The sequence below is a fragment of the Camelus dromedarius genome, chromosome 3 (assembly GCF_036321535.1).
Source record: "Camelus dromedarius isolate mCamDro1 chromosome 3, mCamDro1.pat, whole genome shotgun sequence".
In the NCBI taxonomy this organism is placed as follows: Eukaryota; Metazoa; Chordata; class Mammalia; order Artiodactyla; family Camelidae; genus Camelus; species Camelus dromedarius.
In genome coordinates this window covers 103,788,918-104,057,282 of record NC_087438.1, presented here as the reverse complement: position 1 = coordinate 104,057,282, position 268,365 = coordinate 103,788,918, and the positions used below count along the sequence as shown (strand labels likewise).

General features: G+C 40.2%; 3 protein-coding genes and 1 long non-coding RNA gene across 7 annotated transcripts; all 4 read left to right on the top strand.

Moving 5' to 3' along the window:
• The first annotated feature begins 8,146 nt into the window (after window positions 1-8,146).
• Window positions 8,147-10,110, top strand: LOC105097755 (secretoglobin family 3A member 2). The gene is made up of 3 exons (XM_010990336.3): window positions 8,147-8,306; window positions 9,389-9,588; window positions 9,987-10,110. The coding sequence occupies exons 1-3, from the start codon at window positions 8,252-8,254 to the stop codon at window positions 10,008-10,010; spliced, it is 279 nt and encodes a 92-aa protein (XP_010988638.1). The 5' UTR covers window positions 8,147-8,251; the 3' UTR covers window positions 10,011-10,110.
• Window positions 10,111-48,448: 38,338 nt separating this feature from the next.
• Window positions 48,449-54,790, top strand: SPINK1 (serine peptidase inhibitor Kazal type 1). Its single transcript, XM_010990337.3, has 4 exons — window positions 48,449-48,576; window positions 50,146-50,177; window positions 51,681-51,787; window positions 54,745-54,790. Exons 1-4 carry the CDS (start codon window positions 48,522-48,524, stop codon window positions 54,788-54,790), a joined length of 240 nt encoding a protein of 79 aa, XP_010988639.1. The 5' UTR covers window positions 48,449-48,521.
• A 30,552-nt stretch (window positions 54,791-85,342) lies between these two features.
• Window positions 85,343-243,499, top strand: JAKMIP2 (janus kinase and microtubule interacting protein 2). 4 transcript variants are annotated; one of them, XM_031449295.2, is made up of 22 exons: window positions 85,343-85,632; window positions 175,988-176,252; window positions 187,541-188,038; window positions 191,688-191,897; window positions 193,751-193,849; window positions 194,946-195,092; window positions 195,775-195,915; window positions 197,748-197,804; window positions 198,702-198,821; window positions 199,752-199,880; window positions 202,296-202,379; window positions 203,058-203,120; window positions 205,759-205,857; window positions 207,063-207,161; window positions 208,866-208,919; window positions 209,777-209,842; window positions 212,637-212,705; window positions 215,107-215,184; window positions 217,078-217,281; window positions 221,839-221,904; window positions 225,642-225,712; window positions 243,389-243,499. In XM_031449295.2, the coding sequence occupies exons 2-21, from the start codon at window positions 176,124-176,126 to the stop codon at window positions 225,690-225,692; spliced, it is 2,463 nt and encodes an 820-aa protein (XP_031305155.1). In that variant the 5' UTR covers window positions 85,343-85,632; window positions 175,988-176,123; the 3' UTR covers window positions 225,693-225,712; window positions 243,389-243,499. The 4 variants fall into 4 exon arrangements, with proteins under 4 accessions (XP_031305155.1, XP_010988640.1, XP_010988642.1 ...); XM_010990338.3 differs by lacking the exon at window positions 243,389-243,499 and adding an exon at window positions 236,131-236,663; XM_010990340.3 differs by lacking the exons at window positions 203,058-203,120; window positions 243,389-243,499 and adding an exon at window positions 236,131-236,663.
• A 3,551-nt stretch (window positions 243,500-247,050) lies between these two features.
• LOC116152322 (uncharacterized) lies at window positions 247,051-261,321 on the top strand. Its single transcript, XR_010380393.1, has 3 exons — window positions 247,051-247,341; window positions 259,209-259,484; window positions 260,870-261,321. It is a non-coding gene; the product is annotated as an uncharacterized LOC116152322 (long non-coding RNA).
• The last annotated feature ends 7,044 nt before the right edge of the window (window positions 261,322-268,365 follow it).

Here is a 268,365-nt window from a genome sequence, read left to right as displayed (position 1 = left end):
ATAGTTGTTTATATTTTTCTCTTATGGTTTTTTGTATTTCTGTGGTGTTGGTTGTAATTTCTCCATTTTCCTTTCTTATTTTGTTTATTTGTGTCCTCTCTCTTTTCTTCTTGGTGAGCCTGGCCAGAGGTTTGTTGATTTTGTTTACTCTTTCAAAAAAACATCTCTTGGTTTGATTGATTTTTCTATTGTATTTTCAATCTCTGTTTATTTCCTCCCTGACCCTTATAATTTCTTTCCTTCTGCTTACTTTAGGTTTTGTTTGTTCTTTTTTTTCTAATTTTTTTTAGGTGGTAGCTTAAGTTGTTTATTTGAGATTGTTCTTGTTTTCTGAGGAAGGCCTGTATCGCTATGGACTTCCCTCTTAGGACTGCTTTTGCTACATCCCATAGATTTTGTGTGGTTGTTTTTTTCACTGCCATTTGCCTCGGGTATTTTTTCATTTCTTTTTTGATTTTTATCATTGACCCATTGCTTTTTCAGTAGCATATTGTTTAGTCTCCATGCAGTCGTTTGTTCTCTTTTTTTTCCCCATGATTGATTTCTAGTTTCATGCCATTGTGTTCAGAAAAGATGCCTGAAATAATTTCTATCCTCTTAAATTTGCTGAAGCTTCTTTTGTGTCCAAGTATGTGGTCTATCCTAGACAATGTTCCATACACACTTGAAAAGAATGTATATTCTGTTTTGGGAGGGATGTAATGTCTTACAAATACCAAACAAGTCCAACTGTTCTATTGTGTCATTTAGTATTTCTGTTGCCTTATTGATTTTCTGTCCAGCAGATCTGTCCAATGATATTAGTCGGGTGTTAAAGTCCAACTCCAACTATTATTGTGTGCTCATCAATTTCTCTCTTTAAGTCTGTTGGTATTTGTTTTATTTAGGTGCTCCTACATTGGGGGCATTTGTATAAATGAGTGTAATATTCCTTTTTTTGCTCCTTTTACCATATATAATGTTCTCCTTTATCTTTCTTTATGGCCTTTATTTTAAAGTCTGTTTTGTCTGATATGAGTATTGCTACCCCCACTTTCTTGTCATTTCCATTTGCATAAAATATCTTATTCCATCCTCTCACTTTCAATCTGTGTGTGTGTCCTTCACACTAAAATGGGTCTCTTGTACGCAGCATATTGTAGGTTCTTGTTTTATTATCCAATCTGCCACTCTATGTCTTTTGATTGGAGCACTTAGTCCATTGACATTTAGGGTAATTATTGATAGATGTGTGCCTATTACCATTTTAAACTTTGTTTTCCAGTTGATTTGGTATTTCTTACTTCTTTCTTTTTGTTTCTTTTTGTTTTTCTTTTTGTGTTTTGATAATTTTCCTTTGTACTGGGTTGGTTTCTTTTTGGTTTTTGTGACTCTACTGCCTGCTTTTGATCTGTAGTTACACTGTGTTTCAAGTATGTTAACCCATTACTATATCTGTTTGCTTTAGACTGGTAGTCATATAGGCTCACACACCTCCAAAGAAGAAAGAAAATAAAATTTACATTTACTTGCTCCCCTCTCACACATTTTATGATTTTGTTGTCCTCTTTCACATCTTCATGGTTATTCTCTTGCAGCTTACTGTAGTTATTGCCTTTCCAATTATGGTGTTCTCTTTTTGATAGCTTCCTTCTTTTCTACTTAGAGAATAACTTTCAATATTTATTTTAGGATAGGTTTAGTATTGCCAAATTCTTTTTGTTTTCACTTGTCTGTGAAATTCTTCATCTCTCTCCCTATTTCAAAGGATAGTCTTACTGGGTGGAGTATCCTAGACTCTACCTTGCCATCCCTTCTGGCCAGCAGTGTTTGCATAGAGAAATCAGCTGAAAGCCTTATCGGGGTTCCCTTGTAACTCACTCTTTGTCTTTCCCTTGTTGCCCTTAGAATGTTTTCTTTATCTTTAAATTTGGCCATCTTAATTATAATATGTCTTGGCGTGGGTCTCTTTTGTTTTGTTTGTTTGTTTGGGATCCTCTGTGCTTCCTGTACTTGGATATCTATTTCCTTCTTTAGGTTTGGGAAACCTTCAGTCATGACTTCTTCAAATACCTTATCAACCCCCTTTTGCTTCTCCTTCTGGGAACTTTATTATGCATAGATTGGCACACTTTATATTATCCCATAGGTTTCTTATATTGCCTTCATTGGTTTTGATTCATTTTTATGTCTGCTGTTCTGACTGGGTGATTTCTACTATCCTCTTTTCTAAATCATTTATTCATTCTTCTACATGATTAGTTTTTGACTGCCTTTAGCTCAGCCTTTATCATAGCAATTATGTTTTCTGATTTTAATTGGCTCCTCTTTATAGTTTCTATTTCCTTATTTCATTTTTTGGTATTCTGCATTTCTGTTCATAATCTCTCTTATTTCCTTCAGTGCTCTTATCATCTCCTTTTTGATGTCAGGATCCAGTAGACTGTCAAGGTCTACTTCATTGTTCGTTCTTTCAATGGACTTCTCTTGTTTTTTTTTTTTTTTTAATTGGGCATGGTTCCTCTGCTTCTTCATTTTACTTATATTTTTGGCTCTGTGAATTTAGGCATAATAGTTATCTACCATGGTCACAAGGGCTGTTTTTTTTAAAGTGGGAGCATTCCTTCTTGATTGTGCACGTCTAATAATTTTGTCACGAGGGCTGTTTTCAGTATATATGGTTGCCACGTATTTCTTCCATGTGTGCTGGCTGTTATTCCCTTGATTAGGGGTGTGGCCTGTGTTGTGGTGACCAGAGCCTGCCCTGGTTGTTGAGAGGGGCCTCTTCTTTGGTCTGTGGATGTCATAGCCCTGACAGGGGCCGGGTTTGCTCCCCTCTGCCTTTGGAGTGCGGCTTCCAGTCCTATTTCTGAGCTGTAGAATGCGGCAGACAGAACTGGAGTGCTTTCACTAGAAGAGGAATCGCTGAGTGCTCTTCTGCAGGAGATGTCCACCATAAGTGTCCTCTGAGATGTCTGCCACTTGTTATGCGGCTTACAAAGTACACTTTGTTGACACTGCCCTTGTTCCTGCCCCAGCTGTGGGAATATAGGCAACATGCTCTGGTGTCCCCCAGGTTCTGTACTTGCAGAGCAACCAGTGCACATCCATTGACATCAAGCACTAGGACTTGCCATAATGCACATGCAGCCACACTCTTGGATTCACCACACACCAACGTCAGCCCAGTCCTCAGTCCAGTGTCCTTGTATGGTACACAGGGCCATTGTTAATGCCAGACCTGCCTGCACCTTGCACCAGAACTCTGCTTGTTTGTCTCAGAGGCACAGGTCCACAGAGGCACGAGCAGAGCAAATCTGTCACAGCTGCCTGGGGCTAGAATCAAATATCAGTCCTGTCTACAAAGTTGAAGGACCCCATGGGTATGGGTTTAGTTTTCAGCCCCACCTCCACCTGGGAGCCTCGTACCAGCAATTGTGCCCCTCTAGAGCAAGCTGAGAAAATGGCTGTTTCTGAACCTGGCCTCTCTTCTCACAAGAATTCACACCAACAATGGTGCTGAGCAACACCTCCTGGGCTAGTGGAGCTGGCTGCAATGGCTGAGCTGCATTGAACCCCTCCTTGCACGCACACCAGCATTGACGCTTCCTATGGAGGGGCTCAGGCTTATTTGCCCTCTGTCCCAGCCTCAGCCTGCATTTACACTACAGCTGTCTGAGGCTGCCTCTGTGCAGTCAGCCCTAGTCCTCTTGCCATGCTTATCTGTGGAAGCCTGGGCTCCAACAGCCAGTCCTGGCTGCTCCTGCCGGCTTGCATCTCAAGCTAGGGATTGCAGGGACTCTCTGTGCTGGTCTCTCCCAGTTCTGTCTGCCAAGTCGGTGCTGCTTTCTCTTCCGAGTCTCAGAAGCTCCCCTTCTGTCCCTGCCGAACTCCCTGCTTGAGAGCGGGCTTCCCAGAGCAAGGGTGCTGTTCCTCCTTTGCCCTTTCACCCTGGGGGACAGGTCTCTCACTGATTTTCTTTCTTTTTTTCTTCCTACAGTTTTCTGAGGATTTCCAATGTCAAAGATGTTCTGATAAAAGTTCAGTGTGTTTTCTGTGTGAATGTTCTGTACATAGGTGTAGGTTTTGCTGAATTCATGGAAGAAGGTGAGCTGGGCATCCTACTATACCACCATCTTGGCCGAGCCCCTGAATTAATTTATTTCACAAATGTTTACTAAAAATGCATATCAATTAAGTGTTTAAAGGTCAAGAAAAAAAATCAGAAAAGAAAGGACACAAATTTATTATCTAAATGACCTTGGTAATTAATTTGTTGTTTCCAGCTTCATACTCCTTATTTATAAAATGGGATAAAGGCTCTTATCATCAGGCGTTTGAAGAGCATGAAGTGGAAACCATATGCAAAGTGTATGCCTGGCACCGGTTGGTAGTTCCTAATAATATTATCAAGTATGTAGGACTCTCTGTTAGCATCCAAACGAACAAGACAGACCCCCTTGAGATGTATGCAAATTAGTCCAGGAAAAGAAGACACTAATACAAATAATTATGCTGCAAAGAAAGACAGTGTCAGTAGCATAACAAAGGCACAAGGGAAGAAGGCTAGATGGCTGTTTTAAAGTATGTTTCATTACTCAGGCCAGCAGACCAGGAGATGAGTGTCGTTGTAAAGACAGTCTGTTATACTCCCAGATCCCAAGAACAGGGCACGTCACACCCCAGGGCAGTAGAGCCACATGGAAGCACCAGGTTTGTCAGGAGGGTGGGGTAGGGGTGTGGGCAGGAGACTTTACTGTGGTTTCCATGGGACGGGATGGGAAGACCGGGTAAACAGGACTAGAATAGTCTGGTTTGAATAATTCTACTGGGCTCGGTTGTAGGGACTGTCCCGAGGTGTCTGGTACCGGGCCCTGGGGGTGATTGAGGCAGATGGACAGTGGCCTAGTGTAAGGGCTCCCTAAAGGAGGTGCTTGGCAGTGTGGGGATGGTTGGTTTGCATACGGCAGGTGCACTCCCAGGTGAGCATTTGCCATCTCTAGGATTAGCGAGCCCTGAGAGGGGAAGTCCCTCCAGGGTCAGCAAGGCCGCAAAATGTCAATACTTAAATTCAGGTGGCAGGAGGTGTGGAAGTAGCCACGTCTGAGTCTCTTTTCAAGCCTGACTGTTGCCCCATCCTCTTGTTCTCTACCATCAAAGCACCCGACTTGCTTCTTCATAGCTCTTACCACTGCTTGTTTTCTTGGTTTACCTGTTTCTTGTCTGCTTATCCCATTACACTGTCAGCCCCACAGAAGCAAGAAATTTGCTTGTCTGGTTTACTGCTCTAGTCTTCGTTCCTGACAGTGCCTGGCACACAGTAGAGGCTCAATAAATATTTGTGGAACAAAAAGAATGAAAGCAGTAATGCTTGATGGTTATGTGTGGTCTGTGTCTGTGCATGTGGACACATGACTGTTCACATATGTGTAAGCATGTGGACATTTGTGTGTGTAAATGAGACAGAGAGAGAGAGAGTCTGTGTGTGTGTGTGTTTTGTGTGGATGAGGTTCTAGCTGTTTACTACTAGGCTTTGGTCAAGACTGCATGTGTGGCCGGCTACTATGTGGGCCCACCAGAACTCTCTTAGCACGGGGGTCTGAGGGGCTTCCTGGGAAAAAACTCACCTCTGGGACCAGCAGACAAGCTGGAACCGGTACCACACTCTCTGGGGTTGAAAGGGAGAGGCGTGTGTCTGTGTGTGTCCCTCTGTTTCTCTTGGATCTTGGTCCAGCCCCTCGTGGACTCACAACGTGGCACTTGTGAGAGAGAGCCTGCGTTTCAAAACTGAAAGATCTGCTTTTACCAACAGCGCTACTATATCTTAGGATGCTTTACTTTAGTATATTTTCGTAGGTGTTAGAGTCCAGGCCAGCCAGAAACTCAAAAACCATACCAGATGATCAAATGGGAAGAATTTAACTTGAAGGATCATTTACAAGGTGCTAGAAGTTCAGTGACAGCAACCAGGGGACAGGTGCGTCCAGCCTGAGATGGGAAATGCAAGCAGCTGCTACTTTTTCTTGGCTGGGAGGACAGGGAGAGCAGGTGGGGCGCGGGAGCAGGGGGGAAATTAATTTTTCAATGTGCTTTTCAAATGAATTTTTGTGGCAATTTAATTTATAATCAGGAGTTGAAACTGAATTAGCCGTTTAACAAATATTTATTGAGCAGTAGGAGCCAAACAAAGGTGGGGCTGCCTGGCTGGTGTGGGACCACAGACGAAGGGCTGTTCTGGAAGGAGCTGGAACCGTGGAGGAGCGGCAGTCACTGCCCGAGGTGTCTCCTGAAGCAGGCGGAGGGAGACTCCCCTGATGTTTCCTTCTCTCTCCTCTCCCATCTGATGGTTTACCAGGGCCTCCCACGAGTGGATCCTAACCAGATCGCAGTTGGCAAGGAGGTCTGGAAACCACAGTTTGGGAAAGTCAGCTTCCTCTAGTGCAGAGCAGAGCGGGGGTCGTGCATGGAGAGGATCGGAAAGGATCGGAGAGCAAAGTGGGAACGACGAGCAGAGAGAGGGCAGTGCTGGTTTGGCCCCTTAAAAAGGTCACGGCACAGAAATGAAGGATGGTGTCGGCTCACCACCACCCAACCTTGGCCCCTGAGAGTTTTGGCACATCAGCGTCCTTGGAGGTGATCATTCTCCAGAAAAATCGAAGCCCCACATCTAGCAGAGAAAGCAGTAGAAGTGGCAGGATGGTCTGCGTGTGGGGGTGATACGTGAGCTCCTTCATGCCGTTTATAAAGCAGCAGAAAAATCAAGGAATGGCAGTTACAACTCGGTGATGTATAGAAATTAACAGTAGGTGACACTTAGCATGTATTAATCTTGGTTTGGTACAGTTTCATCCTCCATCTACAGAATTACATTAAATCCTCTTAACAATAGCACACCATCCAGGGTGGCCCCAGCTCCTGGCCTGGCACCTCGATGGATCTTCCTCAGAATGTTCCGAGCACGTCTTCAGAGGTTGGGGTGCTCGGCCGGCAGTGCCATTTGGTCAGGGAGCTCGGAGCTGGGACTGGGACCCACCTGGACCCTGATCCCTATTTCTCCCCTTCAACGTTCCTTCCTACTTTTTTTAAATTGTAGTATAGTTGATTTACAATGTTGTGTTAGTTTCTGGTGTACAGCACATTGATTCAGTTCCACACATATATATTTGCTCTTTTTCACATTTTTTGTCATGATAGTTTATTACAAGATATTAAATGTAGTTGCCTGTGCCATAGAGTAGGAACTTGTTGTTTATCTATTTTATATATAGTAATGTGTGTCTGCTAATCCCAACCTCCTAATTTACCCCTCCCTCCACCTTTTCACATTGGTGACCATGAATTTTTTTTTTATATATGTGAAGTCTGTTTCTGTTGTTGTTTTTTTTTTAATTGAAGCACAGTCAGTTTACAATGTTGTGCCAATTTCTGGTGTACGGCATAATGTTTCTGTCATATCTATGTATGTATTCATACATGTATTCATTTCATATTTCATTTTCATATTGTAGATTACTACAAGATATTGAATATAGTTCCTTGTGCTAAGAACCTTGTTGTTTACTGTTTCTGTTTTGTAAAAAGTTCATTTGTATCACTTTTAATTCCACATGTAAGTGATATATATGTCTTTTTCTGACTTACTGCACTTAGTATGACAATCCCTAGACCCACTGATGTTACTGCAAATGCCATTCTTTCTTTCTTTTTTCTGGCTGAGTAGATTTCCATTATATATATGTACTACATCTTCTTTATCCAATCATCAGTCGATAAGCATTTAGTTTGCTTCTATGTGTTGGCTATTGTAAACAGTGCTGCCATGAACACTGGGGCGCACGTAAGTTTCATTCTTTGTTGCAGCAGATACCCCAAGTAACTGTAGAACTTGGGCTTACAAAAAGGGCCATCCTAGGGCCTTCCAGGAGAAGGTCTCAGCCCTCTTTGCTTCCCACCGTCATCTCTGGGGAAGAGCTTGTACCAAAGTTCCTTGAGAGTGCTGTAAGTTAGGGCTTTGTTTCTCATGGGAACATGAGGGAAAGCAGAAAAAAACTCCAATTTGTTTAGTGAGGAAACGTGACCTTCACGCTCTTGTTCCCTGAGGCAAATCAAGTTGTTGTGATTGAAACTCAGGCCCTCGATGGGCGTATAAATACGTGTGTGTGCAAGAGCAGCTGCCACACTTGGTGCAGCAAGTGGAACCACTGGCTCGGTGGGTTCACTAGGTTTTCCAGTTTAATTTTAAACTGCAGGTAAATAGCCCAGGTAACGTACCATGAAGCTGGTCACTGTGTTCCTGCTGGTGGCCATCAGCATTTGCAGTTACTCTGGTAAGTAGCCGGGAACATACGGTATTTCTCGACTTTTCTGTTAACCGGAACACAACTAGGAAGCCTAGGCTCCCAGTGGAACATGGTGGAGGGAGTTTAGAACCACAGAATGGTAAGGTTAGAAGGGATTTCAGCTGCCCCCACTCCCAGCTCCAAGCTCTAACGCAGTACAAGTCTCCCTGGTGGCTCCTACACAAGAAGTTACCCAGCTCCCGCTGAGCGTCAGCAAACCCTTCATTAGTGAACACTGGTCACCGTTAATTGTTCTTAATTTTGAGTCTGGATCTGACTTTGTACCTTCTTTCCTTTATGCGTCTGTAACTGTATGGAGTCATTCTTGCTCTCATCCCTAGTCAGGTTGCCAAGGTTACCTGGCCTTGAGACATGGCCACATGTCTCACACAATCAGTGGGTATTGACTGAATGGCTATAACCTGTTGGGCGCTGGATAGAAACTGGCTGATTCAGACCTGAATCAGACGTGAATATTGTTCTCAAGGTTCTTACAGTCTGGCAGGGGGGCTAAGACCTGTCTGCAAGTGGAGGTTCATTATATTCTCTCCCCTTTGGCTTCAAACTTGTGGGCCGTGAAGACAGCCACGTGCAAAGTGCATCCCCGGCTGGTCAGTCTCCAGTATCTACCTGGTGCTTCCCACATGCCAGGGTCTGATCTAGGCATGTAGTACAGTGGTGAATAAAACATTAATTCCTTATTCTCATGGGTCTACATTCCAGTGGCAGGATGAAGCAAAATACAGAAATAACCAAAGATTTGATATTTCAGGTAGTGGTGGGAGAAAAGGGAGACAGAGGGTGACAGGTGATGCTCTTGTAGGTACATCCCTGAGAAGGTAACGTTGGAGGAGAGACCGAATGATGGGAGGAAGAAAGATGTGTAGCTATCTGGGGAAGCAACGTTCTAGGCGGATCGAATGGCACGTGCAAAGGTCCCGAAGCAGAAGTTTTCCTGGAAGATCGAGATGAGTGGGGCTGGGATGGAGCCACTGATGGACAGCGTGGACCAGCTGAGGTCACCAGAGCTGGAACTGCCTGTTTTACGCGGGGCCTCTTTTGCTCTGCAGCCAGCGCCCTCGTCCTCGGCGTTTTGTCACCTGTCAGCAGTGTCTCACTTGTACCTGTGGACAAAATTCTCCCCCTCTTGGGCCCATTAAAGCTACTTCTGAAAACTCTGGGCATTTCTGTTGAGCATCTTCTGGAAGGGCTGCGGAAATGCGTGAATGAGCTGGGACCGGAGGCTGCGGATTCCGTGAAGAAACTGCTGGTAACTATGACCTGTGAGGCTAACCTGTCAAAGGGCAGGACCTAGTCACCCTGAACGCCCACCCTCTCCCCCGACTCCCACTCAACCCTGTCCTCATCTGTAAACCTGTATTTCCCCTTTGCTGACTCTCCTCACACAAAATTTCCATGTCCTGGAATCTCAAGGAAAGCTCAGTGTCCACACTTGTAGAAGGGATTTTGGAAGGAGAGAGACCTGTGTTCTAGTTGTGAAATGTGGGCCACTTCCCAGCTCTGTGGGTCTGGATGGGACTGAACCACTCAGAGCTTCCCTTTCCTTGTCAGTGACATGGTGGTGAAATAGGATAGTGACTGTTTCTGGAAAGGTGCTAATAACAGGTAAACTGGTCTTGTTTTTACCACTGTCCTTTTGATTTTCAGGAGGCCCTCTCGTATCTGGTGTGACAGCGGAACAGAGCAGGAGCGGAGGTGGGAGGGGATGGCGCTCTCCTTCCTTCTTCAAATGCAGTGACCCTCGTAGAGAATGAATAAAGCAATGAAGTGATTTCAGTTTGTCCTGTTTTCATTTGGGGGGCTCTGTTCAGAAGGGGATAACCAGATAATCTTTTCCTTGGGTCATAAACTCCAGAGAGCCTGTTCTGATAAAGAGAACTCGCATTTTCAGTAAGACGTATCATTCTTTCCCTCCCCTTGTCTCTAACTCGAACGTCTCCATTTTCATCAACTGTTCTTTATCTGACATTGTTTCCAGACGCTTCACGTGACTATTCCCTACTTCAGAAGACACTTAAAAATTTGTTATTGATGTGTATTTGATGTACTATATTGTATGTTTCAGGCATACAATATACTGATTCACAATTTTAAAGATTATACTCCATTTATACTTATTATAAAATGTTAGCTATATTCCCTGTGTTGTACAGTGTATACTTGTAGCTTATTTATTTCATATATAAGTTTGTACCTCTTACATCCCCACTCCTATTGTGCCCCTCCCCCTCCCTTAAAGTGTCATTTAAGCTGGGACTGGAGGTTGTGAAGAACCCATCTTGGCCAATGAATATTCTGGGTTGAGGTTCCTGAATATGCAAATATCCTGAGGACAAGGAGAATTTGATTTCTCCAAAGAACTGAAAGCGCATCCCTGTGGCTGAAACCCATGGACAGGCACAGAGGGATGTGAGATGAGGTAGGATGGGTAGGCAAAGGTGGAATCATGCACTGGGTGTCATGGGAACAGGCACTGGTTTTATCCTAAGAGCCAGGAGAGTCCAGTATCCCCATCTCCATGAATGGCACCACCACACATCCTCTTATATTAGTCAGACACCTGGGAGTCATTCTGAAACCTCCATTTCCCTGACAAGTCATATCCACCTCATCACCTCATCCTATCAAGCTCATCTCCTGATATTTTCTTGAATCCTCCCCTCAGGGCTCCATCTGCACCAACACTCCCTCATCCAAGTCTCTCCAATCAGTTGCAAGAGCTATTTAACAAGCTTCTTATTTCTACCCTGGACCCCTCAGTTTTGTCCTCACAGCAGCCAAGCGATCATTTTCATTCTAATGCTTACAGAGGTCATATTGAATCTTCTCAAACTGTTCCAAAAGAGTCAAGAGGAGGGAATAGTCCCAAACTCATTCTATGACGCCACCATCACTGTGATATTAAAACCAGAAAAAGGCACTGCAAAAAAAAAAAAAAAGGATAGGCCAATATCATTGATGAACATAGATGCAAAAATCCTCAACAAAATATCAGCAAGCAGAATCCAACAACACATACAAAAGATTATAACCATGATCAAGTTAGGTTCATCCCAGGGACACAAAGATGGTTTGACATATACAAATCGATCAATGTGATACATCACATCAACAAAAGAAAGGACAAATACCATACAATCATCTCCATAGATGCAGAAAAAGCATTTGATAAAATTTAACACCAATTTATGAGAAAAACTCTTACCAATATGGGTATAGAGGGAATATATCTCAACATAATAAAAGCTATTTATGACAAACTCACAGCCAGCATAATACTCAACAGTGAAAAAGTGTAAGCCTTCCCACTAAAATCTGGAACAAGACAAGGATGCCTACTCTCCCCAATTCTATTAACATAGCCTTGGAAGTCCTAGCCACAGCAATCAGGCAACAAAAAGAAATAAAAGGGATCCAAATTGGAAGAGAACAGTTGAAATTGTCACTATATGGGGATGATCTAATACTACGTATAGAAAACCCTAAAAGCGCCACACAAAAACTACTAGAGCTGATAAAAGAATTCAGCAAGGTAGCAGGATACAAGATTAACATACAAAAATCAGTTGCATTTCTTTACACTAACATAAATTAGCAGGAAAAGAAAGTAAAGAAACAATCTCTTTCAAAATTGCATCCAAAGCAATAAAATACTTAGGAATAAATCTGACCAAGGAGGTGAAAGACTCACACATAGAGAACTAAGAAACACTGATTAAGGAAATTAAAGATGACTTAAAGAAATGGAAAGAGATCCCATGTTCTCAGATTGGAAGAATCAGTATGGTTGATATCGCCATACTGCCCAAGGCCATCCACACATTTAATGCAATGTCACAGTGAGATGACAGAGTGAAGGGATCCTAAAAGAAAAATCCTATGAAGTTGCAAGAGATTCTTGATTTCCAAAAACAGGTGTCCCTGCTGCTGCAGAGAGGGATCTGTCTTATTGGAGGGTGGGAAAAGAGGTAACAGCGTAGGGAGAGGAAACATGCATAGTAAAGCCACTAGGAAATCTTCAAAATCTCTCTAGGTCAATGGAGATCTCAGACTGGTATTTCTTGGAAGTGCACCAAATCCTGTACTGACTTGGTACCAGCTTTTTTGTTGTTGTTTGTTTTGTTTTACTCTATCACCAATATGCAAGAGTGATTTCAAGTTGTACAATAAACAGATGAAGATACAGACAGAAGGTCTGGTAGGGCGGGTCTCTCTCACACACCTCCAAAATCTGCCTGCTGGTTTTGGAGGGTCCCCTGGGGAGGTGGGGGGTGGCTATGGCTTACTCCGGGGACATGAAGGATAGTGGCAGACATTCCGAAAGTGTTCATCTATATGAGCTTTCCTGGAGGCTGACATCTTGCTTGGGTCATTGGCACCAAGTCCTGGCCCCACCCAACAGCCTGTAGGCTAAGTGCTGGGAAGCCTCAGGCCAAACAACATAGTGAGTGGGAACACAATCCCACCCATCAGCAGATTTCCTGAGCCCACAGCCACCTCCAGACACCCCTAGGCACAACCCTACCCACCAGAGGCCAGGACCCAGCTCCACCCAGCAGTGGGCAGGCATGACCCATCCTGCTAAGAAACCTGCACACCAGATACCAGAAGTAAGAAAATAAGAATCCCACAGCGTGTGGAAGGAATCTGCAAATGCAGGCCAGACTGTACCCTAGGACCAGCTGGACCCTGGCCTTCGGGTGACAAGAGGGGACTGCACTGCTGGGACACACAGGACATCTCATACAGAGGGCCACTTCTCCAACGTTAAGAAATGCAACTAACCTACATAAAAATACAAAGGCAACAGAGGAGAAAAATCTGCCCCCGCTGCCTGGGGCAGAATCAAATCTTGGTCCTACCTACGGAGTTGCAGGACCCCTGGGTATGGATTCAGATTTCAGCCTCACCTCCCCTGGGGGGCAGGGGTGTGCTGTGCACTAGCCATTGTGCCCCTTCAGAGCAAGGCCAGAAGATGACTGTATCTGAACCCTGCCTCTCTTGTCGCAGAACAATGGTGCCAAGAAAAACCCTCTGGGCTAATGGAGATGGATGCTATGCCCTGGCTGCAGCTGAGTTGTGCCCCTCCTCCCATGCACACCAGCAATGGTGCTCTCTATGGAGGGACCCAGGCTGATTTGCCTTCTCTTCTAGCCTCAGCCTGCATCACACTCCAGCCATCCGAGGTTGCATCTGGGCAGTCAGCCCCAGTCCTCTCCCTAGGCTCATCTGTGGAAGCCAGAGCTTCAGCAGCCAGTCCTGACCTGTCATTCTTCATGCATTTGCTTACTTTCTGGTGCTACAAGATGGTCCAAATCATCTTCAGTACTCTTCGCCCCTGCCCTGGAATGAACCTTTCCTCCAGGGAGTGACCCTCAGTTCTTTTTTAGAAAAAGAGTAATATTGTGGAATCATCCAGCCACTAGGTTACTCATTTCAATCAGGGTGTCCTGCTCCAAGGCCCTCCCAGTGGACAGAGCTAGAGAATCTATGTACACGCATGTACATAAATGTAGATGCCCTCGTCTCTCTGCAAGGGCTCTGACCTTCTGACTATTAAGCGGCCCCTCGGTGGATACTGTTCTTACTCTCCCTGGGCCTTGACTCCCAGTGCCAGGCCAAACACCATGGATGCCCTCACCTCTCTCAGTGAAATCAGTTCTCCACTGAAAAAAGTTGTTCTGTTCTTATCCTGTGTTCGTGCCTCAGTTTACGCGCTTCGACCACTTTTATTGTTGATGAAACAGAACAGTTGCCTAGGGTCAGAGAAGTGTTAACCAGGCCCTATTTATTTCACTTAATTCCCCTAGGAAATCAATTCACCTCTCTGATTCTCAGTTTATTCACTTATAAAGGAGAATCACATATTAACCACACATGGTTGTGTGAATTAACTGAGAGTGAATGTTCAGGTCATTGTTTTACACACAGGTATTACAAAAATGGAAATAATATTTGTTATCATTCCAACGAATCTAGAAAAAAAAATCAGAACTCACTCCTTGATTTCCAGAAGAGGGAAATGAGAAATAAGACACAGAACTAATTTCAACACTCTTCCTTTATAAGTCAGCATGAGCAAAAAGTGTTCCGGTCTTAGAAATCATTTCAAACTCCATAGGCTATGAAAATACAGCTGTAAAAATCTACCAGAATTATATAAATATGGTAGAAAAACCAAAGAAGAAAAAAATCTGATTTCATTACTCATTATTACTCATAGTCAACATATTTAGATCTGAATTTAATACTTTGAAGCCATTTGCAACCTGGACCTATCAGTTATTTAAGGCTGTGTAACAAATTACTCTGAAACTTAGTGGCTTGAAACAACCACAGTTTATCATTCTCATAAGTCCTTGAAATGACTGCATTCTTCTGCTTTCTGTTTACTAGGGCAGTGGATATACAGAAAATCGGCATTTGTCATTGGCTTTGGTCAGAAGCCCAGCGCAGGCTGTCTGCAAGAGACCTTTGTTGTCCATGAGTTCAATAAAGTATATTCCAAGATATGAAAGTCAAAACTGTAGATGTCCTAGTGATTAGCCTCAAAAGATACAAAGCATTTTTCACACTGCATTCTATTGTTCCAGTCAAGCCATAAGACCACTCCAGATCTGAAGGGAGAGGAAACCCACTCTACTTCTTAGTGGAAGGAACTGCGAAGAATATTTAATCCTCAACAAACCCATGTTAAAAGGGGTATCCAGGTTTTTGAAAGATCATATGAGAGACAATTAATGATTATGGGAACATGAGCCTAGAAATAAGATGAATTAAGAAGACTTTGAGATATTGTTCAAATACTTGGGGACCTATAACAACGAAGGAAGAATAGACTTGGATATAAAAAAGAATTTGAGAGTTCTTTTGAAATGTGATTAGTAATGACAAGAATGTAAAGTTTAGTGATTCAGTACTGAAACCCACAAATAAAGGTTAGCTAATGTCACATTTACTGTAGAAAATTTCTTATAATAAATAAGAGGATGGATTATATCACCTTTCACCTTTATTACCCTTTCCAATTCTGTGATCAGAGACTCCAACATCTTCCTTAACCTAAAGCTTAATTCAAGAAGAAAGTGCTCAAGATTGCAATAAACCACTTTAAAATTAGTTAAGCTTTCTTACCACTATTTCTAGGACTCTATCACACTCCCTGCTTTAGAAGCCCCATAACTGTGTGTTTTATTTCTTCTAGGGAGGAATAAGTCCAAACCAAGGGAAACCATGAGGGTTTGTGAGATTTAATGTTGAACACAAATCAATTTTCAGAATGGTTCACGAGTGCCCCCTTGTGGCCAATTCAAAGATTGTGCTACAGTTTGTCTACGAAACAAAACAAGGCAAAACAACAGGCAACAGATTAGTGAATACCTTTTTTATGTAAGGGCCTGTGCTAGAGGAAAATAATGAATTGCAAAGTTAAAGGCGGGAGAGGAAGTCGGGGATTATTTTTTCTGTTTTTTTTTGTTCTACTTCTCAAATGATAAACCAGCTAAAAGAAACACTATCTCAAATGTAACAGAAGGTTTGGAAACTATTATTCTGGATTTGGGAATATGGATAGGTGTGTGTGTATCTAGCGGAGAAGTGCAGAGTGATGGCAGAGAAGTCACTCTAACTAATGTCCCTGGAAGCCCTGAAAGCCTCTAATTCTCAGAGATTTTTACAGCATCCCTATTTAACAGTGTAGGGCCATACCTTCAGGATTTTTCTGTCATGCCAGAACGTAGATAAATAAACAGGCACTTCAGTGAACACAAACTGCATTAATATTCAATCCTCCCTCATTCCTTATTCCATAGGCGCCAAATCCAGGATTTACAAGATAAGGCCATCAAAAATAGTAGAAAGCATTTAGAAAAGCTAGAGCTGTTTTCCAATTCCACATATAAGCTTCAAAGTCACTGCTCTATTCTAACAAGCAAAAAGCTGGACAGACTAAAAAATCAACAACACTTCTTGGATCCATAGGCAAAATGCTGCCCCAGGACCAGAGAGACAGTCAGGCCGTTACAGGGAGTCATGCCGACCAGCACAGACTCATGGGTGGAAACCACCTGGAAAACCAAAGCTGGGGCAGAAAAACCTGAACTGTAATCGACGAATTGCTGGAAGCTCGGGGTAGACAAGTCTGAGAGTTAAACGCTCCAGAGGGACTCAGTCATGGAGGTGGAAGGGGAGGCAATACTGTGAGGTTTAGCTCTAGGAGCTCAACAAGATTCCCGGAATGAATGTCAGAGAAAAATCCCTGACACTTGGCAGAGGAAGAAGGAAAAGGAATCAATTTGAAATACACCAGACCACTCTGTTCTTAACAAGGCTTGCCCTCAGAGAAGGTTAGTTAACCTGAGCCTAACCAGCTGGAGTAGCATCAGAGCCTAACTGATCTGGGGAAGAGAAATACTCAACTCCAGGACACTCTAGCCATCCTGTCCCTCCTAAATGGGGAGAAAAAAAACTGAGAAACACTTGTGAGGTTCACAGTCCGGAGGCATAAGCTCACTAGTCTGAGACCTAATCAAAGGACTACAGTACATTTCCTCACTCAGCACCTCATCACCACGGTACTAACGGACAATTTACAGCAGTTCCCTTTACCCAGTACATCATATCCAGCTATTAAAAAAATTACAATGCACACCAAAAAACAAAAAACACAATTTGAAAAGACAGAGAAAGTATCAGAACCAGACATGACAGGGATGTTGGAATTATCAGACCAGGAATTTAAAACAACTATGATTAATATGCTCAGGGAGCTAACGAATAAAGTAGCATACAAGAACAGATGGACAATGGAAGCAGAGAGATGAAAATCCTAAGAAAGAACCAAAAACAAATTCTTGGGGCCAAAAAAACACTGTCAAAGTAAAAAGAATGCCTTTGATGGGCTTATTAGTAGACCAGACATGACTGAGGAAAGAATCTTTGCGCTACTGGATATAGCAATACAATCCTTGAAAACCAAAAAATAAAGACTGAAAAAACAAAAAAGCAAACACAGAGCATCCAAGGACTCTAGGACAACTACAAAAGGTGTAATACACATGCAAAGGGAATACCTGAAGGAGAAGAAAGAGAAAGGAACAAAAGAAATATTTGAAACAATAAGGACACAATGTCCCCAAATCATCATCAGACACCAAACCACAGATCCAGAAAGCTCAGAGAACACCAAGCAGAATGAATGCCAAAAAATGACACGTAGGCATATTTTCAAATTACAGAAAATTGAAGACAAAGAAAAAATTCTGAAAGAAACCAGAAGAAAAAAAAAATCTTACTTAGAGAAGAACAAAGATAAAAATTATATCAGGCCTCTCCTCAAAAACCACACAAGCAAGAAAGGTGGACTGAAACATTTAAAGTGTTGAGGGAAAAAAAATCTACCAACCTAGAATTCTGTACCCTGTGAAATTATCCTTCATGAGTGACTTTTATCCTTCATAAAGACTTTCTTAGACAAACAAAAACAGAGAGAATTTGTGGCCAGTAGACATGCCTTGCAAGAAATGTTTTTTATTGTGCTCTACACTGGAATTTGACACAACATTGTAAAATGATTATAAATCAATAAAAAATGTTTAAAAAATGTTTTTTGAAAGTCCTTTAGAGAGAAAAACAATAACATAGGTCAGAAACTTGGATCTCCATAAAGTAAGGCAGAATATCAAAGAAGGAATAGGTGAAGGTAAAATAGAAACTTTTATTATTTTTATTCTTAATTATCTAACAAATAGAGGTTTGTTAAAAATAATAATGGCAACACTGTATTCAATTATGTATGCTTATATCCATATATACTATATATTTATTTATGTATGCTTGTATATATATATATTTATGCTTATCTGTAAGTGAAATGAATGTCAGCAGTCATACAAGAGATAGGAGGGCTTAGAATTATTTTGTCATTAAAAGGTATTCACACTACACATGAAAAGGTACAATGTTATTTAAAAGTGGACTTAGATTAGTCATAAATCTATACTGCAAACTCTAGGGCAATCATTAAAAAAGTAACGAAAAGAAGTATAATTCATATGCCAATAAATGAGAGAAAATGTAATCATATAAAATGCTCAATTAAAACTCCAAAAGGCAGAAAATGATTGGAAGACCAAATAGAAACAAAAAGAAAATAGAAATGAACTTGGTAGATATTAATCCAATTACATTAATAATCACTTGAATATCAATGGCCTAAACGCACCAATTAAAGGATATGGATTGTCACAGTAGATCAAAAAACATGACCTAATCATATGTTGCTCACAAAAAACCCTCTTTAAATACAAAGACAGTTATAGATTAAAAGTAAATGGGTGGGGGAAAATGTCCCATGCTAACATTAATCAAAAGAAAGCAGGAGTCGCTATATTAATTTAATCAAAATAGACTTCAAAGTTAGAAAAATGATCAGAAATAAAAAAGGGTATTACATAATGATAAAGGGGTCAATTCTCCTAGAAGACAGAACAATTCTTAATATGCATGCATCTAACCACAGAGTGTCAAACTATGTAAAGCAAAAACTGACAGAAGTGCGAGGAGAAATGGATGAATCCACTATCGTAGCTGGAGACTTCAACATTCCTCTCTCAGAAATGGACAGATCCAGCAGGCAGAAAATCAGTAAGGACATAACTGAATTTAACAACACCATCAATCATCTGGATATAATTGACATCTATAGACCAATTCATCCAACAACAGCAGAATATATATTTTTCTCAAGCTCACATGGCACATTCAACAAGACCACATTCTGGGCCATAAAGAAACACATTTACAAATTTAAAGGAATAAACATCATACAATGTCTGTTCTCAGACCACGATGGAGTTAAACTGGAATTCAATAATAGATAACTGGAAAATCCCAAAATATACTTCTAAATAAAGCATGGGTCAAGGAAGAAATCATCAAATCTAGAACTATTTTGATCTAAATGAAAATAAGAACACAACTTATCAAAAATGTGTGTGATGTAGCAAAATAGTGCTTAGAAAGAGATGTAGAGCATTGAATGCACATATTAAAAAGACGAAAGTTTTAAAATCAATAACCCGAGTTTCTGCCTTAGGGAACTAGATAAAAAGAGCAAACTAAATGGAAAGTAAGCAAAAGAAAAGAAATAACAATTAGAACAGAAATCAATGAAATTGAAAAAAGGAAGTCAATAGAGAAAAATCAATAAAACCAAGAGCTGTTTCTTTGAAAAGATCAATAAAATTGATAAGCCTCTATACAGGCTAACTAAGGGGAAAAAAAAGAGCAAAGACACAAATTACAAACATGAGAAATAAATGTGGGGGCAGCACACAATATAGAACAATACAGGAATACTATGAATAACTCTATACCCACAAATTTGATCACTTAAATGAAATAAATCACTTGTTTGAAAGCCACAATCTGCCAAAACTCACACAAGGAGAAACAGATGATCTGAATAGGCCTATATATACTAAAGAAACTGAAGCAATAATTAGTAACTTTCCGAAACAAAAAACATCAGGCCCACTATGTTTTCCTGGTGAATTATACCAAACATTTTAGGAAAAAATGATAACAATTCTCCACAATCTCTTTCAGAGGATAGAAACAGAGGGGATACTTTCTAACTCATTCTATGAGGCCAATATTACCCTAATACCAAAGTTAGACAAAAATATTAAGGCAAAGAATACTACAGACCAATAGTTCTTATCATCATACATGTGAAAATCTTCAATAAAAGGTTAGCAAATCAAATCCAAAAAAAAAAAAAGTGTAAAAAGAACTATACAGCATGATCAAGCAGGATTTAACTCAGGTATCCAAAGCTGATTCATCATTTGAAAATCCATTATTGTAATTCACTGCATGATGGCAATTTCTCAAAAAATTAAAAATAGAACTACCATATGATCCAGCAATTCCACTTCTTGTTATTTATCCAAAAGAATCAAAATCAGGGTCTTAGCTATATTAGCTCTGCCATGCTTACTGCAGCACTATTCACAATGGCCAAGATGTGGAAACAATCTAAATATTTATCAACAGATGAGTGGATTTTTTAAAATGTGGTATTTAACTACAATGGAATATTACTCAGCCCTAAAAAGGGAAGGAACTACTGCAATATGTGATAATGCATATGAACCTTGAGGACATTATGCTAAGTGAAATAAACCAGTCACAGAAGGACAAATACTGTATGATTCCACTCACATGAGCTATCTAAAATAATCATACTCTTAGAAGCAAAGAATAGGAGGTGGTTGCAGGGGCTGGAAAAAGGGGGAAATGGGGAACTGCTAATCAGTGGATATAAAATTTCAGTTATGCAAGTGAGTAAGTTCTAGAGATATGCTGAACAACATTGTGCCTATAGATAACAGTACTGTACTGAACACTTAAAAACCTGTTAGGAGAGTAGATCTCATGTTAAGTGTTCTTACTACAGTAAGAAAAAATTTTTTAATTTTTTAAATAAAAAAAAAAGTGTGATCCCTTAGATGTGTAATCATGGTCATTTGTGATGATGTAATGCAAAAAGCTTTGTACAATATAGATTATTCCAACCTGTTGCTAATAGGAATATGCCAGAATCATATTCATAATTTATAGTCATATGTTTATATTCAATATTTAAATTCAGATTTATGTTCAACTTTTTCCTTCAATGGTATCCTTTCCTCTCTCTTCTAATTTTAACACTCATCCTTCAATCTTCCCACAAAGTTACCCATCCCATCTTTGGGGAGGTATCCAGTTCTGACTTTCTGCACCCAGGGTAGGTCCCTAGATGTTCCTACGATGACAATGAGTGAGCCATTCCAACCGCACCAAGACCAGTGGGAAGCTCTCTGGGCTTCAGTGTTTTTACCTACCCAAGTGTCCCATGAGGATGATCTTTCCAAATACTAACATTACATCCTTATAATGTCAAACTATTTTAAACCATAATAATTCATATATTTGTATTATATTTTCTCATTGTCAAATTACCTTCATTAAGCTAAACTTACTTAAGCTATAAGAATTTATATTAATTTCATAGCTAAGGATCAGTGAAGTCAAGGTCATTTTACAACTCGGTCTGAAAATTAGGACTCAAAACTAACCCCTTGAAATCCAATGACTTCGTTGCCATCTGTGATGAAGCAGTCAGCCCTTCCAGTTCCATAAGACATATTCTGATGACATCTTTCAGAATGCTATTGTTGCATGTTTCTGACGCCAAAGTAAAGGACAACAGAGAGGTTAAAGATGCCCTCTACCAAGTCCTCCATGAAGTAACAGGTGAAAGGCGTCACCTATTAATCACTTCAACCAGTACGACCCATGGAATGAAATGCAGCAGAGTTATGAGCTGTGGAGGGAGATCATCATCCCACAGACCGAAAGCTGATCTCCAGCCATTTTGTCGTTGGCTTCATTCTGCCTCTGATCATAACCACCTGCTGCTCATCCTTGTAGCCTTGAAACTAAGCCAAAGCCAGCTGGCCAGGTCCAGCCCACCCTTCTGGGTCCTTGCAGCCATAGTGAGTCTTCCTCTGCTGGTTGCCCTTGCAAGTGTCCCTGTCTGGACTTTGCCTCCTCTCAAGAGAACAGAGGGGACCTGTACCGGGTGGCCTTACTCAGAAGCCCTCTCACCTGGTCACCTGGTCTATGGCTTTTATCAACAGCTGCTTCACCCCAGGTCTCTATGTCTTCAGTGGGCATGATTTCAGGACCATTTGTTTCACCCCCTGCCAGCTGCCTGAGAACAAGTACTCTGTGAAGAGCCAGGCAGGCCTGAATCCCAGCTCCCAGACAACAAATACTTCGTGACATGACCCAGTTTCCCAGTCCAGCTGTTCACAACTCATTCCATCTTCTTAAATAGGTCTACAGAAATCCAAAATCAAACAGAATTTTACAGAATAAATCACACCTTGTAAATGGGCTCCAGTCCTGGACTGTGTTTCAGAACTAGAACTTGAGGTGCCTGGGAGGCAGGAGCAAGAAACTGGACTCATTTATAAAAGGAAGACACATTGAACATGTCGAGAATAATGCACATGGATAAATAATAATCCCAAGGTTAGAGCCTATGCCAGGATTGATAAAGTCTTAAAGGATAAAGATTTGCAATACATGATTTCAGAGACTAAGGAGAAGAGTTCCGAGTGCAAATTAAGTAGACTAACTAGCAGATCATGACAGCTGTTTCCAGTTTATTCCCAATTCAGAGTTAACTTATTGCTAATAAAAACCAGGAAAGACTATCAGGAGCCCTTGACCAGATAAAGGACATTTTTCAGAGGGCAACAGGAGATCTGCTACAGGTAACACCCCTAACAACACTAAAAGAGGGTGGCGCTTGGAATGATGTTGCTACAAAAGAGAAAAGCAAAATTATGTTCATAGGTTTTTTCCACAGACAATCGCTTTTAAGGAAATCAGTGATAACCAGTTGCATAGGCAATCTTGGACACAATTTAGACACTTAAGTTACAATCTAGATAAATGCTTTGAGTGTTTGTAATTCAAAGTTGCAGAGACAGAACGAAATCCTGAAGAACTAGAACTTGGAAATGGAGCACAGCCAGCTGTCTGTGCTGGGATGGGACTCTGCATAAGTGGCCCCCCGGGGTGGGAAGATGAGGAACACTGGTAATGTCTGGGGAAGTCTTCATGGAGAGTGGGCACTGAGGCTGGGCCTAGAGGAATGGGCCCAACCTAGGAATTACAAGTGGGTGAGGGCAGGTGGTATGGCAGGAAGAAGCCAAGGAAGGGAGAGAAAATTCCAGCAACGCTATCTCAATAAGCTTCCATGGAAACATCACCAGAAACTCAGGTCCTAGTGGGGTCCTACATTCTGTCCAATTTGTGCCAGAAACACCTGAACAACTAAAATAATGGTATTTGGTAACCAGAACACTGGCAGGGCTGGTACTAGGGTGAAACTAGTAAGATACTCACCTCAGGTGCAAAATTTAAGGGAACACCAAAAAACTCAGCTTCAAGATAAACAATACCTTGATGCAATAATTACTTACAAATCATATTAATTCAGAAAAGTCCATGATAAAAAAAATATAAAATTTTAAATAAAGACAGGGTCTAACTCTGCACTTGATGATTTGACCTCACTCCCCTTACCCTGATTCCAGTTTTAAACAATATTCTAGTGTTTCATCATCAAAGAAAGAGGAAACTAAGCTCATTAAACTCTGCGCAGTAAACAGGAACAAAGACTAATGCATTTTTTTAAATACTGTTTCAACAAAGTTTGAAAAATAAAAATATTAAAAGAGATAACCAGCATTGAAAGGTCATGTGTCTGTCAATGAGTTTTAGGAAACAGTTTTAATGGTGATAAATAAATGCTTAATAATAAATGCAAAAGAATCATCAGTTAAAATGAGTGCTATGAACCATGACACTGTGCATTGTGGCAAGCATTATGCCAGAGGACCGGGGGTGGGAGTCCTTGCCTCTAGTAACTCACTGCCTGGTAAGTCAATGTTCAACTTCTCAGATGCAGAGGGATAGTGACAGTGGTGGTGCCAAAGGGCTAAGAACCCAGGAAGGGAGGACTAACTCCATCTGGGGACAAGAAAGACTTCATAGACAAGGCAGATCTAAGTAAGATACGAAAAGTTCAACAGGACTTTCTTCGTTAAAAAAAAAAAAAGTGGGGAAGGGCGTGAACATTGGCATGGAAGTCAGCTTCATGAGAGACTTGAGATTATTAGAAACACTGAAAATTCTAAAATTGTAGGAGTTCAAGGTTTTGGTGGAAAATGATAAAAGAGGAAGAAAGCTAGTCAAGGGCTGTATTTTATTTTTGCAAAATTATCATGTATTCATGGTTTGAATAATATAAAAACGTTTATTTATCCTTTGAGCACTTCCTTATGTAAATAAGAGCAAATACAAATACATTATTTGATTCCCTCTCTTTCATACCCAAACAATGGCATGCATCTCTTTTTCCCTCCACTTAGCAATATACCCTGGAGCTTTTCCCTGTTGATACACAGAGAGTTTCTTGACTGCCCTTTCTTCAGTTGTGTATTTTTCCATTTGGGTAATTCCAGTTGTGTAATTTAACTATTAAGGGCCAGATTCTGGATATTGAATATCTTAATTAGAAGTTCCCACGATTTTCTTAGAGGCAGTAAAGAGCCATGAAAAGTTTTTAGATTTAAGTGGTACAATGAGAACCATGTTTTTGGAAAATGTACCTAACAACACTGTGGCCTGCAGTGGGGTGGGGTAGAATGGTGGCGGTGGTTAGAGACAGCATAAGACAGACAACACGATTAGAAAAACGCTCATAATTTCTAGCTTCATACTCCTTTGAGTCAGGAATTGGATGATTTAAGTGCTGTGCATCCATGAGGCTGCATGATGCTGTGGAAAGAACTTGGGAGGCAGGGCAACTGGCTTTGAATCCCTGCTCTGCTTGACAGTAGCTGAGTGACACTTGGCCAAGCGTTCTTTCTGGGCAGAGGATTCAAAGGAGGGGTGTTTAATTGATGATTTCCAGTCTCCTTCCAGCTCTGACACTCTAAGTATCTACAGTGGTATCTTGACTCCCCTGACCCAACACTCCTTCCTCTGAGCTTTTCCTTTGGGATCAAGAAGATGGGAGGCCTCTCAAAGGAGTGAGTCGTGCCAAGGCAGAGAACCAGGAGCCACAGGTGCCTTGTGGCAGGTAACTGCTGGTGGCAACTGCTAACTTCTAAGTTCCTATCAGTTTTTGTTCCTGCAACTTTCTCCAAGATCAGCTGCCCTGCACAAATTTTCCCCATTGAGACCCATTATTTCATAAACTCTGGACAAAACACTTGGCAGCAAGGCTGACATGCCTATAACACTTCTAGAATAATTACTCCTAGTTGGATAAGAGCAGCTAGGCTATTCCCTAAATTCCCGCAGCTGCTCAAAATTCACCAACTCCTTGAGTTTCCTTGTGGCAATACACATAAAACATAAAATTTACCATTTTAACCGTTTTTAAGTACACGGTTCAGTGGCATTAAGTCCCCACACACTGCTGTGTAACCATCATCACCATCCATCTCCAGAACTTTTTCATTTTCCCAAATTAACAATTTGTACCCAGACAAGTTATTACTCCCCAACTCCTCCTCCTCCCCAGCCCCTGGCAACCACCGTTCTTTCTATGTCTTATGAATTCGACTACGCTAGGTTCACACAGATGGAATCATACAGCATCTGTCCTTTTGTGACTGGTTTAGTTCACTTACACAGTGCCATCAAGGATCATCATGTTTCAGCATATGTCAGAATGTCCTTCCTTGCTAAGGCTGAATGATATTCTGATGAACGTATATACTAGCTTTTGCTGATTCATTTATTTTTCAATGGACTTTAGGTTGTTTTCCCCTTTTTTGCTATTGTGAATGCTGCTATGATTCACAAGACAAATATTATATTGGGTGTACAAATATCTGTGAGTCCCTGCCTCCAACTCTTTTGGGCATATACCCATAAGAGGGATTGCTATATCATCTAGCAATTCTATTTTTAATTTTTTTGAGGAGCCTTCATATAGTTTTCCAAAGAGTCTGCACCATTTTACATTCCCATTAGCAACAAGCAAGGATACTAATTTTTCCACATCCTGCCAACATTTGTTATTTCCCATTTTTTTCCACATATTCTCTGGATCACTCTTAAACCTACTACATCAGAAGCTCTGGCCTGCAGGCCAACAATGTGCAGGTTAGTAAGCCCTCCACGTGACTCTGATGTATGCTAAAGTTTGAGAACCTTTGATGTAGAAGAAAGAACACTTGTCTTAGGATCAAATAGACCACAATTCTAGACAACTTGTATTAATAATGCTGTCTTTGTGCTGGATACTTCATTTTAGTTGCTCTTTATTCTTTAAAATTGGGAAATTAGAGTCTCAGTGTTGGTGAGACTTAAATGAGTCATGTATTTGAGGACATTTTGTATGTAAAAGTCTTTCAGGAAATGTAGAGACTCATGATTCTGCTGGATAGACTGAGCCTCAGGATGGCTGACAGACTGATGGAAGGCAGCTGCCTCCCCCACAGCTCCTGTTTACTAGATGCCCATGAGTTTCACCACAAGATCTCAAATCACTGACTCTAGAGGATTTATCCAGGGACCAAGCACCTAGCTCCAGAACAGACAAGCTACAGGCTGGCATGAGAGCTATGAACTATGGCATGACCTGGGGCGTGTGGGTACACACACACACACACACACACACCATGAGCTAGGTCAGAATTTGCATTTTAGAAACATGAAAGTTAATACACGAAGAAGAAGTAGTGGGCTGTAGAAGCTGAAAATTAAAGACTGCTCTGAGTCAAGAGGGATCATGGCAAGGGGAAACTCAAAAGAAGCAGAAACTTTAAGGAAAATAAAGGAGAGAGAGAAGTTGCTATCAAAAGAGGAAGAGTAGAGCAGAGAGAAAGCAGAGAGAAAGCAGAGTCACCTTAAAAGAACACAACCTTGTGACCCACAAGAGGGGAAAGAGGAGTTGATCCTGAAAGAAAGCACTCTCAGCCTCTGATGGCGTTCTAACGCCCATCTGGATACCTTCTAATGAATGACCTTTTCCCTTGAGTCGGCCCACGTTCCTTTAAAGCCAACATCCTCAACTCAACCCAGTTTCATTATTACTACCACATAAGATCCAGCCTCGCAAGGAGGTGGGCGAGTGGGTCACTGCCTTCAGTTACATGATGGGTTATCATAAAGATAAGGTAGCAGGCTTGTCCTGTATGTCTCCAGAAGCCTGAGTCAGAACAAATAGAAGTTACATGATCCATGAGGGCTTAAAAAGGATGTCTTTTCTAACAACAAAATTGCCTCTTTATACTGCTTTTCTCTAACCAAATGTATCATGAGCATGTTTTATGGTTTAAAGTCAAAACCCATCTTAAAAAATGTTTTTAAATGTTGGATCTTTCCTGTGAACTTTAGAAAAAAGTATTTCCTTTGGTAAACATTGTATTAGCAGTCAGTGTTTGTTAAAAGTCCCAGTGTAAAGTCCAGCAAATGACTTACGGGATTTTAAGACTTTAAATTGGCCCCGGTCCCTAACCTGAACTGAGTGGACACTGTACTGTTTGACCAAGGGACTTCCCCGGGTGCTCAGATTCCAACCTAAGGAACATGCTGTTCTTTAGCGATTTCCTCCTTCATCTGTGTCTAGTATAAAAAAGAACAACCTGCTCACATGCTTAAGGTATATCCTACTTTCCAGAGACACACACAAATGTTTCATCTGCACCAGTTTCTTTGATGGAGCACGTAGGTGCAGAAGATGGTTTCTAGTGTGTTTAAGAATGTGATTGTGGATTTACTAGGATCTGTGTTTAACTGTCACTGCTCACAGTACAGCCTCAGTGTGACAAGCAGGATTCTAAACCTACACAACCTCAAGTTTTCTCATCTGTTAAATGGGGATAGTAACAGCCCCTAACGTGTTTTGTAGCATCAGATGAGTTTTATGGTGTACAGCACAGTTCTTGGTAGACAATGAGTGCTTTTCATTATTTATTTTGTATTATTTATTATAGATTTTATTGCTATTGTTGCTTTTATTAATAATTATTTTTGGCTTTGCCATTCTTATTGACTGAAGAAAAGTTACTTTTGCCTTCTAGATTAAAGAGTTACCAGTAATGCAAGCTCCTTTTTCAATCCTTCTGCCTGGTAATAACATACCCACAGAGCTAGACATTTTCCAAAACTCACTATATGTGATGATTTAACTTTGATAAAATCTAAATCAAGAACTTTACTAGCTTCAGAGACCACCAGTGCCAGAGAACCATTCCCCCTTAACTCTGATAAAACCCAAATTTAGGGGAGAAGCCAAATGAGTGGAGGTTGAACATATAGCCAACAAAAAAGCTCCAAAACCTTTCAAAATTTACATTTTTAGGTACATCCTTTCTCTGCATGTTTCCATCAGCTCGAAGGGGAAAATACTCTATTGGAAAAACCCTTAAGACCTTAATCCAATGTCTCATCCATACTCCTGTAAAATTATTTTTGTCCTGTGGCCACCCATCCCATCCCAAGTACCTCAGGCAGTCCATTACATGTTTGGACAGTACTGACTATTGCCAAGTAATTTTAAATACTTGCCTAATAATCTATCTTCTTTTACTCATTGTTCCTACTTCTACTTTCTGGTGACACAAAGGAAAATGGTTTTCCATTTTACTCAATAACCCTTCAGCTATATCTTCTATCCTCTCATATCATTCTTGCATGTTTTAAATTATTACTTATTTATTCAATTCACGTAGAAAAATATATTTACCTTCTACCCTGTTAGAAGCTGTCCTTGGCACTAGGAGAGTGTAACAGGAGGGAAAATGATGCAGTCCTCAACCTCTTGAAGCTCACATTACCGTAAGCCTTTTCTCCAGGTCAAAATTTCTCATAATTGTTTTATTTTCAACTCAATACCAAAAACAAAACAAAACAAAACAAAACTCCCAAACAATCCAATTTAAAAATGGGCAAAGGATCTGAATAGACAGATCCAAAAAAGATATCCAAAGAGCCAACATGTGCATTAAAAGGGGCTCAACATTAATAATCATCAGGGAAATGCAAACAAAATCACAGTGAGATATGACCTCATACCTATTAGAATGGCTCTGATCACAAAGACAAAAGATAACAAGGTTGGCGAGGATGTGGAAATAAGGGAAGTCTTGTGAACTGCTCGTGGGAATGTAAACTGGTGCAGACACTATGGAAAACGGTATGAAGCTTTCTGAAAAATCTAAACATAGAACCACCATATGATCCAGCAATATCACTTCTGGTATATATCCAAAGGAGATGAGGATAGAATCTTGAAGAGATATTTATACCCCCATATTTATTGCCATATCATTTACAATTGTCAAGACATGGAAACAACCTAAGTGTCCATCAATAATCAATGAATGGATAAAATATATATATATTTTTTTATACACACACACACACACACACACACACACACATATAGGAATAAATATTATTAAGCCATGAGAAAGAAGTAAATTCTGTCATTTGTGACAACATGGATAGACCTTGAGGGCATTATGCTAAGTGAAATAAGCCAGAGAAACACAGTAAGACAAATATTGCACAGTATCATTCATTTGTAGAATCTAAGAAAAAAAAATCAAACTCATAGAAACAGAGTGGAGAAGTGTGATGCCAGGGTTGGAGGGTGGGGGAAATATGGAGAGGTTGGTAAAATGTGCAAACCTTCAGCTATAAGATGAATATAAAGTCTGAGGATCTAATGTAAAAGATGGTGACTATAGTTGATAACACTGTAACTATAATCAAAATCTGCCTAGAGAGTAGAACTTAAATGTTTTCACGAAGGAAAGAAAGAAAGCAAGAAAGAGAAAGAAAGAAAGAAAGGAAGAGAAAGAAAGAAAGAAAGAAAGATGTGAAGTGAGAGATGTGTTAATTAACTAGATAGAAGGAATCCTTTTGTAGGGGAACAGAATTTGCCACCCCAAAATATATCTCTTTGTAATATTATAAGCTGGTTATTTTCTAAGAAGCAGGAGACATGGGGAAAACTGAAAGCCAAGTGGGAATTATCTTTTGTAAGAAACATTTACATTTGTAAGACGAATCTCCAATTCTAAAGGTATCTCTCTCACTGAGTCTGCAAGAGGAGGATGGCCAAACCTCTAGGAACTCTTATTAATGGAGAAGTCAGTGACTTAAATCTGTGTAACAACCTTACCCTTGTTCACTGTGCTTTTCCTGGTAGCCTCCCTCTTGTCTTTAGCTGAGGACAGTATTGACGGTGAGGGCTTTGGCCATTTTGTCAAGTTATTCAGTTTTCCTGGGTCTCTCCCATGTATACGTGTTATTGAACTTTGATTTTCTCTTGTTAATCTGTCTCCTATCAATTTAATACTTGACCAGCCAGTAAAATCTATAGAGACAGAGGGAAATTTCTTCCTCCCCAACACTTTCACAATGTATACACATATCAGATCACCACAATGTATATTTTAATTATCTTATAATTTTATATGTCAATTATACTTCAATAAAGCTGAAAAAAATAGTTTTTTCCACCAATTACTTATTTAGCACAATTTCATTCCTCTGTCCTCCTTATAGGACTCCTTTCTGAATGAGCTCTAATGTATCTGTTTCTCTTCAGGTTGGCATATAGACTGGTCTATTTATGGTCTGGTCAATGTAAACAAGTGAACATGAGCGGGTCCACTTCCTCTCAGTCAGTTCCTCCTCTGACTCTTAAGTTCTCTGAGGGCTAATCACCAAAGCATGAACCCCTGAGAGTCTATCCTATCCAGATTCAATTAGTGACCACATCTTTTTTGGGGTTTCCTTTTGAGATAGTTCTATTGCTTTCTATTCCTATGACATTGGCTCTAGTTCAGATGCCAATAGCCCTTGTTACATTATTTCTCATCTGTGTATGGTCCCTCCTAATTCTAATCCTGTCAAACTACCACCAAAACATTATTCCTAAAACATAACTTTCATCAGGTATCTCTTAGGGGAAAAAAAGAACAAAGAGTGTCACTCATCACCCCCTAACACAAAGGGTTAGGTCACAACCCACTGCTGTCACCGACTAACAGTGCACTCTGAGGGAATTCAGAATGGAAAAAAAAGCATTCTACGCTTTGGATACAAGGGCTTCTAGATAGTTAAGATTCATATCTAAAGAGGAGTTTCAATGACCCCAGATTCTTGTATCTTCCTATACACAGAAAAGCACTAAAATCATTAACTTGAGATATCTGTTCTTTGTGATTGTAAGTAATATTTTAAAGCTTGACTATACATATTTCCCAGCCAATTAATCTCTATATATACTATATTCCTACCCTTGGAGCAGTTCCTCAGAGCTGTGTGAAAGGCTATCTCCCAGGCTATAGTTCAGTAGGTTCTCTGGATAAAACTGAAACTCACAGCTCTCCCATGGTGCAGTTTTATTTGTTGACAGTTTTGGCAACCATCAGGGGACCCAGAGCAGTCTTCTCTCCTTTGCCCGAACACTACGAGAATCTGGAGAGTTTGTGACTGCAAGAGCCCCTTGTACCTTTCTGCCTCCTTGGTGAATTCAGACAAATTTGGGTTAGTCTCTCCTGATCTTGGATCTCCTGTCTTGGCTGACAATTCTGAGTTTTATTTGGTGGTGAATAAAAAAATATATCTGACTTTCCAGGTGTCAGATATTGAGAAATTTCAGATATTTTCAAAATTCTGACTCTAAGGAAACAGGAGTCCTTCTAGGAGGAGGTTACATTTCTCTTCCTGTGCCTTTGAGATTTAAGTATTTTACCAGGGCTCTTAGGAACTCATCTCACTCTTATCTAGACCATCTCCAATTCCTGAGGCTGAGGGGAAAAGAGGGGGAAAAGATCTTTTTAACCTCAAGCAAGTAAACTTGGCTTATTCCAACAGTTATTTATAAACTAGTGACTTTTATATTTTAATATTGATTCATGACTAAAACTTTAAATGAAGCTATGAGATCTGTGGTTGTGTCTGTCTCTATGTCTGTGTGCATGTTAGAGATATGATATGTCTCAAACTCCAGATAGTATTTCCAAAATTAATTTTTAAATGAGCTCTATTTAATTGGCTTAAAGGAAATTAAGTAAGCACTTACATAAATTCTCAGAAATATAAAAGAAGCTAGAATGAATTTCAGGTTCACACCATCTGGGAAGTATTTCAATATTAAACCAATGTTCAGTACTAAAGCTAATTTAAGTTGTTGGTTTAGTATAGGCATGCCTTAAGAGTTACCAAAATTTCCCCTACACCATACACAAAAATCAACTCAAAATGGATCAAAGACTTAAACATAAGACAAGATATAATAAACCTCCTAGAGGAAAATATAGGCAAAACATTATCTGACATACATCTCAAAAATCTTCTCCTAGAAGAAATAAAAGCAAGAATAAACAAATGGGACCTAATGAAACTTACAAGCTTCTGCACAGCAAAGGGAACCATAAGTAAAACAAAAAGACAACCTACGGAATGGGAAGAAATTTTTGCAAATGAAACCGACAAAGGCTTGATCTCCAGAATATATAAGCAGCTCATACGACTCAATAAGAAGAAAATAAACAACCCAATCCAAAAATGGGCAGAAGACCTAAACAAGCAATTCTCCAAGGGAAGACATACAAATGATCAATAGACACATGAAAAAATGCTCAATATTACTAATTATCAGAGAAATGCAAATCAAAACTACAATGAGGTATCACCTCACACCAGTCAGAATGGACATCATTAAAAAGTTCACAAATGACAAATGCTGGAGAGGCTGTGGAGAAAGGGGAACACTCCTACACTGCTGGTGGGAATGCAGTTTGGTACAGCCACTGTGGAAAACAGTATGGAGATTCCTCAAAAGACTAGGAATAGACTTACCGTATGACCCAGGAATCCCGCTCCAAGGCTTATATCCAGAAGGAACCCTACTTCAGGATGACACCTGCACCCTAATGTTCATAGCAGCATTATTTACAATAGCCAAGACATGGAAACAGCCTAAATGTCCATCAACAGGTGACTGGATAAAGAAGTCTTGGTATATTTACACAATGGAATACTACTCAGCCATAAAAACCAACAACATAATGCCATTTGCAGCAACATGGATGCTCATGGAGAATGTCATTCTAAGTGAAGTAAGCCAGAAAGAGAAAGAAAAATACCATATGAGATCGCTCATATGTGGAATCTGAAAAACAAAAACAAAAACAAACAAACAAAAACAAAGCGTAAATACAGGACAGAAATAGACTCACAGACAGAGAATACAGACTTGTGGTTACCGGGGGGTGGAGGGTGGGAAGGGATAGCCTGGGATTTCAAAACTGTAGAATAGATAAACAAGATTACACTGTATAGCACAGGGAAATATACACAAAATGTTATGATAACTCACAGAGAAAAAAAGTGACAATAAGTGTGTATATGTCCATGAATGACTGAAAAATTGTGCTGAACACTGGAATTTGACACATTGTAAAATGATTATAAATCAATAAAAAATGTTAAAAAAAAGTGACAATGAATATATGTATGTTCATGTATAACTGAAAAATTGTGCTCTACACTGGAATTTGACACAACATTGTAAAATGATTATAAATCAACAAAAAATGTTAAATAAATAGATAAATAAATAAACAAAAAAGTTACCAAAATTAAGTAAAATTAAAAGTTAAATAAGATCATGCTATCTCTTATAAAATATGTCAGAAAGAAAAGTAACTTGGGATGAGAGTTGACTTTGTCTAATGTCTCATGAAGTTTTTATGGGTAATCTAAATATAATTTTGGGAATAAGTGATTTCAATAGATACAAATGGGGTAAGAGTTTTTCAGGTGAACTAGTAAGAATAATTATGTTTTACAGTATGTCTACTTAAAGGTAATTTCTCCAGATTTTTGGCGACCTGAAAATTTAGAATTTTACTAAATTAAGTTAAATGATGAAAGTCTATTGAATATCTAGATCATTCCCAAATAAAGTAAGATACTGAAGTATTACTGAACACAGACTTCCTCTCATAGAGAAACTAAAGATATTTAGTTAGGACTATTAATAAAAATGTTTGGTACCACACAGACATTTTTGCTATAAGAAAGCACATGTTTTTAGAAATTATAAACAGCATTTTTAAGTTTGTCATTCTACAGAATGCTAATGTAGAAGACAGTTCATAATTGCTTACTTCTTAGTTTTTTTTAGAAATTAAGGTTTTTAAAGGTTAAGGATTCTAACTAAACATGAAATTAATAGGAAATAATACGGAAAACACTATGCAAACAAAAGGAGGAGTAAGGAATGGAAATGCATTTTGTTAAGGGAAAATAAGGTGATTTTGTTCTAAAAAGAGGTTAAAAAGAGAAAAAAAGAGAAAAGGATGGAATCTGAAGGTGAAGAGGGAAGTTACGGAAGTTTTGGGGAAAAGAAATCCTGTGAAAGGAATTTTATTTGTGATCAGACCTGGCTAGGACTGGAATAAATTTTAATATTAAAAGTAGAGTGGTATAAAATTAGAATTAGGTTTTCTCTCTGTTAAGAGAACGAAGTTTTCTTGGACTACTGATCTGCTTTTGATAACAGAATGTAAGGTTTCTTTATCGTTTAAGTAATCTTTTATAATTTTCTGTATTTGCCTTTGAAATCTTTTATTGTCACTAGGCTAAATGAATAAATATTATTTCACAGTAACATATGATCCTATTTGACCAAGTGTTTTAAAACCTTTTGATATTTTTGATAAACTTCTTTAAATTAAATTCTAAATGAAGATCTTTTGACCTCCAGCTAACTTTGAGATGCTTCAGAAGCCACTGAAGCATCCCAGAGAGATGTTAAACTAATTAGTCTTATTTAGTATATTAAATTACATGGGACACATTGTCAAATGCACGGTAATAAACCTTCTTAGGTTTTATTTTATGAGTAAATATCATTAATATAAAGGTTCTAGAAACTATACGGAATTTCTAATAATTGTATGTGTCCTGGTATAATGTTATCAGTCATAATTCTACCTAATATTTTAATATTGTATGTCATAATATTGTATGTCATAACCAAATTCCTTTGACAATTGCATAGTAATCAGCTCTTTAACCATGACTTTTTAAGTCTTTTGTCATTTATAGACAGTTACTATTTTACTCTGATGATTCTGCAAAAATGCTTCATCTTGAAGAACCATAGAAAGGACTTTCTGATAAATACTGGTTTCTGATAACTTTCAGATCATACTTCTGAACTTGGTGATAAATTAAAGAATTCTAATGGAAAACCTGGTGGCTTCATAAAACTGTTAACAGAAGGTCAAGATCAACAAGAATTAGTTACATAGGGCTGAATGATAATTTTTATGACTTTTTTCCTGAAATATTACTGGCTTTAATCTTTGTTCCAGATACAAGGAAACCTTTCCCCTTAAGCTAATTATGGCTTAAAGCAATTTGGTAAATTACACCTCTGTAAGCAGAATTGAAACTGTCTTTTCTCTCTACCTGATACCTCAACAATTTAGAAACTGTTAATTATTTTCACGGCAATACAGTTATTTGCATAAGTTTAGCAAGAATCTGTTTTCCTTATAACAGGACATAACTGGAAATATTGGTCATATTACCATGGCTTTGACTGTAATGTCTTATTTGAGAATGTGCATAGAATCAGATAAGACCAGACAGCTTTAAATAACTAAAGTGGATTTTATGGAGCCATAAAGCCTGTTGGAAAAACAGCCTGGCACATTGCTTACTGGGTTCCCAGAAACCTTACTAGGTAAATAAGAAAGGTTACTTTCCGGAAGGTGCAGGAACCTCAAAAGATTTTGAGAACCTTGAGAAGAGAGGAACTCACCCAAATCTGTAGAAGCTGCAGGTGAAATCTGATAAGTCCTTGGCATGGCTCTCCAGGACTTGAGAGATCTTTTAAAAGTTCAATCTGAGATTCCTTATGAAAAGTTCTAGCAATTAAAAAGAGCCTATATGATCAATTACACTTATGTAAATAATCAGACCAAGTTTATTAAAAGACAGAATTATTTTGCAAACAAATTAGTCTTATATATAATCCTTTAATTTTCTTGTAAGGTTAGTGATTATGTCTCATCTTTCTTTTTGGGGGGGTGGGATTAGGTTTGTTTGTTTATTTGTTTTAATGGAGGTACTGGGGATTGAACCCAGGACCTCGCACATACTAGGCAGGCACTCTACCACTGAGCTATACCCTCCCCCACCAAACAAATCAGTCTTAATTTGGCTATATTTGGTAGAAATGAGGGTAATTTTAAAGAGAAGAAAATTATGTTTCAGTGGATATTAAATTCTAGTTTTAATTGTCTTTGAGAGTTTATCTGCCTATGGCTTACTTCCTAGGTAGTTTCTTATTCCTATGTTGTATTATTGTAAAGTTTAATTGAATTATTGAAAGGACATTCTGAGCTTATTTCTGAAGATTATCACATTAATCAATCTTTGGATGAAGACCAGATGCCCCACAACCTGCAACCAGGAGATTATGTGCACTGGAAAAGGCATCATTTAAAGGAATGTCTTCCACCCAGATAAAAGGACCCCTTATCAGGTACTCTTAACTAACTCACGAACAGCAAAACTGAAGGGAATTGACTCATGGATTCAAATTTTTCACTTAAAAAGGCCCCTGCACTGGACTGGTTTATAGAGAGGACTGATGACCTCAAACTCACATTGAAGCAACATCCATACCAGGATGAGAAGATAACATCAAAAATAGACAGCTATCCCAAGGTGTTGGACCTGAACTGTACGACCATTTAGACTGCTTTCTTGACTTTTTGGAGAAAGATAGAGAGAAAGAGAGAGAGAAAGGAGACAGCATGCCGTAGAGCTATCGGAGCCAAACTGAAATTACCCCCAATGGCAAAACCTAGAACGATTTGATGAACAAAATAAATAGCATATAGTATTGGATTATAACCAAAATATAACATAAATATCCTTGAGACTTTGTACTTATTTATATCAGTATTTAGACTGTTGGGGCTCAGGGCAGGTCATCCCAAAATATGCCATAATGGCAAATTGATTGTTTTGAATTACAGTTACTTAAGAAATGGCCATTCAAGAAGAACACTTTGACCCTCCTCTGTCTCCCTGAAAGCAGGAAATAATCTCCCATGTGAAAGGTGCATTTCCAGCATCTGGAAGTAGAAGGACACCCTTATCACCAGAGATAGGGAATTTGGGCCGAGAAGCCTATGTAAATAAACCTCGTTACTTATTTACCACCCCAAGCCCAAGCTCTGTTTAGATTCTTCACTAATTGGGTACCCAAGACCTAAGTTTCTTTGTCTTGTCAATTCTTCACAAATTTATTGTTTCTTTGCCTAAAAAGTATAAAAGCTGCCTACTTTGGCCATCTCTTAGGTTCCATTTCTATGAGACCTCCATGTACATAAATTTTGTTTCTTTTTCTCTTGTGTCAATTTTATTATTGGTCCAGGCATAAGAACTCAAAAGGGACAGAGGGGGAGATTTCTCCCTCCCTGACAGTACTGATTTAAACTAATTATAGGATACACGAATGAAAAAATATGAGAGAAGAAACAAATATTCCTTATAGAGGAATTCAATATAATTTATATAGATTATTCCCCTTCAAAAAAGATCAAACTTCTCTTCTCCCTGTTGTGGGCTGCACTTAATGACTTTGTTCCAAATAATAGACTATGAAAAGGGGGTAAAAGATAACTTTGTAGTTGAGGAAATTGGCAGGCACTGCCTGAACCAGGTGACCATGTTCAACATCACGAGCAGTAAGTCATGTTAGTAGCATGTACCCACAATATGCAGTATGTGGTGAGAAGGGTATCTCTGTGATGCTTTCCCTAAAATCCACAGCTCCAGTCTGACCATGAGAAACATACAAACGAACCCAAACCGAGGGACATTCTAAAAAATACCTGGCTAGTCCTCCACAAAGCATGGGCAGGAATAAACCAGGTATACTAACAAGGAATAACTGAGGAATTGTCTCAGACCAGAGGAGATCAAGGAAACATGAGTAGTAAATGTAATGGAGTATCCTGGACAAGACCCTGGGACAGGAAAAGGACATCAGCAGAAGAAAGTCGTGAAATCTGAATAAAGTCTATAAAGTTCAGTTAATAGAAACAATCCAGTGCTGTTTCTTAGTTTTGACAAATGTATCAAGATAATGTAACAGGGAAAGCCAGATGAGGGGTACACACGGACTTTGTACTGTCGTTTCAACATTTCCTTATGTCTACAACTATCCTAAAATAAAAAGTTTGCTTAAAGAAATAGCAGGATGTATTGGGAACAGTGAGGAGACTCTTTCAATGAGTTGATCATGGTCTGAATTAGGGATGTCTCCACAGAGAGACACAGGGTCAGAAGAGAACAGAGTCAAGATTTGGAAACTTGGTTCAACATGGCTTGGTAACTGTGTTAGGGGACAAAGGAAACTGGTAGGACAGAGAGGGGAAAGAAATTACATTTTTTTTGTTTATTTTGTTTTTGTTTTTTTGTTTGGTTTGGCTTTTTGTTTGTTTTTTGTTTTTAACTGAAGTACAGTCAGTTACAATGTGTCAATTTCTAGTGTAGAGCACACAGTCCCAGTCATGCATACACATACATATATTCAGTTTCATATTCTTTTTCAAAAAGGTTACTACAAGATACTGAATATAGTTCCCTGTGCTATACAGAAGAAATTTTTTTTAAATCTGTTTTTATATATAGTGGCTAAAATTTGCAAATCTCAAACTCCCAAATTAATCCCTTCCTACCCCTTTTCCCCAGAAATTACACTGTTGATGAGTGGATAAACCAAGTTATAATCTAGGTCCCATACTTCTTTAGAACCATTAGTTGCACAGCATGCAGCAAACAGGAGAGCCCATATAAAAGGAGACCCGGGAATAACCCAGGCATGAAGCAGAGTGATAGAACAGAAACAGAAAGAAGGATGTGGCTAATTGGTGGTTGATTAGATCAAGGGCCACGGGAGATAGGAATCAAGGGTTTGAAGCCTAGGATTTGAAATAATGATGATGGTGCTCTCAGGAGAACAGAAATAGGGAAAAGGCAGGTTGACAGGAAAGATGATCAGGTGTGTTTGGTAAAGTGTTTGAAATGATGTCAGGGCATCAATGGAAAAGTTCCATGGTAGAATGAAGCCAGGTAAAGTCTAGAGACATAAACCATGTACGCAGAGATGTGGAAAAGACTAAGTAAAGGTTATTTGAATTAGCAAGAATGAATTCATTAATAAAATGTGAGAGGTTAGTTTGAGAGTAGTAGGACCAGAAGCCAGAATCTACTCCAACTGTTTTCATTTCCTTCACATTCTCTCCTTCTTCCTGTGCTTGTTCCATACCTACCCTACGTTTCCTTATTTGAAAAGTGGTTAGTTATTTATTGATCTTGTGTCCCTAGATACATGTATCTACCATTAGCTATAGCTTTTTCCTTTGGTTTCCATGTATCACAAGAACATTCTCTTCTCTTCCGGTAAGCATTTACATTTTTCAACTGGAATGTTTCCTCCTCTCTTACCTGAGCATTTAGTTAATTACTGCTGGAGAGGAATCAATTCCAGGCTGGGAGAAGAGCAATGCTGCAGAAAAGTGAGACTCGGGGCTCTATCAACGAGGAAACGTGGATGGGAGGTGGTCACAACCACTCTGGGCCCAACAGAGGCGGTCTCCAACACTGATGGCTTGCCTCTTTTTAAAAAAAGTTAGTGCAAGAGCAGTTCAGAAGTTTCCTATAAGTTGGAGATAGATTTTACCAATCATAGAAAAGAGAAAGGGTGAGAAGTTGGCCCCAAGTTTGAGGTGAGCTAGCGTGGAGGCAGCAGTAGTAACAGTAACCATTTACTCAGCCTTTAGCATCATGATCTGAGCTATGAGCTTCACATGCATTAACCTCTTTATTCTTCACAACTCCATGTAGGTATAGGTCCACAGTCCCAAATTCATAATTCCAAACCAAACAGAGTTATGAAAATCAAAAGTTTATTTTTTTTTGCTTTACTTTGTAACTTATGTGACAGTAAAATCTGTCAAGAGATGATTTCAGGCTATTTATTTTCTTTATGTGTTTTGCTGCAGGATTACTAGTGGGCTTGACTCGAGGGTGCTGCTCCAGACACCACTGAGCTTTCTGTAATGAACAGTAAGTGCATCATAATGACTCTCCTAAAATTAAATAAAAATTCTGAACTCCAAAACTCATCTGGCAGCCAGGGGTTTTGGAGAAAAAATTGTGAAAACTGAGGGTGATAGATGTGAAGTTTAGCTCAAAGCCACACAGGCAGAGATTTGAAATGAGGTCTGTCATTCTCCAAAGACCAGAATCTCAATCTTTACGTAACATTCTGGAAATGCGATTATCTTAAGAGCTGGCACCAGAATTTATCTTAGCAGAAAAACTGTCTTCATCGGGAAAAGAATTTGCTGGGTGTGTATCTTAAGGATCTAGGTGTCATTTGGTCCTGTTTTAACCAAGGAAGGAAGTTGGTAGTTTTGTTCTTGAGTAGAGGGGGTAGAAAAGAGAAGGAGCAACCAAACACTTGTGGATTAGGCTTCTGTTTGGGAGAAAATGGCCAAGAAAGACACCCGAGTAAGGCTGGTTCTAAAGGCCTATGTGTTGTTTTGCAGCATTTTGTCGTCTGGTGTGTGATGTGATTCCCTCTACCCTTCCTTTGCAAACTTATGCAAGTTGACTAAGCCCACAAGGCTTAGCGTGAATGGATTAGCCCCGTTTTATCAGGTGCTTCTAGACTGAACAGTGTGCTTGTCTCTGGAGACAGGGGGAAGAAAAGAAGTCATGACCTCCAGGAGTTTAGTCTAGCAGGAGAGAGAAGAAAAATGAAAAATTAGAATTTGCAGTGTAATGTTCTATAATAGATGTGTGCATAAGTGCAGGGTTTGCAGAGAAAAGCGAGCAACTCTTTCCGCCTAGCAGAGCACCATTAATCTAGCTATGTATCCACAGTGGCAGCCAAAGCAGGAAGACTATTCACACGACACTGAAAGGTGCTTCTTTAATAACTGTTATTTAGAAATATCCTGCTAGGATTCCCAGTGCTGGAAGAAATTTCCTCTTGAGTTCAGAGGGCCTTTTGATCTAAGAAGTCCTTTATCCAAAAATATGATTGTCTGGAAAGTTGCTAAGAGAGTAAATCTCAAAAGTTCTTACTACAAAGAAAAAAAAATGTGCAAACTTATATGGTGACACATGGTAACCAGACTTACTGTGGTGATCATTTTGCAATGTATAAAAATGTGAAATCATTGTGTTGTACACCTGGAACTAATATAATGTTGTATGTTACTTACACTGCAGTAGAAAAAAGATTATCTCAATTGTTATTCTTCCTTTACTACCTACCCAACGCTAAATACTTATCACTTGCCTTTCATGTGTTGAATACTGGAAGGCTCTATTAGAGGGTTTGTGACATTGTTTTCTTGCTATTCTGGTAAATGATTTAAGGAACTAATCTTTTGAATCTGCAGAAAAGAGTGTTCAGAATGGGCCTGATAGTTGTATTCAGAAATTCATATTTAAGTACATTATTTCCAATCTTAAAATCTTTTTGACCCCGTGTCCACTTTCAGGAACAGCCCTATCTCCTACTCTATTTAATGCAAAACTTCTTGAGATGTCATTCTCTTTGTCTCCATTTTTCTCACATTCTGCTCACTTTTTAACTTACTTTAAATGGAATTTACATATCCCTTCTACCAGCACCTAACACATAATGAATTTACAGAAGTATTTGGTGAATGAAAGATTATACCAGTTATAAAATTTCAATGTGCTAAGGAAGTGGTGAGATTTTCCCCAGATGAACTGATAGTCTGAGTGTCAGCCAAAGGACAGCCTTTTTTTTTTTTTTTTTGAAAAAAGAAACTTAGAATCCTATGAGGGGGGTAAAGATTCAGGTAAATTTTGTGTGGCAAAGTAAACAGAAGTATAACTTTGAGTTGGAAGGTAACCAACAAGACTTTAGACATCACTGTGTCTAGCTTAGTGCATAGAGTGAGAGGGAGGTAGCAGTCCCACAGGCCACTGCAGTGGTTAAACCACCCTGGAGTAGCGTTCCTGGTAACCCCCTTTAAAAAGCACACAGACAAAATGGAACCATCTGGAGGAAGAAAAATGTGAAGCAATACCAAATGAGTAGTTGATGGACTGGGTTATCTCACGGAAGAGAGTATTTAAAGTGGACTATAGTCAGTATTAACAAATATTTGAAGGCGGATTATGGGGATAATAAAGCAGAACTGATCTGAGGTCAAGCAGGAAGATAAGTGGAGGGAAATTCCAGAAGAACAGGTTTCAGCCCCACAGAAGAAACTGCAGATCCCTATCTGTCACCTGAAGTGTTTAAGCATTGGCTAGATTCCCATGGGTAGAGAGACGAGATTTAAACGTCAGCGTGAGAGATGGAACAGGTGTTCCTTACCCTTCCCAATCCATGAGGAAGATGGTTATTCTCAGGAACAATTACAAACCCTTAAAACACATATTGAGATAATCAGCTGACATTTACTTTGCCTTAAAACTTTGTTAAAAAAAAAAGTATTCATGCTCCTTAACTATGAGACTTTGATGATGATGATGTTAAAAAACCAGTTGACTGGAACACTGAGAAGTACGTAAGATCAGTCCCTCACTGATGCCTAAGCACCAAGGTTTTATCTCCACGGCCTTCAACATTCTTTGACTATTAAAAAAAAAGCCCAAGAAAGAGAAGAATATTTCAACTCCAGTTAGATGCTCAGTGGTATCAGTTAAAGACCTATTTCAATGAGACCAAAGTAGCGTGAGAGATGGGTCAGGGTGGATTTCCCTCAGCTATAGGATGGGTCTTTACAAAGTCATGAAACATTACCCAAGAACAAAAACAAGACATAACAGAGGGGAAGACTGCCATCAACTGTGCATATAGAAAACAAAGGTATGCATCTGTGAGGGGCAAGCAGGTGTTCGTTACATAGGGAGAAAAACACATTACATAAAAAATTCAGTCTGGTATCTAAGCAAGGATAGACAGAAGAGAAGAGGATACAAAAACTTACCCACAATGGTTTCTGGCCAATGGTTTCTGATAAGAGTGACACTGCATTGTGATGGGGGAAATGGTAGTTTCAATAACTGAAAATGGGCTGCTGTCCACAACAAACACATGAAAATAGATCGAATCTTGATGCCTAGTTACATCATCCACAAAAATTAATTACCATGGATTGTAGAGCTTCTAGAATTGTATAGAATATCTTCATAATCTTGGGGCTGGTGAAATGTTCTTAAACAGAAAACCAAAAAAAAAAAAAAAATCCAAAACAAAACCCCACTAACAATAAAGGAAAAGATGATTAAATTAGATTCTGGTAAAATAAAGGACCTTTGTTCATCACAAGATATCACTGAGAGGCTGAAAATATTATACACTCAGTAGGAGAAAATACTTGTATATCTAAAGGAAACTGAAGCTAGTAGAGTAAAGAGACCTTGCAAATCATACAGGTTGTTGGTGGCAATATTAAATTAGGAAACTAGGAACCGAGGCCTCTTGAAGTTTAAGCTAGTGCTCTAACCATGACACTAAGCTCAAATGCACAAGTAACTACTTCAAAGCGAGAAGTGGTGGGACATCAAGAAGTGTATTAGGAAGAACGAACGAGATTTTAAGCCAGATATCAGATATACATTATACACACATATATATCTACACATATACATATACACACAGATACATAGATATACATGTGAATATATATAGACATATATATGGCAGTATTTGATCTCTATGACCAGAAAAACTGAAATTTCTGTGCCTCGGTTTTCTACTTGTAAAATGGAAATAATAATGCTGTTGGGTTTTTTAACAATGGAAATAAGAAATACCACAGTGCCTGGCATAAAAGTTTTGAAAATTTTCAGCCACGGTAGTTATAATTATACTGATGATGATGATTTAATTTTTAAAATTATTAAGTGATGGCTTTACGAATGGCTGTGAAAGATAAAAAGAGGACAGAGAATCATTACTGGTTGAATCAAGCATCCCAGATATTTTAGCCAAGCTTTAGAGAATGGGTACAATTAAAATCATCAGAGCCTGTATGGAGAATAAGCAGTAAAAGGAAAAGAAGGGATCATTTAAGAAAAGTCATAAAGGCTGGGTAAAGAAGATGTGGTATATTTATACAATGGAATACTATTCAGCCATAAAAACCAACAACATAACACCATTTGCAGCAACATGGATGTTCCTATAGAATGTCATTCTAAGTGAAGTAAGCCAGAAAGAGAAAGAAAAATACCGTATGAGATTGCTCATATGTGGAATCAAAAAAAAAAAAAAGAACATAAATACAAACCAGAAACAGACTCATAGATATAGAATACAAACTTGTAGTTGCCAAAGGGGTGGGGGGTGGAAAGAGACAGACTGAGATTTCAAAATGTAGAATAGATAAACAAGATTATACTGTATAGCACAGGGAAATATATACAAGATCTTGTGGTACCTCACAGTGAAAAAACAGTGACAATGAATATATGTATGCTTATGTATAACTGAAAAATTGTGCTCTACACTGGAATTTGATACAACATTGTAAAATGACTATAACGCAATAAAAAAAATGTTAAAAAAAAAAAGAGTCATAAAGGTCCCTGAATAATAAAAAATAAGATTAAAGAGTTAAGATGCAGCTAAGTCAAAGAAGTCTTCAAATGTCAGGCTAAATATACTAGACTGTATCTCCAGTTTCTGTCGTTTTTCTTATTAGTCAAATCTTGGGCATAAGGTGTGAAAATCAACAGATGCCCAACCAATACTGCCATTCCAGCAAGTATTATCAGCACCCATTAGAATAGTTGTCTTACAGTCTGTTACCGCTCTTTATTCAGGTGAATAATTAGTCCTTGAAACAAAGGGGAATAGGTCATAATAAATTTGCTTGAGTTCTTGATGGATGATATGCATAGAGATATGTACACAGAGAGGTAGAAAGAAGGAAGGAGAGATTTACACAAGACTAGGCCATGTAAATACATTAAGTATGACTAATAGTTTAGCTCAGTAGCAGAGTTGTTCCAGCCAATACCCAACCATCCCCCAGGGCAAGCAGTATTTATTCTGTCAAGACACTGATGACATGAAACCTAAATGTATTATCCATTATTCCCATGCATGGCAGGAATAGTTATATTATTACCAGCTAGCAATTATTATTCTGGGGGAAATGGAAGATAATATTTTTGTACAATATTTATTTACTTTTATAGGTTTATGATCACTCCAAACAAATATATTCGGATATGCATTTTCATAGCTGAGGAAAATGCTTTACCCAGAGCCACATCACAGTTGAAATGGCAGATCTGTCCCTGGAGCCAGGTTTGTCTCTCCACGTTCTCTTCAATTTGTTGCCTCTGAAGAGCCATTTCCCATCACAATTTTAGGACCAGTTTCTAACTAGAATTTTATCCACATTTTATAACAATTAAAAAAAAACATGATTGCATGGGATCCACAGGATCTCACCACACACAGTGAAATGTTTTTCAAACTGCAAGTCAGGATTGAGGAACCATGAGAGAGGACAGAATAAAAAGTACCAAGAATCATCACATATAATAAGGTTAAGTTTTACGTCTTAACAATCTTATTCGTCTACACATATGTACACATACACTAGGCCATAACACAAAATTTATTTTTTACTTTGGGTCCACAGTCAAAAAGTTTAACAAGCACTGTTTTAGAAGGAGCCCAGACTTCGGCATCAGATGGATCTAAACCCGAATGTTTTACTGCTGCTATTATTATCTAAAGATTTCCTGCCACAAGATCCCAGTCAATTCCCTCTCCTCAGACTACTTGCGAAACCAAAGAAAAAATTTTTTTTCAAATATTAACCTCCCCGCTCCTTTACAGTGGCTACCAGAACCTTCCTATTAGCAACAAAACTACCACTTAAATTATGATTTGAGATGAAAAGGGAAAAAACTCCATATGGGCAGAAATCATATCAATTTCCCTAGCACTGAAGCCAGAGCTTTTCAATAGTAGGGACTCAATGAATATTTGGATTATAGCAATGGTTGAATAAATAAAAGACTGAAGGAACCAATGAATGACCACAGTAGGCACTGGAGACACAGAGATGAACAAGGTGTAAATCTGGGTCTTCAAGAAAACCAGTGTACACGTGTATTACTCAAGTCATGTTTTCAGTAAATACTGACTTAGATCCTACTATTTTCCAGACACTTTACTAGCCACTACAAACAACACACCCATGTTTGTTCCCTAAAGGTAAAGATGCATTCCATAATAATCATACAAACAGCTATGGGATGAAATTTAAATGCAATGCAGGGTATCATGAAATAACACAAAGGCAAGGCCTCATCTAGATGCAGAAGAGGATGAGGGACGGTTCCGAAAAGCAGCTCCCAGAGAAAATCCGATGTAGCCTGAGTCTTCGGGATTAAAACCTGGATGCTTTTTTTCCCCCCATGAAGAAGGAACAGAGCAATGACCAACTGCAGCCCCACAGGTGAAGCAAGGAGGAAACTGGTGGGGGGTAAAGCTAGAGAGGTAGAAAGGAGCCAAATCATGAGGAGCCCAGACCCCTCCTGAGGGCTGTGGGCCTTGGGAAACTGGAGAGTGCTGTGACCACATTTACACTCTAGAAAGATCACTGGACCGTCCTAAGGAGAGTAGTTTGAGAAAGAAATACTAGCAGATGTTGTTGGGAGAGTACTTAAAGGAAATTTTAGAAAACCAAGGTGGAAATGATGGCATCATCTTAGACATGACAGTGTACGGTGACAAGAAGTATCCGGAACTGAGGTCACTTTGGACCCAGATTCAAGAAGAGAACTTGGGAAGGAAAATTAAGAAGGAAATTAGTTAAGAAGGAAAGATGGTGCATGGTAACGGCTGAGGGGGTATCAGGGAGAAGACTCAGGTTTCGGCTTGACCAACCAGTTGGAAGGAAGAGAAGCAACGGGGAGACTGAAGAGAAAAATATTTGTGGTGATTGATTAAAACAGTTACATGGAACAGAGTCAGTCTGAAGTGCCTGGAGGATGTCCAGACTGTCAAGAAGGTGCTTAATATCTGGTCTGAAGATCAGAGGAGAGAGCTAGGAAAAAGATACATGTATTTTGGAAATAAATAAATGTGTGCATAAATATGTATCATCTGATATCTTTTATAATTATTTGATTACTTTTTCATGGCCTGTCTCCCCCAACCAAAATGCAATGGAAACTCCACAAGGGCAGGAGCTGTCATTTTTATTCACTATTACATCCCAAGAGGTGAGGACAGTTCTTGGCACACGGTAAGACCTGGGAGGGTCTAGGATTTTACCCTCTTTGGAAGCTGACAGGTCAGCCTGCCACAGTTAAAGGGATGCCAGCAGAAGACACAGCCTCCTGAGTCAGAGGAATGAGATGCAACCATTCAATAGCATGCCAGAGTGTCAGCATTCGCTCTGGTTCTCGAGAACCGGTCTCCACAGGGGCACTGAGGAAGGCTCAGGGTACCTGCGCAGGAAGGCCAGTGTGTCATAAGGGAAGGAGGCCAAGCTTTTAAAAATTCCCTATCTTTTTAAAAGGGCACTAGGCCCGCCTGAACTTTGCCCTGGTGAGAGATTATCTTACTATAGCCAACGGTAAACAAACCTCCCCTTTACTTCAGGCTTTCTAAGGCTGTTTATTGTACAAAGGCTCTTGAGAAGATTGATTGAAACACAGGCAGTCAGTGTCTTTACCCACAAGACGGGCAGAAACACGACAGAGAGTGAAGAATTGCCTCCCCAAGCAACACATGGCGAACCCAATGTGTATTTTGAATGAAAGATTAACACTCTGAGGGAGGCCCTAGTATTATTTCTGTTCTTAGATAAACAAATTGAGGCACAGCTGAAGTGAACTTCTTGTAAAAGAACCTGGAACTATTAGTTGTCTCTAGTGAGCCCACGCCAGCCCCCGAGCACACATACTCTTTAGGGAACTGAGTCCTCCCTGTCTCTAACCTGTCCCTCTGTTAGCCACTTTGGGCTTTGTGAATGGGTGATAGAAAAAGAGAGAAATGAGACAGAGAATAAAAAAGGGGAGCTTAAGAATGGAGAAGGTTTTTTAGATATCCACACCTGTTCATACATCCAGAACTACAGAGTACAAGGAACTCTGAGTTCACCTTACAGATGAGAAAACCAGGCCTCGAGGGAAACAAAGGGGGCCTTTCAGTGGTCACAGAGGAAGTTAGCCGGAGAACCAACTAACTAACCAAGAGTGATCTCTTCCTGACAGTCCTTACCTGGCACATCTCTGGCCCGGCTATTCCTCTTACCTTTCTGACACAGGTGACATGCCCCAAACCTGGGGGCAGGCTAGGCTATAGAGTCAATCAATAACCAAGGGGATCTGGGCCACAGGGCAGCAGGTGGAGCCTGGCATCCTATCCAGCCTATATGACCCCTCCAGTCTCAGGGTTCTGGAGACAAGTGGCAAGTTTAGTGCAGTTTTCGACTGAGCTCTGGACATAGAACTTCTGCCATGAAGATAGCAAGCATCTTTCTTCTCAGTGCCTTGGCCCTGTTGAGTTCATCTGGTAGGTGTCTTGGCATATTTTTCTAATTTGTGTGAGACCTTTTTGACCTGTTACTTTACTGAGCACATTACCTTCTAGATTTAGAGTCTAATCTTGGTCAGCTCTTTTGATCCTAATAAGATGAAATAAGACCAGTGGATGAAAATTTTACATAGAAAGAGGGATTGTAACATCACACAAGGAAAACAATGTTACTAGTGAGAAGTGCCCAGAGGTGAAATGGTTTTCCCCAGGCAATAAGCCTGACCCTTTGTCAGAGATACGGCAGAAAAAAGAAGGGATTATTTCAATCTCAAGTACCTTTTTAACTCTGTAAATGGTTAAGGCCAGTTTACAAATTTTAAGTTCTCATGGAGCCACATAAATAGATAACAATGGTTTACTAAAGGCAGAGTTTGATTCAAAATTTTGACCTACAGATTATTTCCAGAAAAATATTCTTGAATAGATGGTGTGTGTATATCCCCCAAATGGCTTGACAACGTTGACAAAATGAACCCACAGGATAGAGATCAGCTTCCTTTTTGCCACTGGAAATGATGAACACTTTTAACTTCTTATCAGATCCAGCAAACACACCTGCTGACAGGCAAATCGGCACTTTAAGAAGACAAGCAATATTGTTTGTTGTATTCGCTAAATATTTATGGGAGCAATAGTCCCTTTTCCCCATCTCATGTGTATTTATTAATACAGATGGACACCTGTAGTGACCACCTGCTCATCCATTTTCAGAGTCAACTAGATTCTGAAATTCTGTGGGGACCTTCTTCTCCAAGCCCATAGGTGTCTCATTATTTTTCAAGACATTTAGCTAGGAAGAACTACCTCCTTACCCAGATCACCTCAGAGATTGTTAATATCAAAACCAAATCTCACCAGCATTTCTTCCTTTGGATACTATCAGATTAGTTCCCCTTCCCTGAAATGAGCTCACCCACAATCACCATTCTCTACATGATGTCAGCAAGACCTGCTATTTTCTGGGGAATGAAGTGTGGCAACTTTAAGCATCTAGTATAAATTCAAGAAATGTGAATTGTACTAATAGTGTAATGCAATGGAGGGAAAGAGCTCCATTTTGTAACATTTCTTACGAAAGAAGACATGTGTAATTGCTAAAAGTTAGTTTTGCATCAGAACACCTGGTTAATGCTAGTGGTAACTGTTTCACAGCTAGTTATACAAACTCTCCATAGTTTCATCTATAAACTGAGATCAAGATACTTTTAACTTTCCACATTACTAACTGTGAGATTAACAGTCTGGTAACTGGTCATTACTAGTGGGCATTCAGAAGACATTTGCTCGGCGCCTGATACATTTCAAGCAGTAAGTACATAATTTCTATTTTCAAGCAAATGGAAATTGAGATACTTTGGTCACAATCAAATTTTTGCATAATTTTTTGAGGTTTCAGCATGCAGGGAGTAGACATCAATGAGATGTCCTTGAAGAAAAGGCAAAATAAGAAGGGGTGGGTAGTGGCCAGCAGAGAATTCACAGATTTAAATGGAAGCAGAAAATTCTGAATGACCCAACCTCACCTGTCTGATTTACGTTTTCTAGGTAACACTAATGCTAACTTCCTGGGAAGAGAGGTAAATACAATTTTGTAATTTCTTATCTCTGGGGCTAGGACTGTTTGTTCCAACCAAAGCACAGTCTGTCACTTTTTACTTTAGCCTGAACTTAATACGAGGAGTATAAATGCTGGCAAGGCTTAACCTATAAATGTGGGTAATAACTGTAGTTCCCCCACAGGCGTTTACGCTGAAGGACAAATTCACCAATACCTAAACAGTTTCTATGCAGTCAAATAATGCTTGTTGTAAAGGGGTTTTTATATATACGAGGGCACTCTGGTAGGGCAAGGATGTTCAGTGGAAGCCTTCTTAATATCACTCCACGTTGCCCTTCCTCCTTACAGCCAGTTTGACTACATTGGCATAAATTTCTCCCCATCAACAAGATGGAGCACTAATTTATAATGAGCAAAAATAGTAATAAACTCGGTTCTTTCTCTAGAAGTATATTCTGTATCTAACTTTTCCATTTTTCTTGAAATTACCATTTATACTGTAAATTTCAGTAACGTTGGAGACCAAAGGAAGAAGTGTCCCTCTCTCATTACATTTATATCTAGTGGGAAGGCAGATGACAAACCAAAAGTACGAGTAAAATAAATTATTATATTTGTGACGTGTTCTAAAGACGTTCTGGTACCATTAGAAACCTAGCTTAGTTAGATCAGGGAAGGTGCCCTAAGTCAGTGAGCTTTATTTTCAGCCATGAAGGATAAGTGGGTGTTACCAATATATCACCAGCGGGGAGAAGCAGTAGCATGAGGCGGTTAGGAGCTAAAGCTCAGGACCTAGACTGCCTGGGCTTGAGTCCCGGATCCAGGAATCATCAGGTGTGTGGCCCTGGAGGATTCAGTCTTTCTGTGTCTCACTGTCTTCACCAGAAGAAGAGTACAGTACAACGCTCCCAGAACAGTTGTACAGTTTAAATATAACACAAAAAAGCACTTAGGACAGTGTCTGGCCTCTAACAGTCTGTCGATAATTACTAATTCTTACCGATGGTAGAGGAAACAGGCTGTGCAAAGACTGCAAGGGTGGAAGGAAGCACCTTGCGTCTTTAAGTGATCTGGAGAAGACCAGGGAGGTGGGACTACCGTGAGCTGGGAGGAACATGCCCGCCAGCGTGGCTGACCAGACGGACGGGAGCCAGCCCCTGCAGTAATTGTCAACTTGAACATAACCCACTCGCCTCATTCACACCTCACAACACTGTGGGCCAGATGGGTGGGGGAAAAGACAGCATCATTGCCATTCTGCAGATGAAGTGACTGTGGTTCAGACACGCCAACAGATTTATCAATGTCACACAACTTGTAAATAGCAGAGGCATTACTTTAAACCAGGGTTTCTGACTCCAAATCTCGGATTCTTCCTCTTGGAACACTCAGTATCACTCTCCCAATTATCATCATGCTTCCATCTTTAAATAGATCGACTCCAGGAAGGTTTTAGAGATTTTGCTATAAAGTCAAAGAAGGAAGAATGATAGAAAATGATTCTGTTTCATTCCATTTTTAGGCTAAATGTAGCAATGAAGTGAGTGGATGTTCCAAGATTTATAACCCTGTCTGTGGGACTGATGGAGTTACTTATTCTAATGAATGCATGTTATGTATTGAAAATACGTGAGTATACACTTTAATTTCTTTTAAAATATATATTTTAAGCTAGATGTATTCCAATATTTACATATATTATTCCTCTAAGCCCCAGTGAATATACCAATAACATTAATCTTACCATGAGAGAAACAAAATATCTAGTTTTCTTCAAAACAATTCTTGATCTCTTTTTCTCCTTATTACATATCTGTTATGATCATATATAGAGGTGTGAGAGTGTGTGTGTGTACCTGGATAGAAAATAGTATTTACTATGTCAATCATTGTGTGAAGCACTTAATTTTCACAATGACTCTATGAGGTAAATAATTCCAGGCTTATTATACACAGGAAGAAATTGAAACACAGTTTAAATAACTTGCTCAAGATCACCCAGCAATGAATGGCAGATTAGGGACAGAATCCTTGCTCTTTTTCCACTACCAGACTAAGCATTTCTGAGATCCAGGAGAAAATCTAACAAGTGGTGTCTCCCAGCTTGCGTACACTCAAGGCTGCCACCGTGTGGCCGATGGTGGTATAAGCAACTTTTGAAAGAACTAATTCTGCCTGCTGGGATTTGGAGAAGTCTGGAGGCTTTCTCTAGGCCATAAAGGAGAGAGACGCATTCCAGTAGGAAGGAAAAACTGAACAAAAGTGAGAAAGGAATTAATGGTATGGTATGGTATCAAAGATGCTAAGGAAAGGACAATGGAACAGAGGACGGAAAGCGTTTGAATGGTTCTCACGATTTTTAAAAAATCATTTCTATGATAAAAACCTAAGTAAGCTTTCATAGCAGACAGTAGGTAGTCTGGATTTTTTTTTTTAACCCATACACCCAAAATACCTTTAAACTTCAAACATTTTCCTTGGTGACAGCAATGACTGTGTTTCCTAAAGCCCTCAAGTATGCAAACCCAAATTATCTGGATTAGGGACCAGAAACGTACTTTTACAACACGTTAGTGTATGGATGTGAGAGCCAGCCTCAGTGGAGTTTCTGACCTAACAGTAGGTGGGCAGGTGATGGAAACCAGACTCAGGTACTCAGAGACATAGATTCGCTACAGATTTTCTATCTTAGCCAGCTACTGAACACTTACGTGCCAAGCATTCTGCTATCTCCTCTGCTTTCTTTGTGGCTATAACTAAGAAAATAGTACAAATAAGGTAGCTTCTTGGAACTTATGACAAATGCCATCAAATGAGATGTGAGCAACATGACACAGCAGTGAAGGAGACACACAGATTGCTTGCTACTGAAAGGGTTAAGAAAGGATTCATGAAAAGGATGTCATTTAAACAGGGGTCTGCATTTTGATAGTATCACAAAAACATCCCAGGTTAAATAAAGGCGTAGAATGGTCAAAACCAATAAGAGATTCCACAAGTGACCCAGAGAACTCTAAGTTATCCTGGAAATGACTTGGTATTAAGACTTTGATTTAGGCTCAAATAACTACATACATTTCCACTACTCCACTGCTTAAATTTCCTACACCATGAACCCTCTTTCTGTCTGCTTTAAATCATTTCAGAAAATCCTCAGTACTTAACAAGAATTGTGGAAAGATGTCCCCAGGGAGAGAAATCTAATATCCTAAACTTTAAGGCCCCCCAAACATTAGGTGTTTTGCTTTTTAAAAATTGTCCACATTAAAGACTTGTAAAAGGAACCTGAAACCACTTGTTAATTTTCTCATGGCCTATGTTGTTGACATTAAAGTCAAACATTTCCATCTAAGGGGAGGAGAAAGCAACAGAACAGCCTTGAGACTTGGGCAACTTCCAAGTGCCAAGATCAAAAGGCCCAATACATAGAGTGAAACATTGGAAAATATGAGCACAGAGCTGGGACGCCCTGTTTCCTTATCCTTTAAAACCTACCAGCCCTACCAGCTCCTTCTGTTCTTTCAAACATATGTAAATATGTGAGCAACATTTGAATAACAGAAAATGTAACTTCTCTTCCTATATTTCCCTGATAAGAGAACAGGCCTAGTGAGAAAATGTGGCTTTTTCAAATGCAACATATTGTCAAATGTATCATCTTGCGTTTCTCTCTACTGCCTATTAAAAGCTCCAAATAATATAGTAAACTAGAGCCAGGCTCTGCCGCTAGCTGTTGGGTTCTGAGACGGGACAAACAAGGGCCTGCATCACCTTGATCCTTATGTACTTGACAGATATATTCAGCGAGGGCTTTTTTCTTAATTCTTCTGTGTCTTCTTAGGGGATCTATACTGACAAATTCTTTTCTGTAGACGAGCATTTTCCCGTAGAAATTTCTGCAGTGATGGAAATGCCGTCCAACATAGAGGCCTCTCGCCATGACACTAGCACTTAAATGTGGCTACTACAACTAAAAAGCTGGATTTTTAATATTAATTAAGTTTAACTAATTTAAAGTTAAATAGCTATATGTGGATACTGCCAGCTAGCATAAACAGCACGGATGCAGAAAATAGGTCAACCTGTGGGCTCTGTTTAGTTGTTAACTATAGCAGGTATCATATGGGGTAGGGATAAGATATCCTTTTGCAACATCTCACAGATGTGAATATCCACAGTTCTAAGGCAAAAGATAAATCAATTAGAGGGTCCTGAAGTACCCTGGGCACCGGCTAAGATGGAAATCTGGTGGCTAGGATGACGACGCCAGAAGCAAAAGAAGCAACCATAAATTAAAGATGAATTTCAGAGGGTTATTACAATGCCCCACTAGATCTGGAAACTCTGCAAGGAGAGCATTTTCCCCTTCTGTTGTATTCCTAGTGTATGTAATGGTTCTCTATCAGTTATTTGATGAGCTAATGAATAAGTGAATAAGTAAATGAATAAGAGAAATCGAAATGGGAATAAACCTCAAACTTCTCTATTTTACATAAAGCTGATCTTTTATCCTTGTCTTTCTCCCATAGTCACATTTTTGTCAGCAAAGTTTAAGCTGATTTTTTTTTTTCCATTCTCTTCTACAGGAAGCGCCAGGATCCTGTCCTCATTAAAAAATCTGGGCCTTGCTGAGAACCAAGGTTCTGAAATCCCGTCAGAATACTATGACGTGTGGCTGGTGTGACTGTTGAATAAATACTTCCTGTTGCATCTAAATACTTACTGTTGCTCCCATATGCTTTTACGATTTTACCTCAAAGGCATGTTTGATTGTACTGAGGACAGAGAATGGAGGCAAACTCAGAATAAACCAAGTTTTCCAAAACACAGCAATCCGATAGTTTTGGACAGGGTTTCCTTCACAATGTTTTTCCCTTCCCCATCTTCCTGACATTCTGAGGACTCTGTTGCAGGGAATGTGATTGCAGATATTAAGTGACAGCACACAACTGATCATGAATACATGATATCCCATGAGGACTGGACTGGCATTTTAAGAAATAGCTGGGAAACTCTCAGTCCAGGAACATGCTGCCCAACACCTTTCACCAACTGAAATAATCCCTTTAGGTTTCCTTGGGATTTAATTGAGCATCTGTTGTGCCTGGCACTGGTCTAGGTACAGAGACATATGATTTCTAAATGTTACCTGTCTGGTAGAATAGAGTTTAGTCTTAAGGTTTTCCATGTATCTCAGAACGTAGATTTCAGGTTAGACACAATTTTCTCAAAGAGGCTCTGAATCATTGAGGAAACGAAAAAAGCTACATTTTCTCAACAATGCTGTGGAGGAGCCTCTGCATTCAGTCTTCATTTTCCCCCAGCAGAGGCCACTCCCCAGTAGTTACCGAGATGAGTAGCAATGGTATAGAGCTGCCCGCTCTCCCTGGTAGCCTGAGGATTGCATCTAGGGCTTGACCTGGAGATCTGCCTCTTTGAGCCTGACAGGTTTGTGCTGAGATGACCAGAGGAACAAAGACCTGCTTCTGAACTAACTTTTACCACCAAACCAACCCCAGATGATCTGCCATGAAAGGAAGGGACTATAGACCAGAGGAACTGACTATGAGGCCTTTGTGCAGTTCACTTTGCTTTACATATGAGCCACAGTAACTCTGAAAGGTTATCCTTATCTTGTGAGTAAACTTGGAAAAGTTAAGTAACCCAACTAATAACACCAGCAAATAAGGTGGTAAAGTTAGGCTTTTAATTCTGGGCTGCCTCCAAACCTAATGCTTTTTAGTCTAAACCACATTCATTTAGGGAGGACTTTTCCTTTCCAATTTCTTCCATAAGAATATTAAGCACCATCCTCATACTGAATGGTCTATGTGTTTACAGGCAGGGACAGCAAATAAGGTAGAAATAAGGAAGGGCCTCGTAAGGGAAAGAAAGTATCTATAATCACTAATAAAGAGAAGGAAAAGCAGCCTGAATTCCTAAGTTCTTACAAAAAAGTAGCCCTCAAGTAGCCCAGAACGGAGAAGTGGACAGAGGAGGAAATGACCCTGAGATGTGTCAGGCTTCCTGATAAATAGTGGAGAATACATCACCGACTGAACCAGAAGTAACCCATAAAATCTGTCCCACACTTGCAAAACACAGTTGCTTGACACTCTATGGTTTAAGTTAATTTCTTGTGATAGTCAGAATATGTCTTGAGGTTTAAATCTGACCACTAGAGGATGCTGTGGTCTGCCAAGTGATTCAGCCAAACCCACACCTGGCAGCTCACCAGATAAGTTAGGGATGCAAGATGGCTTCCAGCATCTTGTTTGTGACGCCAGAGGACATTTCAAGGGCATCTCTAAGCTTAAGGAACTTTGCCACAGTAAACAGATTTAAACACTGAATGCTAGAAATTGTCTTGTCTAATCAGACCATTTTACAGTTCTGGAGAAAAAAGTTTTGGAGGTTATATGTAGAGGCAACACATAAACCCAGACTGCCTTTTAATGGTTCTGCTGACCTGTTAAAAGATAAACTTAGGCAACCCACATTTCTGTCTGGCCGTATTTTGGGGGCCCCCAACCTGACTGATGCCAAGCCAAATTCTCAGGACACAAAACAAACAAGAAGGCAATAGCTGTCCCGAGGAGAGAAAGGATGGACAACCAATGGTACCAGAAAGCAAATTCACGAGTCACAATTCAAAGATCTGAAACTGAGCAGGACTCTGTGAGACCTGTCCCAGTACAAATCCTTTCCCTGTCCCCTGTTTCTTGTTTGCAGGAAAAAGGCTTCAGCCTCCTGGACCATCCTGAGTTCCAAAGGGAAGATTCAAACAGTTGCAATGAGGGAAGTAAGGGAATGAAGAAACAATGGAGGAGGAATCAAGAATCTATAGTGCAGTGATTAAAGCGGGGTCCTGGCTCCTCCTCAGGGAATATACATAATATCTTTGAGATCTTCTGCAGGAACTAAGGCCCCAACCCCTGGTGGAGGATGGCAACTTCAGGCTGAGCACAAGGTTCCTGGAGCACCGGCCTGTTACCTCACCACCAACCAGTCAGAAGAAAGTCACACACCCTGCTGCCTTCACCCCAAATTTTGCCCATAAAACATTTTCCCTGAAAACCGTCAGGGACTCCGGGGTTTTTGAGCAGGAGCCATTCATTCTCACGTGGCCCTGCAAACTTTCTCTGCTCCAATCTCAACGTTTCAGTTTGTTTGGCCTCACTGTGTGTCGGGCACACGAACTTGTGTTGTGAAACAGAATTCTTACAAATGTTTTTTCCTGTCAATCTGAATTTGGAAAGGAAGGGACAAAATGAAATTTTACCTTCCTCTCTACCAGGCATCACAGATAGGGACTGAGACGGACGAGCTGACTTTGGTAAAGATTCTTACCCTTCGTCGACTTCTGCCAGGATTTCTTGGATCCTGTGTGCTGGCTTCAGAGAGAGTGGGGTGTCCCAGCTGGTCTCATCCTGGTCACCAGGAACTTTAAAGAAGGAAAAATAATTTTCCATCCACCCTTCATGGTGAGTGGCTGAGACGCGCTTTTCTCCAGAGATCATCTAGGTTAAAAATCCTCCACTGTGGCCAAGGTTATTCACCATTATCTTTGGTAAGGTTACTGCTTGTTCTCCCTTCAAACAATATTTTTATTCGCCCAAGGCCTCCCTCACGCTGCACCGAGAACAGCGGAAGTCGGCCCCAGTCTGACCTAGGACCCGGTCGGACCCCAGAACAGGTCTGGTTTCTAGGTCGGACCCAGTCTGACCCCGGAAGCGGCCTGACCCCGGAACCGGTCTAGTTTCTAAGTCGGACCCAGTCTGACCGCAGACCCAGTCTGACACCGGAACTGGTCTGCTACTGGACCCAGTCTGACCCCGGAACCGGTGTGACTCCTGGACCCGGTCTGGTTTCTAAGTCGGACCCAGTCTGACCGCGGACCCAGTCTGACCCTGGACCTGGTCTGGTTTCTGAGTCGGACCCAGTCTGACCCCGGAACCAGCCTGACCCTGGGGTCTGGTTCCTAAGTCGGACCCTGTCTGACTGCGGACCGGTCTGACCCCGGACCCGGTCTCACCCCGGACCCGGTCTGACCCTGGGCCCGGTCTGGTTTCTAAGTCGGACCCAGTCTGAATGCGGACCTGGTCTGACATCGGAACCGGTCTGCCACTGGACCCGGTCTGACCCTGGACCCGGTCTGGTTTCTAAGTCGGACCCAGTCCACCACCGGAAACAGACCAGTTTCTATGTCCCACGCAGCCCAGCTCCAGCTTGTTCCAGTTTCAGAACCTAGGCGGGAGAAAGAAATGCTCAGTCTGAGAAGTCTTAACACAGAAGCTGTGGATGGAGGATGGAGGGAACTTACCCACCAGCTCCAGGCGCGGCGAGAAAGCAACTCTCTGGGCTCTGCAGGTACCTTCCCTGCTGCTGCTCGTTGCTCCTGGGGGCCCCGGGGGTCTCTGGGTTCCCTCTCCTGTCACCAGACCTGTGAAAAGATACACTGAGGCATATTAAAAATTTTAAGAGTTTATTTGAGCAAAAATCTATTCGAATCAGACAGCATCCAAACCAGCAGATAGGAAGGAGCTCCGGAGGATCTGTGCAGAGTGCCCTTTACAGCCAGAAAGCAGGGAGACAATGTGCACTAGACAAAAAGCAGGATATTTATTGCAGGGTCACTTTCCTTTAGGGGATGGCTGATACGTCAGGCTGGTTATTTAACTAATGCTGATTAGGCGATTTCTGATCGATTAGTTTAAGATTCCATTTCTGGGAGACATGAAACTAAAATTAAGTCTTGGTTTGGTGACACAAAACTTAGCATAAACGACTCCATTTTGGGCCTGTTGTCTTATTTTTAACATGTCCATCAAAAAGCGTGTAGATTACTGCCTTTTTCTGGTGGGTACATTTTTTAAAAGATACTTATAAACTGGAATGTGTTTAGAGAAGAGAGACTACCACAATAGATAAGAATTTGAAAGTTTTTGTCCTATGATAGATGGCTGAAAGAAGTTTTCCTTTCCTTTGGTCTGAGGAAAGGAAACCCTAAGAAATCTGGGGAGTCTTTTCAAACAATTTAAGGGACAGAATGTTAACATCGTGAAAGGAGGAACTTTGTTCTTTTTTCACCGCTGTATTACAGGCGGGAAGACAGTATCTAACATCTAAGAGGTGCTCAATTAATATTCTTTTTGTTACATAAACGAATGAGAAGAAGAATTAACATGTTCTTATTGTCCCCAAAGGGTAGAATTTAGACTAAATGGGTGTGGGATTAAAAGGAGATGGATTTGAGCTCAATAGGAAAGCGTATAGTATAGTTACTAAAACGAGGGGCTCTGATACAGAGTGTCTGAGCTGGAATCTGATTTTTCCCACTACCTAACCATGTGTTCCAAGTGAAGTCAGAGAATTTCTCAGTGTCAGTTCCTAATATGGGTTAATAATAACAGTTCCTTCTTAGGGCAGTCAGCACAATGCCTGCCATACTGTAAGTGCTCTAATACACATTCACTATTATTGTTGTTGCTGTTACTTATCTCAGAACCCTTCGAGCTCACTAAAAAGGTTTCCTGCTGCTTTTTCCTGATGGGAGGAGCTTTGCTGCTTTAGGTAACAATTCATGGCATTGTTGAATTGTCAGGGATTTAATGGAAAAGATTCCTCAACTGGATACAAGGTTGGACTAAAATCTCTCTGCTTTTAACTGTAAAAAAAAAAAAATCCAGAATTATAAACCACACCCTCAAAAGAGGAACTCAAGAGTAGTGGCTGAGAATGAGTTTTGTGGATTAAGAAGGGTTTTGTGGGCCCCAGTAGAGAATAGGGTAGTTAACCCAGCTCTCACTGTTAGTTCCTCATCGCTGGGTGAAAGTAAGGTCTGCAACACTCTAAAAATAAGAAACGCAGGATAGTTTCTTTTATTGGTTTCAGAGTATTTGAAATATAAAGTTATTGGAGAAAAGAATATACCCAAAATTTTTTTGTCACATTGGAGAAGCAACCTTGTTTGAAATTAAACATTTTTTAAAAATAAAGTATTTTTATAGTTGATGCGGTTTTTTATAGTTTAGGAGCCTCCTGAGAAATAGGACCATGAGGAACATTGAACTTTTATTTCCATTTCTCTGACCCAATTTATCCCCCGTTAACCTTTGCTTATTTCAACTAAGCAAAAATAAAATGTATCTGCATAATAAAGGAAGAAATTACATAAAAGGTGCCAAGCTCTTACCTTTCAAAGCCTTAGCACTGTCAACAATTTCCTTTGTTTTCTTTCATTATTTAAGCAGTACCTAACCGTTAGCTAAAAATAGGAAATACGTAGATAATAAAATGATGTTCATGAAAAAGGAATAATATACACTTTTGCTTTTTAACAAGTCAATATTCATTGGAAAACCAACAGACAAAAATAAAAAAGGCTGGTTGACGATCAGGTCAAAAGACACTTGGTTTGGTGGAGTGTTGTTTGTGGCCATGTGTTTTTTTTTAGATGGTGATAGGTGACTATTCTACTTTTGCATGTGGAGTCATGAATAAGGCATGTAAAATAAAATTAATACTATTTGAGGGAGGGGGTTATTCTCTGTTGAAGGAAGAAAAAATGGCAGATTAGGAGTCACCAGTGAAACTGTTGTGTTGGAAACAGAAAAGTAAACACAAAGAGAAAACTACTGAGAAAAGGAGAAAAATGCATACCTGCAGAAGTTAGAGGGGCAAAAAGCAGAAGGAACCATGTGTGCTATAAAAGTAAAAACAAATAATCAAAGAAAAACAAATGAAAAACATAGAGCCATAGACACCTGAATAGAAGAAAAATGAGAAGCAGAGAGAAAGAGTGCAAATTTAGAAAGTTTTATAGTGAATATGATTCCGGAAGTCCACAGTCACAGTACATTATTATATTTTAAACTGGGCATGCTAAATTTCAGGGTGTTTTTAAGTTATTTTATTTACTGAAATATATGTACTTTTTTTAAAAAAACCTTACAGCTATATTTTAGAAATAAGATTTTGGAGTTCTAGAGAACTTTAAAATATTCAAAATTACAACTTAATATAAATTAACTTTCAAGCCTTAAAGATTTAAATTAGCACCAGGTAAGTTACTGAACAATAATAGGGGTTAACCTGTACTGGGTCACTAATTGTATGTGCTAGACCCCACGTCAAATGCTTCCCTTGTGATGTTCCGCACAAGGACCCCGGAGATCCTCATTTTAGGAATGGGAAAACAGATCCTCACTTACTCAGGGTGAGCACTAGTCAAACTACAGAGCTCCTTGGCTCATCTCCCACGTTAACGTGTCTGTCCATCTCTCACTCATAACTGCTCCTCTCTCTGCCTCCTGTAACAGCGTTCAGTAGCCTCTCCTTTAAAAATAATGACTCCAGGTTTCCTGCAACTACCTCGCTCTCTGGTCCTTCTCTGACTGAGCTGTCACTACTGTTTAACCTCCCCACAGCTCACATACACACATTCGTTATTCCCACGCACTCTGTCTAATTTTTTCTTGGCTTGTCAGAATGAAAGTATGACCCCTGAGAACTCTTTCTTAGCACAACTCTTCTTAAGTGCCCCTCTTTTTACTCCTTTTTTGTGCTTGCTATTTTCTCAAACATCTTTCTGAGATCTCTGCCACTGCAGAAGCGCTGGTTTCCCCAAAGTTTTCTAACTTTTCCTCTTTTCTTGGTTTTCTAGGCATCCTCAATACTCTCAGATATTGGAGCCCCGTCAGTAAATCTGTTTAACAGCTAAACACTACATCCCCTTCCCCAACCCATACTCTCCAGAAAAATCAGTCGTGTCTAGTAGAGCTAAAAAGTGAAGACCAACAAAGTTTTCCGTAGAACATGGACAATAGAATAATTCCTAAAACACACTGTCCAGTCCAACCCTCTTCTCTGCTTCCTCAAATATTGCCCCAAGCCCAGCACTACTCCTGATGTGACTTAGTGTAACTCATGGGCTGCTCTCCCTGTCCAAGGTTATTCAGCCTGTCTGCCCTCCAGCATATGCTCCTACTCTATGCACTGCACAATGCCAGCCCTTCCTGAACCAGTAAATGCTTTTTTTTTTTTTTTTTAACAGTAAATGCTTTTAAACCACAAAGTAGTTAAGGTAGTATTCTGATGAAAAAGCTGTAATGGCGATACCTTTTCTACTATAGAAAGTCCTAACTTCGCCTGGTGGTTTTAAGCCCTGAGGAATATGAAACCTCACATGTTCCTGCCTTCGCTAGGAATTCTTCCCGCCATACTGTCTTTCTGCATTCCTTATTTATCTGTCACTTTTACCTATTTAATAAACGTCACACAGACACACAAGTGCTATCACTTAAGGTAGTGCTTGTCAAACAGACTCCATAAGAATCCCCTGGAGATCTTCTTTACGCTTTCAGTGGCCATGCTTCAATCGCCACATATTTTAGGTCAGTTGATTTGGGGTGGAGCCCACTGATTTGTCATTGCTCTTAATGGTTAAGTCTCCCATGAATTTTTCCTGCCTTTCTAAACTGATATCCTTCAAATTCCCACAATAATTTGTTGGTTCCTCCCTTATTGTAACCACTGTCAACCTTGAAACACAAGAAAGTGTGTTAGTGTTTGTTTTTTAGTTTCCTAAGGGGAGTAACTGAGTCCTAAGTATCTCTGTATTCTGTATTATACAATCGCAGCACATTCTCAGTCTACAGACTCAAGTTAATTTCATATCAAAAATCTGGTCTTGGGTAACATTTTTAAAGAATTGGGATTCCTTTCATATTATGTGAAAATTCCTGTTTGAAAATTGATGTGTGGGGAAGGAAAACTTTTCCTCTTCCCAGTTAGATTCAGTGTCTGGGGGCCTGCAAATTAAATGGGCAAATAACAGATTAACAGGATAAAAACGGCTTATTCCTACGCATATGAAAGCTAACGAAGTAACTAGCTTACTAAATGGTTAAACTTAGAGGCGTATATACCTAACTCAGTAGGGGAAAAGGAGGGAGAAGAAAAGGCTTCTGTGGGAAGACAAATAGAGTCAAATGGGTTCTTAGGAAAGCAGAAGATGGAAAAGTTTCTGACGATGTTTGTGCAGGTGTGGTTGGTCTTTCTATCTAGTTCAGGGCCTTATTTCCATCCACAGTCGGTTTACTCTTATTCTTACTTCTCCCTGGAGACTTGTCCCAAAGAGGGAAATAACGGCAGCCTAATTTCCCAGAAGTTGCTTGTGTCTCTGGATGAGCTGTTCCTTCTGCTCAGTAGATAAAATTCTGCACATATTAGGTAGGGAGAAAGGGCCACTGCCCAGGGAAAAAGATAGCAAGACCTTCACAGGAAGTAAGGTCGAGAGACTGGGAGTTGCTGCCTGTCACCTTCCCCACCTCCTGCTTTCAGTGTAGATGGTAATGAGAACAAGGCTTCATAGCCGGGAGAGGAAAGAACATGTAAGGCACTGAGAAACCCACCTAAGCATCAAGGCAAGTTACTTTTAAGGAAAAGATGATCACTGTTCTCAGAGATATCATCTCCATGCTAGAGTTCTCACTCATTTCACACCCACACTACCAACAGCCTTCCAAACTCTGCCCCAGGGTAACTTATCCCCTTCCTTCTCTCATGCCCACCTTGTGTGTTCCTGCCTTTCCCTATCAGTCTTTACCACGTTTAACTAGAGTTCTGTTGGAATAGAGGGACCGTGTCATCCCTACAGATGTGTCTATAAGGACAAAAATGGGTATTTTGCACACCTGACTAGGAAGGAGAGGTTTATTAATAGATGATTTTGGAAAGCAAGATAGAGTTTTCCTTTTAGACATTCAAAAAGTCAAAGCCAAAGCTTACTTACCTGATATAAAGTACTTCCAATCAAACGTAATTGAAAGAGACTGGTAGCAGTGATGGTAAGTTCTGAAAGAGAGAAGAGGGCTAACTTGGCTTATTCTAAGGAATCTGCGTGAAATACTCCATTTGAGTGTCACTGGAGCAGAAAGAGACTGAGGCTGGGACACAGAGCAAAGTCCCCTAACACCCCAACAGCCCCTGTTTCTCCCGATAACATTGGCTAGAAGTCAGTTTCAGGTGGTAGGCAAGGAACTAAGAGAAAAATTCACCCCTGTCGCAGGACCCTTTTAGCAGTGAGAGGTCTGTGCTTTGGTTCCAGGAGAGGAAATTGTGAAATTCCCTAGAAGGGATGGAAGGAAAAAGCAGGAGCAGGTACCTCTGCTCTCTCCACTCTGACCTGTGTGCCCGCAACAGTCCTGTATTGTCCGACCTGAGGTTCCTCAAGGAACTCAGAATACCCAGGTGGGAAGACCTGGAGGTATTTATAATCCCTAGTGGGGCCCCGACACCTGCCAGTAAGGTTGCTGTGTAATTATCCATGCATCCTTTCAGAATGAAAGTTGCTGCAGGAGTCACTTGTTTAAAAGGAAAACAGTGGGTCAGGCATCAGGTAGAAACGTCTGACTCTGTCCTCCTCAACTTCTGATTTCCACCCTTCGGTAGTCACCAAATCCCCACCTATCTAATTCCCCTAAAAACACAAAACGTAGAGAGGGGTATATATTTCTGTTCCTTCCCCGTGACGTATCCATGTTACAGAAACCACTGAAGCATGTGCCGAGATAATCATTTGAAAGTAGCTTTGAGTGAGCAAGGTTCGGGAGGGTCGGTTACTCCCCCTGAACTGGGAGGGAGCACTTTCAGTGTGAGGGCAGGAGAAACACAGCTGTAAGGGACATACAGGGCAAGACTGGCCAAAATGCGTCAAGGAAGGAACAGAGCAAAACCAAATCAAGCCTAAGAATAGGGTTTCCTGGGGCTCGGATCCTGCCCATATCATATGCACATCAAAACGATTTTTAGGGTTCCTTTCCTTTCATCCCAGCTAAGCTCTCCAGTTTACCAAGTCCCGTATCGACATAGCCCATCAGCTGACCCAGCTTCTAAATCTGATTTTTACCTGTTTATCCTACTGTTCTCTCAACACTTTGGCTGGATGTATCTTGCCCCAGGCAGGTTCGGTGTAGGACACATCCATCAGTCTCCAGAGATCAACTTAATTTAAATGGGCACATCTTCCTTGCTGCAAACAACAGGGGTTTTTATTGATGTTTCAGGAAAACTGGGATGGAGTCATTCTCCTAAGATAGAGCATTGCATTTACTTACTCAAAGCCACTGGGAAAGAATGATTGATGAGCCAAGGTTTGCATTTCACCAGTGTAACCCAAGGAGTCTGTATTCAGTGTTGCTGTGTCCCTTGGTATGTAGTCAGTGGAAAATATATTTGATTGGAGCAGAAGAGAGCTGTTAAAGTGACCTCCTTTATTTTAGTATTTAAGTTAGGTTACAAATAAATCAGATCTTCTATATAAAAACTCGCATTTTCAAAGTCATTAAGTAAGTACAAAATTACTAATGTTCAGCTCTTAAACCAAGAATGATCTTTGTACTGAAGCACATGACAATTTTTAAAATCAGATAAACTGATTTGCTGGCCTGTGAGACTATTATAAATGCAAATGGGAGATTCCAACTAAAAGATTTCTCTGTAAAGATTTGTGTGACATTCTATGGATGATTATCTGGATCCTGCAGTAAACATGCCCTCACGTTGAACTCCCTCTTGTCCTGTCTGCTTAGCTTGACTTTCGGATTTGTTTTGCTCTGACTTTCCTTTTCACCAGGGATTTCTTTCCCAAATGCTTCATTGCACAGAGCCTCCCCCTGTTACAGAGAATATATTTCTAATGCTTTTTCCTGCAACACATTTGAGACATTTCCTTGTATCACAAACTGGCAGAAAGTCAAATCAGTGCCAGTGCGGCGAGATTTGTGAGGGAGGAGGATGGAAAAGGCAGAGTTCGGCTGTTTTTAAACTCCCTTATGTAAGCAGGCTCTACGCGGTGTTGGAACTCTATTTCCTTGAAGAATAATTGTGTATATCATAAAATTGGTCAACCGTGAAAATTATTACTAGACCAGAGACAGGGCCAAGATGATTCCCCAGATGTTCAGAAGCTCAAGGAGCACTCCTGTCATGTGAGAGCCACGGGGCAGAACCTCAGGAGCCAAAGGGAGGAGACAGAAGATTCCACTTCATTCTACTTAGTTTAGAGCTTCTGTTTCACTCGTTTGCTCTAAACTAAGTCATTTGTTGGCTGGCTTCATTATCTTGGGAGAGTCAACTGAGAGTCAAATAACTGAAGGAGAAGGAACATTTCATTGATATTTAGGACCCTCCTCAATCTAGAGCCTTGAGGGGCAAAGAAAAGTGATTTCCTGATCATGCCTAGTTATGTCAAAAATCTTGGCAAATTTAAGCAAGATAGTCCCATAAGAAGCCTTCAGGCATCTCCTTATTTAAGACTGGTTCAGTCTCCTGGAAGAGAGGGGGTAGCAGATGCCTATAAAGGAACCTGCTGTTTAAAAGTTTAGTGATTTCAGTGTTGCTAGTGTACAACCAGGAAGACTGGTAGAGATTTGGGGGGGGGGAAGCAACTCAACTTGGGGCACAGAGTCAAATCCAAACATTCCACTGGTAATTGAGAAGGAAATAAGGTTTACACAGTATCTCTAAGTTTGAGAAAACAGAGATTATTAGGGGCCAGAGAAAAGGAGAGAAAGGGTAGGAGGTACCTTCTCATGTCGTGATAGAAATGAAATGAATTATAAATGTCTGGGTTCAGAGACATTGTGAAATAACAGTTTTCTAAGAAAGGTAGACTAGAGGGAAATGTACCTTAAATATGTTTCCAGTGCTGGCTCAGAGATTGTCCTTAATGCAGGAAGCCTGTTCAAGGCAGCTCTTTCGAAGGGGAGATTTGATTTACTTAAGAGGACTGCCTGGAGGCAGAGGCCCAGAACACTGATGTAAACCACCTGCTGGGAGAGTCATTAACTCTGTGCATAAATGCAGAGGATGCTTCAAGCAGTTGAGCTGTGAAGACGAAGGAGAAAAAGATAGCCAGTAATTATAACTGACTATAAGGCTTGGCTTGAATTTTAGGTGAATATTGTTTGTTTCATTTTGCATCTCAGTGGCCTGACACATAGGAGGCCCTCCCTAAAGTAATGAAGAAATAACCATAAGATTTGCTCCTTGAAGGAACACTAGAGAAGGATCCAAAGAGAGGCACCGAAGTGAGTGTCCCATTGGACCCAAGTCCCACCATCAGCCTTGGTTTCTCAGACAGGCTCTGGGCCCCAGAGACAACACGTAGGCAGCACTGAGAGCTGCACAGAGGCTTCATGACGTGCCTCCTTCCCTTGTCCTTCTAGGCCTCCTCCTACCAGGTCCCTACCACCAAGAAAGGGTCTGAAATGAAACCCAGCCTCCTGCTCTACCTCTCTCTGACTACGTTCAGGGTAGGACAAACTGGGGAGAATGGGAACATGCACTGGAGGCACACAGGCTACTGTGCTCCTTCTCATTCTACTTGCGTTGATCTGTTGCCCATGGGAGGCTGTGACCTACAGCACCTGTCCAGTAGTTGGGGCGCTTAGGACAGACACTAGAGCAGGGACTCTACAGAGCTCACATGCTTCTGGGTGCAAGAAAATGAAGACCTCGTTTCTGAATTATTTTTTTTCTGGGTCACAAAGACCCTTCTTAGACAATTCTTGGGGCATAAGAAAAGGCTGCTTGAAACCATCATTCACTAGCATCCTCTCATGTCTGCCTGTGGTCCTCTGCCTTGCAACCAAAGTACAGGAAACTCTGGGAGAGAGAATGGTTCTTCCTCTGTCCCTTTCTGGTTCACAGTGTGCAGTGACTTGAGCCTGAGTGGAGTCATCTGGGAGAATGCAGAATAGGTTAGATATACAGCACGAATCTTCATTTCTCCTCATTTCAGCTAATTTCTTCCTGATGCAGGAAAACGGATGTGGAGCGTGAGGAGGGCCGAGTCCCAGGTCTTGGTTGACATGTCCCGCCAAGTGTGCATCCTTAGCTTTATGTAGGAAAGGATTCAAGTGCGAGCCATGGTTGAGTAAAGGTAGATTTATTTAGAGAGATACAAACTGCATAGAGTGTAAGGCAAGAGAAAGGCAAGGAAAGATGTGTAGGGATTGGGTGCTCGGGTTAAAGTAAAAGTAGGTACACACTCCACTGTCAGAGTGCGGGCCGTCTCCAAAGAGGAGGGAGTGAAAAGGGCCACTAGGCATGGTGGTGTCAGTTTTTATGGGCTCAGTAGCTTCACACACCTACAGGTGGGACCATTCCAACTGCCCTGGGGAAGGGGCTAGGATTCCCAGGAATTGGGCCACTGCCCATTCTTTAGCCTTTTGCGGTTAGCCTTGGGGCTGTCATGGCACCTGTGGGCATGTTACTTGATCACGCTGTTACAATGAGCATATAATGAAGCTCAAGGTCTGCTAGAAGTCAAACCTCTTAATCCTCAAGGCCAACTAGTAGTTGAATCTTCCACCATTTTGGTGAATCTTCCACCATTTTGGTGTTAAATTGCTGTCATTCCTTGAGTGGCTGTGCCCTGCCCTCTTCCCTCCTGTCTTATTCCCATTGCTCTGACTTGTAAAACATCTCCAAGGTTTTCATTGGAGAGACTTTGCATTCATGCTAAGAAGTTAGAACTAGCCCATCTAGGAGGAAGGGATAGAACTGGATACACTCTGAGTGTCCGTGTGGAACTTGGGAGGCTCTGACTTGCCAGTGCCACCCACAGCAGAGATGATGCCTAAAGGAAAATTCGGCAGGTGATGACAACCACAGTGATGGTGTATGACGCTCAGAGTCTGACAGGCTAATGTGCTTCCTTAAATTTAGCAATGGAAAACCTGGACGTAGATAGCTTCAAGAGTCTTCGTCACAGACTGGGTCTCTCATGCTAAGGACTGGCTTGTGAAGACCCTCCTGGACAGCTCTGATGGGCTTGGAGGAGGTTGCAAGAAGCAAGCCCTTCCCTGACATCTCATGGACTCTGCGTTTCTCTGCTGTTAAGCATGGGTGTAAAATAGACAAGAATCTCAAGGACTAAGGATATTACTCGAGGCACAGAATCTTGTTTTTTCTTTCTCCTCTAGATGTCAAGCGTTAAAACAATGGGGAAGAAACCTGAGAATTTAGGAAGCACAATAGAAGACTCAGTATGAAGCTTTATTCCTCCAATTCTGCATCACTGAATTTGCTCCCAAACTGTAGTTGTAAAAGTCCACCCTCAATTCTGTGATATTAAACAGAGAGCAAACCACACAGCTCACTGATCTACAATTTGATATTGTTCCAGAAAGCATGTTTAAAAAAATAAGAAAATAAACAAAGCCCTGAAGGTCAAATTTAGAGAGATCTGGTTATGCTATTGGGAGGAGAGACCCTGATGATGCAATGGAAGGATCTTACATCTCATGAAGGCTGGGGGAGAGAGGTTGATTATCTTTAAATGTTCTTCCCTGGAGAAGGAACTCATAATAATCGATTCTCAACTAAGGTCCCAGCACTAGTGAAAAACTTACTTAGAATTTGTAACCACAAGAGTAAAGCATACTAAGGGGGAGGGGATAGCTCAGTGACAGAGTGCATGCTTAGCATGCATGAGGTCCTAGGTGCAATCCCTAGTACCTCTATTGAAAAAAAAAGAATAAAACATATAGCTTACTTCCTATGAAGTAGAAGTGCTCCCTTTAAGAAAATGACACTAGGAAATGTGAGCATTCGTGGGTCAGAGTTGTGCCTACCTAAGAAGCAACATAAAGTTTCCTCTCCAAGGCTCTAACACTCAAGTATGTCATGAAGCCATCTCCTAGAAAGCTCTGAAGGGCTAAGAGACAAGGAAACATTGTCTCTCAGCTTCAATTCTACCCTTTAATACTTTGATTTACTGTATTAGGCTGGGACTGTGCAAACCCCGTTGCACAGCTTGGCCAATCAGCCAACGCTGCCAATAATGGGTACCAGAGGGAGCCTAGAAGACTGCAGGAGGGAGAAGAGACTGGTTCTTTCCTATTTGCATCCTGTGTGATTGAGGTTCCTGTGGGCATCACCGCAGCAGCCCTGGGAGGATGAGGAAGGGTGGGGGAGAAAGAGAGAGAGAGAAAGAGAGAGAGAGAGAGAGAGAGAGGGGGAGAGAGAGAGAGAGAGAGAGAGAGAGAGAGAGAAGGAGAAAGAGAAAGAGAAAGAGAAAGAGAAAGGAAGGAAGGAAGGAGAAAGAAAGGAAGGAAGGAAGAAGGAAAGGAAAGGAAAGGAAGGAAGAAAAGAAGGGGAGGAAAAAGAAAACTTACTGAGAAAAATTCAGACATCATGTTCTTTACCCTAAATTCTTTCCTAAAAACAAGGACAGTTTCTTTCACATCAAGAATTCAATGATCAAAATTAGGAAATTAACACTGATATAATCCTAACCTATACACCTTATTCAGACATTACCAATTATCCTGTTAATGTTCTTTATAGCAAGTTGTTTTGTTTTGGTTCCCCAGGATCCAATCCAAGATTCCAAAGCATTTAATACTCATGCCTCTAGTCTTCTTTAATCTAGATTTTCTCAGTCCTACTTTGCCTTTTGTTACCTTGACAAATGTTTAAGAGCTCAAGCCAGATAGTTTGTAGACCATCTCTCAGTTTGGGTTTATTTGCTCTTTCTCATGGATTAGAACTGATAGACAGTGCATTTGGCAGAGATTCCTCAGAAGGTGTGCTGTGCTCTTTTCAGTACATCATATAAGCAGACACCTGAGTTCTGTTTGTCCTACCCTTGAGGCTGTTAACTTTAATCACTTGCTTAAAGAAATGCCAACCAACTTTCTCCACTGCGAAGTTACTATTTTTCCCTTTGTAATTAACAGGGACCTTAATGGGGAGATAGTTTGAGACTCTGTGAATGTCCTCTTCCTCCTGAAACTTTAACTCATTACTTTTAGTATCCATTGATGATTCATGCCTAAAAATATTGTTACGATGTTTGCTAAAGGACGATTTGCCAAATGATGGAGTATTCCTTTTACAGTTGTTCATTGGCATTCTCCTGCAAAAGAGAACTTTCCCTTCTCCCCTATTAATTCCATTTTATTTATTTATTTGTGACATTATGGACTCATGGGAGTCTAGTTTTCTTCTATATATTGTCTTCCATAACTGCCATTATTCATTCTGATGCTCACACTTCCTCAGATTTTGCTAGTGGGAGTCCTTTCGAGCTGGCTCCTTTGAATTTGAAATGTCCCCATCATTCTTTGAGTACTTCTTTACTTTTCGGCATGGCAAGATGTCCCGGGCTCATCCTGTACTTTGCTTCCCCAGCCCTGGAATCAGTGATTTCTCCAAGGAGCTCTTGTTTCTTTTCTTTTAATGAAGTATGGGGTTTTGAGTTCATGATCTGGATACTGGTGTGGCACTGCTGCTAGGCCCTCTCAGCAGACAGAGCTGTCAGACAGGTATAAGAATTTGCTCTCTCTCCTCCATCTCACCACCAGTTTGCATTCACACAAGTAATGTGCAAGAGATCTATTTTTACATAACCTCATCAACAGAAGCTGTTTTCAACATAATCTGATTTTATAAGACAGTTTCCTATGGTTTGTTCTAGTCATAAAGGCCAGATTCACATGGTTCTGGGAAGGGGCAGTTGTTCCCTGTGCCACTGAAAAGTGTATGCTGTATCCCAGCCTGGGGACACAGGGTGATTGGATGTCTCCAAAGGGCACCCATCAGTGTGACCGTCTATGGCTGAAGTTCTGCCTGCAGCTCTCAGTAGAAGGCAGGCTAGATACTTCTCAGTCATCCCTGTCCACCTGCTCCCTTGTGTGTGGGGGACACAGTAAGCATGATCACAAATTACAGGAAATGCACAAAACCCTGACTCAAAGGCTAGTCCCTGATATTAGACTTGGACTATTTAGATTCCTGCTAATTCTGGAGTCTTCAGGGGTATCTCAGTGGAAAAAAAAAATCCTCTCTTTTGACTTTAAAGGCTACATATAAAAACTGGCTACAAAGACAATTAAGAGCAAAATGGAATATTGGGGAGACAGGTACAAGTCATAAAGCAAAGCATTCCATTTCTGCTCTTGGGCCTGCCCTCGATGCTAAGATTCTTGGCCATAGTGGAAAGTGACTGAGAGCAGAAATAGGATAAAAGTGTTAACATGAAGCTCTATTCTACCTGATTTTGCCATAGCAAATTTGTTCACCAAAGTATACATGTGAAAACCAACCTTGGGATATTTAACAGCATAAGATATAAGATGTACCCATTACTGCCCCACAGCTTAAATGAGGTCCTGGCAGAAGGAATGACTGGAAAGATCCTGGTCTTGAAGGCTAGACTTGACAAGTTCTGGGCATGGTCCTGGGAGGTGAGAGATTCAATGTTCTATCGATGAATTTTTAATCAAGCCAAGACTGGAGGAAGAGTTAAGTGAGATGTGTTCTAAAGGCTTTTCATTGGAAAGGAAAGTACAATTCTTGTACTTTTTGCAACTGTAGCTCCCATGCACAGCTACAAAGACTGAGAGTTTTGCAGGGACAGTCATGGACTCATTCTCCTATTGAGGGGCCGAGGTGGAGGGGAGATGTCCATACTAAATGAACACTAGGAGTGTTGGTGACGCATCACTCAAATACTTGTTAAAGAAAATGGAAAGAAACAGCATCAGGGTTCCCCTTCAAGTTTCAATCTCTCAGACTAGGTTCTGAACAAAGAAATTACTATCATGTACTTGGAATTGTTAGTCTCAGTTATGTTTATTTTCTCATCCTCTGTTTTATACACGAATCTCTGACCTGAAAATCGGGTACCGAATGGAGGAAAGTAAGAGAATTGAGGACATTGCTTCACAATTTTGTGATATGTTAGCTAAAGCTTAGATGAAAGAAATGTGGAAAGCCCAGGAGATGTGAGTAGCCAAAGTATGAAGCTGCTTTTCCTTTGTCTCAGACCATCTGCTTCTAAAATTCTATTTACAGAGCCTTACCCAGGTTGATTTGAGAAACTGAGGCTCAAAAACTAAATTTAATATCTACTACAGGCTTTGGTTCAAGAGACGGAAAAGATAGTCATTACAACCTATAAAAGACCAGGACTTTGACTTAGTCTAACTAGATCACAGAAGCCACAATAAGGCATCAAATGTTGTTTCTAGGCTTGGTATCTCTTACTGAGGTCTGGGACCTCCTTTAGGAAGGTATGTGAAATAAGCCTACTCTTGTTCTATAATATTTCCATACAGATCTGTATATAAAGTCAGATAGGACATTTTCCAGAAAATTCTGGAAAAATAGGACATGACATGATTCACAGCACTTTGCCCTTCCTCTTTGACATCCCCATGCTATTGTATATTAGAGCCAAAATAGAAGTGGTTGGAAAAATTGAGGAAATCTTAGGCACTCCATCACCTCTGATACACTGTGGATTTTTTAATCCCACTAATTATGTATTAAAACAGATAGTCATTAGTCATTCCACTGTATCAAAAAAAAAGAATACAAGATCTAGTCTCAATTATGAAGGGCAAACAAATCTTAAGAGTTACAGAGGAATTTGCATGAAGCACAGTATGCCCCATCTCCTTTTGCTCTTGTGTTTAAAAATCGTTCCCAGTTCCAGTGGCAGATTACAGCTTGCTGGGAACCTAGGGGACATAGTCATGAAGCAGTGTGGCCTCCTGCCTGGATCTCCAGTTATTCAGTGACCAAAGATAAAATAAAGAAGGCTTGGAGATCGAGCTGTTTGGAGGTTTAGAAAGAATGGACATTTTTCTCACTCACTGTTGACTTGCTCCTGATGCAGTGACTTTTAAAGTCTCACTTAGGACAACAGAGTCACCTGAAAGGGGAGGCTAAATTCACTACTCGTGGCGTTCTTCCATCTCAGGGCTCTCAGGGGATGAGAGGCTGACCTAATACAGTACTGTCTGGGATTCTACCACTAATACTCCGCTCTCATGTTGAAGGCAAAACGCCCCAAACTCTGGAGAAGGTCCTGGCCCAATTTCCCACATTACAACATTAAGTCTAAATTTGCCTGGTGTTGGGATGATGTAATGACCCTAATTCATTGACTCTCTGCATTGCCCAGAAGCACAGCTGTAACTCTATAGGGAACTGTGGCTACATGGTGTTAGGCTTTCTAAGAAGAGCTTTCATTTGAAGGGGACACTAAAGAAGTAGGGTCCACAGAGTTTACAGAGTGAGCAGAAGGAGAGGCATGAAGTCCTTTCTCTGGGCTGAATGTCTCATCCTGGCACTGGGCTATTAAGGCTTCCACCAGACACTAGATAAATCAAGGGAAACTCATGAAACAGAATTTCCTCTCTTCTCGTGCTTTCAAGAAATTCTCTTTCATAAAGACAAGCAGTGAGAGTCTCAGTGAATTTGGGCACGAGCAAATTGTGCAAATTAAAGTGTCTGTATTTTCTGTCCTGTACTCCGGTGTGGAGACAGCGAAGCATGAAGTCAGACATCTGACAGTGATGTAGCATGGCGCTGCACTGCGTTTCTGTAGCTCACTCTCTGTTTACTTGACTGAAAAGGAGATACAGGAGACTGGAGAACGAACCTAAAAATAACTATTGTTGTGTAACCAAAATATCCTGACCCCTAATTTGTCTGGGTGAACGAACGAGCCCCAACCTACTCACACTGGAAGGTCACATTCCTGCCAAATACTCCCTGTGCCCTCCACATCCTCTGCTTCAGTAGTTCTCTGAAAGCCCCCAAGGGGATTAGTATGTGAGTTCAAGAATCAGCACGGCAGCCTCCAGTCTTTGCTTCCCAGGACCAGGCTTTCCTCAGAGCCAGCAGACACGCAGACCCCGCTGCTTCCGAATGCCCCGCGCACATGGTCTCCTGTGCTTCTACACTCTGCACAAGCCCCGGTCTCCTCCACTCACAGGAGCTGACCAGTTCACCCTGCCCGCGGATGCCCTCCCTCCTTGTCAGGCAGGCGTGCTTGGCAAAGTGAGGAAAAGTCACTCTCAGCTGCATCTTTTGAGGAAGGAGAAAGCTCTTTCCCTTTACATAAAGCTTTTTGAGTGAGATGAGAATAATTCTCTGCCTTCTTTCGAAAGAGTTGTCCAAGCAGGACTGCTTGGGCCCCCGTGTGTGATGGTGTTGGGTAGCAGGGCTCTTTCAGTGTCCACACAGAGCACCGTGCATCTGACGCCCACCAGTGTGATGGGTCAAGATGATCCAAGCATCAGCGCCAGTCTGCTGAAAACATTGTTTTCATCCATTCTCCTTTTTTTCCCTCTATTTTCTGTTATTTATCTCTGCCATAAATTTTGTGGCAGAGATAAATACATATATTTATATATATATACATAATACATATATTTTGACATATAGTCAGTTTACAATGCTGTGTCAGTTTCTGGTGTACAGCATAATCCTTCAGTCATACATGAACATACGTATATTCATTTTCATATTCTTTTTCACCATAAGTTACTACAAGATATTGAATATAGTTCCCTGTGCTATACAGTACAAACTTATTGTTTATCTATTTTATGTATAGCAGTTAGTATCTGCAAAATCTCGAACTCCCAGTTTATTCCTTCCCATCCCCTTTCTCTGCCATAAATATTGTTGTAAAATGGGAGGATATTGTGAGAGATGAAGATATTGCATGTGTCGACTGAAATAAATGCACAGCCTAAAAGTTGAGAGTTATGTTTTATTTGGCGGACATTTCTGAGGACTCGAGCCCCTTCGAGCCCAGGATGACAGACAGCCTCTCAGATCTCTCTGAGGGACTGACTGCTCCAAAGAGGTAGGGGAGGAGCTAGGATATATAGGAGTTTTACAACAAAGACCAGGAAGTTGGAACATTAAAAGATTACTTGTTAAATAAAGAAAACCAGGCATCTCAAGTCAGAATTTAGTGCTTTTCTATGTGTGGGAGGAAACAAACATTTGAGCTGATTGAATTTATTCCTTTGACCAGCACCTAGCTATCTAGGGCCAGTATCCTGTCCTTTCTTATTCTGAGTCCCCTCAGGGTGCACCATTGAGAGTGGCTGCAGAGGCCGGGCTGCAGGTTTGTCTTCACTAGAGGGTGGCAGCAGCCACTGATGACTTGATGGTTTCAGCATTCTTTATTTACTGATATGGTTTGCAGTATTTTTCATTCACACATGAAATGAGATCCCTCAGATTTTGGGCATGTTGTGATTCACTGGATGAAGTTTAAAAATTATCTGACAAGACCAAGAACATTTAGGAGAAAGGACACGAAACTCCATTTCTCCAGACCCTTGTGCCCTTATCATCCTGTGTAAGGTCTCTCCCAGGAACAAGAGAAGAGATTAATATTCATTCTATCTGTTGATTCAGGTGGTAAAAGGCCTGGCTGTTATGATCTACAAAAGATCAACCACTAGCTTAGTTTATTCATGGTCATAAAGATCAACCCTGTGCATAAAATGTGCATCTCAAAACTTGAAGCTCCAGCTGACTGCATAAGAAAAACCACTTTGTCCTTTCATTTGTATATTTTCTATAAATATCTAGCTTCTCCAATGCTCTTTAGGCCAGTTTTAACATGTCACAGGACCTCCAGTTAAATAAATAAATAATAAATAACCAACACCATTGATGTGTGCACTTTGCATTTGCCTAAGGGTCCTGATTCTACCATTTTGAAAATTAAACTTCCATGAGAGTTGAGTTTACAGATTTACTTGAGAGATGGGTTGGAGTTTCGTTAAGAATTGAGAAATTTATTAGAAGGAGAACTAGATGCTGGGAAAAGAGAAGGAATTTGGACTTAGGTTTAAAAAAAGAGGTTTAATAGAGTTAAAATGTCTTGTAGTAACTTATGGTGAAAAAGAATATGAGACGAATATATGTATGTTCCTCCATGACTGAAGTATTGTTCTGTACACCAGAAATTGATACAACATTGTAAACTGACTATACTTCAATAAAAATATATTTTTAAAAATAGAATTAAAAAGAGGAAAACTGCTTTCTTGAAATTTCATTCCCTTCTCTGGGTTTGGTCCAGCCTTCCTTCCATCATCCCTGTTCAGAATCAAACCCTCTTGGTCCACAGCAGTGGTCTCCAGCTTGCAGGAAAGACCTTTCAGCTTGTAGCAGGAGCTAGAGCCAGAGACACATTAAGCTGGAGTGCCCCGGGGAGAGACAGTGGGCAAACGCAAGAGATCTCCAGGATTTCCTGGCAGAATCTTGTTGTTCTTGGTGGGGAGAGAAAAACCCCATGAAACTCAAATTTCTTCATTGTGCATTTTTTTTTTCTAGCATGGAAGTGTTGGCAAGCTCCAGGCTCCCAATTTCACACTTCAGATCAAATATAAGAAAAAAATCAAATAGTAATAAAATGTAAATGCAGGAATTAATATTTAAAGAAAGTTGTCTTATAAATATGTGAGACAGACCATGAAATCTATAAGTTCTACTTTTAGACAAAGCTTTTCTCTCTTCATTCCCTCTGCACCTGGCCTGCCAGAGGAAAATAAGGACTCAGCCATTTAAAGGATCTAAGAAATAATATGGGGATCTTGAGGTAGGAGGTATTAGGGAAATTGTTCAAAAATTGAGGGGCTGAAAGGAAAAAGTTGGGGCTTTAAAAGCTGTAATAAGAAGGGTTCAGCTCTGGGGGAGGAGATGACAGGACAGCTGGAACTCATAGAGATCCTTCCACCTGCCAAGCATGTGCTAAGGTTTTTACAAACATAATTCATTTAGACCTCCATTTAGTAAGCAAGGGCAATTTTCACCCTGGCTTCATAGATGAGGCACTGGAACTAAGAGAAGACATGGTTTCAAGGTCTCATCGTTAGAAAGAGGCCGAATCAAGACTGTAAGCCAGGAAGAAGTCAAACTGGTTATGGAAGAGAATGTGGTTTAGGGTGCTCTGAGCAGAGGAAGGCCACTTCCTGCTGGCAGTCCCCTTCTCAAGGCTTGGGGATTTTCTGAGTCAAAACCATGGGGTCCTTCCAGGCCTCGTCTATCCCTTCCAGCCAAGTTGCTTCCACTGTAGTTGTGTAAGCTTAGTGATGATTTGCCCAATGAACCGACTGGTCATTAGCACCTAATTCTCAAGAGCGCTAGGCTTGGGGAGGGAGGAGGGACCCCTGAAAGTTGGGCACTTGGATCTCCTTCAAGTTTCCCCACACTCTTTCAGAGTCAGAGCCCTGAGGCCTTTCATCCCCACAGAAAATAAAACCCAAGCCTCTTCCATTTCTTCAAAATGGAAGAGTTAATTGCTTCTTAGGAGTGATCTTTGATATTTACCTCTTTTTCAGCCCCAGCTGCCAGTCCATCAGCAAGTCCTCACAATGCCCTCTCTAAAATGTATTCATTTGATGTAGTCGAATTTTCTCCGTATCCACTGCCCCCACCCTTATCTAACCCCCATCATCTCTAGCCTAGGTGACCACAGCATCCTAACTACATCCACTTTTGCCCACCACAAATTCATTCCCCACAATACTTTATTCTTTTTTTTTTTATTGAATTACAGTCAATTTACAATGTTGTGTCAATTTCTGGTGTGCAGCATAGTGATTCATATATATCTATATGAATTCCCTTTCATATTCTTTTTCATTGTAGGCCATTACAAGGTATTGAATGTAGTTCCCTGTGCTATACAGTAAGACTTTATTGTTTATCTATTTTATATATAGTAGTTAGTATCTGGAAATCCCAAACTCCCAGTTTATCCCTCTCCACTGTCTTTTCCCCACTGGCAACCGTAAGTTTGTTTTCTATGTATGTGAGTCTGTCTCTGTTTTGTAAATAAGTTCTTTTGTGTTGTTTTTTTAGATTCCACACATGAGCGATCTCATATGGCATTTTTCTTTCTCTTTCTGGCTTACTTCACTTAGTATGACAATCTCCAGGTCCATCCATGTTGCTGCAAATGGCATTATTTTACTCTTTTTTTGGCTGAGCAGTATTTTATTGCATACATATACATACCATAACTTCTTTATCCAGTCTTCTGTCGATGGACATTTAGGTTGTTTCGATGTCTTGGCTATTGTAAATAGTGCTGTTATGAACACTGGGGTGCAGGTGTCATTTTGAATTAATTTCCTCTGGATGTATGTCCAGGAGTGCATTTCCCATGATGTCTTAAACCAAGTTTAAACTCTTTGGTGATGCTTCATTGCATTTAAGAAAAACTCCAATTGCTTGATATTGGGCTGCAAGGTGCTGCATAATTGATTCCTGCCCACCTTCTCAACTTCCCCTCATGCTACTTTACCCCATGGTCACCATATCCAGCTGTTCTGACCTTCAGAAAAATCCCTCCTCCTTGGTTTTTCCTCTCCTCAGAACTCATCCTTCCATCAGAAACTCTCTTTCCTTTGCTCTTACAGGACTGGCCTGATCCATACTTCATCTCTCATACTTTCAGTGTCACCCCACAGTGAGTCATTCCCTCTCTCCCCACCTCCTGTCCTCACCTTCCTCTCAGTCGCTCATGGCTTCTTGGCACTTGTGAAGATGTGCTATTGTTTTAGCAGTTTGTTTTCTTGTTTTTTGGCCTCCCCACCCACTAGACTCTAAGCTCCACCAGGACCAGAACTAAGTCTTTTTGTTCACTGCAGGATATGTGTGCTTACTGGACCGCCTGGCTCACATCCTCTACTCTGAGTGCTGTAAGTCATAAAACACTGTGAGTTCCTAAGCTCTGTAAAAATCATGACAATTATAGTGCCTCCCACAGTGAAAACCATATGAAAATTAAAACTTGCACATATACCAAAATTAAACCAGCTTATTTATAGTTTTTCTGATTACAAAATTTTGGAAAAGTTCATGCAAACAGAGCTTTTCCCATTTCTTTAGTGTCCTTGATTTGCTGGTCACCTAAGCCCACGTGCTGTCTGCCTTTGGGTAATATACAATTGCCCAGGACCTGAAAGGAAAAACTGTTTCTTGTTTCAATATCAGAGCAAAGGTGGTCTTATCACGTAAATCTGACTTAATAAATCTGTAATGGAGCAGTGGTCACTGTTCACATTACACCTTTTTCCACCATTAAGAACAACAATTAATCTTTTGGCTTCTCTTCATGCTTTCTCATCCCACACAGCCTATCAGCTCCTTAGCTACTGACAAACTCTAATCCGGCAAATAAATTAACAGAGGGAAAACAGGGAGGAAAGAACTTGGTCGATTATGTGTTAGGAGGAAGAGGAGACAGATTCTTTCAAAAAACACACGCGTGGCACACAGTGTGCACAGGTGCCGCACTGGGTGTGAGCATCGAACAAAAACTGAGTAGCGTGCCACGTTCGTCCACACCTCTGGACCAGCATACATTTCCTTCCCTTTGTCTGAAAACACCCGCCCCCACCCTTCTCCGCAGTTCCTCCAGTAGTAGCTTCCTGGGCTCTCAAACTCAATTATACTCCCCCCTTACGTGCTTTCAGAGCTGCCCGTAGTTCTCCGTCGTAGCCTCAGTGTCTTTCATTTAAGTAATTATGTGGCCCCTCTTTCCTTTGAGATTATAAACTCTGTGAAGAGAATTGACATGTTAGCTTATTCACAGCTACCTCTCTGGTACCTAGTACAGCACACAGGAGCAGCTAGCAATAAGTATCTGTTATATTAATGCATCAGTAAATGAATGGATGAACAGTATCCCTGACCTCACAGCGCGTACAGTCAAGTAGGAGAAAAAGACAAAAAAGTATTTACCATTCAACAACTTGAGTGTAGTAAAAAAAGATGTGACAAGGGACAACGGTACACTCAGTTCTAATGCGAATTTGATGTTAATCTGGTATCAGTGAAGAGTACCTGAAGGAGATGTGGATGAAAAACACTGCCTGCCATATCAGTAAACAAAGGATTGTGTGGCCATCCAGTCACCAGCTACCTCTGACAGTGAGCAGAGGGAACTCAGGATGGAGACAAGTAGGCAGCCTGGCCTCTGCACCCACCCCCAATGGTGCACCTGAGGGAACTCAGGACGGGAAGAACAGGACACTGGCCCTAGATGGCTAAGGTGCTACCAGAGGAATGATTTCAGTGAGCCCAGGCTTTTGCACCTTCCCACACATAGAGAAGCACTTAATCCGTTAACTTGTAGTATCTGGTTTTCTTTAATTAACAGTAGTCTTTTTGATGTTTTGATTACCTGGTCTTTGTTGCAAAAACTCATATATATCCTGGCTTCTCCCCTGCCCCTCCGGAGCAGTCTCTTAGAGCTATCTGAAAGGCCACCTCCTGGGCTCGAGTCCTCAGAAAGTCTGCTGAATAAAACATGACTCTCAACTTTTAGGTTGTGCATATTTTTTCAGTCAACAGTTTTGATGGATAAATCTTGAAGGCTGAATAATTGGGTCAGAGGAGGGGCTTCCAGAGGACACAGGGTGAGCAAATGCAGAAGTGTCCACCTGTTATGTAGGGAGTCATCCAAGGGTGGTTGGCCCTAGGAGTACAGCATTCAGGGGGAGTTCTTTTAATACCCTTGCTTCCTGCTAGTGATGATAAAGGACATGCAGTGAGGTCAGAATGATATCCTCACTCTCAATAACCTCAAGAAGATCCTGACTGCTTACATTTAATGTTCTCTGTAAATAGACAGTATGTTAATAACCTCTTGCAGAGTAGACAGGGAATAAACAACAGCCACTTCTGACTCTAATCCCTCACTTTTTGCCCCCTTTTGGGGGGGGAGTCAGGACATTGGCCTATCTCTGATATAAACATCTCCAGAATTCCTCATAGTCTGCTGGTGGCTGGTCTGCTGTTATAACAGCAAGTTCTTAGAATAATCTGGAGTGGTCTGAGTGTTCCGTAAACACCCACAGTTCATAGTGCTATGCCTACCCCTGGTTATTAAAAATTATATTGATATTAGTCAATATTATTTATTTATTACATGCTGGCTCTTTGCACACATGATCTTTGATCAGTTCAAAGAAACTGAGGCACAGAGAAATTCAGCAACTTGCCCAAGGTCACTCAGAAAAAATAAAAATGGTAAAGCATGGCCTCAATCCAGGTAGCCTGTCTCCAGAGCCCACACTTTGTAGCTTCCTCCCATTATGCTGTGGTTTCTCCTGAAAATTTAATGTGGCTTTTGGAGCCGAAACCCTGTACTTTTTCAGACATCTCATAGAATTCAGGAGTCAAATTTGGAGAGGTCCCAGGAAAGGTGAACAACCTGGTCACTATTAGCCTTTCTAGAGAAGATACTTTTAGACCAAAATAAGCATTTCCCAAAGACTACCAGCAACATGCTAGATGACTCTGAATATGCATGGGCAAACGTTTCCACTTTAATAGCTATAGATTTTTTTTCGCCTCTTTTATTTATTTATTTATTTTTCTTTTTATTGAAGTACAGTCAATTACAATGCATTGATTTCTGGGGTACAGCACAATGTCCCAGTCATGCATACACATACCTGTATTCATTTTCATGTGTTTTAGACTTTATAGGTATGTATTAGATATGTATCATGTTAATATGTATGTATGCTAAAAAGATAATTACTGCAACTATTTACTCTTTTAATTTCTAGGAATATTGAAAATATTTCTCTCGACGAATATTCTCTGGACAAATAATGTCCTAATAATAACTTTTATAGCTGTGATTTGATGCAGAAGTTGTTGATATTCTATTTATTTGCTGGTTTGTTCACTCAACAAATATTTATTGAGCATCTAAGATGGGTCAGGTACAGTTCACAAATAAACATTCCTGCCCTTTCATAGCTTACATTCTAGTGGGGAGAAACATAAAAATTTCAAACACAAGTAAATAACCTAGTTTATGAGAAGACAAGAGATACTATGGAAAAATAGAGCATGGTAAGAGAGGAAATGGAAATAGATGGAATGAAATTTTAAATATTCTTTTTTTTAACTAAAAATTATTATAGATAAATTTGAAGTCTCTGTTTAACTAAAAAAGAAAGAGAAAAGTATTGTTCTGCATGAAGTTCCTTTCTCTGGGAACATTCTCTTTACCAAGCCTAATTTCACTAATGTTCTACTGCAAATAAAGTAAATACAAAGAAATACCACATAATTAAATATCTAAAGAAAACTATTATTAAATAATGGTGACCGTGCTGCAGAGATATGGCAAAGAAAAGGAAGAGTACTATTTGAACGGTTAAATTAGGGAGTTGTTTAAAGAGAGAACACCAAACACTTTTCTCTCCTCCAGTTAACTCTGTCTTTGTTGACAGGAGGAGAGAAAACTAGAACCACTCACCCCAGCCAAGTCCGCTCTTGGTACTCAGGATGAAACGCTTCCTCTCAAGGCCCGTGAGGAGGATTCTGTCACCTATAGTTTTTCCTCTCTGCTTGGTAACATGACCATTTTTGTGGAGACAGCAGAAGATGAAATACAGAGAACGCAAAAGAAGCTAGACTATCACCGCCCATTCCTTTATGTTACACGACTACACCTCCATGATGCTGACGTGGAGGTGCGTGTGGACTGTGTGATTGTTCAGATGCTGGTGGGGGCCAGGGGCACTAGGCACACAGAGCAGGATGCAGGCGTCCCCTGGGAGAGGACTCAACGCCAAGGGCTGAGGGTGAGTTGCAACCCCTTTCTTTGACCAGCTCTATTAGAATGAGGCCTTGGCATCAAGTGTGAGCCCATGCAGGAAAAAGTCCTCTCACATTTTCATGGTAATGACTTAAGAATGTGTAACACAATCACAGCTAACATTTATTGAACACTTACTATGTGCTGGACACTGTGCTAATGCTCTGCTTGCATCATCCTATTTCATCATATTTGATTTTCACAATGACTCTGTGAGGTTATCTGATTCTTTCCATTTCACAGAGAAAAAAACATAGCTTCAGGGAAGTTAATTAACATGTCCCCGGTTATACCTGGAGCAAATCAAGCTCAGGCTGTCTGACTCTGAACTCTGTACTTACCCTATTTGAATCTGTAAATAACCCAATGGGTTGAGAAGAATGAGGATCTTGGGTCCATGAAGGAGTGGCAGAAAATGTAATGGTCAGGAGAGCAAATGCTGATGTTCGAAGCATCAGAATTTTAATTCTGGCTCTTCCATGTTTAAGCTATGTGGACTTGAGAAATTTATTTAATTCCTTTAAGATTTACAACATATGCAATTATCACATTTTAGAGAAATTTTAATCTCTCAGGGCCTCGCTGTCTTTGTCATCATTGTCATTGCCATCATCACCATCACTATCATCATAGCTATCATGTCTTAAGTGGTTTCTCACCTGAATTTTTTCCTGTGTCTGAAATTGCCATGCTGTTCCTTTAGTCCCTAGGATTAAGAAGTGGCTATAATGTACTATCGCCACTACTAATAATAGTAGTTTTAACATTTATTGTATGCTAACTACATGCCAAGTGCTTTTAGTGCATTATCTCATTCGATCTTTACAACGACTGCCTGAGATAAACACTATTGTCATTTATAATTTATAGTCAGAAACAGAACTCATCAAGAACTCAATACTGCTGGTTTCACATCCTTTTTTCCTACCTACCATCCTGACTACCAGCTGGCTTGGGGTCTCCTACAGGGCATTCATGAAATGGCATAGAATTTCCTGCAGAAAACTGAACACTCCAGGAGTTTGACACTAAAAAGATTTGGAACTCAAGGAATTTCTCTTTCCTCTGTTCCAGCTTCCTTTTCCACAGAGGAGTGCCAAACAACTCTGGACTTCTTCAGAGGGGGAGCTGGAAAAGCAGTAAGTAAAACCAAGTGACTCACCTGAGAAAAACAAGCACAGAGTAGAGCCAAGGAATCAAACGGACTCTCTTTATTGTGAAGTCCAGCTACTCATTTCCCTTGTTAACAACCTTGAGTGGCACTGAGTAAAAGATGCTATAAAGGACAAACATAAATGGAGTGATAATAATCTATTACACGACATAACTTTCTCCATATTTGTTATTAGTTTTTCTGATTGCAAATTTAATACATTGTATTGGGAAACCATAGAAAATGAACACAATAGTTTATGTTCTGTTAATGTTCTGTATGGTTCAGTCTAGATTTTTATTAAATTGGAATTATTCTCTTCTCATGGCTATGGACCCATGCCCCATTTTTTAAAGACCTGGAGTCCAGAGTGGGAGAGACCAAGAGCATCTCAGAGGGCAGCGGCACAAATTCACTCCCTTCCAGCCCCTGCAGCTCTTTTCACCCATCTCCCCTCCCCCTTAGTCTGGTCGCTTACCATTGGTCGTTGTCGTGACAACCAGCAGCTGCCAGGGCAGGCAGCCTCTACCGCAGCAGGGGTGGGGCTTTGGGGGAGGGGGTAGGAGAGGAGGAGCCAGAGGAGGTGTCTGCTGCAAGTTCCTGGCTGCTTCTGAGCTCACCCCATCCTCCGAGAGGGAGGAGGCCAAGTGGTGATGCTGCTGCTTCTGCTGATACTCTAGTGGGTCTGGAAGGGTGGTTCCTCTTCGCACCATCGCCAACCAGAGAGGGAGGGGAAAAAAAATCCCGGCAGCCGCTGCTGATGTTGGGTTCGGAGGCTGCATCCGACTCGGTCGCAAGGAAAATGGATTCAGTTTGCATCTCTCCCTCCTTTCAACAGCTTCTCCGGGTCTCAGCATGGTAAGTAGCAGAGAGCGGGTTTATCCTCTCGGTTTAGCTGACGGTTAAATGACCTGTGTGTGCATTTGTGGCCTGCACGTGAACAATGACTCCCTCAGAGGAGAGGAAGATGTGGAGACAGTGATGGGGATGAGAGAGAGGAAGGTTGCCAGCAAGAGAGAGAAGTAAGAAGGCATCTGCTTGTGTTGTTTTTAAAAAAATGGTGTTCTGGCTTTATCTCGAACTGGCTCAGAATGCAGACGGAGCCCTTGGGTTCCTTTCCTTCCAAGCTTAGCAACAGAATCGGAGGATGGAAAAAGAGCTCACAAGAAATGGGTGTTATTGAAAGGGATCATTTCATTTGTAGCTCTCACATATAGGGTTGGGCCTTCCTCAGAAACACATTTGGTGCCCCCCTAAGCTTCTTGGCCTGATTATAAGGTGATTTTGCTTATTTCCTTCATTGCTGAGAAGCGGTGGCCCCAGAATTTAGCATTCTGTTTCATACTCTAACGCACTTTTGTTGAGAAACCATTTGCCGTGTTGTGGTACACAGATTCTATGGTGAATATACAAATGAATACCCTGTGGATGTGCATATCATACATACACTCATGTCACTTAGCACTGATAGTGCATTTATGAAACATATTTATATGCAGAGTGTGCTTTGCAATCATTTTAATGGGTTATAAATGTCCTTGCATGCTTAGAGGTAATTGCATATTTTTGAAACTATGCTTCTGGCTTGTATTATTATTCATTGGCTTCATCTGGATTAATGCAAGATTTATTCTTGTTATTGTCCCTTAGTTTCATTGTGACCAATTAGAACAATCTGTACCATAGCTCTAGATGTGAATTCATAGCCTGCCTCTTTTCTTTATTTTTAATTGGATTTGTGGGGGGTGATTTGAGAGCCCTGAATTTACAATGATAGGAAAGGGAGGTGCCTTGTGGTATCATTTTGTGTCCAGCGTCTTGCCAAATAAATGCTGAAACAAATCAGTTTTCTTGAAATTCTACCCCAGGCCTTTCTTGTTTGTGCCTTGTGTCCCAGGAAGCACAGATGAGCTGGAAGGTGAAATGCATTCCTTTTATTTCATAGTGCTGCTGTTTGCTGTTCATTCCTTCAGTATCCAGGCACCATTTTACAGTTCCTGCAAATGTTGTATCATGGGTCTGCCTCTTTAACCTAGGTGGTTAAGTAGGAAAGTGGGATTATTTTGAAAATCTACATGTTCCCAAGTACCCTAGCCATCTCCAAATCAGCCTGCTTATACAATGAAGTGAAATGAAACAAGAGAGTGAGCAAAGCTCAGCGGGTGAATGTGTGGCTGGTAGGCGAAATGGGGGGGCTATTGTAGTTTGCAAATGCTTAGTGGGATCTGCTTGACCTTTTACTGTGTCACAGCTTTAAGGCAGCTCAGTGTACTGAAGATGACTGAGGTGAGTAGGGTACAAGGCTCCATTACCTCCCAGGATAAGGGATTTCATTGAATCAAAGCCAGAAACATCCTTGCAGGTAAAACTGTTGGTAATACTACATTCATCGTATGGACTGTTTGTATCCATCTCTCTCTTTAACAGTATCACTGTCAGTGCAAACACTTTTTACAATGTAAAATAACAGCATTTTTGTTTTCATCTTGCATTTTATCTTATCCCTGCTCCTGGAATACAGTAAATGTAACTATATCTCTGCTGCTGGGATATAGTAAATAGAACCATATCTTTGCTGCTGGGATATAGAAAATGTGAAAATAATGCATTTGATTTTACACACTGCCCCTCTTCATTTATTTGAATCAGGTTTACAGTTTAATTTCTCTGAGAATAAATGTCCTGTTTGGTTTCTATATGGGAAGGCTCCTCAGTGGGCTTAATGGGAGGAATGGATTTAATATGCTCATGGCATGTCATATATTACATAGATTCACAACTCTGTCAAGTCCTGCTACCGTGTGCCTTATTGTAACAACTCCATAAAGTAGCGTAGGGGAAGAGGTACTAGGCTTGTATGTCATATCCAAAATTTTGTAACACGCTGTGTACTGAATCTTTAATGATAACTTTTGACTTGGACAAATTAAAATTTCAGATATATCTATAGTAAGCTTTAAGAAATCAAGAGATGTCATAGTTGACCCTGTTTCATGCAATGAACACAGGTATCTTGGGCTTTGTTTTATTTCCTTTGTGTTGAGTTTTCATTAGGATGTGGTTTTATAGGTGAGGTTGGTACAGTTTGAGCAGAGGCAAATCACTAAGTCATGGGCATAGAGCTGACTATGAGTAGCATGTTTCAGCTGTGTGGTCAGACCCTGGTGGGAATACGGGTCTGGTTTTTGATTCTACAACTTGAGACAATTATATAACCTTTGCTGATGGCCCACAGAAAGTGAACTATGTTTAAAGGACCACAAGTTGAACTCTCTGAGAAGAGATAAAGAAACCAGGATCATTTCACTTGAAGAAGAGAAAACTGAGAGATGACAATCATTTGCTTCAAAGAGCTGAGGATTTTACATAGGGCATTGCTTCTTGCTATTTTGGGGACCTAAAATAGGGTCAGTGGGCTTCAACTTCATTATAAAGAATGAAGATTAGAAATACAAAATGTAGAACTTTCTGAGAGCAAATCTGAATTGTCAACTGTGTAACCAGATAAGGCAGTGCATCTTTTTTTCATCAAAACCTGTAAAAGTATGCCGTAAACATGCATTTATTTGGGATGGACTGGATTCTTTCTTAAGAACTTCTCTGGCTTTTTCTAGAGTAGACTGTCCATGTAAGAGTGTGCTTTAGTTGTTTAACATTCAGTGCTTCTAGACCTGGGACAGTAAGACTCCATTTTATAATGAGCTTCTAAATTACAGAATCTGGATATTTTTAAAGAAATCAATTGACCATCTGCTTAGAGGAATGTATATGTTGTCAGGATGCAGGGAATTGAACGTTTTCCTCTTCGTAAGAATCCTTTCTCAGCAACTTTAAGGAATTTGATGCCTAATAGCCATATTAAAATTACTGCCTTTTGTGTGGCTATTTTGAAAACTGAAATGAGGCTTAGTGGGGTCTAGATACAAAATAATACAAGAGCCATCACTTTGATGTCAGAAGAAAGCAAAATATATGCATGATACATACGTATTATTTAAATGTGCTGTTTAACAACAAACACATTTAATTATCTTTTTCTCAAATGCTATCTTGAAAATGTCATTCTTGTTGGCATATTAAATATTTTGACTGGTATTTAAACTTTAGGAAAACTTGTTTTAGTTGGAATGAACCACACTTCGTGGTAGGATGTTCCTTATTTCTTCAAGTGACCTCATAACATATTTCAATTTTACATACATCCTTCTCAAGTCCATCAGGGTGGTTGGAAAATATCTAGAGTGTCAAAACTGTTTACATTTCTCATAGATTCATAAAAAGATTGTTGCTTTGTTTTCCATGGTTGGAACCTAAAAGAAAACCAGATTTATCTTGGAAGTTTCAACTTAAATTACTCAATTGGTTTTTCCTGAAATAAACTAGATTTATACTTGGTGTTACTCTGAGAGTTCAGTTACAGTTCCCTGTATTTGCACATCCCAACTGTTATTCTACCAAGTGAAAATGAGTTTCAAGCATTGTGAATTAATAATTGAAAAACACCTATTTGTAGACCTCTTACATGACCAGCACATTGTGCGTATGCTAGCAACGTAGAACTTCCTTGGTAGGGAGGATACAGGATATACACTCGTGAAATACTTAATGACAAGAACAATATGGTTCTAATCTGCACCATCATTATACCTTACCTTGATATAATCTTTTGTGGGTCTCCAAGTCATTTTACATTCTTTACTTTTCATATTATATTCCCCTAAATTCTATCATGCCAGTAAAGCTAGTGTCACCATAATGATTTTAAATAAGTGGAAAGAGTCTCAGAGAGGTTAGCCTTGTCCAAGTTTGGGACTGGTAAATAGTCTAACTGAGCCTGAATTTCACATCTCATTAGCCCAAATCTGCCATACTAGAAAAGTTATCAAATTATCTTGTTGATTTGAATTTTAAAATATCTAATACAGTAAATCTGCATTAAATGTAGCGCATCTTTAATTGGATTTTTATTTGAATATTTCAAGTGCCATGATGTGTTCTTTGGTTGTATTGAATTGCCAGATAGACTAAGTGTATTCTTTAGGTGTCAGCCAAAAAAAAGGTAGACACAAAAATTATTTTGGGAAAATTTGGAATTTATGATACTTCACAAAAGCGTAAAGACATTTATCTGGGGAAAATCGAAACCTTCTTGGACTGATGTGCACTAATTTTATGGCTAAGTATTTCTATTTTTAATGACATACAAGTTGGGAAGTAACACAATTTTTTTTCTGTGGTTAGGACCAAATTAATTCCTTTAGGTCCTAGACCTTGAAAAAAGTTAGCCATACCTCCTACCAGTATGTCCTTCTACCTACATGTTCTTAAAAATTTAAATGATATCAAATCATAAATAAGTATACATCAGTTCAACAACTTTCTGATATTCTCCTTGGACACATACTTTTATACTTTTTTGAAATATCAAGAATCAAATACTTTTCTCCAAAATATTCTAACTGTTTGGTGTCTCCCTTTCTTTACTGACACTGTAGGCACGTACCTTGTCTGACTGGTAATTCAGTGCTGGCCAAAGAGCAAATCATGCCATCTGAACTATTATTCCACATTTGTGAAATGTCCTTTATAAATAGTTAGCTTGCAGTACAAGCGAGATCCATCAAACATTTTTTACTTTAAATCAATATTCACCAGTACAATTAAATTTTCTTTTAATTTTTTTTTTTTTACATTGAAAAAATATATATCCTCATTGTGAGGGGAGAAAAAAGTGCAGAAATGTATAAAAAGCAAATCACCCAGAAACCTACCATCAAGAAATCATTACTGTTAGCACTTTGGAATATTTCTGTCTAGATTTTTTTCCCTATATGCCAGTATAAACAACTCAGATGTACAGTTTCATAAATGGGCCCATACTCTAAGCATTGTTTTATAGTTCTTTTACTTTATGTAAGGTGGCCATCTCCCCATGTTAATGCAATATGTCTCTGCTAAATTTTTAATCTCAGGGTGCATTTTTCTTGATGATTCAAGATATTTTTTCCTCACTTTGGGGTCTTTACACTTTGCTTTAAAATACTTCTCATGATACAGTAGATCTCGCTTGATTTACAGCAGCTAGGAGTCAAACATTATTTCCAGGAAATATGAGATCTGTAATTCTGAGCTGACTCTCCGTCTCACAATGGGCATTAAATTAACCTTGGTCATCCCTTGTCTGCTGATAATGTATGAGTTTTAAGCCCAAGTCAGTGTTTGAGTCACTAGGAATTTCACCAGGTGCACGTAAAGCGGAAATTAAAAAAATGAAACCAAACCAAATCTCTTCCAGATTCATGTTATTTTTCCTCAGTACAGTAGTGGCATCCTGTAGTCTTAACCTCTGTGACCAACTTGAATCCTTCATGAAAACATTTAAACAACATACATTAACTGTCATATCACTTCTCAAACTAAACTGAGATACATTTTTGGCATCGGTGTATTTCTTAACCCTGTAGATAGTTTTTAAATGAAAGACCAGTCATCTGACTCTTCCCCTTTTAAAATGTGAGTGGCTGGATTCTTCTTACACTTTAAGTTTGAGCTTTGACTATAACTCCTTGGAGAGGTTTCCTTAAGTACATCTCCACTATTACTCTCTGGACCCTCTGTGTTTCCTTCGTAGCATTTGTTGAAGTTGTGATTATAAAGCTGTTTATTTGCTTACTTGATTTCCCCTACCCTTCGCCAGATGGTAAGCTCTCTGAGGGCAGAAAATGAAACTGTTAATTAATACTGGTTGCCTTGGTACAACATATGTACTCAATAAAGGCTGGTTGAACGAGCGAATAAATGGATGGCCCCCTGAAGGACCTCTGGCCTCCGACTGTAGAAGGGCTTTCCACCAGGCGTTCTTTACACTGTGACTCTCATCCTTTTATTTTGCCTGTAAAACCAAAATGGATTGTATTCATAAAGGTGATATTCTCAGGATTTTAAGATTTTGACAAAGGAAAAGCGAATTCTTAAAGGTAACAAATCACAGCATTTAACAATCCATCGTTAAAAATTGTTCACTATGTGCTATGACATAAATAAGAAGCTATGGACATTTCTGTGGCTCCACTGATTCCCTTTCAAAACTGAATTGCAAGTCAGAAATAATGACACTATTAAGGGAGTACCTTTGTTTTCACTGTAATTTATTAAACTAAGTTAGTAATTTAATTATCTTTTTTTAATTGAAGTAGTCAGTTACAGTGCATCAATCTCTGGTGTACAGCATAATGCCCCAGTCATGCATATATATACATATATTTGTTTTCATATTCTTTTTCATTAAAAGTTATTACAAGGCTCTGAATATAATTCCCTGTGCTACAGTGAAGAAATTTGGTTTTTTTAATCTATTTTTATATATAGTAGTTAACATTTGCAAATCTCAAACTCCCAAATTTATCCCTTCCCACCCGCTTTCCCCCAGTAACCATAAGATTGTTTATTATGTCTGCGAGTCTGTTTCTGTTTTACAGATGTGTTCATTAGTGTCCTCCTTTTTCTTTTTTTTTAGATCCCACATATGAATGATATATGGTATTTTTCTTTCTCTTTCTGGCTTACTTCACTTAGAATGATGATCTCTAGGTCCATCCATGTTGCTGCAGATGGCATTATTTTATTCTTTTTAGCATCAAATTATATGATACACACTCAAAGCTATTTTGCTTTCTAGAAATACACTCTGCTAAATTCTATCATAGACAAATCATTCCTTCATACCTGTATCCCAGAATTAGGCTGAAACAGAAACAGAGGCGATAATGATACTCAAAAGATAAATTAAGGCAAAAATCTTGCTTTCATGAAAGCTTTGAAATCAAAATGTGAAGAGTGACCTGGAGCAGAGGGGTCTGCTTGGCAAACACAGAGAAGTGTCTTCAAGTTGCTGGTGGCAGCCATCTCTAGAGGTGCCTGACCTGCTGATGCACTGAAACTTCAGTATGGGGAAAAAGTTGTTGTTCCCTTTCTTTATTTGGCATCTAAATCAAGATCATTTACCACAGGGCTTGAAATTCTGGAGTCAACTGAAGTTAAAATATAGATAGAAAACCAAATCTGACTAAGCTTAGTTAACACTTTCATTAGAAAAAAATTCATTGGTATTATTTTCAAGAAGGAAATTTTGCTGAAATCATTATGACTCTAAAAAAGCCTTGTGAGCATGTGCTGAAGAAAAGAGCGTGATATCTTCATCATGCCTTCTGGTCCAAACTGGAAATGTTCCCCTGGAAAGTGTGACCCAGTATAACCACAATGAAAATGTAAACCAAGCGTTTCTCACTCACGTTCTTCCTTCTGGTGCAACATTTCGTGGAGAGAGGTGCCTTCCAAAAGTAAGCTGAGCTCTTACTCCGTACTCCTAACTGATCCATATTTAAGGGCCTTAAACTATTCATAGATCAGATGTACCTAATTTGAACATATTTTCCAAAACAAAAATTGTTTTTTAAATGCAAGAATACTGATGAAAACAGCTAGACAGAACATTTTAAGTGAGTACCATTCTGTAAAGTCTAGGATGTCGTGTCATTCTACCAGTAAACCATTAAAGCCATTGAAGGAATTGCAAGACACTAATTTTTTTTTATAACAATAGCCTATCTAGAGAGTTGAAATTAAAAATTAACACTTTGAAGTCATATGATAAGCCACAGACAATGATTCTGCTAATTGACAGTGGTAAGACAGAGAGAGGGACTTAGGTGTTTTGAAGATATTATAGATCCCAAACTTGCTTTCTTATGAATTTCTTAGATAATTCCGTTTATGAAAATGGGAACTCTGGCATTACTGAAATTTCTCCATTGTCTGCTCTGCTCAGGTTACCTGGACCCAGAGGAGGGAAGTACTCCTGCTCCACTGGCTTAGTCTTTGTCTCCTGCATCTCCTAAGGAGGAATTTAAGTGGTTGTTAATCAGTTAATTAAGCAGAATTTGTATTTCAGAGAATATATGATTTTTTGCTGTATTAAGGAAAGCATTTGAATTATGACTTTTATTTTTAAAGCCTTTTGTTTACTAAAAGCGTCTACACAATTTAGAATTTACAAGATTTTGAGCCAGATGCCTAAAACATTAGCAACCATTCAAAATAAACCCTCGCTTTTAGAAAGTGAATTAACAAGGAACCCCTTACCCCTAGTTAATTTACACAGAAGGAGCATTTTAGCCATCCTGTTCTCTTCTCAGCTAGACTGTCCACATTTGAGGCTCCACAGGGTGCAGTGCCACACTCTGAAATAAAAGAAAGGAAACTGTCCGCCTGCAACAAGGGAAATTGATTCTTCCACGACTGTGCGACCTTCTGGGTTTTATCCTCCATAGATTGAAAAGAGCCCAGTCTGCAAACACATGCTTAAACATGCCCGATTCACACAAATGCTCGTATCTGAACAGGTTTAGCTACACGTCTTGTCCACTCTCTTTTAACTGTGGTGTGTGATTTTGTATTTTTCTCTTCACTCTATGGGTTTTGAAATCAAGTCTAAATGGCTTAGCCAAGACCCCTGGAAGGTGGTAAAGAGACAAGGTTAATTTTTCTAGCCATTCACTGGCCATTTGCTTACTGAACTTTCACTAACATTTCTGTAGTTTGAAAACATCAGGTATCTTAATTTATTTTATATAATCCTTTGCTTTGAAACGCCAAGCTTTGTATATTTAACTGTAATCTAAGCAGAATTGATCCATTCCCAGTTCACATGGTGCTATTGCTAACCACTTTCTTGATGTCCTCAAATGGTGTTTGCCGAACGAAAGGCTCTTTATGACAGACAGTAGCTGATGAAATAGTAGAAAAGCATTTTGTTCAGGAGACAGGCATTTTGCAAAGAAGCACTCTCCCTTGGGTCAGTCTGAAAATTTTTTCAGACTTGATGCTGACTTATCTCTATTCTTTAGAAACATTGGGGACATCTACAGTTTCGAATTTTGTTTATACTTCAAGTAAATCAATTTATTCCAACAACAAATGAGGTAGCCCTGACCCTCATAATAAAAAGAATATCTGACATGCTCTGAATGTAACTAGGATAAAAAAAAGAAAACAGAGCAACTTAACTTTCCTCTTTTTCCAGAAAAAGAGCTAAATTCTTGGAGTACCTATTATGTACTTATTATGCTGTTTTCGTCCATGTCCATTTTTGCAGCCCGCACAACAGAGGCATTGTGCCTCCCACTTTGCAAGAGGGAAGTGAAGCTTGGGTGGGTTGAATTTCTTAGCCAAAGCCATTCAGTTAGTGAGCTGGGAGCTAAGACTGAAGTAAGATCCATCTGATTTTATAGCACAGTGGTTGAAAACTGGAGCCTTGCTGGGTGGACCCAGCTCAAGGGAGCGTTTATAAACATATATAAAGTGTTTATAAGCAACAGTATATGCTCCCAGCACAATATTTTTAAAAACACACTTTTGTTCAAAATTTTATAATTTTGACAATTTCAAAAAATATCTGAATACTTGCCTCCTCTTAGAAAATAAGAAAATCTGGCCTCACAAGGCCCACATCTCATGGCAGCACATCTGGGGTTGAGTGATGGACGTTCCTCCTGGTGGTCCTGTGCTCGTCAGCATGTGCTCCCTCGACACCCCATGCCCCCACCCCCCAGTTAATTCACATTAACTCTCTGGTCTTTGAAACAGTAGGGGTTTTGACCCCTGTTTAGCCCATTTTCATTGCACCACACCATATACAATTTCCTGGTTAAGCATGATTTTTGTTCTTTAAAGAAACATTCAGGTTTCGTTAATATGGAAGCTGAAATGAATTTAACAGCAGATGAGCATTTGATTAAAATGAGGTATCTGTATGAAATTTAATGCTGTTGATCTGGTTTGGGGGCAATCCCAATTACATTTCAACTGGATACTTTGCAGCTTTTCAAGTTTTTCTTCTTATGCCCCATCAATTTTTTTTTTATCTCTTTCATAATCAGTAAGCAAAGGCATTTTTCACAGTAAGTAATGTGTTTAATACTTTATTTTACAAGTTATGAAAGACTTTTGATACTTTAAGTTTTCACAAGCGTATAGGTAGAGAAGATACTATATATTATGTTGTATTATATTACATTACATTACATTATGTTATGTTCTATCACTTATAATCACCCTCCGGGTAAAGTTCAGAGTACCTACCTGTGTCCTGCATTACATAACCACTAAGTGAAATATCGGGGATTCAAATCCGGATTTCTTTACTTCGAAATTTTTTTGTTCTACGAGATGTGGCCCCACACAACCAAATGATCCATCAGTGATGTGATTCAGGGCCAGAGAATTAGGACATGATCTGACCTGCATGCTAAGTCCTAATTCAGGCACTAAGGTAACTTAGGCCACTTGGTTGTCCTCACCAAGTCCTTCCTTTCATGTACAATCGATGAGTGTATAGTTGTGTATGGAAACAACTAAATAGACCAAGAGCTATCAATGGGGATTTTGGGGGGTGGAGGAAGAACATATAGTTCCCATATGTGTATTATCATCATCACCAATACCACAGAAGCCTAACTGAAGGTCCTCAAAATAGAAAGCATTCATAGACTCCCATCATTATCCCTGGTCCCCGTCCGAAAGGAACTTCCATTTTTACAAGGAAAAGGGGCCAAATTTAAATAGAATATTAATATATGTAACATGTAGATGGAATAGGTAAATAGCACCAGAGTTTTCCGCAGAAGTCTTTGTTTTTGTGAAGTGACCACGATGGCTTCTAGCTAACTGGCCTCAACGATTAATGCACGTGTTGACGAGGATGGTCTTGAATCAGTATTCAATCCTGTTTTTCTTCTCCGAAGATAGAGCTTTCATTTGATGAGCCAAACATAATTTTTGTTTACAATAATAAATAGGGATTATGAGGCACGTTAATCTACTTTTTGGACTAAATTCAGGTTAAAAAGTCTCTGAGAAATTTGTTTCAAAACACATTTGACATTAATGTTGGTTGTTGTTGTGACGTTGGTTTGTGTTTGTTTTGCCACCCTTCCTAGAAGCTAGCATTGCCCTGAAGTCATTGCACACATGCACCGACACGCTTTGAAGAAGGTAATGGTATCCCTATTTTATGCATAACTCAACCAAGATTTATTGAGGTAAAGCAGTTTACTGTTTAGTCAAGATTATCTAACTGATAACTGATGGTACCAGATTCTGAACTCAAGTCTGCCTGACTCCAAGATGGTCTTAACTAATACACTAAGCCATTTCCCCCTTGTAGTGAAAACTTGATTGTGCTCCTGAAAATTGAAAAGGAAGACAAATATATTTTTAATGTTATTATTATTGTTAAATATTAATCAAGACCCAAAAGATAGCAACACTCTGTTAAAGTGACGTTCAAGAACAAAGCCCACACAACCAGTTTCCTCAGTAAGGAAGGACAACAAAGAGCTGAAGGAATCCCAGTCTTCACATAAACCATTTGGAGATTTTTGTGTTTAAATAACCAATAGGAGGTCATTGGTGAGCTGTGTGCATTTGTACAATATAATCCAGGGTTCCCTTTTTAAAACGAAAGGTATTAAATATATTGTAATAAAAGAAAATTACCTAGTTTTCCTTCCTGCTTTTTTTTTCAAGCCATAAAAAAGCAAGAAAACATTTTACACTGTATTTACCACAATGCTGTAAACTATGAACATTTTCTTTTTCTCTGAAGATTCAGAGAGCAGTTTTACAGAAATTTCATCTCTGGGAAAAATTCTCAATTGCACAATAGACTCAGCAGCATGAATCCCAGAACTCAATGCTATGGACAGTATAGTATCTGTGTTCTTATCGCTTCTGTGGTTCTAAATTCATGCAATGTAAGACTTTTTTGTTTCCTTTTTTTTTTTTTTTTTTTTTTGCTTGTAGTGAATAGCAGTTTTGACAAGTCAGGTTTGAGTGAGAAAAGGCTGAATCCTTGATTTGTCTGTCCATACATATAGATGAGGTATATATGATAAATCAGTTGTGGCCTGTGCCAAGCATAGAATATAAGAAAGCTCCAGTATTTTGTAGAAGAGGTTCAGTAACACAGAAAAATATGCAAGATAGGTCTTTTCAGATAGAAAAAAAAAGTCAAAAATCAAAAGATTGGATTTAACACCAATTTTGTGAGAAAGGAAGAATCACACACACACACACACACACACACACACACACACACACACACATATATTTTAAAGGACCCAAATACTGCAAGTCAAAATATTAGCAGGAATTAATTCCGGGTGGTAACTTCATGAGAAATTTCTTCATTGACTTTTTTATGATTTCCAAATTTACTAAAATAAAATTTACTTATTAATTAGCAAAATGTGGTGAATATTTTTAAATGAAAGATTTGGTCATCAAAATTTCTAAATTATTCAGAAATCAGGTAGTTGACTATCCAGAGTGACCCTGCAGGGCTTCTGGAAGATAGAAGTTTTGCCCTTTGTGGATCAGAGGTTCCAAACTGTTTTCCATAGACAACCACAGTGTCCCTTGGTTGTGAGCTGGAGAGAGAAGGAAAAGACTGGGAGGTTAGGATCCAGGCTCTCTCTACACACACACAAACACACACACACACACACACACACACACACACACACACACACACACCCCTTTGAATGTCCTCCTAAAGTTTTGAGAAAGAAGATCCTTTCACAAAATTGTTTGAAAACCCTATGATATATAGCTGTAATTGATATTTTGTGTGCCAAAATATCTAATTTCTTTAAAAACTAAAGATTTTATTTTCATTTGGATAGTCATCATCTTATTTTCATCAGCCTCTAGTGGTTTTAGTCCACAGTGTTTACTGGAATCGATGTTAATAAGACAGAACTCCAAGCTTACCACCATGTGACTTAGTCATAATTCATTTTCACTGAAGATCTCAAGCAAGGATTATGTAATGAGAGAGCAACCTCCCCCACCCCCAAAGTCTTCAGAATTCTGACCTTTTCCCTTTAGGAAGTAGGCACGTTTATCTCCATCATGAAGGACCTGCTTACACTTTTGCCGCCTTCTGTGTAGTTCAGATGCAGTGAAATTTTTAATGATGACGGTGGCAGTGATGCTATTGCCGATGACAGTTCACACTTTGACAGTAGGGTCTGGGGTTGCACGGCTCCGGGGAGGACTCTGAAGGATGCCTCCCAGAGCTGTGCTGTGGAGCAGCACCGAATGAGCACCTGCCGGATGCCCTGTGAGTTCTGAACACTTTACAAGCGTACGCCTTGGAAGTAGGTACCATGGTACCCCCTTCTTACTCCTTCAGCTGAGGAAACTAAGGCAGAGAATATTCCACGAGCTAGTAAATGATTTACGGAGTGGTTCCTAAGTGCTTGTCTTTATACTAGGTGTACGAGATCAGAGCCCTCTTCTCAAAAGGCTTATAAAGTAGCAAAGGAGACAGGTCTATAAACAAGAGTTAATGATAAAACATGCAATGTGTGGCCACCAAAACGTAATGCTGTGGCTTTACCATTCAGCTGCCAAAGGACATGGCCTCTAACAAAAACAAGTACCGTAAAATTTGCCATCAAGATACAGAGTTTTATTTTAGCTGAATTATATTTGATCTTTACTGAAGAAATAAAAACAGAATGTGAATGACTTTTTAGTGACCATTTCCTGTTGCTTTATATTACACATTGTAATACTACACATTAGCTCGTATATTGTAACACTACCTGACCAAACCCATCTAATTGATGAGTCTTAAGATAACCCAGATATCTTATTTCTTATGTGAATGACTAACCAAAGGTTAGATTTTTCTCTTTATGACATCACCTGGGGAAGAAACTAGGGATATATTTGAACATTTTGAATTAAAAGAGAACTTTGGTATATTCTTCAAACCACATACAAAAACGTATTCTTTGCATTTGTGGTCCTGATTTTAAAGGAAAATTATGTTTAAAAATAATTCTAACACCTACAATGTGTTCTTCTAAGGTGTATGTGTGGAGAAGTAGAGAGTGGGGAACATACAAAGATGAGTAAGACTCAATCCTAGTACAGTTAGCAGTAAGCGTTGAGGCGCTGAAACTTTGCCAAGAGACACGGGGGCCTTTATCGGGACTGAAGAACATTGGCCAATTCTGTATCAAACATGTGAAAATCTATACAAGAAAACTGAAGAACATCAATCAACAAACATAAATGAAGAAAAAGAGTAAATTTGTGAAGATGGAAGATAGAGTTTACCACCTGAAAGTAGGGGAGGACACTGTAACCTGTCTGGCCTTAAAGTTAAAAAGGAATGTTAGAGTGACATGGAAGCAAGCCACTGATACTGCCTTTTTTTAGAATAATGCAGAATATGGATTTTTAAAACAAAACCGCACTAAGAGGTCATTTGGCGGCATGCATAGTTTGCTGTGCTCTGAATTTCTGTGTGCTGGGTGTGTATTAGAAAACAGACCATAAGACTGAAGTAAGGAATGACTATTAAATCCTAAAGAGCAAATTATGAATGGCTTCCTGCAGTTTTTTTCCCCCTTGAACCTTCCCTGGTGTGTGAATGTAATGAGGCCACATGCACAGTAAGTATTGGAAAACATGTTAGATACATTGATTCCAGTTGCAGCCAAGGGACTCTTTCAGGATTATTTTTTCTGTATTTAATAACATACACAGTAACCCAGAAAGTAAGGGAAAATATAAATCCGGAGGGGAAAAGGTAACTGAGTGTTTAATGAGCGTATTGATCCTGCTCCGCCTGCCTTCGCCTTGGTGTTTTTCCCTCTTTGAGCTGTGATTATCAGTACTCCAGCCTCTGAATTAAATAATCGGTACACTCTCTGTGTCTCTGTGCGGTCAGGTGACGCTGAGGCAGAAACCTGTAAAGCCCGAGCAGATCTCTTAAACTCTCTATTTCCTTTTAAGTAAAAGGAAAGTCTTGGGCTAGTATATCTACAAGAAGGACCCTTCCAGCTGTAAATATGTTCATGACTCTGTGACTGTCATCACATTTTCCGTCAGTCTTGTGTCATGATAAATACTTCCCAAGGTAATAGCAATGTTGGCTTTTTCATCACTGTTCTCTTTCAGTATGTATAAGTGTATGTGTTTGTCTGTTTGTAAGAAAGAGATGTTGCCTCAGTTTAGCAAAAAGGTTATTCATTCATTCCAAACCATACATCTAAAAAGGCATACATACAGTGTGGTAGACTGCAGGGCTAATTAGTCAGTCCAATGAATAAAAGTATTGAGTTTACTTTTTCTTGGCTTCAGCCCAGATACTGCATCCATAAGCGCTCATGTTCAAGCACCAGGTGACCGATTGATTGACAGAGTTATTATTAAGAGGTTTTCTAGTTTATTGAAGGGGCTGTATTAGATTATATTCAAGGACTCTTTCCCCTCAACATGATGAACGTGTGGAAGCAGACCCCCAAGGCAGGAGCATTCTCTGCCCTATAAAATATTTGCTCTTGCGCGTTCAGAAAGTCACTTCACGATTTCCCTTTTTAGAGGCCATGTGGGGAGCCAGCTTGCCATATGTGTGATATTTTCATCAAAGTATGCACACATCTCTGCTTGATAGAAAAACATCAAATGAAAGGAGTCGAGATTGTCTTTTTCATTCTTTCCTATTTCTCAGGACAGGTTTTACTGTTGTATATCAGGTCAATAGAATTTCTTGTAAAATCAGAGAACCCCTTGACTTGACTAGTACTCTTCTTCCACAGACTTTATCATGGAATAAGTTCACTTATTCTAGCTGCAGTTTTTTTAGGGTGAACCCGTGTGACCCAGTGTGAGGGCACACAACTGGGATTCAGAAATCCTGGGTTTAGTCTTTGTTCAGCTGTCAACCAGCTATATGACATGAGCAGGCCTCCTGTCCTTTCTTCTTTTTTTTTTCTCTAGTGTCCTGTCCATTCTTGATTTTTTTGAAACTATAAAAGGAGAGAAAAAGATATAGCTTTTTTTTTCTCTCGTTGCTCCCCTTGAAAGGAAAAAAAAAGTAAATGTGTCTAGAAGGATCTTTTCATTCCTCTGCCATCAGATGTGTGGGCATATTTGCAAACTGATGGAAGAAATCCTTTCTGAAATCCAGAGTCCTTTCATTTGCCTATAGTAGTGATTACAGTTATTTATGGACCTGGCTTATTTTTCCCATTAGCCTGCAATCTCCACAAGGGAAATGAGGTAGGGGGAGGCGGGGGGGAGGGAAACACAATCTAAGGAGTAGACTAGAATCCAAGAAGGGGTGAGGGAATTGCAGATGGCTCAAAAATGCATATTAATTTAACCTTTCATTTGTAATAGCGAACTGTTAAAAATAAAATTGCATAAAATTGCCTTGGCTGATTGGAATATAGTGAAAATACGGTGAAAGAACATTGCAGGAGGCATGCACTGTAAATTCTTTAAACACTATTACAGATTTTAAAAATTTAATGACATGGAAAGACATTTAGAATACATTCAGTGAAAAATCTAAACTTAAAAACACTATGTTGAAAATATGTTCACATGTGCATAGATAAAAAAACATGAAGGCAGTATAAAAATATAAAAAGTGTTTAGGTGGTAGAAATATACGAATTTTATTTATTTTAAAATTTTTGTTGATAAGGTTTTCTAGGTTTTTTCCAATGGACATATATTACTTGGTTAATAAGACAAGAAGCAAACCAAAAAGAACTTTTTTTTTTGTCTTCTTTGGTTTATTTTGCTCTTTTTTTCCCCTGGTTTCCTAATGTGAAAGCTCAGATTATTGGTTCAAGAAGTCTCTTTAAAAAATTGACATATAGTTGATTTACAATATTGTGCTAGTTTTAGGTGTATAGCAAAGTGATTCAGTTATATATATTTTTTTCCGGACTATTTTCCATTATAGGTTATTATAAGATATTGAACATAACCCCCTGTGCTATACAGTTAATCCTTGTTGCTTATTTATATGTATAGCAGTTTATGTCTCTTAATCCTATACTCCTAATTTATCCCTCCACCCCTCCCTTTCCCCTTCGGTAGTCATAAATTTGTTTTCTATGTCTGGGGGTTTCTTTCTGTTTTGTATATAGGTGTTTGTATTCATTTTTAGATTCCACATGTAAGTGATATCCTATTTCTTTCTCTGTCTTACTTCACTTAGTATAGTATTCTTTAGGTCCATCCATATTGCTGCAAATGACAGTATTTCGTTCTTTTTTATGTATGCTGAGTAATATTCCATTGTATATATATATTCCACATCTTCTTTATCCATTCATCTGTTGATGGACACTTAGGTTGTTTCCATGTCTTGGTTATTGTAAATAATGGTGCTATGAACATTGGGGTGTATCTTTTTAGAGTTTTCATCTTTTCCAGATATATGCCCAGGAGTGGGATTGCTAGGTCATATGGTAGCTCAATTTTTAGTTTTTGAAGGAACCTCTATACTATTTTCCATAGTGACTGCACCAATTTATATTCCCATCAACAGTGTAGGAAGGTTCCCTTTTCTCCATACTCTACAGCTTTTAATATTTGTAGACCTTTTGATAATGGCCATTCTGACTGGTGTAAAGTAATACCTCATTGTGGTTTTGATTTGCATTTCTGTAATAATTAGCAATGTGGAGCATCTTTTCATGTGCCTCTTGGCCATCTGTATGTCTTCTTTGGGGAAATGTCTATTTAAGTATTTTGTCCACCTTTTGATTGGGTTGTTTGGATTTTGATAATGAGTTGTATGAATTGTTTGAATATTTTGGATATTAACCCTTTGGTGGTTGCATCATTTGTAAATATTTTCCCCCATTTTGTAGGTTGTCTTCTTGTTTTGTTGATGGTTTATTTTGCTGTGCAAAAGCTTTTAAGTTTGATTAGATCCCATTCATTTTTTTTTTTTTTTTTTGCTTTTATGTCCATTGCCTTGGGAGATTAACCTAAGAAAACATTGCTACGATTTATGTCAGATAATGTTTTGCCTACGTTCTCTTCTAGGAGTTTTACGGTGTCATGTCTTATATGTAGGTCTTTAAACCATTTGAGTTTATTTTTGTATATAGTGTGAAGGAGGGTTCTAATTTAATTGATTTACATGTAGCTGTCCAGCTTTCCCAGCACCACTTGTTGAAGAGACTTTTTCTCCATTGTGTGTTCTTGCCTTTGTTGTCATAGATTAATTGACCTAAGTGTGTGGGTTTATTTCTGGGTTCTATTCGGTTCCATTGAGCTATATGTCTGTTTTTGTGCCAATACCACACTACTTTGATAATTTCAGCTTTGTAGCATAGTCTAAAGTCTGGAAAATTATGCCTCCAGCTTTGTTCTTCCCAAAAGAACTTTTTAAGTTGCCTTTATCTGAACATTTTAGAAAGTTTCTGATGGATATTTAGGGAAAGAAAAGCAGGCTTTATATTCTTTCACCATTAAGATAAATTATTTCATTGTTCTCTTGTTTGTTTTTTTAAAAATCTGAATTAAAATAATGATCAACCGTAAGTATATGTAAGAAATGAAAACCCTAGGATTTAGACAAGCCAAATGAAGACCAGCAATGCTCTCCTGCCAGTTTTAAGCTGTTCTGATACTGAAGGACAAGCCCCAAGGTCAATTTAAGCAAGCCAGAGTGACTACATCATCACTGTCAGCAGAAAAAAGTGAGCTTTCTTGATGTTCTATCTACTAATAATTTTGCAAAGTAAGATCAGGGTTCTTTCTTTTCTGGAAAATATGACCAATTGGTTTTTATTCACGGATCTTTTTCTTAATTTCCAAAATGAATTCTGATAAACCCTGATTATTATCTGTTAGTATTTATTTATTACATCATCATACTATAATCCTTCATAGTCATTCTAGTTATTTTTTTAATGTATGTGTTATGAGCATGAATTGCTTTTTCCATAAATTATAAGTCAGTTGAAGAGTTGATCACTTTTGATTAATTTCATTCAATGTCCCTACCATTTATTTGTGTCTGCTCCAGCATCCCCCACCTCTCCCACCCCCCCTCAATATCCTCTTTCCTCAGTTTGCTTCTCTGTTAACTTATCCCAGACACCCAGTTTGGAGGACCCAACAGTTAGAAGCATCTCTCACTGGCAGTGTCCCATGCACTCAATTCTCCTTTTGTCTGAATTCCTGTCATGCTTGTGATCACTACGGCACTGTTTACTGCATAATTGTTCTCCTTGTTTCAAATGTTCTCATTTTGTCTCCACAACTAGACTGAAAGGCTCTTGAAGAATTTACAGTCCTCCTCCATTTCCCAGAAGTGGAAGGAAACCTCTGTTTTACATGTGCATTCTCTATGCCATGTACTGTCCTGGGTGTTTTGCTCGTTATCTCATTTAAGCTTGTTAACTCTTCTGTTAAGTCGGTATTAACATCCTCATACGTTATGGGAGGACACTAAATTCAGAGAGGTTGCTTACTTTCCTGAGGCCACACAGCTCATTAGTGACCCAGCTGTCTGCCTCTGGGTCCCTAATTGTTTTCCATTCCACCATATTGTCTGGTTGATAACAGGTCACTTTAACGCGGTAGCTCATTTATAATTTTATTTAATTTTCTACTCTTGCTTTGTATTTGACCTAACAGATAAAATGTTGTGGTAGAAACATTAAATATAATTAGGTCTTGGTTATTTGCTTTTAAATGGCCTTTCTTGTTCATGCCAAGTTTTCCTTCCTCTCTTGGTATCTTCCCCATTATATTTTTTTCCACTCGCCAAAATTACATTAAACCTCAAAGTGTCCAATTCATTAAAATGCTCCTGTATTCCATGAACAATATTAAAGACAATAATACATGGATTAGCTCTCTCTCTTCCCTGCGTGAAAGAACCTACCTTGTCTCTATTTCAATTTGAGATTCCTGCCCCCTCTAAACTGGGGTATTCTCCGGGTTGTGGAGGCAGCTCCCTTGAGACAAAAGGCACTGAAGAGGCGGTAGTGATTCTGAACTTAAGTCCCTGCAGTGCCTCTAGAATATTCAGAAGCCTAGAGTAACCTGACCCCTGCAGGAGACAGCAGAACGGGATATGTACAGAGAGTGCTGAGTAGGGAAAGGCTCCCTTTCAACTGTGATAACTTACAGGAAGCTAGAGAAGTCAGCCTTCCAGCCTCCCCCGAGTTAACTAGCATGTGCCCACACTTCTATCCTACCACGGTTCTGTTTGTCAGAGAGGACCTGGGTTTTTTCTTCTTTTTTTTTAATTGAAAGATAGTTACAATGTGTCAGTTTCTGGTGTACAGCATAATGCTTCAGTCATACACATACATAATACATGTTTTTATCTTCCTAATGCAGTGTGAAGAACTAAAAGAGGGTAATTTAAAACACAGGCAGCAAAGATACTAAAAGAGACTCTCTGAATACATCAAACCAGGCGCTTCTAACGCTGTGCCTTCCTCCTGAAGTTCTCTCCAGAATTCAGATGGGACTGCAGGAGCAGAAGACTGACTGCCAGGGGTCTGGTCTTTGAAGCCATCACAGTCTGGGGCCACCTGCCCCATGACATAGGCAGTCCAGAATCAATGGCTTGAGCTGATATTGAGGTGAGGGCTAGAAAATATTGCACATGGATTTTGTTCTTTAAAATGGTTGTGTTGTCATTCTCATAGTCTACCAGCAGAAGTTCCAAGGGAAAAACATTTCCAGAAAACAACTTGCAATTCATACCAAAAGCCTTAAAATGGCACACTCTTTGCCCTAGCAATTATGCTGATGGGAATAGATCCTAGAGAAATGCCTAGATGACAATCACCTTATCATTTATCATCAATATGATGTATACTACCAGAAAATTAGACACAGTCTGTTATGGGCTGAGTTCTGTGCCCCCCAAATTCATATTTTGAAGCCTGAACCCCAGTGTGACTATATTTGGAGATAGGGCTTTTAAAGAGGGAATTAAGATTAAGTCAAGTCATAAGGTTCGGACCCTAATTCAATACAACTGGTGTTCTTATAAGAAGCAGAAGGCTACCCCAGGAATGTGCATAAACAGAGAGGAACGGCCCTGTGAGGACACAGTGAGAAGGCAGTTATCTGCAAGTCAAGAAGAAAGGCATCACCAGAAAACAACTTTGATGGCACCTTGGTCTTGCACTTCCAGCCTTCAGAACTGTGAGAAAATAAATGTGTGCTGTCTAAGGCATCGGCCTCTGGTATTTTGTTTTTGGCACCCCAGCGAACTAATACACAACCTAATCATCCAGTAATAGGAGAAAATTGCATGACTTAGAGTACAAGCCAACAGTGGAATATAATGCAATCACAGAAATAACGATTTATACCACGCTTGTTGATGTAGACAGTGCTCCCAGTATGGTTTTAGTTAGAATAGAAGGTAACTAGAAAGCACACATAGTATGATCCTGTTTATATAAAAATGTGTTTCTCTGTATGTGTGTGTGTGTGTGTGTGTGTGTGTGTATACAGTGTCTAGAATTATATGCAACAAACCTTCAGATCTTTTCCAGATTTGGTTTTCTTCCTCCTTCCATCTCACCCTCCTTTCCTTCCTTCTTTCCTTTTTTTTTCCCTTGTCTGTAAAGCTTATTTTTTCAAGTGAACATGAATTATTTTTAGAAATATTCATATAGGCATATATATTTTATCCTATATTTTTAAAGCGACTTTTATGTGGAATAAAATGTGTCCAGATTGTAAAATTCTTGAACTTAGTAACTACAACTGTCTTATAAACCCATGCATATTGTATCATTAAATATTGAATTAAGCTCATCATCACTTAATTTAATCTGTTTTTATCCTGTGATCAGAAAATTCCCTTTCTACACCACTCATCATATATATTTGGCATTTTTGATTGATAAGACGTCTAAGCTTCTTTCTTTGTCTGTTTCTAAAAGTTAATATATTGTTAAGTGCTGAGAATACATACTTACAGAAAGAAAGATCCAGATTGAATGCTGGTCCAGCCACATGAACAGTATAATCTTGAGGAAATTATTTAACCTTTCAAAGTCTCACTTTTCTTAGCTGTTAAATATATAATAATAATATACTTTTCTTAAAATTTTGTTGTAAAGATGAAATGAGATAACATATCCAAAGCTCAGCAGAGAGGTTCAGGGCAAAGATTCTGGCATCAGAGTGCAGGGGTTTGAATCTCAGCTCCTTGACTTGTTAGCTGTGTGATTCTGGACAAGTTACTTAACCTCTCTGTGCCTCAGACTCCTTGTATGGGAATAATGATGCTACCTACATAGTCAGTGTTATTTTAGGCATTGATATTTATAAAATTCTTACAACCGTATGGCGTATAGTAAGACTATACAGGCATTTATTACTCTATGAAGAATTAATGCAGTGGTGGTATATAGTATTACCATCAAAAGCACCACATTGTTAAAATATAATAGCCAAGGTGTTTTTTATATATCAAAACAACTGTATATTCATCAAGTCTTTTCTTGCCATATAATTTGTGAGAACACTTTGATTTAGGAACTATTTTGAGAATTTATTACTTAAAAAAATTCTATTTATTATAAAAATATATTAAAAGACAAGAAGGAGAAAGATTTCCCCTTAGTGTCCTCATTTAACTCTTCTAACACTCATATTTCCTGCCCACCTGGCTAATACAAATACGAGGCCATAGTTATCATTAGAGTGTATATTTGTGTGTGGGCCTCATACTTTTCATAGCGGAAGAGACTCCCCGTCCCCATCAAAGCCAGAGGGGAGCCTGTGGGTTCTGGATCCCATCCCATTTCACCTTCTCAAGGTCTTTCCTCCTGCAATTGTATCCACTTCCCCCTGAATCACCCATTTCTTCCTCTCAACTCACTTACATCAGCATGTCATATGCTCTTGTATCTCAAATCTTAAAAAATTCCTCTTTTGACCTCAACACCCCCTTTAATCATTGCCCCATTTATAGTCTGTGCAGGAACACCTGTTGAAAAAGCTGTTCCTCAGTGCAGTCTACACCCATCACCACTTTCTCCTTAACCCACTCTGGACGGGCTTGCATTCCCATCACTCCCATGAGACTCCATTTTTCAAGTCCCCAGGAACCCCCGTGATGCCAGATTCTAGTCGTTTAGTCCTTTTCTCATCTTGATCTTCTCTTGCCTTGACCTCTGTTGACCAGTCCCTTCAGGTTTCTACACTGTGCTCTCCCTGACGTTCTCTTCTCTTTCACTGGCTCCCTCGACTCCATTCTTCTGGCTGGTCCCTTTTCTACTTTCCACCTCCAAGTATTTGAGTTCGCCAAGGATCAGTCCCAGAATATTTTAAGCTCTCTAGCTACACTCTCCTAGGTGACCTCATACATTCTCATCCAAAGTATGACAACATCCATTTCCAGTCCTGCCTTCCCAGTGAGTCCAGACTCAGGGTTAGTCACCTATTCGACATTTCTGATAATATGCTTGCTAGTCTTTCAGACTTAACTGGGACAGAGTAGAGCTCTTGACTTACGTGCACATGACACCGAGCACGAGCTCACCCTTCCCCCGTCTCTGTCTTAGTAAATGGTGTGGATAGCCTCTAAGCTATCAGTAACTTACTAGTGGGATTGCCTGCTTCAGTAGATTCTCCTCCCAGAAAACAGAGCAATCCTTTTAAACATAAATTGGATTACAACTTTCACTTCAAAATCATTTAATAAATACAACCTCCTTATCAAAGTTCACTAGTCCTACAAAGTGACCTTGCATACGTCTCTGATGTCCAGTTCTGGGGGAGGGTGCAGCTCAAACGGTAGAGCACATGCTTAGCATGCATGAGGTCCTGGGTTCAATCCCCGGCACCTCCTCTAAAATAAATAAATAGATAAGCCTAATTACCTCCCCCCGCACTCCTCCCCCCAAATTCTTCAGTTCTGCTAGTCTCTTCTGCGTGTGCTCCTCTTTCTGTACCTCACACGCTCTTCTTGGAATACTCTTCTCTCTTACTTGAAGGAGTTAACTCCTTCTCATTCAGATCCCAGCTCAAGTGTCTTCTTTTCAGAGAGGATCTCTCAGATCATCCAGTCTAGACACTCCCATCCCCTCGCTCCATCCTGACAATCTGTATGACACTTGTCCCTGATATTTTGTGTAGTGACGTGTTTGTGTTTTCACTGCCACCAGCGCTTTATTTGTTCATTTCCATATCCCTGAAGTCTCACACAATGCCTGAAGAGCAGGCACTCAAGTGTGTGTTGAGTGAATGCTCTGGACTAGAGCTCGTGGGAGGAGACTAAATTCAGAGAGGCTGCTTACTTTCCTGAGGCCACACAGCTCATTAGTGACCCAGCTATCTGCCTCTGGGTCCCTAATTGTTTTCCATTCCACCCACCATATTGTCTGGTTGATAACAGGTCACTTTAATGCGGTAGCTCATTTCTAATTATATTTAATTTTCTACTCTTGCTTTGTATTTGACCTAACTGAGGTAAAATGTCATGACTGCATGGTCCACAAAGCTATCTTTAAAAAAATAATAAATCTAATTGATATGCCGTCTCATAGGACATTCAGGGCATTTCCTTTTTCCTTCTTTCCTCCTCCTTTGATTTCCTCCTTCTCCCACTCTCTCCTTTCTTTCCTTTTTTAAAAAACAAATCCTCTGTACCTTCCTTCTGTTTTTTTTTCCTTTTGTTTTCCATGATTAGATAACACTGATATGAACATCTTTAGGTATGCAGTTTTATTCTTCTTCTCAGTTATTTTCTGGGGATAATTTGCCTGTAAATGGAAATCAGATCAAAGAGTGACTTTGAAAGTCTGTTACCTCTCTCCCCAACCCTTGAGTCCTTTATCACCAAAAATGAGAGGAGGCACAATGGTATTCAGAGATAGAGAGGTGTCCAAGAGTTAATAGAGTGGACAGTGAACACTTTCCAATATGCAGTAGAAGAATTAGTCAGTATGTGAAAGACCTTAATGATGCACCAGAACTACACATAGCCTCATAAATTGTACTCTTGTTTTCCTTTTTGTTTGTTTGTTTAGTTTTTGCATGCATGTATAGTGCCTTTCTGTGTGTTCTACAGGGATTTTCATTGTATAAAAATCTAAAGCTTTTATACTTAAATCTGTTGGACTTTTTGTAAAATAGAGTTTCCATTTTTTCAAACTTGAGGAAGTTATTGAGCCTTTGAAGTTCTGATAGTCCATTTTAATTAGGTTTTTTTGAAAGTCATAGTTAACTTATTAAGCAACCTGAAGATTATTTTGATGTATGGTATAAACTGTAGGTTATCTTAGTTTTTTAAAAATATTTTTCTTTGCTCTATTTTATATTACATTTCTTTTTAACTAAGTTACCTTTACCTTTCCTGAAATTAGCTTTCATTTTTTTTTAAACCAATGTATTTTATTTATTTATTTATTAACATTTTTTATTGATTTATAATCATTTTACAATGTTGTGTCAAATTCCAGTGTAGAGCACAATTTTTCGGTTATACATGAACATATATATATTCATTGTCACATTTTTTTTCTCTGTGAGCTACCATAAGATCTTGTGTATATTTCCCTGTGCTATACAGTATTTCAAAATTGTAGAATAGATAGACAAGATTGTACTGTATAACTTTCATTTGTATTTTAGCAATTAATCATTTTCTTTCAATTACCAATAGAAAGTATTTACATTATTTGTTACAGTGGCATATAGATTTCTATAACTATTTAAATAAAGTTGTAAAATTAGGAAAAAGTGGCCAACATTTTGATAACCTCAGTACTTCTGTGTTGTCATTATTGTCTTTGCACTTTAATTGGTGGAATCAAGCTTTAGGGACCCATATTATTTTCTGAATCTTTATGAAACTGTTTATTACAGCACCTGACTATCTTACCTAAAATAATGTTGCTGATGAATAGCTTTTTAATAGATAAATTTGTCCTTTAAAAGTTAAATAGCATATGGTGTAGCTTATGCATGAGTTAAAAAATTTATGGCTCATATTTTGAAATGAAAAACAAGTTAATCGACATTAATTCTTGATGTATTCCAGAAAAGAAGGAAGAAGGTAATCTTGTGGATTGATGTATACATATAAAATTTTATACTGACTGATATATATATATATAAATCAAACATTTATATCAACATTTTCATCACACATATTTATAAAAAATCTTCAGAATTCTCCAAAAATGGTATAGATTGACATTAAGCCTCACAAGTAAGTACATTATCATCCCATGATTTTAAAAAAATTGCTACCAGCATAAACTAATATGTGTTGAATTCTTACCACATGCCTGGCATTTGTGCTAAATGTCCACATGCCTACCACATTTCATTACGACAGTCGCCCTGAGTGTTAGATATTATAGATATTATTGTTATTGCTCATTTCATAAGAAAGGAAACCAGGGTCCAGAGATTATGTAACTGGGCCCAAAGTAAGCAGCAGAAGCTGGGTTCACAATTAGGTCTGTCGGCTCCAGAGCCATTGGGCTCCTATGCCTGCCTTGCTTTCAGTAGCTCTCTTTTCTTTGAAAGCTATAACTTTTCAAAGGTCTTCTCTGGATTTTATAAAAATGTAAGGATCAAGTTTCATCCTGTGGGTAGAAGGACAAAAAGGATGTCTCCGCAATGCCACAGCACAGATTCCAATCTGCTAGCAAAGAGTTCACTTGTGAAGAGTTCTCTGCTAGAGGAAAGACCTGTGGGTAATTTGTATTCTTTGTGCCAATGGCTCCTTCTGTCCCTTGCCCCCTGGCTTCTTCACTTTTGGTCGTAGTGTTTTATGTGCACGGAATGGGTCCTACCTGGTGTCATCTCTGTACAGAGTGTATGCACCACCCTTGACCCAACGCTGCATCTGCCCTTTCCTTCTGGCCTTCATGCTCTGACGCATAAATTAGCTTATTTCATAACCAGCAGTTTTAATTCAGGGGCATTCTCTTTTTTTCCTCTACAAATACCAGTTTCCTTTAATCAGAGCATAAATTATGAGAAAGGGAAGGATTCAAGTATGGAGAGCCTGCTGTAAGTGTGGCAATATCTAGTGCAGTTTCCCAAACACAGGGAGCACTCCGAATTGTTCGTCTTTCTTGTCTTCCCCCTTTCCCTCCTACCCTCTGCACTTCTGGTCTTTTGTTCGCCGTTGTTCACCTATGTTAACAGATGGCAAACTCTGGAAAGAGCAGCTACCACATGGGAAGGGTAGAGCGCTGGCTGTTTATACTGACAAGAGCAATCGGAGGACACATGTGTGCAGCCCTGAACCTCTTTGGTGACTGTAGATGACAGTGGGCGCCTGCTTGCCCTCCTTTTCTCCTCTCTGTCTCTCTTCTCCCCTTACCTGTCTGCCTCCGGTCTCCACTGAGTGGCCAAGGGTTCCCACAAACCGCTGTCTTAAAGAGATTTATTAGATATTGTTTGTAAAGCTTTTTCAGTTCCTCAAACAAAACGAAATATAATACAGCCCATCACACTCAGCAAGTTTTTTTTTGTTTAATGTTTTATAACCATGAGAACTTTTCAGGAACAAAGTCTTTCTGAATAGCTTAGAAAGTGAAGTATGCAGTAATTCCAAGGCTAAATGGTTAGACAGTGCTAATCTCTGCACGTAGCAGGGTAAGGAGGGAGGGCAAGAGCCTCCTTGTCGGTTCTGTTGACCTTCCCTGACAAACCATTTCTCCTGTAAAGACAGCACAAATGCAAATTGTCTTTGATAGAATGCTTTTCTCTGACACTTTTGTCACTGCATACAAATATCAGGTGCTTTGAAAAGTAATTCTTTCAAAGCTTTGTACTTTCATTTAATCCACTACAGTTAGAACATGAGTAATCACAGTTCCTTCTTAAAAAAGATTTTAATATTTATGTTGGGCCTTTCCTTTGGCACTGATACGCGCATCTGTTTATGATACTTTCATTGCATTTTTGGGGGGAGGGGGTAACTAGATTTGTTTGTTTGTTTATTTATATTTTTTAATGGAGGTACTGGAGATTGAACCCAGGACCTTGTGCATGCTAAGCACCCACTCTGCTACTGAGCTATAAATACCTTCCCTTTGATACTTTTATATGAATGTTTATAAGTAACCTGTGTTCCTTTTGTTAAAGCAATAAAGAATAAACACATGTACATAGATTGAATCAAATTAGCTCAGTTATCACTATGGATCCCCAGTACATATGGGTCCATATGTTTGGCTCACTGATATCCTAGTATTGGTGAATGCTCGGACTTCTAGCCATTAAATAATTAAAGATTGATTACTTGTACAAAAAGAAAAGTAGGTTGATAAAAAGTAACTTGGCTAATTCTAAACAATTAACTAAAACAATTTACAGAGGCCCTGGGAAGAATCTTGCTTACATCAGGTTCAACCTTACTGTGAACATCCACGTATAACTGTTGGTGTTGCTGTTGTGTCTTAGGTCTTTGTTTCCTCTCATTCCCCCACTTCACCTGGATATAGGTGATCTTCCCTTTTTTGTGGCTCCTAAATCTATGTTTTCAAGACAGATTTTCTATATTTCCAGTTATTTCTGGACTTACCAACTTGAACAGCCATAGACCTTTCTGTTATGTTCCAAATTTCCCATCGACGCCCACTCAGTTATTCAAGCCAGAATTCCGAGCATCACCCAATATTCCTCTCCTTCATCCCGCCCATAAATCCATCCTGAAATCATGTTGATTCTCCCTCCACAACATCATTGTGCATCCTTCTCTTCTTTTCTGTCCTCACTGCCTGTCCCTGAGTTTAGACCATCATCATCTTTTGTCTAGATTATTTCAATAACCCTTTAATAGGTTTTCTGGCATTTGGTTTCTCCAAAGCTGCTTCAAGGCTCCTGGATTTATCTGATGAGCTCATTCTTGGTCATGTGACTCTGAATCTTAAAAGCATCCAAAGAGCATTTGCTGCCTGTGGAGCGAAGCTCCAACTTTGCAGTCTCAAAGTCTGGACCCAGTTTACAAGCCTTATATTGAAAGACTCACAGCTGCTTCCTCCCCTCATCATAACACACATCAGTGCAAGTTACTACCCATAATGGACTAATCTCTATTCCTCAAACCAAAATATTTTATACCCACATGCTTCTTACCCTTTCCTAGTGATAAGGGATAGTGTTAAAAAGCCCAGGCTTTCAAGTCCCATGGACCTGGAATAAAAATGTAAGTTTTGCTAATGACTAGCTGTGAGGCCCTGACTGAAGTATTTTACTTTTCCAGACGTCTGTTTCTTAATCTGAAAAACGGACATTTAAAACAAGTTAACTCATTGGGTTGTTAGGAAGAAGGGAGTTATCAGTGCTCAGTGCAGTACTTTATTCATGGCAAACATTTGATAGGCAATAGCTGTATTCCCCAGAATGCACCTTCTCTTACACCTGAATCCTGAAACTCTGGCCATCTTTAAAGTTACAGCTGAGTTGTAACCTCTCCTGTACAGGTTTCCTTGACCTAGACTTCTTCCAGCTCTGCCTGCATGAAGTCATTATTAATCTTCTTCGCATCTAAGTTCCCAGAGCATTTTGTAATCTTTCTGTTATAGCCTGGGTTTCAATCTATTATTATTTGTGTGTCTGTTTCCCCCACTGAAACATGAGTACAGGACAGTGACTTGTTCATTTGGTGTCCTAGGACCTAGCACAGATCCTGGCGTATAATAATCATTCCGTAATTGTTCACCAAATTCGATTTGTTAGGTACTGAAAACATCCTGTGTCCCTCCTCACTACTCTATTCAGGGGTTGTTGTGCTTAAAATTGAAAAGATAAGTCAGTGACAGCATTTTCTAATCTCCCATTTTTATGAAATTAATTTAAGTGGGAACCATCAGTATGATATCCGGTCTCCAAAAACCAAACTCAGCAACCAGAAATGAATCTTTTTTAAAAAGAAAAAAAAAAGGGAAGCATTTGATATCTTTAATTGTAAAATTGCAGGGCTTGCTGGCAGTGAGGTCAGCACAGTTGCATCATTGCATTAGATGGGCTACAGGAATTCATTAGCCACTCAGACTGTATGATGGGGGGTTTCACTCTAGGCGTCAGGCAGATGTTCAAACATCAAAGAATAGCTGCAGTGTTCTAGACGCAAAAAGCAAGTGCCTAGTGCAACCCTCAGCCATTTTAAGAAACATCTCCAACAAATAGTACATTTGGCTGAGCACACAGGGACAGTGCATTACACCAGATTCACCAATAACATTTACTGAGGAGTAGATTAACGTTTCTCCCCCCTAGAAAGGCGGTTAGTACACAAAGGAAGGTGTGAGAGGTGTCTGCCAGGACTGGGTTCTAGACTGCTTGCTCTAGGACAATGTCTTCTTTTTTTTTAATTGAGAGCTTTCATATTTATAAAATAAACTGGGTTTCCAGCTTCTCTTGAAAAATCAGCCATGGTAATATTGGGTGGCTGTTTTTGCACAAATCGAGCTTCAGTGGTAGCCAAGAAGTGGTTGCTCATTTAAGGGAGGCTGTCATCCTACAGTATATCCAGCTACTACATCCCATGGGTCAATACTTGTCCCCCTTCACTCATTTCTGTCTCCTGATTCAGCTCTTTAGGGAAGGCATCTGTGCTTTCATCCCTTGCTCTAAGACTCAGTTTCTAAATCTGTAGAATTGGTATAGCAGCAACTAGCTTATAGGTTTTTTTGTAAGGATTAAATGATATCATTTATGTGCAGTGCCTCTCTGAGTTCCTGATGTAAGTTATCCGTGAATGGTTACTGACTGTTTCTTCAGTTCAGTTTCAAAATCTTTCTTTATGATGCTTGTATGTGCCAGGTACTGGGCTGGGCATGAAGATAGAATGATGTGCAGTGCAGGCATGGCTCCTGCCTTCAGAGTGTTTATGGTTTAGCACCCAAGGAAATGTCTAATCATTCTGCTGGCCATGTGCTTTTGTCTGTGTTATGCAACAAGGAGGAAAAAGTAGCCATTTGGTTGCTTTGGGAATCACTGCGCTGAACTGAGAAAGAAAAAATAGCAACAGAGAGGCTTTAGAAAAAGACATTTCAAAGTGAACATTCCCCAACAAGTCTTCATTCTTACTGCTTCCCCGAAACTGCTCCTCCGTGGGAACTCCCTGTCTCAGTACGTGATAACCTTGTTATCTACTCAATTGTTCAAGTCAAAACACTAGAAATATTTTGGTTCCTCCCTGTCCTCTCCTCTATCCCCCACCGTGTTTAACTCTTGAGCAAATCCTGCTAGCTCTTCTTGCAAAGCATCCATTCACCTCCCCGCACCTGTACTGCTACCAGCCACTCTGGTCCAAGCCACCACTGTCTCCACTGGACAGCTACACCGCCTCCTGCTGCTCCCCCTGCTTCTACTCTAGCACACTTTTTCTGTGAAGGGCCAGTTAATAAATATTTTAGGTGTTGTGGACAGTAGAGTCTCTGTCACAGGTGTTCAGTTCTGCCCTTGTAGCACAAAAGCAGCCATAGACAATAATTAAATGACTGGGCATGGCTGTGCTGCAATCAAACTGCATTTACAAAAACAGGCTGCAGGCTAGATCTGGCTTGTAGGCCATTGTTTGCAGTTAGACTCAATTCACTTAAACCCTTGCAGTGGTTTGTCAAAGCACTAAGAATCCCCAGCTCTCCTGATCATGTTCTGTGTGGTCGTCTTGATCTAGGGCCCCATTTTTTGGCCAGCCACATCATCCTTCATTCTGATTTTCAGACACACCAAGCCTGTTTCTGCCACAGGGCCTTTGTACCAATTGCCCTGAATTCTCCTCCCTCATGTTAGCATGGCCTGACCATAGTTCAGACCTATCCAAACGACAATTTGAAGTCATCCATTACTATCTTTTATGATCTTCTCAGTACTTTCCGCCATCAGAAAATACTTATTAATTTGGTTAACGACGTATAGTCCTCTGTATTTACGTACTAGTTTGAAGCTGAAGGCAAAGACTAAGGCTGGTGTTTCCCTGCTCTATCCCCAAAGCCTTGCTCAGTACCACACACAAAGCAGGCCCCAAAAAATATTTTTTGGAAGAAAAGTAACTAAATAAATACTCTCAATCAGTATAAATCACAGCACCACATGAAGCCTGCAGAATCTTATCAGTCAGCGCTGGGCATGGCTTTATTCTGCCCTCTTGACCAACAATTGCCAAGCATGGCTGACTGAAAAAGATGGAGTTGTAACATCCCTTTCAACTGGAAAGAATTTAAATTTCAGAAGGACAAAGAGTCACGTCCACATAACAAAGAGCCTGTGTCGTCGCTAAGTTTATGCTGACTCCTACCCTGTGGCTGGTCTCTGTCTCTCCCCAGGCCCTTGCCTGTGCCTGATGTCTGGAGGGGGATACTTAGAGAAGAGATTTCTGATAGAGATACTTTACAAAAGGAGTGTTGGGGGGGGTGTTAATATCATTTCCTTTTTGTCTGAAGTATGAAAGTCAGAAGATCTAAGCTACATTTCCCCAACGGACTCCTTGACTTGAAAGAGACACAGAAGTCCTTTGTCTGGTCAGCCATCCTGATTGTTCGTCAGAAAAATACAACCATTATTATTATAGGAGGGTAGGAAATAGTTTGACACAACTATTAGTCAGTGTATTAGTCTGCTGGATTGCCACAGACTGGGAGGCTTAACCAACAGAAGATTCGTGTTCTCGTGGTTCTGGAGGCTGGAAGTCCAAGATCAAAGGTGCCAGCAGAGTTGCTTTCTGGTGAGGTCTTTCTTCCTGGCTTATAAAAGGCCACTCTGTCACTGTGTCCTCACATGGTCTTTCCCCTGTGCACATGCACCTGGTGTCTCCTCCCCAGGTAAGGACACCAGTCCTATCAGATTCAGACTGGATTCTTATCCTTTCATTTAACCTTAATTACCTCCTTAAAGGCCCTGTCTCCAAATAGAGTCACATTGCAGGTAAGGGCTTCAACATATGAATCTGGGGGGGGGGGGAGCACATTTCAGTCCATAATAGTCAGGAACCTTCAAATGCTACATTTGAAGCATTTGATTCCTTTATTGGTTAAAGGAAAAAAATATATATATGCACATATAAGTATATGTATATATTTTGCATAGCATTTGCTGGCAATTTGAGTGGTATCTTCCTTGGGAAATCTATGCGCTCACTAACCTTTACACCCAGTCTTAATGTTGCAACTCTTAACAAATTGGAGATCAGAGTTTCCAAATAAATGAGTTCTGCACGTGAAATTCACTCTCTCAGTGAGACTGGAGAACAAAGGAAAACCTTCACCGTGGGACCTTTATCACACATATAACAACACAAAGGCACCCAGTGGGGATGGAGTCCCTTGGGTTAAGAATAAAACTGTTTACCACAAAATGGTCCGTCTTCCTGCCAGTTCCCACATGCTTGGCCCTTTCAGGGCACCTCTCCCTAGAAAGTTATTTATTTTCTGTTCACTCATCTTTGCTCAAGTTTATTTCACAATATTTCGGGTCTTCCCTCTAGAAGAGTTTAGATCTGGACAAGAGCAGTTGCTTGAGTGATCAAGGAGCTATTCTTTAATTACTTGACTTTTAAAAGTATGTGTTTTTGTTTATGAAGCAAACTTCGCTGAGTGCTTACCATATATGAGGCACAATGCTAAGTTGCTTTATGAATGTTTATATTTAATCCTACCAAAATCTCTGAGGGAGTATTATTTTTTAACTGAAGTACAGTCAGTTTACAATGTGTCAATTTCTCGTGTACAGCATAATGTTTCAGTCATACATATATTCCTTTTCATATTCTTTTTCATTATAGGTTACTGCAAGATATTGAATATAGTTCTCTGTGCTATATAGAAGACACTTGTTGTTTATTTATTTTATATATAGTAGTTAGTATCTGCAAATCCCAAACTCAATTTATCCCTTCCCATCCCCTTTCCCTGCCCCGGTAACTATAAGTTTGTTTTCTTATGTCTGTGAGTCTGTTTCTGTTTTGTAGATAAGTTCATTTGTGTCCCTCCCCCCCCTTTTTTTTAAATTCCACATATGAGTGATATAATATGGTATTTTTCTTTCTCTTTCTGGCTTACTTCACTTAGAATGACAGTCTCCAGATCCATCCATGTTGCTGCAAATGGCATTATTTTATTCTTTTTTATGGCCGAGTAGTATTCTATTGTATAAATATACACAACTTCTTTATCCAGTCATCTGTCGAGAGACATTTAGGTGGTCTCCATGTCTTGGCTATTGTAAATAGTGCTGCTATGAACACTGGGGTGCAGGTGTCTTTTCGAATTAGAGTTGAGGAAGTATTATTCTTTTTTTATATATGGGAAACTTCCTGGGTTCAATCCCCAGTACCTCCTCCAAATATAAATAAACCTGATTACCTCCCCCCTCCACCAAAATAAAGTAATTAAAATAATACAATAATATATATGGGAAACTGAGGGTTAGGATGGATAAATAAAATAAACAAAAAAGTTAATAAACTTGGGGCTTGATTCCAAATCAATCCAATTTCAAGGCTGAACCTCTTAACTAATGTGAAGGTTGTTTCTCATTCACTAGCCATTCTTAGAAGAATTGGACTCAAGCCCTTTGTGATTATAATTTGAAATGTCAGCATATATGCAAAACATATTCCCTGCAACATTTGACTCTTCATGATCCAACTTCCAGCATGAAGTTCAGTTCAGTCCAAGATTTATTCAGCATCTACTACTTGGAAGACACTGTTAGGCAGGCGGTGTGAATGGAGCAGAATCCTACTTTTCGGGTGGTTGACTGTTCATCAGTGGCGTCTTACAGAAGCACAGCTAACACAGTACCCAGTGACATAGGAATAGCTTCTGCTAAGAGAATTGGAGGAACAGAGGAATAAGGGGATGATTTCTGCTAAAAGACAAGCAGGATATCGTTGCAGGTAAGAGCCTGAATTTGAGTCCAAGCTCTGTCACTTAGAAGTTGTGTGACTGAACAGGTTTCTCTAGAGCAATTTACTCCTCTATAAAATGAGGATAAATGAGGTCCCCAGTTGTCAAGTGTGCTGTGAGAGTTGATGAGATACTGCCTGAATAGTGTGGAGCACTGCCCCTAGCACACAGGAAGTATTCGATAAATATTAGCAAATGTTGTTGTTACTGTTTACCCTCTGGAAAATCAACTAGATTGAAAACAAAAACAACTAGCCTGCCTGTGTTGCAGAAAATAAGGTTACAGATTTAGAGCTGACAGGTTTACGTGTGTGTTCTGGATCCGTCACATATTAGCCATGTATCTTTAGACATGCGTTCAACCTTTCTAAGCCTCAGTTTCTTCATCTCTTAAATGGGAATAATGAAGACATCTACCTTGTCCTTGCCACTATTGCAGCAGTAGATTTTATATTGTAATTACAAAGTGCCAGGAATTATATTCTAAGAGCTTTTATATGTATTCCACACATACCCCCATAATAACTCTGTTAAGCCTTAGCTATGTTATAGATGTGCCCATTTTACACATGATAGCACTGAACACGCAGAATGTAAATAAATTTTCAAGTTCATCAGCAAATAGATGGGAGATTCAGGATTTGAACCCTGGCATTCTGCACTTGTTAGCACTTAATAGTTTTCCTCACTTGTTACATAAGTGTAGGAAACCTTTAGCAGACTGCCTAGTGCAGTGTAAACATTCAGTAAATGTTCCCAGGTATTTTTATAAATAATAATTTACTGGGAAATGGCTCCTCAGAAGAGGTAGCCAGTAAGATGCACTTGGAAGAATATATGTCAGCAAGTAAGTAGTTAAGCAAATGCAGGCCTTGAGGAAATTTTTGCATTTAGATATGCTAGACGGAGTAAACAGCTTATGCAAAGATGCAAAGGCAGGAAGACACAGCACTTACATGGAGAATAATGAGAGATCAGTTTGGCTGGAACACAGAATGAGGGAGGAGGTCTTGGACAATAAGCCTGAAAAAGGTCATCTGGAGTTAACCTTTGGAGTGGTTTAAATGGAATGAAAGGCATCTGATTTTGAGTAGAAAGAGAAACTTTCAGGCAGTACCTTGATGGCACCTTGAAGATGGGTTGTGGGAAGCCGAGTCTGGAAAAGGGGAGACTGGAATTAATTCATGTGCCTTGTGATGATGTCCTGAAGTAGACTGAGTGGCCATGAAACTACATCAGAGTAGAAAGTCGGTCTCTGTTTATTTACGTCTCTGTTAATTACCAATTTTTATTGCTAGAATTTTTAATGTCACATTTCCAAGCCAGCTGCATGCAGGGTTGTAATTTTTGTTCTTCAGCTTTTTAAATTTACCCTCAGAACAGAAACTCTTGGTAGCTAGGCAGAAGTATATTTTAAGCAATTTTTCTTGCAGGGACATTTATATGTGTAATGATTTCCAGCCTTTATCCTCAGTGGAGAAATGGAGAGCAGTTCATTTCCCTGTGGTTGCACAGCCTTCTCTTCTGTGGTGTAACCCCAATTTAAAAGGACCTTGTTTTTTAAAAGAGGTTCTAACGATTCTATTGGGTAAAAAATGTAGGCACCATGGCATGTGAGCAAGGGGCATTTGCATTTACAGGGAGTCTTTCTGTCCTATGAATTGCAATGCTGCCTAATTGTTAACAAGCATTGGGAACAGCTTTTTCTGCACGCAGGGTCGGTCCTGGGAAAGACTAATAGGAGAAAAATTCAGTCTCCTGCCTTAAAGCACTAACTTATGGGCACTGGCTCATTTGGTGACTTCATTTTTTACTAGAATAAGTGGCTTACAAACGTTCAAAGATGTAGAAATCATGAAACAGATCATGGTAAAGCAAACCAGTGGACTTCTGGGTTACCAGTTATTAAGTTAAATATGTGAATAGCAGCAATGCCTCAGATCTATGTAAGTGAGAATTTCTGAGAAATAATCATTTTTATAAAAAATGTATATTTTTATACTAATGAATGGATAAACATATGTAAAAAAATGGAGGAAAATACAGAGTTGTAGAAACGGTTGATTTTTTTTGACAGGTATTTAATTCTGCAATACTGGAACTGGCTAATGTTTCTTGAGTATTTTACATGTGTCAGGCTCCATAATAAATGCTTTGCATACATATATATAACATAAAATATAAATGTATAAATTATATATTTTATTTCATCTATTTATTGTTTATATTTCCTATATTTATTCTATTTACACATATTCATATATCTATGAATAGTTTATAAGGTATAAATTCTCAGGAGAGCAGTTGATTTTGGAAGATTGTTCTTCTGACCGACTGGAGGTCTATCTTTGTGTTAATTCTATTATTATTTTTTTATACATGGATACAACTTAGGTCATCAGGCTTTTTCTAGGGAAGATTACATGAGGAAATATTTCTTCCAGGCATATCTGAATGAAAGGCCATTAGGCTGTGCTTGGAGTTTGGTGAAGCCCTGCTCTCCAGGATAGCATGGGCACTCCGAAGAGTCCTGAGAAGCTTACCTGCCTCCTCTGGCTGAGTTTGATGCATACAAAAGTCCACTTCTTTCTCACCATATATTTATTTTGGATTTTCTCAGCTTGGATCCTGTACTCTTATAATTTCAAAATTTGCTATCACCTCCCCAGAATTCATCTTTCTGGAATCCTCATCTCTCTTTACCACAACTAATGATCAGAAATAATAGTCACTATAAATGCCTGCATATATTACTATAAACACATGATGTATGTTTTTGTTACACTATATGACTATATTAATACTCACCAAAATCCTGTGCACAATTTTATGGATGGTGAATCTGAGGCTTGGAAAGTCTCTTAATAAGCAAAAGAACAAAAATAAATTCACAAATGTTCAGGTACTGAAGTTGATGCCCTGTACTTGAATTTGTAATAACATCACCCCAAGGCTGTTTGTGTTTTTCTTTCTGTTTTTAAACACAGCCAACAAAGTTGGTTCTTTAATCTTTAAGCTCTTAGGGGAAAAAAAAGTGTAGGGCAGAGGAGAGTCTACTTTTTTGCAGATGTGAGAAATGTGATCATTAACAATAAACGGGGAGAGTACGAAAGGCCACATAAACTGAGCCTAAGAGCTGGAACGTCAGTCTGGAGTGATGAGGGAAGGGTGCGTGTTCTTGACCTCCTGGGTGGACACCAAGGGAATAGCTTGGTCACAGCAAAGACAATCGCTAGTCATTTTACCGATGGTTTAGGAACTATAAGCCAAGACGTTGTTAGTCTTGGGGGCCACTATTTAATCAAGCAGAATATAACACAATTCAAAACTTTGGGAATCTAAAAGAATAGGTCTTGAGTTGTCCAGATCATTGCCAAACAGTTCTAGCCTTCATTTTCCTGCACTGGTAACTGTTTTGCTAATGTGCTGTCCTCAGGTCATTGGTAAGCGTTTGTTAGTGTAAATCTAAGTTTGATCCCCCAGGGTTTGTCTGTGTGTGTGTTTCCCACAGGATCTGTTGTTCAGGGAGCACTCAATGGGTCTGTAACAGGGGCTGAGGCCAGATCTCATTTTCAAAGAGAGTCCGACGTTGAAACTTTTACGCTGTGTCCATGTGAGGATCTGTGTGCAGTCACAGAGCTACCTTGACGGGATTGAAAAACATCCGCCATAAAATCTAAAATTTTTGTCCTATTGCAATACCTTACAGCCTTTAGTGAACTATGATTAATTTTATATAATAAATGCTGTAATTATTTTTGTGAAGAGTACAGTTATTTTGCTTTGTTATCTTTTGCTTTGAAACAGTATTGATGGCTTTAATAGGCTTAAGATCTATAACAACTTTTGAAGAATTGTTTGGACTTTTATTCATTTTTTTAATACAGCTAGCCTTTGAGAGCCTTTGGCAATGTATTTATAAACATGATAGAATGCTTCTCCAGTGCATTTTAAAGAATCTTAGTATGTTCTTAATAATGTCATAGAAAGGGTCAAGTTGGAGCCTGGTGGCTCCTTATCATACACAGATAGAGTGTCATCACAAAATAGGACATGACAAGCTGAAGAAGACTTGTTTTCCTCTACCAAGCATAGTTGGGAAAAAATTTCATTAACCATCCTAGGTCTTTGATGTCTCCAGCTACCTTTTGGAGACAGGCCAACTCCCTGTGTTGACTCATTTACTTGTCTTTTTTTCCTTTGAAAAACAAAGGAGGCAACTTGCAGTTTAAAAAGAAAAAAGGAAGGAAAGAAGGAAAAAAAGAAGGAAAGAAAGAAGGGAGGGGAAAATAGCTGCATGGTACAAGGACAGGATATTGAACTCAGTCTTTGATTCACCTTGGAAAAATGCCAGCCCCTGCAGAGGAGCAGAATTTTCAGTTCTAGTTTGTAAGGCTGAGCCTTTTGGAGCAGAGCATTACTGTGAGGTCAAGGGCTTCGAGGGCCTTCTGGTAGCTCTGGAGAATTCACAAGGAAATCAGAGCCAGCTCAAAGGTAATACCCTAGACCAAAACAAGAGAAGGAAAATAAATCCCTTAGACAGATTCCTTGCATTCAATAGGGTAGTAGGTGCTACAGACATTCTCAGATAAACACTGAGAGTAGCTTTGGACTGTCCAACCAGGTAGCTTATCCACGAATTATTTTCTAGGATAATGGAAAGACAATAAGGATACTCTGCTAATCTGGGTTTCTGTTTTACCCAACCTCAACTTTATCTCATGAGTGAGCAGAAGAGATTTTTTTTAACTTTTTTTTATTGAATTATAGTCATTTTACAATGAGCAAAAGAGATTTTTTTAAGTGATCTGGGATATAAGTTTCCTTTGAGATAAGAGTCTGATGCCTGCATTTTATTGTGAGGAATACACAGATTCCAATTAGAAAAGCTTTCTCCTCCACATACTCACCCACCCAGGTACTATTATTCGAGTACCATAAGCGATTTTTGTACTTTACCAGATTAACCAGCCTTCTACGTGAAAACTGTTTCAAATTAAATGGATAATATAAGGCTTATTAAGACAATGTGCATGAGAGTGATGACAAACTCTGATTGCCTTGGCTCCAAACCGGTCCTACCTCCTACAAGCTGTGTGATGCAGAGGAGGACACCTAACCTCTCTGAGCATGTTTCCTTTCATAGGGGGAAGAATCCACGAGTACCTTCCCTCATACTGTGGGTGTGAGGATTTATAAAATGATAGTCTAAAGGATTAACACAGCCACACATTTATTTGTCACAGCAAGCACTCAGTCAAGTCTATAATGATTACGATTATTATTTGAAAGGTTTCTCACACAGTGAAAACCAAACATCGAGGATTGGGATAGTGTGTGGAATTCTAAGGGGGAGAATCAAAACTCAGTCCTATTTCAGGTTTCTGATGCTATAAGTCAACAAGCCTTGTAATAATATAATGACACTAGGTCAAGCATTGTGCTAGATGTTTTTCTAAGCTATTGATGGTCATATTTCAATAATTAATTTGCTCTTAACACAAAAATAGTATAGGGATGATTGACAACTCAATAAATTAAAAAGGAACTGCCTGGGGGTAGGAGGTGGTTACAGAGTTAAGTACAGGCTATCGTTTCTTGAAGGACCAGCTAACTGAGCGAGTGTAGGTTGTGCACAGCTGTGCTCCTGCACTTACTCAGCAAGCACTTGTTGGGCACCACCAGTGCACCTTCTTGACCTTTGCTGTGTGAATAACCCCACCTCTCTCCCTCCCTTATCCTGTTTTTAACTTTTTCTTCTTAGCATTTATTATCACCTGCCATGCTGCAGATGTATTTTTGTTTTGTTATGGTCCGCCTTCCCTCGCAAGATTCTAAGTGCCATGGGACTCAGGCTCCATTGGTTGTTTGCCCTATGCCTAGCGCATAGTAAATGCTCCATCACTATTTCTTAAGTAAATGAAAGAGCGAGTGAATGAAAAAACTTGCTGCTGCCACAGAAGAGCTCAAGAATGAGGTGACTTAACGAAGTGAGCAAGATCTCCGCGGGCATAATCCCCGGAGGCCAGGGATCGGGGGGGGGGGGCTGCTCTGCACCCTGGTTGTGTCGAATGAGCAAGCAGCCGGGTAGGGTACGCACTGCTGTGCCAGGGGTTTAGCACCAGCCGTGCTTATGTGACAGCTCAGGGTGTCTCTAATTATCGTCAGGGACATGTTGCAGTCCCACCAGAGTCCTACCGGAAATTCACTAAAAAAAATACAGCAGTATAAAAATATGTGCGATCCACATGGCTTGTGGGGAATCAAGAGAGACAGTCACAGATGAGGTGATATCAAAGCAACGAGACACTTTGGCAGTGTGGTTGGGTAGTGGCGAAGCTGTCGTCTTCTAATATCTCGTGCCTGTGTGTGCGTCTGCATGAGTGCATTCAAACGCAACCTTGAGCTGGACCTTTTATAACTTGGTCAACAGTGACAGGGTCGTCACCTTGATCGTTCAAGTTAGGTGATCTGGAACAGCAGCGGGAGCTCATCTGGAGTGCTGTTCCTTTTTGGCGGTTTTGCTGATGCCTGTGCTCACATTTCATTCAGGCTCAGGTATTGACTGTACTGACCATTGATCCTAAACCAGGAGCATTAACTCCATACTTAATTACAGCTCACAGACTTTCCCTGAAGCAAGAAGAAAACACTCTCTTGTGCATTGCAGAGGGGCAGTTATTTCCCTGTAGTTAATGTCTAGAATGGGCACTGCCCGTCTCGATCTGTTTTCTGTAGAAGTGTGTTCCTTCATGGAGTAGCATGTGTATTATCAAAGTCAACAGACAGTTACAAAGTAAAACAAGGAATTCTTCATCTTCTAGTGAATTAGTCAAAGAAGTGAGCACAGTTCCTTGCTTCTAGGAAAAAGCTAATATACTCACAACTTTTACTTATATATGAAACAAGTTATATGTGTTCATCTTAGAAAATTTAGAAAATAAAGTAATAAAATTCAAAGGGCTAGACACACAATACATGCCAGCCACAGTTATACTCCCTAAGAAGTAGCATTTTGGCAATCACCTTCTGAAGCTGGAAAAGGTATATTTTGTGAAAAGTGTGTATCTGTTATGTTTTTTGCAATGTAGTTATCATCAGAGTTATTTTAAATGTACTCTGCAAATGTTTTAAATTTATATTTGGAGAAGTGCTGAAATTAACATTTAGGTAAGATTAAAAAATTTTTCATATGATAGCCTAACAATTTAGCTTAACAAGTTTGTGTTTTGGTTAATTAGGTTTTTTGCAGCAGGCTATAGATCTGTAATGGACTTCCAGGCCTGAATGGACTGAGTGTTCTGAACTGATCAATGCCGTCATCCTAAGAAGTCAGGCCCTTATGAAGAGTTAGCTGTGGGAGGCGGGAGGATGTAGCTCAAGTGGTAGAGCGCACGCCTAGCACACACAAGGCACTGGGTCCAGTCCCCAGTACCTCCCCTAAAAATAAATAAATAAGTAAACCTAACTACCTCTCCCACCAAAAAAAAAAAAAAAAAAGAAAAAAGAGTTAGCTGTGGGATGGCATGAAGGGCTGCAGTGAAGCATCCCACTGGGCCGTCCAACTCTAGCAATTATGATTTCACTCCAGGGCTTCCGCACATAAAAGAAACACACAGCTCACTTTGGAGGCATGTTCCTCTTCACCAACACTACACGTGAGGTTTGCTCTTCAAGCTGGGTTGCAGTCATGATAACAAGTACTTCATTTTCCAGTTGTCATTTATTAAGCATGTCCTAGGTGTCAATAATGGTGCTAGGGTCTGGTGATGGAGACGAAGTCTGATATCGGAGCTTTGACTCAAGCCTGTTCATTATGCCATGCAGGTCCTAGAAGACGAGAGAGGAACCAGCAAGATGAGATTTCAGGATTATTGTGACCATCCCTTACTACTTCTGAGTTGGCCAAGTTTCTGGAAATGCAGATATGCTGAGCATCAGTGGGGAGAGACTCGGCATTGAAGGGAAGGGTCATCAGGACAGCTTCCGGGTTCTAGCCTGGGAAAGGCTCTTAGTCAGGTTGGCAGAAGAAAGGAAGTTTGTGAAGGTGGCTTATCCTTTAGAAACAAGACTGTGACCAGAACTGTGTGTCACAGCTGCCATGGTTATTAGCTCTCTGACCCCCAGCAGGTGCAGTCTGGCTTCAGAGTGAGCTGACGATATATATATATATATGCATGTATGTCATGGTAATCAGTCTTCAATTTCTTCTCTACATCTGGTGATCAATGTATGCCTTCCATTCCTTTTTAAATTAACATTTAGTTGATTTAAAATGTTGCGTTCGTTTCTGGTGCACTGATTCTGTAACTAGGCATTAGATCTTAGTGATACCTACATTCCTACTTTACGTTTTATTTGCCCTTATATGACCTTGTGTAAGTGTAGCAAGAACACTTTTTCCATGCCAGTATAGCCGGCTAGGAGTGTGACTCAAGATAAAGCACCGAGAGGTTGCATGGAAAAGGGTCTGGTGTCCAGTAAATAAGGTTTTCCAGTTGTTAAAAAAAGAGAGGGAGCTACTTATACCCATAATCAGTTGTTCTTTGAATAAGCACCTCTCATGGGACACATTCAAAACACTGTATTTTTATTTTCCATTGCTCCCTTTAAAACTTATGTTCTCAGCCCAGTCTTTCCATGACCTTGGGTGGAAAATGGACAGGACTATGACTTTTCTGGTCAGTCTTAAGTAATAGAAAGTCCTGTGATCTCTTTAAATCACACATTGTCTTATATTTTAAAAATTAGACTATCTAGTCCCAGAGGATGATTATGACTGAACTTGATGTGATGTTGGTTTTTCTTCACCCAGCACTGGAAGCCATCCCCTTGCAGTGTGTGTGTGTGTGTGTCGGGGTGGGGGGTGTCCTTGTCTTTTTCCCTCGGAGATTTGGAAAAGGAAAGGACAGAGGAGCATACGGGAGTTCTTTTTACTTCATCTGGTACTGTTTTAGGATGTCTTCGTGCTCTCTTCCCATGTGTACCATTTTTCTTTTTCTCCACAAGAGGAAAGAGCACGAAGCTGACTCTGTGACTTGATGGACATTTTCAAGGGTTCTTCGGAGGCTATACTGTGGGCCCTGGGGCTGTTACTCTCATGAACCAGGCACTGTTGGTCCTCTGGCTGGCCACATGCTCACTCCACTGCCACTTGTCTGGGGGACACTCCAGATGGACTCCCATGGACAGAAGCCCATTCCCCCTCCAGGTGGTACCCTTGGGCAGAAGTGAAACACCCCCAAGGCCAGCTTTTCCTCTCATGGGGCTTAAATTTGAGGGTAAGCTCACATACTCTTTGGTCTGCTATTAGAGGGAATACAGTTGCAGGAGGAACCCTTTTCCCAGTAAAGCAGCTTGCCAGCCTCTCTGCTGCCTTCCAGATTTCCTCGATGGGAGTCAGACCGAGCCCGCTGCCTTAACAGATCCGGGAGACCCACATCATGCTCTTCCTGTGGGCACATTAAAGCCCCTCATTCGACTTCTTAGTGAGGACGGGCACCCCTCATCCCTTCCCTGTGGTGAGGGTTAAGGAGCGGGTGTGCCATACCATCCTCTGAAGCCTCTTTTCCAAAATCAGCTAAACAAAACCCTCCTCTGTTCTACCCTCAAACATTTCATATCCTTCGTCTTGTTTTAAGATCTTTGGCTGAAGACCCAAGGGTCATGAAACTGGTTCTCAGGACAAACGCTGAAAGTACTGTATTTTGATCTGGTGTCTCTCTTTGTCCTGCAACACCTGTTGTATCTTCAGCCTTCGTTAATACATTATAATAATATAATGTATATTACTATTATATATTATTATGTTATATAATTTAATAACATTAGCACTCTTCTTATGATCATCTCATGATCTTATTAAATCCCAGTAACAGTCACATGAGGAGGCTAAAATTCTTATCACTCTTTTTTTCCGCTGTAAAAGTTAAAACTCAGAAAAGTAACTGGTTCAAGGTCACACACCTGGTAAGCGGCAGAGCCAGTAATTGACCCTAAGTTTTCTCGCTACAAGGCCAAGCTATTTATCATCAACTTCGTGTTTGCTAACACACTTGTAAATCTAACAGCTCTGTAAAGGAAGTTCTAAAATAGCATTCAGTACTAAGTAATTGCCTGACCTGTACATTGAATTTCCATACAATGAATTTTCCTTTCCTATAAAACACACAGCCTAAAATTCCCATCTTCAAGGCATTGCTACTTAAACCTGTCATATTAACATTTTGGGGAAAAAAATTGTGTGTGTGTGTATATATATTCCATCAGACACTTCTGTTAACTGCGACATTTAAGTCACTCGGCTTAATCAAGGAGAATCCTGACTAACTTTAATGAGAGCGTTATTTTCTAATAGAACGAGCATGTTTCATGAGTGGAATCTTAAAATCAGTCAGCAGCTATTGGACCCAGTCCCGTATAATTTTTAGATAGCTAAAACCAGAGGTCTATCACAGCTTAAATTCATCCTTGGTCGGAATGTGTACCTTAAAGATTACAGAAATAGGAGAATTTGGAGAAGAGCCTGTTCAGTGTGACATTTCCAACCTTTGAGAGCTTCACTTCTAAATTTGTATCATTACCGTCTCCATTAAGAGAAATTAAAATCTCAGTGCTGTTTATTAGTGAATACTTTCTTCTTTATTTCTCCCTGTCTCCAAAAAAAGGAAGAAAAACCTTGATTGTCTTGATCTAAAAATGACAAAATAAGAAGTTACATCCTTCTTTATTTACAGTCCTGATTTATAACACCAAAAGAGCAGAGTTACAGCAAGGCTGGAATCGGGCGCAGAGAAAAGACTTAGTGACAATCATAAGCCTCAGCTCTATGATTAATTTTATTAGGGGGTGTTTTGACGTGAAAGTGGGAGGTATTTTCATTGTGCAAAATCAGGCAATCCTTAAACCTAAGAAATTAAAATTAGACACAGCATTCAAAATGTCTATTATGACAATAAATATTTCTAGACATACTCTGGCTTTATCTCTAAGTTTGTGTTCTTTAGTGGCGATTGCTGGGCCTGACATTAGGTAGTCAGCAAATATCTTATCTGAAAGGACACATGCCCATCCTGGTAGTAAGAGAGGTACATGAGCGCTTAGGGGGTCTTAGAAATCGTGTGTCTCGTGTAATAATAGCAACTAGGGACACCTCACATCTCTATCAGGCTTAGTGTCTCTTCCATCTTGTCCAGTAAACTTCTCTCTTCCCTTGGGAAGTAGTAATATTCAGCAAGTATGTGTGAAGTATGTTTAAATTCCCTGAATTGCTACCAGTTACTGGACTACCTCCGGTATTTTAACACTGAAACAATAGAGGGCTTAACATAAACCCTGTGTAAAACAGCCACATAAATATGCAACATTGGAAATCTTTAACATCCAGGGTTTTGATGAAATGAACTAGAAGATACCCCTTAGTAGCTACTGTTCTTGAAATCAGATGGATTAATCTTCCTGGAATGTTTTTGGTAGTAATTGAAACAAAATTTTAATTTTAATTAATCAGAAAATTAAATGTACTAGAAAACCCCATCTCTTGAGAATTATAGATGAGAAACAGTTTACTGTATTTCTTTTCTTAAGCCAGGTTAAGGAACAAGAGGTGGGAAAGAGCCTTAGTTCACAGGGATTGACTCATTTAATCTGCCCTGAGGCTCAGAGAGGAGAATGACTTGCCCAGAGCGGTAATAAGTTGGACTCCAGACTGAGACCAGAACTATCAAACTCCTAACTTCTCAGCCAGTACTCATTCTAGTCGGCTGCACTGACCTTATGTCACAGAGGTGGTACCTAACTGAGTTACCAACAGCAGTGTTTGCTAGAAAGTGCTGTAGCTAGCAACAGTCAGTACCATGCTTAACAGAACAGATGAAATTTTGAGATGGCCAGTTGTTAACTAAGACTTATCATTAACAAATATGAGAATTCAGTTGCTGGAAATGCTTGGAAGATAATTCCAGCAACAATAAGCAACACTTGGAGTGGGCTTTACTGTTTGAAAATCACTTTCATATTCTGTGAGTTGTTAATGTGAAATTCACACACCCATTGTTTTTTCAGACAAGGGAACTAAGACAGTGTAGGTCATTTGAGCAAGGTGACATTGTTGGCAGAGCCAGTACTCAGATTGAAGTCTGGCAGGTGACAAACACATTGAAATAGAGACACCTGAATAGCAAGGATTTTCCAGGTGCTGACCCCGGCATATGCAGATCCCCAAGAGTCCATTTTCAGGGGATTCCCACTTCTGACCATGTGTGTGGAACCTTGTCAGATAGAAAGGAATTCTGCCTGGGAGAAGGCTGTTTGCTGTTTCTTGCAATCGAGCGTTTCCTTCTCACTTAGACGTCTGCAAGGGCCCTAAGGGTGCCTCCCCTACACCTCCTCCTTTTACACAGAGGATAAATCAGACTCTGTGTTCACGCTCATTAGAAACAGAAAGCAGTTTATTAGCAGTTTGTTATGATCTGCATGTAGTTTGTAAATCTTACCCCCAAATCAGTTTCTGTTGTTCTTCTTGGAAAGCAATCTGTTTTGTCAATAACCTTACTTACAAAGATGCTGAAGCAGCAGCAGCAGATGGAAAGTATATCAAGGATAAATAGGAAAACAAAAGGGCATAGGGAGCAAGATGGAAAACACCAGCAGAAAAGGACAATAGCTAGGAAAGGCAAGAGTAAGTTAGTGTGGTAACGTTATAAACATAAAGACGGGTCTTCTTTGTTCCGTCCCTCCTTTGTCAGACACAGAGCCCAGCAAGGACTGAAATTGCCCATTTCAGTTTTTCTATGCAGAGCTGCTCTCACAACCGAGGTGAGTGGTATTATCATGAGTAAAGTTTTTTTTTCCTTTCTAATTTGCATTTATTCAATGAGCATTACCTGGTGACCACCACCCGTTCACGCTCGTGCTCACCCGTGGGGGGTGAAATGATTAATAGCCGCTCTTACCTTAAGAACCTCAGAATTTCATGGATTAAAAAAAAATCCTCACCTAAACCGTGATTTAGTTACAAGCAACCGTTGTGCACAGGCCATCTCTTATCAATTTTAGGTCCTATATGCATCATAAAGATTTTAATTTTAGATATTTCCTGGAAGGTGCTGGGAAGACGGCAGAATTCTAATATAACGTTGTGAGATCAAATGGCAGGATGGTGTTAGGGATGTCAGAAGTTCTTATTATGAAGGAGAAATATCATAGCATGAGATTAAGAGCAGATTCTAAAGCCAGACAGATCTGAGTTTAAGTCCCCATCTCATGAAGAAGTACCAGCTGTGTGACACTGGCAAGCTACTTGACCTCTCTAAGCCTTCATTTCCTCACTCAAACAATAGGGGTGCTAGGACTTCCCCTCATCAGTGAGAATTAATGACATGATGCAGGTAAGATCTTCAGCACCTAGTAAATGTTCAATACAAATTTGTTTTTAGTAGTAGTAGTAGTAGTAGTAGTAGTAGTATCACTCATTATTGCTATTGTCTGAAAGGTAACAGTAAGCCCTGTGTTTTCTCCTACAACCACCATCGAGGCAGACAGAGAGAAATGGCCATATTGAAATTCTAACACACTCCACTTTTTACAAGACATGGAGTCATCTCTTTTTTCTGTGTTGATTTTAGCCACTATGCATAGAACTCTGGTAAAAGAGGACAGTAAGAATTACTCTAGCAAGATGGGGGAAGGGCATAAAAATGGCAACGATTCCAAATGAAGCCACTAATCTTTTTTATAGTTATATTGGGTGTTATGGGAAATATCTGGAATCACCTGACCTGTTTTCTTAGCTGCCATTTAATCAAAGCTTTATACAAAGTCAACTAAATGTCCTGAAAATAATTTACTAAACAGGGACTGGAAACCCATGGTGGTAGGAATTTGGAGCTGCAAATCAGGAGTCTGCGTTAATCACCTTTCTTAGAAGAACAACTCAGGGACAGGGAAAACGATCACTCATGCGGAATATAATTTAACTTGCAACTGCTTGGCAGTATTTCATTTTTAAAACCCACATATTCCAACATGTTCCAAGATTTTCTGAGGTGATGCTTTGTATGCACCACACACGGATCCTAATTGAAATGCTGAGTAGTTTGTTTCTCCGAGGTTCAAATTCTTGATACATCTTCTGAATATCAAATACCCAGAACAATGCCGCAACACTGGCAGATGTGCAGATAAATGTGTTATGTCAGGTTTCAGCCACGATACCAAGAACAGCTCATTTCAAAACCATCCTCAGCCCCAGATGGCTCGAAACAAAAGAGTTTGGAAATCTAGGTGACCTATTTCTCAAAACTATTGTTGTGATGATCATGGAGCAAAATAATCTAGATAAAAAGAAGAAGAGAGCATTGCTGTGTTCTCTGGGACTGTAAATCTGAGACTCTTTTTCCTGGTAAACATGACCACGAATTTAAGAGATGATGCAAAACCTCTAAATAACAGAGCATGTTATTCAAGGATCCACTGTTTTACCACTCCTGTGAGAACCTCATCCAGAATCCCTCCAAATAATCCCCCTATAATGTCGGGCCTCAAAAGTGTCAGGACTGTGCGTAATTCCTTGTGCAGACCTGGGCACTTTTAGAGCACTGTGGAGAGTGACACCAGAGAGTCTGTCCCGCGTGGACGGGAATATCACCATTGCTTCACTCCGAAGTCTAAGTGATCTCACATCCCCAAAGAACTTCTTTCGTCATTAATAATTTCTTTCCCTCAAAATTCCAAGCAGTGCCCTTTGTTGTCAAACTAGATCTCCCTGCCTTTAGTGACCTCTCTCCCCTAGTCCATTCAACATGGAACTGATGTGATTCTTGGTTCTGTATCACGTTGTCTCTGTGCATCTGGCCTGAAACACTCACCTTCCGTCCCTGCTCCTTCCCTTTGTTCTAGTCTAACACACACGCCTGATTCTTCCTAGCACCTCTATGTGCTTGCATTTCCTGTTGACTTAAAATGGCCTGAAATCACTCAGGCTTGGCCCATAGTTCAAAAAGCAAACACAAGTACATTGGTAGCAAATCACCCAGTATACCACTCTGCAGAGACCATTTATTGAGCATTTTCTAGGTGCCAGGCTCAGTGCCAAACATTTCGCATACGTTACCTGTACTTAATTTTTGCAACCATATTCTCAGATAGCTGTTATTATGGCAATTTTATAGACAGAAACATGAGGCTTAGAGAAGTTAAACAACTTCTATGGTCTTGTAGATGATGAACTGGCCGCGCCCATTTCAAACCAGGCACAGCCGACCTCTAAGTGTCTTCCCTAACCACTGTCCTTGCTGCTTCCCCTTCAAGGACTAACTCTTGTGTTTTTCTCCCTGCTGGGAAAGTTTTTCAGGGAATAAATATTTCAGAGAACAAAGGTTTTTACTTGACAGCTTCCAACCCTGCCCTAGCCTTTTGAAATTATAACACTTTAGAGAGGAAAAGCTTGGCAGTATTTCTGTCCTTTATTCCCCCTCCTTCCAGTTTTTATTGATGACACTTGAGCATGTTCCTTCAGTTTCCAAAGTGCTGTTGGAAACATCCTCTCACTTTATCCTCCTGAAGGTGAGGAGGCAAACTAGGCGGGGATGGAATTAAGACTTTACGGATGAGAAAGCAAACATGGAACTGTTAAATACATCTGCCAAGGTCATGCATCTGTGACTAAAACTGATGTTGGCCAACTCTTAATTCAGGGATACCTTGACTTACCGTATAGGAGTTCTATCTATCTATCTATCTACCTATCTATCTATCTAGACAGTGATTAGAAAGGAAAAGAGAACTTCTGATCCAGCTCTTTTAGAAATCAGCTTTAACTGCCCCAACTTGTGAAGATGTCATGAAGATGAAGTGGGTCCCAGCAAATCTTCCTTCTGTGTCACCACTCCATGCAGCAGACCTGAGTTTGAGTTTGAGCTGAGCTTCTTACCTGCCTGGATAACTCAAGGGATTTAATAAATCACTCTGAATCTTATTTCTTCTCATTAAAGCAAAATGATGATAGTTCTTGCCTGGTAGAGTTTTTCAGATGGACTTAAAGTGGTGATGCCCCTGAGGCACATGGCACAATGCCAGGCACACAGTAGGTACACAGCACATTAGATGCTGTTCTTTTTATTGTTGTTATTGTCACTGAAGAGCAAGAAAGACATTAAAAGACACTTCTCTACAACACCTTGTCTCATTAGCTCAAGCTGCAGGTGTGACAACAAACAAGTAAGAGGAAGATGACAAAAATAACGGTGCTAGAAAATCTGTTTGGCATGTTTATATGGGGCCTTCATTTATGAGCATATGGTACAGTAGATGGTAAAAGAAAACTACCTTGCATTGTAAGTACTCTAGAATTGAAAAAAAACAAACAAACAAGCTGATAAAGGTCAAGTGTCTTGTATCCTCAGGACCTAGCTCAAGGCTTAACAAACAGTGTTTTAAAATAATGTTGAATTATGAATAAAGGAATCATTTGTTTGATTAATTTATTTATCTTTGAAACCCTATCATCTTGCAGGGTGATTGTCTCAAAATAAGGTTTTAATTAAGTATCTGGTAAAGTGGGTTGTTCTTCTAATAAGAAACAGATCTGCTACATACTGGATTGAATTGGATTGAAGCCCTTTGAAGATGCGAAAATGCCTTCCCACAGGTATTGGGAAATTACAAGATCATTTTACCACAATATCTTTCAGATATGTCGTACACCTCTTCTTTGGGGTTTTAGATCATTCATTCTATTTGTAAAATAGTTAATGTGTTTAAGGTCGTTATCCCCAGGCTACTGTGAAGAGACAACTATATAGCCAACTATATAGCTGGTGGATAAGATAGAATGAACACTTTTTAAGCCACATGCCAATCTTTCCTGCAATGTCTAATGATGGTTTAAACAGACTGCCTAATGAATGAGACGCAGGCAGAGCTGTAATTGCTAAAAATAACTACGACAAAAGGCATAGCAGAGTGAGGGAATCATCTTGTGAATATGAAGGAGGAGTGTCAACCTCTCACTCTGTTTGGCTCAATGATTACCTGTTTTTAAAAATTCCCTGTGTTTGAACACCCAGCGTTGAGAGAAAAGATGTTCTTTTTTTGAGCAGTGATAAACTTTCATCCATGGCACTGCCCCAAATTCATGTTAATAACCCAAAGGGGCAATTGTAAGAGGACATACCCCCTAGAGGGTACAAAGTCATGTTAAACTCTTCTCCTACCCTGTTTGAATAATTTTGTTTAAAAAAAAAATCACACAAGAATTTCCTATTTGGGGAAACTTATTTTATGTGGTCTCCATATCCCAGTTAACATATGTGGGAGGCTGCTAATTTGTCGAGGTTAATTGTATTTTATTCTCTAAAGATGAAATCCGCTCTCGCAGATTAAGTGCAGACACGGAACTGTTTTGTTTCTTAAAGATTTATGTAAGCTAGAAAGTGGGTGTTAAAAGTCACAGAATGATATGCTGGTTTATAACATGTTTAGCTAGGATACTCAATGCCATGTAATTCAACATACTTACAAAGTACATGCATTTCTGGATTTTGTGTATCTGATTACGTGGGATGTATGATACTCTTTTTCTCTATGTCTGATAGTAAAATAGGAGTCACAAGGCATAAAGCCCAAGTAGCTTAGAAAGGCCAATTCTGCTGAAACAAAATTTATGGATTACATTCTAAAATTTCCACCATTTCCTTTAGATTCAATACTGTGCAAATGATGCATGGTTAAATTTTTCAATATTCATAGTATAATTAATCACATAATATTTATTTTTCCTTCTCCCAGGAACACTTTGCTGATGCTGTGTAGCTAACTAAACTAGCGTCGTAAAAGTAACATACTCTGTCCTGCAATAGCCACATGAAATGAGGTTGCAAGGGGAAAAAAAGGGAAAAAAGGAAACAAATGGAAATGCACTTTTTTTCCACTTTTAATTTTTCAAAGATAATTCTTGGAGAAAAGTAGTTATTGTGGTATTAAAAGAACAGTAAATTACAGATAAATTTGTTTTATCGGACAAGGCAACAAACTTGACATCTTCAGCATCAGGTGATTTAGTTTCTTCTTTTTCACTTCTAGTATAACCAAAACATTGTCACCATTCTCCTATCACTAACATAGGCCCATGTTATGCTTTCACTAGCAACACTTTGCTGGGGCTGGTCACATCCTTAAAAAAAAAAAAAAGGCTCAGTTCAAATTCTCTTCACTCTCTAAGATAAAAAAGAAATAAGAAATTTCTATCTATGATATTCTTGAGCTCACTGGTGCAAATCCTCATGGATTTAGAAATTTGAAAAATCATGGAGACTAATTTTCAGGAAACAGCCATTGCTTATACAAGGAACCTCCCAAGTGCAAAGCACATAATCAAAAACAAAGGAAAAATAGAAGGGGTAGAGGAGAGAGTGGAAAGGAGAGAGAAAAGAAGGAAAGGAAGGGAAGGGGAGGAAAGAAGAGAATAGCAGCTAAAAAGAGCAAGGAGACAACCCCGAAATATGTGACAGCAAGTTATAGCAGCGTCCTTAAAAGATCACACAGGTATTTATAAAAACATCAGTGTGATAATTGCAACAAGCAGCAAACTACTAAGATTAGTCATTTGCAGGAAAGTTGGGTAGAGAGTACAAATAGCAATTAGCAATTAAAATGTTAAGCTATGGGGGACCCTTTAGAAATCATTCAGTTCATTGGCTTTAAAATGTTGCACTGCACCTTTAAATATAATGTTGTATGTCAATTATACTCCAATTTAAAAAAAAAGAGAGGGAAAGAACTATTAAAAAAAGTAGCTTTGAGAGGCTTGGCAACCTATGCTCATTCTAAATCCGATTTTGTAGATTTGTATATTCAAATAAATCCAGAATCTATCTAAGTTTAAAAAATGTTCCATCTTCAAATACTTTTTTGTATTGTAAACTGTGAATATCCAGGACAAAGAGAACCTGTTGAAAGTATGGTGAAGTATGCTGTTCCATAGTGATTTTTCTGAAATATTTATCATCTCTAGGGTAAATCCTTCCTAAGAGGTCTCAGTGCTGGGAAAAATGAGGAAAGTGACATCCATTTCTTCCCACATTTCACTACGGAAGAAATATGATTTAAACATAGTAATATCACTAGATGTCTTGAAGGGCCTATCTCTTACTCAGAGAGGAGTGTTTTAACAACAAAAAAACCCTCCCACTATGATTATGGATTTTTCCCTTTCTCTTTATACTTTGGTCAGTTTTTGATTTGTGTTTTTTGAGGCTGTGTTGATAGATATATACAAATTTAGAGTTGTTAAATCTTCCTGGGAAATTTGAATTTTATCATCAAAAAGTTACTCTCCTCGTCTCTAGTAAAATTTGTTTTTTCTCATACTAATGTAGTCACTACAACTTTCTTTTTTTTCTTTTTCTTTTTAACATTTTTTATTGAGTTATAGTCATTTTACAATGTTGTGTCAAATTCCAGTGTAGAGCACAATTTTTCAGCCATACATGAACACACATCTATTCATTGTCACATTTTTTTTTTCACTGTGAGCTACCACAAGATCTTGTATATATTTCCCTGTGCCATACAGTATAATCTTGTTTATCTATTCTGCATATGCCTGTCAGTATCTACAAATTTTGAAATCCCAGTCTGTCCCTTCCCACCCTCCGCCCCCTTGGCAACCATAAGTTTGTGTTCTATGTCTGAGTCTGTTTGTGTTTCACTACAACTTTGTTTTGTTTTTATGATGCACAAAATAAATTCACATAAATATACACATTTTAAAAACTATTTCATCCTTATATTATAGATAGGAGTCTTTAAATTAGCATATGATTTTGGCTTTTTTTTTGCTTTTCCCAGTGTGCCGATTTTATCTTTTAACTGTTTTATTCATCCAAATTTAATGTGGTTAGTGATATTTGAATTTACATCTACTACTTCATTAAATGTTTTCCATTTGCTCCAGGAATTCTGTATTAGTTTTTTCCCTCTCCTCTCAACTTCTTTTGGATTTACTGGAATTTGGTAATCTCTGGATTTCTTCTTTTTATTAATTTAGAAGTTATAGATTGTTTGTTCTATTCTTTTAGGGTTAACCCTAGTAATTATAACGTATTCTTAACTTATCTTAGTCTAACTTTAATTCATATATCTATCTTCCTTCTTGTCCTTAAAACTATATTTATTCTTCTTGTTATAAAATTATATGCTTTTATTTTTGTGAGATAGTTACATAGATATACCACAAGAAATAGTCATTTTTAAAATAGTCAGATTTTTATCACATTTTCTGCTTCTTATTCCTTCTTACATCATTTTCCTTCTGCCTGTGGAATACCCTTTAGAATTTTCTTTAGTGTATATCTAAAATGTCTCTATTTGACCTTTGTTCTTAAAGGATATTTGGGGTGGATACAGGATTCTCATTTGGGAGTTACTTTCTTTCAGCTGACTGAGCATATCATTTGTCTGTCTTCTGCTGCTCCTACTGCTGTTGAGAAGTTAGCAGTCAGCATAACTGTTCTTCTGTAGGCCAGCCATCTCTTTTCCTCTGGCCACTTTTAAGATTTTCTCTTTATCTTTGATTTTTGCTGGTACTTGTGGGACTTACTGAGTCTGTGGATTGGGATGTTTTATCAGTTCTGGAAAAAATTTAGCCATTATCCCTTTAAATGTTGCCTGTGCCCCATTCTGTCTTTTGGTTCCTTCCATGACTCTGTTGAACATGTGCCAGGCTTTTATGCAGAATTCTCTGTCTTCTCTTGTCTCTTGAGTCATTTTCCATCTTTTGATCTCTCCATGCTTTTGACCTAGCTTCCTATTTTCGTTCACTGAATCCTCTCTTCTGTTGTACCTAAATTGCCAATGAACTCAGCTACTGATTTCTTTATTTTGCTTACTATTCTTTTTTCAGTTTAATGCTTTCTATTTTGTTCTGTCCCAAATCTCCTCTATCACTTTTTATATTTTCAGGTTGCCTTTGAAAAATTTTAAGCTTGACTTTTATCTCCTTGAATTAAGTATGCATGGTTGTTTTACAGGCCTCTTCTAATAACATTACAGTATTTGAAGTTGTCGTGTGTTTCTGCTGACTCTTGGTTCTGCTGCTTCTTACACGTGCTGTCTTGTCTCCCCATAGATTTGGTCCCCTTTGATTGTATGCTGAGTGTGGTACTTCAATAGTTGTTCATAGGAATCATCTGGTCTCCAAGTCCATTTCCTTTTGCCTTTCCCAGACTCCTGCGGGTAATAGCAATTTGGGTTTACCTTAATCTATATTTGGGCCTTGAGATTTCCTGGGTCATCCAGATGACTGACAGCCAACCTGGAGTCTTTATGAATATTCATTTGTTTATATTTGATCTTTTCTTTTAGTATGTAGCACTCTGAGGTCTCAACCCAAAACAAGGACAGTTTACCTAGATTCCAACTTTTTTCCTCTAGACCTCTTAGTCTATCAAATTCAGCCTCTCAGCCATTCTCTCTTGGATCAGTAAATACCGTCAGACCAAAAGTCCCAGGATGCTCTGTATTCTTAGCCCTGGGTTCCTATTTCCCCCGCCTCCCCATCTCAGACTGGTAATTTTTTATAATCTTATTTGGTTTTTAATGCTTTTTAAAATTCAGGATTTTTCCCCAGCCTTTTAAGTTGTCTTTATTGATTGAGGTTTGACCAGAATTATCCAGTCTGCTATTAAGTAGAATCCCCAATGTGCTTAAAAATTTACCATTTTTTCATACTATTAGTTTTCTCATAAATGAAAAAGGATTACCTGCTTCTTTAGACTGTTTTAAGTGGATAGATGCACACAATGCCCCAAGATTAGTGTATGGTACTTCATGAACATTCAATAAAGTTTAGTTTATGTTGTTTTTCCTAACATTATTGCTATTTGTTAAAAATATCTCATGTAAAAAATGGAAACTTGATGTTAAGGAAGGCTCACATTTGCAAAAGGAGTTCTTAGTTTGTAAACCGTCAAAAAATCAAACAAACGTTAAGCAGTTTTTATTAGTATAATAAAGATATACTATAATCCACAATCTACAGTAGTTTTACAGCATTCTGCAATATATAGTCTACAGTCCTTGAAGTGAAAAAAATTTGAAGTCTGCTGCATTATATCACTTCTGGCTAGGAATATCATAAATGTAAAATGTAACAAATTAAATCTGTACAATGGATTTTTAATATTCAGAATGTAGGTTGTCTTTGGAGATTGCCAGTTTCGACAGTTTCCTTTAATCTTACTTTGCTCCCCTCCTTGTGCACATATCTAAATTGTTAGCTGTATTCCTTAAAGGGACTCTACCTAAGTAGAATTACTTGCATTTCTGAACTGAGCATAACAAAGACTATGTATTCTAACCCGTTGCATTCTCAAAAGGGTTACTGCTTAAGCCTTGACTTGAAAAGGAGAATGGGAAGTGTGTGTTTGAAGCTGGAGTACGTTCTCTTCCATTTTTGCTTTTAAACATTCATAGACTTGCCCGTTACTTCCATCAGAGTGGAAGGGGTGGATGCTGGGCGCTGTGTGGTCATGGTGTCTAAATTAAGATGGATGAGGGAGCAGCTGAGTGAAACATCCAATCCTAGTTTTAAAATGCCCCTCCCCCCTCCACTAACTGATATTGGCAGAGCAATTTTATAATGTGAGAAAGCCACACAAAGCAATGAGAATAAAGCCCTGAGTGAGTATTATTAGTGGAAAGACTCCAAAATTCGCTCCCTGGCCTGCGTGTTCCTACTGTTTCAACAGATTTCATAGGATTTTACAGAGGACTATATGCAAAATATGATCATTTTCACACCATAATATAAAGGAAGGAGAAACAGGAACTTATAAAATGATGGCTACAAATCTTGTCATTTAACACATGCAGAAAATGAGACCTAGGGAGCATAATTTGCTCTATTTCAAATGAAACTGACTAAATACCTTCCCCAGGGTGGGGCGAACCAGGTGGGAATCTTGGCCCTATGAGTCCATGCAGTTATTACCTGGAGTAGGTGCAAAACATGACTTCTACAGATGAGTGTGGCTTGTAGCCGAGAAGGGAAGTCCAGAACTGGAGGAGCAGTTTCAGACACAGGTCTGATGGTAGGTGTGAACTTGGAGGCCGGAGACAAAGCCAAGGGTCTGAACTCACAAGCTCATATCAGAAAACCAAGTTCAAAGGGCAACATGCCGTACATTTTAGAGATCTAAATTATGAATAAAGCAAGGTTCCTTGTAGAGTATTCTAACATGACATAAAGTCTACCCAACTTTAAACAGCTGGATAGCTGGTGAGAGATCTTTATCAACACCTTAAAGTCTATCATTTAAGAAGAATTTATTATGTATTGCATGCTATAATTTACCTCCATTGTTCCATTTACTCTTCTAAAATAATCATGACATCAGTGATAGTATTGTTCCATTTTTATCTGTAAGGAAAGTGAAGCTTAAGAAAATTAGGTTGCCCCCGCAGTTCCCATAAGTATCTGTCTCTTTAGGCTGTCTGCCTTCTCACCAGTATCCTACCCTGGTCCAAGTTCGTTAACGTTTGTTTTCCTCTGCCTGATTGAAAAGTGTGGGAAGGAAAGAAACCCATCCTTTTTATTCACTACTGAGTCTCCAATTTCAAGCATAGCACCCAATGCAAAATAAATACTTGTTGAAAGAACTAATAAATGAGTCAATGAATAGAATATACCATTTCTCATCACTCCTGCAGACTGGAAACTACCTCATTATGACTCTAGGAAATTGCAGGCTCTGGGTTTGATGTATGCTTCCCCATATGAGGCACAAACATCTTTTTCTTGGCAGCAGTAGTCATATTCTCTTTGTCATCAAGCCCATGTTCTCAAAGTCCCTCTGAAAATAAAAATAAGAAAGCTTATTTTTAAAGGTAGATCCATTTATATCTCTACCGTCATAGAATATTGTCATTTAACATCTTTCCAACATGAGTGAATAATTTTCAGAAAAATTTAAGAGCCTAATTAAGACTTTTTAAGAAATAGTATAAAGATGTCTATTCCTCTCTGTTCAGATACATTAATTTTTTAATGTTTTATTTATTATTGTGTTGTTTAATTGGGGGGCGGGGGTAATTGGGTTTATTTATTTTGTGGGGAGGTACTGGGGACTGAGCCCAGGACCTCATGCATGCAAAGCATGTGCTCAACCACTTGAGCTGTACTCTCCCCCCACATTAATTTTTTTTTATCTCAACCTGTACTACTTGGAATGTGTCCCTATAACTGATTCAGAAATCTGCATGAAGATCTAAAATAATATTATTACCTTACATTTGCATAATGTAATTAAGTTTTCAGAGCTGTTTCCCATCACATCTGTCATCTTATTTTATGTTTCTCTTTAGCAGAGCCTTGGCGCATTTTGGATTCATGGCACCATAAAAATATACAGCTGAATACCATTAAAACATTGGTGTTGAGGGGTAAAACTACAACCTTCATATTCACAGCACAGTATAAAAAGTGCTTTCACGTATATTACCTTAATGGATCTCACAACAACCCTGAGCATGAGATAGAGTCAGTATCATCATCTTTATTTTACAGACCAGGAAATGGAGCCTCAAAAGTTAACTGACTTATTTCTGAAGGTCACCTAGCTAGTTAGTGGCAAAACCCAGACTAGGTGGTAGGATTTCTGACTTTTAAGTGAAATAAGCTATTGCAAAAGAACACGTACTGTGTTTTTCACTTCTCCTTGACACTTTGCTGTATATATAATGCATACCTGTTGGTTTCAGATGTTTTATTTGCATTTTCCTTTGACAGCTAATATATTTAATGGAAGAATGATAAAGTTAGATGTCACAACAGAATCTATATATCCCTATAGTGTTATAAAGCACTCACAGTTTTTTTTGAAATTTTTAGAATATGTGAAACAAACAAAACCTCCCAAGTCCCTTGGAGGATAACTAAACCAATTCCATAATTGTAAGTATGAGTAAACTGGGTTCCAAGGAAATTAAATGGCTTGCTTAAGTTTAAGAAGGTAATTAATAAAAGAGCTCAGAATAGAGCTCGTGTTTCCTGACTCATCTATTTATTTAGTGCTCCTTCAGATTTTATTAAGTCTCTGTTATATGCCGATCACTCTATTAGGCACTGAAGGATGCAGAGACTAGTAAAATATCATTGCCTTTAGAGAATTTATAGAAAATATTTAATTGCATTTTTAAAATATCTTGAAATGCATACTATATACATCAGTGTATATGTACCTATTTATATAGAGAGACTTAGATAGATCCATGTGTATATGTACAGAAATGCTTATATATGTACTTGTAGGCATGTGTACATATATCACATACATATAATTATAGATGTGTACATAAACATTTGGGGTGTTGTATGGTTTTTTTTTTCTGTGTACAATTCAAATTTTTTCCAGTTTTATTGGTATATGATTGACATATAACATTGTATAAACTTAAGATGAACAATGTGATTTTATATATATATACATACACACACACATATATATATATATATTGCAAATGATTACCACAATAAATTTAGTCAAATTCCATCACCTCTCATAGTTACAATTTTTTCCTTGTATTGAGAACTTTTAAGATCTACTCTCTCGGCAACTGCCAGATATACAATGCAGTCTTGTTAACTATAGTCACCATGCTGTGCATTACATCCCCAGGACTTAGTTTTCTTACACCTGGAATTTTGTACCTTTTGACCCTCTTCACTCATTTTGCCCACCCTCCCTCCTCCACCCCCCTCCTCTGGCAACCACCATTCTGATTTCTGTTTCCGTGAGACTGTTTATTTTTAGATTCCACAAATAAGTAAGATCAGACTGAATTTGTCTTTCTCTGTCTCTTGTGTGTGTGTTTTCATACATAAATACGTACATGCAAGTATATATAATGGTTTCATAATGTAGATCCTTAACATTCTCAGCAAAAAACTGAGATCTTCTCAACTCTCCTAATGTAATTCGGTTTTCATAACACAGTCATAAAATATCATTTAAATGTTGGACAGCTCCATGAATCTAAACTATTTATGTCATCCATTTAATAAATCTTATTTGCTGCCACAGTTCAAATCCTCAATTTTTTTCAGAATACCTCTTCGTAAATTAAAAGATCATTCTTACCCTTTCTACACCCATCACCAGCACCAGCCGCTGGCAAACTTTGGGGGGTGATTTTCACAAGGAAACAAAATGTGCTGTTGTTGATGTGGTGATGGTCTCTTCACTGCTCAGGAGAGTCACTGCATTTCTAAGGAATAGGGCTGCCTTGGGATCTTGGGCTCACTTTCCACAGTCACCTCAGCTGCACACTGCTTTCAGGGTACTGACAGTTCAAACCCAGGAATCCACAGTATTCCACATGGCCTCCTGTCGCGGACCTTTGAGGTCGCTGCAAATGTTGTATTTCTTTGATTAAGACACAGTTCATCTTGTTATGTAACATCTGATTTGCTAACATCTTTTCGGGAAAAACATGTCCATAATAAGAAGCATCTTGGTGTCAGGAACACGGTAATGTGAGGGCAGGGAGGGTTCATATTAGAATGGAAGGAATAGGAGTTAAAGCTGTGAATGAAAAATGACGAGTTTAAAGAACAACTTATTCTGTAGGTTGATTACTAAACTCGTCATCATTAACTGTGTGTTGGTAATCATAACTCCAGCTTGTTCCACCTCCCACGTGACTAGCTGTCCGTTAAGTCAGTGTTTTGCAATGTGTTGTGCTTCAGAATCACCTGGGAGCTTGCTGAAAACGAGATTCCCAGTTTTCACCCCAGAGCTCCTAATTCAGAATTTCTAGGGGTGGAGCCTAGCCTCGGGGTGTTGAACAACCCCCCAAGGTGAGACTAATTCTCTTCAAGGTTTGAGACTCAGTCTGAAACCCAGTGTTGAAGGAAATGAGAATCTTTCTTTGGTCCACATTCCTTTTTTTTTTTTTTTTTACTTTATTTTATTTTGGCTTTTGTTTTATTGTTTTCAAGTTGCCACTCTTCTTCCATTGTCTCCTGAACCCTCGTTTGTTGCTAGGGTCCATGTGCTAGATACACATTTCACCATGTGCATTTAAATGCATAAAATATTCTCATACTCTGACTCAAAAACTGCACACTTCCAAGAATGTCTCCTAAGGAAATATTTGTTGATATGTATATAATACACATTTAAATCCCTCTTTATAATCTTGGGAAACCTTGCTCAGAAATCATTCTCAGCCTGAGCTTTTTTCTGACCTTTCTCAGACCAATCAATGTAGTCGCCATCAAAACAGCCCAATTTCTGTTCTCTGGAAGTGCTTGGTTTGGCTCATGGCTTCTTGCCAACCACATCTTGTTACTATTCCATTTTTCTTCAGAAGACTACTTACTATTTCTGACCTGATTTACATATCAAACATTGACTCATAGCAGATTCAGTGTTGCAAAGCCACCGTTACATATCACATCAACAGTCTGAGTCAAACACTTGAAGGAGACTGCACTATGGAACATACATATGTCCGTTCGTGGAGGTATAGCTCAGGGGTAGAGCATTTGACTGCATATGTCCGTTCATTTTGGAGTGGGATACATCGCCAGGGAGGATACACCGATGCTCCCGGAACTCTGGTACCTACACGTCGCATTTCTGTGAGCAACAGCATCATTAAGACTGAGTGAGAGAAGCTCACAGGGCCTGGGAGGGGCACAGTCACTCTGCCTCAATCTGGCATTGATCCACTACTTCCCAGAATGTTTTGTTAGATGGGACATGCATTGATTTTTTTTTTCTCACAGTGATACATTTATTGTAGCACACACTAGAAAAATATTACTAGCATACCACAATTTTGGTTTTACTTAGATTGAGGCTAGAATAGATAGACTTTAAGGGGAAAAGTGAGTGAATTGATTTAAAGAAAAAATTTTAAAATATTATTATAGTTGGTGCGTAAATATAGTGAAACTAGGGAGGGATGAAAATGCCTGAAGTTTAGGGAGCACTGCATTTATCAATGCTGGTTGCACATCTCACAGGGGGCAGCCAGCATCACTGAGAGCACGTGTCTGTTTCTGTCCTTTCTAAGACTCTACAGCTTGACTGCACTTTGCCAAGGACTTAGCACCGTGCATGGGACACAGGATTAATATGCAGTAAATCACAGTGCCTTGTTTAAACTGTTTTACTTCCTGTATGAAAAATCATACACTTGCCCTCAAAGAAAGCCTAGGAGTACAACACACAGGTAAACACACATAAGCCTTCACAGAAGAAAGAAGTACTAATTTCAATCCCTTACTGACTGTCATTCTCTGAGTAAGTTACTAAACTTCTCAGAGGCTGAGTTTTCTCCTCTGACAAATGGAGATGATATTAAGGTAGATCATAGGTTTTTGGATAAGTGGCAAACGCTACATACATTTCTAGTCATGCTGCATGGCACACTGTAGGGACTCAGTATTGAAATTGTTATGATGTTCATTTTATCAGGTGACTATTTATGACCAAAAGTGGTAACACATGGGCATCACTGGGAAGAGAGCACCACAAGAAGAGAGGTAAGACAAGGAAGTCACCATAAATGGATACCTCAGCCCAAGTCCTCAGACCCAGTCCTTACCACTGGTAGCTGAAAAGAGTGGCTAGTCAGTTCTTCATTGGAGGAATTGCTGGCCTTAGACCCATTCCTGATACTCAAGTCTTGAGGAAGATTTTAAAAAAAAATCTAGTGTCACCTTTGAGCTTTTCCTTAATCAGTTAGCTAAGGTAATTTACCTCTACAAGTCTTTCTGTATTAACATCTTTTAAGATTTTTCTGTCAGGTCTGCTTTTTATTTGTCACAGCTGCATGATATTTCACTATAGTTTTTCTCACTTACATTTAGGTTGTTCTAGTTAGTGTTTTGCTTTTTACAAACAATGCTATAATGACTATCCTTATACTAAGGTCATTTGGCACTTGGGCAAGTGCACATCCAGCATAAATTCCTAGAAATAGAATGTCTAAATAAAAAGGCATACGCATTTTCAGTTATTAAATAGGTTGCCATTTGCTCTGCAGAAAGGTGCTGGTTTGCACCCGCACTGCATTATAGGAGTGTTTCCCCCACATCCATGCCCAAACAGTGCATTTGAAAAATGTTCTCTTCTGATAGGTTAAAAATGGAATTGTTGTTTGAAATCGCAAGTCCTTGATCATGCATGAGGTTGAGCTTTTTCTCTCTTTCAATGTTTTGCGTCAAACCAAATGACCAACCTCCCAACCACACGCTTTATCCTGACATTAGAGCCAGAGCATTTCTGCCCTCGAATTGACCATAGATGTCACTTAATCCAACTCTCTCACTTTGCAGCCCTGAGAGTTGAGGCCCAAAGTGGAGAGGGTTTTGCCCAGTGTTGCACAGAACCTCAAACATACTCTTTCCTTAACAAGTGACCATTCACTGTCTCTGAGTTAAGGGCTCTCTGAATTCCCTTGTAGCTTCAATAACCTACTGCTTAAGGTGCAGAAAAGAGAAATCACATATAGTGAACTCGTATGTGGAACTCAGATTCAAACACAGCTTGAGCAAGACACATATTTCCATACATTCACAGTGGGCTTATCTGATGCAAAAGACATTTCAAGGAATCAAGAAATCAGAAGACAATTATCCTTTAGCACAAAGAATATTCCCTCTTCTTCCTCCAGTAAACGCTGCTTGTTTCAGAGAAGTGAGCAAACGCGGCTCCAGTGGGCCTCTGACTGCCTTCACACGCTGTCACGCTGCAGGGCTGCTTCTCCGGAGAAGCTCCCCATCTCCACCCCAGAGCCTTTCTTCAAAGTCAGAATCATCAGCAGTATCAAGGACAAAGGATGACGGACAGCCAAAGGTGCTTAGGAGTTAAGGAAGAGAAACCTCTGCCAGACTTCGCTATTGACAAATGACTGTCTTAGTTATCAAAGAGAATCCAGTTGGTTTTCCACTGTGAAGCTGATTGGTTATGAATGGATAATTTAGCCCCCAAGAGGAGTGAACCATTCCTCCCTGCTTGTCTTTCCTTACTTTGCTCCACCTCTAATGTTGGAGACGCCTCCTCTTGTCCTCTCTCGCACCAAAAGCCCCAGTCGAGGGAGGCAAGGAGAGAAAGGAAGGTGTAACCCCATAACTCCGTAAGGGGAGACAGTCTAGGGGACCTGGATTTTAGCAGTGAATCTACTATGAACTGACTGTGTTACTTAGAGCAAAGTCAAAACATTTCCCTGGGTTATCTTTTTGATCTCTGAGGTTCTGTACTACTTGGAAATTCTGGGACTGGCTCTTTTTATGCTTTGTGAAGCTCCTGTTTTATTGCAAATTAATTCCATCCATTTCAAATTTTGCCAAGTGCATTTGTCAGGAGTTATTCTTTTGCAGCTGACAGAAACACAACTCATCCTGATGTAAGCAGTAAAGATGATGTATTATGTCATGTAAATGGAAAGACTGAAGAGAGAGCTCTACTCACATATGTTTCTATCTCAGGGTTCTGTCTTGCTGACTGATTCTGTCTTCCTCCCTCTTGGGTTCTACTGTGTTCTCTGTGTGAGCTCTTCACTTGTGTTGGTAAAGTAACCACTACCAGATCCAGACCAACGGTCCTTCGACTCAAGCGAAGTAATTCCAGCAAAAGTCTGGGAATTTTCACTAGACATCCTAGAACCAGTTGCTGTGGTCAGTTCTAGATCACGTACCAGAGCTTGCCAGGCAAGTAGGAGAGAGGCAGGAGGGGAAAGCAGCTGCCTCTACTGAAGTCAGCTGAACTGAGAATGGAAGCGGGATGTTTCCCCGAAGGAGGTTCTGTTGTTAGAAGAATGGGGAGGTTGTGGGCAAGGAGCATGAGTGAGCAGTAGGTTTCGGAGTCTTTGAAGCCTAACTTGTGCTAATAAGAAGATTCTCTCTACTTTTCCAGTGGACTGCTTTCATCTTACTTGCACTAAGACGGTACGATAAAGGATTAGCGTTCTCTTTATCTTCCAAGTACTCTGCCGTTACCGCTCAACCACAAACCAGTCCCTGATGGCAAAGTGACCGTCTTCTATCTTGGAACTTCACCTGGGATAACTTTTTGAGCTCTGTTAAAGGTATGTTTCTCCAAGAGGTTTTGAGTTTGCTCCTCTCTGTTCACTTGGAGCACTGGTTTTTCAACCAGAATGTTTTTGACTACCACAGGTGGCTAAGCACAGGAAGCATACATTCCGGCCACCCACCCATCCGCATGAAGGATGACTTGTGGCTGTGTCTCAGGGAATGGTTTTTCTTCTTCTTCACACATCAGCAAGTTTGAAGTAGGCATTTTGCCTTAGTATTCTTTTAGCAGAGCAGGCTGATTTTTACCTCTCTTTGGAAATTTTACACAGGCTCCTTCATCCAAAAGTAAGGCCTTACTTGGGGCAAACACTAGGGTTTCTTTCCTGTCCCCAGTGCCCACGAGTCATCGTATTTTGACACATGCCCCTAGGATGAAGCCGTCTGGGGCGGTGGTTTACGTTGCTGGCGTCCTGTTTTCATTCTGTTATTGGCTGCTGCTGTTGTGGTTAATCTATAAATTTTAGGTCATTTTTTAAGTGTGTAAAATAGTTAAGAAAACTAGTTCACTGTATGGATAGAAAAGAAATTCCCTTTAATTCCGCTGCGTCACCCAAGCCCCTCAGCCCTGTTTCCACCTCACTTGTCTTTCTACCTACTCTCTGTGTCCTGGTTTTATTCTTAGAAGACTGCTCTAATTATTCTCTTTACCAAGGTAGACAACTTTCCAGAATGTGTCTGTCAATTATCTTTTATTACCTGGAAATCTCTCTACATCTGTCCTTCTTCATGTCCACTGAGGCTGGATCCTGACTCTGTCTTGTTTAACAGTTGCAATCAATTTCTTACCATAACTCATTTGTCCTAGTAATACGCAGCTCTGCTTATGTCAGGCACCTATTCAAACCATGAGCAAACCCCGTGAACCCTACTAAATACAGCCTTTAACTGGCCTAAATTACCTTTCCAGCTCTGTTTTCTTCTATTTCCTTTACCAACAGCACAAGCTTGGTATACCCTGGTGTTTTCCCTACCGTATGTAATAGTTGGGTGTATATATATATATATATTATCTGCTCTGTATTATCTGCTGGGGTCGCAGCGTGAGCAAAGGCAGGAGGGGTGGAAGAATATAAGATGATTACAGCGAAAGGGTAGCAAATAGATCCTATAGAGCCAAATCTTAGATTATACAGATTTTGATAAATGAGATTTGGACCAGATTGCAAAGAGCTTTTAATGCTGAAACGTAGTCATCATTCTATGGGCCACTGTGCACCAGGGAAAGACTGTACTGTATGTATTTTTGCAACAGCACTTTGCATAGCACTAGGAAACATACATGAATGACATCCTCTGAAGCTGTGCAATAGTCTCTGTAAATCTCATTTCATATGGAAAAAAGTCTTGAGCATCACTGACATTTGTTATCTGCTTACTGAATTTTGTTTGACGTCCATAGGGATTTGTCTTAATGTTCTTTGTGTAATCACCTAACCTTTGTTGGGATAAGGAAAGTTAAGAGAGGTAGTAGCCTGTATATTGGGAAGATCTCCATAGAATATTGTTTTGTTTTCATCTCTCCTTTGAAATGGAAGCAAGTAATATATTATACTCAGATGTTAGATACTGGATCCATTGTGGCTTTAAAATGTATAACATAATAGAACCTTGTATTATTCAGCATAACTTTGTCAGGAAGAAACTGTTTTGAGTTATATAATTTATGTCTTAGTCTAAGTCTAGCAGCTGTGCCAAAAGTTAGTCCTCAATTCCTGTAAATCAGTATTCAGTACCTGAGCTTAAATGAAGACAAAGGTCCCTGAGCTACTTCTCTCCCTGTCTCTCTCCCCTTTCTCTGCTCCCCCTACCCCATCACACACAAAGGTACATCCTCCACTTCTGTAAGGACAGGGGAAGAGAGAAGCAAGCCTTGCTTTGCAGGTCAGAAGCTGGGGGGGTGGGGACCATAAACACCTAGGCCTGGGGCACAGGCTAGGGCTGCTGCAGTTGGAAAGTGCTGTTTCTGTTAGGTAGTACCCTAAGAAGGGATACTACTCATCTGGCTTTCTCTAGAGAGGAAATATGAGAACTGGTGTAGCCAAACTGCAAACTAGGGGAAACCATCATAAGTTTTGCCCACCTTGAATCTAAGGGGGAAAAGCCCACATCCTTGAGAGTCTTTTCCATTGTGGAGTGAGTGTGGAAGGAAACCTGGCAACTGGTGCCATTTTGCTTTTCTTTTATATCCTTTCAACCACCATACAAGCTTTTCTTCATTTAAGCTTGTGTTAAAGAGCAGTTAATTTAATCGAATTGATAACTATCTATAAACCACCCAATTTAGTACAAAAATTACTCCATAAGTGTCTTGAGTGTTGATGCGGAGAAAAGGGATCCCTAGTAACACTGTTGATGGGAATGTCAATTGGTGCAGCCACTATGGAAAACAGTATGGAATTCTCTCAAAAACTGAAAGTACAACTACCATATGATCCCGCAATCCCCACTCCCAAGTATTTATCTGAAGAGAACAAAAACACTAATCTGAAAAGATACATGCACGCCCATGTTCATAGCAGCATTATTTACAATAGCAGAGATTTGGAAGGAAACTAAGTGCTGTCAGATGAATGGATAAAGAAGATGTGGCATATACATACACATACATATATATAGTGGAATAGTACTCAAACATAAAAAAGAATATGAAATTCTGCCATTTGCAACAACATGAATGTACTTCAAGTTTGTTATGCTCAGTGAAATAAGTCAAAGAGAAACAAATACTGTATGATATCATTTATGAGTGGAGTATAAAATATAAAACAAACGAATGACTATAACAAAACAGAAACAGACTCGCAGATGTAGAGAACAAATTAGTGGTTACCAGTGCGGAGAGGGAAGGGGGGAGGGACAAGATAGGGGTAAAGGATTAAGAGGTACGAACCACCATGTATAAAATAAATAACATACTGAACAACACGGGGAAATATAGCCGTTATTTTATAATAACTTTAAATGGAGTATAATCTATAAAAATATTGAATCACTACGTTGTACACCTGAAATTAATATAATATTGAAAATCAACTGTACTTCAATTAAAAAAAAAAAGAGTTCTGAGTGTTAATACTTCTCATGTCTTCAGCTTGGTTTGATTCTAACTTGATCACGAGTGCTCATCCTCAGTCTAAATTTGAGGAGGGGAGAAAATCGTTCTGGTGCTGTATCTAAGAGTGGTCACGTAATAAAACAACGTGGCTTGCTTGCCCGTCCTTCTGTTTTATACTGTGCCTTCAAGTTACTCAGCCTCCATTGTAGAACCTTAAACAAACACATTTGTCACAATTTGATAAGCTCTGAGCCACGTATATGCATTACTTTGGTCAAAAGACCAAGAAGACTTAAAAATTAACTTCTGCGCCAGTCAAAACAATTTAGTGTTTTGTTTTCTTTCATTGAACCGTTGTTTCCATCTTTACTGTATTTTTTTTTTCAAAGTTGAACTCTGACTCTCAACGACAAATAAGAATGAATTTGAACAAATACTAAGAGATTGGAAAAGCTTGAGACAGAGGCAGTCTCCAGAGGAGATATAATATGAAGGCACATTCAGGGAGGCACAAGAGGCCAAATGACACACCAGACTGCAAAAGCTGCAGAGGGAGTGGGGGAGAATGACAGACAGTGGCTTTGACCAGCAGAGCCTGTCCATTTTCTAGACAATGATAGGGTCCGTAGGCATCTTGTTGGGGTGGCTCATTTTCCTGCCATGCCCTCTTCATCTCTCAGGAAGTTGTGGCCTGGGGTAATGACTGCTTATGATGTAGACAGCCCACTGAGGAGACCTGCTTCTATTTTAGCTGCCCATAATCAGAATGTAATCCCAAAGTTAGCCACAAAGGCATGATGGGAAACAGCTTTCAAAATAACGAGCTGCTGGCATCCCTCTCGAATGAACTTTATCTTCTCTGGTCAAAATAGAACACTAAAGGAATTTTATTTTTTTAATTATTATTTTTAACGGAGGTACTGGGGATTGAACCCAGGACCTCGTGCATACTGAGCATGTTCTTTGCCACTGAGCTGTACCCCTGTCCCTCAGGGATTTTTTAAACCTCAATATTTTTCCAATGTAGGTGGTTGCAACTGCAGCGGACAATTCAACATTAAATCTGAGATTCAATGAGGGTAATCTTACTTGGCATCAAGAGAAGAACTAAATTCTAGTGTGGCTATTCTGATCATCAGTTTAAATGTATTAATTAATTGACCATAGAATTCTTTAGCAAATGAATTACTATAAGTGATGTTAGAAGAAAGTATTCCTTTGAGAAGGAGCAAACACCACAGATAGGCACTTAATGGATTTGATTTTCTACTGAAATCTGATTTGTATGTTTAGAAGTTCAACCCTCAAATTAGTTGTAATTCTGAGTCTTTAAACCATTTAAATCATTCTATTAACCTGAGTTTTTAAGTCCTTTGAAATTTTGACTTGACAGGACTGTGACTAAAGTGCAAAATTTTGAACTTAAAAGATTACCATAAAAATAAATTAATGGCTTTAGAAGAATGGAAATAGGGTTTACTAATTTTAATTCCGTTTTTGAAATTTTATGCCCCCTGCCCCCTTGGCAAAAATAAAAAGATTAATTAAGCTTTCAACACTTTTTATTACAAAGAAATGTGTTTGCAAAGTCTCTTACCCATCCCTAACCCCACGCATCATTCACCAATTTTGTGCATTGCTTTTTAATTCTGAAAGATGAACAAGGAAAATGGCTTGTAATTTGTAGCTATGACATAAATGGATGAGATTATTTCAATGACTGCTCGCCATGGTCTCATCAAATGTCAGCTGTCTAACAGTAATTATAATGCTAAAATGTATTGAGTTTTACTATGTGCCAATTACTCTTGTATGTATTTGCATGTATTAGCTTATTTGATCCATCCAACAACCTATGAGACAGAAATTAAAAGCTGGGCGGAGAGAAGTTAAGTAATGTGTCCAAGGTCACACCCTAAGTGGTTAGAGCTGGTCTTTAAGCCTGAAGTCTGATCCCAGAGCTCTTGCCCTTAACTGTAATGCAACATCACTTTTCTGTGCTTGTTAAGAAATACGAGTTTGTGATTATGTTTATAAATAGCTATCACTAAAGATAGGAAAAATATATATGACTTTTACTGTTTTCATTAAGTAAAAGTTGTCTGCCATTTTAGACTGTATACAAAATTGATGGTGCAAATAATTATTACTGAACTGTTTGATACGGCAAGTGAAAAAAAGCATCCACTTTAACTTACAGAAAGAAATCATTTGTGCTCATTTTCCCACAGTTTTACAGTATTTGTCATCAATGTTGGTGTTGACAGTTTTCCCTGTTATCATGAACTGTATTGTCAATCTTATCAGTCCCCACAGACTTTTAAAAAGACAAATGTTCTGAATCTAACTTGACAGCAGCAAGAAATCAGAGAGACAGATCGAGAGAGAAACGGAGAGCTTTGTTTTGCTTTCAGATGGATGCCTTTCCTATACTCCCAGGCCAGAGTTACAAGTGCTGTCCTCTCTTTTTGCTATTCAACAATCTAATCGTTCATTCACTCTTTTTTTTTCATTTAAAAAATATTCATTGTATACTGTGCTGTTCTTATGCTAGTCACTTTGGTGAGCAAAACCCAACGCTATCCGCTTTCATAGGGCTTCCATTTTAGTGGGGGTTAAATATTGATCCAAAAAGTCAAGCAAATACATAACCACAAGCTGTGATACAATGCTATTTAGAGAAAAATAGCTGATGCTATGGAAACATGCGTGAGACGAACCCGTCCTGTTCTGAAAGCCAGGAAGGCTTCCCTAGGACTGCCGTGATGACCACAAAGTTGGTGGCAAAAAATGACAGAAATGTATTCTCTTATAGTTCCGGAAGCCAGTGATCTGAAATCCAACTATTAACAGAGCTGGCTCGCTCTGGAGGTTCTGAGGAGACTTCTTGACGCCTCTCTCCGAGGTTCTGGTCGTTGCTGTCAGCCCTTTGTGTTCCTTTGCTTGTAGGAAGCATCACTCCAATCTCTGCTTCCGTCTTCCAGGTGTTCTTTCCTTTGTGTGTGGGTGTTTGTGTGTAAATATTCCATTTTTTGGAAAGGACACCAGTCATTGGATTAGGGCCCACTCGAATCTAGTATGACCTCATCTTAACTTGGTTACATTTGCAAAGACCCTGTTTCCAAAAAAGGTCACATTCAGAGGTACCAGGAGTTTAGGTTTAACCGTATCTTTTTTAGGAAACACAGCTCAATCTACAACAGCTTCCATGAGTCAGTTACGCTTGAGCTGAGATCATTAGACTCTAAGGAAGAGAGGACCCTGCAGAGGGAGTGGGATGTGTAAAGGCCCTGAGGCAGGAGGGGGTCTTCTGTTCAATGGCTTGAAAGAAGGACACAGAAATAGACGCATGTGCAGGGAAACATAGGAATGAAGAGACACAAGGATGTGCAGAGTCCAGAGGCACGGGTGCAGCACATCAGCATCCTCTCACTCAGATGTGGACCATCACAAGGCCCTTGTATTCACTGCAGCCCCAGTGCCCCTTCCTCCACTGATCAGCCAGCACCGTCCTGTGTCCTTGAGCAGAAAGAGGGAAAAACACTCCCCTCTTCTGGGTGAGGCTGTAGGAGAAAAAGTCTATGTGGCTAAGCTTCGGTGGTGATACATCAATACAGCGTTTGGCTACATCCCAGCTTTGTAGCAGCTTGGGTAACTGGCTTCATGTTTCTGAGCCCCAATTTCACATCTCTAAAGTGGGGAGCGTAGTATCTGTCTCAGAGTCTCTTTGTGAATTTTACATGAGATAAAGCATGTTCAGACACTTTGTGGACTTACCAACTTGTGGAAAAAAAGGAGAAAGAATGTTAGGCAATACCAGGAATAGGGAAGATTAAAAATCCTCGGCCTTTTAAGCTTAGCACACACAGTTCATGCAAATATCTTCCCAGTGACAGAAGGAGCAGGGCTCGGGGAGGGGGTTTATTAATAGCATTTCCCAATCTGTATACCATGGAGGAGGTGAGAAGGTTAATAATAACAATAACGTTGAATCTGTGTACAGTGGAGAAGGTAGGAGAGTTAATCATTTTAACAACTGAATTTATGTACGGTGGTTTACGGGTAACGCTAGTTTCCTCAGATAAAATCTCATGCAATGCTTGTGTCTCCTAAACCCCTTTTTAAAATAAAACTCACATATCAGGGGGGTGGGAGAGTCTGTCCACACAGACCTTATCTGCTAGCACGTTGGCAGCGGTAGTTTATCACATTTACTGATCTTGGGAAGGCTGAGAGGAGTGAGACACTGGGCCAGATGTTGACAAAAGAGGGGGAGGAAGGTGGCCAGAATGAGGCTCCAGTCACCCCCAACCCCCCATGGGCATCCTGGAAGACAGAAAAGAGAAGAGATCTTGTTTTCACCCAGGACCGACCTGTCCACTCCGAGGGTCTCAGCTTTTCCAGAAGCAGATCAAGGTATGTCGTCGTCAGAGCTGTCATCAGGGTGGGGCTGATCACACAGAGGATGCCCCAGTGTGTCTTGCGGTGGTGCCCCTGCCGCAGCTTCGCAGGATCACCTGCACGCTGACCCAGGGTTGAGACGGGAAGGGTCAGAGCAACATTCCCCAGAGGGTTTGAAGTAAATGATGGGAAGCATCTAGGAAGACTTTTTTTTTTTTTTTGAAGTATATTCAGTTACAATGTGTCAATTTCTGGTGTACAGCACAGTATACAAAGCATTTTTGATCCCGGAATGAGGTGGAACCCTTCACCCATATCTTTGCAAAATATGCTGTGGCCTCGTGTGCACATAGAGTGCATATGTGTGTAGATACAAAAAATTACTTGGTATTTCATTCCTCATCTTGCTCTTTTGACTCAGTAATATGTCTTGAAGTACAGCTAGTCTCATTGGTTCATTATATTCTGCTTATATATTATTTAACCATTGCATACCACTGTGTAGACTGGACACACCACTTTATTAAGCCAGTTTCTTTCACATGGACCTGATATTGTTTCTAATTTTTTACTGTCACAATGTTGAGCAGATACAGGGTTGACCTTTATGGAGTCCCTCGTTGTTACCTTTTGGTATGCTATATAATGTATATATTTTGCTTGCTAATTTTTTGTCTTGCTCTCCTAGAATATAAACCCCATGAGAGCAGGGATTGTTGTCTCTTCTGTCCACAGCTCTATCTCCAGCACTTAAAATTGCACTCAATCAATATCTATTGGAAGAATGCCTGTGGCCACGTTCTGCCTTCACATCGAGCTGTGCTGTGTTGTCCTCCTGATAGAGTTAAGCTCTCAAAGGGGCAGTTCACCCTTGTCTCTTTCATCTACAGTGCCTGGCATAATGCCTTTCTTAGAGTGCGAGCTTGATAAATTTTAGAGACAAACACTCTAGCACAGGTTTAATACTTCATTCAGGCCTCTCTGACTTTGTATCTTAGCTCAACAATTGACTGGTCAGAATTTTGGCCAAACAGCAACTTCAAAAGGATTACAGCAGCTTATCTCTGGCCCCTCCCACCATCTGCACAGCTCCCTCCCTGACCTAAGCCACCACCACCTCTAAAAAAGCTGTATTTTTGCAGTGGTTTCCAAACCAGTCTCCTTACTGCCACTCTTACTTACTGCAGATTCTTCTACAATTATCATTGCAGTCAGTGCGATGCTAAAACCTCAGTCAGATCAGGGCACCCCTCCTGTCACAGCCTCCAATGGAACCTCACTCTGAGTAAAAGCCCAAGTGGAGGTAAAATGTCCTAAAAAGCACAATGTGGTCTGCACCCACTTGCCCTCCCACCTTGGCTTCTGTCCAGGCTTGCTCATCCCCTCCAGCCTGGCTGGCTTCCTGCAGTTCCTAGAACTTGAATGTCTGTGCCCACTGTGCAGCTCTTGGACCTGCCCCGGTGCTTCTGGAATGCATTTCCCCCTAGGCATCTGCCTGGCTCACCCTTTTCAGACTTTAGCCAAATAGCACCTATTTGGTGAGACTTTCCCTTATCTAAAATCTCAGCGCCACCTGGACCCTTCACATCACTGTCTGTGCTTTATTATTTTTTTTCCATAGAACTTTGTCATAATCTATCAGAATACTTATGCATGTATTTATCATGTTTATTGTGTACCTCTCCCAGCAAACACGTTACCTCCATGAACCAGAGATCTATGTCTGTTTTCATTTATTTTTTCAGTGCCAAGAACAGTGCTTGGTAGCTGTTAAGTGTTCAATAGGCATTTGGCCAGTGAACTGATTTTAAAACAGATCTCTTATTTGATGCAGACCTTGCTAAATCCTTTATCTTTGTTATTCCGAATTTTCACCACCACCCTCCGAGGGAGGCACTATCATGAAAGAGTGAAGGCAATGGGCTGGACAGTCAAAACAGCTTGGATTAAATGTTCACCCAGTGCAGCACTTAACAGCTCTGGTCTGACGGTCAGTTATTCATCCTCACTAAGTCTCTGTTACCTCATCTGCATGAATACAAGGGAAATGTTACTGGTTACTATTTACTACTATTGGCTATATTTTGTCAGACTCAGTCTAAAGTAACCAGGTCAACAGTATAGGAAGTTTTTCAATCACAGCCGTAGATTCAGGCTTCAAATCCCGTCTTATTTAATTATCCATCTCATGTGATCATTTAAGACTTAATAGCTATTTTGTGTGCACCGTTTTGCAGGAGTAAAGTACTCCCTTCTCTTACCCAATTTTACACAGGAAAAATGTTAACTGCTAGGTTTTAAGTGCCCTGAAAAATGGGATTTATCAGTGAAATGCTCTAAGCGATGAACTCCGTCAGGTTTCAGAGCATTGTTGCAATAATGATACACAGCCTTGTGTCAGCTCTTTGTAATGCTCTGGACAAGAAATGTGTTTGTGGACTTACACTTTGATTTCTATAGAGCAGGAATTGTTTTTGAGTCATCTGAGAATTTTCAAGCTAATAATAGATATCAAAACTGGGGGAAAAAAAGATATTCCCTTTCTGATCCTAAAGAAGAGACAAAGGCTGAGTAGTGGTTAAAACGAATGTCTTTGAATCAGGCTGACCTGATTTTAAATTTTGACAGATACATCATAGGCTCTCAAGAAACAGTTGAATCGATGAATGGCTCATAAACATATAAGCTGTGTAACACTGGGCAAATTTTAAAATGTTAACGTCTTCTCTTGCACAGTGGGAAAAAGATACCTACATCAAGAATATGTTTTAGATGTGGAATCGAAAAAAAAAAAAAAGACACTATGAACTCATCTACAAAACAGAAACAGATTCACAGACATAGTAAACAATCTTATGGCTACTGGGGAAAGGGGGTGGGAAGGGATGAATTTGGGATTTTGAAATTTACAAATGTTAGCCACTATATATAAAAATGGATTTTTTAAAAAAGTTACTGCTGTATAGCACAGGGAACTATATTCAGTATCTTGTAATAACCTTTAATGAAAAAGAATATGAAAACGAATATATGTATGTATATGCATGACTGGGACATTGTGCTGTACACCAGAGATTCACACATTGTAACTGACTGTACTTCAGTTTTAGAGAGAGAATATATGTGCATTGGTAAATACTGTGCTTGATATATAGGAAGATTTCAGTAGAATTATTACTGAACAATTTTTTAGTCTACAGCTCAGAATATGAAACCCTCCTCCCCCAGATTTAATGTTTTACATAAGGTGTAAGACTAGAGATTAGCTTAATATCAGATATAAAGATGAGCCCTTTCCAAATTTTCTCCTCTTCCTCATGCATCCTCCCCCCAACTCCAGTTAACCAATCGTCTTGGTACGTCCATAATTCTTACCAAATCTTCTTATAGAACATGTCTTCAGTGCTTCCTTATTTCCTCAACCACATGACAAATCCTCTCTCATCTTTCAAAACTCCACTCAGCTGACCCCTCTGTTAGATGCCGTCCTAGTCCTCCCCAGGGAATTGGATCTCCCCCTAGGTACTCCAGTGGTGCTGGGTTTTTCTTCTCTGTTACAGTGCTCGTTACAGCTTCAAGCCTGCAGGTCATTATTTACATGGCAGTCTCTCCCAGTGGGGAAAGTTGTAAAGAGGGTTCATAATTCATACCTTTGAGGTTGGACTAGATGACTTGTACACCCACCTCGGAGCATTAAAAATATAATAATAATAATGATGATCGTGATTAGCAGCCGTAGTAGTAGTCATCTGTCATGGTACATGGTGAGTAAGCAGTTCGTGTATATATAATAATTATCTGTACGAAGTCTGTGATGACCTAGAATATTATAGGACAGCACTCCAGGGCTTTGGAATACCAAAGATTGCTTCCTATACGAAGAGAAATGACTGGCTCTCAGAATCTTCCTTGTGGGTCTGTGTGGAGACAAAACATTGGAGCCTTTGAGTTTGCTCTTCCTAAAAAAGTTGTCTATAGAAATCGTTTTTAAAATCTTAAAAGAGAAATTGTAATTCCTAGTTTCTGTGCCAAGAGGTAGGTAGGAAGTCAAAGAAAATACTGGGGAAAAACATATTTCTCAGATGTAAATTGTTTATATTTGAAATTACATTAGATGCTATACTTCAGAGTTTAATATGGAGTAACAAGAACATTATGATTAACTCAATGGTAAATTACACCTCCTCTCGTAATAGTCTATATTTGGGGAGAACAACATTAAGATTTTGTGGGTTTAAGGAGTTCTTTTCTCTTGCCAATGAAAATTTCACGTTGGCTCCATTCACTTACTTCAGCAAACATTTGACTTCTGAATATCTGCTGTCAGGTACAGTGCTAAGCACTGGGGGCCAAGTGGTAAACCAGAGAAATCCCTGACTCTGGACAGAAAGAGATAGAGATACTGAACGGGAGGAGTTAATTCCATAAGCATTGCAGTTAATTTCCCTAAGTCATCTGTACTCTTGAGTCTGAAAGATACTCATGGGAGAGGCTGGCAGGCAGTGAAGGTTTCCCTGAGAAAGGTGGGTTTGATAGAAAACAGTGCCTTGCCATCCACCAGCCCCAACCAGTGATTGCCAACAAATGACTTATTCAAACTCCAGTCTGATTGACTACATAGTCCCTTCATGAGAAGGGGCCCGGCATACATTTTGAAGGAGTTCGCTCCCATCCTATTGATTTCCATCGTCGGATTTTATAGAGTGGACAGCTGTGCCATGACTCGCTGTGCCTAATGGCTGGTTCTCTCTTCAGCGGAGAGGAGGGGGTGTTTTGGAGTCCAGGGCATCTCAGATTTAGGAACAAGGTCTCTATGTGTGAGTTAATTCCAGCTCTTCATGATGTGGTGGTGAAAGCGTGGCTACATGTTCCAGCTTCACTTCTAGCTTCAGCTGGTTATCTAGCCTTAATTTCTCTTGGCTCCTCTTTCCTCACTGAATTCTTCTTTGTTTTTTTTTTCTCATAAACATTATTTCATTCAGATTATAGAAATTATTATTATTATTAATTTTTTTAGGGAGGTACTGAGGATTGAACTCAGGACCTCATATATGCTAAGCATGTGCTCTACCACTGAGCTATACCTACTCCCCTCCCACCCAGACTAGAGAAATTATACAACAATTATTATAGAAGTCTTGGGTGTGGGAAAGAAAAGCCTTACTAAGTTTAAATTAATACGTCTTACCATCTGACACTCAAAACTATTGCTATTTGAACACCTAGCTTTCTGTGTGCACATAGGTACTATTTCATTTTAAATGTTGTGGAAGTCTATTTCCATAAAATGCTTGGAAATTGTTTTCAGATAACTTGTGGAGTACATTTTGAAAGTGGACAAATCAGTCAACCAATCAATAATAAAAAGATGGTACTTCTGTCCCTCACATGTGATTTCCCTAAAAACACATGGGGGTGTCTCTGGTACAGCATCATCACTGAGTTTATAGACTCTGCAGTGAGACTGTCCGTGTTATATTCTAACTTTGCTGTTTACTAACTAAGTGATACTGCACAACTCATATTTCTTTTTTAGGTGCTTTTCCCCTTATCTATATACTTACAATGTTGTAGATTAAATGAGAAAATGAATATATATCATTTAGCACAGTGCCTGACTTATACTAAGCACCCTGAAATTATTAGCTCTTGTTACCTGTAAGTGCATGTATGACTCCTTTCATCAGAGTGAGTTCGTTGATGGCACCCACATTCTTCCAGTGTCCCGCACGCAAGGACTGGGTGTCATGGTCAACCTTCCCATCGCTCTCTCACTACTTCCCAATGATCAGCACATGTGTGGATATTAGGTGCTCAATAAAGAGAAGATGTTGAGTGATGATGAAGAAAATGATGATGTGAGATGAATAAGAGTTGCTTTTGATTAGGAAAGGAAAAGGCACTTCTCCATCCTAATCCAAAATTCATCTCTACATCTGAACATTGGTAATGGATTCCTACCAGGACCTCTAACTTCTGGTTTCTTTCTGTTTCATTCTGCCTGGCACATAACGTCAAGATTAATTTTCCTTTTAAAAAAAAATTTGCATCATGCCTTATCTCTTAAAAATATTTATCAGATTCTCAGTAAGTTTTAAACAAAGTGTAAAATCAGTATCCAGGCAGTCAAGACATTCATAATTTACCCTCCCCCCTTTTTTCCTAGCTGCACATCCATTGGTTCCCCAGAATGAACCTTCCACATTGGACTTTGCAATCTGCAGTTTATTCCCCACACTTACCTTCCACTTGTCCTACCTTTCTGCCCTTCCTTAATCCCTCCTGTTCCTCCCTCATGTTCCAGCCTTAACCATAAGGCCTTCTCCTTTGGTGAAGTCATTTATTTGTTCTGAAATATTTATTCAGAATGTACTTTGTGCCTGGCACGGCCCTGGGCACTGAGATTAAACAAGGAACCAGAGAGACATAGTCCTTGTCCTCGTGCTTCTGTTCTTTTGGTTCTCCTGCGTGTGTGTGTGTGTGTTTCCTCACCCCTCTGGCACATGGCATATGCAGCTTTGTCTGGCAGGTACGTGCTGTATCATCTTCAACTCTCACATAACACCCGGCACATGATTATGGTTCAAGAGATAGTTGTTGATCTGCTTTTTGCAATGATGATCCTATGACGTATGGCCCACATGGTGGGGCTAGGTTGACTGCTTTTCATTGGTCAGCCTCACAGTCTTGCTTCCAAGATCCCATCAATTGGAAAAAAATGTAGTTAAACATTAGCCTCTGGGACAAAACTCAAAACAGAATCCTAAATGATAATAAAATAATAATCTGTATTATTCTGTAATTTATTTTACTCCAGGTAACATATTATAACATAGGGAAGATATTGATAGCCAATTTCTCTTTGGTAGTGTGAAATTAAATGCAATTCTTTATAATAGAGCCAAGTAATACATCCAAAAAGTAGTTTATTCAAACTTCATATGCTGTTACTCAGTTAATGATCTATGTAAGTCTTAATAAAGAAGTTGTCCTGCCCCCTTTTTTTTTAAGTAGCAGGTACACATTATTCACCCCATATATATAGAAATTTCTGCTCATGTTTGACACTTTGCAAAGGTGCTTTTATGGTTTTTTTTTTTTAATTCAAGGTCTTTGAAAGCAGTCACCAAGGAAACGATAGCGTAAGTTAGACGTGCTTCACTTACACCTAAAATGGAAAGGCTTGCCATCACGTATAAATACACTTCTCTGAAGCCCACTCCCTCCAGTGATCTGTCTTGAATTTTACACACCGGTTTGTTTTTTATAACAGCATACACCTAGAGCAAGTGCCTACTTTAGGCAGGGGCTCTGAAGCATGTTTCTTCTCTGTCTGACCTTGAATACACAAGCATCTCCTGGTTTGAAACTTCTCCCCCAGTCCAATGAAGTTGGTCCCCATCACTCTACAGTAGCTGTAAAATACTTTCAATCCAGAAAGAAAGGACAATAAGAATGTGTAGCTCTGGTGACTTCCTTTGCTAAACCTACCCCTATGAATGCCTTCTAAACCCAGACAAAAGCCTTGACTCAGTGCTGCGTGAAATGACGCCTGGGATGTGAGGCACAGCAGCAAGGATCGTGAGACCTCCGAATATGGCTTAAATAAAAATGTATTTAAATTATTGTTGATTTAACTGTTACACCAAGCTTTAACCTGTGCCCAAAAATCAAAACAGCCGCAAAGGGCTTCCACAAAGTAAAAGGAATGTCCCATAACGAACCCTGTTGTAAATCATCTTTGTTGAAATTGTGAAATATGTTTCTCATTCTCAGTGTGTTTCTTGGATCTGGGCCAATGTTAATTAAATTGAACTTCATGGCGGTCATTGTGACAGGTACTGTGAGTACACAGATGAATGAGACAGCTTTCCCCTTAAGTGGGACTCATATAGTAAAGAGTAACTATAATGTAAATGAATCATGGCCACAGCCTCCAAACTGTTCTTCCTGCACCCGTGTTTACCCCGTTAGTCCATTCCATCCTCTGTTGCCAGAGGACTGTTACTAAAGCCAAAATGTAACCAAGGCACTCCCAGCTATGAAACTCTGGTGACCACACATTGCTGGGGGGACGAAGTCCATATCCCTTAACAGAGTTCATACATTTCTCTCCTAGCTGCTCCTTGCCTGCCTCTCCAAGCTCATCTCTTGAAATTTTCCCATTTGTTCAAACTCTGGCCTATATTTTTCTCCGGAGCATCATTTATATTCTTTTTTTAACCCCTGGATCTTCCTATTCAGCACTCCTCCCTGGAAAGTTCTTTTTTCCTGCTCTAATCCTTAGCTGGCTGATTCTTTTTCATCTGATAGATCGTTGTTATATGTCACTTTTCCTGAGGAGTCTTTCCTGACCCACCCACATGCCTGTGGTTCCCATCTCCCATCACGTGTGCAGTTACCACGCTGGATGAAATTGCAGATTCTTCCACTGGGAAGGACAGGGACCCTCTCTCTTGCTTAGCACAGACACCCCCCCCAACTCCAGAGGTTTCATATATATTTGCGAATTGATGAATCAACAAACTAAGGAATGAGTGGCGAATATTACAAGAAGTGTCTTTAAAGTGAGAATGGAAACCCAGATGAGGGAATAATTTATTCCGCCCAGGGAATGGTGAGGAGGTGTGAAGGAAAGTGATATGAGAAGACATTGGATCTGGCCTCTAAAAGATGAGTAGGAGGGAAAAGAGAAGCCAAACAAGGAACTGCATGAGCAAAGTGTGCAGAGTAGATTAGATCTGGAGGAATCCAACCTGCTTTGTATGGTAATTTAGACGTCACTTCTACCAAACCTTCCTGACAGCCCCCCTTAGAGAGGTTAGATGTCTCTTGTATGCGTGCTGAGAGCTCTCTTACTTACATTTCATGGAGTATATTTCTAATACAAAGATTTAAACCTGAGATCTAAAAAACAAATCCATCAGGAATAATCAACTTTGGTTCCATTCATAAAGCATTCTTTCATATGAAAAATTGAACATGTTGACTAAATAATTTGTAATAATAAAATAATTGCTATTATTATGTGATACCGAAGGCAAGTCGGTGGAAGAATAGGAGACGGAGAAAATAACAAAGTGCCATACCAGCTTGCCCCTGACAATCCTGAAAATGCATAGTTGCTACCATGTTGGATGTTAGCATTTGAGACTCATTTTCTTCCAAGAGGTGGGTAAAGGGTTAAAAGACTTTTGACCCCACAGCCCAACCACCACATTCCCTTTATACAGGGAAACTAGAACTCTGGAGTTGTGTGTGCTTAAATAGCAGCTCCGCCTTTGTATTCGATTGCTGTGTCAAGTTCATGGATGCCCAGGGAGACTTTTTTCCTGCATAAAGAAGAGTTTAACATGTCTGTGCAGGTCACCAGGAATAAAGTAAGTTTAATTCATTTGTTTCAAACACTAGCAACATCTGACTCTACAACAGCATCTTTGGAAGAGGGAGAAGGGCTGAGAGAAGCTAGCAAGGCTTTGGTGGAGTGGGCATCGCCAAATGTTAATTATGGAGAAGTGTTGCAGAATTTAGCTTCATACACATGCACTCTAGCTCTTTGATATTATAGTTGCTTTTCAAATCATAGCTCAGAGGCAACAGCCTTATTGGAAACTCTTAAGATTAATAACGACTTTATTCAGCTTATAGCTTAGGGCAGAACCAGCTACAAAGCCAAGACTCCTGGGAATACTGACCCTGCCGATGCAGGTCTCATTTCGCCAAAAGCGTAAGCATGAATTGCTTTAGTCTTTTCAGGGATCTCTGTGCTTTTCTCGGTCCATCTTTTAATACAAAGGAGTGATAAATCATTTCTTCTCCCCTTAAAATCTCAGCTGGCTTTTTGTGGATAGTTTGGTCCTGGAAAAATAGTAACAATGATAATGATAATAATAATAATTTTTAATCATATACACACTTTAGTTCATTTTTTTTCCTTGCACGAGCTCAGTGAGGTAAATATATCCCTTTTTCCATTTTACAGTAAGGGAACAGATGTTTAGCGAGTTTACTTATTTATTTGTTTTTATTGATGGTTAGTTGATTTACAACATTGTATTAGTGTCTGGGGTACAACATAGTGATTCAGTTATATGTGTATATATTCTTTTTCATATTCTTTTTTATTATAGGTGATTACAAGATACTGAATGTAGTTCCCTGTGCTATATGTTAGGGCCTTGTTGTTTATCTGTTTTATATACAGTAGTTTATATCGGCTAAGCCCTGACTCCTAATTTATCCCTCCTCCTCCCTTTCCCCTTTGGTAACCATAAGTTTAATTAATTTCTCAAGTATATACAGCTAGGAAGTTTGATTCAAACCAATTTTTTTCTGATTTCATCTCCCAAACTAACCACTACATTCCACGATTCTCTTCTGTAAGCCCCCAGCTGATGTTTTCATGCCTCTGTCATCTCTTTAGCCTACCCACAGCCAGTGCTGAATCCTGCCCTTTCTTCAAGTAAGTGTTCTCATAGCTAAGAAGCTTTGGAGACTGACAGATGTGTATTTGAGTTGTGGCTCTGCCATTTCAAAGCTGTGTACTTTTTTTCCAGTTAATTAACTTCTCTGAGTTTCAGTTTTCTTATCTAAAAAAATAATAAGAGTACATATCTGAAGGGGTTGGTTGGGGTAGTTCATTGAGATAAGTTTGTGTACTTGAAGTTAGTGTTCCTGGCACAGAGCTTGGCCCAGAATAAGAACTCAGTGAAGCAGGTAGCATCATTCAGGCTGAGCTCTCGTGCCACCTTCTCCGTTGGCTTCATGGTCTCAGTCCTTTCTAAAGCTCCTCCCACAGCATTTACCAACTATATTATTCACTGCTTCCTAGAATTTCTTTTTTACAGATGTTTGTCTCCTCTTACAGGGTAGGAAGTAGGAATGATGCTCACAGTTTTTAACATCTACAAAAAACCAAGAACATTGCCCAATAAATAGTGGTTATATTTTCTTGACCAAATATGTGGCCACATTTCTGATAAAGAATTGCATGGTATTTTAGGATATCAGGGGCAGTAGAAAGTTAGATGGACATCATATTAGGATTTCTAGGGTATTTTTACTCTCTTGGGCAGACTGTGCAACCAAGGGTATAACCTAAGATCTAAAGAGTAGATTCATCATATTTAAATACTGATGAATTTATTTAATAAATATTTCTGATTTCTTGATTTTAATCTTGAAGTGTGTGTGTCTTTAAAAAAGAATAATGCTGAATGGAAATGTTTAAACCTGGACATTCTGTTGTAAAAAATAGATGCTCAGGTTCCTGAAACTCTGAAAGACATAAAAGGGCTACAGCTGGGAACAGATGATTCCAAGATTACTTCAAACACAGCATCCTACTTCTGGTCTCCAGAAGTGATACCCAGGGATAAATCACGGTGGGGAAGAAAAGAAACTTCGTCTGCTCGTGTTAACGTCACTCCCCACTCTCTGCAGTTTCTCTCTCAGGGGTTTTGTGCCAATGCCTAGATGAGTCTTAGAGAACCAAGAATAAGAATGGCTTTTTAATATTTGAGATCTTCCACAGCGTGACACTTGAATTGTCATGATTTTTGTGTATCCCCTGTCATTCTTACTCAATTTAAGCACCCTGAGGACAGCACCTATAGGCTTTTGTGTCTCCAACACCTTAGCCAGTAGTCAGAATTGAAAGTACTCAATAAATTGTGCTCTCGTGTGTCCTGAGCTGTGTGAGAGTACCCCTTACATTTTTTATGTAATTGTCAAACAATCCAATGCCATAGTTCTATATATTTCCATTCCTCTCACACCCATTTTAGAGATGAGGAATATTGAGACCTAGAGAACTAATGATTTATCCAAATCTGTATTGCATCTACTAAATACATAGGTAGAATTTAAACTCACGTCTGTCTGACTTTATACTCTTTTTTTTTTTCCTTTTTTTCTTTTTTAATTGAAGTGTAGTCGGTTTCCATAGCCCATACTCTTAACCAGGAGTTGTCAAAGATGCCTGTGCATGAGAATCACCCAGCAACTACTATATCAGAATCTCCAGAATGGAGCTCCAACCACTAAAGCTCTCGAGTAGATTTTTAACACAACCAGACCAAAGATTTGGGGAGCTCTACTCTCAACACTACACTATATGTCCTTCTCAGTAAATGTCTATTGAATGAATGAATGAATGAATGAATGATGGCTATAACTCTTCCACTGATAATATATTCCTGCATTAAGGTTGGCTCTCAAGCAGTGATCCTCAGCCTTGGTGGCTGTAGGAGGTACCTGATTAAGGACACAGTAGGACCAGAAGGATATGCTAAAAGTCACACCTTTAGTGCCTCACCGCTTTGCTGGGGGCTAGCACTGCCATCAGGGCAGCTAAGAGCTGGAAACCTCGCTCTCGCTTAAAATTCCTTCAAGTGTTTTAAGTTGTGAAGCTCCCTCCTCCTCTCTTCACCCTCAGGATTGGCCCTCAGTTAAATAAGGCTTATGTCCCTCCTCCAGATCATCTGCTACATCAGACATTATCAGTGATGAGGCCTCTGAGGGTGGCCCAGAAACATTCCATCTGCATGCAGTGATGCCTTCAAGCACTCCTTTATGCTCTGGAGCACCCTCCTTAAAGGGGTGGTGTCTCTCTGCATGGCTGGCAGCTTCTCTGGAAGGTTGACCTCAAACTGCTTTAGCAAAAGCAGCACAAGTGTGCCTCGACTGATGAATGGAGAAAAAAAAATTCAGTTTTAGCTCCCCAATGGACTATTATTCAGCAATAACAAGAAATGAAATACTGATACATGCTATAGTAAGGATGAACTTTAGAAATACTATTCTAAAGTGGAAGAAGCCAGTTACCAAAAAAAAAAAAAAAAATCCACATATTGTATAATTCCATTTACACCAAATATCCAGAAGAGACTAATCTATAGAGACAAAGAGTAGATGAGTGATTGCCCGGGCTGGGCGAGTTTGGTGAGGGATAGGAAATGACTGCTAATAGGTATGGGTTTTCTCTTTGGCATGATGAAAGGCTCTGAAACTGACTGGGGTAATGGTTGTGCAATGTTGTGAATATGCTAAAAACCACTGAATTATACACTTTATAAGTATGAATTTTATGCTATGTGAATTATATTTCAACAAAGCTGTCCACAAAGGGAGGGTTGGTGGGCAGCACAAGGCAGAAGAAGCATTTCGGTGAAATTATGTATAAGAATTCATGCGATCGCCAGGCAGCCATCACAAATGGGAAAGACTCTGGAAGATTGCCTTCCAGCAGAGGCGTATATAGGACCATACTTATGAGCAGCTGGTTACCTTAAGGTATCTATAAATTGATTCCATCCTTAACTTCCTATGATGCTTTTTTCCTCTCCTGAGCACGTTACTAATTTATTAATCCTATTCTTTTTTTCCAGCCTTATGGGACTAAGTTCACAGTAATTCCCAGGCTGAAAATACACGAAGTCAGGCACATATTTTATATTTTTTGAAAAGGATTATAAAGTAAAATGTAAAACACGGCTGTTGCTTTGCATATTTTTGCTGCAAGCAACATCAGAGAGCTGGTATTCATTATTTACAATGGGAGAGAAGAATTTAATAATACTGAAAAGTAGGACATGATTCTATCAAAGCCTCCACGTATCAGAGTTGTCACCTCCTTTTTCATCCCCGGGGCCATGGCCTCTCCGACCGTTGAAGCAGACTCACGGATTGGCTGCCTCCAGTCTTTCCCTCCTTAATAACTCAGCCTCTGTCAAGCTGCCAGAGTTACCTTTCTAGAATGCAGTATAAGGCAGGGCAGCCCAGGATGTATAGCTTGGTTCTCAGTTTCAAACCACTTGGATTTGAATCTGAGCCTCAGCACCTATCCACTCAGTCACCTTAGGTAAGTTACCTAATCTTTCTGTGAATCATTGTATGTCCCCCTGTTTTTTAGTGAAGATTAGATGAGAGCTGTTATGTTAAGCTCTGAATCCAGTGACGGGCTTGTGGCAGTCAGTCACTGTAAGCTTTTATTATTATTGCACTTAGATCCAAGTGCTGCCATGTTTCTCCATTTCTCCCATAATGAAATTGAGTTGTTATGAATTAAATTTAATTATCGATCATGGTGGAACCTGGGAAATCTAACCCCAGGTCTGTCTTCTCCCAGTTCACAACCTTCTCTACATGCATCAATGTGTGGCTCCAAGTTTTTCTCCAGCTCCTTCCTCTGCCATTTGTGTATCTCCCATTAGAAAAGCCCATGCTTCACTCAAGAGGACAACATGATTAGGAAGTGACTCAGGCTTTTCCCAGAGCTTTTGCCTCTTTCCTCTGTGCTGTGACAGCATCAGAGGAGTTTAAGAGAAGTTGACCACACTGAGTCATACTTTATAGGTAAAACAAATAGGACTTCTTAGTGGACCAGATAAGAGAAATAAAGGATTGAGAAAAAAAAGAAAGAGTGACTTTTAAGCTTAGATCTGGAACAACTGGGCATATGCTGGTGCCACTTACTGATATCGGAAAACCTGGGGAAGGTAGGGTTTTTGAGGGACTAGTAAAAAAGACATCTGCATTAGCTATGTTAGGTTTGAGGTGCCAATCAGATATCCAAGTGGATTTGGTAAAGAAACAATTGAATGTATGAGACTGGGGTTTGGGAAATGGTCAGGGCTATGGATATAAAACTGGGAGTCACAACCCTATAGGTGGGGCCAGTAGAGATAACCTGGAAGAAGCCCTGGGGACCAGCAACATCTGGAGATCGACTAGAGGAAGAGAAACCTGTTAACCATATACGTGAGAGTTTACTCACCCAGAACCCGCTCGGAGTTAAAGTACTGTCTTATTTATCTTTGTGTGTAGTGGTGTTTGTCATACAAATTTTCAATAAATGCTTGTTGAATTCATTTCAATTCTAAAAGCAAAGAGTGGTAGCCCCTTAGAAATCTCCCAGCCATACACTTTCATGATCTGGCAACATTTGCAGAACAAGAATGAAGGACAACTTCAGCATCTAGTCTAGAGGGGAATATGATCGACAGTTCCATGACTGCTGGAGACAGGCTGATCCTACCTCATAATCTTTCCCTGTCCCCTTCCCCTTTCCCTAGGGACCCTCTCCAAAGAGCACAGCCTCAGTGCTCATGAGGGGATGCCAGAAAGCCCAGGATCCCAGCGTGGTTCTCAAGGCTGAATACCAGGGGTCTTGATAGAGCAGCAGCTGCTGGAACATATGTGTGATCAGTAGGAATTTCCTTTAGTTCTGGACTGAAGCACCTAGAGATACACAATTACCCAATTTTCTGAAAGGATGCATAAGAAACTCTGTAACATCTTCTTTATCTTTGTCATGTTTTTTGCATTGATTTTAACAGTTTAGTATTTATATTTTTTACCTCCTTATTCCTATGACAGATTTAAGAATTTATAAATCAAGACATATCTCCTTTTTTCTCTTCTCTTGCTACTGTTCTAATGAAGGCAACATCGTCCTTCACCTTGGCAAGTTCAGTAGTCTTTTGTCCAGTCTCCGTGTCTCCATTCTCTCCCTGCTCTGCCACCAGAATAACCACTGCTCTGTTAGGACATCCAGCTGCCAAGAACTTCAACAGCTTCCTTGCTACTTGCTTTAAAAAAAAAAATTCCAAAATTCTAAGGATGGAATACCACGTCTCCTAGAATCTATCACTTCCAGGCATCCTTTCCAGCATTAGTGCCCATCAACCAGATCCTGAGTTGTAATAAATCAGGCCCCTATTTCCCCCTAAGTAGTTACTACACTTTCTCTTTGCTGTATCTCAGCACCAGCCATTTCCTTAGCCAAGTTGCTTCACCTTTTCTCCGTCTGTTACCATCCTACTGACACCGTCTTCAGGGAGACTTCCTTACTCACCCCATGGGAAGGAGAAATTCTTGTCTATATTTTTGAAAAGACTAGTGTTTATGTTTTTAAAGGCAGTTATCAGATAGATGATGGTGATTATGATGAAGATAGGTAGGTAAGTAGGTAGGTAGATAAAGGTTTGTTGATTTTGCCTTGGAACATTTTCAATTTCAACATACTATACTTCGCATGACTTACAGAAGGAACTCTAACACTATTGACTAAATGAATAAGTTTGTGACCCAATTAACCCAGTATGATTAACTCCCACTTCTCACAGTTTATCCATTGTATAATTCTAGGTCTTTATATATTGAATTTTCTTAAAGTTGGGGCTCTCTATGGGGCAACCATAGGTCATCACATAGGTGATTTCATTTCACAAATACTAATTAAGGTACCCGGATGTCCCAGGTCTTATCATGGATTCTGAGAAGCAAATTATAACTATGAACCACACACTCCTGCCCTCACAAAGCTTACAGATTCATGGAGGTGACTGCACTTAAATAACAAGGGCAGGTAATAACCCCGGGGGAGGGGTGGCTTCCAGGAGGAACCTATATGCCAGCAGAGACCTGAAGGATCCACACAAGTTAGTGGGACTAAACTGTGTGTGTGGCAGTGTGCGAGGATGAGGGTACACGGGGGACCATGTGAGGAGGCTGGGCAGAGAATGGAGAACAGTGAAGCCAGTAAGAAAGTCCTCATGGGAAGAGAGAAAGAATCAGAGAATTACAAGGCATTCCCCATGGGCAGGATATAAGCGAGCAAAGTGGAGGAGGTAAGGCCGGGAGAATGGGCAGGTCCGAGATGTGAAAGGTGTACTCGCACGTGTGCCTGTGGGTCTTTGAAGGATTTTAAGTGGGACGTTGACATGACCTGACCAGCCCTTTGGAGAGCCGGCTGTCGTCCACGTGCCAAGCGGACGGGAGCTACGCCAACAGGAGCCCCCAGGAGGAGGCGCTGGCGGGCAGCGCAGGCTGAGGGACCGCTGGGCACTTGGTCCAGGCCTGGGTCACAGACTAACTGCCGTCTCTGCCTCTCCCCAGGGCTTCCAGGGCAGCGGCTGAGGAGACCTCCCCGCGGGGCAGCACGCAGTAGCTGCACTCCGGAGAAGCAGCAGTAACATGGGCGCACCTGTCTGAAAGGCATTAAACACCAACAGACCCCATTCCGAAAGGAACCATGTCCAAGAAAGGGCGGAACAAGGGCGAGAAGCCCGAGGCGCTCATTGTCGCCCTTCAAGCTGCCAACGAAGACCTCAGGACCAAGCTCACGGACATCCAGATAGAGCTGCATCAGGAGAAGTCCAAGGTGAGTGGGGCTCCCCGAGGCCGCGGCCTGGGAGGCTCTGGCCGCCCCCGTGGGCCCCTGTCCGCCGGCTGCCAGAGAGGACGACGACCCCTACACGTGCGGAGATGCCCTGGTAGGGAAAGGGAGGGGGCTGAGCACGGATTCGCAGAGAATGGGACAAACCTGCTTGGCTCGGGCGGCTGGACTCCGCCTCCCCAGGAAGCCAGAGAGGAGAATTAAGACCCCGCCCCGCCCCACCTCGGGACACTTACATAGGGAGATCCCGTTGGGCAGGTTCTAACCGTGTCCTCTATAGTTATTCCCCCCGGAGCATTTAAAGCAACCTTTCTAAAATGAGTCCCTCCACTGCTCAGAACCTCCAAAGGCTTGCTGCCTCTCAGTCACAGGTTCCCACCCCACCCCCCATCACTCTGCGCCAGCCTCTTCACTGCACCAGGAGAGACACATTGGTCACACTGGGGCCTCTGCCCTTGTTCTTCCCTTCCTCCCCTTCCTCACCCTCTTCAGGTGTCAGCCCGAGTCCCTCCCATCTGACCACAGACTCTGAAACAGAGCCCTTCCCAGGCCCACACTCCCTCTGGCCTCTTCGCAGTTCATTTCGTAGCAGTTTTTATGTTTATTTACTTATTTCGTGCTTCTCTCTCCCAAGTGTCCCCTCCATGACAGCAGAGTCTCACCTCCCCTCTGTATCCCTAGAGCCTAAATAAGTGTCCAGAACTGGAAAGCTCAACATGTATTTGTTGACTGAGCAGGGGAATGACTAAAAGGTGATTCCTTGCTTACATCTCAGTTTCTTCGACAGTAACATACTACTATCCTGTAGAGCTGTGATGAGGTTTCAATGAGACAAGTGCAGAAAGGAGTAAGGAGGAATAAAAGGTTCATGTTGAATGCTCAGAGAGCTGCCTGCTACAATGGGGAATGCTAACAAAAATCATTTGTGGGAATATGCCTTCTAATATGCTGTACGCTTGAGTCTGTTGCTAACTAGACTTGGGAAAGTCTCTTTACTTCTCTGGATCTCATGCGTTAAATGAATAAGTGCTAATACTTAACCCGTGTGGTGTGGATATCAAACAGGGTTCGTGGATAGGAAAACATTTTGTTTTGTTTTGTTTTGTTTTGTTTTTATTGAAATATAGTTGATGTACAATATTATAGAAGTTGCAAGTGTGCAGTATAGTGACTCACAGTTTTAAAGGTTATGCTCCTTTTACAGTTATTATAAAATATTGGCTATATTCCCTGTGTTGTACAATGTATCCTCGTAGCTTATTTTGTACATGATAGTCTGAGGAAAGCATTTGGAAATACCCGACAGGCATAAGACATTTTTGCTCCCTGCAATCCAGAATCAACCAAGTCAGCATAAAGTAGCCTTAAGGAGGTAAATCTGTGCAGTAAAGAAATGTTCTTGCCATCAAGCTGCACATCACAAACCAGCAGATCTCCTTACTCTTTTCAATCAACCTCTCCTTCCTTGACCTTACTATTAAATTGTGATCAGTTATTTTCTCCCAAATCTATGTCTCCTGGTTTCAGCAATAATAAAGCTTGGATTGGCCAAAACTCTTGGCCTCGGGTCTCAGCTAAGCCTTGGCCTCAGATAGCCAGACCCCAATGTAAAGTTTGTGAAGGAAATTTTTTATTTTCCATGAAGCTGAAAGGAATGTGATGTTATAAAACAAAAACAAAAACCAAAACTGAAAACTGCTGTGTGGGAGTCAGAAGACCAGAATATGGTCTTTCTCTCTCCTCGGGGACGAATTTCAGTGTCTCCGTTTCCCAATCTGTAATTCAGATGACTGAACCTGTTTTTCCATGTCTGTGTCTCTCAAGCATCACTGTGTACTAGAATAACCTGAGGGAACTTATTAAAAACTGAGATCCCTGGGCCTACAAGCCAAGGATTCTGATAAAGTAGGCAGGTGGAGGACCAGCACTGCAATCCCAGCAAACAGTCCAGGCAGCCTTCAGGGAGGGGTTTCTCCACCTGCGTGTTGACAAACACTTCATTCTGTGATTCCTGCCAGGTTGACAGTCTCTGAACATTTCACTGGTTTTAACTTTCCTTAGGGCAACGTAACATTTCAAGGGAAGCAGACTCCTTTAATTGTAGTAACAACAGAATGACAAACTACATTCCTAGGGAGAAGCCTGTCTGTCTGGAGACTGGGAACCATGCCCTGCTGCTGATTTACAGAGAGCCAACTCATGAGATTTTAAAGAAACAGGCCCTGCAGATCCCACACTGCCAATTTCCACACATTCAAGCCTTTTAAAAGGGGTAGCTCTCAAACGTGGACAGAGCTGCCTGTTTATCCAGGGTCTAAGCCAGCAGGGCAGGCGTAATCTCCTCTTCCTCTGACAAGAAACTAGAAGCCAGACTTGAATAAAAGCACTGCCCTCACCCTCCCCTCTGCTGCCACCCTCCCCAGCCTCCTCTCTCCCTGGCAGTTAATTACAGTCCCAGCACAGGGGCTACAGCAAAGCCTCACCGCCTGTCAGCTGCACTTCCCCAAAGAGCAAAGGGAATTTAGCAAGCAAACAAGTCATAGAGCAGTTTTATTAAAATAAATACAATCGTGTTTCCAAAGGCCCAGGCTTTAAGAGAGAGAATATGAACAATGCCGGCATGTGAATTCCCACTGTCGGTTTGGCTCCAAGGCTATGATGATAAAATGACAATTTAGCCACTGGGGAGTGGACTCGTTAAAGAGTGAAACCTTTGGAGTGATGGCGCATTACTCATTTTTCCAGAAAGACGAATCATCCCATTGACATTTGCAAAACGCATTGCAGGCAGAGCAGAGTCATAAATGCTGTACTTTATTGAATGTTTACTGTCTGTCACACTCTGTAAGAAGTGCGTTTCCTCCTGACAGCATCCCAGCATTCACCTCGCACCTGAGTGCCCCTGAACAGGTTGTGAAATCCTTCTGTGTCTTCCTTTACTCGTCTGTTAAATGGGATCATAGTAGTGTCTGCATCCTAAGTATGCGTGTGTTATTTTTTGGGCAGTTAGTTTGTGGCAGACACGTTAAGTGTTATAATTCTGTTATCTCCTTTCATCCTCGCTACCATTCTCTCAGGGGAACATTGTTGCTTTGTACATTTTACAGACGAGGAAACTGAGGCTGGGAGAGGTAAAGCAGTCACCCAGAGTCACAGAAGGTGGTGACAGAACTGGTTCTTCAACTCCCTTTTTAGCTCTTTTTTTTTTTTTGGAGTATGTTTTTTCCTAGTTTTATTGAGATATAACTGACATATAACATTGTATTCATTTTAGGTCTGCAACACCATGATTTGATGATGTATGTTTATACTTTGAAATGATTACCACAATAAGTTGAATCAGTATCCATCACCTCACAGAGTTACAGCGATTTTTTTACTTGTGATGAAAACTTTTAAGATCTGCTCTCTTTGCAACCTTTAGATACTGTTAACAGGATTGCTAACTGTAGTCACCATGCTGTGCATATATCCTCAGAACTTATTTATCTTATAACTAGAAGTTTGTACCTTTGGACCACCTTCATCCATCTCCCCATCTCCTACATCCTGCCTCTGGCAACCACCAATCCATTCTCTGTATTTGTGAGCTCTATTTTTATTTATTTATTTTTTTAAGATTCCACATACAAGTGTGATTGTACAGTATTTGTTTTTCTCTGACTTATTTCATTTGGCATAATGTTGCAAATGACAGAATTTCCTTCCTTTTTATGGCTGAATAATATTTCATTCTGTGTGTGTTTGTGTGCGTGCATGCATGTGTGTGTGATGTCACATTTTCTTTATCCATTTATCCATCAATGGACACTTGTTTCCATGCCTTTCAAAGCCGATGCTCTTAAAAAATGTGAAGGTCTGGAAAGTACTGAAACCCTTAGGCAGAGGACGAGAGGATGTCAGCATTTTTCTTCCACTATTTTTGCAAATTTCAAATGGAGAAACAAAGTGGGAGGGGGGTGGGAACATACCCGTGTCCTTCTCCCATAGATGCCTGCATTTCCACTGCAGGGAAATGAAACAAAAGTGTGAGACACAGTCAAGTTCTAGTGAGTAGAAATTATCTCAAAGTCTTGCTGAGAGAGATAAACATACACATAAGTAGGTCACTTAGACCAGACTCCAGGCATCAGGGCCAAGAGGATGTGACGATGCAGGGGCTGTAGTGGAGAGGAAAGAGCACAGAGTGAGGTCTTTATGCCAGACGACCCTGCATTTCTGGGCCTATGTTTTCACATCCATAAAACAAGCAGATTGTGGACTAGATAAAATAGCTAAGGTCCTTCCCAAATGGTAGGGATTAGTCAGGAAAGGAAGCTGTCTGCTCTAGCCCTTAGGGACCCCTCAGGTGTCAGACCTTCCCCTAGTCCCGTGTACTCCACCACATCACCCTATCTTATTTGTTATTTGCTTGTGTGTTGCCTGCTCCCCCCACCCCAATGAAATGTACACTTCTATGTGTAAGAGACCATGTCTGTTTAAGGGATCCTCTAAGGAAGGGATCCCCAGTGTTTGCAATGCTGCTGGGCATGTCGGAGACACTCAGTCCTATTTGTTGAATGACTTTTCATGATTCTTTTTTAAACAACCCCATGGCGTAAGTACGTTATAGTATTTATTTAGGTGGGAAACCTCAGGCTCCAGTGGAGAAAGTATTTCCACCCAGGTCTGTTTTCCTTGGACCAGCACTCTGAACCATTGAGCCATGGTATTTTCCTATTTCTCTGCTCCCTATGATGCAGGAAAAATGGATGTGGGGCGTGAGGAGGGCCATGTCCCAGGTCTCAGCTGAGCCCCTGGGACATGCCCCGCCAAGTGTGGGTCCTTAGCTTCACGCGGGAAAGAATTCAAGAGCAAGCCACAGTTGAGTAAAGGTAGATTTATTCTGAGAGATACATACTGCATAGAGTGTAAGCTGTTTCAGAAGGCAAGAGAAAGGCCACGAGGTGTGGAAGTTGGGTACTCAAGTAAAAGTAGATACACACTCCATAGACAGAGTGGAGGAGAGAGCAAAAAGGGCAGTGAGGGTCAGTGTTGCCAGTTTTTATGGGCTTGGTAGCTTCATATGCTAAGAAGTGGGAAGACCATTTTAACTACCCTGGGGAAGGGGCTGAGATTCCCAGCAAGTTGGCCATTACCCTCTCTTTGACCTTTTACAGTTAGCCTTGGAACTGTCATGGCACCTGTGGGCATGTTATTCACCATGCTAATATGTTATAATGGGTGTATAATGAAGCTCAAGGTCTACTAGAAGTCAAATCTCCCACCATCTTGAGCCTCAAGGTCTACTGGGGGTTGAATCTTCCGCCATTCTGGTGTTAACTGCTGTCATTCCTTGAGTGGCTATGCCCTGCTCGCTTCCTTCCCGTCTCACCTGGACACCGTGATCCGCTGTGCAGGGTGTCTCAGCGCACCAGGGATGGTGGTGAGACCAGACCGGAGTTGCCACCCTTGAAACAGCCCTTCAGAGTGCAAAGTGCTTTTGCAGTCTTCACAGTGAGCCTGGGACAAAGGCAGGGTGTGATGACTATTCTGATTTCACTGAGAAGTGAGTTCTAACCACGTAACTCATTGGCTCCTGATGACACAGCCAGTGGAAGAGCCAAAATGGGAATTCCTATCTTCTCTAAGGGGGCGGTCAGGGTCATGCTATCTTACCTCACTGCACTCTGTTGCCTCCAGGGCACTCTCAGAAAATCAGCCAACCTTCTCTATCCTCAGGTGAGTGCTCTAGGGCATCCTGGTTCAGTGTCTTCATTGGGCATCCAGTATTTCTTGCTTTCTGCAAATTTTGTTTTCAGGAAACCTCAGTGCTTAAAAGCAAGAAATGAAATGAGAGAAGCTTTCGTACTTCCGCAGGTTGTAGAAAATCTCCCTTCTGCGTGACCTTCTTTGGTGACAGCCTTTCCGACTTCACATCTCCTGTTTGAGAGTTACTTGGCGCCCCTGAAAACCCCTGCCAGCCTACTGGGAGTTCAGCTCTCCAGCAACATCCGATGCAGATAATCCAACCTGAGCCTTCTGCTAGCCTGTCTTGTCCTGATAACCTCTCAACCCTCCTTACCTTTGACAGGCTGCCCAACGTTTAATCCTAGATTTCTAAGATCATGTTAAAGCTCAAACATCACTTTCTTCATCTTACCTGAGTTTACGCTGGCACTTTTCAAAGGCCAGACTACAATGAGGGCAGAAGAGGAAAATATAAAATATAATATGAGGCCATGGGGGCTAGTCGTGCATTTTCTTCCTTCTGTCAGAGGGTAAGCTTTCCCCAGCAGGACAAATTTTCCTGATGATCATTTTTTCCATAAAACCTTGGTAGAAGGGATAAGGGTGTGTATCATTCCAAGCCCAGTTCAGTGCTCACCCCCTGGCCCTGTCCCACCCCTCACGCCAGTCCTTCTGCATATGCATCATCCCTATGTCTTCCAAGTTAAGATCAGATGCCACCAGGGAACTCAGGACATCTTGACGAAACCCCATTTTATCTTTGAACATCTCTTCCTGTTAGGAAAATAGTTGTTATGGCCGTTATGCTGATAATGGAATAATAGTAGTATTCGTCTTACCACGAGAATGTGAGTGTTCAGATTTATGTTGTTGGTGGTATTTGCATAGCAATGCATGATATGATAATATATGCATAATATCCATCAGAATTAATACTTAGTATCTACCATGTGTTAATGACTAATCTCCTACGTGTTCCAGCCTTTCCAAAGTGCTTTTGTTGCATCGTGGAAGTCAATCCTCACAACAATCATGTGAGAAGGATATCACCAATCTTAGTTTGCACATGAAGAAACTGAGGCTGAGGCAGGGGTAGCAGCTTGCCCAAGGTTTCACAGCAAACAAGGAGATCTGGGGTCCGACCTGACCTGGCTCCTGACCCACACTGGGCTCAGCCTTCTTTATGCTGTGCTTACGTACAGCCTAGTCCCCACTTTTCTCATCAGAAATTCAGGTGCAACAAATACTACCTACATCATACAGCTGCCTAAGGAGGTTAAATATACTGATAGGTGTAAAGCCTTTAAAAAAAAGGGCCAGAATCATACATAATAAATTAAGCCTTCGATAAATGCTTACTATTGTGATTGAGCTGGAATTCTTCTCCATAAAACATTTCCACTAATCAAAGTTGATTCTCTCTTCAACTAAATAATATTTTTCCAATTCAAAATACTATCATCTTCACATATTTTCACTGTTACTGAGGAATAGTTCGTCATTTTCTTGTGTACTCATTCTCATGATTTACATTAGGATATTAAAATCTATTTCCTTAGTGGTGCGATCTAAGCTGCAAATAATTTTCAGAAATGATTTTACTACAAAAATTTTATTGGCTCTTTTTCCCTCCCTAATGTCGGTCACATCCATTGTAACTCCTTCATAGTGGGATCCCTTCTCCCAAGCTTAAAAAAAAAAATCATACCTAGAAATCCTGCCAAAATTGACAGTTTCCATGACAACCAAATAAGTAGCCATGGAAAAGATGCCAAATGTAATCCAGTACCTTTGAATTTTCTGTGAGTTCTATGGATTCCTTTAAGTGAGGGATAAAAAGGCCAGTGTTTGTTTCTATTTGTTTTGTCTTCAGGCTGGAATATATTTTCCATGCACCTGTGTTTTCACTGGTTTTTCTTTTTCATTTATCTCCTCTCCAGTCTACACACAAAAGATTAATGTTTGTAATTTGAGGGAAATTACAGAATCACAAAGTGGTATAGTCTAATGCACCTGCAGAGAATCTGATGTGAATAATTTTAGATCATCAGTATCTCCTCTTATATCCAGTAATAATATTACCTTACATTTCATAGTACTTTACAGCTCAAGGTACTTACCCATTTATTATCTAATTTAATCCTAAAAATAATTCTTTGCAGATATTTTTTAAGTGTAATCAAAGATCCTCAGGATAAAGCAACTTTCTTAGAGACAGCTGATGGTGAAATCAAAATACAAACCCAGAATTCATGACCCTTTATCTATTTTTACTACAGCTTTTCATTGTTTTAGGAAGAGCTGCTAAAATTTCCCTTAGAACTTGTTACTCATCAGCTCTTGTGGTCCTGATACTGTTCCAAATGCCGAAGGAACGTAAATACATCCTGCTGAAATTGAAGATGACCAGTTTCGTATCACTTGAGCTAAACTTAACTTCCCCAAGGTCCTAGATGGAAGATAAATTATCTGAGTTTCTAACTCAGTGAAAAATAAGGTCACTCTTTTCAAAAAGTGCATTACCCAAAGGAATCAGCACACATTTTCTATGAAGGGCAACATAGTAAATATTTTACGCTTTGTGGACCAGGCAGTCTCTGTGAAACTACTCAACTTCATTACAGCATGGAAACAGCCCTAGGCAACAAGGAAATGGATGTGCATGGCTGTGTTCCAATAAAACTTTGTTCACAAAGACAGGGGGCAGGAGAGATTTGGCCCATGGGCTATTGTTGGCCCATTCATGGCCTGGAAGCTACTTTAGTTCTTGAGGGAAAAATGGAAAGTAAGATTTAGGTTGTCCTTACTGAAGCACTGAGAAAAACATCAAGCAGAGGGCAGGCAGACATTATATGTTAGGGGTGTTTTTGTTCTGTTGTTTTCTTACAAGGAAGGGATGGATGAGGGCTGCTCTGGGTAACAGTACAAGCCTATGTTATGCTTGACAGGCTATATGACAGGCTATATTATTCTTGCGTCCTGTTTCAGGCTAGCCAGGGACGCATACTGGCTTTCATTCTTTAATTGCACACATGCTCCTTGTCTCCTTACCACGTATTGTGCTGGCAACCATTGGGTAGATAAAGATGAGATAAAGATAAAGTCTTCTAGGACTTTTCAATATGAGATGGGGTAGGAGAGGGGGTGATGAGGACAGACAAGTGTATAAGAAAACACAGCATAAAGAAAATATGTGGAAGGGACTACTCAGGACATATGAGCAAAATACAGGGAGAAGACAAAGGCAGGAGAAATGAGCTTGGTCCTGGGTGATCGGGGTGTCAGGCCTGGAGAGGGTGACATCCAGCTGGGTCATGAGGACTGAGAGGATCCCAAAAGAAGCAGAGGGAAGGGCAGATCAGGAAGGGGAAACTGTAGGCAAACAGCTACAGAGATGCAGGGCATGTGCAGAAAACAGGAGAACCCCCCTTGCAGCTGGAGAGGTGGAGTGAGGAGTTGAAATGGGAGCTGGAAATCCAACCAAGTCTTCTGAGAGCTGAAAGACCCAGCTGAAGTGTTGGGGTTTCATTCCACAGCAGAAAGGAGCCCAGGGTAATTTGGGGGCAGGCATAGAAATCAGATCCTAACCCAACTTTACTAAGAGAATGTCCATTAAAGCTCAGTTCATTCAGTGAGCCTCCAAGAACTTGAGCAACACTGCCCAAAAGAAAGATAACACGAGCCACAGATGCAAGCCACACATGTGATTTTAAAATTTCCACCTTAAAAAGTAACCACAATAGTAAAAAAGTCAAAAGAAGTAATTCATTCCAATAATATACTTTATTGAACCTAATTTACCCCAAATATTTATAGTTTCAGCATATAATCAATACAGGAATTATTAATGAGATATTGATATTGACCTCACACTAAATCTTCGGAATCAGGTGTGTACTGTATGCTTAGGGCAAGGCTCAGTTCAGACTTTCATTATTGCAAGTGCTCTGTGTGGCTAGTGGCCACCGTATCGGACAGCACAGCTCTAGTGCATATGAGCTATTAGGCATCCGGGAGGGGACCTTGGCCAGACTGCTTATTTTGCCAAGTCTCCTTGTGCCCCGAGTTCTTTTACAATAACCAACATGGGAATAATTGCTGTGCCTTAACAGTATAATACTCAAAAAATGCCATGTGGACTTGGAAAATCCTGTTCTAGCTAACGGTAGGTGAACTGTCAAGGTAAGTAAAATCTCAGATACTGCATGTATGTTAGAATTACAGTGGTTTCAATAAGTTTAAATCTTAACATTTTTCAGCTGGAAAGGCTCTTGATTACTTTAGGAAACCTTCCGATTTTACAAGTGGCAGAGACTCATCATCATTCAACTAGTCATTATTCCTGGGGTTGCCCAATTCTTCTGTTTTTCCAGGTGACTATGTTGGTGTGCGTGTGTGTGCACGTGTGTGCACAAAGGGGACAGAGAAACAATGACAGGCAGCAGAGATGAGGAGGGGAAGGAGGACAGTAAAACAAGTGTCTAGTGAGGCTTTTTCAAGCTCCAAATGCCAGGACCCCATCCTGATCTATAGAATCAGAGTCGGACTCACAGCCAAATTAAGATAGTGCCATGCCTCATCTATAAAGAAAACTAGATTATCTTTGGAAAGATTACAAACCAAAGGAGAATTTTTAACCAGAATACCTGACAGGTAAAAAGATTAGAAGGAATACTTTATTAAATTACTTGGAGTGTTGGCTTAGGGGAGGAGAGAGAGGGATTAAGTGTGGAGGAAGAGAAGGATGCAGACAGATACCCATGTAGCAGACCTTTAACACGGGGAGGCCTGCACTGCAGGGTTTTTGGTTGCTGTGTGTATATGTAGTAAGTTGGGGATGGAGCCAAGCTGCCTTAGTAAGAAAAGCAAGGCTGAGGACAAAACAACTGTCTTCATTCCTCACCTCCCCCTCAGCAGTAGTTATCTTCTCTTCCAAAAAAGAAAGAAAGAGGGGGAAAGGGAAAATATTTTATAGTATCACTTTAGGTGCCAGTTTATTAGTCTGATCATAATACTGAACTAAGACTACTACCCTGGGACACCCACATTTATCAGTCTGGACCTACCTAGGGACGGGTAATCGAGGAAGCCCTCCAGGTGGTCTGCTCTGAACACCTCCTCACAAAGGTGAAAACCATTCTAGCACTGCTTCCTGAGTTTAATGTGGGTCCTTGTCCCCTGGGGGTTGTTAAGACACACGCTCTCATGCGTAGGTCAGGGATGGAGCCCCTGCGTTTCTGACAAGCCTCTGGGTGAGGTCTGTGCCGCTTGTCTGCGGACCACACATCAGATAGTAAGGTCCCAGAACGTCAAATATTTGTCTGAACAGCCATGAAAGCATCTGTGGGTATTTCCTCCTTTCACACGCTGTACTCCTAGCATTAAAAGACCTGCGGTTCCCTTCCCCCCGAGCCCACAGGCGCCTGAAATTTTGAAGAGAGATGAGGCATTAAAAGATCGCAGGGTCTGAGCTGCCCATCCGACCTAGGAGCCCACCTTTTTGATGCAGCTGACCTTTCATCCGTTCACCTCTCTGCCTTCAGGTTTCCAAGCTCGAAAGAGAGAAGACTCAAGAAGCCAAGAGGATCCGTGAGCTGGAGCAGCGCAAGCACACGGTCCTGGTGACTGAGCTCAAAGCCAAGCTCCACGAGGAGAAGATGAAGGAGCTGCAGGCCGTGAGGGAGAACCTCATCAAGCAGCACGAGCAGGAAATGGCCAGGACAGTGAAGGTGCGGGACGGGGAGATCCAGAGGCTCAAGTCGGCGCTGTGTGCACTCCGGGACGGCAGCAGCGACAAAGTAAGGACAGCGCTCACCATCGAGGCCCGGGAGGAGGCCCGGAAACTGTTTGATGCCGAGCGCCTGAAGCTCTTACAGGAAATTGCGGACCTGAAAACGGCCAAGAAGCAGGTGGATGAGGCGCTGAGCAATATGATCCAAGCGGATAAAATCAAGGCTGGGGACCTCAGGAGTGAGCACCAGTCCCACCAGGAAGCCATCTCCAAGATCAAGTGGGAGTCGGAGCGGGATATTCGGAGGCTGGTTAGTAACCCAGGGCAGTCAGCCGGGGCACAACCATTCTCTTTGCAGGCTTCAGGGCGCCGTGGGGTTGGTTTTTCAGGTGTTTTTTATGAGTGGATTATAAACAGTGCCTTCCTTCTGTCTAGTGCTCTATCCAAAATACAAGATAGGTCAATAGATAAAGAGGTGCACCCAGGCCTTGTAAAATTGGCCTTGTAAAGGATTTCAGAGTTAGCCCTCTCGGAAAACCTGGGTTCTTCCAGTCCTACACGTAGGGAGAGTGTCTATGCAATGACTCCCGTTTTCTTGAGTGTCTATAAAAGTATTCTGAATTATGAACTCTTCCAAAATCAGCATGTTTTGTAGGCTTTCCATTTATCCAATGTTTTGGGGTCTTTTGCAAGGGCGGGGAAGGTTTCTGTGGCTTTCAGATGTCTGAAAATGTCAGCCCCTGCGAACACCCTGAGTAATTTGCCTCACTTTTTCTCCAGGAACCATGTCTGAAAGCAAGAAAAAGAGCTATAAAACCCCTAGTCATTTTAGAAATGAAAATGGATCTTTTCCAGAATAAACAGGGGCCATTCAAAACAGGGACCTTTATAATTCTTAAATTGGAGACCATGTCTAAGTAGCTTATTTGCTGTTACCAATTTCCAAGACTTACTTCAGCCCCTACAGAATTGAGTCCTTCTTTTTAACATGTATGACCAAAAGCCACATCAGTGTCTCACTATGCTTAACAGTAAAACAAATACAATGATTGTATGAAGGCTATAATATTGCAGGTTGACCTCATCTTAGAAGAAATGTTGATATGTACCTATACTTAGAGTCTTCAGCATTATTTATATCTTGGTTATATCTTACCAAATTAACTATTATCTGTTAGAGTGTACTTTATGCTTCTCTAAAAATACTTCCTTTGAAGTCCATGCTTATAACCAGTATGCAGTAGAGACTCCTACACTTTCCTTCTTGTGTATCTGTTGATTCTAAGCATTTATATTCTAAGAACTCCAGTTCTGTGCCTTGGATGATAGCTCTAGGATTTCAGTTTTATGTAAAAAGTGGTTACCACAGAACATTTTAGAAAATTAAACATGTAATTTTCTTTGCACTGCCATACAGTATGACTGTAAAATGTTGCCTTTGCCACACTTTTCAAATTATCTGTCTGCAATTCATACAATTGCACTGATTGACAATGAAGACCAAGCGCAGTGCAGAAATATTGGTCTCTGCCCTGCCTTTGGTGTTTCAAACAACAATGACTGATGAAGAAAGAATCAAGACTGTGAACTCTGAAGTCAGCAGGTAGGTAAATGAAAAGGAAGCTTTACTTTAAATATTTTCGTTTGTCAATGGTTTTCAGTGTGAAGTCTACAAGTATATCCACTTGTTGACCTGTAATTTCTTCTATGACTTCCTTTCACCAGCGCATTGCAGAAAGTGACATGAAATCCCTCCTAATAAAATGTAAAATCTAAGCTATGTGGAGAGTGGTTAAAAAATTGGGAGCCAACAGACTAACATGAGAATTTTTTTTAGTAATACAGATGTGCTTGTCTTCATTTTTACCTTCTTATCCTGTTCTTACCCCAACACCCAATTCCATTTTTGGAACTGGAAGGGAGAGAAATGGGAGCCATTCTGTCTAGAAAACTTTCCCAGGGAATTCTGATATGCACCCCCTCCCCATCCAAGAACCAGAACTTTGGAAGATTTTCAGTATCCTGAAATCTTAGAGTCCATGCTGAGAGCCACTATGCAGTGGAGACTCCTTGACACTTGTTACTGGATGTTCTACAGAAACCCACTTTGGGAAATGCTGGTAGCGTAATCTTGGTGTCATTATAGCATCGTGCCTTATAGAATGGGCTCTAGAGTCAGAAGATGGTATTTTAAATCAGGCTTCATCATTTATTAGCCATATGACCATGACCAAGTGTGTAACCCTTTGGGTCCTCAGTCATCATCTGTAAAATGGTGCAAGCAGAACCTACATAATAGGATTGTTATAAAACGAGATAAGGTTTGTAAAGCTCTGAATACAGAGAATGTATTTTACTTTGAATGAAGTAAAAGATCAATAAATTTCAGTTATGAGGATGGTGATGATGCAGATGATTCTGTGGCAAAAATGGGCTGATTTCCCAGCAAGTTGTTGTGTAGGGCACATCAGAACCAATTAGGAGAACGCAGACCTAGAGCTCTGGTAAACTGTAAATAACACCATGGATGGCAGATCTAACAGAAGAATGTGCTACTTAGGTAAAAATAACACCGAACTCAAATCTTCTACAAGGAGATAGAAATAGAGACAGTGCTTTTACTCCCAAATTAACAGGACAGTGTTTGATTTTACTTACTGAGTGATCAGATGATGTCACAGGACCATGCCCTCCCAAAAATGATCTAAAATTTAATCATGTGACTTGGAGGCTGTAGCTCACAGATAGTTACATGTGGGAAAATGTAACTGTATAACACAATTTCTGTCCCAAATATATGTATATAAATATATGTAAATAAAAATACATTTAGAGATATATATGTGTGTGTGTGTGTGTGTGTGTGTGTGTGTGTGTGTGTGTGTGTGTATCTTAGGAATACAGCAAAGAAAGATTTATACAAAGTGATTTATTATATATAAGGAGATTTTTTTTATAAAGAGGAGAATAGCATAATATTGTTTGTTTTAAATGTGTCTATTTCCGTTTTGAATATTCTCACAGGATATAATGAGATGAGAAGAAAGATTTCACCCAGTGGCGATGCTTTCTTCCAGGATTTTTAATAGGCATTCACATCATTCACCCTCATCTGGGGGTGGCAAAAAGTTTTCAGTCCAGTGGAACTCTGATTAATTGGTATCAAATGTTTTTGGCCTTTAGTTGCAAAATATTTCTAAGGCTGTGCCCAGGCTTAACGGAACTGAGTACTGGAATCAATAAATACATCCCACAGATAGAGGTGGGGAAATAGTGACTAATATTACCAGGTATTTTCCATTCCTGTTCTTGTCCCAACCATGATTTTCTGACATTAATAGTTAAACGGTGGTTAAGAACTGGCTGCTCTGAAAAGTGAGTAGGAGTGGAAAGAGCCCTGTGGCATGAACCATGGAAGTACCTCGCTCCAGACTCTCCACCTACATGCACACATGCTGGCCTGAGGAAATGAGGAGGCTGCTGGGAAGTCTGCAGCTTCTTCAGTTACTAATGACCTGTTCATAGTTGTTATTGCTATTTAAAGTGAACTCAAAGGTCATTCCCCCAAACCGGAGGTAACATCACAAATTGTCCTGGGAAACATTGCAGTAGAATATTTAGTATCTGTCTTTGTTAACACGAATGACCCATTTTAAAGTGAACTTTTTCCTTTCCATATCTACCAACCCAGACCATTTCAAACAATATATTGAATCACAGCATCTACATAGGATATACTAGGGAGAAAATAATCACTCTCCTTGACACCTCGTTAAGTGTAGAATGGCCTTCATTACACAGCCTTGCCTTGTCTTATTCATGAATTCAGTCTCCTTGTCATATTCATGACTTTTTTTTCCTGTATCAATCAGCGGAAAGAAGTTAAGCTCGTACCATTGTAAAAATGCATTTCTTTGCAGCCTTGTTGAATAAAATGTCCTGGGTGTCATTTAATTCAGATGGATGAAATCAAAGCCAAGGACAGGATCATCTTTTCTCTGGAAAAGGAGCTGGAGACCCAGACAGGCTACGTGCAGAAACTCCAGCTGCAGAAGGAAGCCTTGGATGAGCAGCTCTTTCTGGTCAAGGAGGCCGAGTGTAACATGAGCAGCCCCAAACGGGAAATTCCAGGAAGAGCAGGAGACGGCTCCGAACACTGCAGCAGTCCGGTAAGTCTCTCCATGCTAAAGTTAAGAACTCAGGAGTCATCTTTTATTTAGCTCCCAAGTTTTACTTTTCACTTAAGCTCTTTTCCTGTTTACTACAGAGAAATCAATTCCACCTCCTACTAGAAAACCAGCGAGTATCTTGGGAACAGGGCTTTCTAAACTCACGGACAGCAGAGTGGTCTGCATTGCATGAGGGGATCACAAGAGAATTACAGACCTTTGAAAGACCTTCATAGAATTTTTCTAGCCGAGTGATACCGAACTGAAGTTTGATACCAAACTTCAGCCTATTATAAGAATCAAATTAGATGAAAATACTTAGCCTCTTGCCAAGACTGGTAGTCTTTCCTTGTGTGAACAATTGGGTTGGAAACTGGTAAAATCGATTACCATCTACAGGGGTCAAAATATAGTAACTGCATGAAAGACTTAATTTTTATAATCATTAAATGAAAGCTTCAAGTCTCATTGAATTTGATACTTATTTCCCTGGATTGTCGTCATTTTATATGAGAAATTATTTTCAGAAGTTCAGCGATAGATATCAGCTTATGTATAGTTTACTTTCAGATCTTATACCTTTCAAAGTATGTAGCTGCTGAAAGATGAAAATGTATTATTTAGGAACAGAGGTAGGTTCCAAAATAGTACTTAGATCCAAGTAATGAAAAATTTATGAACTGGAATTCAGGAAGGATATTTATATCCCAGTAGGTGGCAGAAAGAGTCCTGGACTGGGAATTAGCAGACGTAAGTTTTAGTTCTTTCACTGACACTTCCCTGCAATGGAACAAAATTGTCAAGACAATGGGCTATAGAATCAGACCCGTTAGTTTAAAATCCTGGATATGCCATTGACTGTGTGACCTTAGGCAGATCATTAGCTCAGAGTCTCCTTATCTGTAAAAGAGAGACAACAGGGGTAATCCATGGCTGGTCTAAGGTTTAGAAGAGACGGTGATGTAAAATGTTGAATGCAGTGTCTTGCATACAGTTAGCATTCAATACATACTAGTTATTGATCTATTGATAGTAGCCGCAAGACCTTGAACGAGTTACAGCCTCCCTGACTCTTACCTGTCCTGCTGACCCCTCTGGGATATTGTGAATCTAGGGGTTTAATGTGCATGAAACTGCTTTGTCAACAGTACAGCACTATCAGATGTAAGATGATAATGGAATTGCACGTGTCTAATGGTCCTGTGGACTCTAGAGCGTAGAATTAATTCATGGCTGCTGCGTGTAAAGTGATTCCACGGCACTTAATGTCAGTGAGGAAGCCAGTTGCTCTGGGCAGAACCTACAAGTGACGTCTGTCCTATAGTCTGCTGCCTTTTATATGTGGAGATAATGTGCCAGCTTTCTGTTTCTGACCTTTTTCTCCAGGAGTGTGCAGGAATTTGCAAAGCCCATCCGTACCTCCTACTCTGTCCCCTCTTTGGCTAAGTGTCCTAGTGGGTCATCCATATAAGCTGGGGAAGCAGTGTGCAGCCACGACACAAGGGTTGCTCCTTGAACCTCGTGCAATCACAGCGTGACCTTGGTCTCACAGTTCGCAGATCTGATGAGCTGATCCCATTATTTACCACTCCCATCACCAGGAGTCAGGGCTCCAGGGAGGATCTGCCACATAGAATTCATTTGCAGTTTCAATCAGGCTTGATCTGAAAACTCAAGCAGGGAATCTTGGGGGTTGGAATAGGGTAAATATTTACTCTTCCCTGAAGAGAACATTTTACCCTCTCTTCATAAGCCAGATGAAAGGAACTAAGCCGGTTATTTTTATGAGTGGTATTCTAGAACTTTGTGAAAAGTATTGGTGAAGAAATGGCCATTTTCATTTTCATGTGTAGGATTTGCGAAGAAATCAAAAGAGAATAGCTGAGTTGAACGCCACGATAAGAAAATTAGAAGACAGGAATACATTACTTGGAGATGAACGAAATGAATTGGTGAGTTCTAAGGAGACTTTTTTATTTGATTATTTTATGAAGCAGTTTGTTCTAGAAGTATATATGATGTTGCAGAAGTATAATAAAAGCACACAAATAATAAAAGTGCAGCTCAATAAATATGCCCACTGTGATACACCCATATAAGCACCACCCAGGTGAGTAAGTGGAAGATTACTAGGATCTCAGAACTCCCCATCTTGTGACCTCCCTCAGCCACCGTCTCTCTAAAGGTAACCAACCACTCTACTGAACTCCATCACTATATGTGTCTACTGCCATTTTTTAAATGCACTGTGAATGGAATCCTATGATAATTACTCTTTTGTGTCTGACTTTTTTGCTCAGCTTTACATTGGTGAGAGTCCTCCATTGTGTTGCACATAGAATTCATTCATTTTCACACTGTCGTATTCAATTATATATAATTATACATTTAGTATTATAAATATACACAGTATCTGATACCATATGTATATACAATCACATATGATAAATATATACATTCAGTCTTCTATCATTGACAGACATTTACGTTGTTTCATAACAGTTTCAACTGTTAATGGTGCTGCTACATGTCCCAGTGAGGAGATGCATTGATGTCTGGGGGGCACTATCCCAAGGAGCAGAATTACTGGCTCGCAGAGTATGCACATAGCCGTCAGCTTCAGCACTGACCCCAGACAGCTGTTTACAGTTGTTACCATTCCATTCCCTCCAACAATGTGTGAGAGTTGCAGTTTCTCCTCGTCTCTGCCAGCATGCAAAGATAAATGATCATTTTAGTCATTTGGTGGGTGTGAGGTATATTCTTATTGCAGGATTTTAATTTTTATTTTCCTTCTTACTAACGAGGTGGAGTAACTTTTCAAGTATCTGTTGGCCTTTTGGGTGTCCTGTGGGATTCGCCCTTTGTCTTTTGCCCATTTTCTTTTGTGCTGCTCTTATTTTCTGACTCATATTAGGAATTTTTTAAATCATTTTTGGACAGTTGTATTTAAAATATCCTGCTTTCCCTTCTGTATGGTGGCTGTTGGTGTCATGAAGTCATTTTCAGCCTCTAACCCAAGGGTCACATTGTCTGATGTCTTCCCAGTTAAAACGCGTGCGGGAAACCGAAAAACAATGTAAACCTCTTCTGGAAAGGAACAAGTGCCTCGCCAAGAGAAACGATGAACTGATGGTGTCTTTGCAGCGCATGGAAGAGAAACTAAAAGCTGTTACCAAGGAAAATTCAGAAATGGTGTGTATCATAGATTCTGCAGAACTGCAGCCTCCTTGTTTATATTACTGCACTCACCTGACTTACTGGTCTTTCTTAGTTTATTTTTAAAATACAATGCTATTGGTGAAAGTTTCAATTTTCCCTTATGTAAGCAAGGCGCCTTTAAGGAAGAAAGCCAAAGAAGGTTGCTGACTCTGAATTTTATGGACTTTCTAAATTTTGCAGAACAATGGGAGTGCTTGCAGGAATCTGCACACTCTCCAAAAGCTCCAAAATAGAGAAGCAGAGTTTCAACCTGGTTCCCCAACCATAGATACCTCCTTGCAAGAATTTCACTAACATGCTTTTTCTAGAACCATACAGTAGATACCCCTCATCTCCTAAGATCTTGCACAATAGTTGGAAATAGATGCCATCATTTGCATAATGTATGAACAGGTGTTAGGCTCATGTCCTCCTTAACAGACTGCCAATCCAGTAGTAGAGATCTGCACACCTTCCCAGCGACTGCCACCTGTTACAGCAGACAAAAGGCACCTGAGGGTGTTAGTTGGTGTGTGTGTGTGTGTGTGTGTATTGAAACTGAGCAGTTTTCAAATTTAGCTGGAGCCTCATAAAGTTTCTACAGATACTTTACATTAACCACCAAAGTTTAGGATTTTTAAACTCTCTACCTACACTTTTTTTTTCCCCAACCCAGAGAGAAAAAATTACATCCCATCCACCCTTGAAGAAATTAAAATCGCTGAATGACCTCGATCAAGCTAATGAAGAACAAGAGACAGAGTTTCTAAAACTTCAGGTCATTGAACAACAGAACATTATTGATGAGCTCACAAGGGTAGGTCTTGGTTTATCTATAAACCCTAAGCTGTTCCCGAGGACAAGTAGCCAAGAAATCAACATACACTAGCAGCACTTAATAATTTTGGATTAGCCCCAAAGGCCCAAGTTCCTATGTTGAATATATAAGTAGATTCAAGAGACTTTATTCCAAAAATACTGGATATTATTTAACTGCTTTATACCTTTTCAATTATAATTTTTTGCTGACTAATTTGATAACACAAATAATAGCTGCAAAGCACATTAAAAGAACTTTCAAATGCACTGTAATGTGAGTAGGTAGGTTGTGTGGGTGTATCTTGTAACTGCCTTCCAATATCAAGATTCTGAGGCTCAGAGATTAAATATTTTGCCTCCTACAAGACTGTTGACCTCTTGTTTCCCAACACCTAATCCAGTCTCTAGCTACATAGTGGCAGTTTAATACATATGTGTAAAATGACAGCTGAAATTCCAGTCCAGATCTCCTGACCACGACTTTAGTACCTGCTGAAGCAGGTAAAGGAGTTGTTACTCTCATTTGCATCTGGCTGAGATCTGTGTTAACGACAACGTTGGACTAACACCTGTAGATGCCTTTGGGTTTTCTTTTTTGCCTCTCTGTCTTTATTCCATGAATGATACCTGTGGTTGCACTCCATTTAGAACCAAGCCAAGACCTACAGAGTTGAACTAGTGATGGGGGAGTGGCAGGCAATAGTCTTCAGAGTAGGATGAGCGGGATGATTTACTGCCATTGAGGGAAGAAAAGATTATAAATTCTGTTTATGGTTAATTATGGCTCACCCTTTTAAAATTTTCTATGTTGAGTATATGTTACAATGCATATACTATATTAGGAGGGTCATCTAAGTATACTGTAAAACTTTTGACTATCTTAAGGTTGCATGATCAAATTATTTTTATTTATTAAAGGTGAAAATCAAAAAGGTTAACACCACTGGCTTAACCCAGATTACTTCTTAAACATGGCCTTTGAAGCTCTCTGCCCCTCACTTCACTTCCACATCCTTAGTAACTCATAAATCTCAGATTCACTAGTCTAGGAATTTGAATGGCTTTGAGTATCAGGAGTTTAAGCTAGTTTCTTAGGAATTCTGAGACGTTCACACATGTCTATCAGACTTCCAGGGAGGCATAAATATCATTTATTCCATCCACTTTTGAATTTGTACACTAAATATATGGAGTACTATACAAATGAGCATCGAATTACCAAACTATCTCCTTTCACGAAAATAATAAATCAAGAAATCTATCATTATTTCTAGATATTCTTTGAGTTTCCCAGAACATCCTAATGAGAACCACCCCCACCGAAAAGGAAAACACTAGATGATTCCAACCAAGTAGGTACTCTGTTCTATCTTCAGAGGCTACAGGTGAGAACAAGGATCCAAGAATAGTCAGAAGGTAGCTTTCTATGCTTTTCGGGTGATTTAATGGAAACAATAAAGTTTTTCTTTATTGTGAAATGATATTTTTCAACACTTAAAATAATTTGGAATCTGAGAAAATTGAAGAGTTGCGCTTTGGGAGAACATGACGATTTTATACTTGACCTTCAAGTATAAAATAGAAGATGCCAGTTAGGAACGCATTATACTTTCTGGTTGTGAGGCTTTCAGATCCACATAGATTATCAGGGACAGTCAGTATTCAAGGATCAAACCCGAAAGATGCCACAATTTACAAAACATAATCGTATTTTAAACAGAAATATGTAATGCTCTAGGGGAAATACAGCTCTGTCTTTGGAAGAAAAAAAAACCTGTAGGAGAATAGGCACCAAGCCATGATCTGAAAAGTCTTTCATCTGTTTTCCAGGATCGGGAAAAGCTCATTCGTAGGAGAAAGCATAGAAGAAGTTCGAAGCCAATTAAGGTAATGAGAGAACTAGGTTATCAGGCTTCTGCCACACACAGACACAGCGGGAAAAGTGAGGCTTGCCAAGGAACCTTCCTGTGAATATGTGATAAATCAGATGTTCCTGAACTGCAGAAAACCATGGGGTTCATTTGCCAGAAGAAATGTCTTCCCTTGACAGTTCTCAGAAGTCCAGAAATGATTGTGTTGTGGATTTTAACCTGAAAGGGTTTGCTTTCTGAGTGAAGAAGCCACTAGGTTTCACGTAGAAAGGGTTATCTGACAAGTCGGAGAGTCACACTCCAAGGACATGCAAGAGATACATACAATTTGACGTCTCCCTTGAATATTAGCCTCTGATACCCATCCTATAATTGATTAATATATTTTTATTATTCGCTCGGGCAATATTATTGATAGTGATACTATCCACCAATATCTGTGTAGCCTCTTAGAATTCATAAAGTTTTATTTTAATTTGTCTCTTTGTTTGATTTTTGTTTTTAACGATTGCATCATTTGATTTGAATGTGGAATTAGATGATAGAATTTGATAATCCCCTTTACACGAATGCCCGGACTTTCAGAATTCCTTGATTGTATTCTAAATATCGGCCAGAGTAAATCGCATAAACTCATCATGGCATAAAATGTAACGTAAAAGAGGATCCAGTGTTTCTATGAAGAGAGCCAAACATTAATGACTCTTCCTCAGAAACATCAGAAGTGAAATAACATGGGCAAGCATTTATTGGAATTACTGTGTCCACGCCTAATATTTTTATTTCATCAAAGAAGCATTGAAGGACCCATGTCTTCTATATTTGCATGCATGCCAGGCGACAGAATTTTAATAAGAAGTTGACTTTCCCCACTTTTAGCCTTGTTAGTAACCGTGTACTTTCCCTCCATTAGAGGCCTGTTTTGGACCCATTTATCGGCTATGATGAGGACTCCATGGATTCAGAGACGTCATCTATGGCCTCATTTAGAACAGACCGAACGCCAGCCACTCCTGATGATGACCTGGATGAAGTAAGCCTTTTCACTTCTCTAATCTTCTGTGATACTGTCATCAACTCTCCCCTTGAAGGAGGAGGAAGAGCACTTCACTTTTTATCTCCTTCACGAACAGCATGTCATCTCATAATAGTGACTGATTTCGAGGCCATGCTTGACTTCGTTATGTCTTGGACAGTAGCTTCACCTAAGTCATGCAGCCCTTTTAGAAACTTCTCTGAAGTTCAGCTCTGTAACCTCAAGACTTCTTTCAAAATAAAAGTTACTCTCCCACATTCTTCATCCAGAGAAGGTGTAAACCAAAGAATAACCTTTTAAATACAGTCTAAGACAGTGTTCAGCAAAGTATGTTCTGTAGACCACCTTCATCAGAATTATCTAGGGGCTTCAATTACAATGAGAGTTTTCAGACTCACAACTCCTGACTCAGGATCTTGAGGGTGGAATCCACAAATCTTCATTTTTCACAAAACTTCATGGTGATTTTATAATGCTCTGAAGTTGGAGACTCAAAGCTGTAAAACCATTTTTATAATTTATCTGGGGAAGAAGTTGCTTGGCTATGTATGTATTGAAAAGAACTGAGAATAAAACTGATAATCATCTCCTCAAATTTGGATCCAAAATCTAGGTATAAGTTTTTCTCCTTTGGGTCCAAAATTTTCTATAATCCAAGCCCAAATAGGTAATAATCAGAAATATATAAATAAGCAAATGCTTCTTTTATTAATAAATACCTAAGTACTCCTGCAGTGTCCATCTTGAAAGTATTACAGTATTTGTGCCCATACACATACTTGAAAATTAAGAATAAAATCGCACAAAATCCAATAACAAACAAACCTTTACTTCTCTTCAAAACATGGACACAAGTTAACATTTCACATTGAACACAGGACGTAAGCATAACATAATAATTCTTTGGCTTTTTTGTTTAACCTCAAGAGTTTAGCAGCGGAAGAATCTGAGCTACGGTTCCGACAATTAACAAAAGAATACCAGGCTCTCCAAAGAGCGTATGCCCTCCTGCAGGAGCAGAGTGGAGGCATCCTCGACGCTGAAAGAGAAGCCAAGGTTAGTGTACATCTGGGAGAGGGCCCTGAATTGGCTTGCAACAGTTGCAGCACAAAAGTACCATGGACATGAAAGTGTCAGTAGGATAGCTTGCCTGGTACCCATCTCACCACTGCAGCTTTTGAACTGTTTTATCTTTTATGTCAACAAACCTTGGATCTGGAGACATTAGAACCAGCTTAGATCAATGCTTTTGTTCCTTTAAAGATAGTGGAGTATATAGTTCTTATTTGTGCTGTTCGAAAACTTAACAATTTCAAAGCTAGACAGTATTGAATTTTGATAATCCATTTTTTTTTAGTTTCTTGCTTGGGAGAAAAAAAAAAACTTTTATCTTTCAAAAGCAATGGGTAGCCAGTTCCTTTTCTTAGTTAATAAGAGCATTACATTGACAGCTTACTGAGAACTGTCACTGACAGTATCTCATTTAACCCTGGGGACAGCCCCCTAAGGTGGGTATTTTATAAAAAAAGGAATTTGAGGCTCAGAGAGGTTAATTGAATTACCCACGATCACACAGCTAATAAATGGGAAAGTGAGATTCCAGCTCACATCTTGCTGGATCAGATGTTCTTTCTGTTATGTCACAATTGCCTCTCATTCGTCTACTTCAAACAAGAAAAAGAAACACATACAATACTGACACTTAACATTTATTGAGTACTTGATGTATTCCAAGCATCGTGCTGAGTACTGTATACACATTATCTCATGCAATCCTAAGATAATCCTGTGAGTTAGATGCTATTATTAACTCTTTTTTTAATAGGAGAGGAAATAATAGCTTAGTAGGAGTTAAACATATCTTAGGTAGTTTAAAACCAGAATATGTAGCTTAGTTAGGTTAAAGCTAGGGGATGAACCCAGAACTGAGTCCAGTCACAACTGCCTTGCTGTAACTGCCTCATACATTAGTTTACAAAAGAGCAAGAGAGAGCGTGACCACTCAGCGATTTTACCCTGCTTCCGATTTAGAGGGTCTACAGTTCATTGAGAAGTATTATAGGAACTACTGTTAGTGGCTTAGTAGGAAAACATAGATACTATAGTTATGTATTTTTAAATATATACATTCATGCACGTACACATGCATAAGTGAGTAAACATGTTAAAAAAAAAAACCCCTATAGACAGGCAAGCAATCATTAGGAAGGATGTACGTGTGTGCTTTCGTGTCTGTGCCCTAATACTGGAATAGTTGTGGTTTTCACTGTCAGTGTTTACTACGTATTCTTACCAACGTGGGGCTGGTCAATGAAAACAGTAGCGTATTGTTTTTTGGAGAGGTGACGATGTAGAAACCAGTTCTCTTTCTCTTGTCTCACTCTCCCATCAAAATACAGGTTTAGCATTATTTATGGCCTTTAGAGTAAGAAAACTTACCATGCTAAGCAAAATAGTCTAAGACACATCAAGATGTGAGAAAGAGAGCAGTAAAGTCGAAGAAAGTAGAAGTGCAAAAATGGGTAATACAGATGAAAGGATATCAATGAAAACAAACGATACAATCATTTCAATAGAGAAAAAGTACGTTGTACTCAACACCCATTCAAAGTTACATAATTCTTAGAAAAGCTAAGCTTGGAGTTATTTTAACCTGGTAAAGGTAAATATAGCATTTAGCAGTCCAAAGACGTATTCTGCTCATAATGAATAATAAGAAAAGGACACCAGCCATTTCCTGATTTTGTTCGACTTTGTACCAGAGGACCTATCCAGGTCATAAGACACGACAAAAATGTGGGTATGGGCAGAAAACACAGTGTTTCATGGAAAATAGGATTGAATCTAGAGAGAATACAAAAGAATCTGGAAACATTACTAGACTAAATGAAGTAAGGTTGTTCCATGTAAGATTAGTGTCCCAAACATGCTGATACACACACACACACATACATACACATGCACACACACATACACATGCACACACACACGTAAAATTCTTCCTATGTACATACACAGATTTGGATTTAGATTTAAATATAGGGCGCAGAGTTGGCTGTGAAAGAATGGGGAGATTTTGGAAAGAGAAAATGGGATAAGGTTTTCCACAAGGGGAACGCGTCCAAATAAAGAGGGAAGCGGAGAGGTACAAGGCGAATTTTAGAAACAAGGAGGTCACCAGTGGGTAGAGGTGGACTCCATGTTGATGAGCGGTGGGAAAAGATTGGAAGGATAAGGGGAGATTTTGAAAACCTGGCTAAAGGGTTTGAAGTCTTAACCTGATGCTAAAGGGAGCCACTGAAAATGTTAAGCGAGAATTTAGATTATAAACATAGATTTAAAAGACCCTTTGAGCATAGGAGATTCTTTTTTTCTCACTTGCTGAGTTCTAAGCAGGGAACATGAGGGGAAGAGAAATACTGACTTCTTCTCAGTTCTACTTACCGAGTTCTGGAATTCTGGTCTCACTAGGCTCAAGAGCAGCTCCAGGCAGAGGTGCTAAGATACAAAGCCAAAATTGAAGATCTGGAGGCGACTCTGGCTCAGAAAGGACAGGTAGGCATTTGGTTGCTAGCCCGTCTGCAGATGCGGTCAATATGACCTTCCCCTCGATCGCCCCGTGCATGGGCCCACCCAGGACACGGCTTGGCTCTCCGCAGTGACCTTTCTCAAACTGTGTCAGAATGTTCAACCCTCTGTTTCTGTCCCTGGTGTTTGGCTGGCCAGAGTGTGAACCCAGCTACAGCAGCCAATGAGGCTGGGCAAGAGAGAGACTGGCAGAGGAAGAGGAGCCTTGTACACGTAGCCTAGAGTGGTCATGAGCTGCTGAGACAAAGACCCGCCCCTCAAGCTGCCTTCTTTGCCTCTCTGCTACATTTATGGTTCTGCATTTTAATGTTTTCCATCCATACGTATCTAGCCTGTGTGCATTCTGACCCTTTTCACTTTTTGCCTGTGTGGTCACTTCTGAGTCCCCAGAAGGCTGGTCCTGGATTATTCAGATGGGAAAAGACAGGGCTAGTGAGTGACAATGAAACGGGGGTTAAATTTTCCTGGCAACTTTGGCCCCATTGTCTTGGAATAAGGAGCTGGCCGGGGTGGGTGTCGTTTCTCAGCCGTTGGCAGGCAAATAAACCGGGTGGAGAGAGGACAGCTCTGGCCAAGTGGTTTGAGGACACATGCTCTTTTGTGCCACTCTGAAATGCTGACTGCGCCATATTCTTTGTCAAACAGGATTCACACTGGGTAGAAGATAAACAACTTTTCATTAAGAGAAACCAGGAGCTTTTAGAAAAGGTATGTGGGGGCACAACACCCTAGTGGGGCAGAGGAGAAAACGATGAGAGATCCAGGAGCAGCAGGGGTTCCTCTCAGGAGTGGCACAGGGGCTAGGGGACGGGAGGCTCTTCCAGCGCTGTGCTCCCCTCTGCCGCGTGCCCGCCTGCATCTCTGTCACCGCCATCACCATCAGTTATGTGGCACGTGGTGTGCATGGCTCTGCGCTGGCATTGTGCCGACTTGAAAGGATGTGATCCCTGAAACCTATCGATTTGTTACATATATATATATATATATATATATATATATATATATATATATATATATATATATATACTGTATGTGTACTGTATATATATACATACACCCACACGTGCACACATCCTGTGTGGGCTTCCATCTACAAAAGCACTCTGTGAATAACACTCGTTACTTTGTGAAAGGAAATGACTGCAAGGCCACGCTGCAACCGAGCACAGACTGTGCTCTCACTTAATTTTTTGCTGATCTTGCTTGTTTATATATATATATATATATATATATATATATATATATATACACACACACACACACAGATATATCCATATATATATATATATTTATTTATATTTTAATGAAAGAACTTTTTAAAAGATGCATCCAAAGCACAAAAAGACCTTGTACGGGAAGTTGTTCAACAAATCAAGATGCAAAAGCATGGCTTCGGCCCAACAGATAGAATGAATTGGAGTTATCTGAGCACAGGCTTTTGATTTGGGGCAGTGAAATGCAACAGATTATTTTCAGTTCAGATGTGGCTTTGCCTTTGGTCTTTACCATTCATGATGTGAAAAGATTACAAGATAATCTTACGTTATTCTTGACAAAAACAGAATTTGAAAGCCCATTTGAATAAGGGAAATAATTCTGCAGGGCAATCCAGAATTATTTAGAAGTTAGTTTAGGACTGTTTCTACCAATATTCACTAGTTTTGACAAGTAATAAAAATTAAGCACAACACCCCGGTAAGCGTGGAAAGAGAAAGAAGCTTGTCCTCCCTCCCCTCTGGTCTGGCAGAGTTGGGACATCCTATCTCGCTCTCTGTATGATGGGAGACAGAGTTGATGTATAGAAGGTGGGTGGCGATTCCAAGATTGAAGACTGGTACTCTCAGAAGGGTTAGGGGTCCCCATAAAGAAACTTGATGGACATTGGCCCTGGTCTATGAATTCAACCACCTGTGAACCACTAATGCTGTTACTACTGCTAACCACCAGAACCAGGAATCTCCCCACATGTCCCATCTCTGGTCCCAATCCAAGATTCTAGGAAATAGAATCTCTTTTGTGATCTAAGTCAACTTCTAAAAACTTTTGAAAGTTTACTAGACCACAAAAATCTAGTGTAAAGATCTTGAGAGTTTGCTATATTAATTAATGTCACGTAGTATCTAATTTTTCCCCATCTTTATTTTCCTATGAGAAAAAGGTTTTTAGTGGTCTCAGGGGTGCCCAGTAATAAGTGTTATTACATTTGTTTATCATCTAAAAAATTAACTCCCATTATGTCTTCTGTCTGATTTTCTTTGGGCTCAAAGGGGAATTTTTGAGCTCAGATTTCTAAGAGTAAAAGAAAACTGAATCACAATAAAGCTAAGCATTCTCCTTTCGAGTGTGTATACTTGAGAAAGAAAGATTCATCCCATATTGAAAATCCCCTGGTTTTTTATTTCTAAACTCAAGATTTTAAGTAGTTACTGTGCAGAAGGCCCATGTCAGAGGCAGCCCCAAGCCCTTTGCAGATCATGACAATTTTCTGATCCCTGGTAGACGTGGACCCTGTCTACAGGAAGAGGCAGGTTTGTACATGACCAACTTAATTTCATGCTTCATCAGGTTATACTAGACACCTTCCAGGAAAGCCCTAAGGGAAAACAAAGAAAGAGGTGTCACTTTGGAATGGGGAGACAGGGAAAGCCTCTTATGGTAGGAGACGTTAGAGCTTGGTGTTCAAGGAAGCGTAGGATCTCCTCATGTAGGAAAGGAAATGGGGGCACCCTTCTCAGGCAGAGATGAGCCCCTGGAGTAATCAGACAGTCAGGGTTTCCAAATTCTAGTGTGTGTGCGATCACATGTGTGTGTGTGCATGTGTAGACATGACAGTGAAAACATTTAAATCCAGGAAGCAGATTATTAAGGGTTTTGAACTCCATGTTGAGGAGTTTGGCCTTATTCTGCAGGTAAAAGGAATTCAACAAAGTTTTGTGTAGGATCAGAGCTGCTTTTAAAAAATTATTTCTCTGACAACTTGTAACTCCAAAAAGAAGAGGTGTCAGTCTCCATTATTCGCCCCATTAAATCTAGTTCTCGGACACTGTCCATGACCCACAGCAAGGGCGTGGTGAGTACACTCAGATTCAGGACTCACAGGGTCTCTAGACTTTATCTCAGTGAATGGAGGTATCCTCCAGCGTTTTTTTCTGTGACCCGAAAAACTCAACCAAAGGATAACTGGAAGGAAAGCCAAAGGCTTGTTTTATTCACATCTACTTGGGATTTGTTTTTTCATGGTCTAGATGATTTATTCACTGAGTAAAAGAATGCGGTCCATGCTTGCTTTGCAAAGTTGTAGATGCTTTTCGCAATGTCCACCTAACTTGAGGATTTACTTTATTAGATAGAAAAACAAGAGGCAGAAAACCACCGGCTACAACAGGAACTACAGGATGCCAGAGACCAGAATGAGCTGCTGGAGTTTCGAAACCTAGAGCTAGAAGTAAGGAAATGATGATAATTCTGATAATAAAAATAATCATAACAATTAACATGCATTGAGCCTGACCTTCGTGTGAGGTGCTGAATTAAGCCTTTCGGATGCATATTCTCATCGGACCTCACAGCCACAACCAAGATTTTCTAAATGAGGCAACTGAGGTTAAATAATTTGCCCAGGTCCTATGACTAGTAAGTGGTGAGACTTTAATGCAACTCAGAATTGTCTGCTCATGCTCAGATACCATACTTTTCAACACTGTTGCCTTCATGAACAAGACTAATGAATCATTTTTAAATAATGTAAATAGTAGCTTTCAAACTTCATCAATACGTCATTGCTTTTAAATGATCCTTTTCATCCTTCATTGAATTCTGACTCAGAAGAATATTACTCCAAGAATCGTATTTCAAAATGTACTCTATACAAAAATATTTTATTGTTAGACCCTTGAATTTATAAGCAGACTTTTTATTCTATAATGCATTTATGCAAAAAGCTAAGAAGCAAGGTAATTTGTTTTAGGAAATACTTTGGCTAATCTGAATAAGTTTCCATCCCTTTTTAAAGTTAATGTCAGTCAAATCAGATTTTGATTATATCACGCAGAAGCTGGCTTAGGGTCTGGTTGAACATATGCTGATATGCAGAGGATAAGAAGATTTATCATTTGATTTCTCTGTTATTTTGCCAGCAATTTCTTCTTGAGGTTAATTCACATTAGATTCGGATAGAGTTAGCAGTTGGTATGCTTCAGTAAAGAAGAGTTAAGTCATCCTTGGTAGCCCACATATCTTACTTATAAAATTTGAGTGGATTGAATATGCAGGAGGCCTTGAGCTGCCATAAAACTTCATGGTCGGAAGAATGTTCTTTGTGACACCTGAAAGCTCTAAATATTCATATAACTTAAAATGGAACTCCACTTTCTGCATTTCCCTGATCCAAAAATTTGCAAGACTGGATGACACCATCCATAAATTCTTCTCCTGCACCTTAGTTGACTAATCAGTTCTTTTCCATTAAATTCAAGCATGAACATCCTGTGGGGGTTTTTTTTTGGGGGGGGGTTGGGTTTTTTTTTTGCCAAATGGCATATTGATGAAGTGCTGAAATACCATAGAGAGAACACTGACAACTGGTTTAGTGATTAATCAGTTGTTGCTTTTTTTTTTTTAATTCCCATATATTCTTCACTGTATTTCAAGGAAAGAGAGAGGCGATCCCCTCCATTTAATCTGCAGATTCACCCATTCTCAGATGGTGTGAGTGCTCTCCAGATCTACTGTATGAAAGAAGGTGTCAAGGTAGGCAGACGTTTCCTCGTGTATGTTGTAGAAAGTAGAAAAACTGGGAATTGGAAAAGGGGAGGTTGCTTGTGGCTGTTTTGTCTTCCTATCACTGGGTGTCATTTTGATACAAACTATGTAGGCACTGAAAATTGTGACATGGGGATTTCGCTAGAACGCAAACAAAACATGTGGCAGATGTATGAATGGTCTCAGCAGAAAAACACAGGAAGCCATGATTGTTTAGAACAGAGTAACATAAAGAGTGATACAGAATCAAAATATTTATGAAGATGGTTACCCTCAGTTCTCTAGAGGAAATAGTAAGTAAGTGTAGTACTTCAAGAAACATAGTACGAGGATGCCAGATAAAAAAAGTATGTGTTGAGCCCCTTTGTTGTGCTGTTCTCAGTGCTGCAGAACTCAGTCTTGGAATTTCAGTATTAGAAGAAACCTTGAAATCATCTCGCCCACCATCTCTTTTGATATGGGTGATTTAGGGAGGATTTCTCTTTTGGAAGGTCTTGGGGTGTAGAACATATGGCTCACTTGGACAGAATAGAATTTTATCTTTAGCGATACTGGAATACGTTGGAAATACAAAGGTCAAATGGAGGTGGCTCTGTCTCCCGGAAAGTATATTGTCCTTCAATATAGTGAAATCACAGAGTGCCTGTCTCTCCCAGAGGTAAAGCTAGGGAGCCCCCTCCCTTCCTGGTCCCCCCTTTACCTTCTGCATGGCCTTCCTGCTCCCACTCTGAGCTGCCGAGTACACCTGCTTTAGTTGCCTCCTCTCTACCTGTGAGGATGAGCTGGACTTTTGTGTTCCTGGCAGTGGGGATCTGCTATAATGCTATCTGAACATGAGTAAGAGGAGAAAGTGATGCTAATGAGGTAAAAAATGGGGGGAGGGGAATTAGGTAGAAAATTGTGCTTTCTTGTCTTCCATCTTAGACCACTTTCATGATGTTTAACCTTCTGGCCTTTCTGGCCTGCATGAAAATTTGTAAACTGAAGCAATTATTTGATTCAACTCTAATTGAATGAAAAGCACTTTGTCTTTTCCTTAGGTTTTTTTTTTAGGTAAATCACAAACAACTTATGCCAATGCGTGTAATTTATATCCAAGGGAACTCTTTTAAATGGAGTGCTGCTTTAAACTGACTCAAGGAATGTAGTAAAAATCAGCTGTTTTCCATAGGATGAAATCAGTGCTTGACACCTAAAAAATGGAGCTGCACTGTGGCTTTCTATGTGGCAGTTAAAATCTCAACCAGATCAGAATTCCATTAATTAGAATGAAATTGATTGGTTATTTATATTTATTACTTGTTACTTTTTTTATACCTCAAATTTATAAAAATTGAAACAACTTTTTGACAATTATAAGAAAAAAAGTTAATGAACAAATTCCAAATCCTTACAGCATCCTAGACTCTTTCGTATACAATGTCTTTATCCTCAAGATCAGCCTATGAAGGAGGTATTTATTGTCTCCATTTTGCAATTGGCGAAATTGAAAATATACCATTAAGTAGTTTTCCCAGGTTCACACAGCTTATAAAAAGCAGACTGTAAACATAAAACCAGCTGTTCCTAAATGAAAACAACCCAAGGAAGTCGAGGTCTTAAAATGCCCCATCTAACTTAAGGCTCAGGCACTGATAGAATGGTAAGTCCCATTTGTGTCTTTGACTTGAATGTATCTCCTTGATTTTCCAGGATGTGAACATCCCTGATCTCATAAAGCAGCTAGATATCTTGGGTGATAATGGGGTAAGTAATGAATTAAGTGTAGTAAAGATATGAATTTGCCTAAAGAGAAGCAAGAAATACTTGCCAATGTATTGTGTGTAAAATGCCATCTTCACTTAAGCATGTGACTTCCTGAAGAAGATCAACGATTTATCAGACCAGTCGGCTGAGGGATCGTAAGGCTCTCTGGAAGGTAGTGGCAGAAGTGGGAACTGTTTTGGTTCTATTCCTGGGCAGGTTTCAGGTTTGAATGCCGACCACATCCTCAGTGATTAAAGCTAATTACCTTTCTGACTATTGCTGGGAAGCATCCGGCGTAAAAGTAATCAGTCGTGCATTTGCAAATACTGCAAAATAGTAGGGTTGGTGGCAGCCCCATAAAAATGGACTAGGAAACTGTCATCCCTCTTCTTTCTAAAAACACCCTCCAGGCAGGGTCAAGGCATATCAGTTCAGGGGGAGGACCATTCATTGCAATCCTAGATGAATGATGCATGTAGGCTGAAAGAGTCATGCAGTTTTTTCCCTTGAAAAATTATCAAAGGAGAGGCAGAGTCAATTAGATCACATCAAACTGCTATGAAGAGATTACTCTATTTCATTTTGGCTTCTGCTTTTCTTATGACAATGAAGTATGCTGACAGTGAAACAGATCAGGTCAGTACTAGAGAGATTTAAAAAATCACATTTAATGTACTTTTTACAGGTGTTGAATGAACTCTTTGTTAAGAATTATTACTAAATAGAATAGAACATTTGTGATGTTCCTGCATACATGGCAGGCAAGTTAGGCAGTATTTTCTGTTAGTATAAATATTAAAAAATATATCAAAAAGTGTCTTCAGCTTATTTTCTTTCTTTCTTTTTTTTCCCCACAGAATTTAAGAAATGAAGAACAAGTGGCTATAATTCAGGCCAGCACTGTGCTGTCCCTGGCAGAGAAGGTAATAAATTATACTAACATTTAGATCATCATCTCAGTGTCTGGCTTAACACCTAAAGTAGCAGGGTCAGGCTGAAGGACATTGTCTTTGCATGTGATTTTGCATTACTGAATACCTAGTGAATATTTCATTCCTCAGAGTGATAGAATCCAGATAGAATGAGAGCATGCAAAAGAAGTCTACACACTGCTTTAGGGTGGGTGCATAATACTTGCTTTAAAGTCTCTTAAAAATATAATTCTTAAATAGTGGAAACCCTGGATTACATTATTTAAGCCCTTCTTACCCAGCTGGGACACTGATAAAGAAGTTTTGTTGACAGATGCTAGCCTGGAGCTTGGCTCTCTTTATGAGCTTTTCCTTGGGCACGTACCTACCAGTTGTTCCCATCTGATTTTGTTAACTTGGTGGCTCCCTGCCGCCTCATTCAGAAAGCCCGACCTGGAGACCGGAAGAAGAGCAACAGTGAGGGTGCACTCGCCCCCTTGTGTCTAAACTTAGTAAATGCAAGACAGAGAAAAAAGGAGAGAGCCAAGTCAAGAAGCCTGGTACCTGGCTGTAGTGAGGAAGCCTTGAGAATCAGCACATAATCGACAGTCCTGTGAACGTGGTTGCATAAAATGAGAACTGTAGTATAAATTCCTTGAGATGCTTTCTAGTTCCTAAATGTATAAACAGCTTGTTATAAATTAAATGAAACTGTGAGCAAGGATTCACCTTGCTCCAATCTAAAATTCTACAGGTCAGATGACCCAGTTAAGTTACTCAAGCAAAACAATGACATAAAGAAAAAATGGCAGAGGGAGAAGGAAGGATTGCTACAAAGTAAAAAGATACTTAAGAAATAGTGAATGATCCATTTTTTTGCATCCCGATTCAAGTAAACCAAGTATTTTTAAAAAAAAAGGGATTTTGCTGACAACTGGGGAAATTTTAATATGGGCCAAGGATTCAGATGACAAAAAGAACTGATGTTAATTTTACGGATTCATGGATAAACATTTCTACCTCCAAGTAATTCTAAATATCAACCTTGAACTTCTCTAGACCACGATTTTGAATAGCACTCTACCATCTGGAGGTGTGATCTTTAGCCAGAGGTTGAGCCTAGACAAATTTCCAACAAGCACATCCTATTGTGACTTTGTATTAAAAGTAGTAAGAGCAGTGGCCTTATGTGAGAACACGTTGTGGGCCAGGCACTGCGCTAAATGCTGCCTGTGCATCGTTCGTTGTTCCTCACAACCGTCCTGTGTTCATCCACTGTTTTCATTTCATCCGTGAGGAAGTTGAGGCGTGGGCTGTTCATTTCTTGTCCTGCATCATACATATGGTAAGGCTCAGAAGCCCGCTTATGCACCTGTATCTTCAGCCCATGACCGAACTACTTCAATGTCTAGTATTCCTAGAAACATGATGTACAAGAGATTTTGTTTCTCCGTGATAACCAGGCAGCAGGAGAGAGGAAGCATTTTAATAAAGCTGGGCGGTACACAATTGCAATACAAGGCTATTTACAAGAAACCCATGACTTTCCACTGAAATTTGTCTCATGGGGGGAGCCGGGTGTACGTACAAGAGCTGAGAGATTAGCACCTCTCCAGTCTCCCCCTGCCTTTCTTTCCCCATGTTCCTTACAGCCAAGGGGCTGCTGGACGTGGTGGCACCTTGTGAATATCAAGGCTTTAGTATGTAGAAGAATGCTCAGTGCACCACATAGTTTTTCCCAGATAAACAAAAAAGAAAGAGCTGATAGTGATGCAAGTTTCTAATAGTGTAGAAATATAAAAATAAATCTCAACCAAAAACTAGAGTGTATCGGGTACCTAGTACGTGCAGTACACTGTCAGTAGTGCCTTAGCTTAATCACATCCTTTAATCTTCCTATTATGATCGGTCCCATTTTTCAGATGAGAACATTGAGGCTTAGGGAAACTAGGTAACCTTTCAAGGCCACACAGCCGTGAAAAGCTAGGATGGGGATTAGACCAAAGGTAGGTTGGCTTCCAGTAACCACACACTTAATTATTATGCTCAATTGACTCCCTAAGGGACAAGCTGATGTTTAACTTGGTAGACACCCATTATAACATTTTGTTCCATTTAACCATATATGTGGGTAGGCTCACATTGTATGATTCAAAGTCTAAATTCATTCAGAGGGTGTTGATCATTTCTGATAACAATGCCAACTAACGGAATGATATATTCTAAATGTTAGGAGAAATAAGTTCTTTATCTGTGATATAAAATGTCTCCACTCAGCAAAAAATGATTCCTCAACATTTAGCTGTAATCAGTTTCACATAGTGAAAAATGGCCATTTCTCCATTCTCACCTGGCCCTCTTTCTTTCGTCATGCTCCCTCTGATCACGGAGAATTAGACATACCTTCCGCTTGGAACTTGCCTCTCACTTTTGCCTAATCATCCCTGATCCGTTCTTTACACTCAGTGCAATTGTCATTTCCAAGAAAGTCTCCCATGATGTCCTCCAATAGGATCAAAAAACGTGTTGGTCCTAATTCACCATCACAGCCCTAGGACCTGGCGCATTGCCCACGTGGTAGACATCAGTGAAGATGTTTGTTGAATGAATGAATGAGTGAATTACTGGAAAATTATAGTCTTGTTTCTGAACTAAGAGAAAATGCACCACATTTTCACTTCAGTTCTTGGTGTGCTTCCTGAGATTTAAGGGGTGGAGACTAAGCCCCTCAGTAGACAGCACCATAAACACCACAAACACCACATCCAGCGATCATGTCAAACATGAGTGTCTTTTTACCCCGTAGTGGATCCAGCAAATCGAAGGAGCGGAGGCTGCCCTGCACCAGAAAATGATGGAACTGGAAAGTGACATGGTGAGTAAAGATGAGATATCAGAAAGATGAAGAAAAGGTGACAAGGTAAATGGAAAATGACTGTTTTCTAGCAGTTTATCTGGCATGGATGAAAGTTTGTAGCCTTGCCATTATTTTGTGAACAGACTGTGGAACAAAATTCTCAGAAGTATCCAACGGTTTTTAGTTATAGTCTCCAAAAATATCACGCTGTATTTTTGTAACATTTCTGAAGCTGATGCTGAAGAAAATCCAGTTAGGTGTTTTTTTTCTTAGGCTCAATAATTTTTCCATAATATAATTATGGTAAAAAATTACAGAAATGGTGGGTATAACTTTGATATTGAAGATCCCCAAGCCACCTCACTCCCCTTAGGATGACTACTATCCAAAAAAAAAAAGGAAAGAAAAGAAAGAGCATAGCAAGCAATGATGAGGTGGAGAAACTGGAACCCTGTGCACTGTTGGTGGGAATGTAAAATAATGCAGCCGCTGTGGGAAACAGGATGGTGGATGGTGGCCCAAAAAGTTCAAAATAAAATTACCATATGATACAGCAGTACCACTTCTGGATATATACCCAAAATAATTGAAAGTGAGCTCTTGAAGGGATATTTGTACACCCATGTTCAGAGCAGCATTGTTCACTGTAGCTTAAACCTGTCTGTCAGTGAAGTGGATGCATGAATAAGCAAAATGTGGTGTACACATATGCTGGAATATTATTCAGCCTTGAAAGAGGAATTCTGACAGATGCCACAACATGGGTGGACCTTGAGGACATTAGGCTAAGTGAGATAAACCAGGCACAAAAAGACAAATGCTGAGTGATTCCGTTTATATATGATACCTAGAATAGTCAAACTCACAGAAACTGAGAGCAAAATGATGGCTGTCAGGAGCTATGAGGAGGAGAAACGGGGACTTGTTTAATAGATAGAGAGCTTCAGTTTTGCAAGATGGATAGAGTTCTGGAGATGGGTCACATAACAATGTGTATGTGCTTAACATTACTGAACTGTGCACTTAAAAGTGGTTACAATTATAAATTTTATACTGTGTGTATTTTGCCACAATTAACTTTCTTTAAATCCCCAAGCCTGGGAAATGGTCATTACTAATTTACAGCAATACACAGAATTTTATAACAGTACTGTCATTGGTGTTATCGTTATTACTAAAAATCAGGTAGTGACTCCTATCAGGTCAGGGAATCCTATAGTAAAAACAACAACTTGCATTTATATAGCACGTCACAGCTGATAACTCATTTGCTTGTATTTTTACACAGGGCTTACATTTTACCAATAGGTTAAGCTCTAAAGTCAAAACATAACAGGAACTGTTTATATTCAAATTACCCTTGAAAACTCTTTAAATGCATAAATATTAATTAAGCAATCAGCCTGTCCCAGGCACTGGAGCTCAGACGTTATCAGGAAAGTTACCAGCAAAACTGCAAATAGACATATCCTCTCTCAAAAGTCATTGCTTAATGCGTACAAAATAAAAAAACCAACAAGGACCTACTGTATAGCACAGGGAACTATATTCAATATCTTGTAATAACTTACAATGGAAAAGGATTTGAAAAAGAGAATATTATATATATAACTGAATCACTTTGCCGTACAGCTGAAACACTGTAAATCAACTCTTTCAATAAAAAATAAAAATAATTTTTTAAATTGATGCCATCAAGTTTTCCTTCAGTGTTGGGCAAGGTCCTTGTTCCTTCAGTTAAGCATACAAAGAAATAATTGACTTGTGCTTGGGGCTATGTTCTATACGAAGATATATTTTTCAATGCTAATGGCAAGATGCTTGCAGTAGGAGGAGCCCACAGAAACTGAGGACAAGTAAGGGAACGTAAGACTGACATCTCCCAGCTCACCCGGGCTTTGCAGCAAGAGCAGACACTCACTCATTAAGGCGCATCGTGGGTGGAGTCGCCCCCACTCTCTAAATCGTTACCTATCCTTTGTGTCTGCTAATGATACCCAGATGAGTTGGAGTAAGTTAAGATTTTTATCATACAGCTCTGCTTTATTACATTTCACAACATCCTTACAAAAATTACTGTCAATATATTTACACAATTATACTTCATAGTTAGCATCCATAGCATTTATCTTATCAAAATCTATCTTTAATGACATACTCTTTTTTTTCCCTTAATGTCATACTCTTAAATTGGTATAAAAAATTCGTGTGGATTGTTTATTTTATCTCTTATGCTTCTTTCCACTGATTTTTATTTTCCTTATGTGAAACTATAAAAGTTGAACTCTTTCCCTTTAAAAGACAATTTTTTGTGATTTGTCTTATAGTAGAATTAGAGAAAACATTAATCCATACAATTAATATATCACTTTCTAATTAAGTAAGCTGACTCTCTTTATTAATATGGCCCTTTTTCTAGGAACAATTCTGCAAAATCAAAGGCTATCTGGAGGAAGAGCTAGACTACAGAAAACAAGCTCTCGACCAAGCATACATGGTAGGTGCCCCTGGCAGGGGAGACACGCAGGGTGCTTACGACTGTAGGCTCCTGAGTGAAGCATCCTGCTTGTCACGCCATGAACTTGAATGGACTGCGACCTGCAGCTCATTTCCTCAGTGGTTTCCAGTTCTCATTTTAGGACAGATATGTCCCTAGCTCTTTGCCATTATAATATTCTTATAATATTTAATAAATATTTCATGACACTTCATTTTTGTAAAATAATGCCTGTTGTTAAATACTATTTAAGTGAAAGAGTGTAGATTAGAGAGAAATTTTATTAAGTCAAATCTGATTGCTGGGAAGCCTAATTTAGTGGCAGAATAATAATGTATTTGATGTTATACATATTTTATAATACATTTATTTCTTACAACAACCCTATGAGGTAGTGGGAATATTATTATTCTTGTATTACACGTGAGGAAGTGAAGGCTCACAGGGAGAAACTTTGCCCAGTTTGGTAAGTAAGGATTAGCCTTTAGATCTGACCCCAGACCTTGTGACTTCAACTACCATAATCCAGCCGCGGTAAGAGTATGTGGGTGCACAGGCTGTGCCCTTTTCTCTCCCGCAGAAGGTGGTGCTGACTGAGGAGCTGTGCCAAATTCATGATGCATAGTGCCTAGTGTTGGACCACACCTTGCATGTCTTCTCCCCACCCCTCACCATAACACACAGTAACGACTCAAGAAGAAATGAGGAAACTTAAAAGAGGCACATTTCAAGGAGTTGCTAGTAGAGGTTTTTCTAAGGCTTTCCTGGAAGCAGCCTGACTCACTTTTGGGAAAAGAGTGAAGCACTTAGCCCCTGCTTGTGACAAAGACGAATTAGTACTCCCCTTCCAAGATGAGCAAGAGATTCTGAGCACTGCTTGATGGGGAAGGGAGGGAGTAAGAGTCGGCCGTTCATTAGAGAATAAAGAAGGCAGTGGTTTTTCCCTCCCTTCCTACCCTTTCAGCCTTGCCTCCTCTATCTACACATGATGAAATTAAACTGTGAGTGTATGTGTCTCCCAGGACTGAGTACCCATTCAGACAACTATGTTTAATTTTTAGAAGATGAGATCTGTTTAGTGCAGGACAAGAGCTTGGAGAACACCCCTCACCAGGGCATGTGCGTTTACCTCTGTCAGAGTCACAGGAAATAAAACTGTAGATGTTGGTAACAGTATCTGAAACACATAAAGGAAAAAAAAAAAACAGATATAAAGAGCGGTAGACTCCATCTAAAAAAGAAAAGCCTCAAGGACGCATTTTATAGCTAGAACAACTATAAATCTCAGAGCATTAAAAAAAAAACAGACTGAGCCCACAGACTCAGCTGTATTTCCCGATTTTTATTTTAAGGGGAAAAAATGGAGGCTGTGAAAGCCATCTTCAAGCACAGAGGTGTGTCATGTGGAAGAGGATGGGTTTTGTGCATGAAATCTATCTCCAATTTCAAATATTTTATGTCAGTTTAGACCACTTTTCAATACTTATTTCTAAAAGTATGGCTACCATGATAGATGTCTGTAAGTTATCTGTCAAATTCAAGACAGAACAAGCATTCTCAGCTACTGTTGAGAACAGAAGGATACACGGTTATTATAACAAAGTAAGGAGTTCCCCAAAATGAAAAGTGTGTGAAATGGAAAGGATCCCAAGAAAAAGAACAACTTTCCCATCATCAGAGAAGTCCACATGTTGGCTAGGTGACTCTTACAGACTCTTATAAAGAGGATCATCAAAAGGGTATTTAAACTGGATAAGCTTTGAAACTTATTGCTATGATCCTGCGAGACTAAACTAGTACACCCCTCCCCATATACACACGTGCGTGTACATTCGCACGGCACACGTAAGATGCTCAGTTCCAAAGTTAGACTTGTCTCATTCCGTTTGCCAGAGAATCCAGGAACTTGAAGCAACCTTGTACAACGCCCTGCAGCAAGAAACCGTGATCAAGTTTGGTGAATTATTAAGCGAAAAACAGCAAGAGGAGCTGAGGACCGCAGTGGAAAAGTTGCGGCGGCAGATGCTGAGGAAGAGCAGGGAGTACGACTGTCAGATCCTCCAGGAGAGGATGGAGCTCTTACAGCAAGCCCACCAGGTGAGGCTCGAGTCACGCCCCCTGTGCACGGCGGCGCTGAGCACACGGGACTCAGTGCATACGCAGCACACGGTATCGAGTGTGGGTACGGACAAGCCTGGGTGCGAGAAGCTGTTTTTATTTTCAGAGGGTGAAATAACTATTGTCTTCCACCTACACTCAGAAACGAGATGATGGTTTTGTAATGAATTAATCGTAAGAAAACCGGCACTGGAGAAGCATCGCGTAATGTTGCTATTTTTGCAACTCCTTTGTCATGAAGCACCCTTTCAGTCTCATGGAGCCTGACTCTGTCCCTTCTGCTGGGAAGCAGGACTCTCTCCAGGACAGAAGTAATGCTTCCCTGCTGCTACTCATCTCAGTCTGTAACCTAGCCTGATTACACAATCTGAGCAGTTGAAAGGGGACAAGGGCCCTGCTCCTTATTCCCAGAACAAAGAGCAACAACGTCAGAGCGTGGACACTGCCTCTCACTTACTGGCATTTGCTACATGTCAGGAACTAAACTAAGAGCTCTACTTACATCATTTCACTTAATCTTCACAATAGCCCACTGCGGTCTTCGAAGTATTCTTCTTATCCCAACTTAAGAGTCAATGATACCTGACTATACTTCAATTAAAAAAATAAAATAAAACAAAAAGAGTTAATGCTACAGAAGATAAGATACACTTAAGTGATTTGCCCAAGATGACAGAGAGTAAGCAACAGAACCAGAATTACAACCCAGATCAGCCTGGCTCCAAGGCCAGTGCACGTAACCAGTGCATCATACTGTCTTACACAGCTTGCATCATCTATCATTTATATGATTTATCTAGACAAGCAAGGCTCAAAATAGACATCCAATATTAACATATAGCCAAAATTCTTAATTCCAACTCTTTGTTCATGTCATAGCTTAATAGGCAAAGATCAGGGTCCTGGTCAAAAAGCAGACTCTGTAATAATTCCAGAGTTGAAAGTTTCAGGCTGTAGTATTTGGTACTCACAAGCTGTCATAACCAACTGGTGTAAAATCCAGATGGGCTATACGAGAAGTAGGAATATGTGGTCATCAGAGGTCAAGGCGAGTGGAAGAGGAATGGGGTTATCTTATGACACTAAAAAGAACAATTTATGGGGAACATTTAGCACACTTCAGATGTAGCCAGGAACTTTGTGGATCTTGCTAGGTTAACAAGTTGCCCAGGATCTTGATAGGTTAACAAGTTGCCCAGGTTAACAGGAAACTCTGAAGCCGTCGTGTCCCAGAGACGACAAACACATGCATGTTTGTTTCAGTAGTTCTTGAGATTCCATCATAAAGATTTAGACTTTGGTCCTGGAAGGAGTTTTTAAAGCCTTTAATAGTAGACTCTATGGTATCATTGCGTTAATGCAGGCCCCCTTTCCTTCTAGACAGGAATGAAAGCATCGTCTGCACAAGTTTCTTCACCTGCAGTAGCATTTAATTAATTTCAGCAAATCAAGAGGTGTGTTGTGGAACTGCAGAAGTGTTTAGTTTTGAGATGGAGAAATAGTTGTCTAAATTTATTTATAATTAAAACCCTGTCATGGCTTATAAGTGTCTCTTCAATCAGCTGAGGTACTTCACTCCCAAAAGAGATGGTCTTGTGTTTCAAGTTATCCAGTCTGAACTGTTAAGTATATTGTATTTCTGAGCTTCAGAGAGTTCCATTGACATTTTCTGTCTCCCAAACAAATTGTTCCTTAGAATATGCCTTTCCAGTTAGTTCTTGCTCTTTGTTTTCCCTTTTAATCAGTAGCTTTGATTTGAGAGAAGTATTCCAGGAGGCACTGGCCAGGAACTTATCATGCATAGATTCTAACTAAATTCTAGAGCGTATCATTAACCATTTATTAGAGATTGTTGTTTGAATGTTTCGGAGTGTGAGAGTAGGATTAGCCACTTTAAACTGGCCCAGAGCAGGCCTCTCTGAAGATGTCGAAAACCCAAGGGATCAGCCACATGAAGGTCTTGGCAAAGTGTCCCAGGAGTTAAGGACAGCGGGGGTTGAGTCTCTGTTGTGGGAATGGTTGCACTGTTCAGGGAACCGAGAGAAGGCCAGGACGGCAGGAGTACCCAGAGCCAAGGAGAGGCTGGTAGGAGATGGATCTGGAGACATCAGGCAGGGCTGGGTCATGTTGGGGCATGAAGGAGGTTGGTTTGATTCTCCCTTCTTCCTCTTCCTCCTTAAAACTCAAGACCTGCCCTGATCAGGTCACATTCTAAGAGTTCAGATGAGTGTAGAAAGAAAGGACATGATTAGAAGCAGGAGGAGCCAGCAGGAACCTCTCGCACCAGTCCTGATGGGGGATGACAGTGACCTGGTTCACTTGGTAGCTGTAGAGATTTAAAAAAAAAGTTAGAAAAGGGGTGTATTTTGGACCCAACAGAGTTTCCTGTCTGATTGGATGGCAAGGTGACAAGCCGATAGGAAGAAAAAGGAACAAAGCCTGCAGCACCCAGCATAGCATAACCAGCTCATTTACTAAATAATATTTAGTACAGACAGCTTCTCTGTGCCGAACACCGCACTGGGTGCTGGAGAAGGGTGATGGAGCCACACGTGGTTTTGCCTTGTTTACCTCTCTACTTAATTTGTTATCCCACGTGTTTCATATTTTGTCTCTCCTTCTGGATCTGATAGTTCTTTGAGACCGGAAACTAACTGGCGTCTTAACTGTATTCTCCGTTAATCCCCCGCAATCCTGAACACGTCAGGAGGGGCCCGCCAGGCACAGACTTGTTGGCTGAATAGAGTCCGCAGTCATCTCACGTGCCCATGACTTTACTGAGCTAATACTTGTCTCCACATCCCGCAGGCATGTCCAGGATGTACTTGCACGCTCAAGGTAGTAATATCTAGCAAGTTTATTCTTTTGCTGTATAGCTTTGGAGCATGAGTGGCACTACGGAAAGACACACAAGCACACACATCACACAAGTATACACATACTGTCCGCGTTCATTGTCACGCACATTCAAGGTCAGCCTTGATGGTCTCTCCGACAAAACACACCCTCCTCTCCTGCACGAACCTCAGCCCCTTTCCTGGGAAGCAGGATTTCTCAGTGTCTGCACCTACTGATAGTTGGGGCCCGATGATTCTTGATGGTGGGGGCTGCTCTGTGTATTGTGGGATATTTAGCAGCGTCCCTGGCCTCTGCCTACTAGGTGCCAGTTACACCCCTCCCCTCAGCTGTGACCAGTGATCACATGTGATTGATTCAAAATGTCCAGACAATCAGTGATCATGGTTGCACAACTTTGTGAATATACTAAAACCACTGAATTGTGCACTTTAAAATAAATTAACACACCTTTTTAAAAAATGTCCAGACATTGCCAAATGTCACTTGGGGTGCAAAATCATCCCCACTTGAGAACCACTGTTTTAGAGAGAGGAAGATACGATTTCTAAGATTACGTGTTCTTTGTTCTAGCTTCCCCTTTTTCTCCCCACCTTGCATTGTAAAAACCTCTCTTTCTGTTTTATTATCTCATGTCGCTTCCTTCGTTTTCTTCCCAGACTCCGCTTCTCTATTTCCTAGTTGTCCTCAAAAGAGGCATTAAATTTCAAGCCTCCCCTCTGTAACCCTGTGCTGTGAACATACAAAGCTTTAGGTGGCCAGAAAGAAATTTGAAGACTTTTTTTCACTTTTAAATAATTATTTCTGTAATGTTGATTTCAAATCACTTTGATTACTTGTGCTATTTTTGTTATATTCGATTTTTTTTCCTGCTTTATCATTTCCCTCTTTCGAGTATTTTGGAAGTATAATCTCTACTTTGTTTTATGAGAATTGGTCAGTCTTGTTTTGTGAGGAAATGCCACCCTGAAACACAATGGAAATAAGGTTTTTAAAAAATGGTAGAAAAAAAATGAGATTGTTGCATTTATGTGATCCAGCTTTAGCCATTTTTTTTTTAAATGTGGTAGTAAGCAACCAAAAATCTTAATCCAAATGGTTTACAACAAAGTTTGTTTGTTGCTCACTGGTTCTGGGACACACCGCCGTCTCTGCAGGGATGTGGCTTTCTCAGTAGCACTGCAGCTCGTGTTCCGCTGGCCACATCCAAGCCCCAGGACAGTGGGGTGAGGACCTTACCTCTCTCACTGGGAAGGGGTCTGCAGGGGGAGACTGACTCAGAACAAAGGAGTGGCAAATAGTTTTTTAATACAATCGGAGTGGGAGGGCATAGCTCAGCGGTTGAGTGCCTGCTTAGCATGCACGAGGTCCTGGGTTCAATCCCCAGAACCTCATTTTTAAAAAATTAAATAAAAATAAGTAAATAAACCTAATTACCTACCTTCCCCCCCACACACACACACAAAGTTCCTTTTTTAATACAATCAATGACAGTGATTTTCACTATGAGTTTGGGTAACTTTTGAAACATGCAACAACCCTCTGGGTATAGAAAAATGTATATGTAATGTTTCCAGATATTAATGTTTTTATTGAAACTTCTGCGTTTTAGGTCAGTGAACAATCTTCTCGTTTAACTTAATGCCCTCTCAAGCTTTTTTTTTTCCCCCTTTCTTTCAGAGAATTCGTGACTTAGAAGATAAAACAGACATTCAGAAGAGACAGATAAAGGACTTAGAAGAAAAGGTACGTGTTTAAGTTCAATATGTATTTCAGTCTTTATTTTTTAGATCAGACAGTAATATCGGCTTCACTCACTGTTTTCTTTCTTCTCAGCTGCTGTGTATCTCACGTGGGTAGGGTAGTTACAGTAAACGTAGACTCTGCCGATACATAGTCAGGCCCCAGGATTCCCGCAAAGCTTCTGCCTTCAGTCATATTTTTGCCTTCTGTATTGATTCCTATTCTTTTCCATGTATGTTTTTGTTTTCTCGGTTTTCCCCTTCCCCATCTTCACTTCTTTTCCAAAAATTTCTTCTAAGTTTTGTTACTCTACTTTGCTCTTTAAAAAAAAAAAATTGTTTAGTCCCTTTAAAAAAAAATCTTTCCCATTGCTCATAAAAAGCCCTTTCCCCCTTGTGCTGCAATCTCACCTCAGTAATACATCCAGTAATTTAGACTGACACGTGATAATTATGCTCTCCTGTCACTTCCCCAGTGGTCCGAGAGAGTAACTGCTTCTTCCAAGTCAGCCAACACTTCTCGGGGGTAAAGAGGGCATTTGGAAACGTGTGTGTGCTGGGGGAAGGGAGAGGGTGACGCAGGGGTGCTGCCTAGCTGCAATGAGTTTACAGTCTCACATAACCGAGAGTCATCCTGCCCGAGGTGCCAGGAGCACTTGGCAAGAGGGAGTCTCTAGAGTTCCAGTCTCGTAGACTGCAAGCAGCTGCTTGGATCCCTGTGTTGCAAAAATCAATGGTGATTTTGCAGTATCTTTCATGGGCACCCCAGAAGCAAGTAGCAAATCATCTACCATTTCTGAGACAATGATTAGAATTTGGTTCATCCCAAATTGCTTCTGTATGTGAGCTGTCCATGTATGTGAGCTCAGAGGGCGTTGGTAGGATCCAGTAGCCAGGCAGTCAGCCACCTGGATTCTCATGGAGGCTGGGTCTTCATGTACTTATCTGACCTTGGGTAAGTGACTTCATCCCCTGTGTCTAAGCCACATTTATAAAATAAGGGTGATAACGGTCGCCCTCACCTCCTCTCATGGGTTCCATGAGGAACGTATGAGGTCACTTAGATGAAAATTAGGAAACACAGAGAAAGTGTAAGTCAAACTAAAGTACAGTTTTTAAAATTTCCAAATGTAAAGCATGTATCTTACGTAAATTTTTAAAATTGAATTTTCTTGATGTCAGAAGTGTGCTGTTTAGTTCTGCGGGATTAAATGAGGCAAAGGTAAAAGTGCAGTAAACCAAAAACTGAGTCTAATTTCCCAGCGTTTGTCAGGAAGACCCACAGAAGGCAGGGATTGTTTCAGAGCTTCCCTGGTTGTCAAAGGACACACCCAATGTCTTCCACTTTCCATGTTTTTGAAGGGCTAGTTCTTGGTGCTAGTCGTCCTCTCTGCTAATTCTCAGACAGTCCTGGGCTGGCTCCAGGCAGAAGTCACAGTGAAGACAGTTCTGCCCTATTCACCTGAGGAAAAGCAGACAGAGGAACTTTTTTATATCTAGTCATACCCCCTCAACCCCCCGATATTCTAAATCCCATGGAAATTTTGGAAGGAAAGGGATTAAGATTTTGTTCACTGTCAGAATTAAGGGTGAACTTTTTTATTTCACAGTTCCGAACTTCCTAAACATTTATGAAAATAGGTTAATGTACTTAACAGAAAATAAAGATGATTTCGCTATCAAAGAGCATATTCCATGTACAGTGCTAAACTAAGCCATTTCAAGAACAACCCAGTTGGTCTGTGATTAGAGATGTGAACAAGAGATGAGGTTTATAAAGCACCTTCCGTTCACTTGACCTCAATGCTGCTCGCCCACAAGCTCAGTAAAAAGGCTAAAGATCACTTATGTCAGGGATGTTCTTCATTCTTTCCCCAGCGGTACTTGAACACCCCTGCAGGGTACATACAATAGTCCTTCCTTGTTCCTAATTCCCACGCACCTGGGTGGTATAAATCAGGTGATGACAACAAACGTAGCGAAGTTGCTTCCCACGGGCAGCTCCTCACCATTATCAAAGCACCCCTGCATTCATCATCTCATTTGATTGTCCTGATTATTCTGAGACAGACACAGCAGATATAATCCCCTTTTATACAAGTAATAAAACAATGGCTCAGAGAGATTAAGCAACTTTCCCCAAATCATATGACAAGACTGGCAAATCAAGGCCAGAGGTCAGGCGTCTGACCCTGAGATCTACAGCCTGCCCACCACATGGCATGGAATTAAGACTCTCATTGCCAGCTAGGTGATGGGCATCCCCTCGTGCCCAGAGAGGTGTCTCCAACACCTGACCTCCTCACAGGGACAGGGGAAGCCTTCCAGTCCTCTCCTCTGTCCACGGCTGCTACAGGTGCCATCCTGTCACTGTCCATCTTCAAGAAATGAAAAAAAGGGACACAGTTTCTCCTTTTCGTACTGCTACATCAGTCACCCATACGGCTGTTCACACCATGTTTATAACTTGTTCGTGCAGCCTTGGCACACTGAAGCAAGTGCCTTCTAAGTAATGGCATTAAAAGAAATATGTAAGGGGGCAGATGCAGCTGAGTGGTAGAGTGTGTGCTTAGCATGCACGAGGTCCTGGGTTCCATCCCCAGTACCTCCATTAAAATACGTAAGTAAATAAATAAACCTAATCACCTCCCCCCCACAAACAAACAAAAAATAAATAAATAAAATATAGAAAAAAGGAAATATGCAAATAACATGCCCAGTATGAGACGACCACATAGGACCCTATTCAAAGATGTCGTGTCCAACAGAACACCCCTGAAGTGTGATAAGGCCAAAGACTTTGTGGCTCCAAGAGTAAATCACCAAGGAAGCCAGTATTTGAAAAAACCGATCTGGCCTGTGATATTTTATTTAGTACACAGTTGGTTTTATACCAGCCCTCCACAAGTGTGTTTTCCATCCAAGTTATCTGCTTCTCTGGTGAAGGGTCTTGGTGACGAGAGACAAGTCAGACTCCATTTAGCTTCTATGAGTCAGACAAGGAGAAACCTCGCTCAGAAGCGTGACAGGCTGGGGTAGCGTCATCCTGTCACCACCTGGAGTGTCCATTGCTGTTAAAAGCATATTTCATACCAATAGGATGACCACATAGCCTCACTCATCCGGGACAGACACAGTTTATACCTGTTGCCCTGATGTAATTACTAACACTGTTCCAGTTCCCTCTCAGGAGGACCCCCTGAGGAGAGTTGAGCATGTGTTTACCCTGCAGATTAATATTCTTCCTACTGTGCCTTAGTCCTAAAACCTAACACATTAGCCAGACAATGATAGCATTGAGTGATTTAAGTGTATGCTGTGATCATTTAAAAAGATTTTAATTACCCTCTCACACATTAAAAATAGAGACAATAGCATGTAATAGAGTAGGACTCAGGAGGTGTGAGCACTAGGCTTCACTGTACCATGAAATTAAGTCTGTTGATTAACTGCTCTGTGCTTATTTTTCTCTCTTATAAAAGTAGGAGCTTAGACCAATCACCTGTAAGGCCCCCTCAGAATTCTAAAACGTATGAGTCGATGTGAGTTGAACACTAGTTATTCACTGCATTTCTTTACCAGTGGAAAAATAAAAGGTATGGTTTTTTGAAACAAAAGGTACTTGGTGTGTATATGAGAAATGGTCAGATTTGAGCAATGTGGAAAAGCTGAGGTTTTGTACTACCTGAATGGCACTGCAGAAATTCAGATTTACATAATCTTCTTCTTTTTCTTCTGCAGTTTCTGTTTCTATTCTTGTTCTTCTCTCTTGCCTTTATTCTATGGCCTTGATGTCAAGGTGCCTCTTACAGGTAAGATTCCATTTACTTCTCAAAATGTGCTTCTAAGAGATATTGGATAAGGATGCTGCCTGTGGTTTCTATGCTCGTGTTTTTAAAAAAAACAAATACAGTTGGTTTGGTTAGCTTAAATGTGCCATAAAAATGAGAAACAGATCCAGTCAGTTCGGATGATGATTAAAGAAATAAAACAACTATGAAGAATGAGGGATATCAAGAACTTTTTTCTAGTTAACTGCCTTGCTTTGGGGGGTCATGATGTCTCTGGATCTGTGTATTCTCACTGTAGTCTCATTACATAGAATGAGTTGCTTTTCTATCTGCAAAGTGAAGAAATATGAACATATTTTTGGTGTATCTTCCAGCTTGAAAATTCTGCTTCTGTAAATCTAACAAGTTAAAAATGACTGCTTTTTTAGACCCTTTCTCCTAGTCCCTTTTCATCAGGACTCAGGAAAACAGGCTATTTAGTGAAAATGGATCTTGTTTTAAAATAAGGTAACTTGCAATGTCAACTTAGAACAAAAAAGAAGAGTCTTATCATTACTAAATTGTCAAACCCAGGTCTCACAAATATATGTATAAAAGATCTTAGGCAGTGATTCCCAATGCTATTAAAAACACAGATTCCAAAGCCTTACCTCCGATTTAATGAAGCAGATTCCTGGCCGTGGGAACGAGACAGAGGGTGAGAGAGGTGGAGGGCAAGGATTGATCTGTGTCTTTACTGAGCGCACCAGGTGATTCTGACGTCTACCCAGGTCCAGAAACCACAAACCTTAATACCATTATTGTAAAATGAAGAAGGCTGGCTGCTCTTCCAAGTCCCTTTCCCGTGGTCTGGGTCAACTTTGGTTATCCTCTTAGGTTCTATTATACAGGGATGTTTCCTGGACCTCATGTTATGTGACATTTTCTGTAGCAAGTTGAAAAATGGAAGAGGAAACTTTCTCCTCCGTGGGTTTCAGCTCTGTTACCTGGGTGTGAGGCAGACAAGCAAAAGTTCATTAGCATGACCTGACACAAGGAAGGGGTTAAGCAGACACGCCCAGAAAGTCTGCCCATATAACCAACTCCCTGGCTTATTCCTTCCTCCGAGAATTTTCTTTTTGGACTGAAAGTGATCCTTTGTCTGACAAGAAGGGTAGCCTTGCAGCCCATCAAGAAGAGGACTTAGTCTCTTAAACTGAATAAGACTATCTAAAGAGAAGTGGGTGAGATTCTCTAGGAAAGGAGCAACATGGCCGGAACCTCAGAAAACCAACAGCCCTCCCCTACAAAGAACCATAAATAAGTGAGGCAAATAAAACTCAGTTAGGGTGGTATAGGGAAGAAACCTCAAACCTTACAAATACTAGCTAGCAAGTGAATAGCTTTGAACATTAATATCAATAATGATTAACATTTAATGCTGTGGGTGCTGTTTTAAGCAGTAGATACATTAATCCTCAAAAAAAAAACTTAGAAAGTAGGTGCTATTTTTATTTTTTATTTACTTATTTATTTTTTACAGTTAGAGAAATTGCAGCATGTGACTCTCCCAAGACCACACGGCTACAATGGGCAGGACTAGGATTTGTACCCAGCCAGCCTCACACCAGAGTCCACTTTCAACCTCACTAATGAAAGAGGAGGGCCTTTCTCTCACATTTTCAGCATCACTTATGTGCATATAGATCAGCTGTCGGAGGTGTCCTCTATGATTTGTGTAGTCCTGCTTAGCTCTTGGGATTTGAAATTGCAATGTGCTCATTTCCATACTTTTTCCCATTTTTTGTAACTCCTTGAGAGATGAACAAAATGTGATTTGCTTTTCCCTCCAGAGTAGCACAATAATTGACACTTAGTTATGGTCAAATGAAAAAAACATAATTGTAATTAATAATAATATAGTAAATTAACATGACTGTGAATCTGGGCAGTGTAAATTATGTACAGGGAAAAGGCTGAGTGGTGTAGAGTGTATGGCTTTGCAGTTAAACATCCTGTTACATTTGAATCCTCCCGTTTACTAGTTGTGTGATGGTAGGTTTAGCCCGAGGTCAGTTTTCCTATTCCATAAGATGGTTATGATTAATTATATTAACTATAGCATGGTATTATGTTGAGAGAATTAGATGAGATTATGCATATAAAGGACTTACACATGGACTGGCACATGGTTCAACAATCAGCAACTCTGAGCTAGTAGTATAAAAAACAAGTTGGCTGTCACATTCACTGAGTTTGCAAATATACAGGTTTGAAAATAAAACCTCTAGTACTGCCAAGTAGTTTACCACCAAAACTAAAATGTAGTTACCGCTTTATCTCCTCTTTTCAGAGAATAATTGGGATTATTATAAACAATTAAATATATAACTTTATATAGAGACATATAACTTTATATAGATATATAACTTTATATATAAAACTTTATATATATAATATATATTTATATATGTAAATAAATAATATATAATACATAATATATTATAATCATATATAATAATATATTTATATATAAATATATAATGATAAATATTTATATAAATAAATAAATATAAAATACCCGGAATAAGACATTACCAGAGAGTGACTAATGCTATGTATATGTCCAAAGCAGGCAAGAGAGAGACAGGAGGAAGTAAGGAAGAAAAATGTGTGGCTTCTTGGCAGGTAGTAAAAACATACTGCAAATAACTGTACAAATATTTTTCCTACTGAATTAATGATTTATGTTCTACTCTTAAACCAAAGACTAACTTAAATTATATATAAAGATACCCTCCTTAAAATGCAGTGACTCATGCTTCTTTCCTTGTAGCATTTACCGAAGTCATTGTTGTCAATGATCTAGTAGCTGCTAAAGGCGCCCGAGAAAGCACGCTGACTGCTCTCGGTGGTTGCTGACTAAATAGCTCAGTTCCGTGCGTTCTAGTGGGACTTTTACTGTAAGCAGGGGAACCCCAGGTAGTTGTAAGAGATACCATCTGCCCACGCATTCATCTTTTTCTTCCAGTTTTATTGAGATATGATTGACATTCAGCACCGTGTGACTTTAAGGGGTACAGCATGATGATTTGACCTACATACATCGCAAAATGATTATCACAATAAATTTAGTGAACATCTATCATCTATAGATACAAAATTCAAGAAATAGAAAGAATTTTGTTTCTTGTGCTGAGAACTCTTAGGATTTACTCTCTTAACAACTTTTATATATAGTATACAGCTGTGTTAATTATATTTATCATGTTGTAAGTTACATCCCCAGTACTTATTTATCTTATAACTGGAAGTTTGTACCTTTTGACTGCCTTCATCCAGTACCTTTCCCCCCCCCACCCCTTGCCTCAGGTAACCACAACCTGGTGGTTGTGGTTTTCTATGAGTTTGTTTGTTTAGTTGGTTGGTTTTGAAGTCTAATTGACCTACAACATTATGTTAGTTCCTGTTACACAACCTAGTGATCAATATTTCTGTTCACTTCAAAATGATCACTAAGATAAGTCTAGTTACACTCCAATCTGTGGTGACACAAAGATGCTACGTAGTTATTGACTGTACTCCCCACGCTGTACATTTCATGCCCATGACTCATCTATTTTGCAACTGGAAGTTTGTACCTCTTGATTTCTTTCACGTGTCCCTTTCCTCCATACATTCTGTACTTTTATGCTAATAAATTGTGTACCACTAATTCTTCCATGTTAGACATCTACCGAGGAAGACAAAGGAAAGAGGAGAATGGAAAGAGTACAGAAATAGCTATCAGCAGTTTTAGCCATTATGTGCAGGTTACAGTGACCCACTGAAAATCCTCCTCTTCTTAGGAGGGTTGGATCAGTGAAGAACACCACAGCCCCTCTGGTCATTTTGTAGTTGGGAAGACCAGACAGATAACAGGTGACCATGATTCTGCATCCATGTACTAGTTCATTTTTGATGATACATCTCTAGTGTCAGCCATGAATTCTTGAACTGGCTAGCTCAATATTTTCACTTCCTACCTAGTAACTATAAACCATGTTAAAAGGCACCTAATACTGTATTGTTGTTCTGATCCCCCAAAAACTTAACAATAAATGCTGTATTATAAAAAACCGCCACAGTGACTAGTCACAAATTCTCCATTAAAATAGACAAATGTTTATTTCTTATTACATTTACATTTTTTTTCGATCCGTCTTCCCACTAATACCTGTCTGTAGGTGACCTATGGGTTAATGGCTTTATGACCAATCTCTGCAGTATGCGTTCTTTAAGAGAATTTTGCTCCTATTCTTTTATATTGGTTAAAAAAAGAAGTCCATTTGATGCATCATTATATGCTAATTAATCGGCCCTTCCTTTGTGTAAATATATCCATTAGCCTTTATCTAGTCGTATATTGTATCTTCGGAGTCTGTAACAGTGCCTCATATATACTAGGTGCTGAGTAAATTTTTAGTTGACGGACTGAAGTATGGGTGGATGAATAAATAAATACCTGGGTAAATGAATGTGAAAGCAGATTTGTGACATGTTAGAGCAGAGCCCTGGATAACATAACAATCTAATACCAAGATAACTATCCTCTCTGTTCTTTATCTGTCATTTGGAGAATAACTTAAAGAATGAATGAACAGAGGAAAGAATATATTCACAAATATATTCTCCCCCAGCGCCATCATGGGGACACCTTACTTTCTGGAGTCAGTGCTTCCCCTCAGACACTCTTATAACTCATTCTTCACACAGCAGCCCAAGCAAATTTTAGGAAACACAAATCTAATCAGCCCCCCCTTCCTTGGGAAGGCATCTCCTTTAGGGTCAAATCGCAGTTCCTTAATGTGGCCAAGAAAGCCTGTCTGGTCAAACTGCAAACAGCCTCTCAGGTTTCCTGTTGCTCCAGGATCTGCCATGAGGAGCCATACTCCCCCTGCCTCCCACAGGGGTCTGTACCCACAGTCCTTGTGCACAGAATACAGTCAGCCCTCTGTATCCATGGGTTCCACATCCTTGGATTCAACCAAAGGTAGATAGAAAATATTTGGGGAAAAATTCCATAAAGTTTCAAACAGCAAAACTTGAATTTGCCACATGCAGGCAACTATTTACATAGCATTTCCATTGTATTATGTCATCTAGAGATGACTTAGAATATACGGGAGAATGTGAGTAGGCTATATGCAAACAGCTCACCATTTTCTGTAAGAAACTTGGACATCCTTGGGTTTTGGTAAGGGGTCCTGGAATCAATCCCCCGTGCCCCCGTGGATACAGAGGGACAACTAAACTTTCCCTCCTGCTTTATCTAATAAACACCTGCTCGCTCATCCCCCAGATCTCAGCTCATTTGTGATTCCCTCAGGAGAGTCTTCCTAGATTTCACTTCTGGTCAAATTTTATATGCATTTCGGGGTTTCCTTTTTGTTTTTTTAATTACTATATCTCTCCTTCATTGCATATAAAATTCATGAGGGCAGAGACCTTACATGCTTTCTCCACTCTTGTACCCCAAATGCCAAGACAGTGTCTAGCAGATAACTGACAATCAATAAATACTTTTTTAATGAAAGTGATGATATTACAATAGAAGAGGACATCTTGTTTTATAACTGAAAAAGCACATTTGGTGTCCATTATTTTATGTAATACTTAAACAACCCTGCAGAATAGATACTATTATACCTCTCCAAACATTAATTTCCCAATATAAAAAATTAGCAAGTCATAGCATCTACTGTTTTTCTAATGATTAATAAGTGATATTATATAAGTAAAGTAACCAGCATCGTCCCTGGCTCATAGAAAGGATCGTTAAAAGCCAAGTTCCTCGGACACACCAAGCATTTGTTTTAGATAATGCATTCGGAGATGTGCTCTCGTCTACCTGGACCCCGTTTCGCACAGCACCGTCAACTAGTTAACGTCCATTTGTCCTTCCCATCTCAGTGTAAAATTAGGGACGCAGGGAAGCCTCCCTTGGTGCTCTGGCTTCAGGTAAGTTTCATTCCATATTATTTGTCTTTTTCACTAGGATTCTCATAGACCAGTTATCTAACAACCCTCAGTATCAGCTTCCTCATCTGTGAAATGGAAGTAATAATACCAGCTACCATTTATCGAATACTTTACAATAAATTGTATATAAAGACTGATAGATTGAAAGGTGTTGGGAAAGGCCCTTCGGGTCCTGGGTAGTGTAAGTGGTTGGATGGTCGTGCCCTTTACCGTGAAAAGCATGGATGGAAATCAGGAAGAAGGGACTACTGTTCATGATTTTGGGTTATTTGTGATGACTAGAGAACAGGGGTTAGCTACAGTTTGGGGGCTTTTTTTTTTGACATTTCTTATTGATTTATAATCATTTTACAATGTTGTGTTAAATTCTAGTGTTCAGCACAATTTTTCAGTCATACATGGACACATACACACTCATTATCACATTTTTTCCTCTGTGATTCCCTGTGCTATACAGTATAATCCTGTCCATCCATTCTACAATTTTGAAATCCCAGTGTATCCCTTCCCACCCTCCACCCCACTGGCAACCACAAGTCTGTATTCTATGTCTATGAGTCTATTTCTGTCCTGTATTTACGCTTTGTGGGTTTTTTTTGTTTGTTTTTGTTTTTGTTTTTTAGATTCCACATATGAGCGATCTCATATGGTATTTTTCTTTCTCCTTCTGGCTTACTTCACTTAGAATGACATTCTCCAGGAGCATCCACGTTGCTGCAAATGGCATTATGTTGTCAGTTTTTATGGCTGAGTAGTATTCCATTGTATAAATATACCACATCTTCTTTATCCAGTCACCTGTTGATGGACATTTAGGTTGTTTCCATGTTTTGGCTATTGTAAATAGTGCTGCTATGAACATTGGGGTGCAGGTGTCATCCTGAAGTAGGGTTCCTTCTGGATATAAGCCCAGGAGTGGGATTCCTGGGTCATACAATAAGTCTATTCCTAGTCTTTTGAGGAATTTCCACAGTTTTCCACAGTGGCTGCACCAAACTGCATTCCCACCAGCAGTGTAGGAGGTTTCCCCTTTCTCCACAGCCTCTCCAGCATTTGTCATTTGTGGATTTTTGAATGACGGCCATTCTGACTGGTGTGAGGTGATACCTCATTGTAGTTTTGATTTGCATTTCTCTGATAATTAGTGATATTGAGCATTTTTTCATGTGTCTATTGATCATTTGTATGTCTTCCCTTGGAGAATTGCTTGTTTAGGTCTTCTGCCCATTTTTGGATTGGGTTGTTTATTTTCTTCTTATTGAGTCGTATGAGCTGCTTATATATTCTGGAGATCAAGCCTTTGTCAGTTTCATTTGCAAAAATTTCTTCCCATTCCGTAGGTTGTCTTTTTGTTTTACTTATGGTTCCCTTTGCTGTGCAGAAGCTTGTAAGTTTCATTAGGTCCCATTTGTTTATTCTTGCTTTTATTTCTTCTAGGAGAAAATTTTTGAGATGTATTTCAGATAACGTTTTGCCTATATTTTCCTCTAGGAGGTTTATTGTATCTTGTCTTATGTTTAAGTCTTTGATCCATTTTGAGTTGATTTTTGTGTATGGTGTAAGGGAGTGTTCTAGCTTCATTGTTTTACATGCTGCTGTCCAGTTTTCCCAACACCATTTGCTGAAGAGACCTGTCTTTATTCCATTGTATATTCTTGCCTCCTTTGTCGAAGATTAGTTGACCAAAATTTTGTAGCTACAGTTTGTTAAATCTATATGCCTCTAGTTTTGTGGTCCATAAAGGATCTAAACCACCTTCCAGCAGTTAGAAAACCCTGAAGAACAGTGAATGTTAAGTAGCCTATCAATTGATCTCAACATCTGTTTGCTAAGTATCCTCTGTGAACCAGGCAATATGACAGGTACTTGGATACGAGGATCATAGTCAGAGGTGACATCACCGCATTCGTTGACTTGGTGTCTAGTGACGTGTAGTAAACTCTCAGAAGTGATGGCTGCAATCACTGTTTGCAGAGGAGGAAACTTAGAGCTCAGCGCTGTTAAGCAACCCATTCAGAAGAACCCCTGAGGTTCTGTAATATCCAGAAGGTCTTCTGAATCAAAGGTGAGTTTATATTCTGTACAGTTTTAATTGTAGGGTGCTGACCTTCAGCTTATTGAAAATGGGTCATCTGTGGTGGACTCACTGGATAACCCTTCAGTTATTCAGAGTGCCAGTCTGAATAACTTCAGCTTTGCTGTGAAAATCATAGTTCATTTTACAGATACTCAATTTGCAGAAATTGAACCTTCTGGGAGACTGCCTGTAAGTCCATTTGTTCTTTAAAACCGCATGGTGTTACTCAAACGATGGGCTTTGCTTCAGCTGTGACAGGCAGAAATGATGCGTGTGTGCTTTGAAACGGAATTTAGGATTTATCTCTCAGATTATAAAAATTGAAAGTTTGCAAGTAAAACTTTTTTGCTTATGTATTTATATATAAAAACACACTATATATGTGTGTGTATATATATCTAAAGAGAGAGAGGGAGAGCACATATAAACACACACACACCTTAATGCATCTTTTATTCAGGTCAGTTCCCTTCTTTACCAGGGATTTTGGGAGTTTTATAGTTGTGACTGGTTCTTTGGGTCTCTCATCTCAGTGGATGTAAATCTGAATGCAGTCTATTTTTAGCAAAACAAGGCTTTTGCTTATTTCCCTCTCTCGTCCTTTAATTAAATCTTAGATGGTTCCCCAGTGTTTTAGTCTCTTCCACTTCTTGAAAGTCTAGCCTAATTTAACTTCAGTATCAGACTGTGTTTCATCTCATTTCTTCCCTCATTCCCAGTGGTGAAGAAGGTGGTTCACCACCCGACTCTAAGAGGTCCCTTCCTCTGCCCTCTCCAAGGTTCAGCTCTTCTGGAGAGCAGGGAGGAGGAGGAGGGGAAGTGATCCTTGCCTCTCACCTCCATGGGCAGTGGTTGTGGCCCTCTCCCTGGTGGCTGATGCTGTGTTTCTGGCTGTTACTGACCAGCTCTTGATGTATTTTCTGTGAGAGGTGATGAAAGACTGGCCATTTGTGGGAATGTGTATGTGAGGTCTTCAGAAGCTGTGCAGGGCATGCCCACTGCACTATCCCCTGCCTGGCTGGGGCCCAGACTCTTCCATTGCCACTCCGGATCCCATCATTGGTGGTACCAGCCACAACTTCTTGCTGGGAAGGAAGTTACTGCCCCTGTCTCTGCCGTGCCATCCCTCTCCAGTTCTCTGCCCAGAAAGACAAAGGAAGATGAGCAGCGGGTGAGCATGGCTCTGTGTTTGAGCAATAGAATGCGAGTCTCCTTTGTGCCAGGACCATCAATCTCTGGGCCTTTTGGTCACCCCCCCCCCCATTCCCTACCACAGTGTACTCTCATCCCAACCATTGTACTTATTTCCCACTAGTTCTCCTCTGTGACTCCATCACTCTTTCATCTCAGTAAATCTACTCTTTGGGAGTAGACAGAGTGGCTCTGCAAATATGAACTCCAAATGTTTCTGACTTGCACTTATGGCGGCAATTTCTTTGAATCTCAAATTTGCCTCCGTAAGGTAGACTGGAAGCATCCTTAAGGTACTGTGTTCATGTCTACTTTCCCACTACTTTGGATCTTGGTCACCACTTCTGGGGTGCTAGTAAAATCCTGCTACAGAATTAGTATCTTTATAGATGGGGAAATTAAGGGTTGGTGAAGATAAATAACTTGTCCACGGGCATAAAGTGGAAATTCCATTTTTCTCCACCCATGTCGTTCAGACTCTCAAGGCCATATGTTTAGGCAGTACATAATAACATGTCCTCTGCGCCATTTTCTGGCTTTTATTGGAAGAGAATGTTATGTCCTAAACTTCTACCCAAGTGAAAACCCAGAAGCATGGACTTAAAAAAGAACAGGGCTAGGAGTCCTGACTGGCATAGCCCAGGGAAGCACCTTTTCAGGGGTATCTCTGGGGCCAGCAGGAAATCTGGGTGGCAGGATTCCCAAGGACTCCTCAGGTCAGGACCTTGAGGTAGAGACTATCTGCCATTAAGTAACGTTTGTTGGGGAAGAAGTGTGACATAAAAGTAAGTTGCTGAGAGGCACAGACAGACCTGCTTTTAAAATAACATCTTAAATTGATATTTGGGGGCATGGTGAGCCCCAGAGAAAAGGGCAGTCATGATAATTGCTAGTATTTCAGGCCACTTAGTATGAGACAGGAACTGTTCACTGCTTTACAAGCATTATGTTGCAACAACCCTTGAAATAGATACTTCTCGTTTCTCCTTTTAAATGAAAGAAATTGAGCTTGGAGACTTTCTTTATATAACTTGCACAAGATCATGCAGTTCAAACAGGTGGTAAAGAATACAAAATGTTTTTTCTTTAAAGAAAAAAAGAGTTTGTGTTTTTTTCTGTTTCAGCTGTTGACAGCAGTGATGATTAAAGACTTTCTCCTTCTGTTTTACAGAGAAACCGAAAACACGGATGAGACCCCAGAAAAGCAAATGCTTCTAAACCTTCCAAGATGGCAGAAATGTTTACAGCAGTGAAAGGGAGATCAAAAGCTGAGAACTACCCTGTGGCCAGGACTACAGCTGTGTGTTTTAAAGCCATTATTCAAGGTTTCTTACTTGACAGTTGCTACACGACCCTGTTGAAAATCGACAATATATGCTGCATTTAATGAAACATGTATACGTCAAACCAGAAGGAAAGAACTATAAACATATATCGTGTGAAGGAAAAAAGTTCAGCAATGGAACCATTTTCAGCTGATCAAGCAAAGATGTGTCTTGGGCATGGAACCAAAGTTACAAAGAAACATTCTACCCCTGCTGTGCAGGGGGATCATTTTAATGTAACACCACACCCCACGGAAACACTAGTCCTGAAATAAACATCATTTTAAAAAATCAAAAGGAAAAAAAAAAGGGTGGTGGGGGTTGAAGCACGAGGAATACCTATGAGGAGCTCTTTACAATAAAATGTTTCATTTGAAAAGTCTGGTTTCTTACTACAGGGATTTGCTTTTCGGTCTTTATTATTGTTTAAAACTCAGGAACAGAGGCATCTGCAGCGTGAGTGGGAAGAAAAGCAGTGTCCGGTGTGTTTTTCTGCAAACGGTGGAGCTTGTGGAAGGCGCTCCGCACAGGACTGATGAGAAGTGGATCTCCGTGACCCTGGCCAGACTGGCAACCAAGGGGAAGGACCCAGGCGCACACAACATGAGAAAGAAAAGCGGATGTTCATGCTCCCCTGGCCTCCTGTCACACCTGTGGTCCGCCACTGACGACAGACTGATCTCGTCCGTACTGAAGATTAAGAAGACGATGCTCTGAATCACAAGCTCCCTGACGTAGTCCTGTTTAGAATGCCAACGACCCTAGGGCCAGAGAGCATCAGAGCATCTCTGAATGTTTCCATTTCCAAAGTACTGGTTTTCAAATGGCTGCTTAAAATTGCCTGCGAATAACATGTTATATGATTTGATACACAATAGAGGCGATAAACTTCTACCAACAGTTGAGTTTGCCACAGAGGTGTGACTATTAAATGAAATCATGATTATTTTTAGAAGTATCCTGATATGCTTAGAGCATTCTGACCTCTCGTCATTTAGACTGATAATGATTTTCTTTCCCCAGAGATCTGACCGCAACAAGATAGCTCTACTTTTTTATATAAAAGTAACATTGTGTTACAGATAAGGTCATTTTCTACCAAGAGACAATTAGAAGACTGGTACTCTTCCTAAATTATGTAATACTGAGTCTTGGATTCAGTTCTGAGAGCAAATAAATGTTCCTGAAAAGCTAATTTTAGCCTCATTTACTGTAGATAACAAAACAGCCTCAATTTTTCAGATTATCAAGGTTTTATTTACAGGGCTAGCTTTCCAATGCAGTAACAGTGTGTGTAGGGAGCCAGAAACTCTTTCTATGAGATGCTACACAAATCCTTCCCTACATGGGTTCAGTATCTTCCTCTGCAGTTTTAAGCGCTGGCATCTTCAAAGCCAGAAGGATAATTGAAGAATGTACAAGAAAAGCTACAACTGGGTGGGGGGTGGGGGGGGAACCACTTTTTGTTCTTATATTTACTGCTGACCCAGGTATCTTTGGCCCAGTCACTTCACCTCTCTGTGCCTCAGTTTCCTCATCTGCAAAATGAGGTTAAAATGCTTTTTCATAAAGGTTTTGTTTTGTTTTGTTTTGCAATTCTGGAACAAGAGGTGCTTAAAGTAGCACAAAGTGCTTTGTAATTATAATGATGGCTAGATTTGACTTTCTCGTGTTGAGAAAAAGAGTTCCCTGGCTAAGAAAACAGTGCTTCAGTTTGATTCAATCTAAGCACTGCGGCACTGAAGGTTTGCCATCAAGCTACCTGGGACGTTACTAGCAATAAAGATGGAGCAATCCAGAATCAAGATCTCTACTAATCTATAGTGAATAGATCATCTCATGCCAGTGAACAAAATACAAGAATGTGTCATTTCAATGATAAGCATCTCCCAGCTCTCCTTACTGCACATGCATGCCATCACACAAAACCCCACTTTTGTCATAAGAGAGCTAGCCCTGAAGTTGACTTGGCGTGAACTGAGAGTATCACATAATTAATCTGATTAGCCCTTTAATTTTAGGGAAAGGTCTGGTGATGTGACCTACTGGGACTGCACCAAAAAACTATCCTTGTGCGGGATTCTTTCTTCAGCTGGGTAGGTTCCCTATTAAGTATGACTAGTACATTCATTGGACAGGCAGTCTCAACGTGGGTGCCACTACAGTCTGACCCAGCCCTTTGAAATCTTAGGACATCTGGAAGAGGATCAATTACTCTTCCATACCTGAGACTACTCGTCTTCCATTAGCCATTGCTGGGTGCATCCGAACAAATTCATACTCCATCTGCTCCACCAAACCTAATTTTCTTCTCTTCATCTTGCTTTCCCCACCAAGAAACTGTAGGTTAAATTTTATATCCAAGCACTGACTATGGTTTGAATGATCAGAAACATTTCTAAAAATCATGTGGCTTAATCATGTACCTTATCTGCTATAAATTTGATTGTATCATATACACAAAATCATACAAGAGCAATGCCAGTCAGTGAGGATGACCATCTCAAGCAACTTTAGATGTGTTTAGGGAAAGATGCGGAAGAATGGGGGAAGGTATTCAGAATTCTCTATTTTTACTTAATATCTAGCAAATTTCTTTAAGAGTTTATGCTAAAAGGGGATTATTTTTACCATGTCTTACTCATAATACCCAACACATCATTGGATGTGGCTAAATATTTTGATAAGTACGTCACTCTTATCCATTTCCATGATTATAAAAACATTAGCAAAACTGTGCATGTATGTACTAGTCACTCATGGATCCACAGAAATGCACCATATCTAAATGAATGCTTCCCTTGCCTATTCGGCAAGAGTAAAATGAATGTCTCCTTAATAATGGAGAGCTTTATTGTGGCTTCACTTGTTACAGAGAGCAGGTAATCCCCACTCTGATCTTTAATTTCTGCTTTAATTTCTGCATCTTAACTATCCTGACATATTTGTCCAATGAGTTATTTCCATCTCTTGGAAAATAAATATAACTGAATATATTAAAAAAAATAGTTTGAGATAAAATGAAAGCTCCAATATAGCACAGCTATTCAGGATGGGAAAATTTTCATGAGAAAAGAGAAAGAAATAGAAGGCTATATTTGGCTATAAAACTAGGAAGCATCTATTACTAATTTAAACCATCTGACTTTTTTTTTTTAATGCCACCCACGTTTTGTTTTAGGAAATACTAGAATTTGCTGAAAATATATCCCTTTTAACTTCTGTCACATAAGTGAAATTATTGCCAATAGTGAAGGTTTTAGGGGTGGAAGAATAAATTCTGCTTTGAGTTTTCTTCCATTCACAGAAAACTGCTCCCATAGGTGGCATGGTTCTCCAGGAGGGGAGAGATGATATAGAGGGTTCATGGGTCATCAGTGGAGTAGAAAGAGGACATATGTTCTCCACTAGTGCTAGAAGAAGTGAAGTTTTGCCAAATGATTTTTGCTACAGTATCTTATTTCAACTTACTCTGGTGGTTTTCAATTTCAAATAAATCTCTGGCAAACGTGTTCCTTTTTACCTACTGATTGTCAGCTTTTTCTGTAAACCCATTGTGTAATTTGTACGTTCAGTGTCTTCAATGTGATTCCAAGTTCATTGTTTTAAAATGAAGCATGTCTTTTGAACCTGCCTAGGTTTTCACAGAAACTGTAAAAATAATACGCATCAGTTTTGTGTTGATGTTTAAATAATTGGATCATGTGTGTTACACCCAAATATATGGGCAGCATAAACATTTTATTTTTTAAATATTTAACTGCATTTTTTGATCTGTCAAAGAGTGGCACAGAATATATATACATGTGTGTGCATATGTATATATTTATCTACTATTTTGAAAAAGTTCAGTATAACTTGAGAGATCAGTAATCAAGGCAAATCTTAGGTGACTACTTATGTCATGAGTTAATGCTTCCAGGATGGGCCCAAGCATCTCTGTAAGTGGACTTCTACTTTCTAAAGAGAAAAAAATAGGTCACAAGGTCTTGAGGGGAAAAGATTCCATTCTGTTTAGCTGCCTTGTCATTTTAATATAATATATTGTCTTGAGGCTGACTCTCAGGTATATTGGCAGGAAGATTCAGACATAGTAGAAGCTGGAGTTGATCCTCTATAATCCCATTTCAGTACCAGGTGGATTCATATTCTTTTGCTGCCTTTAGTTTGGCCATTTAGTTCTTCCTGAATAAATCTTCTATTGTTGAGAGTCCCAAGTCCAATGTTTAATCAGAATTACTAGAGATCTACTTCCAGGGACAGTGTGGCAAAAACAGGAGGATTTAAATTTGCTATATTCAACCTAATGTGTCAAGTTTAGAGGTACAGGTGGTTGATTGGGTGAAGTTCCCTGTTTTTTATCTTTGTGTTTTTGCACTGAGGTCTTTGGACTCATGCTTACATTTCCATCCTGGGATATCAAAGTTCTGAAGGGTGGGAGTGGCATAGACAAGCAACTTTGAGTCCAGCTTTGCCTACAGTCAAGCCTCCACAAACTTACTGAAGTGTGGGTGATGCAATTTCCCAAGAGCAGGTCCTCAGCATCCATTAATAACAGCATCACTCCTATTTGACTGATAACTCACAAAATGTGCCTATTCACCCCCCTTAACCATAAGGACTTCCCACAATGAGGCAGATCGAAACCAAACACTTTTACAAATATGTGACGTAGGTGTAGACACATATTTATTCTGTACATAACATGATGGTGCGAGTTCTTCCTAAATCTGCGCTTCGGTCCTAGGATTCAGGACTTAGAAAGGGGTTTTTCTGATCCTGCTGGGCACCTCATGTTTTTGTTTAGCATCTGGTGTCTGAGCTCGTCTCCAGCCTCTTCTTCCTTTCCTCCACCTTCTGTCCATTACTACTATTTCCTGTCGTTGACTGAGGTAAAGAATTACCCACTGGTTTTCCAGTTACCCATGCTCATAAACTAGACTTCAAGTGATGCCAGTAGTTTTCTGGAAAGAGCAAAAGCATTCACACAGCCTACAGTATTAATATTAGCCCAAAGTCCCATATTTTTACCAGCTAAAGATCCCATTCCACAAGGGTCCATGCATGTTCCAACCTTCAAGGTCCAATTCTGCAGGGGCTCAAGTACAGAGCCAGTGTTCGGGAATACATAATTCCCCAGGTGTCTACTGTATCTAACGCAGCCACAGGGTCAATGTCTCAGAGCTTTCATCCAATCAGCTGCCTCAGTTGGGGTTCTTTCTCTCCATCTCAGCATGTCTCCATATATTGCTTCAGCACTTGTTTATTAGTGGAAGAACAATACAAATGGACTGAGTTTCGCCAGAATGATCCTCTGAAGTACACCGAGTATGTACATGTTCTGTATGTATTACCGTAGAGATTGGAATCAACTTATTGTATGTAAAGTTTTATGAATGGTTATTTTATAATTTATGTATTTAATATAGGAATCAATGAGCACTGGTGTTTTAGTTTATATAAAAATAAAACAAATTGCATTTTTTAAAACTTTACTTGCATTGTCCATAGGTTTTTGTTGGGTTTGGTTTTAACTCAACTCTAAGCCTACATTTGAAAAGCAAGGTGAGGGAAATCAGGGCTATCTGCATGATGTGGGGAACACACTCCACCACAAGGACAGTAAATAGGTTTCTTCTCATCTGTCCACTCTGAATGGTGGTGGTATCCACTCCATGGTCATAAGCATGCCTGCTCTGAGAAGAGTTTGGGAAAGAATCTTGCCAGCTATTTGCCATTCTTATTCTAGATATTGCTTCTTTTCCTTTATCTGCCTGCCTTTTTTCTCTACCTTGCAGACCCACTAGATGTAACAAGTTAACAAGTATGTGCTACATGAGCACCCACTGTGTGCTCATCCTTGTGGCCTGGCATGTGTGGGTCTACCCTCAAAGAGTTTACAGTTAATGTGGGAAACAAACCATGTATACATGAAAGGAAACCATAAAAAAAGTGACAAGACAACCTATGGACTGGGAGGAAATACTTGCAAATGATGCCACCGACAAGGACCTAATTTCCAGAATATACAAAGAGCACATAGAGCTCAATAACAAAAAAAAACACAAACAACCCAATCAAAAGGTGGGCAGAAGACTTAAAAAGACATTTCTCCAAAGAAGACATACAGGTGGCCAACAGGCACATGAAAAGATGCTCAATATCTCTAATTATTACAGAAATGCAAATCAAAACTACAATGAGTTGTCACCTTACATTGGTCAGGATGACCATCATCAAAAAGTCTACATATAATAAATGCTGGATAAGATGTGGAGAAAAAGGAAACCCTCCTACATTATTGGTAGGAATGTAAATTGGTGCAGCCACTATGGAAAATAGTATGGAGATTTCTTCAAAAACTAAAAATAGAGTCGCCATATGATCCAGCAATCCCACTCCTGGGCATATATCTGGAGAAAACTCTAATTTGAAAAGATACATGCACCCACTCCATTGTTCATAGCAGCACCTTATGCTGAACACCAAGCTGAAACTAACACAACATTATAAATCAAAGATACTTCAGTAAAAAATGTTTTTAACAGATACATTTTTGCATACAGATGCAAAATATAAACATGAAGTCACTGGAATTGATCAACAGGCTCTATAACAAAAAGGCATTGGTAATCTGTGCCTATAATTACTGTAAAAACACTGAGAACAAGGGCCACTACATCTATACCACCTACATGATGCTCCATGTGACACCCTTTTTTAGAATTTAGAAGAAGAGGAAACATAAAACAACAGCCACATCAGCAACTGGATTTTTCTTCCTTTATATTAAGAGATATATAATCTACCATGTAAATTTTTTGCCCTGACTGCCTAGAAATGTATGAACAAACCTAAAATTTAATTATGACATCTTATGAATTATTTCTATTTTCTTTTTTCTTTATTGATGTTACTGTTTTGCCTTTAATTTTGCCTTTAATTTATATCACCCAAATCTACTTTTGTACAGCCAGTTTATAAATTAAATATTTTTAAAATACTCATTATTCTTAGAGCTACTATGAGAAAGTATGTAAAAATATTTAAAAACTTGGAAATAAAGCAAAATGATGAGTATGTATTTTTCTAATTTCATTGCAGAGTGGTTTCCAATATGACAATTGAAAAGGCTTTTGACTCTGAGAAAAATGGAACAATTGATGAGAGCCTAGATGTTTTGCAGCTCTGTGAAGTTAGAGGCTAGCTTGCAGAAAATTGATAAGGTATGACTTTTTATTTTCCGTTCTTGATAGAAAAAGAAAAACTCAAAGATGAGGGTTTTGTTCTAGATACAAACTAACCACTTTGATTTCTAACCTACTGCCTTCATTTCAGCGTACTTGGTCCCATTCTTCAAATCCTTCCTGAAATCACCTCATTCTACTGGTTCCTTTAATTAATGAAGTACATAAAACTTGGGCACGTGCTCATTAATTTTTATGAGAATGCCATTTTTAACAATTTCAAAAGAGTGCTTTTTCAAAAGTCATTCTAAGCAGTACCAAGGCAAGGTATGTTCCTTGCACTCAATGAACTTCTAGTAAAATAAGGCAGTGAAGTACCAGAAACAATGAAACAGAAATCAGAATTCTATGGTTAAAAGCCTCAGGGACACCACAAAGCACCAAGTATCCTGAGTTAACCTTTCACTCCAGATCTGCTCCCCCAGCGTGGTGAGCGATGCTGCATGGAATTAAGATAGATTCGTGGGCTTAATTCTTTCCTGCTTTTCCCTCACCCTCCACGTCCAATCCTTCACAAGTTTTAGGTCTCCCACCTGTCTTCAATTCTCCATCACTTCTACTAAGAGCATCTCACCTGAACTTTCGAAGCAGCCTCCTACTTAAATTAACTGCTTTCAGGTGTACGCTCTTTAAATACACCCCATTTGTTGTTGCCAGCCTAACTGAACGTGCAAATCAGCTTTTTCCCATCTTTAAAATTCCTTCCTGCTTTCCCATGACTACCTGGGATCAACTCTTAAATGCTGATGGAACTAAGCACATAACGTGGGATTTGGGACTGGAATAAGACACTGCCACCAACACAAAGCTGCAGTTTTATCTAACCCAGCTCTACGAAATAAGGATCAAACTCTCTCCTTAGCATGGCCATTTATGTCCTCAATAAATGTCACACCGGAAGATTCAGCTTAACCATCGTCTTCCTCAAGAGCTGGGCAGAATATCCTTTGTTCTCCCAACACACTCTGTGTATCCATCTTGCATTTACCAGGTAATTAAGATTACTTACCTTCAGCCCCAAGTATACCTCCAATTAAATCTGAGTTATTTGAGAGCAGAGAATATGCATTTTTCAGCTTTCACATCTTCAGCATCTAACATATTTCCTAATACCTAGCAGAGTCTCAGTAAATCATTCTAATTCTATTGTTTATATATTGGACTGTGGAGGTAGTCCTTTTTCCATTTTTTTAATTGAAGTACAGTTGATTTACAATATTATGTTAGTTTCAGGTGTACAACATAGTGACAATGTTTTTATAGATTATACACCATTTAAAGTTATTGTAAAATATTGGCTATATTCTCTGTGCTGTACATTACCTCCTGGTATCTTACTTATTTTATATCTAGTGATCGGACCTCAATCCCCTTCCCCATCGTTCCCCTCGCCCCACCCCTCTCCCCATGGGTAACCAGGAGCTTGTTCTACGTTATCTGTGAGGCTATTTCTGTTTTGTTGTATTTGTTTGTTTTACTTTTGAGAGAAGCATCACCTCTCTTTGGATGATAAAAGAAGGCTCCAGGAAACAGGTAAACTGGGCTGTTTTTTTTTTTTGGAAATTAATTTTGTTGTTTCTGGATTTTTGTTGGTCGGTTTCATTATTATATAAGGTTTTTTAATTTCATCCTTTCTTTATCTTATTTTATGAACAATAACTTTGGTCCATAAACCAAAAGCTTTTCAGAAAACATGCGGGGGGAAAAAACCGAACACATTCCTCTCTGGCTTCACCTTATCCTGCTGGTGAAGCGCTCCCTTCCCCTGTATTCTACCCTCTGACCACAGGAGGGGAGCATTTGTCTATCAGTCCAGGAACAAGGGTCGGCTCAAAGAAATCTGAAGTTGATTTTATTTGGTGTTTTGTGTCCCTTGGTTTTGTGTTTCTCTTCCATATGAAAGCAATAATCTAAACAGAAACACTGCCTTGTCCACTTTTCAGGTGCGATTTTTCACCATCTTGGTTTTTTTCAGTCTCTCCTCACTGCAAGGAAGTTGGGTTGTTTTTACCCCAGCAGCAAATTCATTTGCAAACACAAAGGCTCAGGGAAACTTAGTGACCAATTACAGAGCCTCCACATGTTCCAGACTCGCTAAGATGCCAGACAAAAGGCGTCAAGGCAGTTCATCACACTGACGCCCTAATTCTCCACCTCCAAACAAGTCCTCCCCACAGCACAGACAAGGGAAGGTCTGTTACTGTGTTAGAGTTTCTCTGTGTGAATGTACTTAAAATTTTTTTTTAAATAACAGTGTTATGTTTTAAATATCTTTGCCAAAACATATTATGTTTCCTAAAGGAATTTTTAAAGAAAAAAAAAATCTGTTCTTAAAAAACATTTACCTCCCAAGAAGTGCAAGAATGAGAAACAGCAATAATTTCTTGTTGTTTGTACGAAACATTGGCTTGATAAGATTTTATTCCATTAGTCTGTCACTCCTAACCATAAACAGCATTTTATACGTCACTCTGTAATTAACAAAGGGCCCCTGCTTCTTAGTGCTGGTGTCTCCTCAGTTCTATCGGGGCTTCTGTGAGAAAGCACAGTTCAGAACAAGTCAGGGGCTTCAATTTTATCTTAATTACTGATGGAAGTAAAGCCGAATTCCAACTAAGCTGGTCTTTTCTCTTTCTGACATCCTGTTCTTTCTACTCTTTTGAGAGGTAATATGTGTATAGCAGACAGACAGACTGGGTCCCAGTCCTCTCTCTGTCACTAGGTGTGTGTCACTGAGTAATTGAATCATTTGAAGACTCTTTCCTTTTTGTAAAGTGGGATAAATAAGATACTTTTCTTTGTTGGGCTGTCGTGAGACTTAAATGAAGATCTGTAGCAGGATTGCTACCCAAAGTTTTAATGTGTGGCTGATAAACAAGGGCTTAATCAACAGCAGGCTTCATAAATCACATTTTTATTATTTGTAATGCTTTCAGTTCATTTATAAGCACAAGGGATATAGTACAAAAGGTGAATATAAGACCATAAATTATGAAAGAACAGAATATGCGTCTTACCCCAGACATCCCAGCCTTCACAATCCTTCTGGACTCCTGGCACTCTCAGACAAAACCAAGCAAAATGTATTCAGCCAGAGCACTGCAGTGTACATGAATAAGCAGTAATTTACATAGAGGACCGAGCAAAAGTCTTGCTGCTCAGGCTAGGGTTAATAGGCGGCAGAGGAAGGGCAAACAAATGGCAGGGCAAATCCTGGGCAAATAAAATGCCAACATCAGGACAGCTGGGAAGCCAGTGCAATAGCCCTTGCAGTACCCCCTTGCCACCACAGGGGGACAGTATAAGGAACCACTGTGGTCAGATACCTCTGACTCTGACTACTGAGAATTAACTTGCCATTTGAGCATTAACTATTGAATTCTGCATTTGTGTACATCATAAGGAGAGTCGCTTTTTAAGACCCAGAAGAGACTGTAAACATTACTCTCTCATTTGTTTATTCATTTACTTCTTCATTCTTCAGCAAATATTTATTGAACAGCTACCATGCCTCACTCATACCTGTGTATGAAAGAGAATTACTTGTGTAAATGACTGGCCTGTTGGCAGAATTAATAAATAGCAGAGCCAAAATGTGGGTTAGATCATCTGACTCCAAGTTTTTGTTGCTGGTTGCAAGTTCATGTGCCCAGTGCACCGTGAGGCCAAACAAACTGAAACATCGAAGTTTGGAGCAGAGACAGGTTTTCTCTTTCTGTTGCAGGGCAGAGCAAGGAGGACGGAGGGGCTTTTGCCCAGGAAAATCCCAAACTTCCCGAAGGGTTTCATTAAAGCATATTCAAAGGTCAGGTAAGAAACGGGGTGGGGGAGGTGTCACAGTCTGTGATCAGCTGTGCGCAATTCTCTGATTGGTTGATGTAGCGGTAACAGAGCAGTCAACGCTATCAACTCCTAGGTGCCAGAAGGTCTGGGGGCCACACACTCTGGATCGTCAAGTAGTTAATTTCTTCCCTTTGGTGGTGGCTTTTAGTATCTGAAAAACTCAGGAAATATACATAAGATACTATTATCTGGGTACTTCAGAGAGGAGCTCCTGCAGAGGATATGGTGGAGAGGTCTGACCCTGGAAGGCACCACAGGATCCTGCTCCGTTACATTTTGCTGCTCCATTACTTAAAATATATATATATAATTGATTTACATAATTAATGCATTGTATAGTACAGTATATAATCCTATATATTATGATATATAATTATATTAGTATAATTACCAGTATAGCTAACACAGAATTAATTATATATTAAATGAAGAACAACATAACAGGGGCTGAACCCCTACCAAGTGTCAGAATTTTTCAGAGCAGTCTTTTGAATCCTAGTTCTGTTCCCCATTTGTTCTATGACTTTAATCAAGTTAATGAATGTCTCTGAGGCTCAGTTCTCCCATCCATAAAATGGAAATAATACGGCTTGTCTGGCAGGGTTGTGGTAAGGATTAAATTTAAATAAAGCAAAATGAAACAGTGTAAAAATATACCTAAAATTCATGGTATAGGGTGGGGGCCCAGTAATTCATTTGTGCTTTTAACAACTTTTCATTTACAAAGAAGGAAACCTACACATACAAGTTTAGTAACTTGTCCAGGGTCGGTTCGGCCAGTAAGGGGCCAAGCTAGAATTTAAACTCCAATGTCACTTGAAAGCTTGTGCACTTTCCACTATACTGAGCGGCCACAGTGCTCTTTGTCTCCAGGGAGTGAGTCCTTGAGAGGACATTTAATACTCCCCCACAGCACCTGGATTAGGCTGTCCATGCGACAGTCCACACTGTCTGCTAAATGAGCAATGTACTTAGACAAGGGGAGAGACAGAATAGCAAAGTTTGGGTTTTGTTTTGGCTTTTTTTCCGTCTGTAAGTGATGAACTAAGGGCAACAGGAAACACACTTTGTTGCCTAAGGATGAAAGGATAGAGTGCTTCACTGTGTAAAAGCTGGTGAATCCACTGTGATCTGCAGAGATTCCCTTGGCCTTTTGACCCCCTTTCAAGTCGAAAGCAAGGTTCTCTTCCCAGTTCCCATGATCTACCTCAACAGAAGGGACCACTGACTTCCCAGGACCTACAGAGAAAAAGATGGGACTGGGGGAGTCAAGGCAGTGCTGACGCTGGACAGTTGGCGCTGCCTGCTTAGTGGGAAGAGAGAGGGCACTCGAGATGCCGTGGCTCCTTTGACCTCCCGACACTCCCACTGCCTGTCTCTCTCATGCCCCAGACGTCCCCTTGGAGTTAAAAAAATATATTCCAAAAAGTCCCTGGGCAAAATGAAAGGGAGTTACCGAGAAAGGCCATTTATTAAGGAATTAGAATCCATTAACTGAAAATTCATTTTGCGTAGACTAGCTGCCCTGGTCTACAGCCCTTAGGGAAAAAGCATCATGAGTGATAAGGAAATGTCCTACCGGGGAATAAGGTTTTACTGAGACCCAGTTGAGAAGAAGGCGTATGGGGAACGAGGTCCAGTGAAGACAAGCTGACTGTCAGTGCCAGGCACACAGGGGTGTGCTCGTAAGCAGGCTCTGGGAAGAGAGAGAGCCTTGGTTTACACTCTTTGCAGATTTCTCTGGGGCAAATGCTTCCACTGTGGTTGATTTCAAGCTACCAATGACAAAATTCCTGAATGTTTAACAGTTGGCCTTCAGGGCTGGTACAAGCCAGCTCAAGTGCATCCTTACCAGTAATTTTGGAAGGATGAGGTAACTTTCTGCCAATTGGTTACCCTCTGAGTGACAGATAATGTGACTTTTCGAAATAGGTATGTGTTTATCCGTATAAAGTGCAATGTGCTCCGTGCCCCACCCCCACCACTCTAACAGCAGTGCTCACTGAGGACTAAGTAAAGACGGAGTGTTAGTGTTACCAAGTTCAAATGGCTGGCTTGCACAATAGGCCAATAAATCAGGAGACGAGGTATTGGGGCAAGGAATAACGACTTTGTTTGGAAAGCCAGCAGACCAAAAAGCCAGCAGACTGAAAAGGTGGCAGAATAATATCCTGGAGAACCGTCTTCCCCAAGTCAGATTTCAGGTTCCTTTTATTTTAAAAGTGGAGACGGGGTGGTTGGTTGTTGCAGACTTCTTGGCTTCAGAATCCTTTGTTCTCGCAGCTCTCCACCTAGGTCAGGTCAGGATGTGCCTATAAACCTCCAACAAGACAAAGGTTGTCCTCTGTTCTGCAACTCTTTATCTCTGTGTGAATGGAAAAGTGTTAATACCCTTAAAGATCAGGGCCTTGAGAATGGGCTGTCTTGTTTATTTCAAGCTCTGGGCAACATTCTTTTACAAAAGGTGCAGAACCAGCATGACTAAGCACAGGAAACAGAGCGCAGGGTTAGAGCTAAAGGAACGGATCTAATATGGAGCCAGGTTTTTCTTCCCTCTTCCATCACCACAAATCAGCACACGTGAACACTGGTGAAATCTGAATCAAGTCTGCAGTTTGTGTTGTACCGATGTCACTGTCCTGGCCTTGTCATCGTGCTGCAGTCATAAGTTGTTGCCATAGGGAGAAACTACATGGGACTCTGTACTATTTTCCCAACTGTGGTTATAATTATTTTAAAAGTAAAAATTGTGGGGAACCCTCAAAAATATAGGAAAATGTAGAGACCACAGTAAAAATTTCCCCCCAGATCATACCACACAGAATGAATTATCAGTATCATTAGGCGGCCGTCATCTTCGACATCTTTCTTTGTACAGATGGAAGGAGAGAGGCTGAGGTTACTTTTAGGGAGATGGCGTTCTATAGGAGATCCTATTTAAATAATTCCATTATACCTGAATGTAACAAAAGAAACTGATGTTCAACTATGAGAATTGGTGAACTTCAAATAGGTTTGTTGTTACCACGCGTGCACACGTGCGCACGTGCGCACACACAAAATGAAATATCACATTTCTTAAATGACCAGACCGGAGCCTGTGGGACCATTTCTTTGGCCCTAAAATTAAGGCCCTTAAAATTATAAGTTGAGTTCATCTATTTCCTGTTCCCAAAGATCATACCACTAAGAAAGGAGGCGTGGAGAAAGCCAGCCCACTACGGTTTCAGGAAAGAATGCAGAAACCCTGAGCATTAACCCTTCAGGACATCTTAGAGCCTTGATCAACAACTCTGCTTTCTGTACTCAGCTCCCTGCTTTGCTTCAGTCTCTTCCCTATGGACCCTGATACAGTAGCACAACACTAAGGAAAAGTAACAAAAAAAATTAATATTGATATGTTGCCAGGAGTTCACCTTGCTGTGTATTTCAATGAAATAACACAATCATCCTACAGATATAGCAAATTTTACAATTTTTAAAGCTCAGCCCAGTTTTTACCTCCTTTGAATGTCACATCAACTGTATACAACAGTCCAGGCTAGTATTTTACCCCCATTTTATAAGTGGTAACAGGGAGGCTCACAGAAGGTGAGCAACTTGCCTACAGTCCTTGGGAGTAAGTGGAAGGACCGTGGGGTTTTACAGATTCCCGGACTTTTTCCCTTTCTATCACACGTGAATGGAAGCCTAGTATCACTTTAGGACACTTAAAGCCCCCAAGTAGTAAATGTAAATTAATAGTTTGTAATACACTCAGGAAATTGAAGAGTAAAAGAAATTGAAATCTTCTCCACTATCCCCCATCTCCCCAAAATATGTCAAACCTACTAAGAGGTTAGTAGGATTTTTTAAAGTCATTAATATGACATTAATATCTAATGATTATCCCATCTTACAGTGCAGGATCCAAGGGAATAGGACACAGGGCAGATAAGATTTTATTTTGGATAGAGAAAATAATAATAGATGATGCTTTAAATATGCCATGGCGCTGCGCTATGTAGCTGTTTGTACAATCCAATACTCATAACCTCCATTGAGGTAGACATAATTGTTATCTCAATTTTGCAAAAGAAGAAACTGAAGTTTGAAGACATCAAGCAGGGAAGAAGTAACAAAGGACCCGGGATTGGATCCCGTGTTCATCTGATGCACAATCTTGCATGTTTAACCAGAGTGAGGCTATTCTCTACCCTGGAGGATAGAGGGAGACCAGACAAACAAAATCCAGGACTAATCAAAAGTACAGCTGAAAAACTGGGGGGGGGGGGGGGGGGGATGGAGGGACCTGAAACAGTAAAGTTGACCCTTGGGATTGTCACGTGCTCTAGCCCTTTTCCCTGATTCCCCTTCTCCCTACAGTTACCCAAAGCCACTGGGTTATCTCCTCTTGTCCAGGTCTCAAGTTGCTCTCTGAAAAGTGTCTGGATCTCATTTAAGATCAAGGACAAGTGACTCTCCTTAGCTTTAGAAGTCCTTGCTCCTGAAGCTTTAGATCAACATTAGCTAATCCTTTGGAAGCTTAAATAGCTTAGTTCTCAGGAACTGGAGTTTGGGAATAGAAAAAAAAAAAAATTCTAAAAAAATATGGCATACAGTCAATTGGTTTTGATAAGAGTGCCAAGACAGTTTAAATAGAGGAGAAATAGTCTTTCTAACAAATGGTGCTGGTACAACTGGGTATCTACATGTAAGAGAAAGAATCTGGACTCCTACTTCACACCAGATACAAAAATTTAAATGTATTGTAGGCCTAAATGTAAGTATAAAGCTCTTAGAAAAAAGCTGTAACTCTTCATGCTCTTGAATTAGGCAATGGTTTCTTAGATACGACAACAAAAGCACAAGCAACAAAAGAAAAAATAATTAAACGGGACATGATCAAAATTAAAAACTTTTGTACTTCTAAAGATTGTCTCAGCATAGAAAACAAGTTTACGGTTACCAGGGAGAAAGAGAGGGTGAGGAGGGATAAATTGGGAGTTCGGGACTTGTACATACTAAACTATATATAAAATAGATAAACAACAAGGTCCTACTGTATAACACAGGGGACTATATTCAATACCTTGTAATGCCCTATAATAAAAAAGAATATGAAAAGGAATGTATATATATGTATAAATGACTCACTGTGCTGTACACCAGAAATTAACACAATATTGTACATCGACTATACTTCAATTAAAAAAAAAGGCAGTCTCAAGAAAGTAAAAAGACAACCCACAGAATAAGAGAAAATTTGGAAAATCAGATATCTGATAAGAGATCTGTGTCTAAAATATAAAAACAGATCTTTCAAGCTCAATAGTAAAAAACAAATAACCATTTAAGCAGTAAGCAAAGTATCAAAATAGGTCACTAAAGGAGATAAACAAATGGCCAACAAAGACATGCAAAGATGCTCACCATCATTAGACATCAGGGAATTGCAATCACAGTTAAGATACCACTTCACATCCATAGGATGACACTAATCAAAAAGAAAGGTACCAATAACTGCCGGCAAGGATATAGAGAAATCGGACCCCTCATACGCTGCTGGTGGGAATGGGAAGTGGTGCTGCCGTTCTGAAAGACAGTCCGCAGTCCCTCGAATGGTTAAACACACAGTTACCATGTGACCTAGCGATTAGCCCCCTTGGTGCACGCCAGGGAGAACTGATAACATGTCCACACAAAAACTTACGCACAAATGTTCATAGCAGCATGATTAATCATAGCCCAAAAGTGGAACCACCCAAATATCCATCACCTGATGAATGGATAAATAAAGTGTGGTTTAGCCATACGTTGGAGCCTTATTTGACAATAATAAGGTAACAATAGGTGTTACAACGTGGATGGAACTTGAAAACTTTATGCCTAGGGAAAGACACAGGTCACAAAGGGCTACCTATTGTCTGATGCCACTTATATAAAAAGTCCAGAATAGGGGAGGGTATAGCTCAAATGGTAGAGCACATGCTTAGCATGCATGAGGTCCTGGGTTCGATACCCAGCACCTCTGCCAAAAAAAAAAAAAAGTTAAAACCCTAATAATAAATAAATAGGCCTAATGACCTCCCCTCCAAAAAAAGTAAGAAAAAAAAATCCAGAATAGGCAAATCTACTGAGATAGTAAATAGATCAGTGGTAGCCTGGAGCTGGGATGGGGTAGAAGAGGAATGTTATAGCTAAGGGATAAGGAATTTTTTCAGGGGTATTAAAAATATTCTAAAATTGTTGTGATGGATGTAGTACTCTGTGAGCAAACTAAGAACTACTGAATTGCACACTTTAAAAGGGAATTATGTGGTAAGTGAGTTACACCCCAATAAGGCTATTTAAATATGGCAATGCAGCTGATGGGAATACAAATTAAGACTATGATAAGATGTTACTAAAAACCTAACAGAACAGTTAAAATAAAAAACAGTGACAATACCAAATGCTGTCAAGGATGTGGAGAAACTGGATCTCTCATCAATTGCGGGTAGAAATGTAAAATAGTGCAGCCACTCGGGAAAATACTTTGGTGCTTTCTTAAAAGAAAACTGTGCATGCACTTACCATGCAACCTACCACACTCCTGGGCATTAACCTCTTAGAAATGAAAACCTATGTCCAAATGAATTCCATACATTATTGTTCACAGCAGCTTTATTTGTAATTTCAAAAAACTGAAATAATCGAAATGTCTTTTCAAAAGGACAATTGCTTAAAAAAAATTGTTGTACAACCATACCATAGAGTATTACTCAGCGATAAAAAGTAATGAACTACTGATCCATGTGACTTGGGTGGATCTTAAGGGATTATGTTGAGTGAAAAGAGCCAGTCTTAAGAGGTCACCTTCTATGTGAGTCCATGTCTGCAACATTCTCAGAATGTCAAAGTTTCAGAGATGGAGAACAAATTAGTGGTTGGCAGGGGTCAGGGATGGTGGAAGAGAAAAATAGGTGTGGCTATAAAGGGGTAACATGAGGAAAATCTTTGCGGTGATAGAATAGCTCTGTATCTTGGGTCTGGGAGTGGTTACAGTAACTTATGCATGTAACAAAATGACATAGAACTGGACATACTGTGTACCAGCATCAGTTTCCTGGTTTTGATATAGCATTATACTTCAGTATAAGATGTAAGATCTTACGTTGGATGTAATCATTGGAGAAGACTGGGTGACGTATACACAGGAAGCTCTCAGTACTATCTTTGTAACTTCCTGTAGATCTATAATTATTCCAAAATAGGTTAAATATATGGATGGATGGATGGATGAATAGATGTACATTTGTATCTATCTATGACAGTATAAACACATGGCCATAAATATACATATTTATCTATGACAGTGCAGCTAGCAGACACTCAATAACTTTTAACTAAATCATTTCTTGAGGGGATATGTATAAATGTACAGGAAATGCAAGAAAATTCATTAAAATTAGGCACATTACTCCTCACTCCGCTCAGACAACAACACCTAAGATAAAAACCAAGAGAAATGAGTCTTCTGGAGAAGTTATAACACTTTCCACGCCTTGTCTACACTGGAAATGTGTGCAAATCAGTGATAAACATGACCCACTCACAAAATTTTGCCAGCTTCTAAATATCCACTCTACCAGCAGATTTTTGTTTCTGAAGCTGTCGAAGTCATGGCTCTGATCCCTCAATCTGGAGGAAATGCCATGTTGCAAGAAGTCATGACTTCATTTCCTTCCAGAGCAAGATTTCCCCTTGCAGGTTTTCGCACATGTGAAATTCCCTCATCTTTAACTCCACGGGGCAGCTGGTTCCCAGCCTTGGAGTAAATTCAAGTGTCGTGGTTCAGAACATGCCAGAAGCTGCCAGAACGATTCTAATCTTTCAGTTCCTGGACTGTTGTGAGAAAGAGTTTTTGGCCAAGGTAACCAGAGACTGACTCCACTTCTCAGCACACACCAGACAGCCTGGGTGGAGGGCTTCCCCTCGGGAGCCTGGCTCCGCTGCCCTTCCATGCAAACTCCTTTCCCGAGGTCTCAGCTGCATGACCCTCATCCCTCACTGGTCATGCCCCTACCCAGCAGGGGTGAAGCAAAGCTCTGTGAACTAGGTGGCCAGACCCAAACCCCTACTCCATCCCTAAGGGTGCCAGGGTCCTACCAGACCAGGATGGACTCAACAAGGATGCCCTCCCCACCCTGGAACCCACCTCTGATGATTTTCTCACCTCTGATTACAATCCTTCAAGCGTTCCACCCAACTCTGAACCCACCACCAAGCTTCCTGCTATGTTGTTATATCTATTTCTCATCTCCCACAAAGTCTCATACAACTCACATCACCACCCAATTACTATTGTTAACATTATTACTGACCGTCACTGTTTCACAAAAGCTTACTATGAATTCCAGGGCTTTATATACAGTATTTAATTTAGTCATGACAACAACCATAAATGTTAGACACAATTAGTTTCTCAACTTGCCAAAAAACTTAAAACAACATTGGCCACAACGGAGGTCTGAATATTTCCAAAGTCCTCGCTTTTACTGTTGCCCCGCTAGGTCTCCCTGCAGTACTGAAGGACGTGTCTTTCCATGGTCCACGCTGTGACCTTCAGAGTATGAGACACCTGGGCTTGAATGCCACCCGGTGACTCTTGATCAGTGGCCCTTGCACAGCACGGAGCCGTCTGACCCCACGTCCTCATTTGTGAAAATGGAGGAGGAAAAGAAGATGTGCCTCACTCAACTGTTGTGTGAATTAAATGAGATAGTAATGGATGAAAGAGCTCAGCGTGGTACCTGACAAGCAGTGGACCCCAGTGGACGTTCTCTCAAGTGAATTAAGGAATGAGCCTGTAGCAACTGGCGTGAACAGAGGAGAAAAGAGACAGAGGATGCCAGTGACGCACAGGAGATCAGTCATATTTGGCTTTGTGACAGTGGCCAGAGACACTTGGATGAGGAATTCCCCTGGCTTTCTCCCAGGTCTCTGGGCTGTTGCTGTCTGTAGAAGTTCAGTGCTAATGAGGCCGCACCCACGAGGGCCAGACCCTTGGGAGCCATTCACTTTGCTTCTATAGGCACCAGTGACATGTGTAAGGCAGCTATTCAAAAACACTGTTTTTGAGATGGTCTTAGCCAAAAATGTTCTATCTGAAGATCTATCTCTCTCTCCCTACTGCTAGACAAAGAGGAAAATGCATATGAAAGCAAAATTTATGGGAACACTGACTCACATCTGTATTGAGTCCAGTGTTTCTGTATCATCAGCACATCAGTTCTGGGACTTTGAGATTCTTCCTACTAATAAAATGGGGGGGGGGGGGGAAATAGGGAGAAACCTCAGAAAGGTATTTGGTAAAATAAAGAAGATTTTAAACCACAGAGTAGAAAGAATTTATCTCCATTTTTTAATTGTATAAGATGTAACACTCACAACACTTACCTTGTTTTTCTTTTTCTACTGTGTAACCCTGATGACTTTGTCATGGAACTAACCCTCAGTATGCAGGCAGATATTTAGGAATAACTTCAGTATATCGTTTGCTTCATGAAAACCCAGAAACATCCTTGTTATTCTCCGTTTACAGAGGAATAAAGTAAGGAACACTTAAGGTAAAGAGATTTTCCAAAGACACAGTGCATTAGACTGAGTGGGGGGGGGGTTGGGGGGACTCAGGAAGTTGTCATGAAGCAGTGCCAGCAAACTGAGATACTAAGTAATTCACAAAAGTTTAGTCACAGCGAACTTTAGGCTACAGGTTAGATCGCTGTAAATACATTAAAAAAAAATGGAAATTTCCATCAACTATCTTTTGGGTTTTTCCACTCCCTTCAAAAGCAAATTACACATCTACATAAATCTAAAACTGCAGTTACTGATTTATCATAAGGATATTAATCTATATATTGCATGTACATATATATATTCTCTCAAATTGAGAGACCATAGCTTCACCATTCTCTTTCTCTGTTTTCCCTCCCCTCCTTTCCTCTTTTCCAGCATCTAACACATACTCCCTACATTCTCAGTCCTTACCCAACACCCTGACCTTTAATGCACTCTGTTAACTACAGTACGAAAGAATTGTCGTAAATTAAGTTTTATAAGTTTTTAGAAACAAGTGGATAATAAAACATCTTCAAAACTCAGCTAATTTTTTAAGACCCCCACTTTTTTTGGGGGAGGAGGAGATTATTAGTTTTATTTATTTTTTTAATGATACTGGGAATTGAGCCCAGGACCTTGTGCACATTAAGCATGCACTCTACCATTGAGCTATGCCCTCCCAATTCCCACCCCCCAGAAGCTCAGCTAATTAAAAGCCACTTACACTTTGCTGCAAAGATATTTCCCCCAGAGAGATGGCTGCCTCGTTCAACCTGCTACTACTCAGCTCCTGAGTCTTCAGAATTCCTGCCCTTTCAAGCCACTACTTTAGAGCAATGCCTGCTGTCACCATAATTGTTGCAAAGAAACTTTTTTGGATGGACTAGACATCCTGCTGGCAAACACTTGAGCTGACGGCACACATCTGAGTGAGCCAGCTCACAGCCAGCTGCACTCTCGGGAATAATCTGAGAGCAGAGCTCCCAAGTCAAGTCCCTTGGGCCTCCATCCTTCAGGATATGCATGCGTGCACCCTTCTGTTGCCTCACTCCAAACAACAGCCAGCAGCAGCGATGGAAACAACAACCAATGCTTCATATTCAAATATATCTGGTTAACGCTGAAAGATGTGAATTTCACATCGGCCTGCTCAGAGCCTTTATCCTAATATACATCATGAATTTCCAAATATGCTGATTTTTTTCAAATATATTTGACCCAAGTACCTCTCTTTATAGGATTCAAGGAGGTAACTTTAAAAAAAAAATTTTTTTTTGGACTACTGTCTGTGGAAATGTGGTTTGGGAAATTATGTTCAAGTGTCAATGTGTTAAACCAGTGTAGCTTACTTGAAACTTTACAGATGTGTAAAATGTTTCGCTAACTTTGTACCCTAGAGTGAGAAGATAAATTGCAGATGCCTTTATTCTCCAAAACCCCTGAATCCCTGGACTTGGGCCTGAAACATTCTATAATTTTTCTCCTTTCCAGGACCCAAGGCCACCTCCCTCCATAAATCTATCCTCAGCTATAATTATAAAAGTGAGAGTTTCATAAAAAGCACAAAATGTTCCAATCAGCCTGCTGCATGCAATACTTCATTTACTTTTCTGGCTGGTCAGCGCTGTGAAATAACTATAATTATTGTTCCCATTTACAGATGAGGGCTCTAAGTCTGATAGGTGAAGGCATTTTCAGATCAGTTTTTTGAACCGAGGCACATTGTAGAGCCGGGATCGTCTACACATGTTCCAATGAGGCGGGAAGCCCCATAAAAAGACCTGCAGGATCCCTAGGCAGGGCCGCTGCTCTCCTCCCAGCACCGTCCAGTTCCCTGGCCCAGAGGCTTTATCTCACTTTTTTGACTCTAAAGCGGCTAACTTACACCTAGAATTCTATTGGTTCCCTGAGCTCACTTCTGATTGGTTATTTCCTTCACTCCTGATTGGCTATTACTCTCACTTCTGATTGGTCCACTTCCCTAACTTCTGATTGGTCCATTTGTAGTACTTCATTTGCATGGAGCTCACTCCTGATTGGTCTATTTCTACAAAGCTTGTTCCTAGTTGGTCAACTTCTGTTATACTTTATTTGCATATGATATTGCGAAGTGTAAAACTGGCAGCCTATAAAAGGCCTGTGTAAATCTACAGATGGGGTTCAGCGCTTGTGGTGTTAACTCTTCTAGGCTTGCTGCTGTAATAAACCCGAGTTCTCCAACTCTTGAGTGCTGCTTGGTTTCTCACCAGGTTCCAGATTGCCGTTACAACTGAGCAGTAACACATTTTTCCACAACATTTTTGGAGGTCCCAGTGAGGTTCCAACCACGCTGGCCCCTTGAGCTGCTGGGATAGCAGAGCAAACTGCCTGGAGGTCAGAAGCTCCGAGAGTGAACGAGGAGGTGCGCTACCCAACAATATTCTGTGTCCTCCTTCGTGGAGGTGATTCAGTTCTCCGGGCGGCTGTGCCCCAACCGGACTCAGTGGAGGGACAGACCAACTCACCAAGCAACATGGAGGAATAAGGTAGGAGCCCCGGGAAGCGTCCATAGTTAGGTTAGGGTAATCAGGTTCTGTCCAAGTGGACAGAAGAGGAGTCTGATCACATTTTCCAGGCTCCCTGCCTGATGGTAGTCTGACGGGGAGATCTGGTTATGCTCCCCACCCGACGGTAGTTCGACAGGGAGAGCTGGTTAGATTAGGTTAGATAAGGGATGCCCCGGTGATAGGGAGGGAATGTGCAAATAACCTCTTGTGTGTTTGTGTTTGTGTGTGTGTGTGTGTGTGTGCGTGCGTGTGTATGGGCGGCCTGAAAAGCATGCGATCAGGCTCGAGTTTGTAGCTCCACGGCATTCTGCTACGGAGTTTGAGTGAGTCCCAACCTGCGGTTCCGTGGTGACCTCATACGGCTCATGGCGGTTTCGGCCCCTCGGGGTATTGATCGGAGTCAGTGGTTTATACTGACCCGCCAAAGCTAAGAGGCACCTTCGTCCCCGCGAGGGGAGCGGCCAGGCGGACGCAGCAAAAACCCTCCCTTTGTCTCGTTTGCGACACCAGCACAGGGTGGCTATACAGGGAGGGAAAGGGACATAGAACAGCCTGTGAGTAAATGACCCCTGTGCCCTTAGGGACTAAGATGAGACTACATTAAAGAGGTTGACACAACCTTGTCACCAGTCCCCCAGGATATCCTGTCGTGATTAATCAGCATCAATATACTTCTCTATCTAAAATTAAGACCACAAGACCTGAACCAGAGGGAACCAACCCAGGACTGGCTGGAGCTCTCTTTTGAGGCCCCCCTTATTTTGGTTAATTTATTCTGCCACCAGCCAGCCATCCTGGCTTCATATTTTGTCAATTCAGTCTATAAAAAGACTTTATACAGGGACCCCTGGAGCTCATCCAGGCCTGAGGGAGTCTCAGCATTGCCTGCCTAATGTGGAAACCGCAACTCATTGGCAACACTTGCAGCCAAGCAGATGTTAGGCCCAGTGAGGCAGCCAGCTTTTTGAGAACTCCACTGTTTTGAGGAGTGGGACGAAGATACTGGGGTACAGTCAGTTCTCAGTGCCAGAAGCAGACCCACATCTTTAGGCCATAAAATCTGTCAACTAATAGTAATGGGATCCTCAAAATCAAAGCCGACAGTTCTGGACTGCATGATTAAAAATTTTAAAAAGGGTTTCTCAGGAAACTATGGAATTAAATTGATACCACAAAAATTGCGCACGTTGTGCGAGTCAGAGTAGCCCACCTTTGGAGTGGAATGGCCCCCAGAAGGTACACTAGACCTATCAGCTGTCTGGGCTATACACTGGATAATCACCACACCCCCAGGGCACCGCGACCAATTCCCATATATTGATTCTTGGCTAACAATCGCCCAAACCTTGCCTCCATGGGTCCAGGTTTACACGAATGGACAGGGACAATATAAGATCCTCATGGTCCCGACATTAAAGATGAAAAAAGAACGAGGCCAGTCCTTTAGGGCAACCATGAAGTCCTGCCAATGCTGCCCCTGCCAAATGTTCCTTCTGCTTCTGCGGCTCCACCACAGCTGCCTCTACCGGACGGGCCATCACCGCCTGTGCCGCCATGGTGGCCCGGACTCTTAGCTTAGAGCCCAAGGGGAGGAAACTCCATTCGGTCCTGCAGGTCGCCCAGCCAGCGGCCACCCTCCGGATGCCTTTCCAGGAGACCCAAGAGCCCCAACAAGTTAACAATGGTGGCCCCGTACAGCCTGGCCACTCCATCCTGTACTACCAGCCTTTCAGTACAACAGATCTTCTAAACTGGCGACACCACACTCCACCATATTCGGAAAAACCCCATGCAATGATTGACCTCCTAGAGTCCATCTTCCAGACCCACAGGCTGACTTGGGGTGACATTCAACAGCTGCTCCTGACACTCTTCAATTCTAAAGAAAGAAAGCAGATCATAACAGAAACTAGAAAATGGCTACAAGAGGAGGCCTCAGAGGAAACCATCGATGTGGAGGAATGGGCCTGGAATGCAGCCCCAGACACAAGACCAGAATGGAACTCTAATTCCCAAGCCGAACGGGAGGCTCTGCGGACGTATCGGAGAGCTCTCCTACATGGGTTGCAAGCCACGGCAAAGAAACTAACCAACGTGTCTACGACCACCGTGATGCAAAAGCCAGACAGGTCCCCCATGTACTATTGTGAGAGGCAATTTCAGAGCCCACAGACATGTTAATCAACCACTATAAAGGACACCATAAAGGGAAATGACCCTATAAACAAAAAGCCAACCAGCAGATCAAGCTACACACAAAGCGGCAAGTGAATCGGCCCATGCCAGAGATCTTGGGGCCATCCCAAAGGTTCAACCAGCACCCAAACCCAAACTGCTGCCATCTCCAGCATTCAGCTATGAGGAAAACTCATGGGCAAAAACTAAAGGAGGATCCAGCGGAAAGGAAGGATGGTGGGTGATGCCTGACAAACAGATATATATACCTGAACGATTAGCCCACCAGGTGGTCCTTCAGCAACATGAGCTCACCCACCTGGGAAAGACTGCATTAGAGGCCCTGCTGGAATGGTACTGTCTGATCCCTCAACTTCCATCCCTCTGTGCTTCTGTCTCAGCACTGCCTCATGTGTGCTCAGCATAATGCACAATGGGGGTCAACTGGACCAAGAGAAATCCAGTACTATGGCCAGGCTCCTTTTAAAGATATGGAAATGGGGTCCAGCAGAGGATACAACTACTTGCTGGTTTTTATCTGCACCTTTTCAGGATGGGTAGAAGCATACATACCCAACACGGACTGAGGAAACAAGAGAAGTAACAAAGGCCTTACTCAGAGACATTACTCCCAGATTTGGGATGCCATTAACCATAGGGTCAGACAATGGACCCGCATTCATAGCAAAAATAATACAAAAAGTGACAAAAACAGTAAACATCTGCTGGAATCTACATGAAGCCTACAGGCCCCGGCATTCAGGAAGAGTAGACCGCATGTGCCAGACCCTAAAAAATGAGATGATAAGGCTCGGTCGAGAAACTCAATTACCTTGGACTGACACTCTGCCCATGGCTCTCCTGTGGATACTCTATGCCCCTTGGTCAGAGAATGGATTCTCCCCTTTTGAAATCTTATATGGGACACCCTCTCCCTTGATATTACTAGGAGAAAAAGTTAGAGAGGTGGGAAGATAAGAACTTCATAAACAAATGCATGGTTTCGAAAAAACTGGAGAGTCCATAGCTGGGTAACGGACAGGATCCCAGTCTCACTGGGAACAATGTTACACCCATATGAGCCGGAAGATCAAGTCTGGATAAAAGATTGGAGAAAGGAGCCCCTCGAACCCACTTGGAGGGACCCCTACACAATTAAACTAACCATCCCAACAGCTCTTAAAGTTGCAGGTATCGCCCCGTGGATTCATCACACCAGAGTAAAGAGAAGCACCACCACAAGACAAGGACGTCTGGTGAATCAACCAGGACCTCAAGGAGCCACTTGGAATCAGAGCCAGAGACGCCTGCCTCACCTGCCAGAGAGCACCAAGCTTTGCTTTAGCCACACCCGGAAGCTGGCTAGTCAACGCACGGCAGAAGCCTGAGGAACCACCAGTCAAGACGTAGAAAGAACTGCTGCCCTTACTTTATTATTGAGTATTGTTACTTTATTACTAGTTGTAGGACTGATAGCCACTGCACCCCAGGATTGGAACATAGGCCAGAAACTAATACCAGCTGTACTCTCTCTCTCTACAATAGAAAGCCTAATGGTCAGTGTCTGCTAATAGGAACCATACCTCCCTGTTAAAAATGATGAAACCCCAAATCTTTCGTCTGCTTATAAAAGTAGTTGCTGACGTATCTCTTTCCATGATGGGGGTTCCAATGAGACCCATTCGCCAAATTGCATTTGACAGGGACCTACTCCCCAGAAAAAATCCCTGGCCCACACGCTCAGGGCCCTTCTATAGACCTAGCAAGGATTGGGAAAAGAAAAATAGACCTAGACCTAGGTCCATGCTCTATAACCAGGACCCCCAATTAAGTCCCTTAATAAACAAGGTCCATCACCTTAATGCTACTAACCCTAAACTAGCAAGTGATTGCTGGCTCTGCCTGCATCCCGGCCCCCTCTAGCATGTAGCCAGCCCGATAGGTCTCTCAGATCTAACCAAGTTTAATAGCCTCTGCAGATGTAAGCCCCAAGTCAGTTAATGTACAGTTGGCCCATGTGGCTCCTGACTGCATCTACAACTCGGGTACAAAACATTCTGTAGGAAATCTGGCCACTGCCCAGTGTGCCCAAACCCATAACTGCACAGCTGTTTATGGTTGCATGCCTGCCAAACTCTGGTGCACACTGAGCCCAGAAAACTTTTTTGTATGCGGGGCACATGCCTACTGGTGCTGCCAGCCAGTTGGATAGGTACTTGCACATTGGCCTTCCTTACCCCTCAGACGGACATAATACCTAATAACCAGAGCCTTCCTGTACCCCCGATGGCCCATACTCGATCAAAAAGGGCCATCCAGTTAATACCACTACTCATTGGGCTAGGAATAGCAACTGGAGTAGGCACAGGAATAGCAGGAATAGCCTCATCATCCTCCTATTACCAGCAGTTATCTGCTGAGGTCATTGAAGGTTTAAAACAAGTGGCTGAGTCCTTAATGACTACAAAACCAGTTTGGACTCCCTAGCAGCAGTCGTCCTACAGAACAAGAGGGGTTTAGACTTGCTCACCGCCGAAAAGGGGGGACTCTGTCTCTTCCTAAATGAGGAGTGCTGTTTCTATGTAAATCAATCAGGAATTGTCAGAAATATGGTCCAAAAACTACGAGATCGAGCTAAACACAGAAACCAGGAATTAGCAAACTCCTGGGCACAGTGGAATAATCCCTGGAGTTGGGCCTCCTGGCTCCTCCCCCAGCAGGCCCCCTCTTTATGATCATTCTAGCACTGCTGTTTGGTCCCTGCATCCCTAACCTCATTACCCGTTTCATTAGCTCACGAATAGAGTCATTGAGACTACAGCTACTAGTTACTCAGTACAGGCCCCTGGACCAGGAAGAACCCAATGATGAATAAGGGACACCACTCTAAGTTTGGTGCTCACTACAGATTAGTTAAAGAGAGCATCAAAAGGGGGGAATGAGGCAGGAAGCCCCATAAAAAGACTGGCAGGACCCCTAGTCAGGGCCGCTGCTCTCTTCCCAGCACCGTCTGGTTCCCTGGCCCAGAGGCTTTATCTCACTTTTTTGCCTCTAAAGTGGCTAACTTACACCTAGAATTCTATTGGTTCCCTGAGCTCACTTCTGATTGGTTATTTCCTTCACTCCTGATTGGTTAATACTCTCACTTCTGATTGTTCCACTTCCCTAACTTCTGATTGGTCCATTTGTAGTATTTCATTTGCATGGAGCTCACTCCTGATTGGTCTATTTCTACAAAGCTTGTTCCTGGTTGATCAACTTCTGTTATATTTTATTTGCATATGATATTGCAAAGTGTAAAACTGCCAGCCTATAAAAGGCCTGTGTAAACCTATAGACGGGGTCCAGAGCTTGAAGTGTTAACTCCTCTGGGCCCGCTGGCATAATAAACCTGAGTTCTCCAACTCTCTGAGTGCTGCTTGGCCTCTCACCTGGATCCAGGTTGCTATCACAGCTGAGCTGTAACACATTTTTCCGCAACACCTTCTCGGCTATGTGCATCCTAGTGCCTGCACTGATTCTTTGTCATACTTGACCTTGTTAAAAACAAGAACAAAAAACCTGCACATCACTCTTACCACTCCTGCGCACCTCCCCCACCCAGTGCCTTAGGAACATGTTGGGTGTTTCATCATCACTTTTGTATTTGAATAGAGGCAGAAAGCAGCTAAAAGGATCAAGACATCTGCCGAGGGGCAAAGGGGACTGACTGGCTGTCCCTTCCCAGACAAAGGCTGTGTCCCTCTCGTTCCTTTGTGAGCTGCTCCACACTTGAGGGATCCTCAGGGAACACAAAAGACTTGGGAAAAGGGAAGAGCAGTCCAGCTGACTGATAAAAAGCCTCCTCTGTGTCCTGTCCCCCTGACTCGGACCCCAGTGAATGCCATTTGTTTAAATAATGATGAGAACATAATAGATACGATGAGGTTGCCAAGAGCCCATCTATTCAGCCTCTACTTGGCTAAAGGGGGAAGAAAAAAAGAGACAGAAAGAAAAAAAAATCCTCCCTAATGTGGCTATGACATGGTTCACTGGGCTCAGATTTCTCCAAACTGGAATTGAAGCTGGAATCCCAAGATCTATCAGTTCTAAGGAACAAAGAAATTGGCGGACAAACAGGACCTCACTCCTACCTCAAAGCAAAAGTTGGGGGAGAGGGCTACTAACTAACTTAGTTTTAATTGTCAGAGCAGCAGACCTCAGTGATGCTTCCTTCCTGATAACCCCCATGCTGGGGGAAGGTGGGTAATGGGTGATGCGTTTTGTATGGCAGAGGTAGACGGGTAAGGAACGCAACCTTTGGTGCTGTTAGATTCAAGTTGGAAGGCTAGCTCGCTCTTGCTCAGATCATGTGATTTGATCAAGTTCCTATTCTCTGAGACTTGGTTTCCTTTGTTGAAAATAGTGGAGAAAATATAGCTACCAAGTTTTATGAAAATTCAATGATTTATTCTGCCTCCAGTTGGTGGGGATGGAACAATTTTGCTTCTTTCTGGGAGCAAAGCACCCACCATCGGAACCATGGATGCTGTATTGCACTCTTCCCATCTCTATTGTCACCCAACAGCCCAATACTCGCATCCCTGTTTGAGTCACATGCCACATAAAAATTTTAAAAAGGAGCATGCACGGCTTAAAATCCAGTATAGTAGATAATAAATAAAATAGAGATGCTGGTGAAGCCTTTATGTTTTGAGCTAAAGTGAGTCCAGAACATTATCCTCACAATTCCCAGAAACCTCATGTAATCTTCAATGTAATCTTCATCCATTTTACACAGATTTTCATTTTCTTTAAACTCAGTCTCAATCTGGTTGCTAATTAACTTGTTATTCTCCAAAATTTTTTTTTTTTTTTTTTTGGTCAGCTTCTCCTCTACTGTTCTGCGGGGAGGAAAGAGAATTTTCCCTCTTCCCTTCTAGGTTCTTAGCTGAGACAAATTAACAAGAGAAAAACAAATAGAAGTTTAATAATATGTAGACCTCCTGTACATATGGCAGATACCCAGGAAAACAGAGGAACTCCCCTAATGGCCTATGACACCACCTTAAATACCTTCAGCTAAAGACAAAAGAAAGATGCTGTCGGGGACGGGTGGGGGGCATTTAGGGAAGGTATCCAGGCGAAGCACAGTAAGCAAGGGAATGGTAGTCATGCAGATTTAAGTCCAGGCTTTTTCCACTGATAAGAGTTTCTAGAGATTTAATCTTTCTCCTCTTCCTGATACAGAGAGAGAGACCCTTACCAGTGGAGATTTCCCTATGAATTTCTCTTAAAAAGGGTAACATCTACTTGGTTTTCAGAGATTCTCCTGCATCTGCAGCTTTTCAAAAATGATCAACCCCAAATAATCAATATGCCAAAGAGATGTATTTTGAGGTGGCTGTGTTTTTCTCCCATTCTTCACTCCCTTCTTTTCACTGGTGCACTACCTCCTTTCTGTGTTAGTGGACTCTATTTCTATCAGAAACATACACAAATTATTTAAAAAAAAAAAAAAGGATTTTAGGGATCTCATGTGTATTTAAGTGAACCCTGCACCCTCACCCCCAACACACACACATGCACATACAAAAAATTATGTAAAATCAGGAATCAGAGGGGAAAAAAAACCACAAGATCACAACAAAGAAACCAGCCATCCTCTGCCCCTCCCCCACTGCTGTGTGTTTGCAGAGAATGATTTGCAACCCTTACACTAAAAAGCTGGGGAGTGTGTTAGGCTCCATGGGAATAAACAAGAAAATAGCAATGGAGTGAATTAGACATAACAACCTGAAAAACTCAAATAGAGGGCACCATTTGCTCCTAAAATATCTGGACATGTAAGGCTAGGAAATTTTATCTTGGCCTGATTTGGTCAATTAATTAAACAATTTTAGTTTATCTTTTTCTGTGCCTAACTTACAACTATCCCCAGGCTAAGCCCACCCAGGGTGGTACTTCAAGATAATGTAATCCCCCAATTTTTTATCTCAGTATGAGGCCTTCAGGGCTTAATCACTGGAGTCCAGAATCAAACAGCACTTCAGAATCTGCTCTGTCAGTTTTCGTACAAAGAACTTCCTGGGACACAGGCAGGTACCCAACTGACTCAGCCTGTTATCTACCCCCACAACCCCCCCACCAAGGAACTAGACCAACAACCCTTCAAGGGGCTCCCAGTGAGGGTGGGACAGTCATTGTTCCTCTGCTCCTAGCTTTGCAAGGGAAGCCACAATGAGTGATTAAGGGTCTGTCCTTGTTTAAAAAGTTATTATAAAGGATTACAAGATGATATAGCTGGCAAGTACCTCAGCTGAAAAGAGATACAAAAATCTAATTCTACAGCCTGTTTTTGAATGCCAATTAAAAAAATAATATAATAATGATTATGTAAGAAAAATATAAGGTCCTACCAGACTCCTAGAAATGCATATGAAGATACAAACTAGAGAGCCAAGAATTCCTGGGGAAAGGGATGTGAGGGGGTCCAGAGGGGAAGATACTGGAGGGAAAAGAAATTGAAGCCAGCAGGAGGGGGAGTCCTTGGAAAAGGAGCCTTGGGAAAGAGAAAGAACATGTCTAGCACCTGGGCAGACAACATAGAAAAAGAACAGACATGGGAAAAGTGGATTTTATGAAGTTTGGACAGGTATTTGAGATGCTAGTGTAAAAGAAATGAATCAACCTTCCCACTGCTGAT

Bases quoted from the DNA above. Each gene is read 5' to 3' on its own strand.
- LOC105097755 (XM_010990336.3), top strand. From the start codon at position 8,252: ATGAAGCTGGTCACTGTGTTCCTGCTGGTGGCCATCAGCATTTGCAGT. The intron at 8,307-9,388 runs GTAAGTAGCCGG...TTTGCTCTGCAG, and splicing joins CAGCATTTGCAGTTACTCTG to CCAGCGCCCTCGTCCTCGGC. The intron at 9,589-9,986 runs GTAACTATGACC...TTTGATTTTCAG, and splicing joins ATTCCGTGAAGAAACTGCTG to GAGGCCCTCTCGTATCTGGT.
- SPINK1 (XM_010990337.3), top strand. From the start codon at position 48,522: ATGAAGATAGCAAGCATCTTTCTTCTCAGTGCCTTGGCCCTGTTGAGT. The intron at 50,178-51,680 runs GTAAATACAATT...TTCCATTTTTAG, and splicing joins CTAACTTCCTGGGAAGAGAG to GCTAAATGTAGCAATGAAGT. The intron at 51,788-54,744 runs GTGAGTATACAC...TCTCTTCTACAG, and splicing joins ATGTTATGTATTGAAAATAC to GAAGCGCCAGGATCCTGTCC.
- JAKMIP2 (XM_031449295.2), top strand. From the start codon at position 176,124: ATGTCCAAGAAAGGGCGGAACAAGGGCGAGAAGCCCGAGGCGCTCATT. The intron at 193,850-194,945 runs GTGAGTTCTAAG...ATGTCTTCCCAG, and splicing joins GAGATGAACGAAATGAATTG to TTAAAACGCGTGCGGGAAAC. The intron at 215,185-217,077 runs GTAGGTGCCCCT...TCCGTTTGCCAG, and splicing joins CTCTCGACCAAGCATACATG to AGAATCCAGGAACTTGAAGC.